The 218,412-nt window shown below is 42.9% G+C and overlaps 3 protein-coding genes across 4 annotated transcripts; 2 read left to right on the forward strand and 1 right to left on the reverse strand.

The window, feature by feature from the left end:
- Window positions 1–33,195: 33,195 nt before the first annotated feature.
- On the reverse strand, window positions 33,196–36,210 carry LOC123729153 (uncharacterized). The gene has a single exon (XM_045703280.1). It carries the CDS (start codon window positions 36,178–36,180, stop codon window positions 33,211–33,213), a length of 2,970 nt encoding a protein of 989 aa, XP_045559236.1. The 5' UTR covers window positions 36,181–36,210; the 3' UTR covers window positions 33,196–33,210.
- Window positions 36,211–63,189: 26,979 nt separating this feature from the next.
- On the forward strand, window positions 63,190–137,421 carry LOC106580533 (tenascin). Of its 2 annotated transcripts, none has more exons than XM_014161717.2 (23): window positions 63,190–63,545; window positions 88,855–89,441; window positions 89,796–91,016; window positions 92,275–92,538; window positions 93,197–93,312; window positions 99,870–100,023; window positions 108,815–109,084; window positions 109,714–109,899; window positions 112,618–112,707; window positions 113,340–113,603; window positions 118,088–118,363; window positions 125,443–125,715; window positions 127,200–127,322; window positions 129,850–129,993; window positions 130,510–130,629; window positions 132,616–132,759; window positions 133,202–133,332; window positions 133,618–133,750; window positions 134,148–134,299; window positions 134,408–134,504; window positions 134,694–134,855; window positions 135,142–135,305; window positions 135,479–137,421. In XM_014161717.2, exons 2-23 carry the CDS (start codon window positions 88,955–88,957, stop codon window positions 135,587–135,589), a joined length of 5,082 nt encoding a protein of 1,693 aa, XP_014017192.2. In that variant the 5' UTR covers window positions 63,190–63,545; window positions 88,855–88,954; the 3' UTR covers window positions 135,590–137,421. The 2 variants fall into 2 exon arrangements, with proteins under 2 accessions (XP_014017192.2, XP_014017191.2); XM_014161716.2 differs by having other exon boundaries at window positions 63,191–63,545; window positions 125,440–125,715.
- A 3,239-nt stretch (window positions 137,422–140,660) lies between these two features.
- On the forward strand, window positions 140,661–188,634 carry LOC106580534 (dual specificity testis-specific protein kinase 1). Its single transcript, XM_045703281.1, has 9 exons — window positions 140,661–140,940; window positions 160,912–161,120; window positions 161,625–161,746; window positions 163,502–163,550; window positions 164,600–164,749; window positions 177,056–177,229; window positions 177,458–177,541; window positions 177,792–177,878; window positions 187,847–188,634. Exons 2-9 carry the CDS (start codon window positions 160,935–160,937, stop codon window positions 187,961–187,963), a joined length of 969 nt encoding a protein of 322 aa, XP_045559237.1. The 5' UTR covers window positions 140,661–140,940; window positions 160,912–160,934; the 3' UTR covers window positions 187,964–188,634.
- Window positions 188,635–218,412: the final 29,778 nt, after the last annotated feature.

Below are 218,412 nucleotides of genomic sequence, written 5' to 3' on the forward strand. Positions count from 1 at the left end.
ATAGGGGGTAAACACGGCCCTTTGGTGGGGACACTCCAGGGAGTAAGTCAATAGCACAGTCCCCTGGGTGATGTGGTGGCAGAGTGGAGGCCTTGATTTTGCTGAAGACATTGCTGTACTGGGCATATTCAGATGGTATGGTGGGTGGCACTGCAGAGGCAGAGTCCTCAATGGTGGTGGTTCTGCAGGGTAGGCTAAGACAACTGGTGAAGCAGGTAGAGGACCAGGACAGAAGTTCACCTTGTTGCCACGAGATGGCAGGGTTGTGGCGACAAAGCCAGGGGTGTCCAAGGCTGAGTGGCTGTTTGGGGGAGGAGAGTTCCATGAGTGAAATGTTTTCGGTATGGAAGACTCCAATCTGGATGGTCACGTTCTGTGTCAGGTGCATAACTCGAGGGCATACTCGGCAGCTGAATTGCGTCCTTGTTGAAGTTCTCTGAGGAGGTCTCCTATAGAACGACCGGAAGGAGAGTAATTGAATACCTCTTTGAAGAGGGTGTGGAAATGGGTCTCGGATCCGAGCTCTGTGCTGTTGGCAGTCCATATGACGGTGGCCCAATCCAGAGCTTTGCCTGTGAGTAGAGACAACAAAATCCACCTTGCTCTTGTCGGTGGCGAAGTTAGTGGGTTTGTGCTCAATGTATTTGCTGCATTGCAACAGAAATCCCTGACATTTCCCAGGTGAACCGTCATATTTTCCAGGCATAGATATGAACGAAGGAGGGCTACGGGTTACCATACCTGGCATCTGAGGAGTAGGGATAGGCTGGCGGAGAAGATGGCAGGTTGCCTCCATACACTCCTCTCGCTGGGTAGGCACCTCTATAGCTCTGCTGAATCCATTCCGTTTTAAGGTGAGGTACTATGTAGTGAATACTCAGGGAGAAAAAGGTGTAGATTCACACTCAGAGCACGGCAGGTATTTATTTCAACTTCGCAGGCACAGGCAGGCAATGGTCAGACACAGTTAAGCAAACAGGTAGGTGACTCAAAACTAGGACTGAAGGCTTTAACCTCTCTTGGGTAGGGGGTAGTATTTTGACGTCCGGATGGAAAGTGTGCCCGCAGTAAACTGCTTGCTACTCAGGCCCAGAAGGTAGGATATGCATATTAGTAGTTTGGATAGAAAACACTCTGAAGTTTCTAAAACGGTTTGAATGATGTCTGTGAGTATAACAGAACTCATATGGCAGGCAAAAACCTGTGAAAAAATCCAACCAGGAAGTGTGGAAATCTGAGGTTTGTAGTTTTTCAAGTGATTGCCTATCTAATACACAGTGTCTGTGGGGTCATTTTGCCCTTCCTAAGGCTTCCACTAGATGTCAACAGTCTTTAGAATGTTGTTTCGTGCTTCTACTGTGAATGGGGAAAGAATAAGAGCATATGGAGTCAGATGACTGAGAAAATGACATGAGCTCAATCGCGTGCACTCCCGTGAGAGTTAGGTGTGTTCCTTTTCATTTCTGAAGACAAAGGAATTGTCCAGTTGGAATATTATGGAAGATTTATGATAAAAACATCCTAAAGATTGATTCTATACATCGTTTGACATGTTTCTACGAACTGTAATATAACTTTTTTGACTTTTCGTCTGAACTTACTGCGCGAGCACAGTGCATTTGGATTACTCGACTGAATGCGCGAACAAAATGGAGGTATTTGGACATAAAGATGAACTTTATCGAACAAAACAAACGTTTATTGTGGAACTGGGATTCCTGGGAGTGCATTCCGATAAAGATCATCAAAGGTAAGTGAATATTTATAATGTTATTTGTGACTTCTGTTGACTCCAAAATGGCGGGTATCTGTATGGCTTGTTTTGATGTCTGAGCGCTGTACTCAGATTATTGCAAAGTTTGCTTTCGCCATAAAGATTTTTTGAAATCTGACACAGCGGTTGCATTAAGGAGAAGTGTATCTATAATTCTTTGAATAACAGTTGTATATTTTATCAATGTTTATGAGTATTTCTGTAAATTGATGTGCTCATTCACCGGAAGTTTCGCGAGGCAAAACATTTCTGAAAATTACACGCCAATGTAAAATGGGGTTTTTGGATATAAATATGAACTTTATCGAGCAAAACATACATGTATTGTGTAACATGAAGTCCTATGAGTGCCATCTGATGAAGATCATCAAAGGTTAGTGATTCATTTTAGCTGTATTTCTGGTTTTTGTGACACCTCTAATTGCTTGGAAAATGGCAGTGTGGTTTTTCTTGTCTAGGCGCTGTCCTAACATAATCTAATGTTATGCTTTCGCCGTAAAGCCTTTTTGAAATCGGACACTGTGGTTGGATTAACAAGAAGTGTATCTTTAAAATGGGATATGTTTGAGAAATTTGAATTGTGACATTTTTGTTGTTTTGAATTTGGCGCCCTGCTATTTCCCTGGCTGTTGGCGAGTGTGTCCCGCAGGTGGGACGTGTCCCACATACCCCAGAGAGGATAACTGGTTCTCACAAATGAGCTAGGAAAAGGCTTAGTAGAGTCAAAAAGAACAATACCTCACAAAGGCACAAACAGAATGAACTGAACTAAATAAGGAGATGATGAGACCAGGTGAGTAACCAACACAGGTGAAATCAATGATCAAAAATGAAAGACAGGTCTACGTTCAAGAACACAAAGAAACAGGGCTACGTTCAAGAACACAATGAAACAGAACACAAGGTTAACTAAGAAAATTAATACAGTACCTTACAGTATGTTTATACAATCATTTCCATTTACAGTTTTTACAATCGCTAACATCCTTTTGTCCAATCTGTAGTCACATTTTCAAAACTCTAAACACAATTAGCACAACATCTGTCTGTTGTGGACCATACCATTAACACAATTCATGTTGTTTTCACAGAATATGCACTCAATTAATTAACACATTTCTAAAATGCTTACATTTTCTTAACAAGCTTACCCAATACCAAAATTATGGATCTTTCTTGTCTTATGTACAAATGCTTGCACACAGCATGCCAGAAATGAAGACCTAATGTTCAAAACCTTAAATATAGTATAAAGCCTCTACTTCTGCAACAAAAGCAGCTCAAAAGCTATAAAGAAACAGCTGATAAGCATTTTTGAATGAACAGATCATTGAAACGTTGAGAAATAGCTGATTTACTGTAAGTTGTGTAAAATAGACCAACCACAGCTGATTCTAATCTCAATCGGAGACATAACCAGGTGTTGAAGTTGTTTCAATTACATGGACATACACAGTAAAAAGGGGTCTCTTTGGATTGATCTGGTTCAACGTGGATACAGAACAACACAGAGGAGCAGAGAGAGAAAAAAGAATGTCTGGACCAGGCAGAGGAGTAGCTGGAGCAGGCAGAGGAGTAGCTGGACCAGGCAGAGGAGTAGCTGGAGCAGGCAGAGGAGTAGCTGGAGCAGGCAGAGGAGTAGCTGGAGCAGGCAGAGGAGTAGCTGGAGCAGGCAGAGGAGTAGCTGGAGCAGGCAGAGGAGTAGTTAAACAAGGGAGAAGGAGAGGTAGGGGGAGAAGAGTAAGAATGCGTGGTGGTGTTCAAAGGAGAGTAAGAGCTGTTGTCACTGATGAAATAAGAGCCACCATCATAGAGCATGGTCTATCACTGAGAGAGGCTGGTGAAAGAGTCCAGCCTAATACCATGGTCTTTCACTGAGAGAGGCTGGTGAAAGAGTCCAGCCTAATACCATGGTCTATCACTGAGAGAGGCTGGTGAAAGAGTCCAGCCTAATACCATGGTCTATCACTGAGAGAGGCTGGTGAAAGAGTCCAGACTAATCTCAGATGGTCAACCGTGGCTTCTATTATCTGGAATTTTCAACAAACCAACAGGTAGGTAATGCATTTCACAAGGGCTTCTTCTATTATTACTGTTGCTATGTCCCACAGGAACTGTAGGCCACCAGTCCCAATGCAAATACATATGTTGTATTTTTGTTCCACTAAAGGACACAATGTCTTCCTCCCTCTGGGGAAAGAAGAAAGCTCCTCAGTGAAGACCAAGAGCATGCCATTGTAGGATTGGTCATTGCTGACAATGCAATAAAATGGAGACATTCAGACCAGAATTGTAGAGGACAACGTGGTATTTTACAATATGGAAAACATCAGCCAAACTACCATTGCTCGGACTCTGACCAAACAGAGTTAGAATGAAACAATTGTACACAGTTCCATTTGAAAGGGTCAAGGAACTCCGGCACCAATAGGTCCAGGTATGGTGTCTATCCAATATGTCTTGTTCTATACTGAGTTTTACACTATGTAAACATGGGTTACAGTACATACAGTAGGACACTATGCTACTCTTCATGTAAACATGGGTTACAGTACATACAGTAGTCGGAGTTGGAGGCTAATCAGACCCCACATGAAATCATTTATGCAGACGAGGCAGGGTTTAACCTGGCAAAAACACGTTGGCGGGGAAGAAACATCATCGGGAAAAAGGCCACCGTTGATGTGCCAGGTCAGTGAGGAGCAAATATCACAATGTGTGTGTTAGAGGTTCACCTAGGGGTCATGATTGGGGCAGTACCAAATGATTGATGTATTAGAATAACTGATTATGTTTATGTTGTATTAATAGAAGGGGAGGGGTTATAAGACCCTGCCCTCCTTACATTTATAGGGTCCTAGACTACAGATTAACAATATATATACATTATGAGGTTTTAATATTGTTCCACAGTTGTTTTCTAGTTCTTGCTCTCTCTGCCTCTTATAAAGAGACTCCACTGAGAAATGTGTGACTGAGACAGAACTCTGCAGGGGAGTGTAGGAGATATGATTAGTCAGACATTCCACTATAAATCAACTTGAACATTTACTGCTAAGCTTTAAGACAACACTAAAAGCCTTGTTTAGCTGTGTAGGCATGGTTTTGGTCTCATGAGTAAAAGGTAATGATGTAGGCAGTGACATCACTAAGGCTGGACTTCGGGTTTAATAAAAGGAACTTGAGACCTTTTCTATTTTGCAGAACTTACTCAGAAACATGCGTGCTATGTTCCTGATTGTCAACTTCTGTCTGAAATCCATTAATAAAGGGTTTGAATTATTTAATTAAAGATATTGTCATAATGCTAATTTCACCAATGAGCCAATGATTGACAAGGAACAAGGAAACAAACCCCAACATGTGCTGCAATCTCGAGTGCTGGTTTGGTCCTGCAGAAATGCCAGATTGGTCCCTACAACACAGAGCGCCTTTCATTTTTAGATGACCTCCACCAACACCTGGTACCAGAAGCAGAAAGGGAACAGGTGGGAGGAAACATGAGGACATTTGTGACTGTATGGGACAATGTAGCATTCCACCATTCACATGCAATCACAAACTGGTTTGCAGCCCATCCAAGAATGGTCCCCCCCCCCCCCCTCCCACTCACCTTTCCTCAACCCCATTGAGGATTTTTTTTTCCGCCTGCAGGTGGAAAGTGCATGATCATCGTCCACATGACCAAATGTCCCTCCTGGATACAATGGACGCCGGCTGCAGAGACCTGTCAGCTGAAGACTGCCAGCGGTGGATAAGGCATGCCAAGCATTTCTATCCAAGGTGCATAACAAGAGACAACATGAGATGTGATGTGGACAAGAACATGTGGCCAAATGCTGAAGATTGTATTAGAACAGGCCTGTGCTCTTTTGTTTTTTTCCTTCTGTGACTTTTTTACTGTAATTGTTTTATTTTTACACATTTGGAACCAAAGGCCATGTATGTTGGATTTTTTTGTTGATCACTGGCAGTAATTACATGTTGCTAATAAAGCTTTTACTGCAGCAATCCTGTCACTTACAATTTTGTTTCTACTGTACATTCCATAAAGTAAAGATGACTCATTCACTTTTAGATGGTATGTTGCCAAAAATGCACACATTCGACACTCAGCCAAAAAATGTAGAGTGGTTTACAGTAAAAGGAAACAGAATTATAAAAAACAATGGATTTCATATTGTATACAGGTAGAACTGAAACATGAAAGTAATACCATCAACTGTTAGTATTCTGAAAGTGGTTGTGCTATGATTGACTATATGTTTCTCTTGGATAGAAAACACGTGCTAGTGTTTTGACAGAATGATAAGATGTTGAGTCGGGTTTGCTGTGTTATGATTGTTTTTTTGCATGTAGAGTTGATATTTAATGAACAAAATGTGGTTTTGAGTAGAACATTTACTATGTGGTTAATTGTGTGATGTACTGTAGGTGTTGCTGTGTTAAGAGTTTATAAAAAGTATCTTAAGTATAGGTAAACGCTTGCTAGCAATTGTAAAAAACTGTAAGCGTGTAAATATTGCATAATCCTTTGAACAGTCAAATAAGGCAAAGTATGACAAGTAAAGGTCAAATGGATAAGTAAACCTGTTAAGGAAGTGTGTTCACTGTTCAAAGATGAGGGATGGGGCACACACACACACACACACACACACACACACACACACACACACACACACACACACACACACACCTCGAGCAACTGGAGATGCATGTAGTTATCTTTTGAATAGTTAATGAGCTTAACATTAATATACGTGATGAGACCAACAGCATGGTGGTTAGGATGGATGGAGGAAACCCTGTGTAAGCTGTATGGCTCATGGGCTGCCAAATATAACAGGCAGAACAATGCCTGGCGTGGGGGAGACAGAGAGGGAGCGGAATCCTCAGTGGGAGAAACTCGTAGAGATATTTAATTGCAGAATTACCCCCACTTTACCTTGGCATGGCCCTAGGTCACACTCCACAGATGGGAGAAGTTGGGCTGTGTGTGCTGGGAGGCGGGTGTGCATTATTACGGTATAACGTTTAGAGAGCTTTCAGGGCTAACAACCACAAGAGGAGCATACTTTACTTGAACACGTTTGGTTTCCTATAGACTTTCATATGTCTACAGTTACCACACCCAAATCAATTCAAATCAAAGTTTATTTGTCACGTACATAGATTTGCAGAAGTTATCGCAGGTGCAGCGAAATGCTTGTAAAGTGAGAAACCCTAGGGGGTTGGAGATTCAGCTACCTTGTTCTTGTGACCGACCGCCTTGATTCGGTCTTATATAGCAACATTTGAAATTGTGTTTTTTACATTGGATAAAAGTAGAGACACAGAGCTAAAAAAAAAAAAAATGTTATATCAAATGCTGCATTTGAGGAGCAATGGGAAAGTAATTCTGCTTTGAAAGTTGATAAACTTGTAACCTCACTATTGAGATAATGGCCTTTGAATGTTTTGGTACCTACTGGAGAGCTCTTATTTGTCTACACCCATTCAGCATTGTATTTTGAAGTAGTGACCCATGACATACAACTAGTTTCCTGAAACGAGTCACCTATATTCATTAACTCGGGCCGGTATCAATGAGAGAGCAACACAGATGGTTACCTGATCCTCACTCACTTTGACATAACATAATGCCGAAACAAAAGTGATGATAGATTTCTGCTACAGTACATGGTGCGACAATCAAAAAACATCCAGTCAGCGGCAGTCCTGCGGGCGACAACAGCTCGTTGAAGAGAGAGGTCGAAGGAGAATGGCAAGAATGGTGGAAGCTGACAGGCGGGCCTCAAACAGACAAATAATGGTTCAGTACAACAGTGGTGTGCAGAACGACATCTCGGAACACACAACTCGTCGATCCTTGTCACAGATGGGCTATTGCAGCAGACGACTGACTATACAGGGATACACTCTTATCAGCCAAAAACAAGAAGAAGCAGCTCCAATGGGCATGCGATCACCTACACTGGACAATTGAGGAGTGGGAAAACATTGTTTGCTCTGACAATCCCAGTTCCTGTTGTATCATGCTGATGACAGAGTCAGGATTTGGCATAACAGCATAAGTCCATGGGCCCATCCTGCCTGGTACAGGCTGGTGCCAGTGGTGTACTGTACAGGTGTGGGGAATTTCTTCCTGGCACACATTAGGTCCCTTGATACCGAATGAGCAACGAACGTTTCCAACACCTTGTAGAATCCATGCCCTGGAGAATTCAGGCTGTTCTGGAGGGGGTCTGACCTGATACTAGATGGGTGTACCTAATAAACTGGCCAGGAAGTGTATATTTCATTGTAAAGATTGTAATTCTGTGTTCAGGTGCAGGAGAAAATGGATTCCTTTATCATAAATAAAATGTAATCATGCATTAGTGAGACATTTCCAACGTTCCCATTGAAATCTGTGAATGATGCATGTAATAGAAGGTTGCAGTGCACCAGAGCAGAAAGAGATTGAGTGAACAAAGCTGATAGGCCGGTAATGAACATCCATTAAGCTGTGGAAGGTTACAGAAGGAGGGTTAATTTATTGGGCTGCTTTGTCCTTTCATCACTATCACATTTTAAGGTTTATTAATGGCTGAGTAGAAGCTCACATTTTCACTCTCCACTCACTATTTTTATCCCTCAGTCATAATCATAGTACAGTCGTGGCCAAAAGTTTTGAGAATGACACAAATATACATTTTCACAAAGTCTGCTGCCTCAGTTTGTATGATGGCAATTTGCATATACTCCAGAATGTTACAAAGAGTGATCAGATGAATTGCAATTAATTGCAAAGTCCCTCTTTGCCATGCAAATGAACTGAATCCCCCCAAAACATTTCCACTGCATTTCAGCCCTGCCACAAAGAGACCAGCTGACGTCATGTCAGTGATTCTCTCATTAACACAGGTATGAGCGTTGACGAGGACAAGGCTGGAGATCACTCTGTCATGCTGATTGAGTTTGAATAACAGACTGGAAGCTTCAAAAGGAGGGTGGTGCTTGGAATCATTGTTCTTCCTCTGTAATCATGGTTACCTGCAAGAAAACACGTGCCGTCATCATTGCTATGCACTAAAAAGGCTTCACAGGCAAGGATATTGCTGCTAGTAAGTTTTCACCTAAATCAACCATTTATCAGACAATCAAGAACTTCAAGGAGAGCGGTTCAATTGTTGTGAAGAAGGCTTCAGGGTGCCCACGAAAGTCCAGCAAGCGCCAGGACCGTCTCCTAAAGTTGATTCAGCTGCGGGATCGGGGCACCACCAGTACAGAGCTTGCTCAGGAATGGCAGCAGGCAGGTGTGAGTGCATCTGCACGCACAGTGAGGCAAAGACTTTTGGAGGATGGCCTGGTGTCAAGAAGGGCAGCAAAGAAGCCACTTCTCTCCAGGAAAAACATCAGGGACAGACTGATATTCTGCAAAAGGTACAGGGATTGGACTGCTGAGGACTGGGGTAAAGTAATTTTCTCTGATGAATCCCCTTTCCGATTGTTTGGGGCATCCGGAAATAAGCTTGTCCGGAGAAGACAAGGTGAGCGCTACCATCAGTCCTGTGTCATGCCAACAGTAAAGCATCTTGAGACCATTCATGTGTGGGGCTGCTTCTCAGCCAAGGGAGTGGACTCACTCACAATTTTGCCTAAGAACACAGCCATGAATAAAGAATGGTACCAACACATCCTCCGAGAGCAACTTCTCCCAACCATCCAGGAACAGTTTGGTGACGAACAATGCCTTTTCCAGCATGATGGAGCACCTTGCCATAAGGCAAAAGTGATAACTAAGTGGCTCGGGAAACAAAATATTGATATTTTGGGTCCATGGCCAGGAAACTTCTTAATCCCATTGAGAACTTGTGGTCAATCCTCAAGAGGCGGGTGGACAAACAAAAACCCACAAATTCTGACAAACTCCAAGCATTGATTATGCAAGAATGGGCTGCCATCAGTCAGGATGTGCCCCAGAAGTTAATTGACAGCATGCCAGGGCGGATTGCAGAGGTCTTGAAAAAGAAGGGTCAACACTGCAAATATTGACTCTTTGCAACAACTTTGCATCAACATGTTATTGTCAATAAAAGCCTTTAATACTTATGAAATGCTTGTAATTATACTTCAGTATTCCATAGTAACATCTGACAAAAATATTTAAAGACACTGAAGCAGCAAATTTTTGAAAATTAAAATTTGTGTTATTCTCAAAACTTTTTGCCACGACTGTACAGTATATGGGATGGGTCCCAAGTGGCACTCTGTTCCCTTTATAGTGCACACATTTTGACCAGGGGCCATAGGGTATGTATGGAATAGGGTGCCATTTGGAAAGCACACATATACTGTAAAAAGGTTATCATCAAACAGTACAGTGTAGGATGCACTATAGAACTCATTCTCATTCCCTTTACTTTCAGAGCAAAATTATCTAATAAGAATTGTAATGCTTTTATGTTGTTAGTCATCTCTTGTCACAGTCTTAAACAAGTGGTTGATTTAGTTCTGAGTGCCGAGATTGTGTAAGAGTATTGGAAAAACCGTGAAAGATTGAGGTACTCCGTAGCAAGGTTAGTGCTGAGGTTACCTTATTCAAGTCTGTTAAACCCTGAATACTTCAACAGTCTAATAGGGTCTCTTGATTGACAGACTGATGACCAGTGGGACTGGTGAGTTTGCTCCTTTGCTCCAGTCTCCAAAGTCAAGTACCTGCATCCCAAATGGCACCATATTACTTACAAAGTGAACTACTTTCGACCAGAGCCCTATGGGTACTAGTCAAAAGAAATACACTGTATAGGCAATAGGGTGTGATTTGGGACGCATCCAAGCTCTCCGCCCCAACTGCCATAGGCTATTTTCTGTAAGGTGATCCTAATGTAATGGTTTTAAACCTGGCTGGGTCAAAAGCAGAAAAGTGGTGTTTACTCACTATGGAGTGTAACAGGTGAAGACTTTCTGACAAAAGAACAACTGTCAGTAGGTATTGTAGCACAAACTTGCAGATGTAGAATTTTAATTTGATCACCGTGTTGCATACAAACTTTCCTGCAACGCAGGACACTTAAAACTTGTAGTGTATAGTGTAAAAACGGTTTTGAAGTTTGTAATTTCAGACTTTATTTTCCCGTAGGAAAAATGTATCAACCCCTACAAAAATGTCCATTGATTAAAATCCATGTCATAATTCACATTTCATGTTGCTGCAGGATAATTTCCTGCTGTAGCAAACTGTCTCAAATTAAAATCCTACATCTGTGGTCATCATGAGTGTATTATATGATCCCCATAGACAAACAGCCCTAAGGACTGAGAGGTTAGGTGTAAAATTGGAATATCTTATTATTAAGCAACACATGATTAAACGGAGTAGATAATTTACTGTCTAGACCAGTGGTTCCCAAACTGTGAGTCGTCGGTTAAAATGTTCAGTACATTGCAATATATATATATATATATATATATATATATATATATATATATATATATATATATATATACACATTGCCTTCAGAAAGTATTCATACCCATTGACTTATTCCAGATTTTGTTATGTTACAGCCTGAATTAAACATTTTTTAAATACATTTTTTTACAGAAATATTTAGTGTCATAGCAAAGGTGTGTAAATACTTATGTAAATGTAAACTTTTGCTAAATTTGCAAACATTTCTAATAACATGTTTTCACTTTGTCATTGGGAACGCTTCAGCCCTCTTCCTTCCCCTCGGATCGCTCCAAGATAGCCTACCTCATCACGCTGATGTCCGAGAGGGCTGTCACCTGGGCTAGTCTGGAGGGATTCATGGGAAACGTGAGGAAGGTCTTTGATGCCCCGTTCTCCGGGCGAGAGGCTGCACGGAAGCTAATCCAGCATCGGCAGGACTCCCTCAGTGTAGCTGAATATGCAGTGGATTTCTGCATGTTGGCAGCAGAGAGTGCTTGGAATCAAGAGGCACTGTTCGATATGTTCCTGCACGACGCCTCGGAGGAATTCAAGGACGAGCTTAAAGCCCAGGAGTTACCAAAGAGCTCGATTCCGTCATCGCTTTGACCATCCGTTTCGATGGGCTATTACGGAAATGACGGAGGGAGAGGAAATTGCACGCCCAGGGATCCCACCTTGCCTCCGAGTCATCCCGGAAGCTCCGACGGTCTCGTTGCCTAGAAGACCCGAGGCTTCCCGACCTGCCCCGAGGGCTGCCGAAGACGACCGAGTCACCGCTTCCTGAGCCTTTGCCACTAGGCAGAGCTGGGCTGTCGCCAGCAGAACGGCAATATAGGATCGCCACGAAGAGTTGTCAATATTGCGGGACTCTTGGTAATTTCGTGTCCTCTTGTCCTTTATAGAAGCCAGGCTCACCTGTAGGAACAAGGACTCTGGTGGGCCATATGGAGAATGTTCCTGCTTCCCCTGCTCGCACCCCTTTTAATGCCATTCTGCTGTGGGGAGACCGGTCCAAATCTCTCAGGGTTCTCATTGACTCTGGGGCCGACAACAGTTTTTTTGGACGCTACCCTGGCGTCCGAGCTGAACATCCCCACTCAGCCCCTCTCCATTCCCATGGACATTAGAGCACTGGACGGGCACTCTAGAGGCCGAGTCACCCACAACACCACTCCCATTCACCTACAGTGAGGGAAAAAAGTATTTGATCCCCTGCTGATTTTATATGTTTGCCCACTGACAAAGAAATGATCAGTCTATAATTTTAATGGTAGGTTTATTTGAACAGTGAGAGACAGAATAACAACAAAAACATCCAGAAAAATGTATGTCAAAAATGTTAGAAATTGATTTGCATTTTAATGAGGGAAATAAGTATTTGACCCCCTGTCAATCAGAAAGATTTCTGGCTCCCAGGTGTCTTTTATACAGGTAACGAGCTGAGATTAGGAGCACACTCTTAAAGGGAGTGCTCCTAATCTCAGCTTGTTACCTGTATAAAAGACACCTGTCCACAGAAGCAATAAATCAATCAGATTCCAAACTCTCCACCATGGCCAAGACCAAAGAGCTCTCCAAGGATGTCAGGGACAAGATTGTAGACCTACACAAGGCTGGAATGTGCTACAAGACCATCGCCAAGCAGCTTGGTGAGAAGGTGATAACAGTTTGTGCGATTATTCGCAAATGGAAGAAACACAAAAGAACTGTCAATCTCCCTCGGCCTGGGGCTCCATGCAAGATCTCACCTCGTGGAGTTGCAATGATCATGAGAACGGTGAGAAATCAGCCCAGAACTACATGGGAGGATTTTGTCAATGATCTCAAGGCAGCTGGGACCATAGTCACTAAGAAAACAATTGGTAACACACTACGTCGTGAAGGACTGAAATCCTGCAGCGCCCGCAAGGTCACCCTGCGGTCAAGAAAGCACATATACATGCCCAGCTGAAGTTTGCCAATGAACATCTGAATGATTCAGAGGACAACTGGGTGAAAGTGTTGTGGTCAGATGAGACCAAAATGGAGCTCTTTGGCATCAACTCAACTCGCCGTGTTTGGAGGAGGAGGAATGCTGCCTATGACCCCAAGAACACCATACCCACCGTCAAACATGGAGGTGGAAACATTATGCTTTGGGGGTGTTTTTCTGCTAAGGGGACAGGACAACTTCACCGCATCAAAAGGAAAGATGGATAGGGCCATGTACCGTCAAATCTTGGGTGAGAACCTCCTTCCCTCATCCAGGGCATTGAAAATGGGTCGTGGATGGGTATTCCAGCATGACAATGACCCAAAACACACGGCCAAGGCAACAAAGGAGTGGCTCAAGAAGAAGCACATTAAGGTCCTGGAGTGGCCTAGCCAGTCTCCAGACCTTAATCCCATAGAAAATCTGTGGAGGGAGCTGAAGGTTCGAGTTGCCAAACGTCAGCCTTGAAACCTTAATGACTTGGAGAAGATCTGCAAAGAGGAGTGGGACAAAATCCCTCCTGAGATGTGTGCAAACCTGGTGGCAAACTACAAGAAACGTCTGACCTCTGTGATTGCCAACAAGGGTTTTGCCACCAAGTACTAAGTCATGTTTTGCAGAGGGGTCAAATAGTTATTTCCCTCATTAAAATGCAAATCCTTTTATAACATTTTTGACGTGCGTTTTTCTGGATTTTTTTGTTGCTATTCTGTCTCTCACTGTTCAAATAAACCTACCATTAAAATGTATTAAACTGATCATTTCTTTGTCAGTGGGAAAATGTACAAAATCAGCAGGGAATCAAATACTTTTTCCCTAACTGTACGGGTGTCAGGGAACCACAGCGAGGCTATCCAGCTCCTGCTCATCAAGTCCCCTCTGATTCCTGTGGTATTGAGATTCTCCTGGCTCCAATGACACAATCCCCTCATTAACTGGTCTACTGGTGCCATCATGGGCTGGAGCCCGTTCTGCCTCGCCCATTGCCTGAAGTTAGCCTAACCTGCCCCAGGAAGCCTTTCTGGGGGCTCGGAAGGTGCCCCGGACCTCTCCGCCATTCCCGCGGAGTACCAGGACCTCCAGGAGGTGTTCAGCAAGGCCCGGGCCACGTCGCTTCTGCTGCACCGACCCTATGACTGCGGGATTGACCTTCTCCCTAGCACCATGCCGCCCTGGGGACGTCTGTGCTCTCTGTTAGAACCGGAGACCAAGGCTATGGATACCTACATTGGGGACTCCCTAGCTGCTGGATTTCTCTGTTCCTCTTCCCTCCTCCAGGCTTCTTCTTCGTGTAGAAAAAGGACAAGACCCTGCGCTAGTGCATTGACTTCCGGGGGACTCAACGACATTACGGTTAAGAACCGTTACCCTTTACCACTCATCTCCTTGGCCTTCGAGCCGCTCTTGGGGCCACTGTGTTTTCCAAGCTGGATCTCCGGAATGCCTACCACCTGGTGCGGATACGAAAGGGGGACAAGTGGAAGACCACAGCCAGTGGCCACTACGAGTATCTGGTCAAGCCCTTTGGCCTCACCAACTCCCCTGCTGTGTTCCAGGCTCTGGTGAATGATGTTCTCCGTGACATGTTGGACCGGTTTATCTTCATCTACATTTATGACATCCTTGTCTTCTCCCGCTCCCCTCAAGAACACGTTCTCCGCATCCGGCAGGTCCTTCAACACCTTCTGGAGAATCAGTTGTTTGTGAAGGCAGAGAAGTGCGAGCTCCATCGTTCCACTCTCCCCTTTCTGGGTTACATCATCTCTGCTGGGAGTGTCCAGATGGATCCCAGAAAGGTGAGAGCTGTGATGGATTGACTTCAGCCTACGTCCAGGGTGCAGCTGCAACGTTTCCTGGGGTTGACCAATTTTTATCGCCGCTTTATCCGGGGTTACAGCACCCTGGTATCCCCCCTGTCAGCACTCACCTTGCCCAAGATTCCGTTCACGTGGTCCCCAGCTGCTGACCGGGCGTTCCGAGATCTCAAACATTGCTTCACCACAGCTCCCATCCTGGTTCATCCGGACCCATCTCGTCAGTTCGTGGTGAAGGCCGATGCTACATCCTTGTGCCTTCTTTTCCCATCTCCTCAACACCACCACAGAAAGGAACTACGATGTGGGGAATCGGGAGCTTCTCGTTGGAGGAATGGAGGAACTGGATGAAGGGGGCGACACATCCGTTCATCGTGTGGACTGACCACAAGAACCTGGAGTATCTCTGCACCACCAAGCGTCTCAATTCTAGGCAAACCAGATGGGCCCTGCTGTTCACACGGTTCAACTTCTCCCTCTCGTTCTGGCCGGGATCCACGACTACTACCGCGGAACCCGAGACCATCCTTACCACCTCATGCCTGGCGACGGCACTCAGATGGGGGATAGGGAAGCAGGTCCGTGAGGCGCAGCATTCCCAGCCAAACCCCGGGGGGGGGGGGCTGATAACCAGATGTTCGATCCTGACACTGTCCGCATTCGTCGCCGCTTGCTCAGTTTGTGCACAGAACAAGACGCCTCGGCAAGCACCGCCTGGTCTCCTCCAACCTCTGCCTGTCCCCCACCGTCCTTGGTCCCACATCTCCCTGGACTTTGTCACGGGTCTTCCCCCATCTGATGACAATGCCGCCATCCTGACCATGGTGGATCGGTTCTCTAAAGCCGTCCACTTCATTCCTCTCCCCAAACTACCTTATGCCAAGGAGACGGCCCAACTCATAGTGCAGCACATCTTCCGGATCCATGGACTGCCCGTGGACATGGACTCTGACCGGGGTCCTCAGTTCTCGTCCCAGTTCTGGAAGGCGTTCTGTACCCTCATTGGGTCATCGGCAAGCCTATCCTCTGGGTTCCACCCCTAGTCCAATGGCCAGTCGAAGCGAGCCAACCAGGACCTCGAGACCACCCTGCGCTGCCTGGTCTTCGCCAACCCCACTACCTGGAGCCAGCAGCTTGTGTGGGTCGAATATACCCGCAACACCTTTCCCTGCTCTGCCACGGGCCAATCTCCCTTCGAGTGTTCCCTGGGGTAACAGCCCCTGCTTTTCCCTGAGCAGGAAGAGGAGTTCGGCATACCTTCTGCCCAGATGTTTGTCTGCCGCTGTCGTCGTACCTGGAGGAGAGCCCGGTCGGCCCTCCTCAAGACCACTTCCAGGTGTTGACGACAAGCGGATTGCCATCGGAACCCTGCTCCCCGGTATCGTCTCGGGCAGAAGGCATGGCTGGCCACACGGGATCTGCCCCTCCGGGTGGAGCCTCGCAAGCTGTCCCCCCGGTTCATCGGCCCTTTCCCCATCTCCAAGGTCATTAGCCCCTCTGCTGTTCGTCTTCTGTGTCCCCGTACCCTTTGTATACACCCAACCTTTCATATGTCCCGTATTAACCTCTTGAGGACCCCTTCGAGATAAAATCCCGTTAACGGGATTGGTTGGACAACAACCAATGAAATAGCACGGCGCGAAATTCAAAACACAAAAATCTCAAAATTAAAATTCAAGTATTATACGGCATTTTAAAGATAATCTTCTCGTTAACCCAACCACATTGTTCGATTTCAAAAAGGCTTTACAGTGAAAGCAAAACATTTGATTATTTTAGGATAGCACTTTAGCAACAACAAAAAAACACAGCCATTTTCCAAGCACGGATAGCCATCACAAAACCAGATATACAGCTAAAATTAAGCACTAACCTTTGACAATCTTCATCAGATGACACTCCTAGGACATCATGTTAGACAATACATGCATTTTTTTGTTCGATCAAGTTCATATTTATATCCAAAAACCTCATTTTACATTGGCACGTGACGTTCAGAAAATGTATTCTCCCCATAACCGCCGGTGAATGGGCACATCAATTTACAGAAATACTCATCATAAACGTTGACAAAATGTATAACAATTATTTAAAGAATTATAGATAATCTACTCCTTTATGCAACCGCTTTGTCAGATTTCAAAATAACTTTACGGAGAAAGCACATTGTTCAATATTCTGAGTACAAAACTTAGCCTTCAATGCTAAGCTATACAGTTAGCCTACAACCACGGCGTCGACAAATCTCTAAAATATGTTCGAAATATTTTCTTACCTTTGCTGATCTTCGGCGGAATGCACTCGGAAGGACTCCCACTTCCACAAGGAATGTTCATTTGTTCTGCAAAGTCCATCATTTATGTCCAAATACATCCGTTTTGTTGGCCCATCCAGAACACTATTACAATGCCATGAGGCGTGGGCGCAAATCCATAGATGAAAAGTTCAAAAGTTCCATTACCGTTTGTAGAAACATGTCAAACCATGTTTACAATCATTCTTTAGGGTATTTCTTAACGTAAAATTGCGATAATTTTCCAACCGGACAATAGGTATTCATCCCAGAAGAAAAAGAACGAACAGCGAGAAACAAGATTCTCTGGTCTGATGAAACCAAGATTGAAATCTTTGGCCTGAATGCCAAGCGTCACATCTGGAGGAAACCTGGCACCATCCCTACGGTGAAGCATGTTGGTGGCAGCATCATCCTGTGGGGATGTTTTTCAGCGGCAGGGACTGGGAGACTAGTCAGGTTCGAGGCAAAAATGAACGGAGAAAAGTACAGAGAGATCCTTGATGAAAACCTGCTCCAGTGCTCTCTGGACCTCAGACTGGGGCGAAGGTTCACCTTCCAACAGGACAACTACCCTAATCACAGAGCCAAGACAACGCAGGAGTGGCTTCAGGACAAGTCTCTGAATTTCCTTGATTGGCCCAGCCAGAGCCCAGACTTGAACCCGATGGAACATTTCTAGAGACACTCCCCATCCAACCAGACAGAGCTTGAGAGGATCTGCAGAGAAGAACAGGAGAAACTCCCCAAGTACAGGTGTGCCAAGCTTTCAGCATCATACACAAGAAGACTTCAGGTTGTAATCACTGCCAAAGTCGCTTCAACAAAGTTTCGATTAAAGGGGTCTGAATACTTTTAAAAAATATATAAATTGGGGTATTGTGTGTGAGATTTATGAGGTAAAAAGACAATTTAATCAATTTCATAATAAGGCTGTATCGTAACAAAATGTTGAAAAGGTGAAGGGGTCTGAATACTTTCCAAATGCACTGAACAAAAATATAAATGCAACATGTAAAGTGTTTGTCCCAAGTTTCACGAGAGGAAGTAAAAGATCCCAGAAATGTTCCATACGCACAAACATTTATTTCTCTCAAACTTTGTTTACATCCCTGTTACTGAGAACTTCTCCTTTGCCAAGATAATCCATCCATCTGACAGGTGTGGCATATCAAAAAGATGATTAAACAGCATGATCATTAGATGCGCCTTGTGCAATCAACAAAATCAACACTAGACAATCAGACTCCCATTGATTTTGTTATAATATCTGAGCACAACAACAAAGCATTAGCCATGTCAAAATGAGTAGAATTGTAGGGACTTAGCTTAAAAACTGCAAAATGTTCTCTTAGCTCCATGGCAAAATGTATAGAATTGCAGGAAATTCGGCTTTAAAATTGCAACATTTTATTTCAGCTCCATGGCAAGATGTTTAGAACTGCAGGAAATTCGGCTGTAAAACGGCAATGTTTTCTTTCAGCTCCATGGCAAGATGTTTAGAACTGCGGAAAATTTGCCTTTAAAACTGCAATATTTTCTCTCTGCTGCCAAGATTATATTTTTTACATATTCTTTGGTCTGTGTATGTTTTTCCCTGCTCAACGCTTATGGTGGGTCTCGACTCAAAAGACACCTCAATTGTTCAGCCTTAAAAAGCTCTATTTTCTTACAGTCCTTTACCTTGGTCAATCAATTGAGGAGAGAGAGAAAGTGAGAGAGAGAGAGAGAGAGAGAGAACGAGAGAGAGAGAACGCAATTGTGTGAGAGAGAGATTGTGAGAGAGAGAAAACGACAGACTGACAAGACTGACAGACGTGTAGAGAGAGAGAAAGTAGTTATCTCCTCTTTGTGTGACACATGACGGCTATCTAATCACGGCAAATGCAAATGGCCCCACTCCATGGTTGCTTGGCACGGTGATCTGGCACAGCTTGAACTCATCTGGCCCCCAGTTCCTCTGGGTTGAGCTAAATAACTACACAGCCTGAACTCATCTGGCCCCCAGTTCCTCTGGGCTAAGGTAAATACCTACTGAAATAGCCTTCAACTTGCTACAGTCAAGTGCTTTTGGCAACAAAGGAAAGGAGGGAAAAATCACCTTGCGCAGCACTTTTCTCAATCTCCGGTTTCCATGGGCACAAGCAGGGGGTTGTGTGAGTCACAGGTACTGCTGTAGTTATAAGGACCGGTTCCTTGAGCTCAATTAAAGAGCAACTGAAGGCAATAAACAACTTCTCTGGTGTGGCATCAAAAACTAGTCAGAAACATTTATTCTAATGCCGTAATTGACTACAAAGTGTAAATAGGATATTGTTGGTCATAAAGTCAGTCTCGTCCAAAACTGAGATTTGCAAGATAATTAGGGGAAAAAATGGTATGTCACGGAATGAAGGGTGGGTTAATTTCAACTCTGCCCACATGCCCACAGCTGGCAGCACCCAATTAATCATCAATTCGGAGCGCAGCTGCAAGCAACCAGATTGTAATGCCCATGGTGAATTTGACATTCGATATCCCTATGGGGCTAGTTAGGGACCATCAGTAAATTACACCATTTTTTTTAACCAGGCAAGCCAGTTAAGAACAAATTTTTATTTACAATGACGGCCTACCCCGGCCAAACTCTAACCCGGACAACACTGGGCCAATTGTGCGCCGCCCTATGGGACTCCCAATCACGACCGGTTGTGATACAGTCTGAAATCAAACCAGGGTTTGTAGTGATGCCTCTAGGACTGCCTTAGACCGCTGTGCCACTCAGGAGCAAGGTACATGGGCCAATATTTTTTTTATGTCAAAGCTCCACATTTCAATGACTAAAAAACATCAAATGAACAATATATGTTAGAAATTCATTTACAAATATTGAAAGAATTTAATGAGAAAACTCAAAGACGTTCAACATGAAAATATTGTCCCACTAACATTGTGTATTTTATTGACACCATCAGTGGATGCTTCCGGTTTCAGCTGTCCCTGCTCAGGCATTTATTTTACGTCTGCTAACATAGCTTTGGTTTCACAATGACCGGCTGAATCTAATCGGCAAAAGAAGTTGGGTAGCTTGCTAGCTAATCTAGGCTACTTTCAGGCACAAGACAGGTTTAGTCTGTTTCAAGTTATCTAGAAGGGTGAGTGACTGCATCAGCGTACTGTTTTGGCAGTTTGAAAGTACAAATCAATCAAATCAAATTTGTATTTGTCACATGTGCCGAATGCAACGGGTGTAGACTTAACCGTGAAATGATTGCTTAAGAGCCCTTCTCAACACCAACGAACAAATAACAATAAAAACAAATAATAAAATGAAAAATAGTAACACAATAAATAAAATACATAAGAATTGACAAGTACCAGAAGCACATCAATGCACACGTGTATGAGGTATTTGAGGTAGAAGGCAGGGTAAAGTGAATAGGAATCAGGATAGATAATAATACAAGTAAAGCAAGGCATTGGGACATTTGAGATATTGCATGTGACTAACACATTTCAGTTATCATGTGTGACCACAGATTATCCATTATATTGACCAGATACTCAAGTGGCCGCTCTAACGATGAAAAATAAAATGAAAGGCAGTTAGCCTTGTCTCTTAAACTAATCCACTCCCTGTACTCCATGTCATGTGCCATTATTTGGCCATAACAAGGATTGGAATGTTAGCGAATGAAACTGGTACGCCGACTAGAAGGCAGTCGGGAGGAGGCAAGGTCAGGTGGGAAAATTCTAGCCAATGAGAGTGCAGATACGGGTGTGAACAACAGGCACTTTGATATAAAGTGTTGTCACGGGATGTCACGCGTCTTACTTATCGGTACAGTTCGATCAAAAAAGCCACACGTAGCAAATAAGCCATGCAAATGTGTGTTAACCAAATGTAAGACTATCATTGGCCTCCATACTAATACTCCTTGCTTGGTAAAAAAATATAATCCTGCTCGGGAAGACAGATTTTGTGCCCAGTTATCCCTCTCACTTCACCTCTTCCTCTCTGGTGTGACTCACAAATTCAATTTGATTACTATAACTCCTGCCTTGGGACAATCAGTGTAAATTTGTAAATGCCAGATCTTTATGGCAAGACGCATCCTTCACCCAAGTTTTGTCAAAATCAGGCTAGTGCTGTCTGAGATATTGCGTGTGACTAACAAACAGACGGACGGAGACCGATCCACAGTCCCCTCCTCACCGTGGGGGAAAATAAAGAACAGAGTAGCATCAGCATGTGATGACTGTAAAAGTGTGTGTGTATGTGTGTTTGTGTTTTGTGTGCGTGCGTGCGTGTGTGTGTTATTAGTGTGTGTGTGAAAATGTAGTGTATGCAAATGTGTGTATATACTGTGTAAATATAGCCTTGTGAGTGTGCATAGATCCAGTACAAGATAGGGCCAATGCAGATAGTCTGGGGAACCATTAACTATTTAGCAGTCTTATGGCTTGGGGGTAGAAGTTGTCTCGGAGCCTATTGGTCCGAGAGCCAATGCTCCGGTACTGTTTGATGGATGATAGCAGAGTGAAAAGTCTATTGCTTTGGTGGCTCGAGTTTTTGCAAACGCTTCCCACGTTCGAACACACGCACACGCACACGCACACGCACACGCGCACACGCACACACACACACACACACACACACACACACACACACACACACACACACACACACACACACACACACACACACACACACACACACACACACACACACACACACGAGACACCCACTTCATGAGGAGAATTGAAATAGAGTAAATTCGGGCCCCCTTTAAATCTTTGGGTTTTTTTTATCAGCTTGTAACATTGTATGTATGACCTGTTGTGGACCACCACCATCAAAATGTGTTTTCTCCTCTCCCACTCCTGGCCAGTTTGGTTATATGATATGAAACCAGTGCCTATTCCAGTCCAGAGCCCGTATTCATAAAGCATCTCAGAGTAGGAGTACCAGGTCTCCCTGTCCACATAATATCATTCATTATGATCTAAAAGGGGAAAACTGATCCTAGAGCCATACTACTCTGAGACTATTTATGAATACAGACCTATACCTATGTTTTTCCCCCTGAGAGAGGTTGGCACAGCACTCTGCCATCGGACTGAGTGCCAGTTCCTTTAGTGTGTGTGTGTGTGTGTGTGTTTGCGTGTGTGCCAGCTACTTTTCATTCTACAGAACAAACGGCTGCATTATTCAGCCTGCCATCTCATCTTAGTACAGCGGGCTACAGAGCCTAGCCTGTCACTGTGCCAGCAAGCTTGCCCCGGCCACCGTATGTCTGCCTCTCAAATGCCACTCTATTTCCTATATAGTGCACTACTTCTTGCTAAAGCCCTATGAGCCATGATCAGAAGTAGTGTTCTACATAGTGAATAGGGTGCCATTTGGAACACATGAATTCGGTTTACTACAAGGCAATAGGATATTAGTGAAACACTCATGTCCAGTATTTATGCCACTGTCTGCTTCATACCCAACAACACTATCTTGTAGAAGTTCAAGCCAGGCCAGAATAATGATATACGTTTCATAGCTGTTGAGCCAAGTCAACACAGCAGTTTAATTGTTGTGTGTTTTGTAGATTTACTTGATGGTAACCTCGTCCCCAGGCTCAGTTGCTATCGCATATAGTGTTGGACAGAGAGAGAGAGAGAGACTGGCTGGCTGGTGGACCACATTTTGACGGTTATAACCTTAAACATTGTTCAGTTAAGACTGTTAACTTGTGGTGTGTTGGTAATATGTATTCTGACAAACCAGGCACTGAGCAGCCAGCAGCAGCAGCTTATCCCATTCCTTACCAGAGGATGAATGAATGTGTTTACATGGCATGCTTGGCCTCACATACACATATACAGTTGACTTTGCTTCAAGTGGCTGTTAAAGCCTTCACTCCACTTTGTCTTGCCTGTGTTAATGGGCAAGTGATGGTGTTTGGGGGTCAGACGAGGCTACACGGCTGCAAGGTGGCAGTGCCAGTATCTCTGCATGGTCGTGGAGTCTCCCTAGCTAGTGCTTAGTGTCCTTACATCCACTGTTGAATCCCATCAGGCCATAGTGTAGTGGTGGTTATGGCTGGGAAGGGTCCCGCTCTGAGATGTAATCAGCAGATCTGGGTTCAAATGCTATTTGAAATCTTTTAAATACTTTGAGCATTTAAATACTTTGAGCATTCTACAGTGCCAGATGGGTGGGACTTGCAGTTTGGGGACTAAGTCCATTAAGCCAGGCAAGCTCAATCAAGCGCAGATAAAGTATTTGAAATTATTTCAAATAGTGCTCATTTGTCTGTCTGCTGCGAACCGGAGGTCAAGTAGGATTTGCTCTCACCTCATCGAAACAAACGAGTCTCAACCTCCTCTAGTCTGCTTCTCTCCTGATAGAACTCAGCTAAAGAAGTCATTATCCAAAGCTAGAGGACTGGGGCTGTTTTCATAAAGAGAAGGGAAAGGGGATACCTAGTAATTTATGCAACTGAATGCATTCAACTGAAATCTGTCTTCCGCATTTAACCCAACCCCTCTGAATCAGAGAGGTGTGGGGGCTGCCTTAATCGACATCACCGGCCCCGGGGAGCAGTTGTTGTTGCCTTGCTCAGGGGCAGAACTATTATTTATTTTACCTTTCGGTTACTGGCCCAACACTCCTACCTGCCAGGCTACCTGCCACACTAAAGCATCGCAGAGTATAAGTGCTGACCTTGGATCAGGTCCCCTCTATCACTATAATCCTGGTCATTATGATTTAAAAGGTAACAATGGTCCTACATCAGCACTAAGTCACTCTTAGTCATTTGTCTCAGCATGACTGGTTGTTACTGGTGGGGCGGTTCAATCACAGTTTCACTGTCATACACAGAATCAGATTCACCTTTACACGCCAACCACACTAGAACAATGTAACCCACAGAGAATAAAATCAGTGTGGTTGTTGTACAAACATTTACACTGATTTTGTTATATACGGTATCAAAAATGTACACAGTGTATGTAGATTAGTACAGTAGATTACAATATACATTATATTTTCTAGATGTTATCGTGTCTCTAGTGAAATGCTTGTGTTCCTACCTCTAACAGTACAGTAATATCTAACACTACAAAACTATAGACGCAAATCCCAAAAATAAATAGAAAGGAATTAAGAAATGTGCCTTCAGAAAGTATTAACACCCCTAGACCTTTTCCACATTTTGTCATTTTACAGCCTCAAATGAAAATGTATTGCATTTACGTTTTTGGGTCACGGGCCTACACACAATAACCTATAATGTAAAAGTGGAATTATGTTTTTCAAAATTGTACAAATTAATTAAAAATTAAAAGCTGAAATGTTTTGAGCCAGTAAGTATTCAGCCCCTTTGTTATGGCAAGCATAAAGCAGTTCAGGAGAAAAAAATTCTAAACAAGTTGCATAATAAATTGCATGGACTCTGTGTGAGATTACAGTGTTTAACATGATTTTTGAATGACTATTTCATCTCTGTACCCCACACATACAATTATCTGTAGGGTCACTCAGTCGAGCAGTGCATTTAATTTACAGATTCAACCAGACAGACCAGGGAGGTTTTCCAATGACTCGCAAAGAAGGGCACCTATTGGTAGCATGGTTTGAGCATGGTGAAGTTATTAATTACACTTTGGATGATGTATCAATACACCCAGTCACTACAAAGATACAGGCATCCTTCCCAACTCAGTTGCCATAGAGCAGTGGTTCCCAAACTTTTTATAGTCCCTTACCCCTTCAAACATTCAACCTCCATCTGCACCAGGGTCAGCGCACTCTCAAATGTTGTTTTTTGCCATCATTGTAAGCCTGCCACACACACACTATACAATACATTTATTAAACACAGGAATGAGTGTGAGTTTTTGTCACAATCCGGCTTGAGGGAAGTGACAAAAAGCTTGTATAGGACTAGGGCACAAATAATATAATAATAATAATAATAATTTTGCTCTTTATTTAACCATCTTAGATATAAAATCTTATTTGTTCATCGAAAACTGTGAAAATTGAAAATTGCTTGAACGATTGCATTGGAGAGAGTCTCAGTCTTAAATAATTTTCCACACACTGTCTGTGCCTGTATTTCGTTTTCATGCTAGTGAGGGCCGAGAATCCACTCTAACATATGTACAAGGTTGCAAAGGGCATCAGTGTCTTAAAAGCGTGATTTCCCAAGGCATACTCTGACCGCAGCCCAATCCAGAAATCTGGCAGTGGCTTCTGATTAAATTCCATTTTCACAGAACCGCTTGTTTTTAAAATATGTTTTATTTTTTCTTAGTTTTTTTTCTTGTTTTTCTTATTGGGGTGGATAAGCTTTAATATTGCGGATAGATTGTTGCTTCCATCAATGTAATTGTCTGCATCATTTCCAATCCCCCATATTGTGACGGGATTGTGTTTAGAGGTAGGTGAAGGAGTGAAGCGCAGGAGAGCAGAGATGTCCGAGATGCGTTATTTAATAGGCAAGTCCACAAACATACAAATAAGGCACAACCTTAACGAGGAACATCACATGAATAATCCCGCAGAAACCTAGGCAGGCAACAGGGGTAATTAAAATAACATTAAACATTAAATAACATTAAACATCCATTAAAATAACATCAAATTGATCAGAAATACAGTGTAGACATTGTTAATGTTGTAAATGACTGTTGTAGCTGGAAACGGCTGATTTTTAATGGAATATCTACATAGGCGTACAGAGGCTAATTATCAGCAACCATCACTCCCGTGTTCCAATTGCATGTTGTGTTAGCCTATGCAAGTTTATAATTTTAAAAGGCTAATTGATCATTAGAAAACCCTTTTGGAATTATGTTAGCACAGCTGGAAACTGTTGTCCTGATTAACAAAGCAATACAACTGGCCTTCTTTAGACTAGTTGAGTGTCTGGAGAATCAGCATTTGTGGGTTCAACAGTGAAGAGGCGACTCCGGGATGCTGGCCTTGTAGGCAGAGTTCTTCTGTCCAGTGTTCTTTTGCCCATCTTAATCTTTTCTTTTTATTGTCCAGTCTGAGATATGGCTTTTTCTTTGCAACTCTGCCTAGAAGGCAAGCATCCCGGAGTCGCCTCTTCACTGTTGACGTTGTGACTGGTGTTTTGCGGGTACTATTTAATGAAGCTGCCAATTGAGGACTTGTGAGGCGTCTGTTTCTCAAACTAGACTCTCTAATGTACTTGTCCTCTTGCTCAGTTGTGCACCGGGGCCTCCCACTCATCTTTCTATTCTAAATCTACTTGAACATTTATGGCAAGGCCTGAAAATGGTTGTCTAGCAATGATCAATAACCAATTTGACAGAGCTTGAAAACTTTTTCAAAGAGCAATGGGCAAATGTTGCACAATCCATGGACAGCTCGTAGAGACTTTCACATCTGTAGTTGCTGACAAAGGTATTTCTATAAAGTACTGACTCAGGGTTGTCAAACATTTGCAAAAAAAAATAAAAAAACATGTTTTCGCTTTGTCATTATGGTGTATTGTGTGTATCATGGGTGATTTATTATTATTCTTTTTTTAAATTCAGACTATGACACAACAAAATGTGGAATAAGTCAAGGGGTATGAATACTTTCTGAAGGCACTGTATATATGTACAGTGCATTCGGAAAGTATTCAGACCCCTTGACATTTTCCACATTTTGTTACATTACAGCCTTATTCTAAAATCCCTCATCAATCTACACACAATATCCCATAATGACAAAGTTAATACAGGTTTTTATTTTATTTTAGCAAATGTATTAAAAATAAAAAAAATAAAATACTTTATTTACATAAGTATTCAAACCCTTTGCTATGAGACTCGAAATTGAGCTCAAGTGCATCCTGTTTCCATTTATCATCCTTGAGATGTTTCTACTACATGATTGGAGTCCACCTGTGGGTAAATTCAATTGATTGGACATGATTTGGAAAGGCACACACCTGACTATATAAGTTCTACACTTGACAGTTCATGTTAGAGCAAAAAACCAAGCCATGAGGTCGAAGGAATTGAAGGTTCCCTAGAATACAGAATTGAAGGTCCCCAAGAATACAGCATTGAAGGTCCCCAAAAATGCAGCAAGAATACAGTGGCCTCCATCATTGTTAAATAGAAAAGACTCTTCCTAGAGCTGGCCACCCGGCCAAACTGAGCAATCGGGGGAGAAGGGCCTTGGTGAGGGAGGTTACCAAGAACCCAATGGTCACTGACAGAGATGCAGAGATCCTCTGTGAAGATGGGAGAACCTTGCAGAAGGACAACCATCTCTGCAGCACTCCATCAATCAGACAGAACCACTTCTCAGTAAAAGGCACATGACAGCCTGCTTGGAATTTGCCAAAAGACTCTCAGACCAGGAGAAACAAAATTCTCTGGTCTGATGAAACCAAGATTAAACTCTTTAGCATGAATGCCAAGCATCATGTCTCAAGGAAACCTGGCACCATCCCTACGGTTTAGCATGGTGGTGGCAGCATCATGCTGTTGAGATGTTTTTCAGCGGCAGGGACTGGGAGACTAGTCAGGATCGAGGGAAATTTGAGTGGAGCAAAATACAGAGAGATCCTTGATGAAAACCTGCTCCAGAGCACTCATGACCTCAGAGGGGCGAAGGTTCACCTTCCTACAGGACAACGACCCTAAGCACACAGCCAAGACAAAGCAGGAGTGGCTTTGGGACAAGTCCCTGGTCCTTGAGTGGACCAGCCAGAGACTTGAATCCGATCTAACATTTCTGGAGAGACCTGAAAATAGCTGTGCTGTGACGCTCCCAATCCAACCTGTCAGAGCTTGAGAGGATCTGCAGAGAAGAATAGGAGAAACTCCCCAAATACAGGTGTGCCAAGCTTGTAGCGTCATACCCAAGAAGACTTGCTTCAACAAAGTACTGTCATTTTAATTTTATTTTTATTTTGAATACATTTGTAAATATTTCTAAAAACCTGTTTAGGCTTTGTCACTATGGAGAATTGTGTGTAGATTGTTGAGGGAAAAAAATATTTAATCCATTTTAGAATAAGGCTGTAACGTAAAAAATGTGGAAAAAGTCAAGGGTGTGAACCTTTTCCGAATGCAATGTATATAATAGTGCGTATAGACAGTATGGACAGTGTATGAATAGAAAATGTGTGTACAGCAGTAGTTATATAGGATGAGCCTTGACTAGGATTAAGTATATATACTGCTCAAAAAAATAAAGGGAACACTTATACAACACATCCTACATCTGAATGAAATAAATAATCTTATTAAATACTTTTTTCTTTACATAGTTGAATGTGCTGACAACAAAATCACACAAAAAAAATCAATGGAAATCCAATTTATCAACCCATGGAGGTCTGGATTTGGAGTCACACTCAAAATTAAAGTGGAAAACCACACTACAGGCTGATCCAACTTTGATATAATGTCCTTAAAACAAGTCAAAATGAGGCTCAGTAGTGTGTGTGGCCTCCACGTGCCTGTATGACCTCCCTACAACGCCTGGGCATGCTCCTGATGAGGTGGCGGATGGTCTCCTGAGGGATCTCCTCCCAGACCTGAACTAAAGCATCCGCCAACTCCTGGACAGTCTGTGGTGCAACGTGGCGTTGGTGGATGGAGCGAGACATGATGTCCCAGATGTGCTCAATTGGATTCAGGTCTGGGGAACGGGCGGGCCAGTCCATAGCATCAATGCCTTCCTCTTGCAGGAACTGCTGACACACTCCAGCCACATGAGGTCTAGCATTGTCTTGCATTAGGAGGAACCCAGGGCCAACCGCACCAGCATATGGTCTCACAAGGGGTCTGAGGATCTCATCTCGGTACCTAATGGCAGTCAGGCTAGCTCTGGCGAGCACATGGAGGGCTGTGCAGCCCCCAAAGAAATGCCACCCCACACCATGACTGACCCACTACCAAACCGGTCATGCTGGAGGATGTTGCAGGCAGCAGAACGTTCTCCACGGCGTCTCCAGACTCTGTCACGTCTGTCACGTGCTCAGTGTGAACCTGTTTTCATCTGTGAAGAGCACAGGGCGCCAGTGGCGAATTTGCCAATCTTGGTGTTCTCTGGCAAATGCCAAACGTCCTGCACGGTGTTGGGCTGTAAGCACAACCCCCACCTGTGGACGTCGGGCCCTCATACCACCCTCATGGAGTCTGTTTCTGACCGTTTGAGCAGACACATGCACATTTGTGGCCTGCTGGAGGTCATTTTGCAGGGCTCTGGCAGTGCTCCTCCTGCTCCTCCTTGCACAAAGGCGGAGGTAGCGGTCCTGCTGCTGGGTTGTTGCCCTCCTACAGCCTCCTCCACATCTCCTGATGTACTGGCCTGTCTCCTGGTAGCGCCTCCATGCTCTGGACACTACGCTGACAGACACAGCAAAACTTCTTGCCACAGCTCGCATTGATGTGCCATCCTGGATGAGCTGCACTACCTGAGCCACTTGTGTGGGTTGTAGACTCCGTCTCATGCTACCACTAGAGTGAAAGCACCGCCAGCATTCAAAAGTGACCAAAACATCAGCCAGGAAGCATAGGAACTGAGAAGTGATCTGTGGTCCCCACCTGCAGAACCACTCCTTTATTGGGGGTGTCTTGCTAATTGCCTATAATTTCCACCTGTTGTCTATTCCATTTGCACAACAGCATGTGAAATGTATTGTCAATCAGTGTTGCTTCCTAAGTGGAGAGTTTGATTTCACAGAAGTGTGATTGACTTGGAGTTACATTGTGTTGTTTAAGTGTTCCCTTTATTTTTTTGAGCAGTGTAAATATGAAGTGGGTAAAACTGTATCGAAACATTATTAAAGTGACCAGTGTTCAATGACTATGTACAGTCTCTAGGATGCAGGGTTGAGTACTGGGTGGAGGCTGGCTAGTGGTGACTATTTAACACTCTGATGGCCTGGACATACAAGTTATTTTTCAGTCTCTCGGTCCCAGCTTTGATGCACCTGTACTGACCTCGCCTTCTGGATAATAACGGGGTGAACAGGCCGTGGCTCAGGTGGCTGAGGTCCTTGATGATCTTCTTGGCCTTCCTGTGACACCTGGCGCTGTAGATGCCCTGGAGGGCAGGCAGTGTGTCCGAGGTGATGCATTGGGCTGACTGCACCACCCTCTGGAGAGCCCTGTGCTTGCTGACAGTGCAAATGGTCCCAATGGTGCATCTATTGAATTTTGGGAGGGTCTTAGAGGCCAAACCGAATTTATTCTGGCTCCTGAGGTTGAAGAAGCAGATTGACCATTTCAGGTTGTCAGTGATGTGCACCTGCTGAGGAACTTGGTTTTCACCCTCTCCACTGTGACCCTGTCGATGTGGATGGGGGCGTGCTCCCTCTGCTCTCTCTTCAAGTCCACAATCAGCTCCTTCGTTTTGTTGACATTAAGGGAGAGGTTGTTTTCCTGGTGTAACAGATGTATAGCGTACTCTCCTTGCGTTGTGTTTTTTCCCCTAATAAATCACATCAGCCAGCGGTCCCAGTTGAGCATCATTTATTCCTGTTGTTAAATGAGAAACAGCACGGTAGTTGTGCAGGGCTTAATGGTACTGATGGCTGTCGATGGCAAAAGCTGTAGCATGAAGACAACTGTGTTAGCAGTGGGCTTATGTGACCATTACAACGATGTATGCTAGCTAACACTTATCTACAGCAATCATATGCCAAAGCACATCCCAGAAAGCCCCTCAATCCCTAACAGGTACCATATACTCACACATGTATAAATCCGTAACGTACAGCAAACTTGAACACATTGTAAAATATAAAATATAAAACAGTATTCAGAACGTGACCTACCCCTTGCATCACATTTTCATACTGGGAAGACCTGACGTTCGCGATCTCCCCCTATCTGCAAGCGGGGCCAATCACAACACACCTTAGTGTCATCAGTTGAACCAACCAATACGAATGCTTGAACATTAAGTACACATTTCTTTAGAGGCAAGTGGAAACATAACCAACCCTGTTACATTCTCCCCTGCTGAATTACACTTGCACACTATAAAGAAACAAAATGAGGTATGCAATACCTTGCAATACATATGTCACCAAATATTCCAGTGCAAAGACTATTCTCCAAAGAGAATTAGGGGAATTCAAAGACCCCGTAGGAAAACATGCCTGTTACATGTTCAGCACACTCAGTGACAATAAGAACCTCACAGAAAGACCTTGGTCTACTTGACCTCTGACCCATGACCTCCATGGGGTCTCTTGAATGAGAATTTAAAAAAAATGGTCTACAGACTTGGATTCTAATCCTACACCCACACAGGTATTCTAATGAATTCTGTATGAAAAACCCTCTGTGTCTGCATAGTCTCTATGAGTCTCACCGGGCGTTTCTTAACCCGACCAGCCGCTGACCTGACAGGCCTAACAGAGATATTACGTTTAACCTGTTCACCTACAACCACCACTGGTGGGTCACTTTCCACAGTCGGTGGATAGTCAAGGTCAAGGGTTCTGTGACTGTTGCTGGAGCTTGTGCTACCAGCGGCATCTTCAGAATGCCTTTCTTCTTCAGAGGGTTCGGACATTTCTTCTCCAAAGGTTAGCTCTGACACGCTTGTGCCACCAGCGGCACCCTCAGAATGTGGTGAGTTCTGAGGGTCCCTCGCCAGTGGCCCATCTTCCAGCACATCTGGGGTTTCTTTTTCAGAGTGCTCCGGCTGTGCTTCCCCCGAGGTCTGTTCTGATACCCACACACTAGTCCTCTCACTAATGTCTATTTCTGGTATATCGTTCACAGATGAGTCCTCCATCTCCTCACTCGGATCCTCACGGTCTCCCATATTAGGTGTCTCCAAGGCAGTGTCAGGTAGAGGCAAGAAGTTCACAGGCATTATCAGATTACGGTGGACCGTTTTCTCCTGGCCAGTCGACATGTTCTGTATATTGAAGATGTGGATGTCGCTATTCTTTTCCGTAACAATATAGAGGTTGTTCTCCCAACGATCCGCCAGCTTCCTCTTTCCACATTCACCCTTATTCGCCAGCAGCACCCGATCACCGACCTCCACTGGAGCGCCTCTGATCTTCCTGTTGTAGAGGCCCGCATGCCTCTTCAGCTGTTTGGTTGCCGACACCTGTACCGTCTCCATGGCCTCCCTCAGGTCTCTCGTCAGGGACTTTATGTACTCGTCATAGTCTACAACCTCTGAGTCTCGCAGCACCGTACCAAACATCATGTCGACAGGCAGACGTGGGGTTCTCCCAAACATCAACTGGAAAGGGGCGTAGCCCGTGGTTTCATGGACCGTACAGTTGTAGGCGAAGGTCAACGACTTCAGCTTCTGGGGCCACCTGTGCTTCGCTCTTGTAGGTAAAGCCCTGATCATGTTTCCCAGCGTTCTATTGAACCTTTCGACTCCCCGTTCCCCATCGGATGGTAGGGAGTTGTGTGCGACTTCTGGACTCCTGCAGCACTCAACAACTCAGCAATCAATTTACTTTCAAAGTTGGCCCCTTGGTCAGAGTGGATACGACGAGGAAAACCATACACACAGAAGATGTTGTTCCATAGCTGAAGGGCCACTGCTTTAGCTGATTGGTTCGGACACAAGAAGGCATGGGCCATCTTAGTAAAATGATCAGTGACGACCAGGACATCCAAGGACTTGTTGTTGGAGTCTTCAGCAGACCAGAAGTCCACGCACACCAACTCGAGGGGCTCAGTCGTGATGATGTTCTCCAGTGGAGCTCTGGCCTCTGGCTCGGGGGCCTTACTGAACACACACCTCTTGCAGGTCTTGACATACTCTCTGACATCCGACTCCAGACCATGCCAGAAGAACCTCTGTCTCGTCAAGTACAACGTCCGCTGTTGCCCCTGATGACCAGCTTCATCGTGGACACCCTTCAAAACTGTCGCCCTCATTGAGGTGGGTACTACATACTGGTACGTCTTCTTCTTTCACAGCAAACTTTTGGTAACGCGATACAGTACACCCATTTTCAGAGTGAGCTTCTCCCAGGTCTTCAGAATCCGCAGAGCCTCGAGTGGTTCATGGCCACGTTCCCTCCTAGAAGGTCTACGGCCCCTGTCCACGTAGAAGACAACTCTGGCGAGAGCGTTATCCTGGCGCTGCTTTGATATCAGGTCGTCACGGGATAGCACTCTCACATCTGACATCTCAGACGGCACCAGTGACTGAGTGAGCTGAGGCAGTAGCAGCGCACAGTTCTGTAACCCAGCCTCCCCTTGCGACCTCAGGACTGTTGACACCGCTTCCTTTGACAGAGAACCAGGAGAAGGATAGGAGGTAGTCTGGCAGTCCATGACAATTTCACAGGCATCTGCCTCAATTGACGGTGAGCAGCTTTCAAGGTCGAATGGGTGGGTCGACCAGCGGAACACATCTTGCACCTTCTCAGCACGTACTCCCGCAGCTTCTTCCAGCAAGGCCTTGTATGGAACCCTTGTGATGCGGTGGAGAGCGCTCGGCTGCACAAATGGCTGTCTACTGAGTGCATCAGCAATGATATTTTTGGGACCGGGAATGTACTTGATGTCAAACCTGAATGGAGCAAGTTTAGCAACCCATCTCTGTTCACAGGCGTCCAATTTGGGCTTGGACAGGATGTACGTTAATGGGTTGTTGTCTGTCCATACAGTAAAAGGCTTGCCCCTTAGCCAATGACTAAATTTCTCACAGACAGCCCACCGTAAAGCAAAAAACTCTAACCTATGGGCAGGATACTTTGACTGTGCATAAGTAAGTGATTTGCTAGCGAATGCTACCGGTCTGGCTGCAGACCCATCCTCTGGCACCTGGGAAAGGACAGCACCTAATCCATTACTAGATGCGTCTACAGACAGCAAGAAAGGTCTACTAAAATCAGGGTGGGCTAGCATGACCTGATCGAGGAGAGCTTGTTTCAACTGACTAAAGGCCTGTTTGCACTCACCAGTCCAGTCTGCTGCTGTGAGTTTCCTATGTATTCCTCTTTTCCTCTTGCCTTTCTCGTGGCGTGGTGCCTTCGTCCCCGTTGTCAGCCCATGCAGCAGCTTAGCGATGGTGGAGCACCCCTCAATGAACTGCTGGTAATAGACTATCATTCCGAGAAAGGACCGAATCTTCCCCTGGGAAGGCACGTCCGTGTTATCCTCCATGAGATCCTTCTCTGTCATCCCTGTAATAGCCGTCACTTTTTCTGGGTCTGTGGCCACACCTCCTTCACTGATGACATGCCCCAAGAACCGCACTGACCTCTTCATGAAATGGCATTTCTTTGGAGACAATTTCAGATTATGGGCTTTGAGACGCTCAAAAACTGACTCCAAGCGTTGCAATCCAAGTTCTTCAGTCGGGGCAAAAACCAGCACATCGTCCAGGTAGCATAGGAGGCTAGAAAAATGTTGATCCCCAAAAATGCTCAACATCATCCTCATGAATGTAGCTGGGCTGTTACATAGTCCTTGTGGAAGACGGTTATATTCATATAACCCAAAAGGAGAAGTGAAGGCTGTAAACTTCTTGTCGTCTTCATGCACCTCCACATTGTAGTAGCCGGAGGTCAAATCCATTGTAGAGAAGAAAGCATTGCCACCCAGGGCCGCCAGAGCATCAGCTTGGTGAGGTAGAGGGTGAGCATCCTTTACGGTGCGAGCATTGAGCCATCGGAAGTCTGTACACAGTCTCAGATCACCAGACTTCTTCCAGACCAGGACGAGTGGGGAGGCATACTCACTGCTGGATTTCCTGATTATCTCTCGCTCTTCCATCTCATCCAAGGCCTGCCTGAGCTTGTCATAATGGTTAGGGGAGAGCCTACGGTAAGGTAGCCTAAAAGGCTTAGTGTCACTGAGTCTGATGCGATGGACATATCCCGTAGCCTTCCCGCAATCTAGTTTGTGCCGGGAGAAGATAGACTCGTAGCGGGCTATAAGCTGAACTAGCCTGGCCTTACACTGTTGCGACAACTGAGTGGACTCAATGTCAATGCCACCTAACCCTAACTCGTGCAACACCTCACTTGTCACTCTGTGCGGGTCGACGGTACTGTCAACAGTCAAGCTATCTCCACTACCATTGTCAAAGTCTGGATTGTCATCCATTTTGTGTACCTGCTGCACCAGGGGGACCGGTTTGACAGTGGGCCCATCCATATAGTCAGTGTCAAAGTCCTCTAATGCCATGCAAGGAAAAACATCCGCTATCTTGACATTCCGTCTCACCGTTACTGGCTTTGGTGAGGGATTGATAACTTTGACAGGGACCCAGCCATCGCTCCACAATGTCGCTACTGTTCTCCCCACTAGAATGTTTTTTGGTCTTGAGCGTGCCCTCGTAGGCTCAATAACGACGGCACTGCCCGCGGATACATTTTGAGGCGTACACAGCCGGCCCCAGACTAAATGTTCCTGCATAGGCTCCAATGTGACCGCCCGCTTCAGCCTTACTGTGCCCACTCTTTCTGGCACTTCAGTCCCTTTCCATCTCTCTACATTAGCCAGCAGACGGAACAGTTTGTCATCTCCATTGTGTTCAGATGATGACATCTTCTCCCAGAAGTCACCAGTCGTCTTCAGCTCCCTGATGAGGTGTTTAATCACGTTGCTGCCTAGGATAAGCTCATCACGTTGGCCATCCACTACTAGAACAGGGACAGAGACACTGCTGCCATACACAGACAGATTCAATTCACACACACCTACAGGCTTGGTCTTCAACCCCCCGCAGCCAACCAACACCACTTCAGTTGGACTGAGGGAGCCACTCTTGAGCACACCTGCTTTCTCAAGGCGTGGCACCACTGTTGAGCTCAATGTGCATGCCATAGAACCGCTGTCAATCATAGCGCTCACCTCTATAACATCCCCCAGTAACACACTAGTATAGAAGAGTTCATCGTTGTGGAGCACTCTCTGTGTATTTTGCATAATGACTTTTTCGTTCGACTTGACTTCATCACAAACATTTGAATATACTGACTCTAAATCTACACCACTAACTGATTGGGGCACCTCACAAGGCCCAGCACTTCCCCCCATCCCGTGCGGGCCAGCTAGTTTTCCTGCCGCTGTGTCGTGTCGCTGTTTGATGGAGCGACGGGAGTTACCGATGAAGTGCGAGGGCATTCTAGACGAGTGTGCCCAGCTGCATAACAGAGGAAGCATAGGTGGTTAGAATAACAATGATCCATTGTGCTGTGATTCGCATCACCACACACTTTGCATTGCAAAGACGGGTTCACCCTTCTCCTGGGCCTCCCCTGGAAACGGTTATCATAGCCGCCTACAGGTTGCTGTGGCCTCTGCTCCAAGACCCGTTCAAGCATGCCAATCACCCGATCCAATGCCTCGGATGAGCCAGTTGTGGGCTGCTGCAAGGGGTCCGGACAGTTTGCAACAGCTGACACTGGCCTACTTACTTCCTGCGTCAGTGTGGTGACCAGTGGGGCCAGCCGCAAGGGACGTGGAGCCTTGCACTTCCTCTGGTACTCCTCCAGCCTGCCATGGACCTCCGCAACCGTCCACTCATGCAATGGTTTGCACATGAATATCAATGACAGCTCTGGGTTCGGACAGTGCTTGATGAACATGACAGTCAGAACACGTGATGGATTGTCTAGCTCCTTGTTCTGCCTCTTCAAAGAGTCCTCTGCCACCTCTATAGCCCTGTTCAGTCTGATCCAGTAGTCAAATGGAGTCTCCCCTTCCATTGGCAACGTAGAATAAACATCAGCTAGGGGCATGTCAGAGTTGACTGTGTCGCTAAAGTGACGCTTCAGAATGTCAAAAACTGGTCTAGGGCCCTGGCTTAAGTCAACTGGGTTACTGCGTAGGCTTACTCTTACCACGTCACGTGCCCGCCCTGACAGTTTACCCAAAACTTCATCTGACCTCTCCTGCCCATCATAGCCCTTCCTCTGCATGTACGCTAACATGGTCTCCTCCCACTCATGCACTGTGCATTTCTCTGAACCATCCCCCCTGAAACACACTGGTTCCCTGACATAATTTTTCACCACTACCTTTAGACTAGAGCTGGCCCCAGCCATGGTACAACCAACATAATCGACCTTCTGTCCTACCCCATCCCCCATAGCCTTTGATTCCAAACAAGAGGCAATATTTTCACCTATGGAGTGACCTATCTGCTTAACAATGTCTGCCAGGAAATCCATAGACACATCCTCCTTCCTAGGACTAGGTGAAACTGGCTCGAATGCACTGAGTTGAGGTAGCTCTAAATCATGTGGAAAGCGCACACTTGCCTGTGCAGTCGGCCTGGCCAGAGGTGTGGAAGTAACTGGAGAAATAGCTGCCCCCCTACCCACTGGCGGTGAAGGGTCAAACATGAAAACTCCCCTACCTCTCCCAAAACCTTCCATTTTTAAAATAAAATAAAAATAAAATATATATATATATATATTTTTTATGTAAATATTTAGACCAAAAAAAAAAAAAAAAGTACAAAAAAATCACAATCAATATGAACAATTCTATCAAATCAAAATGAACATAATCCACTCAAAACAAACGTTCAGTAGTGTCTAACAAGACCAAGAATCAACACAGAAAGGTAACAAGAAACGCCATCACAAATAGTTGTCACCACCGTGTAGTAGAAAATGGCGTTGCCCTCACGTTAATTGGCTTCGGAAGGTTACTAGCATAACAGCACAATTACATCACTAAATAATCATAGCATCACCACATACAAGTAATAACCAGTACATTATATTTCCCCCCACTCACTCATGCTACCAGGAGCTCCCTGAGAATTCCACTTGTGCAGACTGCGAAACATAGGCCTCTGGCGTGCATCAGCAACCGCAGTACTTCTTGAAGCCGGGTCTCGGATCCCTCCACGTGACGTCCGGCGAAGACAAGAAGACGAGTCACGGCACCAGTGTAACAGATGTATAGCGTACTCTCCTTGCGTTGTGTTTTTTCCCCTAATAAATCACATCAGCCAGCGGTCCCAGTTGAGCATCATTTATTCCTGTTGTTAAATGAGAAACAGCACGGTAGTTGTGCAGGGCTTAATGGTACTGATGGCTGTCGATGGCAAAAGCCCTTGCATCACATTTTCATACTGGGTCACAAAATACAAAAATACAATACAAAATATAACATGTGTAAATACCTGTTGTTAAATGAGAAACAGCACGGTAGTTGTGCAGGGCTTAATGGTACTGATGGCTGTCGATGACAAAAGCTGTAGCATGAAGACAACTGTGTTAGCAGTGGGCTTATGTGACCATTACAATGATGTATGCTAGCTAACACTTATCTACAGCAATCATATGCCAAAGCACATCCCAGAAAGCCCCTCAATCCCTAACAGGTACCATATACTCACACATGTATAAATCCGTAACGTACAGCAAACTTGAACACATTGTAAAATATAAAATATAAAACAGTATTCAGAACGTGACCTACCCCTTGCATCACATTTTCATACTGGGAAGACCTGACGTTCGCGATCTCCCCCTATCTGCAAGCGGGCCCCTGTGTTGAGGATCAGCGTAGTGAAGGTGTTGTTGCCTAGCTTCACTACCTGGGGTATGCCCGTAAGCTAGTCCAGGACCCAGTTGCACAGGGATGGGTTCAGACCCAGGGCCCTGAGCTTAGTGATGAGCTTGGAGGGCGCTATGGTGTTCAGCTGTAGTCGATGAGCAGCATTCTTACATAGCTATTCCTCACATCCCATCCTAATTCACACACCGTAACCTAAATATAGAACCTTATTTTGATTAAAGGGAACAGCCTGTATGGATGCATATGGAAAATGCTTGCTGCCACCACACTTCTTCACAGCCACAGTCCATGACCCTGTTGAGCTACTGTGATCATCAAAAGCATTGAATACCTGGACATGTGGAGAGAAGCTCTGAGAGAAGCTCTCTGGTTGCATGCCTGATCTATAACGTTAGTTCAAACGAGAGGAGCCACAGGTTTATGCATTTGGGCTCCTGTAGGGTGTCATTTGGGATGCATCTCAGTTCCTCAGATGAATCTTTCACACTGTTAATGCAGGGGACATTGATAAATCTTAACCTCTCTTAGGCTGTCTGTGATCCCTACAGCAGGCTCTGTAGGCTGTCAGGTCATTGCGGTAATTGTAATTGACTGTACAGGCCACTGGAGAGCTTTAACTGTCCTCTAGGCCAGAGTGTTTGGGGAAGGGATTGGCAGCAAGTGTCCCATTTAATAGCATTTTTCCTTGTTGGGACTGGCAGGACCTCTGGTCCCCACAAAGATAGAAAACCAAAAAGACACACACGGCACACACACAAACACACACAAGGCACACAGCCACCCGCAAACTGTTTATTCGATTTTTGTTGGATAAATGGTTACTGCAGTGCTGATACAGTAATAGCTTTAGGGAGCCAATGCACACATCACAGACAGGCAGTATATTACAGCCATATGTCGGTCTAGAGGGGATCGGTATGAATGTGTCTACGAGCTGCTGGTGTAGAGGTGGATAGAGGTGGAAAGGTTGGTGCTCCATCAATTCTCCCTTTGAATCCCTCAATATGATGAGTGGACAGGGGCGGGATGGGGTGTGGAGTGAAGGAAGGAGTCCGTCAGTGACAGAACAGAGGATAATATTTCAGGTTTTGTGCTGTAGTGCAGATTGCTAACTCTTATAAATGCTTTCACAATGCAGGTGATTGTTTAGGGTAGGGTGGGGTGGGGTGGGGGGTTGGAAATAAACTTTACCCAGTCACTGGGTTATTTGACACAGGACGTAGAGGAGACATTGGGTGATCCATCTGGTCTCTACGACATGTCATCATGGAGGATAAGACTCAGCGGAGGACCCACTCCTCAAACAGACCACGGCTCAGTACTCACAGGGCAGCACTTTGACTGGAGCCCCCAGTACCAGCTCCCAGACCCAGCCTCCCCAGACCCAGCCTCCATCTGTGGTTTGGGGTTCTACACATGTGACTGATTGTAGACATGGCAGCTAGCTATAACCTTTCCTTTCCTTCACTCTACCTTTCCTTTGTTTATTAATAATACCAGGTTGTAGTCAGTAAAGTGTGTGTGTGTGCGTGTGTGTAGGTGTGTGTGCGCATAATTCTGTGTGTGTGTGTGTGTGTGTGTGTGTGTGTGTGTGTGTGTGTGTGTGTGTGTGTGTGTGTGTGTGTGTGTGTGTGTGTGTGTGTGTGTATGAGTGTGTGTGTGTGCGAGCACACATATATACTTGTGTATGTCTGTGTGTGTATTTCAGTGCACATATACGTATGGAGCACGTTAGTTCCTCTCTTTCACACCGACAGAGTTAGACACTGAGCTCTTTGTATGATTTCTGCCGGGGGGCGCACAGTGGAAGTGAAGGACAGAAATCTAAATAAGTAGACCACCATTCCCATTCATTCAGCCCTGATACTTTCCCAGCATGTCAATGTATAGACTTGTTTAATGGACTTCACAGGTGTTCCCAGTCTGCCATGCAATGGGATTATGGAGCTTGCAGTGCTTGTCTGTCACACAACAGTGACTGCTATGATGCTAAAACCTTGTTGGTTGGTTCAATGCATAAGGATGGAATACTCTATGAACTTGGAATTTGAAAATGTTTTTCACATTTTCTTTGTGTAGGGTGTCCACCCATTCTGCTCAGTGCGTGTGAACGTGCTTCAGTGATGACATTTCACTTCCTTACACGGAACCCAAACCGGCTGCGTGCATGCGCCATCGTGCGACATCGTGCATAATGTATTTTGTCCCCCCACACCAAACGCGATCACGACACGCAGGTTAAAATATCAACACAAACTCTGGACCAATTACATTCATTTGGGGACAGGTCGAAAAGCATTAAACATTTATGGAAATTTAGCTAGCTAGCTTGCACTTGCTAGCTAATGTGTTATTTTACCTGAAATGCACAAGGTCCTCTACTCCGAAAAATAATCCACTCATAAAACGGTCAACCGAATAATTTCTAGTCATCTCGCCTCCTTCTAGGCTTTTTCTTCTCTTGACTTAATATTGCGATTGGCAACTTTCATAAATTACGTGCATTACCGCCACTGACCTCGTTCGTCTTTCAGTCACCCACGTGGGTATAACTAATGAGGAGATGGCACGTGGGTACCTGCTTCTATAAACCAATGAGGAGATGGGAGAGGCAGGACTTGCAGCGCGATCTGCGTCACAAATAGAACTGACTTCTATTTTAGCCCTTGGCAACACAGACGCTCATTGGCGCACGCAAGTAGTGTGGGTGCAATAATTGAATAATATGGATTTCTACATTTATTTTGCAATGTTCGCGCACGGGACGCAAGCGGTGTAGTCAGCCTGTTATGTTCTAAAATACATTTTACCAAGAGAAATCTGATAATTCATGTTTTGAATCATTCAGTGGGGTCTTTCTCTAACATTTCATCAACAGTATATACAAACAGTATAAACAAATTTGCTAACCTAATACATCCAATAATTTTACATGTTGTGGTCGGCGTCTTCAAAGTTCACAGAAAGCTAAGTTAGCATGACACGAGCTGAATTAAATGTAAAAGGCTTTGAAAATGCTTGCGGTGCACTCACTGTTCCATTGACATGTTACAGCGATACACTTGTTTTTGTGACAAATCTTCTAATGAATATGAAAAGCGTATGCTAAAATATGAAAATGCTACATGTCATGTCCAAAATCGATATCTATCTTACCTTTAATTGTTTAATGTCCTGTGGATTCAATAAAAGAAAAAAGATGAGTTCAACGGGAAAGTGAGCCTGTCATGTAGTTAATTCCTGCTCAGCATCCAGCCTAGCTGATGTCACACTGTCCAATTTTCTGTTTTTTTACCACTTTTTTTCTCTGGCCTCCATTGATTTCGTTGTCCTAAATTTGGCCTTCCTAAAAGGGTAAAAACTTCATGAACTTTTAAATGGAATATGATAGATAGATAAGGTTTGGACCATTTACCCATTGGTCAAAATACAAGTTTTTAATTGGGCACCCGTCTGACTCTCTCTTTCTCTCATTCTCTCTACTCTCTCTCTACTCTCTCTTTCTCTCTACTCTCTCTTCTCTTTCTCTCTACTCTCTCTCTTCTCTCTTCTCTTTCACTCTACTCTCTCTCTTCTCTCTTCTCTTTCTCTCTACTCTTTCTCTCGTTCTCTCTACTCTCTCTACTCTCTATTTCTCTCTACTCTCTCTACTCTCTCTCTTCTCTCTCTCTTCTCTTTCACTCTACTCTCTCTCTTTTGCTCTACTCTCTCTCTTCTCTTCTCTTTCTCTCTACTCTCTCTTCTCTCTTCTCTCTCTTCTCTCTTCTCTTTCTCTACTCTCTCTCTTCTCTTTCACTCTACTCTCTCTCTTCTCTTTCACTCTACTCTCTCTCTTTTGCTCTACTCTCTCTCTTCTCTTCTCTTTCTCTCTACTCTCTCTTCTCTCTTCTCTCTTCTCTTTCTCTACTCTCTCTCTTCTCTTTCACTCCACTCTCTCTTTTGCTCTACTCTCTCTTCTCTTTCTCACTACTCTCTCTACTTTCTCTCTCTCTTTCTCTCTACTCTCTCTGCTTTCTCTCTCTTTCTCTCTACTCTATCTCTACTCTCTCTCTCTTTCTCACTACTTTCTCTCTACTCTTTCTCTCCCCCATCTCTCTCTCTCATTCTCTCCCTTTCTCATAAATTCCTCATACTGGAGCAGGGCTGCTCCCCTCCATCCCACAAGGCTTTGGTCAAAACTCTGGATCCGTGTTTTAATGCCTTTCTGAAAAGTGTCCGCCCTGTCATTTTAGGGCATCGTATTAAGAACAATTTACTGTTGGATGCTGCAGTTGGGTGCACCAGCGATAGATCCCGATGTATATACAGCTTTGTGATTTGCTTGTAAAATATGAGTGGGTCAGAGTGGAAGTACTGAGGTCTCTGTCTGTGGCAGCTCAAAATGGTGATTCATTTCACACCAAATCAAAGCCTTGAAACTGAAGAAGAAAAATCTAACAAAGTTTGCTTTGTTCTTCAAGTATATACAACCTTCAATCTGAAGGACAGATGCTGCCAAACACAAACACACATACAAACACACAAAAACAGTGCTGACGTATATAAGTCTACCTGATGTTGTCTTGATGATGTTTCGTGGTCAGAGACCAACCTCTCCCTCAACGTGATCAAGACAAAAGAGATGATTGTGGACTACAGGAAAAGGAAGACCGAGCACACCCCCATTTTCATTGACGGGGCTGTAGTGGAGCAGTTTGAGAGCTTCAAGTTCCTTGGTGTCCACATCACCAACAAACTAACATGGTCCAAGAACACCAAGACAGTCGTGAAGAGGGCATGACAAAACCTATTCCCTCTCAGGAGACTGAAAAGATTTGACATGGGTCCTCAGATCCTCAAAAGGTTCTACAGCTGCACCATCGAGAGCATCCTGGCTGGTTGCATCACTGCCTGGTGTGGTAACTGCTCGGCCTCCAACCGCAAGGCACTACAGAGGGTAGAGCATACAGCCCAGTACATCACTGGGGCCAAGCTTCCTGCCATCCAGGACCTCTATACCAGGCGGTGTCAAAGACTCCAGCCACCCTAGTCATAGACTGTACTCTCTGCTACCACACGGCAAGCGGTACCAGAGCGCCATGTCTAGGTCCAAGAGGCTTCTAAACAGCTTCTACCCCCAAGCCATAAGACTCCTGAACATCTAATCAAATGGCTACCCAGACTATTTGCATTGCCACCCCCACCTCCTCTTTTACGCCGCTGCTACGCTCTGTTATTATCTATACATAGTCACTTTAATAACTCTACCTACATGTACATATTACCTCAATTACCTCAACTAACTGGTGCCCCCACACATTGACTCTGTATCGGTACCCCACCGTATATAGTCTTGTTATTGTTATTTTACTGCTGCTCTTTAACTACTTGTTACTTTTATCTCTTATTCTTATTCATATTTTTTAAACTGCATTGTTGGTTAGGGGCTTGTAAGTAAGCATTTCACTGTAAGGTCTACACCTGTTGTATTCGGCGATGTGACTAATACAACTTGATTTGTTACAAATGTACAAATGTGACAGATATACCGAAATCTGTTTGAATTGGTGCTTCATGCTGGTGGTTCATGAAAGTTCCATTCTATAGGGGATGAAATGCACAGCTTTGATAGATATTTGATGTGTGAAGGAGAGGGCTTGATGTGAAATTATATGTATTCTTCCAACATTTCAACCCTCATTCTCATAGCTGTACAGTACTACATGTCTTAAAGCTAAACTGTGAGGGAGCAGAAATGTGGTCTGGTTGTTGAGGGACATGACGTTTCCGTATGTAAATCATCATAGCATTTTCAACTGTTAAATATTCTACCAAACTGATTTGTGGATACTGGAAAGAGACCAAATGGTTATAATCTATTCTTATTGACTTGATATCAAATGATCTAGGAAATAATGAACTACAGCAATTGATTTCATAGAATGAATTACGAATCAATTTTGTAGCCGAAAAGGCCTGAATTTAATCCGGAGAGCTCTTGGGGAAATTGAAATGGAGATATTCAGTTCTTTAACCATTAGCCTCATCACTTGATTGATTTGAGTATGGGCTAATGTAACAACAACAACAACAACAACAACAACAACAAGACAACAAGACGGGATGTAGACAGCTCCACTATCTTCTAAAAGCAGGCTTGCCTTAGTTGATTCACCTTCGATTATAGAACAATCCCCACAAAGCCATCCGCATCCACCAAATGAGATCATGTAAAGATGGAGATGAGTAGTTTACAAGCTGGTGTGTGCAATTTTCTTTTGGTGAGTCCCTACGAGAACACAACATATCTTACAGTGTCCAATGCAATGGGACGCTCTATATCATTTGATAAGGTGCCATCATAGTCTATACAAATCTTCAGATCAAAAACATATTGCAGAATGTTCTTGTGTTGTTTTATGGCCAATATAAAATTTTTTCAAATGGACCTTCACATTTGGCAGAATGAGCTACGGGTGACTGGAGGTGGCTATATATTTGCTGTGTTTTGTGTGTGTGTGTGCCTGAGTGTCTGCCTGCGTGTGTGTGTGTGTGTGTGCAGGCTTGTGTTTCCATAAATTGTTGGGTCCCTCAGACAAGGCTGTGACCTGCTGCCAGCTGCCCTGGTCCACTGGGGCCTCTCAGGTTTCTAAGGTTGGGGGGCACATGGCCCCCCTCTGTGATACACATTCCAAGGGGCTTTGAAGACCCAGAGACCAGATCACCTCTGGGTTTTATTTGTGTGCTAGGACAGCACGGCCAACGAGCCTCCACAACTCTCTCGCAGTCGTCACATGCTTCATAAACAACATGTGTAGAATAACAGTGAAATGCTTACTTACTTCCCATCAATGCAGTGAGAAAGAAAATAGAGAAATAATAGAAAAGTAAAACACACAATAATAAAAATAATAATAACAACACAATGAGTAACGATAACTTGGCTATATACAGTGGGTACCAGTACCAAGTCGATTTGCAGGGGTACGAGGTAATTCATGTAGATATGTACAGTACATAAAGTGACTAGCCAACAGGATAGATAATAAACAGTAGCAGCAGTGTATGTTTATAGGTATACCTATGTGGATCTTACTGTATGTAGGTATAACTATGTGGATCTTACTGTATGCAGGTATACCTATGTGGATCTTACTGTATGTAGGTACAACTATGTGGATCTTACTGTATGTAGGTATACCTATGTGGATCTTACTGTATGTAGGTATACCTATGTGGATCTTACTGTATGTAGGTATACCTATGTGGATCTTACTGTATGTAGGTATACCTATGTGGATCTTACTGTATGTAGGTATAACTATGTGGATCTTACTCTATGTAGGTATACCTATGTGGATCTTACTGTATGTAGGTATAACTATGTGGATCTTACTGTATGTAGGTATACCTATGTGGATCTTACTGTATGTAGGTATAACTATGTGGATCTTACTGTATGTAGGTATACCTATGTGGATCTTACTGTATGTAGGTATACCTATGTGGATCTTACTGTATGTAGGTATAACTATGTGGATCTTACTGTATGTAGGTATAACTATGTGGATCTTACTGTATGTAGGTATAACTATGTGGATCTTACTGTATGTAGGTATACCTATGTGGATCTGACTGTATGTAGGTATACCTATGTGGATCTTACTACATGTAGGTATACCTATGTGGATCTTACTATATGTAGGTATACCTATGTGGATCTTACTGTATGTAGGTATAACTATGTGGATCTTACTACATGTAGGTATACCTATGTGGATCTTACTATATGTAGGTTTCTTTACCCTTTTGTTTTCGCTTATAATCCTACTGTTATCATCAGAGGGAAGGAGTTCTTGGAATTTGTTTTTTGACCTGCTCATTTTGTGTGGCGGCTTGAGTTGGTCCATTGAATAAGTGCTGAAAGTAAAGGAACCATACTTCCTCTAGTGCTCTTAGAGCAAATTACCCAGTAGGTTCTCTGCTCTGCCCTGATCTCACAATGAAGCTGCCTCTGTAATTACAGAGTCATCATCAGAGTTGGCTTGTGTAAACACACACACACACACACACACACACACTACCTCATGAGAAGGGAACCAGATTTTAAAAGGAAATGTTTGTAGAGAACATGGCTTTGAACAAGCCATAGGTCTCTAGTACGTTAGGACAGCACATACATGTAAACTTACACATGGAGGCAATTCACATTTTCAGAGGTTATTTTAGCTGGAGCAAAGTTGATTTATGTGTGGGAAAGTAAGGGGTTCTCAGATGATTATCCTTACTGCAAGGGCTCATCATATTTTGGAGGTGTTCTTTCCATGCCTACAAAGTTACTATCTGAATGCTGATAGCATACAGATGTGTGGTAGATGAAAAGGTTAAAACAAAGCTGGTATCTGGTAGAGAGGTGGGATAGGCATGACATAGCTGTTTAGTTCTTCACAGTAGTGAAAAACCAAATATGTAGCCATATCCCTTCTACCTGCAGGCCTGAAGTAGGCACATTATCCCACACGTAGTCATCTACCATCCTGTAAAATCATCTCTCTTTTAAATCTATAACGGACCACAGGGAAGTCTAACATAATAACCTGCTGTCTGTGCTTGAGTCAAAGAGGAGATGGATGATGTGTTGTCTCCAGTGTAGAGACAGTGTGTCCTTTGTGAAAAACATTTCACCACAACTTCTTTTGGCAAGACGTCAGCTCTATGTGGTAACGGGAATCATGAGATGGGTAAGGCTTATGGGAGGCGTGGATGGCAACGTTGGCTGGGTTTGAAGAATAATGAGCTGCATCCTAAATGCAGCCCTTTCTCCCTATTTAGTGCACTACTTTTAAACCAGAGCCCTATGGGGCCTAGCAAAAAGTAGTACACTATATAGGGTATTGGGTGCCATTTGGGACATATTCGTGGACTTTATAGGCAGACGCAGCTCATTTTATGGTCTGTTTATAGGAAGTCCCTCCCCCTGACAAAATAACGAGAATAAGGAAATTCTACACTGCAAAAAGGGAAATCTAAGCAAGCTTAAATGTTGTATATTAATGGATAATTTGACAAGCTAAATCATCTAACATCATTGGCAGATAATATTGCTTATTTTAATGAATTATCACTCAATATAAGGTATTTAGGCTTGCTTAGATTTCACTTTTTTGCAGTGTAGATTAAGGAATCTACTTTTTGTATTAGATAATAGGTAGATATCATATATTTACAATGTAATATGCTTTGATATGTTTCTATCATCTTTGGCCCATGTCTATTATGTGGTCTTCTGAATAGATTGTGTCCAACCGGAACTATGTCAAATATTAAAAACCCAGTAACTGGACCCAATCCGCATTACCAAAACTATACAATACTCTTTTAAAGACTCACATATAGTTTCATTCTATCGTTTGGCTCTGCAATTGCCTTTCATACATAATTCACATAACATGATATCAGTGAAGGAAGGCTTTGCGGTACATTTGAATGGCTAATGCAAGTTTTTGAAAAAGCTGCAATCCCACATAAGTGAGCACAGCTTGACTATAAATCTGCGTTCTCTTTGTTTCAAAGGGGCTGCTAGACAGACAGCACACCTCAGGAGATTCCCATGGCCTGTCTGGAGTCTGCAACGTTAGTTTATCATTAATAAACACTTAGGATTCCCTCCACTAATCATTATAGCTCTTTATTAGGGACTGGGGTGCCACTTAACTTCTGAGAGGGTTTCAGGGAAGCAAGAGAGATAATACTAGCTTTGTCCAGCTATTGAACTGTAAGAGGAACAATCCTTAAAGGAATCAGCTATTGAACCATTTGTGCCTGATACAGTTTCATTGTCTTTAGAACAGGTTGAAACAGAACAAACTGAGAAAGCCATCATTTGTACTACAGTGTTGACTAGTATTGCACTGGCGCTTTTGTCATTTAGTATAGTTAGCTTAGTCTCTAGTGGCCAAGCCTGGATGGGGAAAATCAATTGCCAAGTAATAAGAGTGTGTATTGGGACCTGGGGGTCAGGGTTGTCTTGGTCCAGGGGGAACATCACAACACTGCAGATAGTTTGGTCCAACTAAACCTTCACCACCAGGGCAATCTCACTGCCAAGCTAGACCTTATTGCTTTTTGGACAAGGAATGCTGTCGTAATGTACATAAATTATTCTATGAGCTGTTATGAGAAATGTCACATGAGTTTCACGTGTGGTATTCTTTTACAGTAACACAGCATGCATTTACGACACAGCACAACATAAAAGGGCAAGATGACAATTGGAGTTTTGCTATTTGGTGTAAATGAACAGGTGTTCCATTAGACAATCGGAACACAGAGAATTAGTGACATTATGAAGATCTCAATTTCAACTACTGAAGCTTTCCATTGGTCCCATAGGCTCAGCTTGAGGCTCTGGTGTAAGGATGAACTACTGTGGAACATCAGAATTATTCAGACATTCTTCCTGCTGTCACGTGTGCTCCCTCTCCAGCCTCAAGGTCACCAGGCTGCTCGTTATGGCACACACCTGTCACCATCGTTACGCGCATCAGCGCATTATGACACTCACCTGGACTCCACCACCTCCTTGATTACCTTCCCTATATATGTCACTCCCTTTGGTTCCTTCCCCAGGCGTTATTGTTTCTGTGTCATGTCTGTGCGTTGTTCATGTTTCTTGTTTTGTGTTATGTTGTGTTTATTTATTAAAACACTCACTCCCCGAACTTGCTTCCCGACTCTCAGCGCACATCGTTACACCTGCATAGCCCTGCTGCTGAACAAAGTAGACATCTTAATGGTATATCCATCGAGGCAGCTACAACTTAATGGATGTTTAAAGCATCACTTAAGGTTGACTATACTAATATACAAAACCGCTTATCTGATCTTTGCAGACAGGGATTGCTTTCCTGTTGGGCCTGAATCCTGACCGCTGACCTTGTGTCCATCACGGGAGTCCACACCATTATGATGGATGGTTGTTTTCTCTGAGCTGTGCTGTTCAGGATCCATATTCTACTGGCAGCTCAAAGCTGATTTATTACAGTCCGCGGTCAATGGTTAGATAACAAACTGTATATTCCTGACTGAGGTTTCCCTTCCATGTTGAGCTATTTGTTTATATTGGATCTTTCTGTCTGTAGCAAAAGGCTTCAAGCAGGGGGCAGAGAGGAAGAGAGAGACAGACCAACGCCCCCAGTGGTGGGAGTAAGTTCACCAGACTAGATGTCCTCACCTCCACCTCCTGATATCTGATCACTGTTGTGGGAGGTAGGAGGATCTGGCCAGTGTTTTAATGGATCTATAAACCATGCAATAACTCCATAATCTCTTCCTTATTCAGCTCTCTTCTTGTAATTGACCAGGTCTCCCTTGTAAAATAAGTCCCCTGACCTGAATGGATAAATAAAGGTTAAATATTATGTTTAATGTCCCAGCTGTGCAGACAGCTGCAGATGAAGAGTTAAATAATAATATGACATTAGTAATATGACCATCCCTAAGCGCATGACTGATACATGTACTCATGTTACACCTGAAGGAGAGGGCATTGTGACATCTCCTAATCAAAGAGCAACATGTCAAATCTGTGGATCACCAACAGGCCTGTCCCACGGTAGACATCAATCATATGAGGATTCTATCCCTTGTCTGGTGACAGGGCCTGGTATTTCCCTGAAATGAAGAGGGCTGACAAAAACCTTTATTCAGACAGACCACCTCATCCCCTGTCACCCTGCAGCCTGTCACACACACGCACTCACGGACGCACTCACGCAAGCACGCACCCACTCACGCAAGCACGCACGCACACACACACACACACACACACACACACACACACACACACACACACACACACACACACACACACACACACACACACACAACACACAATACACCTCCCTTGTCAACTGCCACCCGTCTCCTCAGTTAAGGTGCAGAGGTCACGGATGATCAGATGGTCATCATTGGGAAGTCTGTCATCATCTCAGATGATTATAGGGTTGACCTTAGTGTGTGGATCTATACATGTATAACATGGTACCATTTGATGTCATTTAATGGGTTGTATTTGGAATAATGTAATGGCAGAATCATTTATTTCACTGACATTGAATGTTGGTTTGCACAACTGTAGCATTATATTGAAATACACAGTGAAAGCATAGTAAAACAAATAGTTATGTTGTCTCATCTCCCGGGACCGTCCTTGGGAACCCTACCGTTATGTTTTCTGTGACATTCTCTACTTTGTGCAGATATGATAGATTTACACCCTTAGCAGGGTGAAGGATTTTTTTAGTGCCCCCATGTAGTCTTTTTTTATTTTTGTAAATCATCATTGTGTGTGCTTATTTCATTAAAATAACTCCAAATATAAGTTTTATTATTAATTTCCTCCTGTTGCCTCCTTTTGCCATTGAAATGCTGGCGGCTGATACAAATTGTAATGTCACGACTTCCGCCGAAGTCGGTTCCTCTCCTTGTTCGGGTGGCATTCGGCGGTCGACGTCACCGGTCTTTTAGCCATCGCCGATCCACCTTTCATTTTCCATTTGTTTTGTCTTGTTTTCCCGCACACCTGGTTTACATTCCCTCATTACTTGACGTGTATATAACCCTCTGTTCCCCTCATGTCTGTGTGTGGAATTGTTTGTTGTAAAGTGTATGTGCACTTCAGACTGGTGTGCGACGGGTTATTTCAACCCGTATTTTGTTGTTCTGGGTGCAGTTTGTTTTGCCTCATTAAACTGCTCCGGTTATTACCCAGTTCTGCTCTCCTGCGCCTGACTTCCCTGCAGCCAGTTACGCACCTCTTACATGTAATATATTTCCATACAGTACACAGCCCTGACTGTTGGATAGGATCGTCTAGACTAGTCTAGAGCCTACCTTGCCTACCCCTTCAAACTAGGAGGATACATATGCAAATAAAAGATGACTGGTCAGTGGTCAGAATAATCAGATCAGATTGTGATGTCATGATCTGGAACAAAACTCCATCCCATCTGAACACTATGAAATTCCAGGCATTTTTTTAAAACAACTGTTCACCAAAAAGGGTGTTATCATAATCTTCAGAATTTCAGTGTTTTTTTTTACGTCATAGTGTGGAAATATAATTTATAAAATGAATAGGAAAATCACTTTTTTGACTGCACTGCCCCTTTAATATGTGTATTAGTAAAGTAGATTTCCTTTTGAATGGTGTGTGTGTGCATGTAGGAAGAAGAGTTGACAGGGCTTGCTGCCAGTAGTTCTGAAGCGTGACTTCTATTTAGCCTGTGCTGGATTACTGACACTGGGGACAGAGAAATTTAGCTGAAAGGAATTGGTGATAAGATGAAGCCGACAAGAAAGACCAAAATGGGGGGTGGGAGGGAGGGATGGAGACTGGGGTGGGAGGGAGGGAGACCGGGGTGGGTGGGGGTGGACACAAAGAGATGGCTTTGCCGCAAAATGAAATATCAAGTCTGAAGGAGATGCATGGGGGAAAAAAGCGGAAACCAGCAGCAAAGCAGGTTGAATCCAAATGGCAATTCCGAGAGGATGACATTTCAGGAGATTTTAACTCAATTTCATATCAAAGGAAAGGTTTTGGAGCTATATTAAAGGGGACAGTGCAATTTCAATGCTGATTAAATTAAATCAGTTTATGAAAAAATCTTATACCGTAGGTCCTAAGCATTATTTTTTTTTGAATATATTACAACATATTTGGCCAAAAGAGAACCAACCATACCATAGCCCATCAGCATATAAATGAACGGGTTTTCCTTTCTTCATTCCTGGTTTTCAAATAGCTTTCCCCTAGCTTGCAGCCCCCCTCTCCCATTCTCCATGCACTTGACGACAGAATCAATCATGTTACTGATAAGTAGTGATAGATATTGATGAGGTATGTGTATGACGCAGTCACATGCTGTGGCTGCTATGGGAAGGAGGAACTCAGCTGTTCTACTACACACAATTACTCATCCCCTTCCTTTCTAACCATCCTGGACTGGAGACTGGAGGTAATCTAGCCCCAGCCCCCCTTCTTCAACATTGTCCAGACCTCCCTTTTACATTGGCTACCATAACCCAAACTAAGCTCATTTGTCCCCAGAATAGACCCATGATCTCTCTTTTGTCCCGTCCACAACCTCCCATTCATTTCCCCGAAGAGAGCGGACAAAAGAGTAAAAGGGAAAGCTGAACCTTTGGCCCAGACAGGCTGTGGAGAATGGCCCATAAAGACTGCTGGTGTCTGAATGGGGTTGGGGATGCTGTGGTGGGACTGAGGATGGGGATCCCCTTATAACACTGCCTCTGCTCTGTTAAGATACCCCCCTCAGCCAATGTTTGCCTGTCTCGACCACCAGGAGGCTTTCATTGTTCTATGAAATCAATATTCTATCCATGGAATTACAATCATTCTAATTCTATGATTATATCTCAGCTAGTCACCGTGATCCTTGCCCTATTTGATTACTTCCACTAATTGCTCTTTACAAGTCATCAGTGAGCCTGATTTTATGCATGTGTATGAGCCAGACATAGGCTGTATTCTATTTTATTGTTCAAATGTTCCTTTTTACTTCCTCTGTTTCTTGGTTAAAAATAAAGCTTTGAGACTGAAGACTTGTTGACAGCTCGAATCCTCAGCTCAGTCCTTCTTCTAGTGGGGCCAACAACATCACATTTCGACATTTCGACATTAGCTCATGGTGCTTTACAGACTGGAAGACATGTAGTTAACTCTGCCACATGTTAATCTAGACAGGAAATAATCCTGACAAATAGCAGTAGTCTGTCTCCTCTCCTACCTGTGTCACATGAATAAGCCATCAGTTCAATGCTGGAACACACAGTGTGAACTGCCGTCAGCTTCCACAGGCATCTCTCATTCTATAGAGTTTAAAGCTGGAGCAGATATAAGGAAGGTCTCAGCAGGTATTCAGAAAGATGGATATTCCACAAACTGTCCGTTTATGACATAATATATTCTAGAATAGGTGTTCCACAGACTGATATTCCACACCAGTGTTTAATGTAGTCATTGGAACATTGTGGGTTCAAAATGAAAATGAAATTGAGAAACTGAAAAAATAGTGATGCTCTTGTTAGATGTTAAGATGTTCATAATTTAAACACACAGATATCTGGGATGATGAGTTGTTTTATGGTATTATGGTGCATTAGAATTGTGCATTGTAAATTATGCAGACAATTACATTGATAGAAGCCAGAATCTGTGTGTAATATTAAAGCTGATCTACCCCCCACCCTCCCCCCACCCCAAAAACAGAAGAAGAATACACAACACAAGGTGCAATTTCAATTGTTCATCATCAGTTTTTCTCTTGTTATGTCAGTCACTGACAGTCAATCAATTAAAATGTCAGCAAAACATTTTTTGACTGCAAGTTAGTATTGACTGCGGCCAGCTATCTAAACTTGTAGCAATCATGGTTGAATTACTGACCGGGGGGGAGGGCTCCCATGGATGTTGATGTCACCAGATGAGTCAGATATCATATTAAAAACTGCAAACATTTTTCAATGTTTAGAAGTGAGAAAATTACCTGTAAAATTGCCATTTCTTCTCTCCGCCCGATGGAACATTTTGTATAATTGCATGCAATTAGTTTTAAAATTGCACAATCATCTCTTCACCCTTTGTGATTTAAAACTGTAAAATGTTGTCTACGCCCCATGGTATGGTGTGTCACTGTGGCATATCCCTGGCATTTACCAGGGCTAGTTCTGCGTCCAAACTCTGGCTGCCAGGCCGCCATCTCTGGGGTGAGGTTGGGCAGAGGTCCGGTCTCAGGGGTCACACTTTCCCCAGGAGGTCACGACTCCCCAGCTCTGACCTGGCTCACATTAGCACATTCCGCACACTGTGCTCGCTCAAGCTGCGACCCAAACGGCACCCTAGTCCCTATATAATACACTACGTTTGACCAGCAGCACCATAGTCCCTATATAATACACTACGTTTGACCAGCAGCACCATAGTCCCTATATAATACACTACGTTTGACCAGCAGCACCATAGTCCCTATATAATACACTACGTTTGACCAGCAGCACCCTATTCCCTATATAATAAACTACGTTTGACCAGTAGCACCCACTTCCCCATATAATACACTACGTTTGACCAGCAGCACCCTATTCCCTATATAATACACTACGTTTGACCAGTAGCACCCAATTCCCCATATAATACACTACGTTTGACCGGCAGCACCCTATTCCTTATATAAGGAATAGGGTGCTCCTTCACTCGTGCTGCCAAACATACCCTCGTAAAACTGACTATCCTTCCGAAACTTGACTTCGGCGATGTCATTTACAAAATAGCCTCAACACTCTACTCAGAAAATTGGATTCAGTCTATCACAGTGCCATCCGTTTTGTCACCAAAGCCCCATATACTACCCACTACTGCGACCTGTATGCTCTCGTTGGCTGGTCCACGCTACATACTCGTCGCCAAACCCACTGGCTCCAGGTCATCTATAAGTCTTTGCTAGGTAAAGCTCCGCTTTATGTCAGCTCACTGGTCACCATAGCAACACCCACCCGTAGCACGCGCACCAGCAGGTATATTTCACTGGTCACCCCCAACCAAAGCCAACACCTCTTTGGCCGCCTTTCCTTCCAGTTCTCTGCTGCCAATGACTGGAACGAATTTCAAAAATCACTAAAGTTGGAGACTTATATCTCCCTCACTAACTTTAAGCATCAGCTGTCAGAGCAGCTTACCGATCGCTGCAGCTGTACACAACCCATCTGTAAATAGCCCATCCAACCAACTATCTACCTCATCCCATATTTGTTTTTGTTTTTCTGCTCTTTTGCACACCAGTATTTCTACTTGCACATCCTCATCTGCACATCTATCACTCCAGTGTAAATTGCTAAATTGTAATTACTACGCCACTATGGCCTATTTATTCCCTTACCTCCTTACTTTATTTGCACACACTGTATACAGATTTTTCTGTTGTGTAATTGACTGTACGTTTGTTTATCCCATGTGTAACTCTGTGTTGTTGTTTTTGTTGCACTGCTTTGCTTTATCTTGGCCAGGTCGCAGTTGTAAATTAGAACTTGTTCTCAACTGGCCTATCTGATTAAATAAAGTTGAAATAAACATTTTTTTAAATAATACTCTACGTTTTACCAGCAGCACCCTATTCCCTTTATAATACACTATGTTTTACCAGCAGCACCCTATTCCCTTTATAATACACTACGTTTTACCAGCAACACCCTATTCCCTTTATAATACACTATGTTTTACCAGCAGCACCCTAGTCCCTATATAATACACTATGTTTTACCAGCAGCACCCTATTCCCTTTATAATACACTATGTTTTACCAGCAGCACCCTATTCCCTTTATAATACACTACGTTTGACCAACAGCACCCTAGTCCCTATATAATACACTATGTTTGACCAGCAGCACCCTAGTCCCTATATAATACACTACATTTGACCAGCAGCACCTTAGTCCCTATATAATACACTACCTAGAGGGCTCCCGAGTGGCGCAGCGGTCTAAGGTACTGGGGACTCCCAATATAGGTACTCCCAATATAATGCACTACATTTGACCAGGGCCCAATGAAAACATTGCCCCTTTGAATCATTAACAGTCAGGGGTAAGGATTAGTTCATAGTTTCCCTGGGTGCAGGTTAAATATGTTCCATTGGCTCCGTTAGTAGAGAGGAATCAGCCCATTAAAAGTTCCCCCGATAAAGTTCTCATTCAGCAGCCCTATCTGTGCTCCTTAGACCCCACCCCATACACTGTCGAGCCCTTTGTCGGAAGCCAGTCAGGAGAAGATGGTAAACTTGGCTCTACATGTTCTGTTTGTGGGAAGATGTGTTGGCACTCAGTCCCATGATGTTTAAAATGGGCCATATCTGAGCCAATAGAAAAGCATACAGAACTGAGAGAGAGAAATATATGGAGAGGCATATTCATCTGTTTATGTTTAAACAGGCTTGACCTTTCAATCACCCTTAACTGGAAAATTAAATGTAGGCCTTATGTCAGATTGTGTTAAACTGGTCTTACTTTTTTTCTCTTTCTACAAGGGATGGACCAGTAATGATTTAGTAATACAACAGTGTTTAAACATATCCATAGCAAATGAGGAGAAAATTACACTGACATGAATTGAAAACGTTAATCGTTGATTTCATGCATGTCGGCCAGTCATAAAAGTGTCCTGAACCCTGAGATGGTTAGCAGCAGTTGTGTAACGAAAAGCAGTGGTCAGTCAGTCACTGTGGACACAGCACCAACTGTGGCAACACAAAAGGTGGGAGGACCTTGCTTACTGGGATTACACAGGTCAGGAGCAGCATTAAAGTCACTAGACCCTGTCATTATGTTGGGAGATTTACAGGCGTTGTATGAGGCTCTACACAGCTGAGGTTCTGTTATTATGATGGGAGATTTACAGGCGTTTTATGAGGCTCCACACAGCTGAGGAGTGTGGGAGGTTGGAGTGTGTGTGTTCTGTGTGGTCAACGGCATCAGCCAGACTTAAGAGGCACCTGCAGGCTCCCAGCAGTGTCTTCTACCTTCTTTGTGTGTTTTTACAGGTATCATCTTAATTTTCACATAAGTAGATTCATAAATAAGTGTAGACTAATTGGTTCCATTTTTATATTTCCGCCAATTCAGCATGATTTGTTTTGCCAAATGTTCATTGTTTTATAGAAACATAAGAACCGTAGAACAATGAAAGAGAAAGAAAGGATCCTCTGTCCTCTAGCTCTCTGCTTGAGCCTATCCTGGAGACATGTATTTTCCCTCCCTGGGTTATGAATTATTGATCCCTTCTAAACACCGTTTTTCTCTCTTGTTTAACTTACTGCAGCCACAGGCTTATTGTGTTGATGACTGATTTTAATGGCAAAGTCACTCCACCCTAGCTGAGTACTCTCCCCTTACAGATCGACTGACAGATTCCTTCCCTCCCATCGTAATGTTATCGTCTCATTACTGCGTTAAGCAACATGGGTTCCTGTACACTCCTGTAGCATCAGTAGGAGAGGAGAGAGACTGGAGGATGTCTACTCCTTTCAGGGCTGCTCTACTGTCCAAGTTGACCCTCCCTGAGAATTTAACCCACACCGCGACAGCTAGTGGGCATAAAGGATGAAGGACAGACGGAGGGAGGGTGGGAGAGAGAGAGAGAGAGAGAGAGAGAGAGAGAGAGAGAGAGAGAGAGAGAGAGAGAGAGAGAGAGAGAGAGAGAGAGAGAGAGAGAGAGAGAGAGAGAGAGGCATGCAACAGGACCAAGGCCCATTATTACCTGTGAATTCATTTTTAATGAGGTAAACAGGTCTTTCCAGGTCAGCTGTACCCTCAGTGGGTGGTGTGTCTACTCCATCAGCTGCCTGACTACCTCCCTGCCTAGAGCTTTGACACAGAGCATTGCTGCAGGGGCTCCAACCCATAATTAGGTCTCACTGTCATTGACCGAAAGTGTCTCTCACTTTCCGCCGAGTCCTTTTCCTCGCCTTCAAGTTGAGTGCCACTAATTATACAGTGGCAGGAAGACCTTATTAAATGTGCTCCAGGCAACCTTTGCCTTCGTTTTTCTTCTCACTATGGCAAACTATAGCTCTATATTGATTTCATCCGAATTTGTTGTTTAGAAGTGGGAAGCAATTCCTTTAGCTGGCTTGTCTAATAGCTAGATGTTCAATGTCGTTCTAGAGAGAGATGAACTAAATAGACTGCTAAATAGTTATATAGTTAACCAATAAGCTACCTGGAATATCTGCAAGTACCATTTTTGCACTAACTCTTTTGACTCATTATAATACACTGCTGTTACTGTTTATTATCTATCCTGTTGCCTAGTCACTTTATTCCTAGTTATATGTACATATCTATCTCCATTACCTCGTACTCCTGCACATCGCCTCGGTACAGGTACCTGGTGTTTATAGCCAAGTTATCGTTTCTCATTGTGTATTTATTCCTTGCGTTATTACTTCTCTTTTTCTTTCTCTCTGCATTGTTGGGAAGGGCCCGTAAGTAAACATTTCACTGTTATTCTACACCTGCTGTTTATGAAGCATGTGACATACTGTATCCAACTAGCTCTCCTTTTGCATGCTGTCTCTCCAGGTACACTATATCTTCATTCTTACGCCATACATTATCAATAAGGTAGCAGCATTTAGTACAGGTTGTCGGGCCCTCCCCACTTGACATATCCTAGCAGCATAGTTTCATCAGAAATGTACATTTAAATGCCAGTCGATAACTCAGAACATGCTTCTGCAAGTGTCTGGTTCCTGAGTGCGACGAGATTGGGTGACAGGGAAGAATGCGTTTACACACATAGACGTCAGCAGGGAAATCAACTCTGTTCCATGCTCAGTAGACGGAGGTAATAGCATGACAAACAGAGACTAGTCAAGCTCCCACAGCAATTCCCTGTGAATCCTCCCTCTCCTCCCTGGCTGCACTGCTGTGAAGGAGAGATGAGGTGAAAGAGAAGGAGAGAGAGGAGAGACATTTTTATTTAGTCACATGCACAGGGTCGCTGCAACTGCATCGCAGATTAAACTCTTAAGTGCCGAGCTCCAACAGTGCAGGTGTGACTGAAACAATAAACAAACAAATGTTTACAACCACATGAGAGAAGGAGCGAGAGAAGGAGAGAGAGGAGGAGAGAGAGAAGAGAGGAAAGAAGAGAGTGCGACAGGAAGGTGAAAAGAGGAACAGATGGAGAGGCACAGTACGTCTTCCACAGGAACGTAGGGACTCTGTGTGTAAAGACATACTCATTTAAAACAGGTGCTATACTTAGACATGGCTCCACAGCCTCTTTCCATCCTATAGTGAACAAAGACATTGATTTCATTAGAACACAGTGTCACAAATCACAATTATAAGGACTGAGTGTTCACACAACTATAATTCTATATGCTAGATCATTTTTACCCTCAGGAGAGCCAAAGCAAAACGAATCAGGCCCCTCAAGTAATGGAATATTCTTTGTCACCCAATGGCCGTGCTACATATACAGTATGTGCCACTCTGTTTTGTATTGGATTTGGGTGGGATCTTTTCTGTCTGACTGGTATTTGGCTCTCAACAAGAAGAAGGAGATCATTTCCCCTGCTGATAGAAAGCCTCTCTCTCTCAGGCTGCACGTCTCCCTGTCTCAGCCTCCCCTCACCACACATCACTACATCCTCTGCCTCACACACCAGCCATGCTTATCACTGTGCATGTGTCCCAAATGACACCCTATTCCCTATGTAGTGCACTACATTTGAACAGAGACATATGGTACCTGCTCAAAGGTAGTGCACTATATAGGGAATAGGGTACCATTTGTGACATTGACTGTTTTATATGGAGAACTTCCATAGACTGGCACCATTAGAATATTCAATATTTCGTTTTTTTTGTGTCACACCAGCATGATTTCATATTGAAGGACAGAAAGCTAATGAGGGTAGATTTATTTTTTATCGTCAAAGGGGTTCTTGAATGTTCCCTGAGGGAAGGTCCGTCCCCCCCCCCCCCCCTCCCCCCGATGCACCATCATCATCAGCACCAGAGCCTTTGTAGCCCCCGATTAGTTTGGAGGTCGGGTCACAGACTGACTTAATGAGTGTCACTCAATTCTCCATGCTGGCTCTTATGAAATATATTTAATGCATATCTTCTCCTTTTGATGTCCCTGGGAATGAGGGGACACCGCCTGAGAGCATTTTGGCTCTGGCTCTGGCTGGGTCCTGCATCGTCCTTCTTGGTTGTTCCTGTGTTTATTTGAGTTGGGACTGACTGTTTTCACAACCAGCATCCTCTGGGTCCTGCTGTTCCTATAGCCCCTGTTGTCTTTAAATGAGGAGGTCAGGTTCTAGCCCCTGTAGTCTCTAAATGAGGAGGTCAGGTTCTAGCCCCTGTAGCCTCTAAATGAGGAGGTCAGGTTCTAGCCCCTGTAGACTCTAATTTAAGAGGCCAGGTTCTAGCCCCTGTAGACTCTAAATGAGGAGGTCAGGTTCTAGCCCCTGTAGCCTCTAAATGAGGAGGTCAGGTTCTAGCCCCTGTAGACTCTAATTTAAGAGGCCAGGTTCTAGCCCCTGTAGACTCTAAATGAGGAGGTCAGGTTCTAGCCCCTGTAGACTCTAAATGAGGAGGTCAGGTTCTAGCCCCTGTAGCCTTTAAATGAGGAGGTCAGGTTCTAGCCCCTGTAGCCTCTAAATGAGGAGGCCAGGTTCTAGCACCTGTAGCCTTTAAATGAGGAGGTCAGGTTCTAGCCCCTGTAGACTCTAATTTAAGAGGTTGGGTTCTAGCCCCTGTAGGCTCTAAATGAGGAGGTCAGGTTCTAGCCCCTGTAGACTCTAAATGAGGAGGTCAGGTTCTAGCCGCTGTTGTCACGCCCTGATCTGTTTCACCTGTTCCTGTTATTGTCTCCACCCCCTCCAGGTGTCACTTGTTTTCCCCAGTGGATTTATCCTGTGTTTCCTGTCTCTCTGTGCCAGTGTATTTATCTTGTGTTTCCTGTCTCTCTGTGCCAGTGTATTTATCTTGTGTTTCCTGTCTCTCTGTGCCAGTGTATTTATCTTGTGTTTCCTGTCTCTCTGTGCCAGTGTATTTATCCTGTGTTTCCTGTCTCTCTGTACCAGTGTATTTATCCTGTATTTCCTGTCTCTCTGTACCAGTGTATTTATTCCTGTGTTTCCTGTCTCTCTGTACCAGTGTATTTATCCTGTGTTTCCTGTCTCTCTGTACCAGTGTATTTATCCCTGTGTTTCCTGTCTCTCTGTACCAGTGTATTTATCCCTGTGTTTCCTGTCTCTCTGTACCAGTGTATTTATCCTGTGTTTCCTGTCTCTCTGTGCCAGTTCGTCTTGTATGTTCAGTCAAGTCAACTGGCGTGTTTTTTACCGTACTCCTTTGCTATTCTCCTTTTTCTAGTCCTCCCGGTTTTGACCTGTTTTCTGGACTCTGTACCCGCCTGCCTGACCATTCCGCCTGCCTTGACCATGAGCTTGTCGGCCACTCTGTACCTCCTGGACTCTGATCTGGTTTTGACCTTTTTGCCTGTCCATGACCATTCTCTTGCCTACCCCTTTGGATTAATAAACATTGTAGGACTCCAACCATCTGCCTCCTGTGTCTGCATCTGGGTCTCGCCTTGTGCCTTGATAGCTGTTGTCTCTAAATAAGGATGCCAGGTTGGTTCACTCCAGACATGGGTACAGAGCAGAGGGACGGAGGTAGGTACTGGGCTTTTTCTCAAATGGCACCCTATTCCCTATTAAGTCAACTACTTTTGACAGGAGCCCTATGTGCCCTGGTCAAAATAAGTGCAATATAAAGGAAATAGGGATGCAGCTGTATTTAAACACACATTAGTCAAGGGCTGTGTGGTTGGTAGAGTGTTGTATGGAGAGCAGGCTAGCTTGGTTCTGTTCAATGTTATGCATCAGGTTTCAGAGGTTTCAGTATTCTGGTGGATTTGAGGATGGTATTGCCGATATTATAAACCGGGTTGTTCAAGCCCTGAATGCTGATTGGCTGAAAGCCGTGGTATATCCAACCTAATACCACAGATATGACAAATAATACCTAAAGCACCTTGATTGTTTGGAATACAGTATAGCCAATATAGCACATCTAAGGGTTGTATCCAGGCACTCTGAATTGCGTTGTGCTTAAGAACAGCCCTTAGCCGTGGTATATTGTCCATACCACACCCCCTCGTCCTTATTGCTTAAATTAGGGATAAGAGGACTAATAACAAATAACTTAGAAAACTGATCCCCATCATTACCACCACCAGCATTATCACCATCGCCATGCGCATTATCATCACCATCACCACCACCATTATCACCATCTCTGCCAGCAGTATCACCATCGCCACCCACATGATCACCCTCATAACCACAATCATCACCATAGTCACCAACATTATCATTATCATCAACAACATGATCGTCACCGCCACCAGCATTATCATCATCGCCACCGACATTGCCATCATCGTCACCCGCATTATTATCATCGCAGCCAGCATCATCATCAACATTGCCACCATTATCATCATCGCCACCAGCAATATCACTATCATCGCCACCATTATCATCCTCATCAAAAATCAGAGGCAGTCACTCTAGCTACTTTTCCTGTTTATATTCTAGTCTAAAATGATATGTTAATGCAGCCCTGAATTCACTAATTTATTCCTCTTCCATTGGCTGCTCCACTTTGTGGCTAATGGTCCACCCTCCCCCAAACCCTCAGTCCCCCCCCCTCTCTCTATCTCTCTCCCCCTCTCTTTACTGTGAGCGAGCGGGATCCAGCCTTGAGGCATCCCATTTCAACTCCTCAGCTTCCATTCATAGGGGGGGTATTCAAGAGTGCTAGGTGGGAGTGGGGTCTGACCGCATAGTCTACTATTTAAGAGAAAGGGAATTCTCCCTCCCTCTCTCTTTCACTCAGTCCCCAGCTCTCCTGGCTTCTCTCTCTCTCTCTCTCTCTCTCTCTCCTCTCACTGACTACATCCGCAGCAGGCTGGGTCTCTAGGTAGATGGAATAGACTGATTGAGAGAAGGAGAGGAAAATGACTAAACTGCCATTGCTTTAGAAGGCAAAGTCACAGACCCACAAGAACATTTGTTTGAGGCTTTGGTTTCTTTGAGCCAAGTTCTCACATACTTCCTTTTTGTTCTATTACGTTGATTTAGCTCCGGTGGAGAGATTCTGTGAATTCAGTGGAAGGTAAGCTGCTCCTGTGTCTAGCTGTGTGCAACTTGATGATGTTCTGTTTGAATTAGAATTAATGCTGATGTCTAGATTTTGTGTGATCAGATCATTTAAGATTTTTGTTAGTGTGACTTAATTTAGTCTGGATTTGTATTACTATTACAGAAATATCACAGTGGGAAATATAATCAATTTAATGTTTTTGGTTTGCCTTAAAATATGTTTTGACGGGAAATTATGTATTTATTGCCAACCAAATAAATACAAAGCAAAACATTTCAGAACAGTAAGCTGTGGATTGTAATGGGATATATTTCATTCATCAAAGTGGAGTCTTTTATTGTTTGCCTTCTATACTTTTTAACAAGCGAAGACTTCTGAAGCTGGTTTAGTTTGTTCCATCATTACTTCTTTACTGTACATGCTCAAAGGTGCCTTTACACTTTATGACTTTACCACATGTTTTACATGTTTCTACTATTTACCTCTTACCTAATCTCATCCACCAGCCTGCTCTCTCTCTCGCTCTCTTGAGCCTGGGGGTGAGGATAGCTGGGTCTTACCTGAACAGAGGGGAAAATGACATTGAGTGATCCAAGATGTTGATCATCTACTGAATAATTCTTCCTGTGTAGGTGTTGAGTTGCAGTCAGCTGGGGTTCGGGGTAGGAGTAGGGTTGTTCTGTGTGTGTTGCCACCCGCAGCCTGCCAGATATGAGTCTGTAGATCTACTGTATGTGTGCCAGCAGACATTGAGCTTCTGTGGCTCGAGACAGACAGCTGCTGTGCAATACAGTTGCTCTCTCTACTCTATACTCTCTCTATTCTCTCTGTTCTCTCTACTCTCTTTCTATTCTCTCTACTCTCTAGTATCTCTACTCTCTATTCTCTTTGTTCTCTCTACTATTTTTCTATTCTCTCTACTCTCTAGTATCTCTACTCTCTCTACTCTCTATTCTCTCTGTTCTCTCTACTCTCTTTCTATTCTCTCTACTCTCTAGTATCTCTACTCTCTCTACTCTCTAGTATCTCTACTCTCTCTACTCTCTATTCTCTCTGTTCTCTCTACTCTTTTTCTATTCTCTCTACTCTCTAGTATCTCTACTCTCTAGTATCTCTACTCTCTTTCTATTCTCTCTACTCTCTAGTATCTCTACTCTCTCTACTCTCTACTCTCTCTGTTCTCTCTACTCTCTTTCTATTCTCTCTACTCTCTAGTATCTCTACTCTCTCCACTCTTTGTTCTCTCTACTCTCTCTACTTTCTCCTCACTCTACTCTCTACTCTCTCCTCACTCTACTGTCTCTCCTCACTCTACTCTCTACTCTCTACTCTCTCCTCACCCTACTGTCTCTCCTCACTCTACTCTCTACTCTCTACTCTCTACTCTCTCTACTTTCTCCTCATTCTACTCTCTACTCTCTCCTCACTCTACTGTCTCTGCTCTCTCTACTCTCTCTACTCTCTCCTCACTCTACTCTCTACTCTCTAGTATCTCTACTCTCTCTACTCTTTGTTCTCTCTAATCTTTAGTATCTCTACTCTCTCCTCACTCTACGTCTCCTCACTCTACTTCTCCTCACTCTACTTCTCCTCACTCTACTCTCTCCTCACTCTACTTCTCCTCACTCTACGTCTCCTCACTCTACTTCTCCTCACTCTACTTCTCCTCACTCTACGTCTCCTCACTCTACTTCTCCTCACTCTACGTCTCCTCACTCTACTTCTCCTCACTCTACTTCTCCTCACTCTACGTCTCCTCACTCTACTTCTCCTCACTCTACTTCTCCTCACTCTACTTCTCCTCACTCTACTTCTCCTCACTCTACTTCTCCTCACTCTACGTCTCCTCACTCTACTTCTCCTCACTCTACTTCTCCTCACTCTACTTCTCCTCACTCTACTTCTCCTCACTCTACTCTCTCCTCACTCTACTCTCTCCTCACTCTACTTCTCCTCACTCTACTCTCTCCTCACTCTACTTCTCCTCACTCTACTTCTCCTCACTCTACTTCTCCTCACTCTACTTCTCCTCACTCTACTTCTCCTCACTCTACTTTCTACTCTCTACTCTCTAGTATCTCTACTCTCTCTACTCTTTGTTCTCTCTACTCTCTAGTATCTCTACTCTCTCTACTCTCTACTCTCTAGTATCTCTACTCTCTACTCTCTCCTCACTCTACTCTCTACTCTCTCCTCACTCTACTCTCTACTCTACTGTATCTGCTCTCTCTACTCCCTCTGTTCTCTCTTATCTCTCTATTATCTCTACTCTCTCTGTTCTATCTATTTTCTTTACTCTCTACTCTCTACTCTCTCTACTCTCTCTACCCTAATCTCTCTACTCTCTCTGTTCTCTCTACTCTCTCTGTTCTCTCTACTATCTATATTCTCTCTACTCTGTTCTCTCGACTATCTATATTCTCTCTATTCTCTCTGTTCTCTCTAATATCTATATTCTCTCTACTCTCTCTGTTCTCTCTACTCTCTCTGTTCTCTCTACTATCTATATTCTCTCTACTCTGTTCTCTCAACTATCTATATTCTCTCTATTCTCTCTGTTCTCTCTAATATCTATATTCTCTCTACTCTGTTCTCTCAACTATCTATATTCTCTCTATTCTCTCTGTTCTCTCTACTCTCTCTGTTCTCTCTACTCTCTCTGTTCTCTCTACTATCTATATTCTCTCTACTCTCTCTGTTCTCTCGACTATCTATATTCTCTCTATTCTCTCTGTTCTCTCTACTCTCTATATTCTCTCTACTCTCTCTGTTCTCTTGACTCTCTCTTCTCTACTCTCTCTACTCTCAATATTCATTCTACTCTATCTACTCTCTCTCTACTCCCTGTTCACTCTACTCTCTATACTCTCTATATTCTCTCTACTCTCTCTTTTCTTTCGACTCTCTCTGCTCTCTATATTCATTCTAATCTCTCTAATCACTTTAATCTCTCTACCATCTCTATTCTCTCTGTTCTTTATATTCTCTACTATCTCTATTCTCTCGACTCCCTCTGTTCTCTTGATTCTCTCTATTCCCTCTATTCTCTCTGTTCTTTTATTTTTTCTATTCTCTACTCTCTACTCGTTCTACTCCCTCCACACTCTACTCTCTCTATTCTCTCTTTATTTTCTCTCTGTTCTCTCTTATCTCTATATTATCTCTACTCTCTCTACTCTCTCTGTTCTATCTATTTTCTTTACTCTCTACTCTCTTCTCTCTGTACTCTCTCTACTCTAATCTCTCTAATCACTCTGTTCTCTCGACTCTCTCTGTTCTCTCTACTCTCTCTTTTCTCTCTTATCTCTACTCTCTGTACTCTCTCTACTCTAATCTCTCTAATCACTCTGTTATCTCGAATCTCTGTTCTCTCTACTATGTCTATTCTCTCTAGTCTAACTAATCTCTCTAATCCCTCTGTTCTCTTGACTCTCTCTATTCCCTCTATTGTCTCTGTTCTTTTATTTTTTCTATTCTCTACTCTCTACTCGTTCTACTCCCTCCACACTCTGCTCTCTCTATTCTCTCTATTCTCTCTACTCTCTCTACTCTCTCTATTCTCTCTTTTCTCTCTACTCTCTCTTCGCTCTCTATTATCTCTAGTCTCTCTCCTGATTCTCTCATTGTACGGTTGGTACACATTACAAGCTGGCAGCTCTGCAGACTCTCTTTCTCCCTCTAGTCTATGTGCTGTTCAGCACTGGGCTACAGGCAGCGTGTCTGCGTGTGCATGTATAGTCCTCAACACTCACAGATATCCTATATCGGACCTCCTATATCGGATCTCCTATATCAGATCTCCTATATCGGATCTCCTATATCAGATATTCTATATCAGATCTCCTATATCGGATCTCCTATATTGGATCTCCTATATCGGATCTTCTATATCAGATCTCCTATATCGGATCTCCTATATCAGATCTCCTATATCGGATCTGCTATATCGGATCTCCTATATCGGATCTCCTATATCGGATCTTCTATATCGGATCTCCTATATCAGATCTCCTATATCGGATCTCCTATATCAGATCTCCTATATCAGATCTCCTATATCAGAGGGCTCAGAGAGAGAAATTAGGGATGTACAGAGCTTATTGGTGGGGGTTGTCGACAGTGATTACACCCCTGTAAAAGATTGCATGCCTGTGACTGTGATGACTGTGACTGTAATGACTGTGACTGTGAATGAGAGTAGAGGGGAGGATGTGTGGGGGGTGCCGTACACGTGTGTGTGTGTGGAGATGTGTGTGTGTGTGTGTGTGTGTGTGTGTGTGTGTGTGTGTGTGTGTGTGTGTGTGTGTGTGTGTGTGTGTGTGTGTGTGTGTGTGTGTGTGTGTGTGTGTGTGTGTTGGGGCACTGTGTGTGGTATGTATGGAGATGTATGGAGATGTGGGGTGCAGTGAAGGAGGAGACCCCCAGGATACCATGTCTGTATCTGTTGGATGGTAAATGCAGCATGGGGGCAGAATGTAATGCCTACCTCATCTTATCTTTTAAACATTGTTGTGTAGATAATGGTTGGAGCAGGATCAACTCATGGTTCTTCTATTGCAGCACAATGATGTTCAGTGCCTAATTGGACGATATTGACCTTTTTCCACTCAATACTTTGATGCTTGTGTGGATAAGGCTACCTACCTACGATCTTGGTTCATTTGTGTAGGTTTTTTCTGTCTTTTGTCGCTTTGAGCTAAGACGTCTAATGTTGGGTTTCCTCTTTCATGCACTTTTTCCTTCTTGATATGTGTATAGTCAGTGTCAGAGTGGTTATGTTTCAGTACCAACTGCGTTCCATGCGGAGGTTGCTCAGGCTTGGTGTGTGAATGTTTTATGATCCTAATGCTATGTGCAGAGAGGAGAGCCATTGATAGTGGCACAGCACCAGAGATGAGTGGAAAACTGTCCTTTGTTTGGACAGCTGTATCCTCCATCACCCCATGCTTGATAATCAATGCACTTGGAGAGAGAACTGTATTTACCCTCACTTAGCTCCTCTGGTGGTGATTGAGGAGAAACAATGATTGGGGCATTTACAATGACCTGAAGAGGTTATTTTACATGCTCATAAAGAAAGGAAAGGATAACAAATTGGTTGAGCGAAGAAGCAGATGTGATTTTGGCTGGATGAAACAACGGTCATCTCTATTTCAAACCACCCCCACCTGCACTGCCACTCTCTCTATCTCTCTCTGTCTCTCTCTGTCTCTCTCTGTCTCTCTCTCTCTGTCTCTCTCTCTCTGTCTCTCTCTGTCTCTGTCTCTGTCGTTGTCTCTCTCTTTCTCTGTCTCTCTCTCTGTCTCTCTCTCTCTGTCTCTCTCGCTCTGTCTCTGTCTCTGTCTTTGTCTCTCTCTCTGTCTCTCTCTCTCTCTCTCTGTCTCTCTCTCTCTGTCTCTCTGTCTCTCTGTCTCTCTGTCTCTCTCTGTCTCTCTCTCTGTCTCTCTCTCTCTGTCTCTCTCTCTCTCTCTCTCTCTCTCTCTCTGTCTCTCTCTCTCTCTCTGTCTCTCTCTGTCTCTCTCTGTCTCTCTCTCTCTGTCTCTCTCTCTCTGTCTCTCTCTCTCTCTCTGTCTCTCTCTGTCTCTCTCTGTCTCTCTGTCTCTCTGTCTCTCTCTCTGTCTCTCTGTCTCTGTCTCTGTCTCTCTGTCTCTGTCTCTCTCTCTGTCTCTCTCGCTCTGTCTCTGTCTCTGTCTTTGTCTCTCTCTTTCTCTGTCTCTCTCTTTCTCTGTGTCTGTCTCTCTCTGTCTCTGTCTCTGTCTTTCTCTGTCTCTCTGTCTCTCTCTCTGTCTCTCTCTCCCTGTCTTTCTCTCTCTGCCACTTTCTCTCTCTCTCTGTCTCTCTCTTTCCCTTTCCCCCTTGCTCTCTGTCTGTCTCTCTCCCTCTCCCCCTCTCTCCCTGTATCTCTCTCTCCCCCGCTCTCTCTCCCCCCCCTCTCTGTGTCTCTCTGTGTCTCTCTGTCTCTGTCTCTCTCTTTCTTTGTCTCTCTCTCCCTGTCTTTCTTTCTTTCTCTGCCACTCTCTCTGTCTCTCTATTTCCCTCTCCTTCTTGCTCTCTGTCTGTCTCTCTCTGTCTCTCCCCCTCTCTCCCTGTATCTCTCTCTCCCCCTCTTTCTCTTTCTCTCTCTCTCTCTCTGTGTCTCTCTGTCTCTCTCTGTCTCTTTCTCTCCCTCTCCCCCTCTCTCCCTGTCTCTCCTCTTTCTATCAGATTCAGATTGCTTTATTGGCATGAAATACAATTTGTAGATATTGCCAAAGCTGTATAGTGGTACAGCATTTCAGGAAATACACTACAATGCATTGAGGTTAATGAAATCCATTTAATTTCAGTAGTAATAATAACATATCATGTGTACAGGTAAAACACTACTGCTGTTTTACTGTGTGATCCTTGATCGATACATTTCATTAAATAAAAACATATTATAAAAAGAAGTAAGGTATATACAATGTATATACAATGTAAATATATCAAGGAATGAATGTTCATAGACTGTCCCCCAGGCTATGGCAATCAGACATCTGGCAGTAATAGCTGCTCCCTCACCCAAAATACTAACTCGCTTTATGTTATCAGTAAATGCACAGCAGTTGGGGATTGATTGAGCTATTTTCTTTTATATTTATATCTATTATCTCTCTGTCTCTTTGTCTCTCTACACTGTCATTGTTATTTTGTTGAAGTTTGTCTATTCAAGGCTATCTTGATAACGGGTTAATTCACTGACCATTTGACATCATGACAGTTCTACACATGTCTCATTGATTGAATTTAATGATGGTGAGTAATTACTACACTGAAAAAAATTATATAAACGCAACCTGCAACAATTTCAAAGATTTCACTGAGTTACAGTTCATATAAGGAAATCAGTCAGTTGAAATAAATTCATTAGGCCCTAATCTATGGATTTCACATGACTGGGAATACAGATATGCATCTGTTGGTCACAGATACCTTAAAAAAAACATCTGGTGTGACCACCACGTGCCTCATGCAGCACGACACATCTCCTTCATATAGAGTTGATCAGGCTGTTGATTGTGTCATGTGGAATGTTGTCCCACTCCTCTTCAATCGCGGTGGATGAATGACAACAATGGGCCTTAGGATCTCATCACGTACAGTATCTCTTGGCATTCAAATTGCCATCGATAAAATACAATTGTGTTCATCGTCCGTAGCTTATGCCTGCCTGCTTATGCCTGCCCATACAATAACACCACCACCACCATGGGGCACTCTGTTCACAACGTTGACATCAGCAAACCGCTCACCCACACGATGCCATACACGTGGTCTGTGGTTGTGAGGCCGGTTGGACGTACTGCCAAATTCTCGAAAACAGTGTTGGAGTCGGCTTATGGTAGAAAAATTAACACTCAAAACTCTGGCAACAGCTATGGTGGACATTCCTGCAGTCAGCATGCCAATCGCACTCTCCCTCAAAACTTGAGACATCAGTGGTATTGTGATGTGTAAAAAAACAGCACATTTTAGATTGGCCTTTTATTGTCCCCAGCACAAGATGCACCTGTGTAATGATCATGCTGTTTAATCAGCTTCTTGATATGCCACACCTGTCAGCTGGTTGGATTATCTGGGCAAAGGAGAAATGCTCACTAACAGGAATGTAAACAAATTTGTGCACAACATCTGAGAGAAATAAGCTTTTTGTGCATATGGAACTTTTCTGGGATCTTTTATTTCAGCTCATGAAACACTACATGTTGAGTTGATATTTTTGTTCAGTGTAGATAATGACCTGCTGTGGTTCATTCCGACTGTTCCAGGTTGGTAAATGTGTGTTTTTCACCATGTATATCCGAGCCGCTGGCAGTAGGGCCTGTCTGACAGCCAGATGTTAACCTGAAACATAAAGATTTAATCAGATCCCGGTACCTGGAAACTCATAACCCGCACCATGCAGACTGACTGCAAGACCAAAACATTTCTGCTGACAAAATGTCAGTGTTTGTGCTTGTAGTGGTTTGAGTTCATGAAATGCCACCACCATTGACAGTGAATGAATTAATACCATCTATCCCTTTGAGAGCACCTATTTGCTTTATATAGACTAAGCCTTCAATCCAGTAAATTGTAGTCTGTAGTATTGTGCTTTGCTTTTGTCCTCTGATTTTGTGTTATGTCTGCTGTTCACATCACATTTGAGACTGACACATATGAATGTATTAAGCCTTATAAAAGGCCTCTTTCCTGTGTCACTCCCAGAATTGGCCTCTGACTGACAGCCCCTCCGCCCGACGAGACAAAAAGCTCCTGACAGATTAGTTATCACCACGGGAACAAAGATTCTCTCAAAAAGAATCCAATGTCTTAAAGTGTTGAACACCCAGAAGGTTTTTAATGTTACTCTGATGCTAATGTGAGAGCTGAGTGGAGGGGAAGCGCTGGCAGCCTGTGGGTGCATCCCAAATTACACCTTATTCCCTATACAGTGCACTATTGTTGAACAGAGCCCTATAGGACCTGGTCGAAAGTAATGCACTATATAGGGGATAGGGTGAGATTTGGGACACTGTCTGTGTTCCGGGGCCTTTGTGTTGCCAATGTTATAACTCCATTGGTGGCATCCAAGAGATGAACACAGCTGGCTGATGATGGGGCTGTGACTCTTTGCCTTCGCCAGTGACCCCACATATTGGAATGCACGCACCATAGCATCACATTCCCTGGACAAGACAGGCCTCATTGAGGGGGCAGACAATTTAAATTGGGACATGGTAAATGGGAGACCCATAAAGTGTATGACCTGGGGTCGTATTAGTGTGTGAAAGGATGGTAGTACTCCGTGTGAGGACACGCGACACACTGTCAGCCTTTCATTGACATGCAGACAGGGACAAACAGATGTCCTCATATCACAGCCAACATTCCTGCCTCGATTTCCGAGTGGGAAAAACCTCTCCTTCCTGTCATAAAGCCTGTCAATGCTGTGAAGAATACCCCACAATCTTCAAAAGATAGCCTTCAGTACTTTGGATGTCCTTGAATAACCTAAAAATCCCCTCAGTTCATTAACAAGTGGATGAAGAAGGCAACATGGCAATTCACCAAATGTTATTACTGTAAGTTGTTTACTGTACGTTGTTAGCAGAAGTACTGGACAGCTGCCCCTGCAGTTTGCGAGGGAGGAACTAGGACCAAGGACAGAGAAAGTTGTCCTGTCCTCTGTCTGAATTCACTGCTGCAGTGCAAAGCGAAAGTCAGGGAGCAACACGGTGAAATGCTCCCGAGACCACATGCCTGCAAGGTGCTCCCTCTCCAGGAAAGGGATTTTTCTGTCCACCATTGGACAGAAAATCCTTGTGCCTACCACAGACCAGCAAGTAGACAATTATTCATCCATAAAGCCACTATAGAGCCATGCTGCAGCATTGTCTGAAGGTCTGTTTGTCTGTGAGGGAATTGGATCATGCTGAGAATATTCCTCTTTTTTTTTTACTTCACTCATGCTGTGTCTGGTCGTAGTGCCACTTTTGTATATGTAAGCAATTAAGTTAACAAGCGCTCTCCAGAGGTAACCAATATGAAGCCACAGATGCTCCCAGCTCTCTTGTTTCTTGTTATGGTGCTGCAATCAGATCTCCGTCGAGCTCGTCTTGATGACCTGAGAAGGTGTTGGCTGCTTGAAAGTTCATCCTTGTCTTCAAGGTCAGCCAGCCTCAATAAGATACAGTACATTATCAACACATAACATCCTACAGTGCCTTCCAAAAGTATTCACATCCATTCACCTTTTCCACATTTTGTTGTGTTACAGACCTAATGAAGACGTTGTGTCACTGGCCTACACACTATGCCCCATAATGTCAAAGTAGAATTATATTTTAGACATTTTTACAAAATAATAAAAAACGAAAAGCTGAAATGACTTGAGTCATTAAGTTTTCAACCCCTTTGTTATGGCAAGCCTATATAAGCTCAGGAGTAAAAATTTGCTTAAGTCAGATAATAAGTTGCATGGATTCACTTTGTCTGAAATACTAGTGTTTATCATGATTTTTGAATGACTACCTCATGTCTGTACCCCACACATACAATTCTCTGTAAGGTCCCTCAGTTGAGCAGTGAATTTCAAACACAGATTCAACCACAAAGACCGGGGTGGTTGTCCAATGCCTCGCAAAGAAGGGTACCTATTGGTAGATGGCTAAGGAGGAGAAAATAGAGGAAGAAAACCACTCAGGAATTTCACCATGAGGCCAATGGTGACTTTAAAACAGTTACAGAGATGAATGGCTGCGATGGAAGAAAACTGAGGATGGCTCAACAACATTGTAGTTACTCCACAATTACTAACCTAAATGACAGAGTGAAAAAAAGGAAGCCTGTGCAGAATAAAAAATATTCCAAAACACGCATCCTGTTTGCAATAAGGCACTAAAGTAAAAAATGAGGCAAAGAAATAAACTTTATGTTTTGAATACAAAGTGTTATGTTTGGGGCAAACACAACACAACACATAATTGAGTAACTCTCCTCATATCTTCAAGTATGGTGGTGGCTGCATCATGTTATGGGTATGCTTGTCATCGGTAAGGACTAGGGAGTTTTTTTGTATAAAATGAAATGGAATAGAGCTAAGCACTGGCAAAAACCTAGAGGAAAACCTGGTTCAGTTTGCTTTCCAACCCTTACCGTGAGACAAATTCACCTTTCAGCAGGACAATAACCTAAAACACAAGGCAAAATATACAAATATACAGTTGAAGTCAGAAGTTTGCATACACATTAGCCAAATACATTTAAACACAGTTTGTCACAATTCCTGACATTTAATCCTAGTAAAAATTCCCTGTCTTAGGTCAGTTAGGATCACCACTTTATTTCAAGAATGTGATATGTCAGAATAATAGTAGAGAGAATGATTTATTTCAGCTTTTATTTCTTTCATCACATTCCCAGTAGGTCAGAAGTTTACATCAGTATTTGGTAGTATTGCCTTTACATTGTTTAACTTGGGTCACACGTTTTGGGTAGCCTTCCACCAGCTTCTCACAATAAGTTGGGTGAATTTTGGCCAATTCCTCCTGACAGAGCTGGTGTAACTGAGTCAGGTTTGTAGGCCTCCTTGCTCGCACACGCTTTTTCAGTTCTGCCCACAAATCTTCTATAGGATTGAGATCAGGGCTTTGTGATGGCCACTCCAATACCTTGACATTGTTGTCCTTAAGCCATTTTGACACAACTTTGAAGGTATGCTTGGGGTCATTGTTCATTTGGAAGACCCATTTGCGACCAAGCTTTAACTTCCTGACTGATGTCTTGAGACGATGCTTCAATATATTCTCAGAATTGTCCTCCCTCATGATGCCATCTATTTTGTGAAGTGCACCAGTCCCTCCTGCAGCAAAGCACATCCACAACATGATGCTGCCACCCCCGTGCTTCACAGGTGGGATGGTGTCTCTGGCTTGCAAGCCTCCCCCTTTTTCCTCCAAACATAACGATGGTCATTATGGCCAATCAGTTCTATTTTTGTTTCATCAGATCAGAGGACATTTCTCCAAAAAGTATGATCTTTGTCCCCATATGCAGTTGCAAACCGTAGTCTGGCTTTTTTATTGCGGTTTTGGAGCAGTGGCTTCTTCCTTGCTGAGCGGCCTTTCAGGTTATGTCGATATAGGACTCGTTTTACTGTGGATATAGATACTTTTGTACCTGTTCCCTCCAGCATCTTCACAAGGTCCTTTGCTGTTGTTCTGGGATTGATTTGCACTTTTCGCACCAAAGCACATTCATCTCTAGGAGACAGAACGCATCTCCTTCATGAGCGGTATGACGGCTGCATGGTCCCATGGTGTTTATACTTGCGTACTATTGTTTGTACAGATTAACTTCCCTGTCAACAGGGAAGTTAGTCAACAGCCAGTGGAATCACGTGGCGCGAAATACAAATACCTCAAAAATGCTATAACTTCAATTTCTCAAACATATGACTATTTTACACCATTTTACAGACAAGACTCTCGTTAATCTAACCACATTGTCCGATTTCAAAAAGGCTTTACAGCGAAAGCAAAACATTAGATTATGTCAGGAGAGTACCCTGCCAAAAATAATCACACAGCCATTTTCAAAGCAAGCATATAAGTCACAAAAACCAAAACCACAGCTAAATGCAGCACTAAGCTTTGATGATCTTCATCAGATGACACTCCTGGGACAATATGTTATACAATACATGCATGTTTTGTTCAATCAAGTTCATATTTATATCAAAAACCAGCTTTTTACATTAGCATGTGATGTTCAGAGCTAGCATACCCACCGCAAACTTCCAGTGAATTTACTAAATTACTCACGATTAATGTTCACAAAATACATAACAATTATTTTAAGAATTATAGATACAGAACTCCTTTATGCAATCGGGGTGTCAGATTTTAAAATAGCTTTTCGGCGAAAGCACATTTTGCAATATTCTGAGTAGATAACTCGACCATCACAGGCTAGCTAATTTGACACCCACCAAGTTTGGCGCTCACTAAACTCAGAATTACTATTAGAAAAATTGGATTACCTTTGCTGTTCTTCATCAGAATGCACTCCCAGGACTTCTACTTCAACAACAAATGTTGTTTTGGTTCCAAATAATCCATATTTATATTCAAATAGCTCTGTTTTGTTCGTGCGTTCAGGTCTCTATCCGAAGGGTGACACGCGAGCGCATTTCGTGACAAAAAATGTCAAAATATTCCATTACTGTACTTCGAAGCATGTCAAACGCTGTTTAAAATCAATTTTTATGCCATTTTTGTCGTAAAATAGCGATAATATTCCAACCGGGCGACATTGTATTCATTCAAAGGTTGAATGAAAAAAATGGAGAATTCTCATGAACGCGCATCTCCAGTGTCACTGTTCCCAGCCTGACCACTCACAAAATCTCCTGCTGTTCTTCGCCCAGAGACAGGAGACACGTCATTCCACTTTCTGGAGCCTTCTGAGATCCAATGGAAGCCTTAGAAAATGTCACTTTACAGCAGAGATGCTGTATTTTTGATAGAGATGCAACAGAAGAACAAGAAATTGTCAGACAGGGCACTTCCTGTATGGAATCTTCTCAGGTTTTGGCCTGCCATATGAGTTATGTTATACTCACAGACACCATTCAAACAGTTTTAGAAACTTTAGAGTGTTTTCTATCCAAATCTAATTACATGCATATTCTCGTTTCTGGGCAAGAGTAGTAACCAGTTTAAATCGGGTACATTTTTTATCCGGCCGTGCAAATACTGCCCCCTAGCCCCAGAGGTTAACGTGGTACCTTCAGATGTTTGGAAATTGCTCCCAAGGTCTACAATTTTTTCTCTGAGGTCTTGGCGGATTTCTTTTGATTTTCCCATGATGTCAAGCGAAGAGGCACTGAGTTTGAAGGTAGGCCTTGAAATACATCCACAGGTGCACCTCCAATTGACTCAAATGATGTCAATTAGCCTATCAAAGCTTCTAAAGCCATGACATCATTTTCTGGAATTTTCCAAGCTGTTTAAAGGCATAGTCAACTTAGTGTATGTAAACTTTTGACCCACTGGAATTGTGATACAGTGAATTTTAAGTGAAACAATCTGTGTGTTAACAATTGTTGGAAAAATGACTTGTGTCATGCACAAAGTAGCTGTCCTAACCGACTTGGAAAAACTATAGTTTTTTCACAAGAAATTTGGAGTGGTTGATAAACAAGTTTTATTGACTCCAACCTAAGTGTATGTAAACTTTTGACTTCAACTCTATATGGAGTTGCTTACCAAGACAACATTGAATGTTCCTGAGTGGCCTAGTTATAGTTTTGACTTAAATCGCCTTGAAAATCCATGGCAAGACCTGGAAATGACTATCTAGCGATGATCAACAACCAACTTGACAGAGCTTGAAGAATTGTTAAAATAATAATAATGTGCAAATATTGTACTATCCAGGTGTGCAAATCTCTTAGTGACTTACCCAGAAAGACTCACCCCTGTAATTGCTGCTAAAGGTGATTGTTACATGTATTAACTCAGGAGGTTAAATACTTATCTAATCAAGATACACTCTATTAGTGTTTCATTTTTCTTACATTTTTAACAAAAGTAAGAATTGTTCTTCCACTTTGGCATTGTAGAGTATTTTGTGTAGATAATACAAAAATAAAACATGTTAGTCTATTTTAACCCCACTTTGTAACACCACAAAATGTGGGAAAAGTCAAGTGGTGTGAATACTTTCTGAAGGCAGTGTAGTTAGAATAAAGTCAAACACAAGCAGATTTTATTGTCATTGCTGTGTGGTGTTAAAACTAAAGGAAAGGAAGTGGGATGAATGAATAGAGGTCTAGGTTGTTACGACTGTCTGCTGAAATTAATGTTTAGATGTGCTTTAAAGGCAGCAGATGAGGCAGCTTCTCCCCGGCACTGCCTGCCACACAGAGGTTGAACTAATAAACAGGAGCTCACCAACAACATGTAAAAAAGATCTCATGAACAACAACTGGTATCTGTTCTCTCCATCTGGACTGGACTACAAGAGCAGTGTGTGACAGACCTACGTTGGGTTACCAGCAGTAAAGAATATTGATGGGCTCATCCAGAGATGAGAGACATTTTGACAATAAAATGGAGTCTCCGGCTGTCTGCCTGCCATTCCATTCCCCTCCCATGTGCATTCACAGCATCCTTATTTGTCTTTGTATCTCAATGTCAGAATGGGAAATTGCTTTTCGGTTCTGTAAATGTGTGTTGATTTTTTGTAACAGTCAGATAAGTTGGGATAGGATCTAAAGCAACCCTGTGTTTCAATTAGGGTGATACTGTTCATCCCTGGCTAGGTGATCTCACTAGCTGTTCATTGTCTGAGTCCCAAATGGCACCCTATTCCCTATGTAGTGTACTACTTTTGAACAGGCCCTTTAAGGTGCACTATATAGGGAATAGGGTGCAATTTGGGACTTAGCAGTGCATTGAGATAAGTGTTTGTGCTGGGATCACAGTCCTCCACCCCCAGCCTGTCTTATCAGACATGAACACACCAACCACCCCACTCCCCTGCTATCTGTGCCATCAGATACACCAGGGTCATGGAAGATCAATAACATGGGGCTTGATTTATAAGAAACCAAGCCCTTTCATCCCGAGAAAAAAATAAGTCCATATTTCGATTTAAAACTTGCAAGTAATTTTATGCTTTTCCCATACCAAGGAAAATTATAAGCTATATGTCATGGGCGTCGTAAGGATAGGACCAAGGCGCAGCGGGTATAGTGATCATCTTCTTAATTTATTTAAAGATAACACTTAAACAAAATGACGAAACAGTTCCGTAAGGCAACACAGGCTATACAGGAAAACAACCACCCACAAAACACAAGTGAAACAAACCCCAACTAAATATGGCCTCCAATTAGAGGCAACGACAACCAGATGCCTCTAATTGGAGGTCCTACCAAAACCCCAACATAGAAATAGAAAACTAGATTTTAAACATAGAAATAGAAAACATAGAACCTAAACCAAAAACACCGAAACACACAAACAAACACCCCCTGCCACGCCCCGACCAAACTACAATCACAAATAACCCCTTTTACTGGTCAGGACGTGACACTATATGCCAAAAGGGGATGTAATCAAAACATTGTAACACATAATTTATTTAATATTCTCCCTTCTCTGAGGGTTTACCCCTTAGTTTAGAAACATACTGTACAGTGCCTTCTGAAAGTAGTCAGACCCCTTGACTTTTTCCACATTTTGTTACGTTACAGACTTATTCTAAAATGGATTAAATAAAAAAAAAATCCTCAGCAACCTAAACACAATAACCCATAATGACAAAGTGAAAACAGGTTTTTAGAAATATTTGCTAATTTATACACATTTTAAAACAGAAATACCTGTTTACATAAGCATTCAGAATTGAGCTCCAGTGCATCCTGTTTCCATTGATCATCCTTGAGATGTTTCAACAACTTGATTGGAGTCCACCTGTGGTGAATTCAGTTGATTGGACATGATTTGGAAAGGCACAGACCTGTCTATACAAGGACCCACAGTGCATGTCAGAGCAAAAACCAAGCCATGAAGTCGAAGGAATTGTCCGTGGAGCTCTAGGGAAGGGTACCAAAAAAATTCTGCAGCATTGAAGGTCCCCAAGAACACAGTGGCCTCCATCATTCTTAAATCAAAGAAGTTTGGAACCATGAAGACTCTTCCTAGAGCTGGTCGCCCAGCCAAACTGAGCAATCGCAGGAGAAGGGCCTTGGTCAGAGAGGTGACCAAGAACACGATGGTCACTCTGACAGAGCTCCGGAGTTCCTCTGTGGAGATGGGAGAACATTCCAGAAGGACAACCTTTTCTGCAGCACTCGACCAATCAGGCCTTTATGGTAGAGTGGCCAGACGGAAGCCACTCCTCAGTAAAAGGCACATGACAGCCCACTTGAAGTTTGTCAAAAGGCACCTAAAGACTCGCAGACCATGAGAAACAAGATTATCTGGTCTGATGAAACCAAGATGGAACGCTTTGGCCTGAATATCAAGTGCCACATCTGGAGGAAACCTGGCACCATCCATACGGTGAAGCATGGGGGTGGCAGCATCATGTTGTGGGGATGTTTTCAGTGGCAGGGACTGGGAGACTAGTCAGGATCGAGGGAAAGTTGAACGGAGCAAAGTAGGGAGAGATTCTTGATGAAAACCTGCTCGGAGTGCTCAGGACCTCAGACAGGTGGCGAAGGTTCACCTTCCAACCGGAAAATTACCCTAAACATACAGGATATGCAGAGAAGAATGGAGAAACTCCCCAGATACGGGTGTGCCAAGCTTGTTCTGTCATACCCAAGAAGATTCGAGGCTGTAATCGCTGCCAAAGGTGCTTCACGAATGTACTGAGCAAAGAGTCTGAATATTTACGTAAATGTGATCATCCATTTTTCGCAAAATGTTTTAAAATCCTGTTTTTGCTTTGTCATTATGGGGTATCGTGAGTAAATTGATGAGGAAGAAAACTATTTAATACATTTTAGAATAAGGCTGTAACCTAACAAAGTGTGGAAAAAGTGTCTGAATACTTTCCGAAGACTGTATGCATATTTAAAGAGAGTTGCCTACAATTTCAAGTTTCTTAAAGGTCCAATGCATCAGCGATTTTTATCTCAATATCATATAATTTCTGGGTAACGATTATGTACCTTACTGTGATTGTTTTCAAATAAAATGGTCAAAAATAAACAAAAATAGCTTCTTAGCAAAGAGCAATTTCTCAAGCAAGAATTTTGCTTGGACTGTCTGGGAGTGGTCTGAGTGGAGAGGGGAAAACTGAAAACTAGCTGTTATTGGCAGAGAGGGTTGGAACTCTCTTTATCATTGGTCTATTAACTAATTTACCACCTGGTAATGTCACCAGGCAGGCCAAAACTCCATCCCATGAAAACAGGCTGACATTTCAGCTAGTCTGTTCAAACAGCTCTTACACTAAAAGAGCATTTTCACAATTTCACAGTATAGTTCCAACCTCATAGTGTGGAAATATATATAAAACACAGGAAAATCATGTTTTGACTGCACTATGCCTTTAAAGTTAATCTTGTGGGGTTTATTTGCATTTCTGCAATTATTCAATTCTAGTTATCATCATCAACATGGAAATGTATAGAGCTCAGAAATACCAAACACATTTAGGCTACATTTAATGTGAGGTGAAATTCCTTATCACCTCTGTGACTTGTCCAACAGCCAGATATGAGGTCAGTTTCTGTGTTGTAACCATCTAGGCCTTTCATCCAAACAAATGGAAGTGTATTGTGTGTTTATTATGATTGCTCAAAACAATTTGTTTTGAAACCAATCAGTGAGCCCAAACCTGCCACAACTGACTGCCCTTTAAATTGTATCCAGGCCAGAGAAAATAAATGTCTAAGGGGTGCCTGCGTCCAGTCGTCCACTAGCAAACTAGACTGAGAGGGCTCTTTTAGAGGCAGTGGACTACGTTCGAGGCTGCATCCAAAATGGCACCCTTTTGTGTTCCTTTGTTTTTTCCAATGAGACAATGTGTTAGGTCATGGGCACTGTCAGTACCATCAGTTAGCCTCATCCCTCTAACGCATACGGTGCCTTCCTCCCCTCCCTTTGAATGGATAAGATGAGATTGATTGACTGCTTCATCTACGGTGTTTTCAAAAATGAATTCCTGCGTCGTTCTCAACTCAGTTCAACACTGTGAAATATCAGTAAGGGTTGTGTACTGTATGATCGATCGAGACAAAGACAGAGAGCACAGGGTTTCCCATTGTTGCAAGGTGATAACTTTAGAAACCCATTTTGGTGAGCAGCAACAACATGACTGCGGGCTGGAGTTTACAATCGATCCCATTTCTCACTCGCACTCGCATTCAATCCACGTTATAAGTCATACAGGAAATCAATTTCTGTGTTTGATGATTATAACTCTCAGCCATACAGATATAGTGCTGGCCTCAGCAACTATCTCTCCTCTCCCCCCTCACCCTCTCTCTCTCTCTCTCTCTCTCTCTCTCTCTCTCTCTCTCTCCCTCACTCTTTCTCTCTCTGATTGTGACCTTCGTGGAGATTGAAACAAACACTTTAACCGCTCCAGAAGAGGACATAAGTAGAAACCCTTTCACCTTGCAGGCGTTTTATTATGATTTCTGTGTATATCAAACCATTTCAATATTAGCCAGTGTGTCCGCATTATCGCCAAGCTTCTCTTTAAAGATTCATCTTGAAATGTGATAAGAGAGAGTTACTTATTTGATCTTTTTTTTCCAGGCTTTGTAATGAATGGAAGACGTAAGTGTGGCAGTTTGATGTGTTGTATTTTCTCATGATCTTTTGTTGGAGCAGAATTTCCTGGTCATTGAGCCTCATACTCTAATACCATGGTCAATGAGCCTGGTACTCTGGGTCAGTATACATCCACTGAGATATTTTTTATGGCGTCTCTCAAGGTGAAAAGATCCTACAGACAATAACTGGTCATTCACCTCCTCACGAGCGACCCAGATTAAATAAGAGTGTGTGCCAAGGAAGGCAAGCCCGTCTTTGCCATGGGTGACCTACAAAACTAGGCAAGCTTGATAATTTCTACTGAAACGACAAGCATGCTTTCTCCCTGTCCCCTGTTTAACATACTGGGGATGTAGATACAGTCCTGGGAGTTGGTTGAAGAAATCATTGAATATTTACAGCTTTTACACATCAAGTGTGCCAAACTGTTTCATTATTCAGTTTGTTTGTTGTATAGTTTATCTGACTGATACGGTAGACAGTAGTACACTCCAGCAATGCAACTGCTTCCCTTATACTCCACGGGCATATCTTCCATTTATCATTAGCAGACAGTCATGATCTGTAGTAGCTTGCCTTTATGTCATGAAACACATGTGCCCGCAGAATGATGAGGCTTGCCTTCCTTCCTGCTCTATCGATAGTTAGTCTTTTCTACCAAACAGACTGGTTGCAGTGACAGGCCAAACTGTGCGTGGTGAACAGTTGTCTTTTCTAGTGATTTATCTTGACTGTACCATATGGAACAGTGAGTATTAGTTAAGCTAGACTACCAAGGGCAGACTGGTAGTCCATTTTCAGCCCAGTGGACCTGTATAACATGGGTTTTTAGCACAAAATGTTCATTGTCTAGCTAATAATGGGGACCTCAAGGAAAGAAAATGGGCTAGTTTTTGATTTTTGGTCCCAGTCCGCCCCTGTAGGCTAGAGTGATAATTAAGTTTGCAGCATGGGGGCCAGGCTGAACTGAGTTTGAAAGAAATCCTGGCTTCTGCATATAACGTCTGAAATCCTCTACAGGCGGAAAGCTCCCTCTCATCAATCATAAAGTGCTCCTCCAGAACCAATTGAAATAACAACTTCCAGTGTCTGAAAGATGGGACAAGGAAAGAAAATAAAAGGCACTCCTGGAAAAGCAATCATCGACAGAATAGCGATAATTGTTTATTTCCCCTGAAACTAGAGGAAAACGTGTGAAATGGTAGCAGCTATGCTAAGCGATTAAAGTAAGGTAAAGGAGGATCGATCATGGCTTTCATTGGTTGGAGTTGGAGATCCAGTGCCATGGTTCTTACATTACACTAATGACTAAAGCAAGGAGGTACAGTAAAGTATGAGAAGCAGATTTATGTAAAGAAACACTTCTGGAGAATAGATTTAATCTCTATGGAGTCTCAGTTCTGTCTCACACAATCTCTTATTTTCCATAGAAAATGAAGGACCATGCTTATTGTATCCACACCCACATGGTAAAACTGTTCATCTCTTCATCAGATGCTTGCAATGTAGCTACAGTAGATCGTCCTTATTTGATCAATCAAAATCATGTCAACCTAGTTAACGCTATCACATTTTACCCTATTCCTTGATCACATAACAGTCTAAACCCTATCTAAACCGCATTGAATAACAGATTCATTACATGGAACAACAGAAAGTCCCCCCCAAAAAATACAAAATAAGTTTGTTCTGAAGTGTCTGTCCTATATCTGAGAGATATAAGAAAGATCAGGAAACACATTTATTATTATTATTTTTTAACATTTTTGTACATTTCTGGCGCTGAACAGTCTCCATATGTAGACTACTGTACCTGATCAAAAGTATGTGGACACCTGCTCGTCGAACATCTCATTCCAAAATCGTGGGCATTCATATGGAGTTGGTCCCCCCTTTGCTGCTCTAACAGCCTCCGCTCTTCTGGTAAGGATTTCCACTAGATGTTGGAACATTGCTGCAGGGACCTGCTTCCATTCAACCACAAAAGCATTAGTGAGGTCGGACACTGATGTTGGGCGATTAGGCCTGACTCGCAGTCGGCGTTCCAATTCATCCCAAAGGTGTTCGATGGGATTGAGGTCAGGGTTCGGTTCAGGCCAGTCAAGTTCTTCCACACCAATCTCGACAAACCATTTCTGTATGCACTTTGTGCACAGGGGCAATGTCATGCGGAAACAGGAAAGAGCCTTCCCAAACTGTTGCCACAAAGTTGAAAGCACAGAATTGTCTAGAATGTAATTACATGCTGTAGTGTTAAGATTTCCCTTCACTGGATCTAAGGGGCCTAGCCCGAACCATGAGAAACAGCCCCAGTCTATTTTTCCTACTCCACCAAACTTTACAGTTGACACTATGCTCTGTAGTGAGTGTTGCAACTGAGGACAGACAATTTTCATGTGCTACGCTCTTCAATGCTCGGCAGTCCCGTTCTGTGAGCTTGTCTGGCCAATCACTTCGCAGCTGATCCATTGTTGCTCTTAGACATTTCCACTTCACAATAACAACACTTACAGTTAACCGTGGCAGCTGTAGCAGGGCAGAAATTTGACTAACTGAGTATGACGGTCCCACGTTGAAAGTCATTAAGCTCTTCAGTACGGCCTGTCTACTGTCAATGTTTGTCTATGGAGATTGCATGGCTGTGTGCTCGATTTTTTACATTTGTAAACAACGGGTGTGGCTGAAATAGCCAGATCCACAAATTTCTATAGAGGCGTCCTATTAGTGTGCAGCCCACACTGTTCAGATGCTACAGACAGAGGTTGGAAGATCGGCTCTACCAACAAGCCCCATCGGCTGTACCGAATTCAGAGCAAAACGGAGAACACCATTGTGTTTGTGAGTCTCATCTTTCCATAGAGGGGTCTTAATAGTTTGTAGGATAAACCGATTTTGTGAGAAGACTGCAGTATTTGGACGGAGAGATGCGTTGGACTGAGAAACTTTGAACTGACAGATTTTTATGGGGATTTTTTTTATGCTAATTGGTTTTCCACAGGGGTGCAGACATCGACTCTAATCCCCATGATCATTATCTATGTCCATATGGCAGGGTCAGAGAAGAATGCTGCTTTGCTTGTTTTGAGATGTGTAGACTCATTCTTATTTGGCATTTTTTCGAATTAATCAATCCAAATTTTTGCTAAGGGCTGTAACCTGGCACTCCTCGTTGCGTCGTGCGCAAGAACACCTCCTCGGGCCTTATTGCTTAAATAGGCACCATTGTTAAGACAGATGAATAGTCAATACTGCAATGTTTTGAATGAGAAGCTTTTGAAGACGGGACTTTGTTTGAAACCATTTCCAGCTGTCCTCTGCGTGGGGTGGGTATAAAACTGAAGTGTTGCCGGCTCAGTACCACTCATACAATACTGAGCTAATTTAGATCACTTGCACTAAATATGTGTGCCAGCCAGCAGGTTCGTAAAAATTCCCCTCACATTGGCCACATGGCAGCCAACTGGCTTTGTTGCGGTCTGAGAAGCTAACAATAGAGTAAAAACAAGTGAGAGAATTAGAAAGCAGCAGCAGTCAAATAGTGTCAGGTCTGAGTGTGTGTGCCAGCGACCAGCTGCATTAGCGTCGAACCATGGCCATGGGGGTCTGCTGACAGAAGTCCAGGAGGGGTGGCCGTGTTCTCCGTTTCCCATGGTAGAAACAAGCTACAACTGTCTGTTATTCACAGTATCATCTAATAATAACCGTATGGTCACAAGTAGCTGGCATTAGCTTCTCCTGTCTGTAGATAGTTGATTCTGATTAGACATGTTTTATTCCTTTCCACTTATTTTTGAAAAATACTGTGTTTTGCCAAAGCCACAGATTTGCTAAATAATGCCTCACACAAAGAGTAGTTTTGTCTCTCAGGGAGGGTTGGGTCCCTTAGAGGTCCATGTGGAGAGAAGCCAGCCAGTCTCAAAGTGAGAAAGCCAACCATCCGTCCAGAACTAAAACCCCAGCAGCAGCTCAAAGCAATTTTCTGGCTATTTTGTTGATTTAATCCCTGGTTTGCGATGCTCAGGCACAGTGGAGTGTGTGTGTGTGTGTGTGTGTGCCTGTGAGGTGGGGGGTAGCGTTTTAGCACCCCTAGGGTCCAGATCTTAGCGCTCCCATTAGCAGGCTACATTAGTGCTCTTACTGTGCGTCCATCACGGAGGTACTCATCCCTGTCTGTCTAATCAGTGGCTGGCTACGTGGGGCTGCTGAAGCTGAGATCAGCCGTGGGATCCCATCCCCTGTATCCCTGTGACTGGAGCTCATCTGTCAGCCAGCCTAATCACACGTCAGCCAGCCCCGGTTCAGGAGACCGAGCAGACAGAAGCACAGCAGCTGCAGCTCCTCACAGCACAGGATATTACCTGTTCATGACTTCCCTGTGCATATGACTGTCCGGGCTGTCAGCCCCCCACCGTCTGCTCTCACAGGGGAGAGTGTAGAAATGATGTACTTACTGAAGATGAGGAACACCAAATAGATGTGGCAGAAAAGTTCGTATTTAATTAGCTTGGGGTACAAAACACACACACTTTTTTCTGAAGGCATGAAATCCATTGTTACATTTGTATTTACACTCATGTCCCCACGTATAATGTGCCAATAATGAGGTATTTCTAAATATGTCACTCTTAACTTACACAAAGTGACCTAATGGTTACTTAATACCTTATTGTTAGGAATAGTCTTCACAAATCCCCTCTTTACGTCAACATCTATTCTTGTGTTCATACAGAACATGTAGTTTATGCTTCACGTTCAAGCTCGGTTGCCCACAGTGGAGAATACTTTAACTAATCTGTATTTGGAGTGGAGAATACTTTAACTAACCTTTATTTACAGTGGAGAATACTTTAACTAACCTTTATTTACAGTGGATAATACTTTAACTAACCTTTATTTACAGTGGAGAATACTTTAACTAACCTTTATTTACAGTGGATAATACTTTAACTAACCTGTATGTTTTATCTAACCACAAGATTAAAGGAAAGAAAACAAACTTTTACTGCCTGTCTCCAAACCACAATTCAATCTTGGCACATTTTCCAGCAGACCGTTACTCTTAAAAGAAACAACATGTTGCAGGAGCACAGGAGGTTGGTGGTACCTTAATTGTGGAGTACGGGCTCATGGTAATGGCTAGAGCGGCATCAGTGGAATGATATCAAATACATCAAACACATTGTTTCCATGTGTTTGATGCCATTCCATTTGCTCTGTTACAGACATTATTATGAGCCATTCTCCCCTCAAGAACTTGTTCTCAACTAGCTTACCTGGTTAAATGAAGGTGAAATAAATGAAATTATTTTATTTTATTTTTTAAAGCAGCCTCCAATGCTCGGGAGCCTTGCCAAACAGCCAAGTAACTTCTGGTGTAGAAAGAATCATGTTACCAAATGAAGCTGAATGGCAGTCTGTAGAGCGGTCAGGTGAATGCTGATCTGACCCTTGGGGAGCCCTGTGATGCGTACCAAATGGCACCCTATCCCCTTTACAGTTTACTATTTTTTTTAACTAATACCCCTAGGGCTTAGTCAAAAGTAGTGCACTATAAAGGGAATAGGGTGTCATTTGGTGCGCATACTGAACACCCGGCCACTCCGTGCGCCACTAGGCTAGCCAGAAACCTGCAGATGGTCTCCCCCTCATTGGTATTAATCTGTCAGCTTCGGTTGTGGTATAGAAAGTCGGGAAGGGGAGGGAGAAGGGTAGCTCCCCACTCCCCACTCCCCACACCCCACATGCAGGTGTTGCCTGCTGTTTATGGCAGCCTGTCATGAGAAACCCGGACGGAGAATAAGCTCGAGCAGTACTCAAGGTCACAACACACCACCCCTGCCGTAATTGTCCCTGCAGTGTTAGTCCTCAGAGAAATAGACCAAATAATGCCACAATGTCATCCACTAAGTGTCTGTGTCCTCCACTGTGACCAGGGGGGTTGAGATGGGGTGCAGGCAGGCAGACCGGCATGCAGGGAGACAGGCAGGTAGGCAGGGAAACAGGCAGGCAGGGAAACAGGCAGGCAGTCAGGCAGGTAGGCAGGGAAACAGACAGACAGACAGATAGGCAGGCAGGCAGGCAGGCAGGCAGGCTGCAACAGGATCATGTATTGGAGGGGGACAGTGGAAGGTTAATTGCTTTTAGAGGGATACTATGACATTTCACTGCAGCCACACGGTCCCATGTGTATCAGGGTGTTTTGTGTTTGTCACTGTCAGCTCCATACTGGCTAGCAAGAGCAAACTAGAAATGTCAACGTAGTTCTGAGTTTCATAACTTGAGAATTGAGAGTTGGTTGAGATTGTAAATAGATAAAGTAGCTACTGTACTACAACATACAGTATTTGTCAAAATCTCTCTCAACTCTGATGTTTCCTTTCTTTTTCATACATACAGTTTATCTGAAGGCTGACCTTCTGCTTCTATTCACATTGTTTTCTTTCTTTCTTTCTTTTTTCTTTCTTTCTTTCTTTTTTCTTTCTTTCTTTCTTTTTTCTTTCTTTCTTACACACAAGGGAATCTGCGCCATCTCCCAGATAGAAGGACTCCATTCTCCTCCCCCGTCCCTGACCGCTCACAAGCACCCCCAGCAGGACGTGACAGGACCTGGTCATCATGGTGATGAAAGGCCTGCTCCTAGGCTGTGTGATCGTGGCTGTGCTGCTTCAACTCTCCAGCGCCGGCCTGGTCAAGAAAATCATCCGCCACCGCAGAGAAACCCTGAGAGAACCCTCTAAGAACCTGACCCTGCCCCACCCTGACCAGCCAGTGGTCTTCAACCACGTCTACAACATCAACGTCCCCTCCAGCTCCCTGTGTTCCGTAGACATGGAGAGCCCAGGAGGAACCAAGATCAAGCCTAAACGAAGTCCAGTCCAGTCGAACATGCAGGGCACGGAGAACAAGGACCACACGATGGATGGAGAGAACCAGATCGTGTTCACCCACCGCATCAACATCCCCAAGCAGGCATGTGGCTGTGACAACCACATGCCCGATATGAAGGACATCTTTAGCAGATTGGAGATGCTGGAGTCTGAGCTGTCCAGCCTCAGAGAACAGTGTGGCAGCGGAGCCGGTTGCTGTGGAGCCCAGGTTACAGGTATAGTACAGAACATTTTGACCAAAGACATTCTCAGGCAGTGTTTCACACCTGTTTCAACTATAGGCTTGATAGTGGGTACATTCATTGTATAAAATGTGTTAGTGCTATGGCAAAAAGGAAAATGTTTTGGGTTCCAAGGACCAGGATTTAGAAACACTGTTCTTGCGGCAGTTAGAGTTGTAGTTTTCACTTAGATTACATTCCCACATTGGTTTTAATTCTGCTACAGATCAATATTCCCTATTCTGACTCATTGCTATTGTCTTTTTGTACATATATTATTTGCTGCAAATATTATAGTATTATCATAATTTAATAGATGTATGTGTTGTTTCCTCTACGTTTCCTCAGGTGAGGTGGCCACCAAGCCTTACTGTAACGGCCGTGGTAACTTCAGCACTGAGACCTGCAGCTGTGTGTGTGAGCCTGGCTGGAAGGGACCCAACTGCACCGAGCCTGAGTGCCCCAACTTCTGCCAAGACCAGGGACGCTGCGTCGATGGCAAGTGTGTCTGCTTCGAGGGCTTCCACGGAGACGACTGCAGCATGGAGCCATGTCAGGAGGACTGTGGGGACAACGGGGAGTGCATCGACGCCATGTGTATCTGTGAGGACGGCTTCACCGGGAATGACTGCTCCCAGACCAACTGCCTGAACAACTGCCTGGGACGCGGCCGCTGCATAGACGATGAGTGTGTGTGTGACGAGCCGTGGATGGGCTACGACTGCTCCGAGCTCATCTGCCCCAACGACTGCTATGACCGCGGCCGCTGCGTCAATGGAACCTGCTTCTGTGAGGGGGGCTTCACCGGGGATGACTGTGGGGAACTCACCTGCCCCAGCAACTGTAACAACCGTGGGATGTGTGTCGACGGCCAATGTGTGTGTCACTCTGGCTACAGCGGCGAAGACTGCTCCAAGCTCACCTGCCCCAACGATTGTACTGAGAAAGGCCATTGCTTCAACGGGAGATGCATCTGCGACCCAGGCTTCGAGGGAGTGGACTGTTCCATCCTGTCTTGCCCAGACAACTGCAGCAACAGAGGCCAGTGTGTCAATGGAGAGTGTGTCTGCAATGTAGGATTCGAGGGTGACGACTGCTCTGAAATCTCCTGCCCAATGAAGTGTCTGAACCGAGGCCGCTGTTTGAATGGACAGTGTGTGTGCAGTAAAGGCTTCGCCGGGGACGACTGCAGCATCAAGACCTGCCCCAAAGACTGCCTGGGACGCGGCGAGTGTGTTGACGGTACGTGCGTGTGCTTCATTGGCTTCACGGGCAAAGACTGCAGCAAGCTGACTTGTCCCAACAACTGTCTGAACCGTGGGCACTGTGTTAACGGCCAGTGTGTGTGCGACAAAGGCTTTGCTGGGGAGGACTGCAGTGAGAAGACATGTCCCAACAACTGCTTGGAGAGGGGCTATTGTGTAGACGGGAAGTGTGTGTGCTTCGAGGGATTCCAGGGCCTGGACTGCTCTGTGCTGACCTGTCCAGGAGACTGTGAGGACCAGGGGAGATGTATGGATGGAGTGTGTCTGTGTAACGAAGGTTTCATCGGAGAGGACTGCTCTAGGGGTAAGAAACTGAGGATGAACTCCAAATGGCATCCTATTCCCTTTATAGTGGACTACTTTTGACCTAGGGCCAATAGGGCGCTGGTCAAAAGTAGTGTATTAGGGCAGTGGTTCTCAACTGGTTTTGCCTCAGAACCCAAATTGAACCAGGTTGTCTCAGTCGCAATACAATAGGAATTTTTGGGGGGGCTAAAATGCAATCTTGGAAACTATTTTGAATGCTATATTGATAGTAAGTGTACTAGTTATATGAAAAGGGAACAGCAGTCCCACCTTTTTCATTGTCATTCATTTCATTTTGCCCATATTCTTGATGAGGAATGTTAAGCTCACTGGTTTGAGACCACAAAATCAACCAAATCCTCTAAATAGCTCTGCTAATAGCTCTATATTGAAGATACTGTGATTAAAGAAAAAGGTTAAATTATAAAAAAATATATAGGTTCATTATCATTCCTACACACTTTCTACCTGGTTTTAGTAGTTTAATTTCAGACTGGAGTATGTTTAATAAAAAATATAATATAAACATGTTTACTCACACTCTCGACCCATTCAAAACCTCCCATGACCCGTATTTGGGTCATGACCCACCAGTTGAGAATCGCTGTACTAGGAAATAGGGTGTAATTTTGGACAAACAGAAAGAGACAGAGAGAGAGAGAGAGAGAGATCTCACATCCTTTGGTTGATGGGAGTATCGCTTGATGTGATATAATTTGTTTATGGCTGATATGTTTGAGGAACATTTCAACATGATGACCTTAATCTAAATGCTAAAGTTTCTGGCTGCACAACATTGGTTATATTGCTTTGAATAAATAATGTTGCTGTTTAATGTGGATGTCAAATGAAAATGTCCATGGCTATTGGAGTCATCTTGGAGAATTTATGTTGTTAGTTGCCGCAAAATACCTCAGATCAGAGACATTTAAAAAAAAAATGGGTTTGGCAAATGATGCTATTCGATGCCCACCCTCTATTGAAGTGTAGTTGTGTAGCTGCTGGAATTTCCAGATAGAAATTCTACGTTTAGCAAATCCGGACATTTTAATTTCCCTGCCCAATAAGACTACTTGAACTTGAAAGTGATTCATAGGCATTGTCCTTTTGCATTTGTGATACGTATCGTAGTTGTGTGTTATTTTGTTATTTTATAAAGCGTACCCAACCAAGTCCATAGTAGGTATAATCTGTTACAATTATACCTACTATACCGAATATGTCCCTTAACATGATGTGGTTGTGATTCTCTCCAGTGTCTCCACCCAAGGACCTGACAGTGCAGGAGGTCACCCCAGAGACAGTGGACTTGTCCTGGGCTAACGAGATGCAGGTGGCAGAGTACCTGGTCACCTATGTGCCCACCGCCCTTGGAGGCCTGGAGCTGGACATGCGTGTGCCTGGGGATCAGAAGAACGCCACCATCAGTGAGCTGGAGCCTGGTGTGGAGTATCTGATCAGTGTCTTCGCTGTCCTCAGCAACAAGAGGAGTGTCCCTGTCAGTGCCAGAGTGGCAACACGTAAGTCAGGAGTAGTAAAAACTTGACCGAAGACTCTCACCTTGTGTCAGTTTAGCATTTTCCCCACTAATGGTTAAGGTTAGGATTGGTGGAAGGTAGGATGATCTGTAATTGGGGAAAGTTCAGCCCGGAGCTGTAAGTCACCTCTACGCTGTCCATTTTAGGGCCGTCTCAGTCTCACCAGGAACTTGTGATAAGACAGACTCAAGTCTGACTGAGACTGTCCTAAAATGGACTCCGTACAACCTCACCTCACCTTTGGTGCCTGACTTGTTGGCTCTCCCAGATCTGGGGTAATGCTAAAGTGACATTCATAATGGGCAGTCAATAAAAATCAAATTTATATCAACAAATTGATTGCAGGGCTCATGCGAACATCTGTTGCTAATCTCATTTAATTAAATTCCTAATTGTACCTGGGATGATGTAGTTTTTCAAAGTTGTTACCCTTGATCTACCCATCATTGGAACCAGCCAGCCTATTTCCTATATAGTGCACTACTTTTGACCAGGACACATAGGGCTGGCTCTGATCGAAAGCAGTGCACTATGTAGGGAAAAGGGTGCCATTTTTGACACAGTCCATGTGCTGCGTGTCCTGAGGGTTTAGTAAACAGAACATCAAACATGGTTTCATTTGTAAGTCTCATCCCATTAGATCTCCCTGAGCCCGAGGGACTCAAGTTCACATCAGTGAGGGAGACTGCAGTAGAGGTTCAGTGGGACCCCCTGGACATCCCCTTTGATGGCTGGAACCTCATCTTCAGAAACACTGTAAGTTGTCAACAGTAGACCTCTCATCTATAGAAACACTGAGCTATCAGTAGTAGACCTCCCATCTATAGAAACACTGAGTTATCAGCAGCAGACCACCTCATCTATAGAAACACTGAGTTATCAGTAGCAGAGCATCTCATCTATAGAAACTCTGAGTTATCAGTAGTTGTCACGCCCTGACCATAGAGAGCCCTTGGATCTCTATGCTGTTGTAGATCAGGGCGTGACTAGTGTTCTAGTCGATTCATTTCTATATTTGGGATTGAGTATGGTTCCCAATTAGAGGCAGCTGATTATCGTTGTCTCTGATTGGGGATCATACTTAAGGTGTCCCTGTTCCCGCCTGCTTTTGTGGGATATTGTTTGTGTTTGTGCTTGTTGCACCACGTAAGTCACTTTTCATTGCTTGTTTATTGTTTTGTTGATAAGTTTTCACTTAATAAAAGGATATGGAACTCAAATCACGCTGCGCCTTGGTCCGTCCATTATCACGACCGTGACAGAATATCCCACCAGTCAAGGACCATGCAGCGTGCTCGGGAGGATAAAGTGAGTTGGACCTTGGAGGAAATCCGGGGATGATGCGAGACCCTTCCTTGGAGAGAATCGCAGAAAGATCAGGAAGGACAGTGATGACGCCGAGGACCGCGGCCACAGAAACCCCAAGATTATTTTGGGGGGGCACATGGGGTGGTCGACTGAGCAGCGGGGAGTACCAGAGCCCGTTTGGGAGTCGGTGGAGGAATTCAAGGAAAAACACCGGAAAGAGGTGGTAGCGAGGAGTATGCTGCAGCGCAGGCGTGTTGAAGAGCGTGACACCAGTCCGGTGCCATCTGCACCGGCTCCACGCACCAGGCCTCCAGTGAGCTTTCTCAGCCCGGTATGTCCTGTGCCGGTTCCTCGCACTCGCCCTGAAGACTGGGTCATCAGTCCGGTGCCATCTGTGCCAGCTCCCCGCACTTGTCCTGAAGAGCCAGAGACCGTCAGGGAGGCGATGGAGAAGTTGGGAGAGAGAGAGAGGAGAGATGTTGTGCAGGTGTGTTCTGCACAACATTCGAACTGAAGAGCCTGTCAGCAGTCTGGTGAGTCCTGTGCCAGCTCCCCGCACCCTCCGTAAAGTGCGTGTCAACAGTTCGGTGCCACCTGTGCCGGCTCCACGCACTAGGCCTCCAGTGCGCCTTCCCAGTCCGGTACGTCCTGTGCCAGCTCCCTGCACTCGCCCTGAAGTGCGTGTCATCAGTCCGGTGCCACCTGTGCCGGCTCCACGCACCAGGCCTCCAGTGCGCCTCCCCAGCCCTGTACGTCCTGTGCCGGCTCCCCGCTCCGCCCTGAAGAGCGTGTTATCAGTCCGGTGCCACCTGTGCCTACTCCACGCACCAGGCCTCCAGTGTGCCTCCCCAGCCTGGTATGTCCTGTGCCGGCTCCCCACACTCGCCCTGAAGAGTCTGTCATCAGTTCGGTGCCACCTGTGCCGGCTCCACACACCAGGCCTCCAGTGCGTGTGTACGGTCCGGAGACTCCAGTGACGGTCTACAGCCCGGAAACTCCAGCGACAGTTCACAGTCCAGAGCTTCCAGTGATGTTTCACAGTCCGGAGCCTCCAGTGACGGTCATCAGCCCGGAGCCTCCAGTGACGGTCATCGGCTCCGGAGCTCCCAGTGATGGTCAATGGCCCAGAGCTTCCAGTGACGGTCAAGGGCCCGGAGCTTCCAGTGACGGTCAATGGTCCGAAGCTTCCAGTGACTGTCCACTGCCCGGAGCTTCCTGCACCGGTGCAATGGCCCGGAGCCTTCCTCTGCGCCGGTGCCCAGTCCAGGCACGGTGTCCAATCCCGCTCCATGGCAGGAGCCTTCCTCTGCGCCGATGCCCAGTCCAGGCACAGCGTCCAGTCCTGCTCCAAGGCCAGAGCCTTACTCTGCGCCGGTGCCCAGTCCAGGCACGGCGTCCAGTCCCGCTCCAAGGCCGGAGCCTTCCTCTGCGCTGGTGCCCAGTCCAGGCACGGCGGCCAACCCAGCTCCATGGCCGGAGCCTTCCTCTGCGCCGATGCCCAGTCCAGGCACAGCGTTCAGCCAGGCACCATGGCCGGATCCGGGGTCTGGGCGGTGGCTACGACCGGCACCGGAGCCGCCACCAACACTAGTCACCCCCCCAAACCTCCCCATTTGCTTTCAGGATTTGCAGCCGGAGTCCACACCTTTGGGGGGGTACTGTCACGCCCTGACCATAGAGAGCCCTTGGTCCTCTATGGTGTTATAGGTCACAGTGTGACGAGGGGGTGTTCTAGTCGAATCATTTCTATGTTTGGGATTGAGTATGGTTCCCAATTAGAGGCAGCTGATTATCGTTGTCTCTAATTGGGGATCATACTTAACTTCTCCATTGTTCCCACCTGCTTTTGTGGGATATTGTTTGTGTTTGTGCTTGTTGCACCATGTAAGTCACGTATCGTTGCTTGTTTATTATTTTGTTGAGAAGTTTTCACTTAATCAAAGGATGTGGAACTCAAATAACGCTGCGCCATGGTCCGTCCATTATCACGACTGTAACAGTAGTAGACTCCTCATCTATAGAAAAACTGAGTTACCAGTTGTAGACCTCTCATGTATAGAAACACTAAGTTATCAGTAGTAGACCTCTCATCTATAGAAACACTGAGTTATCAGTAGTAGACCTTTCATCTATAGAAACACTGAGTTATCAGTAGTAGACCTCTCATCTATAGAAACACTGAGTTATCAGCAGTAGACCTCTCATCTATAGAAACACTGAGTTATCAGTAGTAGACCTCTCATCTATAGAAACACTGAGTTATCAGTAGTAGACCTCTCATCTATAGAAGCACTGCGTTATCAGTAGTAGATGTCTTATCTATAGAAACACTGAGTTATCTGTAATAGACCCCTCATCTATCGATACACTGAGTTATCAATAGTAGAAACACTGAGTTATCAGTAGTAGACCTCTCATCTATTGAAACACTGAGTTATCAGTAGTAGAATCACTGAGTTTCAGTAGTAGAACTCATCTATAGAACCAGTAGTAGAAACACTGAGTTATCAGTAGTAAATCCCACATCTATAGAAACACTGAGTTATCAATAGTAGAACTCTCATGTATAGAAACACAGAGTTATCAGTAGTAGACCACTCATGTATAGAAACACTGAGTTATCAGCAGTAGACCTCTCATCTATAGAAACACTGAGTTTAGACCTCTCATCTATTGAAACACTGAGTTATCAGTAGTAGAAACACTGAGTTATCAGTAGTAAACCCCACATCTATAGAAACACTGAGTATCAGTAATAGACCTCTCATCTATAGAAACACTGAGTATCAGTAGTAGAACCCACCTCTATAGAAACACTGAGTTATCAGTAGTAGAAACACTGAGTTATCAGTAGTAAACCCCACATCTATAGAAACACTGAGTATCAGTAATAGACCTCTCATCTATAGAAACACTGAGTTATCAGTAGGAGACCTCTCATCTATAGAAACACTGAGTTATCAGTAATAGACATCTCATCTATGGAAACACTGAGTTATCAGTATCCGACCTGTCATCTATAGAAACACTTAGTTATCAGTAGTAGAAACACTTAGTTATCAGTAGTAGAAACACTGAGTTATCAGTAATAGACCCCACATCTTTAGAAACACTGAGTCATCAGAAACCGACCACTTATCAATAGAAGCACTGAGTTATCAGTAGTAGACCCCACCTCTATAAAAACACTGAGTTATCAGTATCCGACCTGTCATCTATAGAAACACTGAGTTATCAGTAGTAGAAACACTGAGTTATCAGTAGTAAACCCCACATCTATAGAAACACTGAGTTATCAGTAATAGACCTCTCATCTATAGAAACACTGAGTTATCAGTAGTAGAAACACTGAGTTATCAGTAGTAGACCTCTAATTTATAGAAACACTTAGTTATCAGTAGTAGAAACACTGAGTTATCAGTAGTTGACCTCTAATTTATAGAAACACTTAGTTATCAGTAGTAGAAACACTGAGTTATCAGTAGTAGTCCCCTCATCATCTATAGATACACTGAGTTATCAGTAGTAGACCTCTCATCTATAGAAACACTGAGTTATCAGTAGTAGACCTCTCATCTATAGAAACACTGAGTTATCAGCAGTAGACCTCTCATCTATAGAAACACTGAGTTATCAGTAGTAGACCTCTCATCTATAGAAACACTGAGTATCAGTAGTAGACCTCTCATCTATAGAAACACTGAGTATCAGTAGTAGACCTCTCATCTATAGAAACAGTGAGTTATCAGTAGTAGACCTCTCATTCTGTATACTTCTGGCCCTTCTTTGGACACTGTGTTAACAACCCTCCAGACAAGCTTCAATGCCATACAACTCTCCTTCCGTGGCCTCCAACTGCTCCTAAATACAAGTAAAACTAAATGCATGCTCTTCATTCGATCGCTGCCTGCACCTGCCCGCCTGTCCTGCATCACTACTCTGGACGGTTCTGACTTAAAATATGTGGACAACTACAAATACCTAGGTGTCTGGTTAGACTGTAAACTCTCCTTCCAGACTCACATCAAACATCTCCAATCCAAAGTTAAATCAAGATTTGGCTTCCTATTTCGCAACAAAGCATCCTTCACTCATGCTGCCAAACATACCCTCGTAAAACTGACCATCCTACCGATCCTCAACTTTGGCGATGTAATTTACAAAATAGCCTCCAATACCCTACTCAACAAACTGGATGCAGTCTATCACAGTGCCATCCGTTTTGTCACCAAAGCCCCATATACTACCCACCACTGCGACCTGTACGCTCTCGTTGACTGGCCTTCGCTTCATAATCGTCGCCAAACCCACTGGCTCCAGGTCATCTACAAGAACCTGCTATGTAAAGTCCCCCCTTATCTCAGCTCACTGGTCACCATAGCAGCACCCACCTGTAGCGCTCCAGCAGGTATATCTCTCTGGTCACCCCCAAAGACAATTCCTCCTTTGGCTGTCTCTCTTTCCAGTTCTCTGCTGCCAATGACTGGAACGAAGTACAGAAATCTCTGAAACTGGAAATACTTATCTCCCTCACTCGCTTTAAGCACCAGCTGTCAGAGCAGCTCACAGATCACTGCACCTGTACATAGCCCATCTATAATTTAGCCCAAACAACTACCTCTTCCCCTACTGTATTTATTTATTTTATTTTGCTCCTTTGCACCCCATTATCTCTATTTCTTCTTTGCACTTTCTTCTACTACAAATCTACCATTCCAGTGTTTTACTTGCTATATTGTATTTACTTTGCCACCATGGACTTTTTTTGCCTTTACCTCCCTTATCTCACCTCATTTGCTCACATTGTACATAGACTTATTTTTCTACTGTGTTATTGACTGTATATTTGTTTTACTCCATGTGTAACTCTGTGTTGTTGTATGTTGTCGAACTGCTTTGCTTTATCTTGGCCAGGTCGCAATTGTAAATGAGAACTTGTTCTCAACTTGCCTACCTGGTTAAATAAAGGTGAAATAAATAAAATAAATAAAAATCTATAGAAACATTGAGTTATCAATAGTAGAACTCTCATCTATAGAAACACTGAGTTATCAGTAGTAGAAACACAGAGTTTTCAGTAGTAGACCCCTTGTCTTCAGACAATCTGAGTGAGCAACACTCCTCTCCCTCGTCTCCCATGGTGCATTACATGTTGTTAATGGATCTGTCTCTACATATTCCACAAGGAGGAGGCTGAGATCTTCAGAAGCCAAAAGCCTATCATTATCCCCACTTTCCTGTGGTCGAAACCATACACCACCCCATGAAAGGACAGATAGACCCACTCCTAGCTTCAGTAATTGCCCTAGCTATGTGTGTTTGTGTTCTAAATGGCACACTTTTCCCTATATAGTGCACCACTTTTGACCAGAAGCCTATGGGTCTATGGGTCCTGGTCAAAAGTAGTGCACTATATAGGGAATAGGGTGTAGGGTGCCATTTGGGATAAATACTATGTGAACCAGAGTATCCTGTGGAAATAATTTAGCAGAGCCAGTATTCAAGTCTCTATGTCAGCAGTTAAATGTGACTAAATGTTCGGCGAGGCTTCTGTTGACAGCTCTAATGGCCATGTACTGCAGCAATGAGGCACAGAACCATTATTGTTTCTGAATGCTTTGTTTTTTCTTTTCAAAAGCCTATGAGAAGTAGCCCAAGGACTTGAAAGCCACAGTTCATTACATTCAGTTCCCCCACATCCTTACAGTAGTTTAACAATCACAGACAGAATCCTCTGAGTACGATGTGGCTGCCCTATTCCCACACCAAGGCTATGTCCCAAATAGCACCCCATCCACTAGAAAGTGCTCTACTTTTGACCAGAGAGGCCCTGGGAAAGTAGTGATTAGGGTGCCATTTGGGCATCAGCCCAAAGCTAACCTTGACTTTGAGGTGGGTAACGGTAGATACACTCGATAGATAGGTACTTTATTGATCCCCAAGGGGAAGTGTATCATAAAACATGCCATACCATTTTAATGACTGGTGTTGTTTGGTGTTGTCAGAAAGAGGAGAATGGGGAGATTCTGAACTCCCTGGGCAGCCCTGACACCATGTTCGAGCAGTCTGGGCTAGGACCTGGTCAGGAGTACGAGGTCAAACTGGAGGTGGTGAAGAACAACACCAGCGGACCTGCAGCACGCAAGAACATTTTCACAAGTGAGTACATACATTCAGCACTTACAGAGTTCTATTCACTTGTTTTTTGGACAAGAATTTGCTCCTCCAGGCCAATATCTTTCAGTTGGAAAATTAACCTGAATGTTGAATCTGCATAGATGGTAGCTTGTCGCGCAATAAAACAAGTAAATGAAATAACTATTTCAAAATATGATGAACTATTTCTTGCCAACCTGAAGTGTTCTGTAATCCTTGTATTCATGACATATTTGCATTGGATATAATCCGTAAACCCCTTTTACACCATTCTGACCACCTACTGGAGATTTAGAAGACATGATTTCCAGCAATACACACAGATCCAGAAGCAGCTTACAGCTGTCATAGTTACACACAGAAACACATTGTCACCTTGATTCACTAGGTTTCTCTATTGAATATCCGCTCTGCTGCAGCTCTGAGAGTGTGTTCCAAATGGCACCCTATTTCCTTTTTCGTGCATCCATTTGGGATGCAGCTGGACAGTCTATCCAAGGCATCCTGGAGTGCCTATATTGAGTGATTAGCTTGTTACTTTTCATGGCAACGTCTTGATTTACCAGAGGCAGTAAAAAGCCATCCCCTCGGCTGGTTAACATTTATGAGGAAATCATATCTCCATAATGCTGCTGCTATAAGGGCTAATGGCTTTTATGGGATCAATATAACAACACGTTTTGGTGTTGAAACTATACACCTCTAACCCTCTCACTAACCAAGCTATTTTTAGGTGGCTCGAGTGGAGGTTAAAATATACTGCACTACCAACACATTAAAGAATAGTCATAGAGAATGGTGTGTTATTGTCATTTAGAAAGAAAAAGCGTTCTGGAACATTCCAGCCCTAAACTATCAATATAAAGAAAGTCGCACACTCCATGTATAAACTCGCAGCAATTTAATGGGTATTTACCAATGTTTCGGCATCACCGTGCCTTCCTCAGGGTAATGTCATGAATACTTGAACCAGGTTATGTAGACAAACAGTGCAATTAGTGTAACCAATGACAGTAGTGAGGGGTGTGTCAATGATTAAATTAAAATGAATTAGTGAAACTGTAAAAAAAATTGCATATGGCATATTAAATGTGTTACGCTAATGTTATCATATAGAAACATAATGGAATATTGTACATCATATTAGCATCAATATACATTGTTTCATTCAATTTCACATAATAATTTCGTATTTCATTTCATATTTGTTACATGTTATCTTTTGGTTCAACCTTTATGTACAATGAGCATCATCAAACAGGGGGAACATATTAGGTATACGCTAATAACCTGTAGAAAAATATATACATTTATAAGACTTGTTCATAAAGGAAACTTTTGTTCGTAAGAAGGGCCTGAGATCAAAGTCAATATTCAGACCACTAGGGGTCAATGTTTTTAGACAGGATATCAAGTAAGCCTCCCTTTGTAGTAGAAGGATCTCGATGTTACCTCCTCTCCTTGGTAGAGCAACATGCTCAATGCCTGTGTATTTGAGGGAGGAGATTGAATGGTTAGCTTCAACAAAGTGAGCTGCTACTGGATAGTCAATGTTCTTAAACCTGATTGAGCTGTGGTGTTCAGCTCTTCATTGTTTTAATTGTCTTTTCGTTTGTCCTATGTAGGCTTTTCCACATGAACAGGTGATGAGATAGATTACTCCCTTGGTCTTGCATGAGATGATACCCCTAAGAAAGACATTTTTATAGTGCTATTGCACTGTGCGCATGAGCCACAATATTGTGACCATGCTTATAGACAACCAGTGGGGGTTCTTTGAAGAGGTGTGCGATTTTTTGTTCTGATTGCAGAATATGCCAGTGCTTTTTCAGGATTGCTTTCATTTTCTCCGAACCCTTGGTGTACTTAGTACAAAAGACGGTTGCGTTGTTTTTCTTCTTTGGTTGAGTTTTTAGAAAATTCCTCTCTTGGTTTTTGAGATATTTTCATCATTGCAGCATCAAGTTTTGACCTTGTAGCATCTCATTTTGAATTTATCTGTCATTTTTTTTGCGTTGCTGTCAAAATCTGACTGGTGGCCACAGATTTGTTTAACCCTGCATAACTGGCTATATGGTAGACCATTCTGGAGAGGAAGGGGATGCATACTATCCACACATAACAAGGTATTGCGATCTGTGGGCTTTGTGTATAAGTCTGTGTGTAATGCATCATTGTCTTTGATAATCCATAAGTCCAGGTAGTTTATTTTTCTCTCATCAGTCTGCATGGTGAATTTGAGGTATTCAGAGCTCTTGTTTAGTAGAGTTTGGAATTCATTTAGTTCCTGCTGACTTCCTTCCCAGAGCACAAAGACATCATCTATATATCTCTTCCATAGAAGTATTTTAGAAAGTAAGGGGTGTGTCTCTGTTTTATAAAGGAGTGCTTCTTCAAATTGCCTCACATAAAGGTTTGCATAGTTGGGGCAAAAGGGGAGGCCGTCGCTACACCCCAACTTTGAAGGAAAAAGCCTGACTCAAAGATAAAGTAGTTATGGGATAATACCAGTTCAGTAAGTTGTTAGATGCGATCATTGGATGGAGCAAGGTTCCTCTGCTGAAGGAAGTGTTGCAGCGCCTGCAAGCCTCCAGTGTGTGGAATGTTAGTGTACAAGCTCTCCACATCAAAAGTGGCCAGCAGCCCTCTATCAATGAGATCATGTGACTAGTATCTTTGACATAAGATGGGAGACTCTCAACCATCGGTTTAATGTGGTAATCCACAAATGTGGAAATGTTGGATGTAACAGAGTCGATTGCTGCTACAATGGGTCTACCTGGAGGAGGAGACACTTGTTTGTGTAATTTCGCGACTGTATAGAAAGTTGGTATCTTGGGAAATTTCACACATAGAAGTTCTACTTCTTTTTTGGTTATTTAGTATACACCTAATATATTCCCCCTGTTTGATGATGCTCAATATACATTAAGGTTGAACCAAAAGATTACATGTAACAAATATGAAATGAAATGAAATATGAAATTGTTTTGTGAAATTGAATGAAACAATGTATGTTGATGCTAATATGATGTACAATATTCCATTATGTTTCTACATGATAACAATAGCATAACACATTTAATATGCCATATGCTATTTTTTTACAGTTTCACTAATTTATTTTAATTCACTTAGTCATTATGACACACCCCTCACTATTGTCATTGGTTACACTAATTGCACTTTTTGTCTACATAACCTGGTTCAAGTATTCATGACATTACCCTGAGGAAGGCACGGTGATGCCGAAACATTGGTAAATACCCATTAAATTGCTGCGAGTTTATACATGGAGTGTGCAACTTTCTTTATTTTGATAGTTTATAGTTCATTCGCCATTAGTCAGCACCTCCACACAAACTATTTTTTCTGGGTGTGCGCCAGCTCATGTTTTTTAATCGAACATTCCAGCGCTGACATGGGAGCTGAACAGACTGGGAGCTTTCACCCCTGCCCTTGCGAGAGTTCTCTTTCAACAACTCAGAGTAAACAGATGTCAATATGCTGAAGCAAATGTTCTCCACAGGTTTCTGTACTAATTTTTATTGCCTCACCTCCATCCCAATTCAAGATCAGGCTCTCTCTGCGTATTTATGGTTTGAAAAATGCATTCGCTTTGCCAGAGTAAACAGAACTAAGCCACTAGCAACCTGACATTCTCCTCTTATACGCCCCCGCTTCCTCTTTATCGGAGGGTAGTTTGTACATTATAGCGTTGACTGACACTATAGGACTAGCATGTCTGTGTCTAAAGTTTATGGAGCTGTTGAGCTGTTGAACACACACACACACACACACACACACACACACACACACACACACACACACACACACACACACACACACACACACACACACACACACACACACACACACAAACATACTTTTACACAACAGCACTGGGATTATGTTACCTTGATCTCCATGAAGCTCAAGGCCTCTCTATGTCTGCCATTAAAGCACATAGACTCATTCCACATCAAATCAAATCAAATTTTATTGGTCACATACACATGGTTGGCAGATGTTAATGCGAGTGTAGCGAAATGCTTGTGTTTCTAGTTCCGACAGTGCAGCAACATCTAACAAGTTATCTAACAATTTCACAATTACCTAATACACAAATGTAAAGGGATGGAATAAGAATACAGTGAGGGAAAAAAGTATTTGATCCCCTACTGATTTTGTACCTTTGACCACTGACAAAGAAATGATCAGTCTATAATTTTAATGGTAGGTTTATTTGAACAGTGAGAGACAGAATAACAACAAAAAAATCAAGAAAAACGCATGTCAAAAATGTTAGAAATTGATTTGCATTTTAATGAGGGAAATAAGTATTTGGCCCCCTCTCAATCAGTAAGATTTCTGGCTCCCAGTTGTCTTTTATACAGGTAACGAGCTGAGATTAGGAGCACACTCTTAAAGGGAGTGCTCCTAATCTCAGTTTGTTGCCTGTATAAAAGACACCTGTCCACAGAAGCAATAAATCAATCAGATTCCAAACTCTCCACCATGGCCAAGACCAAAGAGCTCTCCAAGGATGTCAGGGACAAGATTGTAGACCTACACAAGGCTGGAATGTGCTACAAGACCATCGCCAAGCAGCTTGGTGAGAAGGTGACAACAGTTGGTGCGATTATTCGCAAATGGAAGAAACACAAAAGAACTGTCAATCTCCCTCGGCCTGGGGCTCCATGCAAGATCTCACCTCGTGGAGTTGCAATGGTCATGAGAACAGTGAGGAATCAGCCCAGAACTACACAGGAGGATCTTGTCAATGATCTCAAGGCAGCTGGGACCATAGTCACCAAGAAAACAATTGGTAACACACTACGCCGTGAAGGACTGAAATCCTGCTGTGCACGCAAAGTCACCCTGCTCAAGAAAGCACATATACATGCCCGTCTGAAGTTTGCCAATGAACATCTGAATGATTCAGAGGACAACTGGGTGAAAGTGTTGTGGTCAGATGAGACCAAAATGGAGCTCTTTGGCATCAACTCAACTCGCCGTGTTTGGAGGAGGAGGAATGCTGCCTATGACCCCAAGAACACCATCCCCACCATCAAACATGGAGGTGGAAACATTATGCTTTGGGGGTGTTTTTCTGCTAAGGGGACAGGACAACTTCACTGCATCAAAGGGACGATGGACGGGGCCATGTACTGTCAAATCTTGGGCGAGAACCTCCTTCCCTCAGCCAGGGCATTGAAAATGGGTCGTGGATGAGTATTCCAGCATGACAATGACCCAAAACACACGGCCAAGGCAACAAAGGAGTGGCTCAAGAAGAAGCACATTAAGGTCCTGGAGTGGCCTAGCCAGTCTCCAAACCTTAATCCCATAGAAAATCTGTGGAGGGAGCTGAAGGTTCGAGTTGCCAAACATCAGCCTTGAAACCTTAATGACTGTTTATATTCAGATCTGCAAAGAGGAGTGGGACAAAATCCCTCCTGAGATGTGTGCAAACCTGGTGGCCAACTACAAGAAACGTCTGACCTCTGTGATTGCCAACAAGGGTTTTGACACCAAGTACTAAGTCATGTTTTGCAGAGGGGTCAAATACTTATTTCCCTCCTTAATTAAAACGCAAATAATTTTATAACATTTTTCACATGCGTTTTTCTTGATTTTTTTGTTGTTATTCTGTCCCTCACTGTTCAAATAAACCTACCATTAAAATTATAGACTGATCATTTCTATGTCAATGGGCAAATGTACAAAATCAGCAGGGGATCAAATACTTTTTTCCCTCACTATGTACATATAAATATATGTATGAGTGATGGCCGAGCGGCATAGGCAAGATGCAATAGATGTTATAAAATACAGTATATACATATGAGATGAGTAATGTAAGACGTAAACATTATTAAAGTGTAATTTTTTTAGGTGAGTAGTGATGCATTTATTAAAGTGGCTAATGATTTGAGTCTGTATGTAGGCAGCAGCCTCTCTGATGGCTGTTTAACCATCTGATGACCTTGAGATGGAAGCTGTTTTTCAGTCTCTCGGTCCAAGCTTTGATGCACCTGTACTGACCTCGCCTTCTGGATGATAGCGGGGTGAACAGGCAGTGGGATGGGTGGTTGTCCTTGATGATCTTTTTTGCATTCCTTGTGACATCGAGTGCTGTAGGTGTCCTGGAGGGCAGGCAGTTTGTCCCTGTTGATGCGTTGTGCAGACCACACCACCCTCTGGAGAGTCTTGTGGTTGAGGGTGGCGCAGTTGCCATACCAGGCGGTGATACAGCCCAACAGGAGGCTCTGAATTGTGCATCTGTAAAAGTTTGTGAGGGTTTTAGGTGACAAGACAAAATTCTTCAGCCTCCTAAGGTTGAAGAGGCGCTGTTGATCCTTCTTCACCACACTGTCTGTGTGGGTGGACCATTTCAGTTTGTCCATGATGTGTATGCCGAGGAACTTAAAACTTTCCACCTTCTCCACTACTGTCCCATCGACATGGATAGAGGGGTGCTCTCTCTGCTGTTTCCTGAAGTCCACGATCATCTCCTTTGTTTTGTTGACATTAAGTTAGAGGTTGTTTTCCTGACACCACACTCCGAGTGCCCTCACCTCCTCCCTGTAGGCTGTCTCGTCATTGTTGGTAATCAAGCCCGCAACTTTTGTGTCGTCTGCAAACTTGATGATTGACTTGGAGGCGTGCATGGCCACGCAGTCATGGGTGAACAGGGAGTACAGGAGGGGGCTGAGCACGCACCCTTGTGGGGCCCCAGTGTTGAGGATCAGTAAAGTGGAGATGTTGTTTCCTACATGGGGGTGGCCCGTCAGAAAGTCCAGGATCCAATTGCACAGGGCGCGGTTGAGACCCAGGGCCTGAAGCTTAATGATGAGCTTGGAGGGTACTATGGTGTTGATTGCTGAGCTGTAGTCAATGAACAACATGCTTACATAGGTATTCCTCTTGTCCAGATGGGATAGGGCAGTGTGCGGTGTGATGGCATTTGCATCGTCTGTGGACCTGTTGGGGCGGTATGCAAACTGAAGTGGGTCTAGGGTGGCAGATAAGGTGGAGGTGATATGATCCTTGACTAGTCTCTCAAAGCACTTCATGATGACAGAAGTGAGTGCTACGACGCGATAATCATTTAGTTCAGTTATTTTTGCCTTCTTTGGTACAGGAACAATGGTAGCCATCTTGAAGCATGTGGGATAGGGAGCAATTGAATATGTCTGTAAACACACCAGCCAGCTGGTCTGCACATACTCTGAGGACGCAGCTAAGGACGTCGTCAGGGCCAGCAGCCTTGCGAGGGTTAACATGTTTAAGTGTCTTACTCACGTCAGCCACGGAGAAGGAGAGGGGGGCCCGCAGTCCTTGGAAGCGGGCCACGTCGTTGGCACTGTATTATCCTCAATGCGGGCAATGGTATTTAGTTTTTCTGGAAGCAAGACGTCGGTGTCCGGAACATAGCTGGTTTTCTTCTTGTAGTCCGTAACTGCCAGTAGACCCTGCCACATACGTCTCGTGTCTGAGCCGTTGAATTGCAACTCTACTTTGTCCCTATACCAACATTTAACTTGTTTGATTGCCTTGCAGAGGGAATAACTACACTGTTTATATTCAGCCACATTCCTAGTCATCTTTCCATCATTGAATGTGATGGTTCGCGCATTCAGTTTTGTGCGAATGCCACCATCTATCCATGGTTTCTGATTAGGGTAGGTTTTAATAGTCACATAGACATAGTGTAGTGGGATTAGCATTCTGTGGGACTAATTGCATGGAGTGATCCCCTCCCCCATCCCCTCCCACATCCCCTCCCCCATGGTGTGTGTTTGTGTGGGAGGGAGGGAGGCACCACTCCGGCTCATGGGAAGCCATCATCCTCCCAGGAAACAATCACAACCCTCGAACGACACACACACACACACACACACACACACACACACACACACACACACACACACACACACACACACACACACACACACACACACACACACACACACACACACACACACACACACACACACACACACACATAGCTAGCCAATCTCATTGAGGGTTAAATCTATGTTAAGCTCCAGTGCAGATTCCCTGTTTTATCTTTCTTCTGCAGAAGGTTGACTTTCCTGAAGTTGCTAATTGTGACAAATCAATTCCATCATAATGTAGGGAAAGTTCCTTTCATGCTCTGGGTTTTGATCTGTACTTACATAAATAACGTAATGCATGGATGCATAAAAGAAAACACAGTTCATTTTCAAATTATTATTTGTAGTAAATCCTGTCACTATTCATATTCAACCCTGTAACAAAGGCTCTGATGAGAGCTTAAACTCTTTAAATCATATTCCAAGTCTCTCTGCCCTATCCATGGCTTTTTACAAGGACACCAGGACACCTGCACCCAGTATCACCTCCCTTGCATTATTAAAAATAGACAACCTGCCTTAATAAACCCCGTTCTCTGACCAAACTCGGTCCTCGGGAAACCCCAGGGGGTGCACATTTTGGTTTTTGCCCTAGCACTACACAGCTGATTCAAATAATCAACTAAGCATCAAGCTTTGATCATTTGAATCAGCTGTGTAGTGTTATGGCAAAAAACAAAATGTGCACCCCCTGGGGACTCGAGGACTTAGTTTGGGAAACGCTGCTCTACATGAAAAACATCATGAATGCTAACTAAACGTTCTCAGTCCTGGGATGCGACCCAAACTGCACCCTATTCCCTATATAGTGCAATACATTTTACCACGTACCATAGAGCTGTATTCACATAGCACCCTGTATTCACACCCCCCACCTCCTCTCTCCCCAGAGATCGATTCTCCTAGAGAGGTGAATTTGCGTGATGTGACGGACACCACAGCGCTGGTGACCTGGTTCCTGCCGGTGGCCATGGTGGATGGGGTGAGAGTGTCCTATGGGCCCAGCGACAACCCCTCAGACAGGAACACAGTGGAGCTGTCCTCTAGCGACACACAGTACCACCTGGGCAGCCTGAACCCTGACACAGAGTATGAGGTGTCGCTCATGGCCAAGAGGGGAGAGATGACCAGCGTGCCTGTGTCTGAGACCTTCCTAACAGGTAAGACGAGCTGTATCTCATTTGGCACACTATTTCCTTTATAGTGCACCAGGGCCCATTAGGGACAAGCAAACTATACAACACTAGGGTTGCAAAAGTTTTCCAGAAATCTTAGAATCAGGAGGGAATTAAGAGGATATCCATGAATGCTCCAACTGGGATTTCTGGAAAAACCTGGAATCGGGAGGGAATAAGCAGGAAATCTGGAAATCCTTCAACCGGGATTTCTAGAAAACACGGGAAATTGGGGAAAGTGGCTGGAAGTGTGCAACCCTTGAAACAGCACAATATCAAAATGATGGATATGTAATAATTTGTTTGCTGGGTCTTTGATTAGAATAAAGGTAATGTTGATTAGTTAAATGTTTATATATTCATGTCTGACCCTTTAGCTGTTATACATTTAGATTAGATTAAAATAAACATCCAATAAGCTTATAAAATAGATTAAAAGGCCAGGGGTGTCAAAGTAATTTTGCCCAGGGGGCCATATCCTAGGCAAACATACTAACAGGCGATAAAAAAGTGGTGGTCTGTTCTCAACTGGGGTCTGGACCACACATCGTATTGTATTTGCAAGGGGATCGTGACATTCCCCCCTGCCTGATCTATGACTGGATGTGTTCCAGACCTGGACGCCCCGCGGGATCTGCAGACGGTAGAGCTGACTGACGAGAGCATTACTCTGGAGTGGAAGAACAGCCAGGCTCAAGTAGACAACTACCGCATCAAATATGGCCCCCTCTCTGGAGGAGACCATGGAGAGCTGCTGTTCCCTACCGGACCCCTGGACACCACCCAGGCCAAGATCACTGGTAAGTGATCTCATTTTACTACATATCTGTAAAACCCTGATGAACTGTAAGGGCCAACACCCGTTAGTTAAATCAATAAATATGTGTTTATATCAACTCCAACTGCCCTCCAAGAGTTCCTCTTCCAAGAATTCCCTCTTCACTTCTGTTTGCTCCTCAGTTCATGCACCTTGGTTGTAGAGCAAGGTAGAGGCACTGTTCCTTTTCCTTTGTTCAAGATCACTGGTAAGACAGAGCCCCTCCACTTGTCTAGTTATAACAGGATGCTTTTGGTGGTGGTGTTGGGTAATATCTGTGAATTTTCAGTTTTTAGATACTTTTGTTGTTACCTCTTAAAAAAAAAAAATGTGAGAACAGCTATAAAACAACCATCCTGTCTTTGTGTAAATTAATATACACTACATGACCCAAAGTATGTGGACACCTGCTCGTCGAACATCTCATTCCAAAATCATAAGCATTAATATGGAGTTGGTCCCCCCTTTGCTGTTATAACAGCCTCCACTCTTCTGGGAAGGCTTTCCACTAGATGTTGGAACATTGCTGCGGGTACTTGCTTCCATTCAGCCACAAGAGCATTAGTGAGGTCAGGCACTGATGTTGGGCGATTAGGTGTGGCTCGCAGTCGGCGTTCCAATTCATCCCAAAGGTGTTCGATGGGGTTGAGGTAAGGGCTCTGTGCAGGCCAGTCAAGCTCTTCCATACCGATCTTGACAAAACATTTCTGTTTGCAACTTGCTTTGTGCACGGGGCCATTGTCATGCTGAAACAGGAAAGGGCCTTCCCAAAAGTGTTGCCACAACGTTGGAAGCACAGCCTCGTCGTGGTATGCTGTAGCCTTAAGATTTCCCTTCACTGGAACTAAGGGGCCTAGCCCGAACCATGAAAAAGCCCTAGACCATTATTTCTCCTCCACCAAACTTTACAGTTGGCACTATGCATTGGGGCAGGTAGCGTTCTCCTGGCATCCGCCAAACCCAGATTCGTCCGTCGGTCGGCCATGGAAACCCATTTCATGAAGCTTCCAACGAACAGTTCTTGTGCTGACGTTGCTTCCACAGGGCAGTTTGGAACTCAGTAGTGAGTGTTGCAACCGAGGACAGGCGGTTTTTACGCACTACGCACTTCAGCACTCGCCGGTCACGTTCTGTGAGCTTGTTTGGCCTCCCACTTTGCGGCTTAGCCATTGTTGCTTCTAGACGTTTCCACTTCACAATAACAGCACTTACTTTGACCGGGGCAGCTCTAGCAGGGCAGAAATTTGACGAACTGACTTGTTGGAAAGGTGGCACCCTATGACGGTGCCACGTTGAAAGTCACTGAGCTCTTCAGTAAGGCCATTCTACTGCCAGTGTTTGTCTATGGAGATTGCATGGCTGTGTGCTCGATGTTATACACCTGTCAGCAATGGGTGTGGCTGAAATAGCTGAATCCACTAATTTGAAGGGGTGTCCACATATTGCTGTATATATAGTGTGTATTGTTTTTCAATGTAAACGGCAGCCTCGCTCTGCCAACTGTTCTGCAGCCAAGCGTTTGCGGCCCTCCTTCTAAATTGTCATTATTAAATTCAATACACTTATTTACAAATGGGCTGCTTTGTTTTTCTGTCGTGAAACGTTTGTCCAGCCACAAAAGACCCCCACTTTATTAGAAAACAGCTCAAGGGAGATTGCATTCAGGCCTTAAATGGAATTACACTGCTACTTCAATGTGAGATCCATCCTGGTTTAACAAAAAAATGCAGGGAGGGCCTATTTTTATCCTCCTGCACCGGTTCCCATTATACTCCATGTTTTGAGTCAGGCGGGCGGACAGACTCTTTTTGTAAACCATGTGCCACTGCATCGACGGATTAGGCTCCCTGGCTGAGAAAAAAAGAAAAAAGGTTTCAAACGGGTAATAGTGTCTTTGTCTGGGGCCCGTTCTTTGTCCTTGGGAGACCCATCCCCTGTAAATAAGGCATTGGCTGTGTCCCAAAATGCCATCCTATTCCCTATATAGTGCACTACTTTGATCAGGGACCATCTGACTATGGGCCCTGGTCAGAAGTAGTGCACTATATATTGAATAAGGAGCCATTTGGGATGCATCCAGTGCGTCTATTCAGCTGACTGGCCTCCCCCGGTCCCCCTCCGCTCCTCTCCGCTCCTCACAAACCTCAGCACTTTTTTCACACAGTTATTATCTGTAATTGCCTTCACGCTTGTGATTTTATTGATAATGAGTTTCCTCTGCGTTAGGTGTAATTTCATGCTTCTTGTGCCTGGTTGCCTAGTGACCTCTGTGGGAGATAATAAAGGAAATGAAGGCCGTTGGACTGAGGGCTCTTAATTGCACCGCGCAGCGCGGCCACGTAGCCGGACTAAAAGGATCTCAAAGCCTCTTATATCATAGCAAATGTTGTTTCTGCCCCATATAGCGCCTCTTCTAGATCAATCAGAGCAGATAGAGGTTCCAAAATTAAGAGGCTGAAAATAAACCCAATTATGCTTCAATCTATTAGCTAGGCAATTAAGGCCTTGAAGAGTTTCGGTCTTTTTCATCGTTGGCGAAACTATTACCTGCAAACAGCTGGGTGTTTTAATATAAAACTTTAAACATATTGTTTTCATTGATAAATACTTGATAAAAAAATACAAATAACATGTTTTTGTTCTTATGCTCTGTTTGCATACATCCAGTACGATAAGTGTTCTTCGTCTGTGTGTTGTGTAGGCCTGAGAGCTGGGACAGAGTACGGGATGGGAGTGACAGCCGTGAAGAGTGAGCGTGAGAGCCTTCCTACCACCACCAATGCTGTTACAGGTGAGAGCTATGACCTTTTTCTGTATTGTAAATAAATACATTGTTTTTGTTTACGATCATGGATTGTAGTAATAATGTACTAAAAATAACCCCCATTCGACTATTTGCCTCCTACAATTCACAAATGGTTATTTGCACTTGTCTTGCACTATTTGAAATATACTCTCCTTCTATATTCTACACTCTCCTTCTATATTCTCCTTGTATATTATATATTTTCCTTCTATATACTATACCCTCCTTCTATATTCTATATTCTCCTTGTATATTCTATATTTTCCTTCTATATTCTATATTCTCCTTCTATATTCTATATTCTCCTTCAATATTCTATATTTACCTTCTATATTTTCCTTCTATATTCTATACTCTCCTTCTATATTCTATATTCTCCTTCTAAATTCTGTATTTCCTTCTATATTCTCCTTCTTTATTCTATGTTCTCTTTCTATATTCTATATTTACCTTCTATATTCTCCTTCTATATTCTATACTCTCCTTCTGTGTTCTATATTCTCCTACTATATTCTATACTATTCTTCTATATTTTATATTCTCCTTCTATATTCTCCTTCTATATTCTATATTCTCCTTCTATATTCTATATTCTCCTTCTATGTTCTTCTCTTTAGCGTTGGATGCTCCTAAGAACCTGGAGGTGGAGTCTTCCTCTGAGACTGAGATGGTGCTGGTGTGGCAGAAGCCGGTGGCTAAGATCGACAATTACAAGCTGGAGTACGTGTCAGCCGATGGGCAAAGGGCTGAGGTGACACCCTTCTCTAGAGACGTCAAGTACACCATGAAGAACTTGACGCCCGGCATGTTGTACACCATCACCCTGACTGCTGAGAGGGGACGCAGGCAGAGTGGCCCCACCACCATCTCCGCAGCAACAGGTCAGTATGGAAAGGTCACCGCTATCTCCTCTTAGCCAATTCATAGAATTAGAATGAATAGAGCAGGCATCCCCATTCAGGTCAGTTATGCTATAATGGGAGGACTTTCAGACATATTGAGTGTCCCCTCAATCTATTTATATGATCCCATGCTGCAGTAGCCACATGTCAGTGTCGACTGTAACCCTCTACCTCTCCAACCTGGTCCCATACATAGAAAAATAATCTAGATTATATTTCCATGGTCCCATATTACATGTATTCTAGCCACAGGTCTTTGTGGACAGTACTCTAGCCTGGGTGCCAGTCTGTCTCTGTTCCCGTGCCAACTCCTTATGGAATTGTCACGCCAAAAATTCAATTTAATTTACAATAACTGTGTTGACAATGACTGTGTTGACAAAGTTAACCCCCCCCAATATATATATATATATTATTATTATAATTTTTTAATAAAAACTTTGGGGGGCCAAAAGAAATCACTCACGGGCCAGTTTTGGCTGCTGTATAGTAGGGGTCTGTAAGAAAGCTATTTTTTTTGTGTTTGGACTGTGTTTCATGAAGTTTTCTACTGTAAAGTTTTGAACAGCCTTTTCCTCATTAACCAACGATTCAATTTTGCTCTCCAGTCCTGCAGCCAAACCTAGGGAATTAATTGAATTCATTGTTACTACTTTCTTTAAGTCTCTCTGTCTCTGTTTCATTTACTGCATGTGGGTTCATTTTTTTTACTAAAACAAGGAAAGGAAAATAAGATTATTATAACCCTTTTTAGCTCGCTCCTGTGGTCAGGATGCTTCCAAACCAAACATTTGAGAAGAAAGTCCTCCAGTTATGTTACGGGATACCCATTAATGTGTATGGCTATGGGCAAAATTGAGATGGTGAGAGGGAAACGCTGGTATGGATAAGAATGACTGTCTTTTGTTTGGGTCTTTGTTACATGCTGCCAACTTTCAGAATGGTGTGTGTGTGTGTGTGTGTGTGTGTGTGTGTGTGTGTGTGTGTGTGTGTGTGTGTGTGTGTGTGTGTGTGTGTGTGTGTGTGTGTGTGTGTGTGTGTGCTCCATACAGAGCTCATTCATGTGATAATTGGTGGAGTGAGCCCACTCCCCTGTGTTTCTGTATGAATCTACCATGATGAATTGTGGGTCTGTCAGATAAAACGATACATACTCTGTTAAAACATTGGCTCCGAGATCACCACTCCTCTAATCAGCATGCTGCGGTCGTTCCTCCAACACTTTATCGTCTCCATTCCAGACAGATAATGCAAACACAGTGCATGCTGCACGTTAACAGGGATATTAAGGGATTGGGAGGGGGGTGGGGTTCCCACCCTTTTGCCCCCCAGGTCTGGACTTTACTTGTGTTTGACAATCATCTGGCGTTGAAAGGATTACAAGAATTAAAGTTCAAGTGTTTCGAGACCCACTGGAGTGAGCCAGTAACAACATTATACCTCTGCAGAACAAAAAACTTCAAAATCTTAAGGCTATTTCAAATGCTGAGCAAGAAACCAAAATTGATTTGATATAATAAACCTCCCACATCCTTCCAGCAGTCAGACATGTATTGTTGATGTAGGAAGATCAAGAGACAGTAAAGCTGCAGTATTATAACTTAGGCTAATCAGCAAATTCAGGGACTCATGGGGCTGTGGGGAGCCTTTGTGTAAACGGAAGGCTCAGGCACAATGAGAGAGAACAGTTTGAATGATAATACTTTGAGCAAAAGTCAAAGGAGTCAATAATCACATTTGAATAATAGATTAAACACATCAGATGATTTTGTCCGTGGCTTTAGTGTACTGCGCACACCACACAGAATATGAAGTATAACCCTAGAGTGTAAACAAAGCCTTTTTAAGATTCTGCTGTACAGAACAATATTCTTTAGCAGTTTGGTGATGGTTTTATACACCTACGTGAACTGAAACCAAAGTTCTCTATAAATAAGACTAGAAATATAGAGCTTTTCTATGTGAAGTTTTCATGTTTTATAATATTTTGCATGAATGTTGCATGACCAATTGCTCCAATATGAGAAATGGAGCACAAAGTGCATATCCTGCATGTTTTTGAGATGGTCTCATCTTGACGATAAGTTATTTCATTCATCCCATCACGTCTCCATCTGCATGTTCTGAAGGCCAGACCTGAGACTCAGCCACAGTTGCTTCTGTTACCTGACAAAAGGAGAAGAGACAATCCGTCCCAAATGGCACTCTATTCCCTTCACATGTAGGATCTTCATTTTAAGCAGTTTGCTACAGCAGGGAAATAATCCTGCAGCAACAGGAAATGTGAATTATTATGTGGATTATAATTAAGGGAATTTTGTAAGGGTTGATACATTTTTCGTAAGGGAAAATCAAGTCTGAAGCCTTTTTAAACCTCAAATACACTACAAGTTTTACAAGTTCTCCTGCAACATGGTGACCAAATGAAGATCCAAAATCTGTATATAGTGCACTATAAAGGGAACAGGGTGCCATTTGGAATGCAGGAAATATGTTAGGTACTGATTGACATGACGCATCTTGATCGTTTAGTATGTGTCTGTAAAATGAACATTTCTAGACTAGTACATAAAGACTAGTCTGAGTCAATCCCCTCCCTCCTAATGGTCTCAATCTAACTACTCCAACATTATAACAATGTTCTGATAATGCTGTTCAGTCTCTTCTCCCATGTGAGCTTTCACAAGCAATTAATGGCCAGGCCGGTCGCCGCCTGCCTTCCATCAAACGTCATTCATTCCATTCTCATTGTCTTCCATTCCATTTAGTCTACATTTTCCTGCCCACTCCAACATAGGTGGTTTGAAAATAGGATAATGGTAGCCTTGACGTTTCCCTGCATCTCAATCTGCTGACACCTCCAGCTCACAATGGTCTCCAATTATAGGGTGTTCTGCTCTCTCTGCTGTACTGCTATACTGCTGCTACTGCATGGCTTCTCCATGTGTTTGAAGTGTACTGTGTACTTCTGCTCAAGCGGACTACAGGGGACCTTCAAAAATGAATGGCTTGTTCAGAGCCATTAATACACAGGCAAGACAGGCTGTTTCAGGCAGAGAGCCTTGCTGGAGAACAGATTGTCTGTCTACGTCATGGAGGCTGTGTGTGTGTGTGTGTGTGTGTGTCTGTCTGTCTGTCTGTCTGTCTGTCTGTCTGTCTGTCTGTCTGTCTGTCCCCACAATATATTGAGTCTTCGTATCCACGCTGCTAAAGAGTGTGTTGTCACCAAGGTCTTTTGTAGTGGTAATGTTAGAATATTTTTACATTTACACACACTAAAGGGACTTCTTTCAGAGTCTAATAGATGTTGGAAGTTAATAATTTGATCATCCTGTTGTTGCAGGAAATTGTAGTATATTCAAGGTTTAAAATCAAATCAAATCAAATGTATTTATATAGCCCTTCTTACATCAGCTGATATATCAAAGTGCCAGACCTCTTCTGGCTGTGCCGGGTGGAGATTATAACAGAGTGAACAGGTCAGGGTTCCATAGCCGCAGGCAGAACAGTTGAAACTGGAGCAGCAGCACGGCCAGGTGGACTGGCGACAAAAAGGAGTCATCATGCCAGGTAGTCCTGAGGCATGGTCCTAGGGCTAAGGTCCTCCGAGAGAGAGAAAGAAAGAAAGAGAGAATTAGAGAGAGCATACTTAAATTCACACAGGACACCGGATAAGACAGGAGAAATACTTCAGATATAACAGACTGACCCTAGCCCCCTGACACATAAACTACTGCAACATAAATACTGGAGGCTTCTAAAGTTTTTAATTTCCAATTTAAAATGTCAGACTTGATTTGCCCAAGCTAAAAATATATCAACAAAAATGTCCATTAATTTAAATCCACACATTACCTGTTGTGCTCGATTATTTTTGTGCTGTGAGAAACTGGTCAAATTAAGATCCTACATCTGTATGTGGGAATAAATGATTGAAATAGAAATGAGATTGGGTTATCAGGTTCAACTATCTTTTCCAGCAAAGATCATGTTGTCTTTTTTGGTTTTATGGAGTCTTGAATTAACAATGTCTTTGTGGATTGAAGACAACTTTCTTGGGGTCTACAAAAAACGAATCTCTTCTTTGAGGTCAATACTTGTTTATTGTGTGCCATGTCATTTGAGTGAAATGTTGTCAGTGAAATATCTGTAGGCTATGTCTTCAATAACCAGCCTTTTTCACAATCCAAGCCCTCAGCTTTCTTATGTGTACTGTATTTTCCTTGTCCCAATTCTCCACCCTTCTCCAAAGGTGTAGATTTGTACACTCCCCGTCGTGGATTTTATAAGCATAGGATTGGTGTAAGCATTGGCTAGAGGGAGTTTTCACCATTTTCAAATGGTGGAAGTGCACACTTCATGAAAAAGGGTGGAGAATCGGGTCACAGCCTATCTATATCTATGTTTGACATTGAGTGGTTAGCCTAACGTTGTCTTGATGTTGTTTGTTTATCGTCATCCAGAGGAGGAGAAGCCTGTGCTGGGCAAACTGACAGTGTCAGATGTGTCGTGGGACAGCTTCCTGGTGTCCTGGGTCACTGAGGAGGGAGACTTTGATGGCTTTGTGGTTGAGGTGACAGACGCAGAGGCAGGGGTAGATTGGCAGAACCACACCCTGCAAGATGCGGCCCAGAGCCTGGGCATCGTAGGCCTCTCTCCCGCCACCTGGTACAATGTCAGCCTGTATGGGCTGTACAAGGGGGCCCTGTTAGGGCCTGTCTATGCAGACACCATCACAGGTATCACCACTCACTTAGTAAATCCTATTTCTGTCTGACTAAACATTTGAATTAACATCACAATCTTTCTCTCCCTCGTCTTGGAAGAGGCTTGATTCAATCCATGGGTATCATCTTGTCTCTTTATACTGTAGTGTACACCCTATTATCCATTTGTATACCAATAGAACTTTACTTATCTGTTTTCACACCAACATCACTTTACCTCTGATCTCTTCTTACAATAAGTTAACTGTCTAATGGTGATAAGTTACCAGTCCAGCCACTGCGGAAGTTCTTTGCTCATTAGTCATTTCCACTATACAAAACCCTCAGCCTGTTTTAACCTCTTGCCATTCAAATGCCTCAACCATCATCATCTAGCAACACCACATCACCCATTCTGTGGGTTTCCCTCACTTTGATGCAGTGACTGTAAAATATATTTTCGAAACCAACCGTCCACAGTATAGAACCACCCCACCCAGACAAAACCCATTCAGTTGACATGAGGCCTGACCTGGCCTGCAGGGGATCCACCCAGACAAAACCCATTCAGTTGACATGAGGCCTGACCTGGCCTGCAGGGGATCCACCCAGACAAAACCCATTCAGTTGACATGAGGCCTGGCCTGCAGTGGATCCACCCAGACAAAACCCATTCAGTTGACATGAGGCCTGACCTGGCCTGCAGTGGATCCACCCAGACAAAACCCATTCAGTTGACATGAGGCCTGACCTGGCCTGCAGGGGATCCACCTTTGAGCCACCCTAAGCAGACTACAGTACAGTATGTGCCTGTCAGGACGTACCATGAGAGAACATTTCTGGAGAATTTCTGACCTGTCAGCCGACCCACGTGTTGTGATCTGTACCCTGGGGACTGACTGACTGACTGACTGACTGACTGACTGACTGACTGACTGACTGACTGACTGACTGACTGACAGTATAAACCCAACAGGTGCATTGATTCATTCGCCCATCCAACCAATAGTAGTCATTATCAACGATTCACATTCTGTGAATTACAACGTTGAACGGAGCGTGAACAAGACTACTCATGTCAAGACTACTTACTTTGTTTGCTGTTAAAACCATTGAGGACTTTGGCATGTGCTATGAGAATGTACAAAAGGATTAAGCAGTGACAAGTAATAATAAGTATCGATATGAAGTGTTGTCAATGTTTCAGTAAAACATTTTCATTTCAGATTCGAGGTGGATGTCAGTTAGGATTTAGGTGACCTGGCCAAGCTATCTGTTTTTGACAGCATAGAGTACCTAGACGAACCTGGCCTCTGCATACTTCTGCTGTCATTCAGACCAGCCAGCCCCCTGGTACCTCCCATTCTCCCCTAAACACACATACAGAGGCTAGGCTGCACACACATCACACACATAGCTTTATTCTTTTGAGGTCTTCTGTCACCTGCTGAAAACCTGCCTCAAATTACTTCTCCCTCATCTACTAATTTGGTAACTTTCCCAGTGAATAAAAGGGATTTATTTGAAGCAATCTCTTCAAAGCTCATTTAAAAGAGTTCTTCACGTTTTTCATGTTATCCTCATGGTATAAACAATATATGTATTGTATCATTGTATCACTCAAAGCACACTATAGTTCAGCTGTTCCAACATAATGACGATTCGGCAAATGGATGGAGAGAGTCAATGGTTTCTTCAAGTCCCTGAGAATATTTTTTTTCTAATCTGTGAGGGCTTTGTTCACCTCTCTCCCTAGACTCTCATTCTGCTCCGCTCCGCTCCCAGACCTCTCTGCTACCACACCCGCTCTTCTCCTCTCCCAGACCACTCTGCTCCTCTCCCAGACCACTCTACTCCTCTCCCAGACCACTCTGCTCCTCTCCCACACCCTCTCTGCTCCTCAATCTCAGGCTCACATTGACGCTGTGTCCTGGAGCCTGGTGTTGGGATGCCAGGGACTGCTGGAGCCTGGTGTTGGGGTGCCAGGGAATGCTGGGGCTGCTGCACATGTTTGCACTTCTGGGTTGCATCCCAAATGGCACCCTATTCCCATATATAGTGCACTACTTTTTTACCAGGGCCTCTATCACACTCTCTCCCTCCCTGCTTCCTTGACTGACTGGCTGCCCAGCTAAAGAAGCCCTGCTCCACTCCTAACGAAGAGTGACAGCTACCCGGGATTTTTGTGCTCTGGTTTTCATTTTCCACCACTTCTTCTCACAACAACTGCCTTGTGCAGTTCCCTCATTTCACGTCAGCCCAATCCTCTGGGTTCACACTGGCTCAGGCACTTAATGTTTGGTGTTGTGTTCTAATGACTTATGTCCCTGTATCTAGTCAGGCAGCACTGAGGCGGCACAGTCAGTCCACGGTATGTCTGACTGTCCATCTCTTGAACAGAGCTACACCAGAAATACTTTAGAACCACCCTGGCCCATCTTCCATCCATCTGTAGCTCTGAATCTCCAGGAAGCAGCTTTAGTTGTAATAAACTGCTGTCTGTATGGTGCAGATGGCCAGTCTGCTAGCACATCCTCTCTCTCTGGCTACTACAGCTGTAGACTCTAACAGCTGTAGACTTTAGCAGCTGTAGACTCTAGCAGCTGTAGACTTTAGCAGCTGTAGACTTTAGCAGCTGTAGACTTTAGCAGCTGTAGACTCTAGCAGCTGTAGACTTTAGCAGCTGTAGACTTTAGCAGCTGTCTCTAGCAGCTGTAGACTTTAGCAGCTGTAGACTTTAGCAGCTGTAGACTTTAGCAGCTGTAGACTTTAGCAGCTGTAGACTCTAGCAGCTGTAGACTCTAGCAGCTGTCTCTAGCAGCTGTAGACTAGCAGCTGTAGACTTTAGCAGCTGTAGACTCTAGCAGCTGTAGACTTTAGCAGCTGTAGACTCTAGCAGCTGTAGACTTTAGCAGCTGTCTCTAGCAGCTGTAGACTTTAGCAGCTGTAGACTTTAGCAGCTGTAGACTCTAGCAGCTGTAGACTCTAGCAGCTGTAGACTTTAGCAGCTGTCTCTAGCAGCTGTAGACTTTAGCAGCTGTAGACTTTAGCAGCTGTAGACTAGCAGATGTAGACTCTAGCAGCTGTAGACTCTAGCAGCTGTAGACTTTAGTAGATGAAGACTCTAACAGATGTAGACTCTAGCAGCTGTAGACTTTAGAAGCTGTAGACTAGCAGCTGTAGACTTTAGAAGCTGTAGACTCTAGCAGCTGTAGACTCTAGCAGCTGTAGACTCTAGCAGCTGTAGACTTTAGTAGATGAAGACTCTAACAGATGTAGACTCTAGCAGCTGTAGACTTTAGAAGCTGTAGACTAGCAGCTGTAGACTCTAGCAGCTGTAGACTCTAGCAGCTGTAGACTCTAGCAGCTGTAGACTCTAGCAGCTGTAGACTTTAGCAGCTGTAGACTCTAGCAGCTGTAGACTCTAGCAGCTGTAGACTTTAGCAGCTGTAGACTTTAGCAGCTGTAGACTCTAGCAGCTGTAGACTCTAGCAGCTGTAGACTTTAGCAGCTGTAGATTCTAGCAGCTGTAGACTTTAGCAGCTGTAGACTCTAGCAGCTGTAGACTTTAGCAGTTGTAGACTCTAGCAGATGTAGACTTTAGCAGATGTAGACTCTAACAGATGTAGACTCTAACAGATGTAGACTAACCAATGTAGACTCTAACAGCTGTAGACTAGTAGCTGTAGACTCTAGCAGCTGTAGACTCTAGCAGCTGTAGACTCTAACAGCTGTAGACTTTAGCAGCTGTCTCTAGCAGCTGTAGACTTTAGCAGCTGTAGACTCTAGCAGCTGTAGACTTTAGCAGCTGTAGACTCTAGCAGCTGTAGACTTTAGCAGCTGTAGACTAGCAGATGTAGACTCTAGCAGCTGTAGACTCTAGCAGCTGTAGACTTTAGTAGATGAAGACTCTAACAGATGTAGACTCTAGCAGCTGTAGACTTTAGAAGCTGTAGACTAGCAGCTGTAGACTTTAGAAGCTGTAGACTCTAGCAGCTGTAGACTCTAGCAGCTGTAGACTCTAGCAGCTGTAGACTTTAGTAGATGAAGACTCTAACAGATGTAGACTCTAGCAGCTGTAGACTTTAGAAGCTGTAGACTAGCAGCTGTAGACTCTAGCAGCTGTAGACTCTAGCAGCTGTAGACTCTAGCAGCTGTAGACTCTAGCAGCTGTAGACTTTAGCAGCTGTAGACTCTAGCAGCTGTAGACTCTAGCAGCTGTAGACTTTAGCAGCTGTAGACTTTAGCAGCTGTAGACTCTAGCAGCTGTAGACTCTAGCAGCTGTAGACTTTAGCAGCTGTAGATTCTAGCAGCTGTAGACTTTAGCAGCTGTAGACTCTAGCAGCTGTAGACTTTAGCAGTTGTAGACTCTAGCAGATGTAGACTTTAGCAGATGTAGACTCTAACAGATGTAGACTCTAACAGATGTAGACTAACCAATGTAGACTCTAACAGCTGTAGACTAGTAGCTGTAGACTCTAGCAGCTGTAGACTCTAGCAGCTGTAGACTCTAACAGCTGTAGACTTTAGCAGCTGTCTCTAGCAGCTGTAGACTTTAGCAGCTGTCTCTAGCAGCTGTAGACTTTAGCAGCTGTAGACTCTAGCAGCTGTAGACTTTAGCAGCTGTAGACTCTAGCAGCTGTAGACTTTAGCAGCTGTAGACTCTAGCAGCTGTAGACTCTAGCAGCTGTAGACTTTAGCACCTGTCTCTAGCAGCTGTAGACTTTAGCAGCTGTAGACTCTAGCAGCTGTAGACTCTAGCAGCTGTAGACTTTAGCAGCTGTAGACTAGCAGATGTAGACTCTAGCAGCTGTAGACTCTAGCAGCTGTAGACTTTAGTAGATGAAGACTCTAACAGATGTAGACTCTAGCAGCTGTAGACTTTAGAAGCTGTAGACTAGCAGCTGTAGACTTTAGAAGCTGTAGACTCTAGCAGCTGTAGACTCTAGCAGCTGTAGACTCTAGCAGCTGTAGACTTTAGTAGATGAAGACTCTAACAGATGTAGACTCTAGCAGCTGTAGACTTTAGAAGCTGTAGACTAGCAGCTGTAGACTCTAGCAGCTGTAGACTCTAGCAGCTGTAGACTCTAGCAGCTGTAGACTCTAGCAGCTGTAGACTTTAGCAGCTGTAGACTCTAGCAGCTGTAGACTCTAGCAGCTGTAGACTTTAGCAGCTGTAGACTTTAGCAGCTGTAGACTCTAGCAGCTGTAGACTCTAGCAGCTGTAGACTTTAGCAGCTGTAGATTCTAGCAGCTGTAGACTTTAGCAGCTGTAGACTCTAGCAGCTGTAGACTTTAGCAGTTGTAGACTCTAGCAGATGTAGACTTTAGCAGATGTAGACTCTAACAGATGTAGACTCTAACAGATGTAGACTAACCAATGTAGACTCTAACAGCTGTAGACTAGTAGCTGTAGACTCTAACAGCTGAAGACTTTAGCAGCTGTCTCTAGCAGCTGTAGACTTTAGCAGCTGTAGACTCTAGCAGCTGTAGACTTTAGCAGCTGTAGACTCTAGCAGCTGTAGACTTTAGCAGCTGTAGACTCTAGCAGCTGTAGACTTTAGCAGCTGTAGACTCTAGCAGCTGTAGACTCTAGCAGCTGTAGACTTTAGCAGCTGTAGCTCTAGCAGCTGTAGACTTTAGCAGCTGTAGACTCTAGCAGCTGTAGACTTTAGCAGCTGTAGACTCTAGCAGATGTAGACTCTAGCAGCTGTAGACTTTAGCAGCTGTAGACTTTAGCAGCTGTAGACAAGCAGATGTAGACTCTAGCAGCTGTAGACTCTGGCAGATGTAGACTCTAACAGATGTAGACTAACAGCTGTTTACTCTAACAGCTGTAGACTCTAGCAGATGTAGACTAACAGATGTAGACTAACAGCTGTATACTCTAACAGATGTAGACTCTAACAGATGTAGACTAACCAATGTAGACTCTAACAGCTGTAGACTAATAGCTGTAGACTCTAGCAGCTGTAGACTTTAGTAGATGTAGACTCTAACAGATGTAGACTCTAGCAGATGTAGACTCTAACAGATGTAGACTAACAGCTGTATACTCTAACAGATGTAGACTCTAACAGATGTAGACTCTAACAGATGTAGACTCTAACCAATGTAGACTCTAACAGCTGTAGACTAATAGCTGTAGACTCTAGCAGCTGTAGACTTTAGTAGATGTAGACTCTAACAGATGTAGACTCTAACAGATGTAGACTAACAGCTGTATACTCTAACAGCTGTGGACTCTAGCAGCTGTAGACTCCTGTTGGCTCCACTCCTCTCCTTTTCATCAGGCATTATTAGCTACTGGTAACGACTAGTTTACACTGTTGTTTTTGCAACTCTTTGTAAGCACAGACCCATCTGCAATGACGTAGTCACCTGGACTCTTAAAACTCTAGTCAAACCCTGACTGACTGTCTCTTATGTTCCTTTTCTTCTGATAGATGACCTTCGTTTCAGTGTATTATGGAGTTGATGTGCAAATCCCATGCACGTTATTTTGCAGTCACAGCATCAATAAACTGAGGGTTGAATTTGATCACACTAGCTGGTGAATAACAACATACCTACCTGCACCAATAAAATACATATCTTTCCCTTCATGCTCACCACAGTGGCTGTGATAGGTACAAAAGTGGTATAAACATTTATAACTTACATAATGAATACTGGTGAAACACGCGGTCAACATCTTCAGGTAAATAACAACTTTTCATTCTTTGCATCTTGCAAACCTACTCTTCTCGTTTGACTCATATGGATCCCTGGATTGATATGGATCCATAACTAATATTTGATATTTTATTAGGATCCAAATGACCTACTGCTAAAGTAGCAGCTACTCTTCCTGGGGTGCACACAAAACATAAAACATGACATAATAAAGAACACCAATAGACAAGTACATCACAAGGACAGAACTACATCTATTTCAAATAAGTATACCCACTTTCATACATTTCTGCTTTCATGATCATGTGACTGTCTATAGTAAATACAATATGGAATAACTGTAAATGATCTTCTGTAATCTGCATAAGCACTTCCTAAAGTACTCTTGAGGCCTAAAGAGGATGGAAACGACATGTCTTCCCTTCTCACTCAGAAGCTGAACCCATCGTGGAGCATCTCTTGGTCTCCGACATCACCCCAGACAGCTGTAAAGTGGCCTGGTTGGCTGAAGAGGACCTCTTTGATAGTTTTGTCATTGTGATCAATGATACTAGCGACGACCTCGCTTCTCCGCAAGAGGTGGTCGTGCCCGGCGAGGAGAGAACAACCGTGCTTACTGAGCTAATTGACGACACAGAGTACGAAATTGAGCTGTATGGGGTAATTTCTGGACGGCGCTCAGACTCTATCTCCAGGGTGGCAAAAACAGGTACATGGTATGACATCACACCAGCAATGGTGTAGGGCTGCTGGATAGATGATGCTAGGAATGTGTTCAGCATCTTTCAATATTGTAAACTATATTTTCTCTTTCTCCATGTTGTCAGTTTGAGGTCTTACAATAACAGCATGAAAAGATGGTCAAAATGGGTCAATGTTTATACAATCATCTAATTTCCTTATCGTTGCAGTCGTTTTTGTTTACTAACCTGTTAACATTGTGTCATAATATTTGTTCAAGGCAGCAATCTGGTAGAATTATAATTATCTTTGCAAATGGAAGTTATTAAGCCTTTTTAATGGAGTCTTTGGGTTGTCATGAATGTTTTATTTAAACCAGCTTGGGCTGCCTTGTGTGCCTTGTTCCAAAACTGTGTGTGATGGGCCTCGGTGTTTTTTCTCATCATGTCTGTTCAGTGTTCACTCTCCTGTCATTGTCTCGTCTGTCAGCTCTCCTGAGTGGTTCCAGTGGAATCATCCAGCAACCCTCTCCTCTAAAGCCAGCTCCAGTATATGTGAACCAACACACTCTGTCTGTCTGTCTGTCTGTCTGTCTGTCTGTCTGTCTGTCTGTCTGTCAGTGTAAACACTACATTCAGCCTCTGATGGCCTCCCATTCATGGGGATCCAGAGAACTGCTCAGGAGATTTATTCAACTCTTCACTTGCTCAGTTTTTTTGTCTCTATCTGTCAAGTTGTCTCCAATGTTGTCTTTGACTGTCCAGCCCCAATGGGGTTTGTCTAATTGTCTTTAGACCGTAAAGGGAAATTGTCTGTCTGTGTGTTGAGTGTCTGAATGGGTGTCTCTCTCTCTCTCTATGGCCGTCCCCTGCCTTCTCTGGGGGTATGGCTTCACTCTCGGGTCTGACGGCCCTGATGCGTTTCACTTTTGTGTGTCTGTAATGGGGGCAAGTTAATCTCCCTGTGTCGTGTCTGTCAAGGAAGATGCTGTGGCCCAGCGCTGACGACAGGCTCTGGGAGCCTTGGCTTCTTTGTCTGTGTCTGTTTCTCTTTCTCTACTTTAATTGGTGGTTGTCAATGGTGTATCTGACACACTAAAATAACACAATAATGTGTATTTTCTGGGTAATTAAGGCATTAAAAAAAAATTCTATGGACGATTTTAGGAATGGGATCTTTAGGAATCTTTAGTTGTGCTTTAGGGGTGTTTTCCTTTTTTTGTCATTTATTTGGAACCAGTAATCTTTTATTTAGCGATGTAATGGGGCACTATGTGATGTCCTATGATCTGGAGCCATTTCCTTAAAGCATCTCAGAGTAGAAGTGCTGATTTAGGATCTGTCCATATGATCTAATTGATTATTATCTAAAAGGCAAAAATAATCTCCTACTCTGAGACACTTTGTGGTTTTCATTGCTCTTCACTTACAAACCTGCCCCCTAAATTGCTAACTATCTACCTGTGTTCTGTTTGTTTGTTGTCCTCTGTATCCGTATGTTCTCCTATGCCAGGGCTAGGCACACCCAAGGGCATCCATTTCTCTGATGTCACTGATACCTCTGCTATTGTACACTGGACAATCCCCAGAGCTCGAGTGGACAGCTACCATGTCACCTATGTTCCTGCTCAGGGAGGTGAGTACCTACAGACATACATACCTATACTGTACAGGCATATACTGTATATCTATGCTATATCTATAATATATATCTATATCTATGGTGCTCCCGAATGGCACTGGGGTCTAAGGCACTACATCGCAGTGCTAGAGGCGTCATTACAGACACCCTGGTTCGAATCCATGCTGTATCACAACCAGCCGTGATTGGGTGTCCCATAGGGTGGCGTACAATTGGCCCAACGTCGTCCATATTTGGCCGGTGTAGGCCATCATTGTAAATAAGAATTAGTTCTTAACTGACTTGCCTAGTTAAATAAAGGTTAAATAAAATAAATAAATATATACCTATACTATAGATACAGCTACACTACATGGCCAAAAGTATGTGGACACCTGCTCGTCGAACATCTCATTCCAAAATCATAAGCATTAATATGGAGTTGGTCCCCCCGTTACTGCTATAACAGCCTCCACTCTTCTGGGAAGTCTTTCCACCAGATGTTGGAACATTGCAGCGGGGACTTTAGTGAGGTCGGGCACTGATGTTGGGCGATTAGATCTGGCTCACAGTCAGCGTTGCAATTCATCCCAAAGGTGTTCGATGGTGTTGAGGTCAGGGCTCTGTGCAGGCCAGTCAAGTTCTACCATACCGGGCATTGTCATGCTGAAACAGGAAAGGGCCCTCCCCAAACTGTTGCCACAAAGTTGGAAGCACAGAATGTACTTGTATGCTGTAGCATTAAGATTTCCCTTCACTGGAACTAAGGGGCCTAGCCCGAATATTGAAAAACAGCCCCAGACCATTATTCCTCCTCCACTGAACTTTACAGTTGGCACTATGCATTTGTGCAGGTAGTGTTCTCCTGGCATCTGCCAAACCCAGATTTGTCAGTCAGACTGCCAAATGGTGATGCTTGATTCATCACTCCAGAGAACGTGTTTCCACTGCTCCAGAGTTCAATGGCGGTGAGCTTTACACCACTCCAGCCAACGCTTGGCATTGCGCATGGTGATCTTAGTCTAATGTGCTGCTCCTCTGTCATGGAAACCCATCTCATGAAGCTCCCAATGAACAGTTATGGTGTTGACATTGCTTCCAGAGGCAGTTTGGAACTCAGTAGTGAATGTTGCAACCGATGACAGACGATTTTTAAGCACAACGCGCTTCCGCACTCAGCGGGCCAGTTCTGTGAGTTCGTGTGGCCTACCACTTCGTGGCTGAGCCCTTGTTGCTCCTAGACGTTTCCACTTCACAATAACAGCACTTACAGTTGACCGGGATGCTCTAGAAGGGAAGAAATTTGACGAACTGACTTGTTGGAAAAGTGACATCCTATGACTGTGCCACGTTGAAAGTCACTGAGCTCTTCAGTTAAGCCATTCTCCTGCCAATGTTTGTCTATGAAGATTGCATGGCGGTGTGCTCGATGTTATACACCTGTCAGCAACCGGTGTGGCTGAAATAGCCGAATCCACTAATTTGGCCATGTAGTTTATATCTATGCTGTATATAGCAATACTGTACATACAGATATAACTATACTATACACTGAGTGTACAAAACATTAGGAACACCTTCCTAATACTGAGTTGCACCCCCTTTTGCCCTTAGAACAGCTTCAATTTGTTTGTGCATGGACTCCACATGGTGTCGAAAGCATTTCATTGGGGTGCTGGCCCATGTCGACTCCAATGCTTCCCACAGTTGTGTCAAGTTGGCTGAATGTCCTTTGGGTGGTGGACCATTCTTGATAAATACGGGAAACTGTTGAGCATGAATAACCCAGTAGTTCTCAACACAAACTGGTGTGCCTGGCACCTACTACCATACCCTGTACAAAGGCACTTAAATATTTTGTCTTGCCCATTCACCATCTGAATGGCACACATAAAGAATCCATGTCTCAATTGTCTCAAGGCTGGAAAATCCTTCTTTAACCTCTCTCCTCCCCTTCATCTACACTGATTGAAGTGGATTTAACAAGTGACATCAATAAGGGATCATAGCTTTCACCTGGATTTACCTGGTCAGTCTGTCATGGAAAGAGCAGGTGTTCTTAATGTTTTGTATACTCAGCATATATACTATACTATACATACATTGGCTGCAAACCAGAGGAAACCCATTTACATGTGTGGTGTGGTCACATGGAATTTATTTGATCAATTAAAATAAATAAGGTATGATTTTGCAGTCTCGGTAGAGAGAACAGATTATCCTGTGGAATTCTATGCTAGTCTTCTTCTGCCCTCTAGTGTCTGTTGTGTCTCTGTGAGGGGGCGTGGCAGTTTGAAGTGCAGGGAGACGTTACACAACACAACTTTGATGTGAACTGCTTCACTACTGCTTCACTATTTTACTGATTTGCTGCTTGATGATAAAACATATTATTTGTGATATGAATTGAATAAATAATAGCCAATACAGAATCGGACGTCTGACCCAAACAGGTCCTATAATTCATTATTGATTCTATTTAATTCCATGTAATTTGAGGGTCTGACTGACCTTGTCCCTTTCTTCACATGTGTGTGTGCAGGTGCTCCTCAGACTGTGACAGTGGGTGGCACTGAGTCTCAGAAGGTGCTGTCCAACCTGACCCCTGGAGTGACCTACCAGGTGACTGTCATCTCTGTGAAGGGACAGAAGGAGAGTGAGCCAGGCTCCAGCAGTGTCACCACAGGTGAGTGTCTCACCTGTTCAAAACACAAGGGCTTGCATCCCAAATGGCACCCTATTCCCTATTTAGTGCACTACTTTTGACCATAGCCCTATAGGACCCTGTCAAAAGTAATGCACCACAAAGGGAATAGGGTGCCATTTGGGACATAACATTTGGAGTATGGCAACAAGAGCCAACATACACATACACATACAACATCAAAACAATAATAGCTTTGTCTTTGTATGCCCTGTGGAAAGGATTTGATACGTTCAAAACAATTAAACAAAGCATCAAACGTTGATGGTGAGAACCAAGTTGGTGAACGGTCTATAAAGGCTGAGCATGAAGCCCATTGTGAAAGCTGTTAGTGTGTACAGATGGAGCATGGCTGGGGGTGGATAGGTCTCCTGTTTCCTTACAACAGAAGACAATGGCTCTGTCCCTGGGGAGGTGTTTGATGTGGCTCTGCTCAGGGTAACCACATTGTGTGCGTGTGTGCGTATGTGTGTGTTCTGTGTGTGTTCTATGTGACAGCTCTGGACAAGCCCCGTGGCCTGACTGTAGTCAACATCAATGACACAGATGCTCTGCTCCACTGGCAGCCTTCCATCGCCACTGTAGATGGATATGTCATCACCTACAGCGCAGACACTGGTAGGGTATCTCGCGCACACACACACACACACACACACACACACACACACACACACACACACACACACACACACACACCATCTGGATGTACTATACTCTATATTACCAGGGCTTATAGGAGAAAATGTGTTGCATTTACGTTCATTGTTTTCATTTAATATCCTTACAGACAGATGTTGATCTGGTCGTTACTGTCTATATCTGTCCCTGTATTTGTCCCTGTCCTGGTCTCTGTCTCAGTCCCTGTCCCTGTCCTGGTCTCTGTCACTGTCTCTGTCCCTGTTGCTGTCTCTGTTTTTGTCTCTGTCCCTGTCCCTATCTTTGTCTTTATTTCTATATCTTTCTTTGTCTCTGTCTCTGTCTCTGTTTCTATTTCTATTTCTATTTCTATATCTGTCTCTGTCTCTGTCCCTGTCTCTGTTTCTATTTCTATATCTGTCTCTGTCCCTGTCCCTGTTTCTATTTCTATTTCTATATCTGTCTCTGTCTCTGTCTCTGTCCCTGTCCCTGTTTCTATTTCTATTTCTATATCTGTCTCTGTCCCTGTCCCTGTTTCTATTTCTGTCTCTGTCTCTGTCTCTGTCCCTGTCCCTGTTTCTATTTCTATTTCTATATCTGTCCCTGTCCCTGTCCCTGTTTCTATTTCTATTTCTGTCTCTGTCTCTGTCTCTGTCTCTGTCTCTGTCCCTGTCCCTGTTTCTATTTCTATTTCTGTCTCTGTCTCTGTCTCTGTCCCTGTCCCTGTTTCTATTTCTGTCTCTGTCTCTGTCTCTGTCCCTGTCCCTGTTTCTATTTCTGTCTCTGTCTCTGTCTCTGTCCCTGTTTCTATTTCTGTCTCTGTCTCTGTCTCTGTCCCTGTCCCTGTTTCTATTTCTATTTCTATTTCTGTCTCTGTCTCTGTCTCTGTCTCTGTCTCTGTCCCTGTCCCTGTTTCTATTTCTATCTCTGTCTCTGTCTCTGTCTCTGTCCCTGTCCCTGTTTCTGTTTCTGTCTCTGTCTCTGTCTCTGTCCCTGTCCCTGTTTCTATTTCTGTCTCTGTCTCTGTCCCTGTCCCTGTCCCTGTTTCTATTTCTATATCTGTCTCTGTCCCTGTCCCTGTCCCTGTTTCTATTTCTATTTCTATATCTGTCTCTGTCCCTGTCCCTGTTTCTATTTCTATATCTGTCTCTGTCCCTGTCCCTGTTTCTATTTCTGTTTCTGTCTCTGTCTCTGTCTCTGTCTCTGTCCCTGTCCCTGTTTCTATTTCTATTTCTATATCTGTCTCTGTCCCTGTCCCTGTTTCTATTTCTGTTTCTGTCTCTGTCTCTGTCTCTGTCTCTGTCCCTGTCCCTGTTTCTATTTCTATATCTGTCTCTGTCCCTGTCCCTGTTTCTATTTCTATTTCTGTCTCTGTCCCTGTTTCTATTTCTATTTCTGTCTCTGTCTCTGTCTCTGTCTCTGTCTCTGTCCCTGTTTCTATTTCTATTTCTATATCTGTCTCTGTCCCTGTCCCTGTCCCTGTCCCTGTTTCTATATCTGTCTCTGTCCCTGTCCCTGTTTCTATTTCTATTTCTGTCTCTGTCCCTGTCCCTGTCCCTGTTTCTATTTCTATATCTGTCTCTGTCCCTGTCCCTGTCCCTGTTTCTATTTCTATTTCTGTCTCTGTCTCTGTCTCTGTCTCTGTCCCTGTTTCTATTTCTATATCTGTCTCTGTCCCTGTCCCTGTCCCTGTCCCTGTTTCTATTTCTATATCTGTCTCTGTCCCTGTCCCTGTCCCTGTTTCTATTTCTGTTTCTGTCTCTGTCTCTGTCCCTGTTTCTATTTCTATTTCTATATCTGTCTCTGTCCCTGTCCCTGTCCCTATTTCTATTTCTATATCTGTCTCTGTCCCTGTCCCTGTCTTCTGTCTCTGTCTCTGTCTCTGTCTCTGTCTCTGTCTCTGTCTCTGTATCTGTCCCGTTCTCTGTTTCTGTCTCCTCACTGTTTCTGTGTGTTCTGTGTGTGCAGTTGTCCCAGTGATGGAGAGAGTGTCTGGAAACATTGTGGAGTTTGAGATGACCTCCTTGACCCCTGCCACCCACTACACTGTCAAGGTCTACACCATGAGAGCGGCTGCTAAGAGCGCCGCCACCACCACTGAGTTCACCACTGGTGGGTATATGGCCTAGGGGGAGGCTGGACCTTCCCTCCCACACACACATTCAAACAGCAGATTTGATTAGTGCCTACAATTTTATTGTGACACTGCTATGAAACTGTATGCTCATTCAAAAGATTGATATCAATTGTGGATCAACAACAGAACAGATAAAATTCAAACCGAACAGGCAGACATTCACACAAAGCACCAATCTATTTCTCCCTACTGCAGTTGCAGTATTTACTAGTCCACTAACCCTACAGGTTACATAACTGTTTTTTTAATGTTTAAAATGTAACTTTTTTACCCCGTACCCTTTCAAACAGACAACCTGAACCTGGAAACAGAATATTTAAAGAAGGTGAAGTACTTTGTCTGAACGGGGGTTTTAGACCACTGTGTTAGACCACTGTGTTAGACCACTGTGTTAGACCACTGTGTTCTCTCCCCTAGATGTGGATGCCCCTCAGGACCTGGCAGCCAGTAACATCCAGACAGAGAACGCCATGTTGACCTGGAAGGCCCCACGCGCTGACATCACCGGCTACATCCTCAGCTTTGAGTCAGCTGACGGCACAATCCGGGTCAGTGGTTGTCTGCATGGTGGAACCATAGATTTAAAATGATTAGAAGAACATTCCTTCCTTTGTCAGATAGAGTATTGTTTTGTCCAAGAGGACATGACGATGCATCTTTGGGGAGTATAAGAAAAAGCATTGATAATACACCTTTGGGATCTAGAAAGCATGATATACTTCTAAATCCAATGAGTCCCAAATGGCATCCTTTTCCCCCAGGTAGTGCACCATAATGTATTAATAATGACGTATCTCTGACATTCTGACTGCTGGGTTGTGTTGTTCCTCCAGGAGGTTGTTCTGAGCCCCACAGCCACTTCCTACAACATGGCACAGCTGAGTGCCTCCACTGAGTACTCCGTCAGACTGCTGGCCATCGCAGGGCCCAAGAGGAGCAGAGTCATCACCACCGTCTTCACCACCAGTGAGTGTTACAACAGGGATGTTGGTAGTCTGCCGACTCCAGACCGAACATACCCACTGGCAATAAGGGTTAGGAATCCGGCCTCGGACTCTACTCTCTGTTTCCCTCTGGATTTGCCCCCTTCTCTACCTTCCGATTTGGCACCGCCCATAAACCATAAAATACAAAAATATATATTTTTAGAAAAAAAACATGTTACCATAGCGACCCTCTGCTCTGTTCACCACCCACTGTGGCAATCTCTGTCCCTTCTTTATTCATCTTCAGCTTAGAGTTTGCTGGGCAGCTGGAGCTGCTTAGTAACTCATCTTCCGTGTGTGTGTGTGTGTGTGTGTGTGTGTGTGTGTGTGTGTGTGTGTGTGTGTGTGTGTGTGTGTGTGTGTGTGTGTGTGTGTAGTTGGCGTGCTGTACAAACACCCCAGAGACTGCTCCCAGGCCTTGCTGAATGGAGACACAGCCTCTGGTGTCTACACCATCTACCTGGGTGGAGATGAGAGTCAGCCCATCCAGGTCTACTGTGACATGGCCACAGATGGAGGTGGATGGATTGTAAGTCACTTGCTACTAGTATACTGTACAACCCAACTCCAAACCTCATTGTAATGGATCCCAGGGTTATATAATGAGCGATCTGATGTTGTTTGTCCCATCATACAGGTGTTTCTCAGACGCCAGAGTGGTAAACTGGAGTTCTTCCGCAACTGGAGGAATTACACTGCTGGCTTCGGTGACATGAACGACGAATTCTGGCTCGGTATGCTCATAATATGGAAAATATTATAGATCAACACATTCATTGATTTATTTGAATCCATTTAAGACATATGAATATGAGTACTGTATTTGAATAAACTTTCCTCTTTTCCACTATCATTTGTTACATATCATGACTAAAAAGTCCTCAGAAATGATTGTAAATCCCAACTGTCATATTTTCCCACAGGCCTGTCGAACCTCCATAAGATCACTGTAGTGGGACAGTACGAGCTTCGTGTGGACCTCAGAGACAAGGGGGATGTAGCCCACGCCCAGTATGACAAGTTCTCTATCTCTGATCCACGCAGTCGCTACAAGGTCCACGTTGGAGGGTACAGTGGTACCGCAGGTAAGACTTGCTTCTCTACAACCATTAGATAGCTAGTACAAAGTCCAATATGTGTCAGAAATGGCACCCTATTCCCTATATGGAGCACTACAGGGGTCATAGGGCACTGGTCAAAAGGGTGCCATTTGGGGACACACAAAAAGTTAGAATAGATCTAAGTAATAAAGTACTATATATTGTTATTAGGTGTGTGAGGGTGAAGCAAGCATGTATTCAACCTAAGCCTCCTTTCTGAAGTCTGTTAAGTTTGGTTCCTGCTTAAAGCTCTCTCTGCTGCCCCCTGTAGGTGATTCTATGACCTACCACCATGGTCGCCCGTTCTCAACCTACGACCATGACAATGACATCGCAGTCACCAACTGTGCCCTGTCCTACAAGGGTGCCTTCTGGTATAAGAACTGCCATCGTGTCAACCTTATGGGACGATATGGCGATGACAGTCACAGCAAGGTGAGAGCACATATACTTGAAGATTCAATACTAGCAGGAATTTCTGTATTCAAAAATACTGCTGTAGTACAGTATTCAAACTTGTTGACTTTGTAAAGATAAGGGAGGAAATTCAAGGCATTTGTGTTAATAATATAAACCCCTCGCTACTAATATTACTGTGTGTTCTTCAGGGAGTGAACTGGTTCCATTGGAAAGGCCATGAGCACTCCATTGAGTTTGCTGAGATGAAGATCAGGCCATCCAACTTCAGGAACTCTGAGGGAAGGAGAAAACGATCGTAAACCAACCGACCGATCCGCGCTACGACCCATCTCCTCGTGACCCCTGAACCTGTCCACCATCCTCTGCCACTGCTGATTCCAGGGCTGCATCCCAAATGGCATTCAATTCCCTATAAAGTTCCCTGCTTTTGACCAGGGCCAGTAGAGCTCTGGTCAAAGTAGTGCACTAAATAGGGAATAGGGTGCCATTTGGGACACATCCCACAATTCCCTGCAGCTACCAAAGCCACTGCTAAGAGCCCAGCCACCTCGAACTACACCCCTCCTCTTGCTCAATCACAGAAATAAGCACAGATACAGTAAAAATGTACTACAAATCCCACTATCCAACCCCTGATACAAAATGGTGCTGTGCAGTATAAATACTGTCAATGCGAAATTGATGTGGAAAAATATGGATTTACACATCACAAACTAAACCCACAGATTATACTTGCACCAAAGAGAGTATAATCTACAAATCCCAAGTATAAAGCATTTGTTTCTTTCTTGTCACTATCATGTTACAGTAACATGACTCAGTGGAGGGGTGCATTTGAGTCTGGTCTGAGGTATTAACATGAAGAATACTGATGTTTTCTGCCTCTACAGTGTATCCATCTCCTCCAACCACAGTAGGCCATTCGAGTGTTTGCCAGGGTTGGGGTCAGTTTGAATTGAAGGCAGTCAATGTAGGAAGTGATTTGAATGTAAAATAAAAAAATATAACAACTTTTTAAATATATTGACATTTTTGGGAAAAAAATAAATGTTTATTGAGTAGTTGTTGAAAATAATCCTCTTTTTAAATTGTTGAATTGGAATTTCAGTTTACTTCCTGAATTGACTGCCTTCAATTGGAATTGACTCCAACCCTAGTGTTTGCAGAGAGGGCATGGTATACCTTTAAACTGGATTATAGAAATAACACACCACCCACCAAGAGCACGTACCTTCAGTTCAATCATCTGGATGGAAGTGGTTACCGATCAGAAAGGATTCTCCACAGAAACCGCACAACTCATTCAAATGTAAAATGTCTTTGTAAAGTGGAGAGAGCTCACAGAGAAAGGCTGTCTCATTCATTAGTCTATGTGTGACTCATTCTTTTTCACTTTATCATTCCCTCTCTCTCAAAATCCCTTCTTCACGTCAACCTGCAAACTGTCATCTGAAACGATATGGGCAGAATAAATGGCATTCTGAATAAAGCTAATCTGCTTCATCCCACACACAGGATGAATGACATGAGGTTTTTCCATTGATTGTGTGGGCCATACAGGCACTGTGCAATTGTCTCTTACACATGCAATTGAGCTAGTACTACTTTTTCCACCAGCTATCATGCATTAGCTAAAGGATACAGAGAAATGTGTTTGATTTGTTTTCTATTTCCTAAAAAATCCAAGGCAGGACCTACAGTTCAATAAACAATGAAATGGTGGGTGATTGTTACATTTTTGTTAAATGGGAAATACTTATATGGATGCAACAGGAGTCAGAGGAATATTGTGATGAAATATAGAAGATATGGATGCTTAAAATAGGCTAATGGCCAATTCCAATTGACATTGTAAGGTCTTAGTGTTTACTTTGCTGAGAAACATCTATTTGGTCAGACTAAAATTAACTAGAGAGAAGTCCTTCTTGTTCTGTTCTGTTCTCCCCCTCCCCTCCCCCTGCTATGCCAGGAGACGAAACCACTGATACCCCCCTCCCCATGAAATACCTGTGTAAATTAAAGTTCTTTTAGATTTTTTTTGTTTTTTGATTTTTGATTGTTTATAACTGGGTGAACAACGGGTGTTTCTCTGTAGCCCGTATTACAATAAAAAAAGTTTGTTTAAAAATGACGAGTCTAATATCTTTCTAAAGAAAAAATTTTCATAATGCAATAAGTCACTGTGAATTTGTTTTTACACTGCATATTGGTTTAATATTGGGAGTTGGCTTGTCCATAGCTCTCCGGCGCATAAATGTGAAGGAACCATACAGACAGTCTCTATATAGCCGATCTTAGACAGGAGCTATTTATTGCACAGAGAAGATGTACACATCACAGTACCGAATGAGATTCTATGTTTTCATTGTGCACACATGTAGGTTTATGGTTTTACTTGTAAGCCTACTCTATTTGTGTTGCTGTAAGTCTTGCAGACAAGAAACTCAGTCAAATAACATTATAGGATAATAACATAATAGAACAGCTCACTTTTCCGTATGCCACAATAGTCATTGTCACTGGATTTAAACCACATGAGTTGCTGGGTATTTGAGGTGGCTTCCAGAAAGGCCATCTCACCTGCTGATGTCTCATCCAGTCTTCCTTATGCGCTAAAAGTAATAACTACAACTAGGACATTGTTGTAAAGAATGTGCATCAATGCAATGTTTTTTAAAGTCATACGCAATATCCTGAACTTGACTGGTGTTTGTTGGTAAAATGAGGTGAAAGGTTTATTATCGACCTTACTAGGTTTAAAATGTTGTTGATGTAAAATGAGATAGAATCATGCCGAACATCAGCAAAGACCTGTAGTTCCACTTTATGAACAGCTGGTGGCATAGTTTACCCACTTTCCTATAATGAGGTGGAAGTGAACAGATCAGCATCAAATCAATTAAATTGTATTGGTCACATACACATATTTAGCAGGTGTTATTGCTGGTGTAGCGAAATGCTTGCATCACTGTGCAATTGAGTGGTGTATTATGGAAAGAATATCATTAAAAGTCATATTCTTTTATCATATTAATTAGAGTGCAAACATATCATAAAACAAAATGAATCTGTCCAATTACTACTTCAGAAAATGCATTCTACAATCGGGATAATATATTTTCCTCATCTGCACTGAATAGTGTTATTCTACAAGTATGCCATACTCCAAATTCATCTGGCTCTATCTTTAATGCAATTTAATTTAACTGAGAAATGTACTTGTTTGATGTTTACGAGCATTTTCGCTACACTCGCAATAACATCTGCTAAATATGTGTATGTGACCAATAAAATCTGATTCAATTTGATTTGTTATCCATGTCATCATTATTAAATGTTTGTTGTTGGTGGTGACTGTTAAGTAACATAATTGCTTTGAGAAAACAATGAAGTAACAGGAAGAACAATGAAGATGCTGTGTAATTACAGGGAGGTTGGTTGGTGAAATGATGATAGAATGATATAATCTCTCTGTAGAAGTAGAGAGATGTGTCAGTGTGTGGGATCAGAAATAGGCTGATGATTCATGAACACTAGAGTCTGCAGCCTGGCTCTCTCAGCCAGCTTGCAGCAGATGGCTGACTAACAGTAAAACTGTAAGACCAGTCACACTATAGAACAATAAGACAGAGAGAAATAACAAGTTTCAGCCGTTCTTTGATATGTTACTCTTCCTTTCCCCCTGTCATAATAATTTTTATTTATGCTTAGGCTGGTGCACTCAAGACTGTAAAACAACCGTGTTCCTCCCTATCATCCAATGTCTTCATGCAATCTCTGTTTGACATGACAATGTTCCTAGAAATATAGCTGGTTCATATAACGCATGTGTGTAAAATTAAATATATGGTCCCATATAGCTCAGTTGGTAGAGAATGGTGTTTGCAACACCAGAATAATGGGTTAAATTCCTAGGACTACCCATACGTAAAATGTATGCATTCATGACTGTACATTTCTTTGGATAAAAGCATCTGCTAAATGGCATATTATTATATACAGAACCAGTCAAAAGTTTTGACACACCTACTCATTCCAGGGATTTTCTTTATTTTTACTATTTTCTACATTGTAGAATAACAGTAAAGACATCAAAACTATGAAATAACACATATGGAATCATGTAGTAACCAAGAAAGTGTTAAAAAAAATCTAAATATATTTTATATTTGAGATTCTTCAAAGTCCCCACTCTTTGCCTTGATGCCAGCTTTGCACACCCAACTCCATCACACCTCCTCCTCCATGCTTCATGGTGGGAACCACAGATGCGGCGATCATCCGTTCACCTACTCTGTGTCTCACAAAGACACGGCAGTTGGAAACAAAAATCTCAAAGGACTCATCAGACCAAAGGACAGATTTCACTGGTCTAATGTCCATTGCTCGTGTTTCTTGGCCCAAGCAAGTCGCTTCTTATTATTGGTGTCCTTTAGTAGTGGTTTCATTGCAGCAATTCGACCATGAAGGCCTGATTCACACAGTCTCCTCTGAACAGTTGATGTTGAGATGTGTCTGTTACTTGAACTCTGTGAAGCATTTATTTGGGCTGCAATCTGAGGCGCAGTTAACTCTAATGAACTTATCCTCTGCAGCAGAGGTAACTCTGGCTCTTCCTTTCCTGTGGCGGTCCTCATGAGAGCCAGTTTCATCATATCACTTTATGGTTTTTGCGACTGCACTTGAATAAACTTTCAAAGTTCTTGAAATTTTCCAGATTGACTGACCTTTATGTCTTGAAGTAATGATGGACTGTCATTTCTCTTTGCTTATTTGAGCTGTTCTTGCCATAATATGGACTTGGTATTTTACCAAATTGGGCTATCTTCTGTATGCCACCCCTCCTTTTTCACAACTTATTGGCTCAAATGCATTAAGAAGGGAAGAAATTCCACAAATGAACTTTTAACAAGGCATACCTGTTAATTGAAATTCATTCCAGGTGACTACCTCATGAAGCTGGTTGAGAGAATGCCAAGAGTGTGCAAAACTGTCATAAGGGCAAAGGGTGGCTACTTATTTTGATTTGTTTAACACTTTTTTGGTTACTACATGATTCAATATGTGTTATTACATAGTTGTGATGTCTTCACCATTATTCTACAATGTAGAAATAAGTAAAAATAAAGAAAAACCCTGGAATGAGTAAGTGTGTCCAAACTTTTGACTGATACTGTGCAATTTACATCTTGTGCCTTATTCTCCTTATTGTACCTGCTGAATAAATACATGGGAAAAAATTACTCCATTTATTTTCTATTGCATGATTACAAAGTAGCCAACAGCACAGCTGATCGGTGGCTATAATGTAGCTTCAAGCTTACAGAGTGGGTGGAGACTGAGTTGAGCGATATCAACCGACGTAATTACAGTTGGTTCCAAAGGCAACCCATCAAACATGAATTTCATCAAGACTGTTTCACCCCCGCTCCGCCGTGCAACCGCTTTCACACCCTGAGTGGCGAGTGCGTTGGTTGGAGACTGAAGAGCCGCACAGCATTCGGAAACAGTGCATAGCGCACCGAATTCGGATCCCAGTGTATCCTACGTAGCTAACGCAGTTAAAATATATCACTGTGTAGAATATAATCAATACATTTCTGGGGGAACAGTTCTCTTTATAAACGAATTGGACTGTTGTTATAACGATGTAAGTACCATTTATACCGATCAAGTATGTGTTAAATATGTGTTCAAGGTTGGAGGTTTGTTCAAGGATGGAGTTATAGCCTAAAGTTTCTCTTAATATTTTTCTAATAACAAGAGATCATTGATTGAAGAAGTGAAGATTAGGCTACATACCAACAATGTATTGAATAGTATATCTGACAGGGGTAATGGCTGGCTCTTATTCCAAAATCAAGACTAATTTGTTAGTATTTGTCATAGCCTACCCTACTTTTCTTATGTAATCCTGTTTTCATTTGTAATATTTTAATAGATATTTACAGAAATTACAGACAGGGTCAATGTTTCTATTGGGTGCATGGAAAATGTGGACGCAACAGCTGGCCTACTGAATATTTGTTTATGCCTGCCTCTAACGATGCCTGCATGAAAGCAAAGCCTAATGTATGTCACAGTATAGTAACAGTCCTGGCTCTGTGTGTGTGTATGTGTGTGTGTGTGTGTGTGTGTTTGCTCATTGTTGCATGCATGTGGTTCTCCCTAGCTTCTGGATAAAGACTATAACTACTGCCAAGCTGGCTTGGGTATTGCACTGACTGGCGGCCAGTGCATTTCCACCCATCCTCAAGATGCATATGAATAGCTTATTAAATCAATGGAGTAAGTACTGTAACAACTGTTTCTTACCCCTCTTAATATTGCATTGAACATGCAATGAAAATATACCCCAAAAGCATTATATGACATCTCTATCATATCATTACGTTTTTGATGTTCCCATGACAACTATGTGTCATATAGAAATATTTCACAGAAGTAGTGCATTGAATTTTTATCCTAAGCTCTATTTTTATTCTTAGTCATATGCCTTTGATTCCGAGTGACTCCATCCATTACACTGAATTGTTTTATATGTTTCATTTTTCTAATATTTTTTGCTGCTTGCCCGTGATTGTGATTATAGCGTGTGTGCATGGAGCACTGTGCAATGAGTTGGATGTTGTTGATGATCAGCAGCTTTTGTAGATGTAATAACATTCTGTGTCATATAGATGTGTGTGTGTGTGTTTCTGTTTCCAAACCTGCACCATTCAGATGTGTCCCAAATGGCACCCTATTCTGCTATTCCCATTTACAGTTTGGCAGGTTGCCTGTTAAGAGTGTTGGGCCAGTAACCAAAAGTTCGCTCATTCGAATCCCTGAGCCGACAAGGTGAACAATCTATCTGTGCCCTTGAGCAAGGCACTTAACTCTAAATGCTCCTGTAAGTAGCTCTGGATATGAGCATACACAGGTGAAATAAAAATAAAAAAACATGTAAAAAGTACTTTCAACCAGAACCATAGTCAAAAGTACTGCACTCTAGGGAATAGGGTGCCATTTGGGGCACAGACTGAGTCTCTGATACAGTGTGACTAAGTGTGTATAACTGTCTTGTCCTAATATAGAAACTCCTCAGTATTGTGCGCTCGTGTTCAGAGGTGTTGAGTCAGAGAAGTCTCCTACTATCTATCTATCTATCTATCTATCTATCTATCTATCTATCTATCTATCTATCTATCTATCTATCTATCTATCTATCTATCTATCTATCTATCTATCTATCTATCTATCTATCTATCTATCTATCTATCTATCTATCTATCTATCTATCTATCTATCTATCTAGATAGATAGCTAGCTAGCTAGCTAGCTAGCCTCTGTGGTTTGAAGATCAGAGACTCATTTCTCTGAACAGGCTCCAGGTGAATACATTTGATGAGAGTGATGTACTGGCATGATAGAGACTTGAGCATCAAAAATAACCTTTACTTTAAGGAATACCAGGGCCATACTAGAGTAGGAGTGCTGATCTAGGGTCAGGTCGCCTTGTCCAGTCGTTATAATCGAAAAGGCTAAATGTATCCTTGATTAGAGCACTACTACCCTGAGACGCATTCTGAGTATGGGCCTTGAAGACGTGCTGGGAATTGTAGTTTTCTATTAAAGTGGTTGCTTATGGTTGTTAAGTGGATGATAACAGAAGCCATAGAGAATGTGCAGGACAGTGGAGGCTCCTCAGAGGAGGAAGGGGAGGACCCTCCTCCTCTGCGAATTTCATAAAAATAGAAATAGTGAAACATTACAAAAGTTATCATTTTTAGATAAAACTATACAAAAATATATTAACGCCACCAAATAATTGATTAAACACACTGTTTTGCAATGAAGGTCTACAGTAGCCTCAGTAGCACTCTGTAGGGTAGCACTATGGTGTAGCCAGAAGGCAACTAGCTTCTGTCCTCCTCTGGGTGCATTGACTTCAATACAACACCCAGGAGGCTGATAGTTCTCTCCCCCTTCCATGGACTTAAACAGTAAATATGACAACTTCCGGAGGATGTCCTCCAACCTATCAGAGCTCTTGCAGCATGAACTGACATGTTGTCCACCCAATCAAAGGATCAGAAAATAAATCTAGTACTGAAAGCATAAGCTACAGCTAACTAGCACTGCAGTGCATAAAATGTGGTGAGTAGTTGACTCAAACAGAGAGAGACAGTTTTTTAACAAATTAATTTCTTACAAAATTAAGGAGAAGCAAGAGAGAAAGTGAGAGAGAAAGAGAGAGCTGGCTATATTTCGTAGTCTCTTTTTTTCACGTTCACTTACTTAGCTAGCATCAAATGCAGCTCCCTAGTTTAGCCTACTCAAACACCTGGCTCAAAATGGAAGGGATGCTATGTTAGCTAGCTGACTATGGCTATCCAACACTGGAACTTTTCCAAGTCAAGGTAAGCTTTTGGTTTTATTAATTTATTACCACCGGGCCCCACCGGTCTAACTGCTAAACTGCTTGCTGCTGACTGTACGTGTACACTGTACTGCATGATTGTAGTGGGTTTACTAACACGTTAGTTCTAGTAGCTATGTTGACTATGATGTCACTATAATGTAGGCTGTGTGTAGCAGTTAGCGGTCATGATATAAAGGTTTGGGTCGGAAAGGTTTTTTCGCCTGGTCACAGACAGCTGATGTGTTGTGCACTGAAGTCCACATGTCAAGGGAAAAGGTGAGAGGAGGAGAGCACGTAGATACACTACATGGCCAAAAGTTGCTGGACACCTGCTCATCAAAAATCTCATTCCAAAATCATGTGGATTCTTATAGAGTTGATCCCACCTTTGCTGCTATGACAGCCTCCACTCTTCTGGGAAGGCTTCCCACAAGATGTTGGAACATTGCTGCAGGGACTTGCTTCCATTCAGCCACAAGAGCATTAGTGAGGTCGGTCACTGATGTTGGCCAATAGGCCTGGCTCGCAGTCTGCGTTCCAATTTATTCCAAAGGTGTTTGATGGGGTTGAGGTCAGAGCTCAGTGCAGGCCAGTCAAGTTCTTACACACTGATCTCAACAAACCATTTCTGTATGGACCTCGAACCATGAAAAACAGCCTCAGACCATTATTCCTCCTCCACCAAACTTTACAGTTGGCACTATGCATTCCGGAAGGTGGTGTTCTCCTGGCATAAGCCAAACCCAGATTCGTCCATCGGACTTCAAGATGGTGAAGCGTGATTCATCACTCCAGAGAACGCATTTAGTACTGCTTCAGAGTCCAATGGCGGCGAGCTTTACACCACTCCAGCCGACGCTTGACATTACGTATGGTGATCTTAGGCTTTTGTGCGGATGCTCAGCCATGGAAACCCATTTCATGAAACTCTGTTGCTTCCAGAGGCAGTTTGGAACTCGATAGTGAGTGTTTTTTACACACTACGCGCTTCAGCACTCGGCAGTCCCATTCTGTGAGTTTGGGTGGCCTACAACTTTGTCATTGTGGCACCTAACCCTTTCCACTTCACAATAACTGTCACATGAGTTGACGCTGGAGAGACGAAGCAGGTACGGGGAGTCAAACATTTAATGAGGAACGGACATGGAACGAGACAGGAACAGTGTCAGCATACAAAAAAACAAAGTACAAAAAAACAATCAATGCATCAGCAGGGAACAGAGCAGGGAAACTGACAAATATAGGGGAGGTAATAAACAGATGATAAGTGAGTCCAGGTGAGTCCAATATCGCTGAAGCGTGTGACGAGGGAAGGCAGGTGTGCGTAATTGATGGCATGAGTGCGTGATGCAGGGCATCCTGGCACCCTCAAGCGCCAGGGGAGGGATGAGCGGGAGCAGACGTGACAATAACAGCACTTACAGTTGACCGAGGCAGCTCTAGCAGGGCAGAAATTTGACGAACTGACTTGTTGGAAAGGTGGCATCCTATGACGGTGTCACGTTGAAAGACACTGAGCTCCTCATTAAGGCCATTCTACTGCCAATGTTTGTCTATGGAGATTGCATGGTAGTGAGCTCTATTTTATACACCTGTCAACAACGGCTGTGTCCACATACTTTTGTATATATACTGTAGATGCGAGAAGGAGTTGTATATACAACTAGCTGTTTGTATGTGGCTGCTATGAAAGTGGACTGTGTTTGCGTGTGATCAGGGGTTTATTTATTGAGCTGATTCTGTTGAAAAAAAATCTTAAACGGAAGCAAACCGAACAAAACGGTAATAAACATACCTGAATTTGTCCAATAGAAACTCTTGTTTGCAACTGTTGGACTAATGATTACACCCTAGATCAGCTAGATGCAGGCAAGAGTGTGCAAAGCGGTTACTGTCTGTTACCTTGATTACTCTAAATTCTCTCGACCTGTGCACGTACGTTGTAAACTTTCATTAGTAAGCTAGGTTGTAGCAACCTCATGATCGGTACAGGGAACATTTTATTATCATATACATAGCCTAAAACTGTCTTTGTTACATTGAGCTGGGTGAATGGAATGTGAATGACAGCCATCCAATATGCTGCAATAGAAATAAGGCCATATTCAGGAGAGGGAAGTCAGGAGAGGGAAGTCAGGAGAGGGAAGTCAGGAGAGGGAAGTCAGGAGAGGGAAGTCAGGAGAGGGAAGTCAGGAGAGGGGAGTCAGGAGAGGGAAGTCAGGAGAGGGAAGTCAGGAGAGGGAAGTCAGGAGAGGGAAGTCAGGAGAGGGAAGTCAGGAGAGGGGACTCAGGAGAGGGGACTCAGGAGAGGGGACTCAGGAGAGGGGACTCAGGAGAGGGGACTCAGGAGAGGAGGGAGAGGCTGGCATGAAGGGACCTTTGAATCCCACTTCTTTCTCTGGGTTTGTTGTTGTTTATGATGATGTAATCAGAGGGGTTGAGTCCTTCTGCCTGTCCTCCTCAGAATCAGGATTCCAAAACTACTGTGAAAATAGAGTGACTTACAACATGTATATGTTGGTGGTTGCATCCAAACGGTACCCTATTCATTATATAGTGCACTACTTTCTAGCAGAGTCATGTGGTCACTGGTCAAAAGTTGCGTACTGTAAAAGGAATAGAATGCTACTTGCGATGCAGGCGTTCTGTCCGGTTGACTTCATAGCCTTAACACCTCTGAACGTAATTTGCGAACCGAGTGCACATCGATTTACCATGTGGAATCCCATGAAAAATGTTGCCAGTCAAACGTCTACAGCGGGAGGTCCATAAAACACAGCTCGCTGATCCACATTTGGTGCGATGTGTGCAAGCCTTTACAGAAACCTGAAGTTATCCCCATGCATGCATCACTATAACATACAGCACACAGTGACATCTGTGTGAGCTAAGAGGTTAAGTACTCTCGGCCAGCAAACACTGTTGGTGTGTCTGAGCACTAAGTCTGTTGGCTCTGTCCCAAATGGTTCCATATTCCAATTTATAGTGCACTACTTTTGACCTGAGCTCATTATAGTTCACTATAAAGGTGATGTTTGGGATGCTATATGTTATTAACTGATTTATGGTGCATTTTCAAGAATGTATGGGGTGTTGTAGTTAAACACCCAAAACTATTTTAGATTTGACACTGACACTCCACTCTTCCCTCATCTGACCGATGACTTGCAAATAGGGTTGGAAAGGGAGGGTATATTACTGGAAACTTTCGAATTTCACCAGTAAACTACCAGAATTTTTGTATCTTTCAAGGATTTTATGTAGTCTACCAGTCATCTAGTGGCCCTTTTGGGTAGTTAACCCTTGTGTTGTCTTAATTAACCTGTTGGGGCTCGGGGGCAGTATTGAGACATTTTGAAAAAAATATGTGCCCATTTTTAACTGCCTCCTACACCAACTCAGAAGCTAGGATATGCATATTATTAACACATTCGGATAGAAGATTTTCTAAAACAGTTTGAATGGTGTCTGTAAGTATAACAAAACTCATATTGCAGGCAAAAACCTGTGAAAAATAGATTTAAAAAAATGTGAATTTTGTGACTGTACTATTTAGTGTCATTGTTTTATAGATACCATAGTGAGAAAGGATTCATTTCGCAACACCTACGGCTTCCACTAGATGTCAACGATCTTTATAAAGTTGTTTGAAGCGTCTATGATAAACAGAGAGCAAATTAGAATCCAAGGAAGTTGACATGTCATCACTTCATTTTTTTGCGCCTGCGCATAAATCTGAGAAACGTGAGTTTTGTCTTCATTGTTTATCTCGACATAGGATAGGTTGTGTGAAAATATTACTGATGTTTAACGTTAAAAATGGACCAAAAGATTAATGCTAAACAACATTTGACATGTTTGAACGAACATAAATAGATTATTTACTAGGTTTTTTTAGCTTTTCGGCGTGATTTTACAGTCCCCCACCACGTTTTGTGGGAGCATAATGAACGCTAAGTACTTGGTGTTATTTGGACATAAATTATGAACTTTGTCAAAAGAAACCACATTTGTTCCGGACCTGGGATGCCTTCCGGACCTGGGATGCCTGTCTTCTGATGGAGATAATCAAAGGTAAGGGGATATTTACAATGTTATTATCGATTTTAGATGATGCTAACTGTATAGCATAGCCTGTTGTTCTTAGCATAGCACCCCGTTTATTGCAAAATGTGATTTCCCAGTAAAGTTATTTTGAGATCTGGCCATTCGGTAGCAATTACGAGATGATAATATATTATTCTTTGAATGACAATATTATAATTTACCAATGTTTTCGAATAGTAATTTTGTTATGTTCACCGGAAGCATTTCAGAGAAGAAAAAATCTGAATTTCACGCTACTGTAAAATGCTGTTTTTGGATATAAATATGAACTTGATGGAACAAAAAATGCATGTATTGTATAACATAATGTCCTAGGAGTGTCATCTGATGGAGATTGACAAAAGTTAGTGCATAATTCAAGCTGGTTTCTGCTTTTGGTGACGCCTGACCTTGAATTGAAAATGGATGTTGGTACTTTTGTGGCTATGTACTGTCCTAACATAATCTAACTTTATGCTTTTGCCGTAAAGCCTCTTTGAAAATCGAACAATGTGGTTAGATTAAGGAGATGTTTATCATTTAAATTGTGTAAAATAGTTGATTGTTTGAGAAATTGAAATTATTAGATTTTTGATGTTTTGAATTTCCAGCCTTGTTAGCAATCCCGGCTCGGGGTTCATTGCTAACCTGTAGCCCCAACAGGTTTTAAGGGTAAAAAATTATCCGCCACTATGTTTAACAGCAAAGAAAACCCCCTAAATTATATTTTTTCAACTTGAAATTTGATGACTTTTCCTAGAGTGACCCCAACATTAGAAAAGGTGAAACATATTTTAATGAAAGCTGTACACCACCAGGGTACAAAGATTGTCTTAGAGTCATTTTTGATCCAGCAGTTATAAAATCATTCACACACCACACACACACACACACACACACACACACACACACACACACACACACACACACACACACACACACACACACACACACACACACACACACACACACAATGAGAAATTGAGATTGTGTGTGTTACTGATTGAACTGAAGGGGAAGATCACCATGGTTGGCACAATTAGAAAGAACAGGCCTGAGCTCCTCCCTGCACTCCTCGCAACAAGGGGGAGAAAGGCCATCCCTTCAAAGTTTGCCTTTATGCTCACCACCACTCTAGTTTCTTACCTCCCAAAGAGCAACAAGAATGTGATCCTCCACACTGCCCAAAACAGCTGAGATCAGTGATCGTGAGGACAGAAAGCCAGCCATCATCCTAGACTACAACCACAACAAAGGAGGCGTGGACAACCTGGACAAGGTGATTGGAACTTACAGCTGCAGGAGGATGACTGCCCACTGGCCCCTGGTCATCTTCCATAACATCATTGATGTGTCCTCATACAATGCCTTTGTGATATGGAACAAGATCAATCCTACCTGGATGCCTGATAAGCAGAACAAGAGGAGGGTGCTCCTGGAGCAGCTGGGAAAGGCACTTGTAACCCTACACATTCAAAGAAGGGAGCACCTCCCCCGCACAGCAGCCTATGCAGAGCTTGTGAAAGCTGTTCAGGGGGCTGAATCTTGTCCTGATCCATCTGAGGCTGCAACTGGAGCAGCCAAGAGGAGGAGGTGCCGATTCTGCCCCCCAAATAAGGACTGTAAAACAAATACTATGTGCTGCACATGTGAGAAATACATCTACAAAGTCCATGCACACACACTTGCATACTGTCCTACATGTGCTAATTAGTGTTGATTGATTTATGTTCTTCACATTTTTGTATCTATTATCTTATGTTATTCTTATTTATTGTTGTTGTTTATACACCTTGTGGGTGGGGGCAATGGTTAAAAAAATGGGAAAAGACTAGTGTTTTGTAGTGTAATTCCTCATTGTACAGTATATAAGAATATATCATTATGTTGCCAAAAAATGTCAAGACTGTTATTGTTTCCCTTTAATAAAACACATTCAAAACTTTCTGCACATTTCTGCTACTTTCTTAGGCTATACAAGTGCTATCTCTTGCTAAAAAAATTATGTTTACACCTATGCAATACCTTTAGCAATAATAATAATAATAATAATAATAATAAAGAATTATGACAGGTGTGTTGTAATAAAAAAGAGTGGTGTCCATTGATTAAATGAAGTCTTTCTGCATTGTGAAGAGGGAAAACCCAGATATTCACAAAGTTTGTGATGAATGTGTTAAGGGAATTTTCAATTCCAATAATGCATTTAATCTTTAACCAATTCACCGAGGTTTGTAAGACCCTGGGTTCACTAATAATTGGGCAAAGTCTCAGATTTTATAAAAAAGCTTCACAGATCTTTATTCATGAGAGCTCTAAAGTCAGAAATGAGGACCCAGTCCTTTTATAACACACACACACATTCCTATCTTTAGACCACTCCCTGCTCAAACAACCAGTACTTTTCCACTAACCACAAAGAACCATAAAAGTTGTCACATTTTTCAAGGCTTTCACCTCCCCTCCCCGTTGGGACCCTCTTGGTTTGAAACCCTCTAATGATTTTCTATTATCTACTCTACAACTTCATTCTGTTTACATCCCTACTAAAGAATATAACATCATAGTATTACAATTCTAACAGATCTACCCACCTCCTTGTTTTATCTTCTCATGATTCTCAAACATTTCACACTATCATACAATTTCAGAGTGGAGCACTTTAGCCATTATATTAACACATACAAATTATTCTATCCGAATGGCAGGTTGTTACTTTGCTTTATTTTAGGGGTTTAGTGAATTTTTGTGAATTCTTTACCCGTAGGACAAGGGGAGAATACAGAATGTTAAGACTACACAAGGGTTAAGATTAACACAGGCGTCTGTAATTTCTCTTGCCATCTCTCTGCCCTTTTCACATGTAAAATATATAAAATAATTAAATAAGATGATTTAAAAATAAAATGACAAATCTGTAAAGCATTATCCTAAATATGAACCATAAACTTAGTAAACAACATTGGTGTTTACGCGTGGCTCAGTTAGTAGAGCATGCCACTTGCAATGCCAGGGTTATGAGTTCAATTTCCACAAGGGACCAGTATGATGTATTCACTCACTACTGTAAGTTGCTCTGGATAACATTGTCTGCTAAAATGTAACATGAGGGGTTTTAGCATGAAATATCCTTATATATTTTTGCAGACTATTATTTATTTTACTATGTGAATATGTATTTGTTCTCAATGTTTTTCCGGCAAACTGGTGGCAGTTGTGAAAAAAGTCAACAGTTGGATGAGTTGCAGAGGTAATTGAAAATAATGGCATTATTCATTAAATGTTTATTTAATCAATTAGCCTATTATCTACTAGAAACTCATGGACAATATGGACACATAGATAAAAAAAAAAAGAATGCTATATATGAATTAAAAAAATGCCGGTATAAATTACCAAAGTTATGATTGATTGCCATAGATTTTCTGTTAGTTACCAAAATTACTAAAGATTCCGTTAACTTTGGTTAATTACCGGTAGCTTTGCAACCCTACTTGCAAACTATGGTGTTCCTTCCTATAGTATTAGTGACGTCTGTCCAAGACTGTTCAAGAAACACACTGTTCTTTAATGTTTATAATCTGTCCTCCCTCACTAAGTGTCAATTCCACATTTTAATGGAATAATGTCTCTACTTACATAATCAAATACTTCCCAGGTTTTAATGGAGGTCGCAATGCTTTTATTTCATGTTTGTTTTATTGAGTGCTGATGATAGTAGTCTTTGAGTCTGGTGTTTGCAATGGCCTACTCTTACCGTGGTTGGCTACCCTGAACATGCCGAAACAATCCTTAGTTCCAGTTGGTTGTTTGACCAATGCACGGGAGGAGTTCCATGGGATCTACATGAGAAGGTTGTGTCTGAAATGGCACCCTATTCCCTATATAGTTTGACCAGAGCCCTAAAAAGTAGTGCACTATATAGGAAATAGGGTGCCATTTTGGACAAACGCAAGTTAGAGAGGGACAGAGTTACATTGTGTGCTTTTGACATTCTGTGTAACCTTACATAAACTGCATCCAGCCAACAAATGCATATGTGAGGATGCTGTTCATCAACTACAGCTCGGCCTTCAATACCATAGTGCCCTATAAGCTCATTACAAAGCTCACAGCCCTGGGTCTGAACTCCTCCCTATGCAACTGGGTCCTGGACTTCCTGACTGGCCGCCCCCAGGTGGTGAAGGTAGGCAACCTTATCTCCTCTACACTGATCCTCAACACGGAGGCCCCACAAGGGTGTGTCCTCAGTCCCCTCCTGTATTCCCTGTATACCCACGACTGCGTGGCCTCAGACAGTTCCAACGCCATCATCAAGTTTGCTGACGACATGACAGTAGTAGGTCTGATCAACAACAACGACGAGACAGCCTACAGGAAGGAGGTAGGCACTCTGACGGCATGGTGCCAGATAAACAACCCCTCCCTCGACGTTTGCGAAACAAAGAAGCTGATTGAGGACTTCAGGAGGAACCAGGCTGGACGCCCCCATCCTCATCAACGGGGCCGCCATGGAGATGGTCAATAACTTCAAAATCCTCGGCGTACACATCTCAGTGAAGCTGAAATGGTCTAACCACACGGACAACGTAGTGAAGAAGGCACGACGGTGACTCTTCAACCCCAAATTCGGCCTGTCCTCGAGGGCCCTCTTAGTGTTCTACAGGAGCACCATCGAGAGTATGTTGTTGGGCCATAACAGCCTGATATGGCAACTCCACCGCCGCAGACCGCAAGGCTCTTCAGAGGGTGTACATGCAGCCAATTGCACCATGGGGTGCACACTGCCCTACAGGACACCTACAACACCAGGTGTCGCAGGAAGCCAAGAAGATCCTCAGGGACCCCAGACACCAAACCATGACCTGTCCTCCCCGCTTCAATCACTCAGACATTGCAGTACAGAAGCATCATGGCAAAAACTGAAAGACTGGCCAATAGTTTCTACCCTCAGACCATCAGGCTGCTGAATAGCCACCACTAGTCAGCTACCTGCTCCCCCCTCCAACTGCTACTTCACCTATGGACACCCCCAAATCCTCAACTCTCACTTACCTTCCCTGCTAGCCTATGGACATTCTTTAGCCTGCTGCCCCCCCCCCCTTCTACCTACTCCCCCTTTAAATTTCATTTGGGATTTTAGCGCTGAACTTCCACGATATAGCTTGAATAGAGCCTTAAGAGTGCCTTTTTGGTTCAGGAAAGGTGGTCATACAATGGATCATTTAACTATTTGATTTAGAGCTTTAGGACCCCATTAAGTATAAAAAAAATATAGAAAACAATTATTGGTAACACTTTACTTCACACCCAGTGTCATAACACGTTATGACACGCTCATAACCATGTCATAATATGTCATAACAGCTGACATAACACTGTCATGGCCCATATATTTATGTGACATATATTGCGTTATTTTATGGCTGGTTATGACTCCTACATAAGAGTGTCAAAACCCACATTTATTCAAATTATTTTTTTTCCCTGACAAGAAGTTTCCTTTCGTTTAAAGTTAGTTTCTTAAATCCTTTGTTGCTGTTGTAATTCATTCTTTAGAATTATGCTTCTTTCATCATATTTTAAATAACTTGTAGAAAATATACTTTATGACACTGTCAAGAAGCATTATGACCATCACAATCATACAAGCCAGATAGGCCTATCACGTACATGCCCTTAAATCAGTCAAAAAGAGGGTGTCTTGTCCTGCTCCTGAAATCTGCTCCTGCATTCATCCCAGTAATCAGCAACAGAGGGGTATGTGCAATTACAATAATACTTTATGGTCAATTTAAAATATATATATATATATATATAACATAAACATACTGTTGACACGTAGGGTATGGTGTAATGTGTTTTGCCTTGTGTGGTTTTGTGGGTTTTTATACTCTTGTGTAGGTGTCATAACCAGCCATAAAAACACGCAATATATGTCACAATAGGTGTAAATATATGTGTCATGACAGTGATAACAGGTTATGACAAGTTAAATCAGTTGTTATGAAATATTATGACTTGGTTATGACCGTGTTATAACCTGTTATGATGCTGGGTGTCACATAAAGTTAAAATTATTTGATAAAATATAAAATTTGTCCTTTACTACTATACCCCATAGAAAACACATTGCATTCATAAATGGTAACAAAGACAGTAAAAAAAAAATCATAAGGAATAAGGATTTTAGTGTCTATCTAGCAGATATAAGAAAGCTCCTGAAATATATATATGTATTTTTACACTTATTTTACCCCTTATTTTTGTTTGCACAAAACTACCTCCATACGTGCGTTCATTTGTATGGGTTACCTTCAGACGAGTTGTAGAGCAAAACAGTGAACACCATCTTATTTGTGATAATCTCATCTTTCCATAGAGTGGTCATACTAGTTAGTAGGCTAAGAAGTTTTTGCTTTGGACGTTTTCATCAGAAGACTGATTTCTTATGGTCTGGAAAACACCGCTGTAGGTCGGTCACCTTACACCACAGATGTGGAAGGCCGACATAGGCAGATGTGGTGATTAAGAAGCATCTCATGCAAAAAAATCTCTAATTTAAAATGATTTTGATGGCAATTTTTGTATCATGTTGGGTAAATAACGGGTTAAATATGTGTAAAAAAATATATATATATTTTGTGAGCTTTTTTATGCCTCCTAGATACTGTATAGGGCAGATACTTCAAAACCTTTTTCAAAACCTATTTTTTGATTTATGAATGTGTTATTCAATGTGTCCCTCCCCCCAACAGTTTAATTTAAATGTAATTTTTTTGACAGAGGAAATTGATGTCAATGAATGGTCAATAGGCCTATGTCAGTTTGTGACAACTGCTGATGTACTCTATGTGCTTTCTAAAATACATTTTATTGACTGATTGAGTTAGTTAGGTTTCAGTTGCTGGTCACTCGTGTTGAAGCACTGGTATTTGCCTCAGGCTGCTGGTACTCAGATCTAGTCCAATAGTGGGTTAATGGGAGAACCTATTTCTAGAGGTCCCACACACATTACGCACAACAACAAAAAGATGATGGCTTTTTCTGAATAACACAATATGTGTAAGCTACAGAGGAACTGGAACCAACAAGCTCTCACAGTCTCACTGCAAAATTAGACAGTTTCTCCCTGACTGTAACACTGATGCTAACTGCTGCATATTTTACCTCTTTGCTATGCCATCTATTTTGAACCTTTAAATGTTATTATGCAATTACCTTCCTTATTCCTGGCAGAAACTCAGTTCCTTGAGTGTATTCTTTCCTTCCTTTCTATCTCTTTCTCTAGAAAACATTTCAGCTGTTCATGCATAATTGAGTTATGCCTTGATTTGGACTCTCAGGTCTGGCTGAGCAAGAACCCGTACAATCTCAGACCGCCATAGATTACATGGCACATACAGTTGAAGTCAGAAGTTTACATACACTTAGGTTGGAGTCTACTGGTGCTGCTACTCTCTGGTCATCATATATACATAGTCACTTTAACCATATCTACATGTACATACTACCTCAATCAGCCTGACTAACCGGTGTCTGTATGTAACCACGCTACTTTTATAGCCGCGCTACTGTATATAGCCTGTTTTTGTACTGTTGTTTTATTTCTTTACTTACCTATTGTTCACCTAATACCTGTTTTGCACTATTGGTTAGAGCCTGTAAGTAAGCATTTCACTGTGAGGTCTACACCTGTTGTATTCGGCGCATGTGACAAATAAAATTTGATTTGAGTCATTAAAACTTGTTTTTCAACCACTCCACAAATTTCTTGTTAACAAACTATAGTTTTGGCAAGTTGGTTTGGACATCTACTTTGCGTATGACACAAGTAATTTTTCCAACAATTGCTTACATCATTTCACTTATAATTCACTGTATCACAATTCAAGTGGTCAGAAGTTTACATACACTAATTTGACTGTGCCTTTAAACAGCTTGGGAAATTCCAGAAAATGATGTCAGGGCTTTAGAAGCTTCTGATAGGCTAATTGACATCATTTGAGTCAATTGGAGGTGCACCTGTGGATGTATTTCAAGGCCTACCTTCAAACTCGGTGCCTCTTTGCTTGACATCATGGGAAAATCAAAAGAAATCAGCCAAGACCTCAGAAAAAAATGGTAGACCTCCACAAGTCTGGTTCATTCTTGGGAGCAATTTGCAAATGCCTGAAGGTACCACGTTCATCTGTACAAACAATAGTACGCAAGTATAAACACCATGGGACCACACAGCCGTCATACCGCTCAGGAAGGCGACGTGTTCTGTCTCCTAGAGATGAACATGCTTTGGTGTAAAAAGTGCAAAACAATCCCAGAACAACAGCAAAGGACCTTGTGAAGATACTGGAGGAAACAGGTACAAAAATATCTATATCCACAGTAAAACGAGTCCTATATTGTAACGGCTTTCTTCGGAAGGAGTGGACCAAAGCGCAGCGTGGTACGTGTTCATGATTTTTATTAACTATGAAACACTCAAACAAAATAACAAAACGAAAAGCCAAACAGTTCCATCAGGTAACGAATACAAAACAGAAAACAACTACCCACAAACACAGGTGGGAAAAAGGCTGCCTAAGTATGATTCCCAATCAGAGACAACGATAGACAGCTGCCTCTGATTAGAAACCATACTCGGCCAAAACAAAGAAATAGATAACACAGAATGCCCACCCCACATCACACCCTGACCTAACCAAACAGAGAAAAACGGATCTCTCAGGTCAGGGCGTGACAGTAACCCCCCCCCCTCCCCCCAAAGGTGCGGACTCCTGGCCGCAGACCTGAACCTATAGGGGAGGGTCCGGGTGGGCATCTACCCATGGTGGCAGCTCCGGTTCGGGGCGTAGCCCCCGCTCCGCCCGCTGATCCCTCCTCTTTTGTATCACCGGACTGTGGATCGTCGTCGGAGGAACCGGACCGTGAATCATCGCTGGAGGCTCTGAACTAGGAACCCCTGCTGGAGATTCCGGACTGCAGACCGCCGCTGAAGACTCTGGACTGCGGACCGCCGCTGAAGATTCTGGACTGCGGACCGCCGCTGAAGACTCTGGACTGCGGACCGCCGCTGAAGACTCTGGACTGCGGACCGCCGCTGAAGACTCTGGACTGCGGACCGCCGCTGAAGACTCTGGACTGCGGACCGCCGCTGAAGACTCTGGACTGCGGACCGCCGCTGAAGACTCTGGACTGCGGACCGCCGCTGAAGACTCTGGACTGCGGACCGCCGCTGAAGACTCTGGACTGCGGACCGCCGCTGAAGACTCTGGACTGCGGACCGCCGCTGAAGACTCTGGACTGCGGACCGCCGCTGAAGACTCCGGACTGCGGACCGTCGCTGAAGACTTCGGACTGCGGACCGTCGCTGAAGACTCCGGACTGCGGAGGCTCCGGACTGGAGACCATCGCCGTATGTTTCAGACCTATTGATCAGCTGTAGAGCCACACAACAGGATCTCTCCATGCTCTTCCTGTGTTGGTCACAGAACTGCAGACATAAGCAGGCAGCATCAGGGTTCCTGTGTCTCCCCTGGATGGATGTCTGAAGATCCATGAGGCAATTAACACTTCAAGTGTCCTCATTGGATCCACCCTAAGTGTTTTGCATCCTAAATGGCACTCTATTCCCTATCAGAGCCCATATATGCCCTGGTCAAAGTAGTGAATGTGGTGCCATTTGAGACACACAAAGTGTTGTGTTCACCCTAATGCACTCTGCTGGAGCCACATGCCTTGAGTAAATCACTATGTAGGATTAATGACCCAGCTTCCAATCTGTACCATAATGGTATGTGTCTGAGATCAGCAGACAGAGCAGTGGAGACTATTTACAGATTCTGAATCTGACTAGAGTAGGCTAGCCTGCCATATTGACTGAAGCCTATGTGTGGATGGGATGTTGCTGTTACACAAAGTTCATTATTACTGTACGCGCGTACACATGCATACACACATACTCGCATTCAAACGCGCACATGTGCACACAGACACACACACACACACACACACACATACACACATAGTTCCACACATGCACTCGAAAATAGCGCCACACATGCACTAAAATGCATACAGTTAGCCTCTTTTGTTTTTGTATTGTTGTTTTCCTTACTTTTTCTCTTTTTTCTCTTTTGTTCTTTCTATTGGTTGTTGGTTGTTTTGGCTGGGTTGGAGGGGGGCATTGGCTTGGGGGGGTGGAGGTGGGTGGAGGTTTTTCGGCGGGGCAGTGGGGGGGGTCTCAGATGGTTGAGGGGCAGCTCTCGGGGGATGTGTGGGAGGATCTTGGATGGTTAGTGCGCTTGACCCTGGTTGTTCCTGTGGATCGCTCTGGATGGGAGTGTCTGCTAGATGACTGAATATAATGTAAATGTAGATTGTATGTTTTAAAATTTGATAAAAAATAAATAAATGAACATTAGCACTGGGTATGTCCAAAATGGAACTCAATTGGCCCTGGTTAAAAGTAGATCGCTGCAATATATATGGAAAAGGTTGCCATTTTGGACTCAGACACTTTTTTTTGCGAGTGAGAGGGTGCTGCTGCATGACAGTGATCCTGTCAGACTCTGTAGTAAAACTTTTGTCGCTTGCATGTCTGTGTGAAGGCTGTGTCATCCTTTGTGACGTCATCTGTTGACGTGATTCCACATCAGTCAGGAAATGGCCTTGCTGAAGTACACAAGTATTTGGTTCAGATGCCTCTGACTCTCTCTCTCTCTCTGCCCTTAACTGAGATAGCAGTCAGATATGTGGGACTTCCTCAGAAAGAGAGTCATTCCCCTGAGGAATAGTCTCACCTTGGTGTGAACTGGTCTCACTGTTAAGGTCTCATAACTCACATTTCTTATCTGTGGGTGGGACGTCAGTAGGGTGGTCCCACTGGTAGTGTTTCTCCTGAAGGTCTCTGTGGTCAGACACAGGTCAAACTCACTGTTTAGTGTGATAACAGGCTTTTCCACAGGAAATCACTTTACTAAGGCTGCGGCCCAAATGGCACCCCATTCCATAGTGCACTACCTATTCGCCCCCTGGTCAAAAGTAGTGCACTATAGGGAATATGGTGCCATTTAGGATGCATTTCTAACCCGATATCTTACTTTTTTTTCAGCTCTTGGCTCCGTAACAAAGCCCCTCTGTAAGACAAAGCTGAAATTGACGGACCGAAAAATCTGATTTGGAAACACAAATTGAATCCAAACACTATGAAATTCAATTTAAAGACAGATTTGTTGTTTGTACGCTGAGATTCACTCCCAATTCAAGTGAAGTGCCATCAGATTGATGCTAAGGGAAGCTGACATCATTACCTGATTTATCTACCATTGTGTATTCAAACAAACCAGACTGTAATCCACATCCATATTTTCTGAGTGCCGTATAGGATGTAAATTGTCACACAATGTTCTGACTTATATGGAAGTGACTGTTTGATTGAGGAGGGTTGCAGCAGGCTACAGCTCTGGTGACTGTGTGACAGTGTGGCTCTGGGATGAAGTGTGAGCGTGCGTTTCTGTGCACCATACAGGATGCCATGTAGGATGCTTTGTCTTGGGATTTCTGTGAAAGTAACCGTTTGATTGAGGTGGGTTGTAGCAGGCTACAGAATAGCTCTGGTAACTGTGAAAGACAGTGTGTCTCTATGATATACTGTAGATCCTCATCAGTGAAAGACATGATAAGGCTGCACTGTGAGCTTTTTCTCTGACAGCCAGCCGGGTTGGTGTCGTGGTGGTGGGGGGGGCTGCAGTTGAGATGAAAACACTGTGATTGTTTGTACACGGCTGTGGTTGTTAAAACAATGGCAGCGTGTGTGAGAGCTAGCCTCTCATGGTGAATACCATGGTGGGGTTGATTCACACTTGATTGACAAAGCCCTGCCAATTGTGTCAGCGTGTCAGTCTGTGCTGTTCACTGGCGTCATTGTCAGGACCAGGTTTGTTGTTGCTCCCTCTGCCCTTTAACCATGCTGTCCTGACACCGGAAGTCAAGTAAACCAACTTATTTTAAGATATTGTTTTCAAAGCAGCAGGATCGGCACCTTTCCAGTGTGGTACAGACACTATATGGTTTCAAACATACAGAACTGTCCTTCCCTTAAAACACACAGACAGTCCAGTATATTATTCTATTTTATCAAATTTATTTTACACGTTCACCCACTGAAAAATCACTGGCCTCTACGGCTACGCACATCACTATATCTTACTTAAAATAAGTTGTTTTACTTGACTTCCGGTGTTGGGACAGCATGGTTAAAGGGCAGAGGGAGCAACAACAAACCTGGAAAGGTGCCTATCCTGCTGCTATGAAAACAATGACAGTGTGGTTTTGTTTGCTGCACACACTTCCTGTTAGAGTTGGTCTTCTCAGCTACATTTTCCTGTGACAGTCGATTCCAATTTGTGTTTGATGTCTGATAAGGGCTTAGAATGCCTCAAAGCCTAAAAAGGACTCCTTAACGATAGAAGCGCACACTGATAATTATACATAAAGCAATTAAGGAACATAATCTTATGAGAAAAAGCTCCATTCACCTCTATCTGGTTACAAATTAATTAATGGAAGAGGAGCACCTTCTCCAGATGAATCATCAGAAGAGCACATTTTACTTTCAAATATCTCCCCCTCATCCCGTAGTAGGCGGACACGTCCCTCTCATCAGATGCTCTCATTAAAATGAATGGAACCCCTCTTGATCTTCCTTGTTATTATTAGCCTGGAGGGAAAACAAGTCACTTGATTAGCCAGCTACACTGGACAGTCTCTCACCTGCATTGCCCAGGCCTGCTACACTATTTTAAGGAACCATTATTCATGTCTCTTTGTTTCGCTCCATAAAGGGGAGGCGTAAAGGGGAGGCACGTTCCATCCCATTGAGCTACTGAGCATAGATTTAATTATTGTCCGCTCTCCCTTTCATCCACTCTACTTTCTTTCGACATAGCGTTATTTGGGGTTATTGCAGACTCTTTGCAAGGACAGGCATTCTCTCAATGTAATCTGTCACATAGATGAGGGATCTGACTAACAAGTGTGTGTGTGTGTGTGTGTGTGTGTGCATGTTCATGTGTGTGTGTGTGTGTGCATGTTCATGTGTGTTTTTGTGTGTGTGTGTCTACCTTATAGCAGACATCACTCCCCACTCCAGGATGTGTGACTGTGACGTGGATGTGTCCTCAGAGCCCACCAGTCCCAGGCTCTATGGTGAGTCCTCTGACAAATACTACCATGTGGACCGCTGGCAGAAGCTCCGCACCGCCGTCCGCAAGCTGGAGTTCTGGGAGAACTTCACCGCCGAGCTCATCGGGAGTGGCTTCTTCTCCAAAGTCTACAAGGTACCTGGTCCCTCCCTAGCCATCTGTAGTGAACCTAGCATGCCTCCCAAATTGCACCCTACTACCTATATAGTGCACTCCTTTTGACCAGAGCCCTATGGGCCCTGATAAAAATAGCGTACTATATACACAATAGGGTTCCATTTGCGCTGCATACTTAAGACAAAGCATGTTTTGTGTTGGATCTAATTGGAACGTAGTGGCCAGGAATGTCTGAGCATACTGGCCATCAATCTGTTTCATTTTATGTGATGATTTAATCACAATTAAATAATGGAGTCGTTATTTAATTTACATGCAAAAACAGCTCCTTTCACACAGTCACTTAACCTGCTTTTTTGTACAGGTTTCATTACTAGATCTTGAGCAGGTTTTTGTTAGTGGTTAAACTGTAAAAATGTGTCTGTTTCTCTCAGGTGATTCACAGTACTGTAAAATAACTTGTGTCTGTTTCTCTCAGGTGATTCACAGTACTGTGAAATAACTCGTGTCTGTTTCTCTCAGGTGATTCACAGTACGAGCCATAAGGTGATGGTGGTGAAGATCTATAAGAATGATGTGGACCAGGATAGCATCGTGCGTGAGATCAGCTTACTGCAAAAACTCTCCCATCCCAACATAGTCAGGTATTAGTCAGTTACTCACACCTTTTTGTGATGACGACTTATAATATTTGGTATATGACCTTATTGATACCATGTAAGAATTTTGCATAATTGCTTATTAATTAAAATAAATATTAATAGATGCATTGTACCTGTCAAATAAATGTAATAAATTAAACGAAAATTGTTTAGATAAGATTAAGCCTGATAAGCTTATAATGTTTGACTTATGTAATATTATCTGTGTTAGTACAGGGCATACACTATGAATGGGAATGCTAGGAAGCTTTGTGTACTTTATGTCGTGCAGCCAATGGCTCCAGAACATAATCATCTAGTAGCCACAAAGGCCTATTCTACCCATCTGAAGTGGTTACATAAGGTGTGAAGGCATAGTTTCAAGTGGATGTTATGATGCACACCACAGAATCATGGCATACCTTTCCTGAATTCCAATCCAAAATATAGGGTATTATACTGTACTTCCAGTCATACTTATGCTAAATATAGCTACCCAGAAATCACCTTTGTCTCAAGACATCTCCAGACAGCTTAATTTATGTCTTAAGACGTCTCAAGACATCTCCAGACAACTTCATTTATATGTCTTAACATGTCTCAAGACATCTCCAGACAACTTCATTTATATGTCTTAATATGTCTCAAGACATGGTGATGACTGGGTATGTATACACATGCTGCTGAGTCTGTGAGGTGCAGTAATGGCCACAGCAGGAGGGACATAGTACTACCTTGTCACGTAGGCCAGCTCTACCCTTATGAAGTGGTTACATAAGGTGTGAAGGCATTGTGTTTGTCCAAGCAATCTTATTTTAGCCTTTCTTTCAAGGCCACAGTATCAGTGGTTATTAAACAGCACAGTTTATCTGCTGAGGTCAGAGCGTAGAGAGTCAATGATGAAGACAAATATGAGTCCAATACAATATTTCCCTGGCACAGATAGGGCATCCAGCCCTCTGTGAGTGGGCCCTACTCAAACAATGATGTGAAAATCTGAATCATTTCTAATGTTGGAGCCTGAGAACATTGCCTTCCTCAGACACAGTGCTCCAAACCCAAATAGAACCCTATTCCCTATATAGTAAACTTCTTTAAACCAGGGCCCATGGGGTGCAATTTGGAACGCACTCACCGTGAGAATGGCAATGTTATCAGGCTCCAACGTCAGAGCATTGTAAGGAGACTGATATGTTCGGTGGTTTATTGTAAGCCGTTGGTAATAGCCTTTCAGTCAAGGTATACTGTAAACCAGTGTCTGGAATGGATGTAGTTTTGAGGTTGTTAATCTCGGGTGAGCACTGGCCACCGGCGAGTTTCTTGATGTTGTTTCTGTTCACAAGAGCCTAGGTTATTGTTGAATGTCTGGCTCAGCTGGTCGTCAAAACATGTTTTCAGCCCTGAGCATCTTATAGAACTTATTGTATATTATCACCTGGGAGACAGATTGTGTGAAGACCGGTGGGGCCAGGAGTGGTGGTCTTAATAACCGCTCAACCATCTTCAAGCACATCGATTGTACAGTATATTCTAAATTCATTATGATTCCGCATTATAATTCTGTTGTCCATATAAAATCAAAGTGTATTGGTCACATACACATATTTTGCAGATGTTATTGCAGGTGTAGCGAAATGCTTGTGGTCCTAGCTCCAACAGGGCAGTAGTATCTAACAAGTCACAATAATTCACAAATCTAAAAGTAAAATAATGGAAATAAGAAATATATGAATAATATATTGTTGTGATTTATTCTAGGTATCTGGGGATATGTGTGAAGGAAGATAAACTCTACCCTATTTTAGAGGTGAGTGTTAATTTCTCCTCCTTGTACGGATGACGACTTCACATTCTAGTGAGATGAGTGGGGAGACACACTGTCTGTTTCTAGGACATGTACCCTGTACGTATAGAAGGTTGGGTTGTGTGTGAGCTGCTCCATCTGGGCAAATATGCCCTGTAGCGACTGAAACATGTTGGGTTTTACAATAAAGAAGCAGTTTTATCAACTTCCAATAGTTGCTGAATTTCCTCTTAACTTCAGTTTGCTACTCAATTCTTGCCCCTTGGTTGGAGATCCAGGTGTGGCAGTGTTCCTTATCCTTTGAACTCAACTCTTATTTCCAGGTCTGTTTCAGTATGTGAGACTAATCTAATGAGGTGTCTATCTGTTTCATCATGTTAGTGGGGGCTGATGGGTGTCTATCTGTTTCAGTGTGTTAGTGGGGGTTGATGGGACATCTGTATGTTTCAGTATGTTAGTGGGGGTTGATGGGATGTCTGTATGCTTCAGTATGTGAGGCTGACGGGCTTTCTATCTGTTTTAGTGTGTTAGTGGGGGTTGATGGGTGCCTATCTATTTCAGTATGTTAGTGGGGGTTGATGGGATGTCTGTATGTTTCAGTATGTTAGTGGGGGTTGATGGGACATCTGTATGTTTCAGTATGTTAGTGGGGGTTGATGGGATGTCTGTATGTTTCAGTATGTTAGTGGGGGTTGATGGGATGTCTGTATGCTTCAGTATGTGAGGCTGACGGGCTTTCTATCTGTTTTAGTGTGTTAGTGGGGGTTGATGGGTGCCTATCTATTTCAGTATGTTAGTGGGGGTTGATGGGATGTCTGTATGTTTCAGTATGTTAGTGGGGGTTGATGGGATGTCTGTATGTTTCAGTATGTTAGTGGGGGTTGGTGGGCTGTCTGTCTGTTTTAGTATGTGAGGTTGACGGGCTTTCTATCTGTTTCAGTATGTTAGTGGGGGTTGGTGGGCTGTCTGTCTGTTTTAGTATGTGAGGTTGACGGGCTTTCTATCTGTTTCAGTATGTTAGTGGGGGTTGATGAGGTGTCTATCTGTTTCAGTATGTTAGTGGAGGATGTCTGGAGGAACTGTTGGCCAGGAAGGATGTGTCTCTGTGCTGGAGGGAGAAGGTGGACCTGGCCTGTGACATCACCAGAGGAATGATCTACCTGCATTACAAGAACATCTACCACAGGGACCTCAACTCCAAGGTACAGTAGACCAGGGGACAACCCCACCCACATCTACCACAGGGACCTCAACTCCAAGGTACAGTAGACCAGGGGACAACCCCACCCACATCTACCACAGGGACCTCAACTCCAAGGTACAGTAGACCAGGTGGACAATCCCACCCACATCTACAGTACCACAGGGACCTCAACTCCAAGGTACAGTAGACCAGGGGAGAACCCCACCCACATCTACCACAGGGACCTCAACTCCAAGGTACAGTAGACCAGGGGAAAACCCACACCCACATCTATTGTAGATTATTGTTGTGTTTGTGGTGCATAGACCACAAAGTAACCCGGAAAGTGAAAAGGAAAATAAGGAAAGTCCTCACTCAGCATTTGCAGTGAAAGAAAGAGGAAACTGTAAGGGATGTTACCTCACACAGTGGCTGTGTCTGAAATGGCATCCTACTCTCTATATAGTGCACTACTTTTGGTCTGGCTACAGAAACTGACTGATCTCTTTGACATTAGGAAAACCCCAACTCTTACGACAAACTTTAGCAACATCGGTGCTGTGACATCATGTAGTGATCACATTGGCAGGTCTCCCTTGTAAAAGAGGTCTTCTGACCTCAATGGGACTTCCTGGATAAATAATGGTTAAGTAAATTGGTTTTAACTGTTGTGGACAAAGCAGGGAACGGTTGAGTTGAGGTTCATTCAGTAGTCAGACTGAGGCTGAGGATAACTCTCTACCATGAGGAAAAGATATCAGCCTAGAAAAATCGGTTGTCTCTCTCCCAGTTGCCAGGTTCCACAGAGGTGCAGGTCGGTTATGTTATGTAGAGGTGCAGGTCGGTTATGTTATGTAGAGGTGCAGGTCGGTTATGTTATGTAGAGGTGCAGGTCGGTCATGTTATGTAGAGGTGCAGGTCGGTCATGTTATGTAGAGGTGCAGGTCGGTCATGTTATGTAGAGGTGCAGGTCGGTCATGTTATGTAGAGGTGCAGGTCGGTCATGTTATGTAGAGGTGCAGGTCGGTCATGTTATGTAGAGGTGCAGGTCGGTCATGTTATGTAGAGGTGCAGGTCGGTCATGTTATGTAGAGGTGCAGGTCGGTCATGTTATGTAGAGGTGCAGGTCGGTCATGTTATGTAGAGGTGCAGGTCGGTCATGTTATGTAGAGGTGCAGGTCGGTCATGTTATGTAGAGGGACGAGCAACAAGCACAGTCCATTGTCATGCTAATGTGCTCCCACTCTGAGCTTTGTTATTGTACACACACAACACACACACACACACACACACACACACACACACACACACACACACACACACACACACACACACACCAACAGCCAGTCCCTCTTTGTCTGGGAAAGTAGGGTCAGTGAGCAATGGATCAATAGTAGAGTCCCGCCACCATCCTGCCCTACCTCCTCTCTCTCTCTCTCTCTCTCTCTCTCTCTCTCTCTCTCTCTCTCTCTCTCTCTCTCTCTCTCTCTCTCTCTCTACCCCTTCTCTCTCTCTCTACCCCTTCTCTCTCTCATATCTTTCTTTCCTTCTCTCTCCTCTTTCTCTCACTCTCTCTCTCTCACTCTCTCTCTCACCACGTCCCATTTTAACAGCGACCTCTCTCACTCTCTACTAACCATGGGAATACTGGTGGTGACACTGACGTGTTCCATACTGACATTTAGCACGTCACCCAGAGGGACAATCCATTTGGCTCTGGACTCAATGATGGCATTTTACCGGAAAGTAATTGGTGTTTCTGCAAAGCAGTACTGTTGTTTTTCCCCCTAGACCCCCCCACTGGTATCATTAGAGTTGGCAAAAGGATGCACACGTCTGTCTTACGTCAAACAAACAATTGCTGTCTTCACAATTACAGAGAGTGTTTCAAAAGATCACTGCTAGGATTGATGGTAAAGGCATATAGACAAGACAAGGTCTTTTCTCATGTGGAATATGTTTCAATCTCTAAAGAAGGGACTTCAGTCTCTATAAATTACAGTGGATCCAAGCCAGACGTGCAAGGTAATTAATTATGTGCAGTGTATTTTCTGAAAAGGTCATATTAGGTTAAACCAATTACTGTTTCAGTTAGAATCACAATATTAGGCTGCACAGCTCTTCGGACATATCTCCTGTATAAGCAATCATTAGAGTTTAAAATTGCCAGAATTAGGAAAGGTATGGTGGATGTAATTGCAAACGTAGATCATTTTAGTGAACTGGCTGTGTGTCTCAAATGGCACCCTATTCTGTATTTAGTGCACTACTTTCATAGGGCCCTGGTCAAAGGTAGTGCATTATATAGGGAATATGGTGACATTTGGGACACAATCCTGGTTACAGTTTAGACCAAGTGCTCAGAGTTCCATTGGAACAGCCCTTTTAATTCCCCCTGAAACTCTCCATTCTAGATCTGATCTTCCTGGAACTGTTGCTTTTTTTGGGCTCTGAGATGAGGGCCCATGCTAAATTTAGCGGTCATGTTTGGTGCTTGGAGTGATAACCAGATTGCTCAATAATCACAGGCTGCTGAATGAAAACACTGGAGAGAGAGGGCCTCTAGTGTGGTTCCCTTTGTAATGACCTCTAGATGCTGAGGAGACGTCAGCCAGCCAGCTAGTCGGACAGCCAGCCAGTCAGCCAGGGCCCTCCCTCCCTCTTTCCCCTCCTCCTGCTCTGCTCCACACCCCTGTCAGCCTGCCTATCTGTCTATTTTTCTGCCCGTCTGCTTGCCTGTCTACATCCCTTCTTTTTGCCGGCTTGCCTCTTTTCCTGACTCTCTCGCTTTCTGTGCCTGTCTATCTGCTTGTCTGTCTCTGCCTAGCTGTCTGCGTCTCTACACCCCAACCTGTCTTACCATCTCTGCCTGCCTGCCTGTCTTACCATCTCTGCCTGCCTGCCTGTCTTACCATCTCTGCCTGCCTGCCTTACCATCTCTGCCTGCCTGCCTTACCATCTCTGCCTGCCTGCCTGCCTGCCTGCCTGCCTGCCTGCCTGCCTGCCTGCCTGCCTGCCTGCCTGCCTGCCTGCCTGCCTGCCTGCCTGCCTGCCTGCCTGCCTGCCTATATTTCAGTCTCTCTGCCTACCCTGCTTGTCTCGTTTCCTGACTCTCTCTCTATCTCTGCCTGCCTGTCTCTCTGCCTGCTCGACTTATGTAACCGCTCCACCACCTTGTGTCCTCTAGAATAGCTCACCCACTCTTACTGAGCCCATCCAGCCTACTAGTGCTCTCTCCACACCTACAGTAAACCACCTACTATGGTAATCAATACCCAACACACATAGCTATGGTTGGGCTTTGTCCTCAGTAGGCATAGATGCCAAATCAGGTGGATCATCAGGTAAGGACTGAAAAATGTAGCATGGTGGGGAGGTGATTAGTGCAGACCCCATTGAGTCAGGCTATTTAAGAGTGTCTGGTCTGGCTGTCTGTATGTAGGGTCTTCCCTTCATACTGGCTGGCTTCCTTCCAAATGGCACCCTATTCCCATACAAAGTGCACTACTTTAACCTGAGCCCTATATGGGCCCTGTTCAAAAGTAGTGGATTATAGGGAATAGGGTGCCATTTGGGACACACACACTGTTATATCTGCTTACACTATGGATAGAATCAAGAGATGTGCCATGAGATGTTTATCAACACGTTTACTCAGCTTTCCCAATAGGCCTGATTTGATTTGCTGAGGTAGCTAAAACAGCATTAAGTAGACCCACAGGCAGGTATAATGTGTGAGATTCGAAGGCAGAGAATGTTCAGTTGAGTTGTCTGTGTATTCAGACCAAGCTTGACTATTGGGCTCCCAAGTGGTGCAGTGGTCGAAGACACTGCAGTACCTGGTTCAAATCCTGGCTGCATCACATCTTGCTGCGATTGAGTCCTATATGGTGGTCCACTGTTGTCTGGGGCAGGCTGTCATTGTAAATAAGAATTTGTTCTTAACTGACTTGCCTAGTTAAATTAAAAAAATGATTGGTGTGATTGTACTACAACAGTGTTAGATTGCTCTCTGGTGGTAAGCAGGTGTCATAACACAAATGCTTAGAGTGGCAGGACTACTCTAGTGCAAAAAAAAGGGACTCAATTAAATCTCCTTATTGTAATTATTGCATGTTGTTGATTTCGCTGGATGTTATGTTAAAAATCATATTCGATATGCAATGTAATGTCATGGTGAAATGGCTTGGCATACTGCAGTATACTGTGGAAAATCATATTCAATATACACTGTAAAAAGTGGCAACTCAAACATCTCCAACAATCAGTAGAACTCAAATCATAAAAGTGTTAATACATCTTATTGACATATGAGTTAGTATCACTTAATGTTTTTGAGTACTGTTAAAGTTATTGAGTTTATACAAGTTATTTATTATTTAATATTTGAGTCACTCTAACATTTATTAAGTTGATCTTACTTGATTCTATTATGTTTTATGTCTTTACTTAAAATAATAAAGTAGTAGTCAGATACATTTATATTTTCATATAAAACACTTGATTTATCTGTGTTGTGCTGATATAGAATAATTACGTTTAAGTTAGGAATACTTAATAATACCACGTGGCTCTATTTTTAAAGAATTGTGGGTAAAATGAACATGTTTATTCATTTGATTATGATGAACAGATATCAAAACTGTCAGGGAAATTGATGTTGAATAATGACAAGCCATTCCCACAATCATCAAAGTAATGTACACTACTCTCAATGACAGAGGCTAATGCAACATAATGTGTACAGTTAGTTACACCTCCAGTATCTGCTATACGAATGAGCACGTTGATGTTTTACACAATACATTACTGGGAGTTTATATATAGTGTTCGACTCTCTTTATTGATTTTTATAGCTCAAATTGTATTCGCCGTTAGACAGCACCTCTACACAAAATAATTATCTCTAGGTGTGTGCCAGCTCATGCTTTTTATTAAACGTTAAGACACGACCACTGAAAATTACGAAAATTATTTATCCACTGCTGGCCTGCTCTCTGGGCAACATCGCATGAGCCTGAAGCCACACACTGGCTTCATTCATTCTAAAAATTAATTCAAAGGCATTAATAAGTAATGTTTCGTGTCATTTGTATTTAATTCTAATTATACCACGGGTGTCTCTAATCCTGAATGCTGATTGGTTAAAACCGCATTACAGCCGGCGTCTATTCTACAAGTTACCACTGGCTCATCAGTCCAGGCAGGGAAGTTATAAACTTGATCTCCACTATAAAAATCATTTAGACATTATCTAACATTTCTTTGAGACTAACATTTAGTTTTCAACAGCGGAGATTTGTATAATTACTGTCTGTCTCCGACATTTGCAACATAATTTCAATATTCAAATTCGATCTCCAACTGTCCCATAGTAATGAATGTGTAGGGGTTGGGATGAGAGCGAGACAGGCAGGCAGAGTTTCTCAGCCAGTCGAAATCATGAATCAGCTGACATCATTTTTATGGATATATACAAAGAAATGTCAATTGAAAAAAGGTCAAACGAAACGAAGTGCATCTAGTTTGTGGTCTTCCCAGCTTCAGATTGAAGTTATTGTGTTAGCTGTGTTGTTGGCTAGCTCCTCAACCATGTCCTAACGAGAGAGCACATTTCTATGCCAGTCAAAATCGTGCTTCATTAGCATATTATTATGTCACTAGAAAACAGCTTAAATGTCACGTCCTGACCAGTATAAGGGGTTATTTGTTATTGTAGTTTGGTCAGGGTGTGGCAGGGGTGTGTTTGTTTTGTGTTATCGGGGTTTGGGTATGGTTCTATGTTTTTGTATTTCTATGTTTTTCTATGTTGTGTATTTCTTTGTGTTGGCCTGGTATGGCGCTCAATCAGGAACAGCTGTACATCGTTGTTGCTGATTGGGAGTCATACTTAGGTAGCCCTTTTTCACCTGTCTTTTGTGGGAAGTTGGTTTTGCATTGCTAGTTGTGAGCCTGCAACTGTCAAGCTGTCATTCGTTTTCTTGTTTTTTCGTTAAGTGTTCAATAAAAGTTTAAGATGAGCACTCAACCCGCTGCGCCTTGGTCTACTACCTTCGACGGCCGTTACAGAACTTCCCACCACCAACGGACCAAGCAGCGGGGTAAGGAGCTGGAAAGGAGCTATCGGGAGTCATGGACCTGGGAGGAGATCCTAGCCAGAGAGGGACCATGGAGGAAGGCTGGAGAGGACTGGGAGTGTTTTGCTGGAACACTGCTGGCATGGAAGCCTGAGAGGCAGCCCCCCAAAAAATGTTTGTGGGGGCACACGGGTAGTTTGGCTGGGCCAGGGTTGAGCCCTAAGCCAACTCCCCGTGCTTACCGGAGGCAGCGTGGTACTAGTCAGGCCCCGTGCTATGGGGTGATGCGCACGGCATCGAGGCCGAGCATCCACAGGCCAGTGTGCTCGGTGCCAACGGCCCAGTGTATCCTGTTCCCGCTCCTCGCACTAGCCTTGGGGTGCGTGTCTCCAGTCTGATACCTCCACTACCAGCCCCACACACCAGGCCTCCAGTGCGTCAGCCCAGTCCAGCTCGTCCTGCTCCTGCTCCTCGCACTAGCCCTATGGTGCGTGTCCCTAGTCTGGCGCTTCCTAGACGCATCAGGCCTTCAGTGCGCAGTCCACTCACAGAGCTTCCGGCAACAGTGCCCTTTCCAGAGCGTCCGGCGACAGTGCCTCGCCCAGAGCGTCCGGCGACAGTGCCTCGCCCAGAGCGTCCGGCGACAGTGCCTCGCCCAGAGCGTCCGGCGACAGTGCCTCGCCCAGAGCGTCCTCCGACAGTGCCTCGTCCAGAGCTTCCGGCGACAGTGCCCCGTCCAGAGCTTCCGGCGACAGTGCCCCATAGAGAGATGGCCCACAGTTCGGAGCCAGCAGAGACGGCCCACAGTCCGGAACCGAGAGAGTCGCCCTCCGGTCCGTGTCCGACGCAGCCAGAGTCGCCCTCCGGTCCGTGTCCGACGCAGCCAGAGTCGCCCTCCGGTCCGTGTCCGACGCAGCCAGAGTCGCCCTCCGGTCCGTGTCCGACGCAGCCAGAGTCGCCCTCCGGTCCGTGTCCGACGCAGCCAGAGTCGCAAGCCTCAAGAACCAATAGGACGAACGACCAGCCGACCTAGATTTGTGTCTGGACTATATCTTGTGGAAGGATTACATATTATTAATACATTTATCAAAATAATGTTTTTAAGGAAAATATGTCAATCATTAATTGAATATGTTGGGAACCTGTTGTATAAAGTGATAATGCTCTCGAAGCCGGTGTTTGGAGAATATATTGGCACGGTTTGCCGGCCATCAACCATGCCAATATATCCTCCAAACACCGGCTTCGAGGGCATTATCACTTAATTAAGTCACGGCCTATATGACCAATTTATAGACTACTTTATAATGATTTAATACAACAAAGTGTTGTTTAAATGCTGATTGCTTTATGTCCCTATCAGCCTGTTTCGCACTGGCAGATGTTTCACAATGTATTTCTTTGTAGGCTATTATCTAAATAATACATTTTCGTTCTTTCTTAGTCACCCTGTCTGGCTCTGGACCTATTTAGAGTGTTTATATGCAGTTTAATATGACATGTAGCCTAATTGAAATTATGTGTGGTTCTTACATTCACCTTTTCATATTTATTCAAATACTTTAAATTCAAATCATATCGTTTGGTTTCAATACTTCAAAAACAAATGGTAGGTTCAGGTAGTCACAAAAGAAGATGTGTGTTGGTTAAATTGGGATTTTAATGAATGGAGCGAATTTGGGGTAGGTGTTTTTTTTTTCCTTGTGAGAGCAGAGTTTTTAGTGGAGCGGTTGGAAAGGATATGGAGCACCCAAGTGGTCCATGAGCAATGAACAGGATTTCCAACCGCTCAACACCAACCGCTCAACTCTGCCCACATACTCTGAGTAGAAGGGACCGAACATATGTATGTTCATTACAACAAATATTCTAGTAACATCAATCGTTAGTGTTGTCATGTCTTTGTCATCATTAAAACGGATAGACATGTTTATCAAATAACTCTATGTAATTATTATTACGCGATTAAACTGATTAATCATGTAACTGTAATTAACTAGGTCGGGGCACCAAGGAAAATATTCAGATTACAAAGTTATAATTTTCCTAATATAACTTTCAAATATCATAATATCTGATCTATGTGTCTTCTGATTTAATTACGTATTCTTTACCTCACGTCAATCTCATTCCAAACATCGTAAATTGTTGGTTATCTTCACGAACCCTGGCTAACAAGTTGAATCAGCAATACAAAATTGGGTTTAATTATTTATTTACCAAATACCTAAACTAATCACACAGAATTACATATACACAGAATACAAATTATGTCATACAGAAAACGTCCCTGGTGGATGGAACTTGTATGAGGCTTGTTACACAAAGAGGGGGTTGGGCTTGAATGAAAGAGCGGGAAGACTGAGAAACGAAGAAAGCAGCTATGCCATCGTAAATACAGTATCGTATGCATTCTAAATTACCGCCCATTTGGAAAAGGAAAATGCAATAAATATTTACTCTGAGCTGTGCTTCGGTAGGTTGGTCGTAGATGCTGGTCGTGTTGGCCAACAGAGATCTTCCTGTCCTCGGAAGAATGTCACTGGTGGTAAAATGGATACGTTGTAGTATCTTCGTCGTGTGTTAGACTGGATACGTCGTCCGTCCTTTCCTAGCCCACGTCCTACAGCGGCCGCTGCTAACTCAACGGCTAGGAAGTATGACTTCTGTAGTGAATAAGGGTTCAAAGTTCATACCATTCGCAACCAAAGCTCACGCTGAGGTTGGCTTAGTTCTGTACTTGACAGGTCTGTCCTTTTAACGCAGAGGCTGCAGACCTCATGTACCCGGAACCGACTGGTTACTTTTTGTCACTGACTGTTATAGTGGCGAGGGGAGAAGGGTGTGTTTCATCGTTTATAACCCCTGTCTCTTCACAGGGGCGGGCCACTGATTGGTCAGGGCTCTTTCCTTATAAAAACCCAATTCTATCATTTGGAAGCTAAAATTACATTTAATCTTCTAACAAACAGTTTCAATATCAAACATTTAAATTGCACAACAATTCCATGTGAATCTGATAACTAGAGGGTGTATACTTTCCCAGGTACAGTTTATGTCGTCCTGTCATCAGTCATAATGTCTCAGATGACAACCGAACTGACATCCATATTCATTAAGTTTCAACGCATATTTCCAACTGGTTCTCTTACCGAAATATGGTTCCTTTCCCCCAACTTGTTTGATGTTCCCAGACTCTCTATATTTAACAAAGGCTATTTAAAAGTCCTTCAGTAGGGTCAGAGAGAGAGGAAGGGAGAAAGGTATTTATGGGGGGTCATAAACCTTACCCACAGGCCAACGTCATGACAGTGTCAAAAAGTTCACAAAATTTAAGTATTTACAACTTAAAAAGAGAAACATATGAGTGGCAATGTCACTTCATTACCTTAAGTATTTAACACTGCAATACTTTGAGTTGGGTTACTCAAGACTGTAGGCAACGTGTTTCCACAAAAAATGTAGTTAGCAGAACTAATTACATTTTACAGTGTAGTGTACACTGTACAGTACAGTATATGTGCATTTGACTCAAGCTGCCCACAAGGTGGCAGTGTTTTGTAAAACATGTTTTAAAAGACTACTGGTATGTAGGACTGTTTCTGACATCTTTTCTCCTGGGATTAAGTGTTTTAGGTGGGTGCTTCTGTCCTGTGTGAGTCATATCCTCCTGACATTGTTTGGACAAATATGCCTTCATTCACCAATAGCTTCACTGTTGTCTTTTAGCTTCTACCTGTCAGCCTGCCTGCCTGTCTCTCTGCCTGCTCGACTTATGTAACCTCTCCACTACCTTGTGTCTTCTAGAATAGCTCACCCGCTCTTACTGAGCTCATCCAGCCCACTGGTGCTCACTCCACACCTACAGTAAACCACCTACTATGTGATTGTACTATAACAATGTTAGACTGCTCTCTGGTGGTAAGCAGGTGTCATAACACAAATGCTTAGAGTGGCAGTACTACTGTAGACTGAATTAATTGTAAAATGTATAAATTACCAGTCAAAAGTTTGGACGCACCTACTCATTCCAGGGTTTTTCTTTATTTTTACTATTTTCTACATTGTAGAATAATAGTGAAGACATCAAAACTATGATATAACACTAGGATATTTTTATTTATTTCACCTTTATTGAACCAGGTAGGCCAGTTGAGAACAAGTTCTCATTTACAACTGCGACCTGGCCAAGATAAAGCAAAAGTGCGACACAAAAAAACAACAGAGTTACACATGGAATAAACAAACGTACAGTCAATAACACAATAAAAAAGTCTATATACAGTGTGTGCAAATGAGGTAAGATAAGGGAGGTAAGGCAATAAATAGGCCATAGTGGCGAAATAATTACAATTTAGCAATTAAACACTGGAGTGATACATGTGCAGAAGATGAATGTATAAGTAGATATACTGGGGTGCAAAGGAGCAAAAAAATAAATAACAGTATGGGGATGAGGTAGTTGGATGGGCTATTTACAGATGGGCTATGTACAGGTGCAGTGATCTGTGAGCTGCTCTGACAGCTGGTGCTTAAAGTTAGAGAGGGAGATATGAGTCTCCAGCTTCAGTGATTTTTGCAATTCGTTCCCGCCATTGGCAGCAGAGAACTGGAAGGAAAGGCGGCCAAATTAGGAATTGGCTTTGGGGGTGACCAGTGAAATATACCTGCTGGAGCGCATGCTACGGGTGGGTGCTGCTATGGTGACCAGTGAGCTGAGATAAGGCGGGGCTTTACCTAGCAAATTCTTATAGATGGAGCCAGTGGGTTTAGCGACGAATATGAAGCGAGGGCCAGCCAACGAGAGCATACAGGTCGCAGTGGTGGGTATAATCATGTATTAACCAAAAAACTGTTTAGATTCTAGATTCTAATTTAGATTCTTCAATGTAGCCACCCTTTGCCTTAATGACAACTTTGCACACTCTTGGCATTCTCTCAACCAGCTTCACCTGGAATGCTTTTCGAACAGTCTTGGAGGAGTTCCCACATATGCTGAGCACTTGTTGGCTCCTTTCCCTTCACTCTGCGATCCAACTCATCCCAAACCATCTCAATTGGGTTGAGTTCGGGTGATTGTGGAGGCTAGGTCATCTGATGCAGCACTCGATCACTCTCCTTCCTGGTCAAATTTTATTTATTTTACCTTTATATAACTAGGCAAGTCAGTTAAGAACAAATTCTTATTTTCAATGACGGCCTAGGAACAGTGGGTTAACTGCCTGTTCAGGGGCAGAACGACAGAATTGTAGCCCTTACACAGCCTGGAGGTGTGTTGGGTCATTGTCCTGTTGAAAAACAAATGATAGGCCCACTAAGCGCAAACCAGATGGGATGGTGTATCGCTGCAGAATGCTGTGGTAACCATGCTGGTTAAGTGTGCCTTGAATAAATAAATCACTGACAGTGTCACCAGCACAGCACCCCCACATCATCACACCTTCTCCTCCATGCTTCACGGTGGGAACCACACATGCAGAGATCATCTGTTCACCTACTCTCCGTTCAACAAAGACACTGTGGTTGGAACCAAAAATATCACATTTGGACTAATCAGACCAAAGGACAGATTTCCACCTGTCTAATGTCCATTGCTCGTGTTTCTTGGCCAACGCAAGTCTCTTCTTCTTATTGGTGTCCTTTAGTAGTGGTTCCTTTGCAGCAATTCAACCATGAAGGCCTGAATCACGCAATCTCCTCTGAACAGTTGATGTTCAGATGTGTCTGTTACTGAAACTATGTGAAGCATTTATTTGGGCTGCCATCTGAGGTGCAGTTAATTGCCGATTTCTCAGGCTGGTAACTCTAATGAACTTATCCTCTGCAGCAGAGGTAACTCTGGGTCTTCCTTTCCTGTGGCGGTCCTAATGAGAGCCAGTTTCATCATAACGCTTGGTTTTTGCATCTGCATTTGAAGAAACTTTCAAAGTTCTTGAAATTTTCCAGATTGATTGACCTTCATGTCTTAATGTAATGATGGACTGTTGTTTTTCTTTGCTTATTTGAGCTGTTCTTGCCATAATATGGACTCGGTATTTTACCAAATAGGGCTATCTTCTGTATACCACCCCTACCTTGTACCTACCACCCCTACCACTTTTTTCGTTACTACATGATTCCATATGTGTCATTATTCTACAATGTAGAAATGGTCAAAATAAAGATAAACCCTTGAATGAGTAGGTGTGTTAAAACTTTTGACTGGTACTGTATATACTGATGTGATTTGTATATGTCTGACTCTTCAGAACTGTCTGATCCGTGTGACGGCGCGGGGCAGGGAGGCCCTGGTCACAGACTTTGGCCTGGCCAGAGAGGTGGTGGAGCTGCCGGTTAAAGACCCAGAGAGGAAGCTCTCCCTGGTGGGATCTGCCTTCTGGATGGCCCCGGAAATGCTGCGTGGGGAACCCTACGATCGCAAGGTAAGGATACGTCACCAAGACCCTAAATTTGAGTAAATAACCTTGCCCGAGTCAAAACTGATCATAGGTCAGGAGGTCCACAAGGACACTTAGTTTGAGATGTGGTCAAAAATACTTGGGTAGAAAGTTAGAGAGCTTTGTCATATATTAGTATCCTAGTAGTTGGAACACAGCTCATCGTTGGTTGGCTCTCTGTATGACAGACATGTGGTTCTGTGTTGTCACCAGGTGGATGTATTTTCCTTTGGAATTATGCTCTGTGAAATACTGGCAAGGATCCCTGCAGACCCAGAGATTCTACCAAGAACCCAGGTAAAGCTCTACTCTGTATTTACGTTATATTCGACTACACAGATCCAGGTTTTCTACCATGTGTGAATGCTCTGCCATGCAACTTGTGTGAAATCTCTGCCATGTACCATGTGTGAAAGTTCTGCCGCATGCACCATGTGTGAAATCTCTGGCATATGGACCATGTGTGAAAGCTCAGCCCTATTAACCGTGTGTGTGTGTGTGTGTGTGTGTGTGTGTGTGTGTGTGTGTGTGTGTGTGTGTTTGATAGGACTATGGCCTGGATGTGAGTGCGTTTAGGGAGCTGGTGGGCGGGTGTCCTCAGCGCGTGTTGGAGCTGGCAGCCAGCTGCTGTCTGGTGAGTACATACAGTACAGTATACTTTAAAGTACAGTTCATACAGGATACTTTACAGCATAGTTCATACAGTATACTTTACAGTCTGAGTACATACAGTACAGTATACTTTACAGTACAGTTTACAGTTCATACAGTATATGTTAAAGTACAATTCATATAGTATACTTTACAGTATAGTCCATACACTATACTTTACTGTACATACAGTATACTTTACAGTTTGGTGAGTAGATATAGTACAGTATACTTTACAGTACAATTCATACAGTATCCTTTACAGTACAGTTCATACAGTATACTTTACAGTACAGTTCATGCAGTATTATTTAAAGTCTGGTGAGTAGATATAGTAAAATATACTTTACAGTACAGTTCATACAGTATAATTTACAGTACAGTTCATGCAGTATACTTTACAGTACAGTTCATACAGTATAATTTACAGTCTGGTGAGTAGCTACAGTACAGTATACTTTACAGTACAGTTCGTGGTTGCCCTCTATACACTTGGTAGCATGTTAAGGTTTGTGAGTTTACTTTTTTCTTACAGCCTGGTGACCAATAGAGAGCGCTAGCTGTGTGTAAACTTAAAGTGGCAATCAGTAGTTAAAACAATAACAAAGCCGCCTCCCCATCCCTGTTTTGATAAAAAGCTGAGGAATAGGGCTGGATGAATGTAACCAGTCTCAAATTCATTGACCGAGCTATGGATGCAAGGAATGACCATCCACGATATTCAAATGATAGTTTTAGCCTCTCTGGGGTAGGGGGCAGTATTTTCACATCGGATGAAAAGCGTGCCCAAAGTAAACTGCCTGTTTCTCAGGACCAGAACCTAGGATATGCATATAATTGGTGGATTTAGATAGAAAACACTCTAACATTTCTAAAACTGTTAAATGATGTCTGTGAGTATAACAGAACTGATATGGCAGGCAAAACCCCGAGGACAAACCATCCCCCCCTTAAAAAAATTCAGCTTACCACTGTTTTCAATGGCTAGTACTATAATTATAAGCCCAAGTCCTCCCAAATTGCAGTTCCTAGGGCTTCCACTAGATGTCAACAGTCTTTAGAAAGAGTTTCAGGCTGTTTTTTGGAAAAATGACCCAGAAATTGTAGTTTTTCTAGGTGGCTCACATTTTGGCTGTAGCGTTTCCAAGCACGTGGAGGAAAGCAAGTTCTTTCTTATTTATCTCCGGTAATGAACATACTATTCTCCGTCTTAAATTTGATGCTTTATTTGCGTATTAGGATACCTAAGGTTTGATTATAAACATTGTTTGACTTGTTTGGAAAAGTTTATTAGTAACGTTTGGGATTCATTTTGTATGCATTTTGATGGAGGGAAAATGGGTGGATTATTGACTGAAGCGCACCAGCTAAACTTTTAGTTTTTATGGATATAAAGAAGGACATTATCGAACAAAATGACAATTTTTTATGTAACTGGGACCTTTTGGAGTGCCAACAGAAGAAGATCATCAAAGGTAAGGCATTTTTTATATCGCTATTTCTGACTTTTGTGTCTCACCTGCCTGGTTGAAATAGGATTTTCATGTGTGTGTATGCGGTGCGCAGTCCTCAGATAAACGCATGGTTTGCTTTCACCGTAAAGCCTTTTTGGCATCTGACACGGCGGCTGGATTAACAAGAAGTTTTATTTTGATGTATAACACATATATTTTCAAGAATGTTAAATATTTCAAATTAGTATTTTTGAATTTCTCGCTCTGCAATTTCACTGGATGTTGGCCAGGTGGGACGCTAGTACCCTAGAGAGGTTTTAACAATGCTTTGTGGTGTTTGTTTACATTTACTATGTTTACAAACATTAGCGTGAAACAAGCTTATATTTTGGTTCTGATGGGGTATGACAGTTGAACTAAGCTCAATAAGTTATATTCTTCAAGAATCAATGGGTACATTTAATTAATTCAGAAGTCCAAGAATGGATGAAGCAACTGCAGATTGCCACTTTAACACAACATGAAATGGAACGTCAAAATATCTTGGTCTCTGGTGTGATGCCAGACTTCCTCCATCAGAAGTAGTAGTCCAGGGCCACAAGTAGTAGTCCAGGGTATTCACAAAGGCCCCAGTTCCAACCCGAGTGAAGCATGCATAAATGGAATGTTATTCCCTTTTTATGCACTTTTCTCTATATGTGTAATCTGACCTTGAACATAAGCATAAAAATGGCATGCTCACGTTCATGGTTAACCCGCTATTCATTCTAGGTGGAGATCTAAGAAATTAAGGTGTGGTGGAGGTGTGTCTACAGATAAGCTGTATTCTGACCTTGATTTAATTCCCTCATAAATCCAGCACCATTACGTGTGAGTAAACCATTCATTTGGTCGAGCGAACCTGCCGGTTCCAAGTGGAAAAAGCATCTAGTTTATTTTTTCCAATAGAAATAACAGCATTCTCCATGCACTGTAGTTTATACATGGATACGAGCTATTGATAAGAGCTAGGTAACTGAGTAATCCGTTTGGAGAAAGTGATTGTAAATACACATAGAAATTGTTTTAGATGGCAGGTAGCGTGTCCTAGGAGTGTCATCTGATGAAGATCATCAAAGGTTAGTGCTGCATTTAGCTGTGGTTTGGGTTTCTGTGACATATATGCTTGCTTTGAAAATGGCTGTGTGACTATTTTTGGCTGGGTACTCTCCTGACATAATCTAATGTTTTGCTTTCGCTGTAAAGCCTTTTTGAAATCGGACAATGTGGTTGGATTAACGAGAGTCTTATCTTTCAAATGGTGTAAAATAGTCATATGTTTGAGAAATTGAAGTTATATCATTTTTAAGGTTTTTGTATTTCGCGCCATGCTCTACCATTGGATATTAGGCGAGGCGTTCTGCTAGCGGAACGTCTGTCCTCAATTAACTGACTTACCTAGTTAAAACCTGTTAGGGACAGACGTGGCGCGAAATACAAGAACTCCTTTATGCAATCGCAGTGTCAGATTTTAAAATAGCTTTTCGGCGAAAGCACATTTTGCAATATTCTGAGTAGATAGCTCAGTCATCACAGGCTAGTTAATTTGACACCCACCAAGTTTGGTGCTCACTAAACTCAGAATTACTATAAGAAACATTGGATTACCTTTCCTGTTCTTCATCAGAATGCACTCCCAGGACTTCTACTTCAACAACAAATGAATCCTACAGACGAAGAACCATATATGTGACAATTTTTCCATTTTAAGATAATCAGTTATTTTTATATTATTAATTGTGTGTACCACATTAGGTGTTTTATGGTTGACAAATAATTCACCATACTCATATCTTCCAACAACAATTTATATTTTTTTGTTAGTTCAAAAAATATTTTTTTTATTGCCATTTTAATTTTTAGAATGTGGAAGAACAGTATATCTCCAGTGATGATTTCAGTTTGTGGAAGAACAGTATATGTGACATTTTCCATGACACTTGTAAGATGTCCTTTTTTAACACCTGATATGATGTTTTAAGTACTTTCAAGTGCAGATGCCCTTCATGTAAATAACTTAAATGCAATATGTAGTTAATTCATTTGTATGGAGGTTCATTTAAAGGTGGTCTATCAAATTTAGCACTGATGACTTTTCTTAAAAGTTGAGTCATGAAATCTTAGTCTCATTTAAAATGAAGCCCTCAATGTGAACATACCATAGAATAACTACAAAAATAGAATTCAATCAAAATAAGCACAACTTCTACATATCAAATATGGATCAATGTGATGTGCCAATATGCAGGTCCCTAAGGTCAATATTACAAAACATTCAGAAAACCATTCTCTTTGCGTTTAACACTATGATCAGCAATTAAGTTTTGAATTGCGTTAAACCCATGCTAAAGGCAAGAAATGTCCTGTACTGAGGTGACAGCAGTAAATAAGTATTAACTGCTTAGAGTTGATGCTAAATGTGGTGACAGAGAGACATACTGTATATTGTAATGAATAAAAAAAGGGAATCAAGATCAAATGAATACTCACATACTGTATGTGATGACTTATTTGTTTTTAATTAATTCAGATTTAAAAAAGGTTCAAATGATCACACACAAAATCATTCTCAACAGAACACATTGTACATAACATTTTCTACACTAGGAACAACATCTTAAAATTAAATTAATTCAATATATTGTGCTGGTTGAAATCATACACAAATTGATTCACATAGAAAACACCTACTATTCATTTAATTTCCTACAATAGGGGTGACATGTCTTCTGAAATGTATTCAGATTCAACATACTATACAGGTTCAGGGGATCATAAACTCACAGAAAAAAACGGTTAATTATGTAGCTTGGTTTAACATCAAATTATTCACTCTGCAGTGATTTATAAAAAGAGCGTGCAGCAGCTGGCAAGTAGTTGAGCATGGTCATCAGATCTTGGTACTTGTTTTTTTTGATGGGCAGAGGACTCTCATATGCTCTAGGGTAGTGGCTTGCAAAATAGGGAGGTTGAGGTGTAGCTCCTTGTTTTGGTTTGGAGATCAGCCACGATTTCCATCCCTCAAATAGACTGTGGCTCTGTCTGGCGTACAGATTCCAAGGATCCTCAACTGAAATTACAACAGAAACATTTTAAGTTCCTGACATCAATAAACAACTTTCACAGTCAAGCACTAGGATATTTTATTGTTAGAACAACATGTTGCATGTTGATGATGAATGTTAGTAAACTATTCTCTGTGCAATACCTGTGATATACTGTCATCGGATCTTAGAATGAGCCAATGTTTGTGATCGATTCCTTTCCCAATAACTGTGACTTTTAACCACCTCACTGAGGTGATCTGTAGTCCAGCTGGTCGCTTGAGGACAGAATCTGGAAGGTGCCTGAAGTCTTCACATTGCATCCTCATCACCTTGAATGGTTTTGCTGGTTGTGCTTCAAGTATCATCTTTGAAACATCATCAGGTGTATGAAGGACTGACACCTTGCGCCTCTTCTCGATGGTGGCAAAAGATCGATCACAAGGAAGAAAAGAATGACCAGAGACCATGAACTTCTGCTCAACTTGGGTAAAGTAACCCATAGAGACGAGCATCGACATCAGATTGAGCATCCGCCAGTTGTTATTCTGCCCACAGCATCTGTCACTGAAGATGATCAACTTGCGCACCTCTGGTTTGGTGAGTGGCGTGAATTTTGTCTTCACCCACTTCAATATGCAGCTTGCTACCTCAATGGACCCTCGGTGTGCAATCCCCTCATGCCAAACACACATGTATGCAGGATCTTCTTTTCCAAGTTCCTGGATGCAAAGGTTAAAATTTGACAGCTGCCGCTGGTAGTAGACATTGGAGTGGGTCAGATTAGGGGTGTACATCACCCCCTGTAGATCCACAGAAATGACATGGCAGTCAGCATTGGTTTAGCCCACTCAGTGTCACTTTGAAGCTGTGTGTAGGCCTTTTCGGCTTTTCGATGGTGCAACTCACTTTCAACTGCAATCTTCCTCTTCTCCTCTTCAGATGTTGCTGCTGACATCTTAGTGAAGAATGCGTCACATTTGCCACAGGTGTCACTCCTGGGTTGAGGAGGTGTCACTCCTGGCCGAAATTGAGACTCTGCTGTTTGAAAATGTCCCTATAAACCCAGAATTTTGCAGATGATGTGGTATTCTTCTCTTTGTAGAGTCGGTACATTCGCAACAAATTCAGATCAGGGCTGAGGTATTCTCTGTGTACATCCCCCGTCATCCGAGAGTAGTGGTTCTGGGTTCTTGGGAAAGATAAAATGTGCTCCTTGATGCCCTCTTTCACTGTAGCATGTATACGATGTGGCCTGTAAGGAGACAACAAGATGTTGTTGAACTTGTATTCTCTCAATGGTCTAGGGACCTGCCTTAGAGTGCAACTGTGTCGCTATAACCGGGGTACAAATCCCGGTCACGCCATTGCCGTTTGTGGCCGGGGGGTCCTGTAGGGCGGCGAGAATTAGGCCAGTGCCGTCCGGTGGGAGGGGGAAGGTAATCGGCACTCAGTCCTCAATGCTCAGGTTGTAGTTGGACAGCTTAATTACCATCATTTTGTTTAAAAGTAATAAACATTTTTATATTTTTGTTTCAGAATTCGCTGTTCATCCATTCGATACTCTATGTTAATGTTTAGAAGATTGTTTAGAGCACTGCTATAGTGAAATAATCCAGGCTGGAATCCATAGCGCATTACCTATTGCTATGCTTCCCTCTTCCATCTTCTAAAGAAGACTTAGCCTCAGTAGCCTGATCTGGAGACCCTGCAACCTCACCTGCCTCAGCTTGAACTCCTAACTTTTCCTGAACAACCTGACCAAAACAATTACATTTCAATTAGCAGGTTCTAAAAAAACTAGTACAAAGAATACAATATGTTTGTAATTGATATTCATATAGACATTAATTCATATTTTCACTTGCCTGAAGACGGCTGTTGGTTAGCTGCAACACAGACATGAAAGTGACCTTGCACACATTCAATCTCTGGCCTGCTTGCTGTACATGGTATTTGAAGGTTTGTTTCCGTCGTTTGTTCTCCTTTGTATCCTCAGGTTTACGTCTCCGTTTCACCTCATGCTGCAATACAAATTGACAATGATAAGTATTGACACGGCCGGATAAAAAACGTACCTGATTTAATCTGGTTACTACTCCTGCCCAGTAACTAGAATATGCATATAATTATTGGCTTTGGATAGAAAACACCCTAAAGTTTCTAAAACTGTTTGAATGGTGTCTGTGAGTATAACAGAACTCATATGGCAGGCCAAAACCTGAGAAGATTCCATGCAGGAAGTGGCCTGTCTGACAAATTGTGTTTCATCTTGGCTCTTTTTATTGAAGACTGAGGATCTTTGCAATAACGTGACACTTCCTACGGCTCCCATAGGCTCTCAGAGCCCGGGAAAAAGCTGAACGATATCGAGGCAGCCTCTGGCTGAAACACATTATCGCTTTTGGCAAGTGGCCGATCAGAGTACTATGGGCTTAGGCGTGTGCCCGAGTCGACCCCATGCTTTATTTTCTTTTGTCTGTTTACCTAAACGCAGATTCCCGGTCGGAATATTATCGCTTTTTTATGAGAAAAATGGCATAAAAATTGATTTTAAACAGCGGTTGACATGCTTCGAAGTACGGTAATGGAATATTTAGATTTTTTTTGTCACGAATTGCGCCATGCTCGTCACCCTTATTTACCCTTTCGGATAGTGTCTTGAACGCACAAACAAAACGCCGCTGTTTGGATATAACTATGGATTATTTTGAACCAAACCAACATTTGTTATTGAAGTAGAAGTCCTGGGAGTGCATTCTGACGAAGACAGCAAAGGTAATACAATTTTTCTTATAGTAAATCTGACTTTGGTGAGTGCTAAACTTGCTGGGTGTCTAAATAGCTAGCCCTGTGATGCCGGGCTATCTACTGAGAATATTGCAAAATGTGCTTTCACCGAAAAGCTATTTTAAAATCGGACATATCGAGTGCATAGAGGAGTTCTGTATCTCTAATTCTTAAACTAATTGTTATGCTTTTTGTGAACGTTTATCGTGAGTAATTTAGTAAATTCACCGGCAGTGTTCGGTGGGAATGCTAGTCACATGCTAGTCACATGCTAATGTAAAAAGCTGGGTTTTGATATAAATATGAACTTGATTGAACAAAACATGCATGTATTGTATAACATAATGTCCTAGGGTTGTCATCTGATGAAGATCATCAAAGGTTAGTGCTGCATTTAGCTGTGGTTTGGGCTTATGTGACATTATATGCTAGCTTGAAAAATGGGTGTCTGATTATTTCTGGCTGGGTACTCTGCTGACATAATCTAATGTTTTGCTTTCGTTGTAAAGCCTTTTTGAAATCGGACAGTGTGGTTAGATTAACCTCTATGGGCTAGGTGGGACGCTAGCGTCCCACCCGTGGTGCACTCCATCAACAGCAGGTGCATTTCAAGAGCGGCAAATTTGAATCCAAATAAATGTCAAAATTCAAATTTTTCAAACATACAACTATTTTACACCCTTTGAAAGATAAACATCTCCTTAATCTAACCACGTTTTACGATTTCAAAAAGGTTTTACGGCAAAAGCATAAATTTAGAGTATGTTAGGACAGTACATTTACAAGAGTTGTGTGTAATGTTTTGTCAATTCAAAGACAGGGTCACCAAAACCATAAAACCAGCTAAAATGATGCACTAACCTTTTACAATCTCCATCAGATGACACTCCTAGGACATTATGTTAGACAATGCATGCATTTTTAGTTCTATCAAGTTCATATTTATATCCAAAAACAGCGTTTTACTATGGCATTGATGTTGAGGAAATCGTTTCCCTCCAATAACCGGCAGTCAATTCAACACCACAAATTAAATAATTAAAATTAGAAAACATTGGTAAAATATTATATTGTCATTTAAAGAATTATAGATTTACATCTCTTGAACGCAATAAACTTGCCAGATTTAAAAATAACCTTACTGGGAAATCACACTTTGCAATAATCTGAGCACTGCGCCCAGAAAAATACGCGTTGCGATACAGACTAGACGTCATGTTGGGGAGATCTAAAATCGAAAATACTATGTAAATAATCCATTACCTTTGATTCTCTTCATCAGATGTCACTTCCAGGTATCACAGGTCCATAACGAATGTAGTTTTGTTCAAAAAAGCTCATCATTTCTGTCCAAAAATCTCCGTCTTGTTAGCACATGATCTAAGCCAGCCGGACTTCTCGTCATGAACGAGGGGAAAAAATATATTTACGTTCGTTCAAACATGTCAAACGTTGTATAGCATAAATCATTAGGGCCTTTTTTAACCAGAACATGAATAATATTCAAGGTGGACGAATGCATACTCTTTTATAACGTATTGGAACGAGGGTACCCAACATGAACTCGCGCGCCAGGTGTCTAATGGGCCATCATCGTTCCATGGCTCTTGTTCGGTCAGATCTCCCTCCAGAAGACTCAAAACACTTTGTAAAGGCTGGTGACATCTAGTGGAAGCAATAGGAAGTGCCAAAATATTCCTCAGCCCCTGTGTTTTTCAATGGGATAGGTTTAAAGGTAATACAACACATCAGGTATCCACTTCCTGTCAGAAAATGTCTCAGGGTTTTGCCTGCCAAATGAGTTCTGTTATACTCACAGACACCATTCAAACAGTTTTAGAAAATTTAGGGTGTTTTCTATCCATATGTAATAAGTATATGCATATTCTAGTTACTGGGTAGGAGTGGTAACCAGATTAAATCGGGTATGTTTTTTTTATCCAGCCGTGTCAATACTGCCCCCTAGCCCTAACAGGTTAACGAGAGTCTTGTCTTTAAAATGGTGTAAAATAGTCATATGTTTGAAAAATTGAAGTTTTTGCATTTTTGAGGTTTTTGAATAACGCGCCACGGGATTACACTGGCTGTTACGTAGGTGGGACGATTTGGTGCCACCTACCCTAGAGAGGTTAAATGTCTGTGTGAACTGAGAGGAGCCTAAAAACCTGCAGCTGGCATTCCATAGATAAGATGTGGTGGGTGTAACAGAGAGAGAGCCTGGAGGAACAGAACAAAACCCTCATTGTCTCATCATCCTTGCATCTGGAAAATAACACAAGAGGCAGATGACCACAGGAGATGAACCCAACGTGGCTTATTGTGCCCCCAATCTATATGCGAGGGCTGGAACCAACCATGACTTAGCATTCTTGGTATCAGCTATATAAGAAACACAATTTTTTGTAAAGGTTAGGCTGCTCAGCCCAACAGTCAAGAGTGTTGGGCTGACTAGTCTTATTATTGCAATAATTAATCGATATTGAATAAAGATGATTGTTTGAAGAAATGTCAGTCTCTCTTTCCACGACAATACGTACTCCTACTCTGAGACACTTTGTGAACAGTTACTTTTAAACCTCAAACAAGGCCAAGTACTGATGCTTATGTTTCCTCTGTGTGTTTAGATGGAGTCCTTCAGGAGACCAGCATTCACAGAACTGCTGGATGAACTGGGGGAGATCGCTGAGACTCTGGAACCGCCCCCTAACCCGCCCCCTAACTCAGAGCTGACCACTGGGTGAGCTGCCTGGGTTGGCCGAAGCCCCACCCACCCATCTATCCTGAGGAGGATTTGGGATTTGTATATGGGCTCAATCCCAAATGGCACCTTATTCCTTATATAGTGTACTATGTTTTACCAGGGCCTTGTGCTCTGGTCAAAAGTACTGCACTATAAAGGGAATAGTGTACCATTTGGAAAGCAACAATAGACAGTTGCACAGGGGCAGGGGCACAACACTTCACCAGGATGACCTCTCTACAGGGGCTGACCTCTCTGTTTGTGCCTGCCTACACTGCACCTAAACTGCACCTACAGATGTGTCGGGGGGTAGCTCCACAGTTTTCAAGTGAGACCCTGGTGGATTAATGGATGGAATAGACCGTATGTATCTTGAAGAGAGGGTTTCTTTGGAAGGTTTCTTTGACCAGTTCACACACTTTGTGATAGAAGTTGGGCATAATTTTGTTTAACGGCATGTCTTTCCTTAACTTATATTTTCTTAATCTTAATATCATATGCTGCTTTTTTGTTTAAATTTGTTGTGTTGTTGTTGTTAATGTTTATGACAGTGTTTCGTGATGTAACTGAGTATGATGAGGATGATGATGATGGAGGATGATGATGATGGAGGATGATGATGATGGAGGATGATGATGATGGAGGATGATGGTGATGGAGGATGATGGTGATGGAGGATGATGGTGATGGAGGATGATGGTGATGGAGGATGATGGTGATGGAGGATGATGGGTGATGGAGGATGATGGTGATGGAGAATGATAGTGATGGAGGAGGATGGTGATGGAGGAGGATGGTAATGGTGATGGAAGACGATGGTGATGGAGGATAGTGATGGAGGATAGTGATGGAGGATGAGGTGATGGAGGATGAGGTGATGGAGGATGAGGTGATGGAGGATGAGGTGATGGAGGATGAGGTGATGGAGGATGAGGTGATGGAGGATGAGGTGATGGAGGATGAGGTGATGGAAGATGATGGTGATAGTGATGGAGGAGGATGGTGATGGAGGAGGATGGTGATGGAGGAGGATGGTGATGGAGGAGGATGGTGATGGAGGAGGATGGTGATGGAGGAGGATGGTGATGGAGGAGGATGGTGATGGAGGAGGATGGTGATGGAGGAGGATGGTGATGGAAGACGATGGTGATTGAGGAGGGCGGTGATTGAGGAGGGCGGTGATTGAGGAGGGCGGTGATTGAGGAGGGCGGTGATTGAGGAGGACGGTGATTGAGGAGGACGGTGATTGAGGAGGACGGTGATTGAGGAGGACGGTGATGGAGGAGGACGGTGATGGAGGAGGACGGTGATGGAGGAGGACGGTGATGGAGGAGGACGGTGATGGAGGAGGACGGTGATGGAGGAGGACGGTGATGGAGGAGGACGGTGATAGTGATGGAGGACGGTGATGGAGGACGGTGATAGTGATGGAGGATGGTGATAGTGATGGAGGATGGTGATAGTGATGGAGGATGATGGTGATGGAGGAGGATGGTGATAGTGATGGAGGATGATGTGATGGTGGATGAGGTGATGGAGGATCACTAGATGCTAGAGAGACATCATGCTCAACACTCCATGTCACCTCTTTTCAAACATGAAATTGCTTCAGTTCAGTTAGCTGAGCTGTGAATAGGGCTGTTCACAGCTTTGCAAGGAAGTCAACAAAGACATCATCATCTATTCAGCTAGATAGCACAATACAGACGGCAGGCAGTCTAATACCGGTGGGTGCACAGTGGATAGGTATACCCAGTGGGCAAAACTGGATTGAAAATATGTAATTTCAACCAGTTTTGCCCACTGGGTTACGTCATTAGCTAGTTAGTAATGTTCAGCTGAACTCTGTCTACCTGATCGAGAGATCTTTTCTCAGTGGATCTGTATTTTCTTGTTGTTATATAAAGTACAGTATGTCATATTTTTTCCTTAGCGTATTTTCTCATCAGTCCTAAATAATCTATATTTTTTTGTTATTTTTATTTATTGTTTTTGCAATCTACATATGCACAAATAATATTCGGGCATCTACAGTACTGGGTACTTGTTACATTTGATTTAATACCCAATCTGATATTTCTGGTCATTCATGACATGTTGTGTTGAACCTGTGGCTGTAAATATTCCAACTGTCTGAGAACGTTCCATGCTGTTGCCAGGTAACCAGTATTTGCCAGTAAGTATGTGTCATCATCTTAATCTGATGTTTACAGTGTCACTTGAAGAGTAGAAAAAAACAGGCCGCTGCTGTTTGAACATTTTATTTTATTTATTTTAAGTCTCTTCTTATTGAGCTATTGTTTCAAAAAGCATATCAAATAATGATGTAAAATATTCTAAACTGAAGCTTACAGACATATATGTAAGTAAGTTTTGGACAAGTAGCTTGGCTTGGGCGTTCAAAGTATTTCCATTCTAAAAAACAAAATAACAATGTTCCTCCTGCCATATCACATTTTAGAAATTCAAAATCTTTGTGATACTATATGAAGGCAGATCTTACATTATTTCAGCTTTGTCTGCTACATTTGGCATTACTCTGTAAAGCTAAGTACATTTGTAATAAATAGGCATTTAAAGATAAAAAGTTATATTTGAAACATGTACATGTATTTTACAGATGAATTACTTCTTTCAATAAACTGTTTCTCTGGTACAGGGTAAGACTGTGTGTGTGTGTGTGCCATGGATCGGATCTTAAATCATCAGTGGCGGTCTAGGTCCAGGATCGTAACTATAACAACCTTGTTGGTGGTGAGAAGTGGCTTTCTTTCATGTCTGGTTACCTGGGCAATTCCCCACCTCAGGTGTTCTTGACCATGCTAATCAGATTTCAGACTGGCCCTATGCTCTTTGAAGCTTGGTCATTAGCATAGTTCATTTACAAAGTGATTATGATTATCATGTAATGCTGCGTTGTATCAGCTGTGTAGTGCTAGGGCAAAAACCAAAACGAGCAAACAGGCGGAGCCCCAGGACTGAGTTTGGGAAACTCTGATGCAGTGCATGTAACATATTTTTTTGAAAGATCAGTCTCATGTTCAATGGAAATGAAATTCAAAACGTTTTGAAACTGAAATTAGCTATCGTTCTTATGGTAGTTAATTTTGTACCTCTCCAGTTTACTGACCATGATCATGATCCAGGTACAGTATCTGGTCTAGTTGTTCACTTCCTGTTGTGTGAACCAACACAAGCTGAATTCAAAATAGCACCCTATTTCCTCTATAGAGCACTACTTGTAACCAGAGCCCTATGGGTCATGGTCAAAAGTAGTGCACTCTAAAGGGAACAGGGTGCCATGTGTTAACAAATACAAACTCAATCAAGGCTCCTTCTCTCTCCAGGTGAGCTGATGAAAAGGTCAGATGTCATGTTACGACTTGAGTCACCATAGTGAAGAGACAGCTGAGTTGTCCGAGCTGCCCATCATTCAGATGGATGTCCTGGTCTTCACTCTCTCTCGAACACATGCACTTGTGTACATGCACACAGTAGTGTAAAGTACTTTGAAGTATGACTTAAGTCGTTTTTTGGGGTGCCTCTGTACTTTACTTTACTAAACTCAGCAAAAAAATAAATCTGTCCAGAAGGACATCATTGTCAACAGTGTCGAATGGAGCACTTAAATCCATACTTACAAGGACTGAGAGCTGTAAGGCTGTCTCACAACATTTATCTAAAACGAACCCTATAAATAGCATTGTTGGGAGATTTAGAAAGCCATAGTCAAGCAATCAACAATATAATAATACTTTTATCTTTAAATCTCAATCTTTTGATACCATGTGATTAAACAGGTTCAGAATCTATGTAAACATCACAGCACAGATAAAAAATACATGGCACATGGAAAACATAAGATGGTGGTTTATGGAGATAGGTTGGATGGACTGAGAGTAGCTTAGGGGTAGATTTAATAGCTCATGTTCTAGAATAGTTAAGACTGAAAACACAATGTATATTGTACAGTATAAGTACTCTCTATCCAGATGTGATGTAAGCTCAGCAAAAAAAGAAACGTCCCTTTTTCAGGACCCTGTCGTTCAAAGATAATTAGTAAAAATCCAAATAACTTCACAGATCTTCATTGTAAAGGGTTTAATAAACACTGTTTCCCATGCTTGTTCAATGAACCATAAACAATTAATGAACATGCACCTGTGGAACGGTCATTAAGACCCTAACAGCTTACAGACGGTATGCAATTAAGATCACAGTTATGAAAACTTTGGACACTAAAGAGGCCTTTCTACTCACTCTGAAAAACACCAAAAGAAAGATGCCCAGGGTCCCTCATCTGCGTGAACGTGCCTTAGGCATGCTGCAAGGAGGCATGAGGACTGCAGATGTGGCCAGGGCAATAAATTGCAATGTCCGTACTGTGAGATGCCTAAGACAGCGCTACAGGGAGACAGGACAGACAGCTGATCGTCCTCGCAGTGGCAGACCACGTGTAACAACACCTGCACAGGATCAGTACATCCGAACATCACTCCTGCAGGACAGGTACAGGGTGGCAACAACAACTGCCCGAGTTACACCAGGGACGCACAATCCCTCCATCAGCTCTCAGACTGTCCGCTATAGGCTGAGAGAGGCCGGACTGAGGGCTTGTAGGCCTGTTGTAAGGCAGGTCCTCACCAGACATCATTGGCAAGAACGTCGCCTATGGGCACAAACCCACTGTCGCTGGCCCAGACAGAACTGGAAAAAAGTGCTCTTCACTGACGAGTCGCGATTTTGTCTCACCAGGGTTGATGGTCGGATTCACGTTTATCTTCGAAGGAATGAGCATTACACCGAGGCCTGTACTCTGGAGCGGGATCGGTTTGGAGGTGGAGGGTCCGTCATGGTCTGGGGCGGTGTGTCACAGCATCATCGGACTGAGCTTGTTGTCATTGCAGGCAATCTCAATGCTGTGCGTTACAGGGAAGACATCCTCCTCCCTCATGTGGTACCCTTCCTGCAGGCTCATCCTGACATGACCCTCCAGCATGACAATGCCACCAGCCATACTGCTCATCCTGTGTGTGATTTCCTGCAAGACAGGAATGTCAGTGTTTTGCCATGGCCAGCGAAGAGCCCGGATCTCAATACCATTGAGCATGTCTGGGACCTGTTGGATCGAAGGGTGAGGGCTAGGGCCATTCCCCCCAGAAATGTCCGGGGATTTGCAGGTGCCTTGGTGAAAGAGTGGGGTAACATCTCACAGCAAGAACTGGCAAATCTGGTGCAGTCCATGAGGAGGAGATGCACTGCAGTACTTAATGCAGCTGGTGGCCACACCAGATACTGACTGTTACTTTTGATTTTGACCCCCCCTTTGTTCAGGGACACATTATTCCATTTCTGTTAGTCACATGTGTCACAGTTGTCGTAGGATGAAGCAGACCAAAATGCAGCGTGATTATCGTTCCACATATTTTATTGAACTGTGAAACTATGCAATACATATACATAAACTAAAGAACAAAAAACAACAAATCGTGACGCAGAGGTGAAAACATACACTAACTCAAAAACAATCTCCCACAAACCCAGGTGGGAAAAACACCTACTTAAGTATGATCTCTAATTAGAGACAACGATGACCAGCTGCCTCTAATTGGAGATCATCCCAAACAAAACCCAACATAGAAATACAAAACTAGAACATGACCATATAGAAAAACTAAACTAGAAAAACCCCTGTCACGCCCTGACCTACTCTACCATAGAAAAATAACAGTTTTCTATGGTCAGGAAATGACAACATGTCTATGGAACTTGTTCTGTTTATGTCTCAGTTGTTGAATCTTGTTATGTTCATACAAATATTTACACATGTTAAGTTTGCTGAAAATATACGAAGTTGACAGTGAGAGGACGTTTCTTTTTTTGCTGAGTTTATTTATATTTTTGACAACTTTTAGGTTTACGAAATAAATAATAAATAAAATAATGTACTTTTTACTCCATAGATTTTCCCTGATACCCAAAAGTACTCGTTACGTTTTGAAAGCTTTGCAGGACAGGAAAAGTGTGCCATTCACGCACAAAACGCCTCTGATCTGGCAGACTAAATTATGTCTGCGTGTTGGAGTTTGCCACTGGCTTTCCATAAATAAATAAAAAACAAGAAAATGATGTGGTCTGGCTTGCTAAATATAATGAATGTGAAATGATTTATACTTTGTTTTTTTATTTATTTATTTATTTCACCTTTATTTAACCAGGTAGGCAAGTTGAGAACAAGTTCTCATTTACAATTGCGACCTGGCCAAGATAAAGCAAAGCAGTTCGACAACATACAAAAACACAGAGTTACACATGGAGTAAAACAACATACAATCAATGAATGCAGTAGAAAAAAAATAAAAATAAGACTATATACAATGTGAGCAAATGATGTGAAATAAGGGAGGTAAAGGCAAAAAAATGCCATGGTGGCAAAGTAAATAAAGTATAGCAAGAAAAACACTGGAATGGTAGATTTGTAGTTTGAAGAAAGTTCAGAGATAAAATATAAATAATATGGTGCAAAGGAGCAAAATAAATAAAGTAAATAAATACAGTAGGGGAAGAGGTAGTAGTTTGGGCTAAATTATAGATGGGCTATGTACAGGTGCAGTGATCTGTGAGCTGCTCTGACAGCTGGTGCTTAAAGCTAGTGAGGGAGATAAGTGTTTCCAGTTTCAGAGATTTTTGTTGTTTTACTTTTGACACTAAAATATATTTGAGCAATTTCATTTACTTATGATACTTAAGAATATTTTAGCAATTACATTTACATTTGATACTTAAATATATTTAAAACCAAGTACTTTTAGATGTTTACTCAAGTAGTATTTTACTGTGGAACTTTCACTTTTACTTATATTATGGTACCTTTACTTTTACTCAAGTATGACAATTGAATACTTTTTCCATCACTGCATGCACATGCACACATGCCCACACACACAAACACGTACCTGTACCCCTCTCTGCCTGTCCCCAATGAACACAGCCCACATAAAGAGATAATAAAATATGTAGCTGGTCCATTTAGTGTTTAACCAACAGCTCTCTCACGCTATACTTGCCACCGTGTCTCTCTCAATATTACAATAATGAATAGATCTATACTGATGAATTACGTAGAAGGCCTGTGTCATGAGAATTTTCAATCCCAATGATAATAACTAACAATCAATTAAGCTTTGACCAATCCCCAAGGCTTGTAAGACCCTGGGTTTAATAATAATTAGGCAAAGACTCAGTTTATGCAAAAGGTTTGTTCAGTTTATTCACGAGAACGTTCTGAAGTCCACAATACAAAGACATGCCATTTTATAACTCACTCCCTACTTACGCACATACCTCCACACAAACAGTAGATAGCCTATGCACATACATACACATGAACAGTAGGTAGGATGTATCCTTCTCCATAGTTCTCACCACTGTTTATCACTACCAAGTTGGCAGTTCCATCCCCCCGAGATTAGAGGGACCTGAAAGGACTCCCTGTCCTATCGTAAGTTTCTCAGAGTTCTAGCCAGGTCAGGTCATACACAGTTTAATTGTTCTCGATATCTTCTTAGTCACACACACACACATTTCTTTCCCTCACATGTCTCTACCGAACCTTATTGGACTTACATTTAGTACTTTAATTATTCATTATACATAAACTAATAATCACTAATAGTTACGTTTCAGGGTGGAATTCTTTAATCATTACCTTTAACCTGTTAGGGATAGGGGGCAGTATTTTCACGGCCGGATAAAAAGCGTAACATAATACGCACATGGGTTTTTACTGCCCTCCAAATACATGTACACCAGATGTAAGAGAGGATGGCGTCATCTGTCCCTCTCTCTGACTGATACGCAAATTGGAGGCAGTCAAGAAGGCATCTGGTGGTGTTGATTATGTATGCCTTGATGATCTTTTCAAGAGATTTTTTTTTATTTTTTATTTGACCTTCATTTAACTTGTTATGGATAGGGGGCAGTATTTTCACGGCCGGATAAAAAACGTATCCGATTTCATCTGATTATTACTCCTGCCCAGAAACTAGAATATGCATATAATTATTAGCTTTGGATAGAAAACACTCCAAAGTTTCTAAAACTGTTTGAATGGTGTCTGTGAGTGTAACAGAACTCATATGGCAGGCCAAAACCTGAGAAGATTCCATTCAGGAAGTGCCTTGTCTGACAATTTGTTCTCCTTCTAGGGCATCTCTATCAAAAATACAGCATCTCTGCTGTAACGTGACATTTTCTAAGGCTACCATTGGCTCTAGGAAGGCGCCAGAAAGTGGAATGATAGCTCTCCAGTCTCTGGGCAAAAAACAGCAGGGGTTTTTGTGACCTTCATTTAACTTGTTATGGATAGGGGGCAGTATTTTCACGCTGGATAAAAAACGTACCCGATTTAATCTTGTTACTACTCCTGCCCAGTAACTAGAATATGCATATAATTATTGGCTTTGGATAGAAAACACTCCAAAGTTTCCAAAACTGTTTGAATGGTGTCTGTGAGTATAACAGAACTCAAATGGCAGGTCAAAACCTGAGAGATTCCTTTACAGGAAGTGGCCTGTCTGACCATTTATTGTCTTTCTTTGACATCTCATTCCATTACAAAGGATCTCTGCGGTAACATGACACTTCCCACGGCTCCAATAGGCTCTCAGAGCCCGGGAAAAACCTGAATGTCGTCATTCCAGCCCCAGGCTGAAACACATTATCGCCTTTCTCAAGTGGCCGATCAAGGGACTGTGGGCTTAGGCGTGTGCACTGGCCACCCCCGTCTTTGTGTTTTTTCCTCTGTTTGCAGAAAAGGAGATTCCCGGTCGGAATATTATCGCTTTTTTACGAGATAAATTGCATAAAAATTGATTTTAAACCGCGGTTGACATGCTTCGAAGTACGGTAATGGAATATTTCGAATTTTTTTGTCACGAAATGCGCCATGCGCACGACCCTGATTTACCGTTTCGGATAGTTTCTGGAACGCACGAACAAAACGCCGCTATTCGGATATAACGATGGATTATTTTGGACCAAACCAACATTTGTTATTGAAGTAGCAGTCCTGGGAGTGCATTCTGACGAAGACAACAAAAGGTAATCAAACTTTTGTAATAGTAAATCTGATTTTGGTGAAGGCTAAACTTGCCGGGTGTCTAAATAGCTAGCCCGTGATGGCTGGGTTATGTACTTAGAATATTGCAAAATGTGCTTTCACTAAAAAGCTATTTTAAAATCGGACATATCGAGTGCATAGAGGAGTTCTGTATCTATAATTCTTAAAATAATTGTTATGCTTTTTGTGAACGTTTATCGTGAGTAATTTAGTAAATTGTTAGTAAATTCCCCGGAAGTTTGCGGGGGGTATGCTAGTTCTGAATGTCACATGCTAATGTAAAAAGCTGTTTTTTGATATAAATATGAACTTGATTGAACAAAACATGCATGTATTGTATAACATAATGTCCTAGGTGTGTCATCTGATGAAGATCATCAAAGGTTAGTGCTGCATTTAGCTGTGGTTTTGGTTTTTGTGACATATGTGCTTGCTTTGAAAATGGCTGTGTGATTATTTTTGGGAGGGTACTCTCCTGACATAATCTAATGTTTTGCTTTCGCTGTGAAGCCTTTTTTAAATCAGACAGTGTGGTTAGATTAACCTCTTGGCGTTCCCCTAGGATAGGGGGCGCTAAAGCGATTTTTGAAAAAAATTCGTGCCCATTTTAAACGGCCTCCTACTCAAACTCAGAGGCTAGGATATGCATATAATTAATACTTGTGGATAGAAAACACCCTAAAGTTTCTAAAACTGTTTGAATGGTGTCTGTGAGTATAACAGAACTCATATAATTTAATATAAGCTTACCTTGACTTTGAAGAGTTCTAGAGTTGGATAGCCATAGCCATCTAGCTAACATAGCATCCCTCTCCGTTTGAGCCGTGTGTCTGAGCAGGCTAAACTAGCTAGGTTTAGGTTCACAAATCTAAATGTGTATTTGAACCCAATAATGGTTTAATTAAAGACGTTTAAGCTGCTAAGTGAATGTGAATTTAAACAATACAACCAAATATAGCTAGCTAGAAAGTAGGGTCAGTGAGCAGTGGACCGATAGTAGAGGCCCTCCACCATCCTGCCCTACCTACCTCTCTCCTCTATCTCTCGCTCTCTCTCTCTCTCTCTCGCTTCTCCTTCATTTTGTAAGAAATTAATTTGTTCAAAAGTGCTAGCTGTAGCTCATGCTTTCAGTACTAGATTAAATCTCTGATCCTTCGATTGGGTGGACAACATGTCACTTCTTGCTGCAGGAGCTCTGATAGGTTGGAGGACATCCTCCGGAAGTTGTCATAATTACTGTGTGTCTATGGAAGAAGGTGAGCACCAAGAGGTTTTGTATTGAAGTAAATGTACCCTGAGGAGGACAGAAGCTAGCTGTCCTCTGGCTACATAATGGTGCTACCCTACAGAGTGCTACTGAGGCTACTGTAGACCTTCACTGCAAAACAGTGTGTTTTAATAAATTATTTGGTGACGTGAATATATTTAGTAAAGCTTTATCTTAAAAGGATAACTTTTTTAATGTTTCACTATTTTTATTTTTATGAAATTCACTGAAGAGTAGATAGGGGCACGTTCCCTCCTCTCCTTCCATTAGTCAACAATCAACTCCTTTGTTTTGCTAATGTTAAGGTTGTTGTTCTGGCACCACAATGCCAGTTCACTTATCTCCTCCCTATAGGCTGACTGGTCATTGTTGGTTATCGTCAGCAAACTTGATGATGGAGTTGGTGTCATGCAAAGCCATATAGTCATGGGTGAATATGGATTACAGCAGCGGGCTGAGGACACACCCTTGGGTAGAAGCTGAAGGCGGGACAACAGGCATCTTTAGCCGAACAATGTCATGTTCGGCTAAAGATGTGATCATTAGGATTTGACTCGTCTGTCCCATGTGGCTCAGTTGGTAGAGTATGAGGTTTGCAATGCCAGGGTTGTGGGTTTGATTCCCACGGGGGACCAGTACGGGGGAAAAAAACGTGTGAAATGTATGCAAAAGTTGCTCTGTATAAGAGCGTCTGCTAAATGACTGAACGGTAAAAATGTAAATGACTCAGGCAGGACAGTAGCACCCAAGAAAAACAATTAATCCCAGGAGAAAAGCAAGCAGAAACAGTCCTACATACCTGTAGTCTTTTAAACTTGTTTTACAAAACACTGCCACCTTGTGGGCAGCATGAGTCAATGCATAATGCAGTACTTACATGCATTGTTGTGACGCTTTAATTTCAGGGTAAGCTACTAACAACTAAACAACAACATTCACATTTCTGCAACAAAAGTACAAAGTCAAGTAAAATAGAACAACCTAAATGGAATATAAAGTGATTAGAGTACAGATCATCCTAACTAACCATGCATGTCACCATCCAACTAAACTGTGAGAGACAAACCCAGCATTCCCAGTGGATTCTGGTTTTCTTCAATAAAGTTCATATTTATATCCAAAAACCCCATTTCACATTGGCGCGTGATATTCAGAAAATATTTTTCCTCCAAAACTTCGGTGAATCAGCACAACAATTTACAAAAATACTCATCATAAACATGATAAATATTAAACTGTTATTCAAAGAATTATAGGTAAACATCTCCTTAAATTTAAACTTAAACCTGTTAGGGACAGACGTTCCGCTAGCGAAACGCCTCACCAATATCCAATAGTATAGCGTGGCGCGAAATACAATCACCTAAAAAATGCTATAACTTCAATTTCTCAAACATATGACTATTTTACACCATTTTAAAGATAAGACTCTCGTTAACCCCTGTGCGGCCTCCGTCCCGACATCCAGCGAAAAATCATATCGTCATTAGCATAACAAAATGTAATAATAAAAAAAATAAAAAAAAATATCAAATTATATCGTTTTATAGATACACCTCTCCTGAATCGAACCACGTTGTCCGATTTCAAAAAGGCTTTACAGCAAAAGCAAAACATTAGATTATGTTAGAGGACTATATCGTAAAAGTAGCCACATAGCCATTTTCCGACCAACCACATGCATCACAAATAACCAAAGAACAGCTAGATGCAGCACTAACCTTTGACAATCTTCATCAGATGACATACCTAGGACATCATGTTACACAATACATGCATTTTTTTGTTCGATAAAGTTCATATTTATATATAAAAACAGCATTTTACATCGGTGCATAACGTTGACTAACTTTTTTCCCTCAAATGCATCCGATGAAACAGAGCTACAATTTACTAAATTACTATTCGAAAACATTTTTAAAATGTAACATTGTCATTCTAAGATTTATAGATGAATATCTCTTGAAAGCACCTGTAATACCAGATTTAAAATGAACTTTACTGGGTAATCATACTTTGCGATGAACTCATATAATTTATTGCCACCGAGGCTGGCCGGTGTAACTGCTAAACTGCTTTCTTACTGTACACTGCACTGCATGATTGTAGTGGGTTTACTAATGTGTTAGTTCTAGTAACTAATTCTAAATCTTTGACACTTCTCTGTTTTCTCAATGACATTCAAATCACCATTGAAAAAAGACGCAAGTTTAAATGTGTCTACATAGCGCATTGGTGTGAATCACACTGCTGCTCTCATTTAGCTATTTGCGCCTTACGGATTGTGGTTGTTGTGGATGGCTGTTCACAAATCTAGATGTGTATTTTAACCCAATAATGGTTTAATTAAAGACGTTTAAGCTGCCTAGCAATGATTGTTTTTGAAACCAGTGGACAGCCAGTAAAAAAAGGCTCTCTTGCAACAGCTGCATAGTGCAGATCCCAGCCTATGGAATAAAAGTGTGGATTTTATTGCTTAATCTAATTCCTGCTGATAAAAAAATAAATAATACATACCAGTCAAAAGTTTGGACACACCTACTCATTCCAGGGTTTTTCTTGGAAATGCATTCCAGGTGACTACCTCATGAAGCTGGTTGAGAAAATGCCAAGAGCGTGCAAAGCTGTCATCAAGGCAAAGGGTGGCTACTTTGAAGAATCTCAAATATAAAAATATATTTTGATTTGTTTAACACTTTCTTGGTTACTACATGATTCCGTATGTGTTATTTCATAGTTATTCTACAATGTAGAAAATAAAGAAAAACCCTTGATGAGTAGGTGTGCCCCAACTTTGGACTGCTATTGTGTATATATATATATCCAAGAGTGTGCAAGGCAGTATTGAATGTGTCACTGTCTGTCACCTTGATTACTCAAAATTCTCTCAACCTGTGCACCTATGTTGTAAACTCAGGCTAGGTTGTAGCAACCTCATGATGGGTACAGGGAAAATGTATGTATCATGTAGCAGCCTAAACCTATAGATGTTACATTGCGCTGGGTGAATGGAATATGAATGACAGTCATCCAATATGCTGTAATAGAAATAAGGAAATGCTCATCTTAATCACATGGTACTGCATTAGAGAGGGTCAGCAGTTTTAAGTTCCTGGGTGTCCACATCACAGAGGACTTGACATCGACCAGCAACACCACCACTCTTGTCAAGAGGGCGCAACAGCGTCTTTACTTACTAATGTGGCTGAAGAAATTTGCCATGCCACTTAGGGTCCTCTCCAATTACTACCGCTGCACTATCAGGTGCATCCTGGCAGGTGGTGTCACGCCTGGTACGGGAATTGGGCCCAGTACATCATTGGGACCGTTCTCCCACCCATCCAGGACATCTACTCGAAACTGTGCCTGAGGCAGCCCCGCAGCATCATCAGCATCATCAAGGACACCTCACATCCCAGCCACGAGCTGTTCACTCCTTAATCGTCGGGCAGATGGTATCGGAGCATGAGGTCGGATTTTTTTATTTAACCTTTATTTAAACAGGGAGTCACATGGAGATAAAACATTTATCTTACAAGTGAGCCCTGTATACAGTACAATAAAAACATGTAACGGCTGTCGGGAGAGAGAGTAGACCAAGGCGCAGCGGAGTTAGTGTTCATCATGATTGTATTTAATTAACGTAAGAACACTATACAAAAACAAGATAACCAACAGCAAAACAGTCCTGTTCGGAAATAATCTAAACAGAAACAATTACCCACAAAACCCCAACGGAAAAACAGGCACTTATGTTTGACTCCCAATCAGCAACAACCAACAACAGCTGTGCCTGATTGGAAGCCACACGGCCAAAATCAATGAAACAGACAACATAGAAAATGAACATAGAATGCCCACCCAATGTAACACCCTGGCCTAACCAAAATAAAGAACAAAAACCACACTCTATGGCCAGGGCGTTACAAAACAGAATAATAAAACATACACATTTATGTGTATAAAACTATATAATTCAGCACACAATAACAAAATAAACATATTTAATACAATAAATCACATTCAACTACATAATCAATCATTTAAACTGCCTGAGTGGCACGAGCACATGTAACTCCAGTGAACTCTGCAGATTGTTCCACAAATTAGGGGCAAAAAAACAAAATGCAGATTTTCTCAATTCTGTTGAGACTGAAGGGCTCTCTAGTGTTATCTATTCCTGAGAACGTGTTTGGTAACATGATTCTTAACTTATTTAACCTCTTGGCGTTCCCCTAGGATAGGGGGCGCTAAAGCGATTTTTGAAAAAAATTCGTGCCCATTTTAAATGGCCTCCTACTCAAACTCAGAAGCTAGGATATGCATATAATTAATACTTGTGGATAGAAAACACCCTAAAGTTTCTAATGCTGTTTGAATGGTGTCTGTGAGTATAACAGAACTCATATGGCAGTCAAAACCCCGAGACCAATCGTAACAGGATGTGGAATTCTGAATTGTGGACTCAACTTCACATCTTTGCATATTAATCACACCGTGAGCTATGGTTCATTGAGCACTTCCTATTGCTTCCACTAGATGTCCCCAGTCTTTACAAAGTGGTTTGAGTCTCCTACTGTTAAAACTGAATGAATGAGACGCTGTGGAACGTGGTCACACGGAGAGGGCCATCACCATTATGACGCCGGTTACCCTCCCCTTTCGAAACGTTTTGAAACACAATGCAATCGTCCCCCTCGAATCTTATTGGCTCTCTTGTTGAAAAACGCCCTGAAGATTTATGTTATACAACGTTTGACATGTTTGAACGAACCTAAATGGGAAAAAAATGCATTTTCTCGAAATGGCTGTCCCGTGGCCGACGGAAGTTTTGGAGCAGCCTTCAGACGCGCTAACAAGAACAAGCTCTTGGAACATAAAGGAGTTTTTTTTTCGAACGAAAATACATTTGTTGTGGACCTGGGATTCCTGGAAGTGCTTTCTGATGAAGACAACCAAAGGTAAGGGATTATTGACAATAGTATACAAGACTAGATGTGATATGCGATTGTTCCAAGATGGCGCTGACCTGTAACGTTAGCCTATTTTTCAGAGTATCGCATCCCCTTTCATCGCAAAGTATGATTACCCAGTAAAGTTAATTTTAAATCTGGCATTACAGGTGCTTTCAAGAGATATTCATCTATAAATCTTAGAATGACAATATTACATTTAAAAAATGTTTTCGAATAGTAATTTAGTAAATTGTAGCTCTGTTTCATCAGATGCATTTGAGGAAAATAGTTAGTCAACGTTACGCACCGATGTAAAATGCTGTTTTTATATATAAATATGAACTTTATCGAACAAAAGAATGCATGTATTGTGTAACATGATGTCCTAGGTGTGTCATCTGATGAAGATTGTCAAAGGTTAGTGCTGCATTTAGCTGTTTTTTGGTTATTTGTGATGCATGTGGTTGGTCGGAAAATGGCTATGTGGCTACTTTTACGATATACTCCTCTAACATAATCTAATGTTTTGCTTTTGCTGTAAAGCCTTTTTGAAATCGGACAACGTGGTTCGATTCAGGAGAGGTGTATCTATAAAACGATATAATTTGATTTTATTCTATATATTTTTTAATTATTAAATTTTCTTATGCTAATGGCCATATGATTTTTCGCTGGATGTCCGTCCCGTATGCCGCACAGGGGTTAATGAAGTTACATATGAAGGGAGTTTCTGTAAGACAGAGACAGAGAGGTCCATCCCACATTTTTATACAGACTACAATGATGAGTCCTAAAATTGTGCCGTGATAAAACATATTGCGGAATGCTAGACTGCGTCCAAGGATTTCGAAACAGAGGTTGCCACATGCATGTAAACAATATCACCAAAATCCAATACAGGGAGAACCATTGTTTGATCAAATCTTTCAATACTGAGGCATGATTTATTTCAATATATAAAACTATCATGGATCTTAGCTTCTTAGTCAGATTTTCTGTATGTGTTACGAAGGACAACTTGTCATCAATCCAGACACCCAGGTACTTATATTAAAGTAAGCTCCATTTGTAGCACAAATATGTAGGTCCTCAGGGTCAACATTTCGTGACCTAGAGAACAGCATGTGCTTGGTTTTACTTGTATTTAACACTAATTTAAGATCTGTAAGTGATTTCTGAATTGAATCAAAGCCATGCTGAAGTTCACGAATGGCCTACTGTACCAAGGTGGCACAGAAATACAAAAACGTGTTATCTGCATAGAGATGAATGTTAGAGATTAAGTATTAACAGTCATTAATATACAAGGTGGACAATAATGGATCTAAAATTGAACCCCGAGGAACACCTTTTTGAATAAATTCAGATTTAACCCCATCTATCAAGATGGCCTGAGTTCTGTCGCTAAAATAATTCTGAAAAGAGGCTGTATATCCGAAGCCTATTTTTGCTAACTTCTTCAGCAAAACAGAATGATCAGCAGTGTTGAATGCCTTTGACAAGTCAATAAACATGTTTCAAGCAGACCAACATAGTCCCTGTGCCCAAGAATGCCAAGTCAACCTGCCTAAATGACTACCAACCCGTAGCACTCACATCTGTAGCCATGAAGTGCTTTGAAAGGCTGGTCATGGCTCACATCAACACCCTCTTCCCAGAAACCCTAGACCCACTCCAATTTGCATACTGCCCCAACAGATGATGCCATCTCTATTGCACTCCACACTTCCCTTTCCCACCTGGAAAAGGAACAGGAATACTGTTCATTGACTGCAGCTCAGCTTTCAAAATGTTCTTAACTCTTATTTTTCTTAAAAGGGCTTGTAAGTAAGCATTTCACGGTATTCGGCACATGTGACAAATAAAATTGGATCTGATTTTCATAATTTAGCAGACGCTCTTATCCAGAGCGACTTACAAGAGCCATTACAGTTAATTACCTTGTCAAGGGGCACATCAACAGATTTTTCACCTAGTCAGCTCAGGGATTCGAAACCGCAACCTTTAGGTTACTGGCCCAACCTCTCAGCCGCTAGGCTACGTGCCGTCCTACTGGTGAAAACAACAAGAAGGAACCTGAAAGTAAGCATTTCGTTGGACAGTGTATACCATGTGTATCCCGTACACACAGCTAATAAAACTTGAAACTATCGGTGTCCCTTTGGCTTAGTGGTGATGTCACTCAATTTATTGCAAGTAAGTGGGTCTTTGTGAGGTTTTGTCACTTGTGTGACTGACTGGGGTAAGATGATGCAGTAATTGAATAACTAAAAACGCCATAGGCAATAATTATTATTTTATTATATTGTGCTGTGCTGTGCTGAGCAGAAGGAACCCTGTTGCCATGTGTGCATGAAGAGGTTTGATAAAACTCATTAGAATAGATTATATTTAGGAAAAACTGCATACAGCAATCTACACAAGATAACAACATTGATGTTTTTACAAAATGGCTCCAATAGACATGGCCACTCTGTTTCTAACTCCCAAGCAACTTTGCAGTATTTCATTTTGGAGGGTGTTATTTCTTACATTATTAGCCCAGAACGTTTTTTTGCTTTATTACATACAACCGGAAAGAAGTTTTGGATATCGGAGCGTCGGTAACTCACCAGCATTTCGACTAGAAATATGTCTTTCCTGAATTGGATCCTTTGTTCGTATTAGGAGGCGTGCACACCATCCACCGCTTCCGAGTATATTATTTGCTGAAGTTCAGAATCATGGCTGTCTCCGGATATACTGTCCCATCCGTACAACCAGCTGGGTTCTCAGTACATCGTAAAAATGGGAATAAAGAAGAACAAAGGAGGAGGTGTATGTCCTTTAGTTCACACGGCCTGGAATACTTCACAATTAAATGCCGACTGCATTACCTCCTGAGAGAATGGGCTCTCAATGAACTACACTGGACTTTGTGCAAACTGGAAACCGCATATCCTGAGGCCACAAATCTGAGGAAAACCATACCGAAGATTTTTCAACACATTTCCTGTAGTGCTCGCGCTTCAAAAACTCTCAACCATTGTTACTCTCCCTTCCGGGATGACTAAAATGCCCTTCCATCAGCAAATCAAATCATGACAACAATCTGCTCCTCCCTTCCTATAGTCTCCCTTCCTATAGGCAGGAACTGCCCAGGCTAAGGTCTATTCAACGCTGGTCTGACCAATTGGAATCCATGCTTCAAGATTGTTTCGATCCTGCGGACTTGGATATGTCCTGAGTTGCCTCGGAGAATAACATTGATGTATACGCTGACCCGGTGACTAATTTCATCAGGAGTGCATAGTGGATGTTGTTCCCACTGTAATGATTAAAACCTATCCAAACCAAAAACCGTGGATAGATGGCAGCATTCGATGCAAAACTGAAAGTGCACACCACTGCATTTAACCATGGCAAGGTGACTGGGAATATGGTTGAATACAAACAGTCCAGTTATGCCCTCCGTAAGGCAATCAAACATACAAAACGTCAGTACAGAGACAAAATGAAGTAGCAATTCAACGTCTCAGATACGAGACGCAAGTGGTAGGGACTCCAGACAATCATGGATTACAAATGGAAAACCAGCCATGTCGTGGACACCAATGTCTTGCTCCCGGACAAGCTAAACACCTTCTTCACCCGCTTTGAAGATAACACAGTGCCACCGACGCGGGCCTTTGCTGTGGACTGTGAGCTCTCATTCTACGTGGCCAATGTAAGTAAGACATTTAAGTGTGTTAACACTCGCAAGACTGCCAACCCAGACGGCATCCCTAGTCGCGTCCTCAGAGCATGTGCAGACCAGCTGGCTGGAGTGTTTACAGAGCTATTCAATCTCTCTCTATCCCAGTCTGCTGTAACAACTTGCTTCAAGAGGTACACCACTGTTCCTGTATCCAAGAAAGCGAAGGTAACTGAACTGAATTATATTGCATCGTAGCACTCAATTCTGTCATCATGAAGTGCTTTGAGAGGCTTGTTAAGGATCATATGACCTCCACCTTACCCGACAACCTAGACCCACTGCAATTTGCATACCGCCCTGATAGATTGACGGATGACGCAATCGCCATCACACTGCACACTGCCCTATCCCATCTGGACAAAAGGAATACCTATGTAGAATGCTGTTCATTGACTACAGCTCAGCATTCAATATCATAGTACCCTCCAAGCTCATCATCAAGCTGGAGGCCCTGGGTCTTAATCCCGCCCTGTGCAACTGGGTCCTGGACTTTCTGACGGGCCGCCCCCAGGTGGTGAAGGTAGGAAACAACATCTCCACTTCGCTGACCCTCAACACTGGGGCCCCACAAGGATGCGTGCTCAGCCCCCTCCTGTACTCCCTGTTCACCCATGACTGCGTGGCCATGCATGCCTCCAACTCAATCATCAAGTTTGCAGACAACACAACAGTAGTGGGCTTGATTACCAACAACGACGAAACAGCCTACAGGGAGAAGGTGAGGGCACTCAGAGTGTGGTGTCAGGAAAACAATCTCTCACTCAACGTCAACAAAACAAAGGAGATGATAGTGGACTTCAGGAAACAGCAGAGGGAATACCCCCCTATCCACTTCGAAGGTTCCTCGGCATACACATCACAGACAAACTGAAATGGTCCACTCACACCGACAGTGTGGTGAAGAAGGTGCAACAGCACCTCTTCAACCTCAGGAGGCTGAAGAAATTTGGCTTGTCACCCAAAACCCTGACAAACTGATGCACAATCGAGAGCATCCTGTCGGGCTATATCACAGCCTGGTATGGCAACTGCACCACTCTCCAGAGGGTGGTGCGGTATGCACAACGCATCACCGGGGGTAAACTACCTGCCCTCTATGACACCTACAGCACCTGATGTCACAGGAAGGCCAAAAAGATCATCGAGGACATCAACCACCTGAGCCACTGCCTGTTCACACCACTACCATCCAGAAGCGAGGTCAGTACAGGTGCATCAAAGCTGGGACCGAGAGACTGAAAAACAGCTTCTATCTCAAGGCCATCAGACTGCTAAACAGCAATCACTAACTCAGAGAGTCTGCTGCCTACATTGAGACCCAATCACTGGCCACATTAATAAATGGATCACTAGTCACTTTATACAATGCACTCTAAATAATGGCACTTTAATGATGTTTACATATCTTACATTACTCGTATCACATGTATATACTGTATTATATACCATCTATTGCACCTTGCCTATGCCTCTAGGCCATCGCTCATCCATATACTTACACATACTTATTCTCATTCACCCCTTTAGATGTGTGTATTACAGTAGGTAGTTGTTGGGGAATTGTTAGATTACTTGTTAGATATTACTGCACTGTCAGAACTAAAAGCACAAGCATTTCGCTACACTCGCATTAACATCTGCTAACCATGTGTATGTGACAAATAACATTTGATTTGATTTGATCTGATTGAATAGAGGCCTTAGTCTGTTGAACCAATACAAATAAACATAGCTGGGAAAGTAATATATTAAAAGGTCCAGTGCAGCCATTTTTATCTCAATATCAAATTATTTCTGGGTAACAATGAAGTACCTTACTAGCTAGGTTTCCATCCAATTGGTGAATATTCTAAAATACACATAAAAACATTTAGCAAATTTTCCCACCAGAGAAGTGTTTCCATCAAATTGATTTGTTTCAGATACAAATCTGTGCGTGATGAAGTAGTGCACATAAAATCATTTTTAAGGTTAAATTCCCATGTACCGAATAAAAGTTAAATGGGTTTCCATCACATTTTCAACTCTACTGATGGTTTTGTCACAAAAATGTATGTGTTATATAGCGAATGTGTCCACTCTGGTCTTGGCATGTGTGCTCTAGCCAGCAACTCACAGATACAGTGCGGGTATAGCCTACATTGATTTAAAAAATGCACAATTATTTTTAGTTGTCAAACGGCAGCCAAGCATTGATCATCATGTCACCAGAATAAGACCCAAAATATTTATTGGAAAGTAACATCAAGCTCATCACCGTGCACTTTCACCACCCTGTGAAGTTCATCGTAACTTATTTCATCTGTTGCCTAATAAACTGCATGCCTTCCAGAGTCGTAGTGGGAGGACCACACAATATCATGGCATGACTCCAAGTTTATTTCGATGTGATGGTTATTATATCAATATTTGCACATAAAGGCATTTCAACCGCCATTTCTCACATTATTCATTTTACGGACACAAAAAGATCCCACCTTGTCTAGCATTTTTTGTTTTATCAACATTTGGAAAGTTTACTGACAAATTTGCTGTTTCCATTAGGCCTGTTGTGATGTCACCAGGGAGGCCAAAACTCCATTCCACCAACACAGGATGACATTTCAGGCGGTCTTTTCAAACAGCTCTTACACTAAAAGTGCATGATCATCCTTTTGACAATTTAACAGTATTATTCCAAACTCAGTGAAAATATATTTAAAAAACAGGAAAATCCCATTTTTGACTGCACTGGTCTTTTATACTGTACTGTGCTTCTGTGTGCTGTTGAACCGTCCATGTGTGTTGGCTTGCATGTACTGTATGTACAGTATGTATGTAAGTGTCTGTGGCAGAAAGGAAAATTGTAGCGGGACTGTAATAAACAGCCCTGCCCTAGGGTTTTAGATTTCTGTCCAGCAGCACTAATAATCAGTCTTTCTCACCAGCAGCAGGCTGCCAGTACCTACATTTCACTCATTTAGCAGACACTCTTATCCAGAGCGACTTACATTTCATTTCATGCATTTTTTGTTTTTTTTGTATTGACTCCCCGTGGGAATCAAACCCACAACCCTGGCATTGCACACACCATGCTCTACCAACTGAGCCACAGGGAAGGCTGCATGCCTACAGGTTTAATGTTATGTGTAGAATGAGGGTGATTTCATCCCTGGCTAGATCCACCCAGCCCAGTTAGCCTAACCTTCACTACCTAGTCCTTCCTACCCCCCTGTGCCAGATAGATGACATGCACTCCTAGATTTCAGTATGGAGCTGAGCTGTTCCACATGTCAGCTAGCGCATGAAACCAGTGATCGATGAGCCTTGTCAAACCCCAGACATTGAAATTTACTGTAAGGAAACGGCTTTGTCCCAAATGGCACCCTATTACCTATAAAGTGTTCTACTTTTGACCAGAGCCCTATGTAGTGCACTGCACTCTTAAAAACTAAAACTAAAAGGGTTCTATGGCTGTCCCCATAGGAGAACCCTTTGAATAACCCTTTTTGGTTCCAGGTAGAACCCTTTTGGGTTCCATGTAGAACTCGTTCTACAGAGGGTTCTGCATGGAACCCAAAAGGGTTCTACCTGAAACCAAAAATGGTTGTCCTATAGGGACAGCCAAATAACCCTTTTGGAACCCTTTTTTTATAAGAGTGTGCATAGGGAATAGGGTGCCATTTGAGACGCCGTCAACATAAAGAGCAGGAATGAGTTGATCTTTATGAAGTCAATCTATATTCATGTCTGTCTACAGATATAAATATGACCTCCCATGTTCAAATAAGAGTAGGGGGGAAATGATGCATAAAAACTGTGGTGTTGGAGAAAGCTTCAGTCATTCTGAATGAATAAGTATTGGTGGGTGAGATGGAATGCCTGCATGCTGGGCTAGAAACTGTGTGGTTGCATCTCTGTCTGTGTGTTTGTCTGTGTGTGTGTCTGTGTGTGTGTTTCCAAAGTAGGTTAAGGGAAGACTGGAGGGGGGGTTGGACTCAATGTGACCCAACATTTGGAAATAAAATATAGGCTCATTTAGTAGAGGATGGTGCTTGCAATGCCAGGACAGTGAGTTAGATTCCTTGGACCACCCGCTCTGTAGCTCAGTTGGTAGAGCATGGTGCTTACAATGCCAGGATAGTGGGTTAGATTCCTGGGACCACCCATGCGCAAAATGTATGCTCACATGACTGTAAGTTGATTTAGATAAAAGTGTCTGCTAAATGCCAGATATTATTCTACATTATTTCCCTCTCATATTTTGCTTAGGGAAAGGGGATTAATTCTCAGTCATAAAATATGATTTAATGAGGCAGTTAAGTATTTTAACTGCTCCAGATCTAATTAAGGTTAATACTTTAAACCAGCACTGTATTTCCAAGAAACGGGGGAGAAACGTGTTGAGGAGGTTTACATGTGTTATTGAAGCACTCAGCAAGTCTGTCATTCAATTAATTGAACTTCAGCCCCCACAGTTTATTCATTCTGCCCCATTAGCACCACCACATCCTGTGACCCCTAAAGGGCTCGAAGGAGCAGAATGCAAAGTAAATAAATGGGTCTGACGGGATGTTTCAGTGCTAATGGATAGCTGGGAGAGAGAGATCTATAAACCCTGCTACTGGGAGTGAGTCTGTATGCAGGATCTACAGCTGGAGGTCACAGTTTATGCGTCCCAAATGGCACCCTATTCCCTATATACCCCCTATAGTGCATTATATAGGGCTATGTTCAAAAGTAGTGCACTATATAGAGAATAGGCTTCCATTTGGGACGCGTATAGTATGGATGGACCGAGGAGGAGGGAGCTCTGTTCTTGGTATTCCGGTAAGGCTCTCCTCTCCCAGCCGACCAAGTACTTTATGTAGATAGGGTGGTACATATCTGTTATTTTCTGTAAGTGAAGTGCCATGGTGACAGAGGATTTAGTGTTCTGCCTATAGCAGGTGTTTGAAGATAGATCAGTGCTGGCAGAGCCCTGGCAGATTGTGTTGAGCTCAGTGACAGTGGTTTGTTATTTCAATAAAGTCTAAGCAGTTGATCAAATATTGAATTTGGCCTTTAGGCTACTACTATAGCCCAGCGAAACGCATTGAATAACACATTCATAAATGTCAAAAAATACTGTCAAAAAACGTATCATAAGAAACAAGGTTTTGAAGTGTTTGTCCTCTTATATCTAAGAGATATAAGAAAAGGAAATGATTGTATTTTTTTTAACACATATTTAACCCCTTTTTTGGTTGGGCAGAAAACTACCTTCATACTTCCATAACATTTTTTTTTACCGGTACCGGTTACCTTCAGACGAGTCCCGTGACACTTGTGGGGGTCGCAGAGCAAAACGGAGACCTTCATCGTGTTTGTGAGAGTCTCTCCTTTCCATAGAGTGTAGGTCAAACCATTTGGACGCTACTGACATTTTCGTCAGAAGACTGATTTTCGTGATGTCTCATGGTCTGACAAACACAGGTCTAGCTCTGACACCTTTCACTGCAGATGCGGAAGTGCTACATCGGCGGACGAGGTTGATTGCAACACGTCCAATGCAAAATATCTCTAGCTTAAATTGATAGATTTTTATATAAATTTTTTTATTATGTTACTTAGATTGACACAGTGATGCATCAATGGGGTTATCTGATGATCACTGGCCAAATCCTTTCAGAGTCAAGCTGCCATGCGGCGGAGTGTTGGGGAGTGAAACGTGAGGAAACAGTGATTAACGACGACGGCTAAGGAGAATGTGGGGCTGCTAGAGAGAGGGAGGGAGAATTTGCAGTGAAAGGAAGATGGGGAATATTCAGAGGGACAGAGAGATGAGGTAGAAATAACCTTTGAATGACAAAATAAAAATATTTGTATCTTTCAAACATATAGGAGTGTACTTTTAGGTGTGCCACCATGGATTTACTGTATGATGGCTATATGCTGTAATCAATACCACCCCCTCCATCAGCGGGGAAAGGAGACAGGTCATTGCTTCAGTGCAAGGTATAGAGATCCAGATTATTTAGAAGGGAGTAACTCACCAGGAGGAGAAGGGAGAAGGGAATGGGGCTCTGTCAGCCTCCTAAATGGCACCTTAGTTCCTTAATAGTGCACTGCGTTTGACCCTATGGGCCTTGGTCCAAAGTAGTGCACTATACAATGCCTTGAAAAAGTATTCATCCCCCTTGGCGTTTTTCCTATTTTGTTGCATTACAATCTGTAATTTAAATGTATTTTTATTTGGACTTCATGCAATGAACATACACAAAAAAGTCTAAATTGGTGAAGTGAAATGAAACAAATTACTTTTTTCAAAAGATTCTAAGAAATGTAAAACTGAAAAGAGGTGTGTGCATATGCATTCACCCCCTTTGCAATGAAGCCCCTACATAAGATCTGGTGCAACCAATTACCTTCAGAAGTCACATAATTAATTAAATAAAGTCCACCTGTGTGCAATCTAAGTGTCACATGATCTGTCACATGAGCTCAGTATACATCTGTTCTGAAAGGCCCTAGAGTCTGCAACACCACTAAGCAAGTACACCACCAATCAAGTGTCACCATGAAGACCAAGGAGCTTTCCAAACAGGTCAGGGACAAAGTTGTAGAAAAGTACAGATCAGGGTTGGGTTATAAAAAAATCTGAAACTGAACATCCCACGGGGCACCATTAAATCCATTATTAAAAAATGGAAAGAATATGGCACCACAACAAACCTGCCAAGAGAGGGCAACTGCCAAGAGAGAGGCAACAAAGAGACCAAAGATAACCCTGAAGGAGCTGCAAAGCTCCACAGTGGAGACTGGAATATCTGTCCATAGGACAACTTTAAGCTGGGCTTTACAGAAGAGTGGCCAGAAGAAAGCCATTGCTTAAAGAAAAAAATAAGCAAACACGTTTGGTGTTAGCCAAAAGGCATTTGGGAGAATTTTCAAACATATGGAAGACGGTACTCTGGTCAGATGAGACTAAAATATAGCTTTTTGACCATCAAGGAAAACGCTATGTCTGGTACAAACCCAACACCTCTCATCACCCTGAGAACACTATCCCCACAGTGAAGCATGGTAGTGGCAGCATCATGCTGTGGGGATGTCTTTCATCGGCAGGGACTGAGAAACTGGTCAGAATTGAAGAAATTATGGATGGCTTTAAATACAGGGAAATTCTTGTAGGGAAACCTGTTTCAGTCTTCCAGAGATTTGAGACTGGGATGGAGGTTCACCTTCCAGCAGGACAATGACCCTAAGCACAATGCTAAAGCACCACTCGAGTGGTCTAAGGGGAAACATTTAAATGTCTTGGAATGGCCTAGTCAAAGCCCAGACCTCAGTCCAATTGAGAATCTGTGGTATGACTTAAAGATTGCTGTACACCAGCAGAACCCATCCAACTTGAAGGAGCTGGAGCAGTTTTGCCTTGAAGAATGGGCAAAAATCCCCCTGGCTAGATGTGCCAAACTTATAGAGACATACCCTAAGAGACTTGCAGCTGTAATTGCTGCAAAAGGTGTCTCTACAAAGTATTGACTTTGGGGGGGTGAGTAGTTATGCACGCTCAAGCTTTCAATTTTTTGGTGTTATTTCTTGTTTGTTTCACAAAAAAAATATTTTGCATCTTCAAAGTGGTAGGTATGTTGTGTAAATCAAATGACACAAACCCCCCCAAAATCAGGTTGCAAAAATGCCAAGGGGGTGAATACTTTTGCAAGCCACTGAGTGCCATTTGGGATGCATTTGGAAGGAGGAGGGAGGAGGGAATGGAGGGAGGAATTACAGAACTGCTCCTGTTTACTGCAGTGACCAAACTTCTCCCATTAACTGTAATTACCGAACTGCTCCCATTGAATAGTTAGGGTTAAGATGGGGTGTTTATGACTACTCACAGGCTGGACCCTAGCCCTAACCCTGACCCTAACCATTGGCCTAGTTCTAAAACTGTGACCGGTGTTTTGATGATGGCATTGAACATTCAGCCAGGAGGAGAAAAAAGAGTGAAACGAAACTGGGGCGATGGAAGTGAAATGATAGAAAAGAAGAATGGAAGTGGGAGTGACGGAAGGAGGGAACAAGAACAATATTGTATAAGGGGCCATACGTTTTCTACTGTGCTGGGGGAGTCACATAGTATAGGTGCTGCTGATGGAAAGGGACTGAAATGAATGGTAGGAAAGGTTGTGCGTTGGTAAGTAGGTCAGACAGATAATATTGTGTTTGTGTATTGTAAAGAAAGACAGAGAAAAAAAGAATACATCAGTGAGCGTGTTTTACGTGTCCTTGTTTTTTTATTGGAACAGATTGAATAGTGACGTTTGAGAGAGAAGGAGCTCCGTGGTTCTTTAATGGAAAAGTTAATCAAATCACACTTGGTATTACTTCTAAGGCAGCACTTCCTGTAATGTGGAGGAACTGCGTCGGTAATGCAAAAGTCCTCCTTCCAGCCCACATCTTGCAGATGTCTACACGTATCCCATATACACTCCCTCCATATGTACTTGGACAGTGAAGCTTACATTTTTTTATTTGTCTCTATACCCCAACATTTTAGATTTGAGATAGACTATTTCATTTTCGGTGACAGGGAGTACAGCATGTCAGCTTTAACTTTAGTGTATTTGCATACATATCTGTTTTACTGTTTAGAAATTAAAACACACTGTCCAGTTGAAGTCGGAAGTTTACATACACATTATCCAAATTCATTTTAACTCAGTTTTTCACAATTCCTGACATTTAATCCTAGTAAAAATCCCCTGTCTTAGGTCAGTCAGGATCCCCACTTTATTTTAAGAATGTGAAATGTCAGAATAATAGCAGAGAGAATGATTTATTTCAGCTTTTATTTCTTTCATCACATTCCCAGTGGGTCAGAAATACACTCAGTTAGTATTTGGTAGCATTGCCTTTAAATTGTTTAACTTGGGTCAAACGTTTTTGGTAGCCTTCCACAAGCTTCCCACAATAAGTTGGGTGAATTTTGGCCCATTCCTCCTGACAGAGCTGGTGGAACTGAGGCAGGTTTGTAGGCCTCCTTGCTCGCACATGCTTTTTCAGTTCTGCCCACAAATGTTCTATAAGATTGAGGTCAGGGCTTTGTGATGGCCATTCCAATACCTTGACTTTGTTGTCCTTAAGCCATTTTGCCACAACTTTGGAAGTATGCTTGGGGTCATTGTCCATTTGGAAGACCCATTTGCGACCAAGTTTTAACTTCGTGACTGATGTCTTGAAATGTTGCTTCAATATATCCACATAATTATCCTCCCTCATGATGCTATCTAAGCCTCCACCTTTTTCCTCCAAACATAACAATGGTCATTATGGCCAAACAGTTCTATTTTTGTTTCATCAGACCAGAGGACATTGCTCCAAAAAGTAAGATCTTTGTCCCCATGTGCAGTTGAAAACCATAGTTTGGCTTTTTTTATGGCGGTTTTGGAGCAGTGGCGATATAGGACTCATTTTACTGTGGATATAGATAGTTTTATACCTGTTTCCTCCAGCATCTTCACAGGGTCATTTTCTGTGTTTCTGCGATTGATTTGCACTTTTCACACCAAAGTACGTTTATCTCTAGGAGACAGAATGTGTCTCCTTCCTGAGCGGTATTACAGCTGCGTGGTCCCATGGTGTTTATACTTGCGTACTATGAATGTGGTACCTTCAGGCATTTGGAAATTGCTCCCAAGGATGAACCAGACTTGTGGAGGTCTACAATTTTTTTTCTGAGGTCTTGGCTGATTTCTTTCGATTTTCCCATGATGTCAAGCAAAGAGGCACTGAGTTTGAAGGTAGGCCTTGAAATACATCCACAGGTACACCTCCAATTGACTCAAATTATGTCAATTAGCCTATCAGGAGCTTTTAACACCATGACATCATTTTCTGGAATTTGCCAAGCTGTTTAAAGGCACAGTCAACTTAGTGTATGTAAACTTCTGACCCACTGGAATTGTGATACAGTGAATTATAAGTTAAATAATCTGTCTGTAAACAATTGTTGGAAAAATTACTTGTGTCATGCACAAAGTAGATGTCCTAAACGACTTGCCAAAACATTAGTTTGTTAACAAGAAATTTGTGGAGTGATGAAATACAAGTTTTAATGACTCCAACCTAAGCGTATGTAAACCTCCGACTTCAACTGTATCTAGTCCCCTCATTTGAAGAAATCACAAGTATTTTGACACTCTGCATCTGCAAACCTAGTAGTGTAGGTATGGGAGTGGTAGTCTTCATTGGGAGCTACAGCTCTCATGGCCTATGGGAACAGAAGTGAGAAGTAGCAAACCCTCATGATGCCACAATACACAAACAGACATTAACACAGTATGTAGACCACAGGATGGCACCTTAACTGGGGAGAACGGGCTCGTAATAATTACATTTACATTTAAGTCATTTAGCAGACGCTCTTATCCAGAGCGACTTACAAATTGGTGCATTCACCTTATGATATCCAGTGGAACAACCACTTTACAATAGTGCATCTAAATCTTTTAAGGGGGGGGGGTTAGAAGGATTACTTTATCCTATCCTAGGTATTCCTTAAAGAGGTGGGGTTTCAGGTGTCTCCGGAAGGTGCTGATTGACTCCGCTGTCCTGGCGTCGTGAGGGAGCTTGTTCCACCATTGGGGTGCCAGAGCAGCGAACAGTTTTGACTGGGCTGAGCGGGAACTGTGCTTCCTCAGAGGTAGGGGGGCCAGCAGGCCAGAGGTGGATGAACGCAGTGCCCTTGTTTGGGTGTAGGGCCTGATCAGAGCCTGAAGGTATGGAGGTGCCGTTCCCTTCACAGCTCCGTAGGCAATCACCATGGTCTTGTAGCGGATGCGAGCTTCAACTGGAAGCCAGTGGAGAGAGCGGAGGAGCGGGGTGACGTGAGAGAACTTGGGAAGGTTGAACACCAGACGGGCTGCGGCGTTCTGGATGAGTTGTAGGGGTTTAATGGCACAGGCAGGGAGCCCAGCCAACAGCGAGTTGCAGTAATCCAGACGGGAGATGACAAGTGCCTGGATTAGGACCTGCGCCGCTTCCTGTGTGAGGCAGGGTCGTACTCTGCGAATGTTGTAGAGCATGAACCTACAGGATCGGGTCACCGCCTTGATGTTAGTGGAGAACGACAGGGTGTTGTCCAGGATCACGCCAAGGTTCTTAGCATAATGACTGGAGCAGTGGAATGGTAAGTGGAATGGTATCGAATACATCAAACACATTGGTTTCCAGGTGTTTGATGCCATTCCATTTGCTCAGTCCGGGCATTATTATGAGCCGTTCTCCCCTCAGCAGCCTCCACTGATGTACACTATGGATCAAACTTGATTGTAGTGCAGCGCGACAAGGTGCTGAAGCAGAAAAGGGATATAAGGGACTCCAGTTTCCCAGAGGACACAGTGTG

Source organism: Salmo salar, chromosome ssa20 (genome assembly GCF_905237065.1).
Source record: "Salmo salar chromosome ssa20, Ssal_v3.1, whole genome shotgun sequence".
In the NCBI taxonomy this organism is placed as follows: domain Eukaryota; kingdom Metazoa; phylum Chordata; class Actinopteri; order Salmoniformes; family Salmonidae; genus Salmo; species Salmo salar.

What these genes read in the sequence shown, in the direction of transcription:
- LOC106580533 (XM_014161716.2), top strand. Translation starts at nt 88,955, where the DNA reads ATGGTGATGAAAGGCCTGCTCCTAGGCTGTGTGATCGTGGCTGTGCTG. An exon ending in CTATGTTCCTGCTCAGGGAG is followed by an intron (nt 127,323 to 129,849) that starts GTGAGTACCTAC and finishes GTGTGTGTGCAG; the next exon opens with GTGCTCCTCAGACTGTGACA. An exon ending in CTCCAGCAGTGTCACCACAG is followed by an intron (nt 129,994 to 130,509) that starts GTGAGTGTCTCA and finishes TCTATGTGACAG; the next exon opens with CTCTGGACAAGCCCCGTGGC.
- LOC123729153 (XM_045703280.1), bottom strand. Translation starts at nt 36,180, where the DNA reads ATGCAAAATACACAGAGAGTGCTCCACAACGATGAACTCTTCTATACT.
- LOC106580534 (XM_045703281.1), top strand. Translation starts at nt 160,935, where the DNA reads ATGTGTGACTGTGACGTGGATGTGTCCTCAGAGCCCACCAGTCCCAGG. An exon ending in GGGAACCCTACGATCGCAAG is followed by an intron (nt 177,230 to 177,457) that starts GTAAGGATACGT and finishes TGTTGTCACCAG; the next exon opens with GTGGATGTATTTTCCTTTGG. An exon ending in TGGCAGCCAGCTGCTGTCTG is followed by an intron (nt 177,879 to 187,846) that starts GTGAGTACATAC and finishes CTGTGTGTTTAG; the next exon opens with ATGGAGTCCTTCAGGAGACC.